Source organism: Anabrus simplex, chromosome 1 (assembly GCF_040414725.1).
Source record: "Anabrus simplex isolate iqAnaSimp1 chromosome 1, ASM4041472v1, whole genome shotgun sequence".
Taxonomy (NCBI): Eukaryota; Metazoa; Arthropoda; class Insecta; order Orthoptera; family Tettigoniidae; genus Anabrus; species Anabrus simplex.
Genome location: NC_090265.1, coordinates 570,686,405 through 570,912,281, shown reverse-complemented (window position 1 = coordinate 570,912,281; position 225,877 = coordinate 570,686,405). Strand labels below are relative to the sequence as shown.

The 225,877-nt window shown below is 40.0% G+C and overlaps 2 protein-coding genes across 2 annotated transcripts; one reads left to right on the top strand and one right to left on the bottom strand.

Moving 5' to 3' along the window:
• Positions 1 to 25,931: 25,931 nt before the first annotated feature.
• On the bottom strand, positions 25,932 to 82,141 carry LOC136879744 (tubulin alpha chain-like). Its single transcript, XM_068228769.1, has 6 exons — positions 82,097 to 82,141; positions 77,066 to 77,306; positions 52,108 to 52,409; positions 41,272 to 41,442; positions 37,012 to 37,368; positions 25,932 to 26,222 (listed from the first exon to the last, which is right to left on the bottom strand). Exons 1-6 carry the CDS (start codon positions 82,139 to 82,141, stop codon positions 25,932 to 25,934), a joined length of 1,407 nt encoding a protein of 468 aa, XP_068084870.1.
• A 23,706-nt stretch (positions 82,142 to 105,847) lies between these two features.
• LOC136879586 (uncharacterized) lies at positions 105,848 to 169,243 on the top strand (the record flags this gene model as incomplete). Its single annotated transcript, XM_068228766.1, has 5 exons — positions 105,848 to 105,914; positions 108,794 to 108,985; positions 130,187 to 130,470; positions 152,744 to 152,969; positions 168,993 to 169,243. Coding segments are annotated over 5 exons (1,020 nt in total), but the record flags the coding sequence as incomplete, so codon positions are not given.
• Between the last annotated feature and the right edge of the window lie 56,634 nt (positions 169,244 to 225,877).

Genomic DNA, 225,877 nt, shown 5'->3' with positions numbered 1-225,877 from the left:
AACAGTGATCAAAGGGTTTATACCAATGAGGTAGGAGAGAGTCAATGACTGGCAAGCAGTAAAGGAAATAAGTTTGGAAAATCTGCTTTTAAACATATTTTTTGAAGTACAGAGCAAATCTAAGACAATTATAACACAGTCTGGGACTTAAGACACAGCAATAAAATCCAGGACAATCCAAGATGTCTGTTGATAATGTTTGTTCAGTATCCATAAATTCAACCTAATTATACATTGTATGCGACTGTTGTATCCTATATTTATATTTTTAAATATTACTGATTCGTATAAATGTGTGCATATGCAGAATCGTTCTTGGAAACATTGAGCCAGTCATTCATTCAGATGTTCAGACATTTGTCTTTATACAGGTTTTCACTTTCACTAGAGTTTAATCCATTATAGCAAAAGATGCATCATGTCTTCAAATTTCATTAATTTAAAAAAAAAAAATCTTGTTTAAATGACTTCTCTGGTGAAATATTTACAGCAGCAGAAAACAGTTGTTGGTATCTTTGTTTCTTGCACATTGTTTCTAGTCTACATTATTTGTAGATGCACAGTATTATCAGATTGTTTTCATTGTCATGCATAAACTTCTACAGGAGTTCATAGTTAAATTTGATAGCATAGTTTACTGTAAAGTTTTTTTTTGTGTGTTGCTTAGCTTTAAATAGGTGTGGGTCGTCCACCACACTCAATCACCTTGTTGTGCATAGTAGGGATTGTTTAATTTGAGCCGTACCTATGCAGTCTATCATCCTTACTGTTCAGTTAAATAAAATGAGTGCCCAAAATTAAGTAGACTAGCTAGCAACTGGGGTCTTTATTTCTTAGAATACAGATGGATGAGAATAGGAGTCATATTCTTTTAGCGAGATGATTTGTAGTATTATTATGAATCTTACAGGATTGGATTTATCATTGAAACCTTTTTTCTCCTCTAGAATTGTTGCTGTGATGACTGATAAGTTAACTGTATTAGTGGTTTTAGTATTTGGACAGTGTTAATAATATAGTAAGAAGAAAACGTGCATCCTCATCCTGTTTATATGATCAGTTTTGTCTCTCTTGTTTGAGTGTCTTGAGACCACTTATGGAAGTAAAATGGGTAATTATCTTAGAACATGTTTCAAACCATATCTGTAAAATTAAAATTTCACTTACTGTATAATATCAAATTATCCCACACTTCCAACATCAAATAGTTTAAAAGATGAAATACTCTCTAGATACATTCTTATATTTAGACTTTGTCTTTGACATACTTAATATAAGGTTATTGTAGTACTATGTACAAATTTAATGATACTGTATGTTGTATATTACACACTGATACAAAATGTGCAATGCTGAGATAAGAGCTTCTAGACCAGAATGGGTGACCTTCCCTTCTCCATTATACATTTTTGGTAGTGCTGCTTAACTAAGTGTATATAACAATATGCTTTTGTCCAATTTAGTCAGTGAATTTGTTCTTTATGAATGTTTTTTAATTAAAATGTTTTATAAACTATCTCCTTCAATTCCTTTTTCCAGTTTTCCCCTGGGTTGGGTTATGAATTGAAGATCTTCATCATTACCTGTCTCTCCAACACACTTTTCCTGCTTCCTATATTTCTTTTTTCTCTCTTCCCTCCTCTCTCGTCTATACTCTCCTCCACTACATCTGACCCACCTCTTTTGAAGCCTTCCTTACGGTCTCTTTCCCATTTGATTCTCTGTAAATACTTTCTTAGGAACTCTGTTTCTCACATTTACATCATGTGTCCATACCATTTCAGCTTGCTTGTTTGTATCCCGTCCTGTAGTTTTGAAACTCAATTCCTATTTCTAATCTCTTCATTTCTGATTCCATCTTTTCTTGTCTTCCCTATGATACCTCCATGCAATTTTACCTCAGCAGCCTGAACTCAGCTGTCATCTCATTTTGTTATTGTTCACGTAGCTGCTGCATATGCCAATACCGGTAGTAATAACAGTAATACTAATCATTATCATCTGTTTCTATCCAACCACCATTGTTCCTCCTTAACTGTGTTCCAAACTCTTCTATACCTGATTCCATACCTCAGCTTCTTCTTGTACGTCCATTTCATTTTCTCCCCATACCACTGTGTCATCTGCAAACTGTACGACTTTTGCCATGTTTCTTCCCATCTTCCGTTTTTTCCATTTATGGATTTAACTGTGGTGTAGAGTATGAGTACAGTAAATCTTTTAAAAATTAATTTTTCAAGTCATGTTTTCGTGGAATTTTTCTTTGTGAATCATATTCTTCTTTGTCCTGCAGGAGTTCTTTTACATGCCTGTAAATCTACCGACATGTGACTGACATTTGAGCACCTTCAAATACTATTGGACTGAGCTAGGTTCAAACGTGCCAGGTTGGGTTCAAAAGACCTGCCCTCTACCATCTGAGCTACTCAGCCAATTTTAATTTTTTTCATCACTTGATCTTCACACTAGCTATCATTAACATATCCATTCAAATCCGCTGCACGATTGAATGAATCATCATCATCATCATTCATTTACCTCATCTAGCTCCCGTCAAGTTGGGATGTTTATGTCAATGGCACCTCTCCATCTTCCTCTATCCGACCACCATTGTTCCTCCTTATTTTCCAATTCAGGTTAAAATAGTATAATTACTATTCTTGATCATTTTTAACCACTTAGTCTTGGTGTCGCTTCTGTCTGGATTTCCATCATCCGCTTAGCATACTTTTAACATGTCAAAACCAATCAGTTTCATCCCCCTCCATTATGTCAAAAATTGTTTCCACTCTATTGTCCTTCCCGACATCCTCATTTGTTACTGGTTTTTTTTTCTTTTCTTTGCTATCATACTTCTTAAAAATTTCATTTCACTGCCATGAAATTTATTATCCTGTCTTTTTTGTCAGTGTTCAGGTCTCTGCTAAATATTTCAGTATTGGTCAATAGTAGATCTTATACAACACCCCTTTTTACTTCATTGGTGCTTCCTTCCTCCACACCAGGTTTCTCATACGCTGGTAGACTGCATTTCCCTCTTGAATCCTTTTACTGATCTCCATGTCCAGCCCTACATCCTGCATCAGTTTGCTTCCCAAATACTTTTTAATATTCCTTTCCCTTCCCTTTCTCCTCTAGTCAGCACCAGTGTCTTATTCTTTTCTATGCTGATTTTCATTCCATAATTTTCAACAATCTCACTCAATATGTCGAGTTGCCCTTGTACTTCCTCTCCGTTTGCTCCCCACCCCACAATATCATTTGCAAATGGCATTACCTTCAGCTCCCTATCCCCATATTTTACCTTTGTCTTTTTCACAATTTCATTCATAACCATTATGAATAACAGCAATGCCAGCACACTTCCCTGTCATAATCTAGTTTCATTCCAAAACCACTCATTTCTCCCAAAATGTGTGTGGACACTGCTGCAACAATTTTTGTGTAATACTTGCACTTATTCTACCATTTGTTTTCCAAATCCTTTCCATTCCATTACTTTCCATTCTGGGTACACTATCGTAAGTCTTTTCTGAATCAAGGAATGTCATTACCAAGCTTTGGATAATTATGCACTTAAAAATGTCAAAAGATGCTTGCAAATATGCACTAAAAAGTATAAGAATATGCTCAAAAATTTTTGAAATATGCATGAAAAACAAATGCATAATTTGATATCAATTAGCGGTTTATATTATAAGAAAGGAAAGGTACACTTTTACCATTGCCAAAATAAAAAAGAATTACATACTATACCACAATAAAATGCTCCAGTTTGTCAATGAAATTCAAACGTCTTGATTACACTTAATCACTGCATGTTGTAACAGGTTTTGAAACACAAACTTGCACCTATTTTTGCTTAAAATGACTGTACTCCAAAAACACTCTTTCCACATCACATGCCACAATTGTAGCATAATCCAAACCGACAAAATCAGAGACTTTGAGTATCAATGTACTATCAAATTTGCCTTTGCCTGGGATAATACCAGAAATGCTTTTAAGGTGAGGAGACTGGATTTTTTTTTTAGCACTACACTCTGCAATCTGTTTGAGTAAACTTGATTAGTTAGGTTCATTAGGGATCATTCAACTTCTTCAACGATTCCAATATTAATGTGAAGAGGCAGTCCTTTTTCTTGCAATTTTTTAATGGCTGAAGGTATACAACGCAAATTGAAATGAATGAATATAAGTTGCTCACGAACACCACCTTTGCTCAAGATTTCTTGAGCTTCTTTTAATAGAAGCAGCTTCTTCAGAATTGAGGTCTTCAACTACCTTTGTTTTACTTACTTACTTACTTACTTACTTACTTAATCTGGTCCTCTTGTACCATGAAGTGTCAAGGATACCTTTGTTTTACTACCTCAAAATAATCAGCATAATAATTGATAGTGCCCTCTCCTGGACACCTCATATATAAAACGTAAAAAATTAAATCTCTGTCTTGGTTGGTATCATTGGCAAGATTAAGTACCTACTAACAATTGACACTCTTCGTCTAATTTATTTCACAATGATACAATCTCGACTTTCTTACTTGTGTTTCATTTGGGGCAAAGCAACCCAAAATAACTTAAATACTTTGGAGGTCTTACAAAACAGGGTTATTAGATTTATGTATGGATTTCATCAACTATATTCTCGAAATAAAATGTACTCTGAAACAAATATATTACCTCTTAAGAAATTAATCTCATTAAACGCATCACTTCTCATTCATAAAGTCTTGCATAACAAAATGTTCACCAACTCTGAATTTCCTAAAGTCACTGACATCCATTCATATAAGACAAGGCAAAAAAATAAATTACATGTTCATCAAAATTATACAACAAGGTTTGGCACTAAGGGAGTGCAACACTTACTAATATCTGAATATAACAGCATTCCTGACAACATAGCAATCATCTCTAAAACTGTGCCATTTCGTAATAAGCTTAAGAAGTACCTGTTAGGCACTATAAATGTGTAACAGTTATTTCTCTGATATTTTCATTTCCAAATCTTAAAAGTCACAAAGTTGTTCCTCCTGTATTGTTACTCTGATGATAATCCACTTAATATAATCCTATCCATTAGGTAAATTGTGATACTTAAAGTATATGTAAAACCACTATTATTACTCTTTCACTTTTAGACCTTATGCGTTAATCCGCCATTGTTGCGATTATCTATGTATTGTTCCTCTTGACAGAGCTCTTGCTCTCTGGAACCCTATTTATCAATCAAATAAAAAAATAAAATAAACATCAGCTTCGAGCCACATTCCCTCTTGTATGAACTGGTGAAGGCACGAGCGGCACATCATCAGCTACATCCAAAATTAATTTCTTGCAACTTGGAGCCTTCAGGAACACACTTTTCACTGTAGAGATCAATGCGTTTACTTCAGGAAAGGAAGCCCATACTGCTCCAGTGACTCGAAGTCCATGGGTTTCATATGTGGTGTGTATCATCTTGGGGTATAATATCCCAAGACCTCTCATGGCCTTACACGTGTAAGATGCAGCATCAGTGCAGGCCACTGACTAGTTCTGAATGTGACTGCGGTGCCCCCCGTCAGACCATTGATCACATTGCTCATGAATGTGAGCAGCGAGCTTGGACTGGCGTTCGGAAGATGTCATCCTGGCTACTCCAGAGGCTGTTGTATGGATCAATGAACTTGATGTACAACTTAGAACATTATTCTCATAATGGTGTTTCAATTAATTTTTGTTTACTTCCATATATTTTAATTTTCATATTTCTTACATTTTCACTACTTTTCCTACTTTCATTTTTGTTACCACTACTCTGTGGTCTCCATCAAAGGCACTTCCTGTTCTAGCAATTTCAGCTTTATACCTTGACATGCCATAGTCCAGGCTTGTTCATAAAGAAGGAGGGGTATCATTACATCTGACACAACTGCCTACGATTTGCTCTTTCCATCAAGAAGTAATCAATTACTGTCTTTGGTCTTCTGTTTCCATATCCATATCTTGTAATCTTTCTGCTATTCTTCTTCCTCAACCACATATTAAGATATAAATGTATATTAAATGTAAAATGTTAGATGGATCCCATTTGATTTCACACAGTTTTCCTGTTCTAGCAATTTCAGCTTTATACCTTGACATGCCGTAGTCCAGGCTTGTTCATAAAGAAGGAGGGGTATCATTATTGTTGTCATCTGAAGTAATGTTGACTTCTGGGACAGGACAGCGAAAAGCTGTTTCAACCAGTAATAGTACTGGCCTCGTACCTTTTATTACATTCAAATAATTTCCCAGAAAGGGAAGAAGAAAAGATATGGATGAGTGCTAACATATCTTTCTGAAGTTGAGATTTTTATTTAAAAATAATTGTCTTTAGTACCTTCTTTAGGTATATTGTGATTTATTTACTTAATGTGAATATTATGTTACTTGAATTTTCTGCCTAGTCTCTTCATATCTTCTGTTTGGGAGAGGATATCACTTTTTAGTGTGTGTTTCCCTTCTGTTATTTTAAAGTTCTTTGAACATTGCACACTTGATCTGTAATTTGTCAGCAAGTAGCATATCTGACACAAGAAAGAAAATTAATTTATCTAGAAGTTTATGTAAAATGATACCTTAATACCTTTGGACCCAGATATTTATTAATGTTGCAACTTGAGAAAATACTCAACTTATAAAGCATATTTTTAAGACCTTTAGCTTTCACTTGAGGAATACAGTTGGTGGGTTGTATAACTTTTGGTGCTAATTGCACAGTGGTTATATAGACGTTCCATTTATTGAATTAGATGAAATTTATCTTTCATATATGCACTTTATTCAGCGCATACTGTTTCTTGGCCTCTTCAGTCATATTTTCTTTTACCTACCAGAATTTCTAAGACATTTTCCTGTGTCTCCTTTGCTGCAGAGTTTGGTGATAAAAAAGGAAATCCAATTATAATGGTCTACTGGCTACCAATGTTTAGTAAAAAGAATTCAGTAGAGGATAGTTAAGACTATACAGACTGCATAGTAAAGGCCGTACAACTAATTGTAAGATAGATTTGGTGAAAAAAAAAAAATATATATATATATGTTCCTTATGAGTAATTATGAAATTAATTTGAAAAACTTAGTGATATTGAAATTACCTAACATTATTGTAAATTACTTGTAGATGTTGATATCTATTTAGCTATATACATATAATAAAACTGTAAAGGTTAGTTTTTGTTTGTCTCTAAGTGTGTGTTTCTGTTCCTCTGTAACTCTTAAACCATGTACCTGATCTTGATGAAACTCGGTACACATATGTAGGTATAATGCACACAGGATAGGCTACATATCCAATTTTGGTCTCTTAATGGGGGATATGCAGCAAAAGAGAATGTGGAGCAATTCAGAGGAAAATTTATGTTTGGGTCCCTTAAAATTGAATACACTACCAAAATGGTTAATCCTATTTTAAAAAATGGAGCCTACCAAGTCTACTTAGAATTCACTTTCTTAGGGGAAAAAAAGAAGTTAAATGCATTTTCTTCCTAACAGTTTTCCAGGGAAAAATGCATTTCTGTGTTTTGATGCATGCTTTATTTGATGAAAACCGAAATAACGAGTAAACTGTTAGTCTTCCAGACAAAAGGAGCATACATACAGGATTCAGAATTAAATTTTCTTTATTCCTATACCAATGCTCATATGTGTCTTCTTCAACAAAACTAAGTCATTTCAGTCTTCCGATGCCGCAGACCCCAAACGAAATAGTATTGAATAAAGAGTATGCTGCTGAAACAAGCTACAAAAATGTGTAATTCATCCAAGAAAAATGAAACAAACCAATTATGGGGCTGAAAAGCGTACTTGGGTTGCAAACATTGTCACATCAAAGCCTGGTGAAATATTTTTCATTAACTGCCCTGGAAGGGAAACTAAAATTGATTTTGGCCAAAATTCAAGGCAACAGCAACATAGCACTTGTGGTAGCATGCACTGTGGTAGCATGCACTGTGTTAGCAGAAACCTTCCTGTCTAGGGGGCAGGCGGGGTCATTCCATTTTCAAAATACCTATTTATCTTCACCACACAATGTGTCCTGTGCACAGAGTATCTAAAAACACCAGCAAAAGTACTGAGAGATTGCATTCTCATCATGTGGGATGGGTGCACTGTGGCAAACAAAAAAGCGGTAGAAGCAGTTAACTTCATGCTACAGGATGTAATAGACAATATCAGGTTAATGGGTGGAGTCACATTCCTGTTTTCTGGCGACTACTGCCAGACTTTCTCCATCATCGCCAGAGGCACCCTTGCTGATGAGGTAAATGTTAGCCTGAAGCGATCCATCCTCTGGTCCCACGTTAAAAGCTCTCACTTACCACAAATACAGGTGGTTTGGTTCGCTTTCACAAGAGTTCTACAACCTTATGTCGAACATTGAATCATTGTACTCTGACTGAGGTGAATGGTGAGTTGAACTGCCATCTTCATTGAGTATGACCCTTCCCATGGTCACCAATATGTTATGATGTCTCAACTGTTGAATATATTATTAAATAGACAGCAAATGAATTACTGCTTTATAATCTTCATGGTATATAGTCAGAACAAAGTGTAGATCAAGATTGATAACAATGTACAATAATCTCTGTCAGACTACAAAGAGCATACATCTTCTTGAAGTTCATCACTCGTTACTCTCTGGTGTCTGTCGTCAAAGTTATTTCCAAAGGTGTTACACCTCAATCTGTTGGTCACCACACAATCACCCAAGTGTGCCCCCAACATAAACAGTCTGTCAAGCAAAGGAAATTGATGGCTTTGCAAATGAGCTATCCTTGCGCCTAAGAAGACCAGGTGGCTGCCATTATTAACGCCATTTGGGCATGTTTGAAGTCCCCAAGGTTGTGTCCACATCCTTCAATAGGATCGTCATTCAAGACAAAATTACCATTTACCCGATCAAGTTTTTAAACTCTCTGAACATCACTTCAAAAGTTGGTGCTCCTATAATGTAGTTGCACAACCTGAGTGTTCCCAAGCTATGCAGTAGGATGTAGTTACTGGTTGTCACTACAAAGAAATGTGATAGAGGCGACCGTACTGTGGCATTGCTTCCACTTACTTATGCCAGGCTCCTCACTTTCATCTATCCTATCCGACCTCTCTTGGTCAACGCTTGTTCTTTTCCGACCCCGACGCTATTAGGTTTGCGAGGGCTAGGGAGTCTTTCATTTTCACGCCCTTCGCGGCCCTTGTCTTTCTTTGACCGATATCTTCATTTTTCGAAGTGTCGGATCCCTTCCATTTTTTCTCTCTGATTAGTGTTATATAGAGGATGGTTGCCTAGTTGTACTTCCTCTTAAAACAATAATCACAACAACAACAACGACCGTACTGATGGACAGCAACCGAGGATAGAGCGTGTTCGTCTTTATCCCTCTCATCCCCAACAACTATCCGTTCCAGTTCAAACATCTGCAGTTCCCACAAGGTTGTGTTTCATTATGACTGCCTCCAAGTCACAGGGTCAGGCTCTTCACAATGCAGTTGTCATCTGCCTAAAATACGAGCTACCAGGCGAGTTGGCCGTGCGCGTAGAGGCGCGCGGCTGTGAGCTTGCATCCAGGAGATAGTAGGTTCGAATCCCACTATCGGCAGCCCTGAAGATGGTTTTCCGTGGTTTCCCATTTTCACACCAGGCAAATGATGGGGCTGTACCTTAATTAAGGCCACGGCCTCTTCCTTCCAACTCCTAGGCCTTTCATATCCCATCGTTGCCATAAGACCTATCTGTGTCGGTGCGACGTAAAGCCCCTAGCAAAACAATACGAGCTAGGTCTCCGACGCAGCTTTATGTGGCTTGCTCCTGGGTGAGCAGCAGCAGCAGCAATCTGTATGTCTGCGTTTTTGGGAACAATAGATGTAACATATACAAAGAAGCTTAGTAAAAATAGGTGGGACGACGACGTAAACTAACAAAACAGAGGTGCCATACCGCTGAAGGCTGGGAGGATTGGAGATAGATTGAAAAGGCATATGCTCAGCATTGAGTTGTACAGTTACACTCAAGATTTTCTAGACAGTTGTTCTATCACTGTGAATGTTCCACTAATATAATAATTTGTAAAAACCGGTTTTTAGGCGGATGGAGCCGTGGGCACTGTTAGTTTCAAAATATTTTTCTTGTCTTATCCGCAAAGAGATTTAAGTCAAGTGTTACTTTTTTTTTTTTTTTTTTGTAATTTCTTCAGTGTGGTGTATAGTCTTTTTGATGGAATGCAGCATTGCATTGCAGTAACATTAATTACTATACTCTTATTCATTTTCATCCAATGATGAATTATGTTTGCATAATTAGTTTGGTGCATGTAACAGAACGTGTCCTCTCTAATTGTATATGAAACCTCAGAAGACTAGAAAGTTAAAATAGGGTGATTTCATTTGCCATGACCAATTTATGATCTTGAATGTGAGTTTTATCCAGGATCTACAAATTCTCTAGAAAAATGCATGTATAGTACTTATTTCTATGCCTGTGAAAACATTCAAAACGTATAGGTCTAGACCTCATTATCACTGTGTATACTGGTACAGATATTGCACTAACATAGATTTTTTACTTATGGTTTTCTTACTGTAATTGCTTGAGACCGATGAAGTGTGTTTTCTTAGTTTCTAAACAAGGAGTAATATCATGTGCAATATACAATGCATTTTTATCTGGAACTTTGGTTAAAAAATAAGTCTCCAAATAAGTCAAGCTTTTGGTTTCAAATGGATGCAGATTTTCTTCTCTGTTCCATTGATTTCTACTATTGTGTTTGTTAATGTTTTCTGTGACATACTAGGCTTTCTTAAGGCTTGATGTATAATGGAGGAAACAAACTGGTGTGTGTATATGTAATTGGCAGTGAATGAACTCGAGGAACTTTGCTATTCTGTGATAGATGATTGATCATGGACTTAACCACAGTTTCAGAGGAGGTGTGGGTCATAACTTGTACCTAACCTTTGTTGGAAGTAACGTTTTGATCTTCTTTGTTCAAGATTGAAATACAGAAAAGTTCTCTCACAACACTGTAAAATACTCCTGCCTTTCCTTTCTTAAATTAGGATAATCTCATGACTCTCTCTCTATCCAGAGACCCAGCATTGTCATTCATTTTCTTTTAATCTGAAAGAAACATTTGCTAACATTCAAAAACTTACCATTTTTCCCCCAAACAATTACTGTTAGATCTTAAGGAAAATTTTAGACATGTACTGTAAGTAATGTTTTTTTCAAAAACTTTTATAAGTAGCAATAGCAACTCGACTCATTTCCTATAAGTGGTTTAGATAAAAATTTATCTAACGTGTATCTAATAGATAATTTTAAAAACTAACATCCTTCCAACAAACTTAGGGTATGGAACTGTGATACAAGATAGAAGTATGATCTCATTGATGTTATATTAAGTTTGCTATAAGAATTTTTTATTACTGTCATATGCCATCCATGAAGAACAGTTATTTTCCACTATGTACTAGTAACTTGTTTAATGAAATCTTGTTATACAATGTCAGAGAATCACTATGGTAATGGCATTGATACTTAGATCTTTCGTAACTATTACTTTTAGATTTTATATTGATACTAGACTAAAGTGTACTTCAAATAAAAGTAGCAATAATTTTACTGTATGTTTGAATACAATATATTAAAGTATGAAAATAAATGATGTTGATAATTCAAACTTTATTTCTTTCCTTCCATCTCTACAATGCTCAATATAACCAGATGTCCTCGTTTTGCTAAACATTATTTACATTATCTGCATTATTATTTTCATATCTCCAGTTGAATTTTGCCATACTTTTCATATGATGCTGTCAGTACTTCGTTCAAGAACACTGATTAAAACACTGTACCTTGTCAGACACCTATATCGGTTTCAGACCAATCGTATTCATTTGCCCTATGTTGTAAAGTAATTTAGGGATTTGCTGTTGATATTTTAAATTATACTTTGCATTGCCTTGAATAGCCCTAATCTGGTTTGTCCATTTCTGATCTCTTTTCTTCTTACATTGTCCTAGACCTTTTTCATATCTCTAAAAGCAGTTGCTAGATCTTTCCCAAATTTCCATTGTTTTCTGTCACCTTGTCTAGCTGTAAATATTGCATCTACCTATTATTGATCTCCCTGGTCTTAATACTTACTATTTGTCTCTTAAATGGGTTTCTACATTGTTAGCTTTCTACCTATGCTAATTGGTGTGTTACGACTTCCATTCTGTTGAACAAGTCGAGTGACAAGTAACCCCATTTGGGTACTTGGGAGCACTCAACTTTTTGAACTTCACGTCTCCATAAGGGAGGGGGGGTAAGTTTGTTCAAATACGAGAATGATGCAAATCCATTTGGGTGCACAGTAAGGGTGTGTTTTGAGGCAGTATAAAGCCTCTACCTGCCATCTGTTGACAGCCTAAAGTAAGTGCATAGCCCACCTTCCATTCCTCAATTCCCGTGTTGGCGCGACCCCGTATGGGTATGTTAGGAGTGCTTTGTAAGGTGACAAAGTCTTTGCCTATCTCACGGATCGTTTATGTCAGTGTGAAGTGCTGTCTGTTTTCTTTAGCGTGGTCATTACTGTCTTTAAATCACTGAGTAAATGAAGCAGTAAAAGACTAAGTGCAGATAGTCTGGATAATTTATTGAAAAAGTCGGACTGATGATATTGATGAAGAATGAAGGTACTGTGATCTTGAATCAAGAACAGATGATGAGATGGTAGAAAGTAGTGACAATATTTGTAGCAGCAATTGTGCTTTAAATAAAACAATTATAAAAGAAAAACACTTGGAACATAAAACAAAATTTAGTATTGTTATTATCATATCATGAAATCAAAATTAAACAAGGTAAAATACACATAAACTGATGGCAGGATGTGGAAAGCAGAAGGAACCCTACGAGGTTGTGAATCGAAGGACTTTTGTGGCCGAACCTTCGAACAAAAAATAATTTAGTTAATATCTACCTATTGTAAATACTTAGTAATAAAAACATATAAAAAGAAAATAGTGAACACTATTGTTATCATAAAATACAAAATAGAAAAAGGAAACCCTGAAGTAAATTTGTTCCAATCTTGTCAGTACTATAATTTCACGTGAAATACCTTTAATGTGAAGCGACCACCTAAAAAACAACCACAGGTCGAAAGAAAATAAAAAGGAAACGGAACTACTGAGGCCATCTTAATGAAGAATACAATTTAGGTTACAGAATGTTATAAAAGCCTTGCCTTGTGACAACGTGAATACAGATGTAAGATTTCTTTACACCATTGTAAATGAAAATTGATGATTAGTAGAAAATCGACGGATAAACTCCTGTGATAAATTTATAAAAAGGTGAAATAAAATTAAGTTACATTCGGAAATTTAAGATTTGCTTACTCCAAGAGAAGTCAGAGCTCCCGGACAACCCATCCGCTCTACTTGATGCCAAAGATAGAAATTTCACCCTGCAACGCGCTTCCCGAAGGTAGCTCATGCCGGATGGTGCAACCGGAAATGCCACAGCAAAATTAATGACCAATGACCGCACAGGAGTTATCTTTCGATTTATTTCAGCCAATCGAATTTAAATATTTTTATTTGATGCTTGTCGTCTTGGAAAGGTCTCAAATATATATTTTGCAAGTCCCAGAACAGTCGACACGTGCGGTACAGGGTGTACCACAAATTTCGTCAATAAAATTGTATACAATTTTAAATGATTAAATATTTACTTGAATAAAGTCAAATATAGATCTCTAGCAGCACATATCATAGTATTTATAAAGTGCTGAAAGTGGGGTCTCAAAATGAAAACAGGGATGGTGTTTCAGCACAAGGAACAGCTTGGAATAATACCTACATAAATAACAACTGGGGATCTTGCACTGGTGCTCAGTGTGACAGTCCTTTTCAAGTGGCGGAAACACTTAACACAGGGATAGCTAATGATTGAGATTATGACATTTATTGTTTATTGTTATGGATGAAGTAATAAATTTAATGATAGCGGAAACAAACCGTAATGCTCAGCAAGTTTTAATGACCAATCATTTAAGTAGATCAAGCCAACTTAAGGAATGGCTCGACACATCATCGGACTAATTGAGGAAATTCCTCGGTTTACACTTGTCGATGGATCTTGTTCAGCTACCTTCCTTTGCATGTTACTGAAGTAGTAAGACTGTTTTCTACATGCAAGTCGCCTATGATGTCATGAGCAGAAGTAGATTTCATTTACTCTTGAAAAAAATAAAATTAGAGATTCTGTTTGTTATTTACCTGAAATTTTCTTCCTCCTTCATCCTATGAATCTGAATACTGCTTCAGGTGTGGCAAGCTCATTGTAAGAACAAGCTTACAAGTTTCTAATAAACAATACATAATTTGTCCCTTCAAAGGAAAAGGTAAGTATGGCCGAGCATCGGGACATTACCACTTCAAAATTAACTGTGGTAAAAGTGCGACACCATACGGGGACTCTTGTATGTGTATAATTAGTGATCACCAATAAAACCCTATTCAGGATCGCACTATTTAACAGACTATAGGTAAAAGGTTAATCTAATATATAATCATTCAATCAATCACCTCTTATCTGCATTTAAGACAGTCACCCATGTGGCATATTCCCTAGCAGTTGTTTAGCTAGCCTTTCCTTAATTGCAAAGAATTGGGAAATTTATCAAAAATTCCCATGGTAATTTATTCCAGACCGCGCTGAGTGCCTCAGACGGTTGAGGCGCTGGATTTCTGATCCCAACTTGGCAGGCTCGATCTTGGCTCAGTCCAGTGGTATTTGAAGGTGCTCGAATAAATCAGCTTCATGTCGGTAGATTTACTGGTTCATGAAAGAACTCCTGTGGGACTAAAATTTAAGCACCTCTGCATCTCCAAAAACCATAAAAGTAGTTGGTGAGACGTAAAGCCAATAACATTATTACAGTAGTAAATTGTTCCAAGTTCATAACTCCTTTTCCTATAAATTAATATTTGCCCCAATTTGTCCTCTTGAATTCCAACAATGTCTTGTTAATGTGATCTTTACTATTTTTAAAAACATCACTCGAACTTATTTGTCTACTAATGTAATGCCACGTCATCTTCCCACTGACAGCTTGGAACATGCCACATAAAATGTATATAGGAAAATATTTTATATTTATTTCCACTTATTCAATACAATACAAGATGTTGGCATTTAAGTTAAAAAATTTTTTAAAATGTGAGACATGTTTCGCCTCTTACTGTGAGGCATCTTCAGTCACTATCAAAACCTTATTGTTTTTGTCAGGCAACAGGTTGAAATTATCCTAAAATGTGTTTGATAATGATTGTAGGTGGGATAAAAATTTTACAGTTATTGTAAAAATGTTCATGAATAACTAAAAATCTAATATAATGATAAACTCATGTGTAATTCACTTGATGAATAGGACGTCATTTGATGGTACAGTAGCAAGAAGATGGCTTGAAGCCTTAGTCAATACCAGATATCCAAGACATAGTGGAAAGCATATATATAAAAATTACAGTGAAGATATACAATACATTAAAATGATATTTAAAAAACTAGTAGATTCTTAGGTAGTATACTTAAAGATGGAGGTGTCATATAATTATGAGTGACAGTTGATGGCATAAAGCTGTAGTCAATGTTTGAAATATAAGTAAAATAACATGCTAATATAGAATGAATAAATATGAAATAAATTACATTGTTGAATATAAAATGTAAAGGAAAAACATTCCAATTTTGCTGGGCAAATATTATTTAATGTTAGCGTATATTTGCCCGTGAGGTTTAATGCTCAACAGTTCATAGGTTGTATATAGATTTGATCGGCGAGATTGTGTTGATGCAAAGTTTGTAGTTAGCTTAAATTTATTTTAAGACATCCAAGTAAGTTTGTAGAGATGATGAGTTGTTATTCTTTACGTTGGTATGATTTTGACCCGAAGGTTGAATGGCTGTTGTTTTCTTCATCTGATGACAATATATTTTTTTCAAAATATTGATAGTGGAAATTTATATTATTGAAGATATTGTGGAAGTTTGATGGGGCTGTTGAATTATTGTTGTGAAATGAAGGAAAAAACTGTAGTTAATTTTGATGAGAATGAAAAGAAAAAACTTGGGAATGTTTTGTCAAAGTGTTGTTGGAGAGATGATGTTGGTGCTTACCTATGGCGTTGTTGGCCCATTTGACTTGTTGTGTGAAGCGTTATCAGGATACTAGTGATCACTAACGTTTTTACTCCTTGTGTTGTATGTATGTCGTCTGGACGGAGGGGGATGGGTTGAAGGGGGCGGGGTTGTAGGCTTGTGATTGGCGAACGGGAGGGAGTTGTGTGTAGTGGGGGAAGCGGGGGGTGTGGAGCATTTAATGGCTTAAGATTCGCACGTGGAGGGGAATTATTAAGTTGGGAGGGGAAGGGGGGTGTGATGTATTTGTTGACGTGGAAGGAGTATTTATTGATACCGTTTTGAAAATATTAAAAAAATGTTTGTCCTGAAAGTTTACTTTATTGAATAATGTTACTATTTGATCATATAAAGGGCTTCTATTGTCTATTGGATCATTTAAATTCTTATTAGTATTGAATTTTTGATCCAAAAATATGTATAAATTTTCAAATTCGGTCATGAGTCTGCCTTTTTTTAGTCTTTTTAAAATTTGAAGGTCCTGTTCAATTGCGGTAAAGTTGTGCCCAGTTTCTTTCATGTGATTGTTCATTGCTGAGTGTTTATTGTGTTTCTGAGCAGTGAAATGCTTGGTGTACCTAGTTATAAAGCTTCTACCTGTTTGTCCGATGTATGAGCTGAGGCACTCATTACATTTTAATCTATAGATACCGGAGCCTTTAGTATCTCCTCAGAAAGTGGCAGTGGTGGTGATTATTGTTTTATGAGGAAGTACAACTAGACAAACACCCCCAACATAACACTAATCAGAGAAAAAAATGGAAGGGATCCGACACTTCGAAGAATGAAGGTATTGATCAACGAAGGAGCCATGAGGGGCATGAAAATGAAAGACTCCCTAGGCCTCAAATGCTCTAATACTGTTGGGGTAAGAAAAGAACAAGAGTTGACCAAGGGAGGTCAGTAACCTCTTCAGTTACCTTTCAAACCTTGTATCTTTTTTGTAAATATCTTTGTTACCATAGGTAAATTTTAATAGTTTGTAAGCATTTGTTACCTCCTTTACCTGGACGTTATCGTTATATCCAGCTATCTTTACATACGGTACTGCTGACTAAATATTTCTGCCTTCTGTAAATTCTCACATATACACTCCCCTTGGTCATTTATAATTCCTGGACTGTCTTTCCTGAAACCCATTTCTGCTTTAAAGTACCTGTACATCCTCTTATTTTTCAATAAAATTTACATGACTGCCAGTTATGCTTGCCATCATTTTATCCTTAGATGACTTCTTTGCTAAATTCAATTTCCTGGTAAGTTCCTTCAATTTTTTCCTTATTTCCACAACATTTCCTAATTCTCTTTCCAAACTGCACTTCCTCCTTAATCTTTTGATTTCTCTGTTAAAATATAGTGGATCTTTGCCATTCCTTAGCACCTTTAAAGGTACATACCTGTTTTCACACTCATCAACAATTGCTTTAAACCCATCCCATAGGCTATTTATAGCTTTATTTACCATTTTACATTAATCATAATAAATTTTTTCAATTCCTCATACCTTCCTATCAAACATATTATACCGCCTAATAATCTTGCTTTTACAAACTTAATCACATTTATTTTTAACTACAGCAATAACAGCTTCATGATCATTTCTTCTTAAAACAATAATCACCACCATCGTCACCAGAATTAGTACTCCCCTTTTTTAGAATCTGTCCTGTCTTTACAATAAACATTCCAGTTTCTGGAGAAAACTTCTCCATCCATAATATCACTTTCACTTTTTAGCCTTAATTCAACTCCTATTACAATATCTGGTAAATGTATAGGCCTATCTATTAAATGACTTAATTCTATCCCTTTCCTTACTTCTACAGATTACCACTAACAACTTTGTCATTCTTATGTGACTTCACCGAGCAAGTGGCCACATGGCTTGGGTCACACAGCTGCCAGCTTGCATTCAGGAGATAGTGGCTTTCATATGCAAGAACAATATTGTCAATGCCAATGAAACTGCATTGTTTTTTATACCTGGTCCAAACGGACTTTATAAAAGGAGATGTGGTCACTGTGTGGTTCCAGTGTATGGGATCCTCACACGGATTACTTGATTCAAGAACTGGAAAAAATCCAGAGAAAAGTAGCTTGATTTGTTCTGAGTGATTTCCGACAAAAGAGTAGCGTTACAAAAATGTTGCAAAGTTTGGGCTGGGAAGAACTGGGAGAAAGGAAATGAGCTGCTTGACTGAGTGGTATGTTCCGAGCTGTCAGCGGAGAAATGTCGTGAAATGACATTAGTAGACGAATAGGTTTGAATGGCGTCTATAAAAGTAGGAAAGATCACAATATGAAGATAAAGTTGGAATACAAGAGGACAAATTGGGGCAAATATTCATTTATAGGAAGGGGAGTTAGGGATTGGAATAACTTACCAAGGGAGATGTTCAATAAATTTCCAATGTCATTGAAATCATTTAAGAAAGGGCTAGGAAAACAACAGATAGGGAATCTGCCACCTGGGCGACTGCCCTAAATGCAGATCAGTATTGATTGATTGATTGATTGATTGATTGATTGATTGATTGATTGATTGATTGATTGATTGATTGATTGATTGATAGATAGATAGATAGATACTGTGTTGCAATGTAGACAGAAGCGAAAGCCTTACTCCCATCCTCATAGGAAACTTTGATAGGCCACGATGTTTTAAGGGCATTGGGTACTTTCCATGCAAATACAAGGCATCTAAAATGCATACAGTACAGTAATCAAATGAATAAAGTACTTGCACAGGGGAGCCAGCATAGACTTCTCGTCTTTGAATATCTTTTTCTTTTCTTCTTTCGTTGCATGAGGTTATGTTTGTCAGTGAGTTATCCAAGTGCAGTATTTGAATACTGTAAATGTACATTTGGATACATTTTAGGAATAGTTCTTTTCTATTGCATTTGAAAGGTTTAAACTGTGAATCAATGTTAATTGCATGCAGTAACTGATCTTAGAATACTTTTTGACTCGGCAAGGGTTGGCATTTCTGAAGTATGAGTTGGCAGTTAATTCAAAATCACGTAATTCGCAGTCCAATTTTTGCGTCCCAACGACTTCGAATTAACAGGATTTTATCATATCGCAAAACTAACATCCAAGTTCACCGGTGTGTCTGTTTCAACTGTTTACATTACACGAAAAAGAATTATCCACCACCGGTTGAGTTAATATCCGTCTAAAGAAAAGACCGCATGTGGAAACTGTTTTAGACGTGGTGTGTAACAAATTTGTTAGCAATTTAGGAAAGGATATTAGTGATGCAAGAGACAACGGATCTTTCGATCTACTGGGAATTGGGCCTACTGCAAGTTCAGATTAACCCATCATCGGTCGAACTTAGTAACGTCACGTCATCAGTCAAGGTGTTAGCGCGGCTCTCACGCTAATGAAAAGGAAGTTTCCATCTTTCTTATGTATATCAATTGGAAATTATATTGCTAGGAAGTTCCTATTTTTATTCTTTTGTCACCTTGTGGAGCACTTTAATTTATTTTTATCACATTTGGCTTCAAAACCCAAAGTAATGTAAGTCATAATGCCTTATTATTCAAATGAATGTCGAGTGCCGTAATAAATGATGAAAATTATTATTTTAAATTTAGAGAATCTATTAACAAATGATATCAAATGATGTAATATACAAAACAACGTACAATATGCCAATGAGAGAACAAAATTATTGCATTATATACAGTTCATTCATATTCTGAATATTGTATTTTGTATCTTGCAGCTTCATTCGCTGCTGCTGACATCCCTGGCTTCCTTCTCACCATACCACTGATGACCATGGTCATTGTATGCTTTCCACAAATTGAAGCCTGACAAGAAATGCACCGAACCATGGAGATACGATTCTTTCTTTCAGGCAAAAGCCACATCTCACCCTCTCTTTGTTTGTAGCAGGCTGAGGAGTACACTTTGTTTCTGGATATTGGAGGTATTTCCTTATTCGAATCTTCAGGTCATTCTGAACTCCTTCCTTTGAAAGTCTTGCCACCATATGATTTCTTGTGAAACCCAATGCCAGAGTTTTCAAAAATTTTCTTCGTTCCATTTTACTGTTAGTGTTGCAAAAGAGGATTAATTGAGCATTGATGGCACCAACATCTAAAAGTGTAAAAAATGTCTGAGTGGCCAATGACAACATACTCTGTCAACAGTGTACTGTGATTTCATCTTATCAACGACATCTACACCTCCTTTCGTGAGGTTGTACAATGTCACCATTGTTGGCTTCTCTTTGTCGCCAGTAGTTGGATCAATTTCATCTGAGTCATGCATACTTGAAACCAGAACAACGTTTCGGCTCTTTTTGGGAACATACGAAACAACTGTACAATCTTCTCTGAAGGCAAACGGGCTGCTATTTATAGGCCGTTGCTTCGTATTTACAAGTTCCGATGGCAGTTCCACCTTATTCTTTTTTAGAGTCAAAATTACTGTCAAGTTATATTGGTGTAGAAGTTTGTGTGTAAGCGGAATAGACGAAAACCAATTGTCCATTGTAACATTTTTTCCCGACCCTTTGATTGGTTCAACAAGTCTCTTGACAATGGCACTGGGTCTAGTATCCAATATGTAAGGCCCGGAAGGCTGCCCGGTCACATAAATTTCCATATTCGATGTATAAAACATCCTTGAATCTACCAGAGAAAATATCTTTATGCCATATTTGGCTGGCTTCCTTGGCAGGAACTGTCTAAGTGCAAATCTACCACGAAATGTTTCAAGCATTTCGTCAACTGTAGCGTATTCAGAAATGCTGCAGCTGTTCACACATCTTGCTACGAAACCTTCAAACACATTTCTGATTAGGGCTAGTCTATCAAGTGCTTTCCTTGTCAACCTTGTCCGTGCATCATCAAAACGAAGACCTCGCAACAGTAACAGAAATCTTCGGTAACTCATTGTAAATGCCTACAATATAATGATTATTTCAATCCACCTATTCAATACAAATTGGTTTTATGTTGCTAGTTCATAATATTACAACATGAATTTGCAGGGACATGTTTCGCTTTATTTACAAGCATCTTCAGCCTACACAATTGTCTTAAGGTTAAGACCTGTCATAATTGGATTGTTTTTACAAAATATTTTGCTTGAGTATATGTCCATGTTTGGTAATAATATAGGAAAAATGTACACATTAAAAGTCTAAAAATATGAATTACAATGTTGGTAATCCTTAAATTCTAAGATACATTGGCATCTAAAACATAGTAAATACAATTTAAAATTTCTTTTGCTTGAAAACTGTTTTCACGTTTACAATGTTGAATTGGAGTAACTCTTAACTCTAAAATTCATTGACGTCCAAAACATAGTAACTACCATTTGAAAATTTGGCTAAAATTGTTTGCACAATATTGTGGTTGATTGAAACAACCGTAATATGGCTTTAAATTTGAGTCATGAGAAAGAACTGAAAGTTAAAATACATAGGAGTCATTTTTTCTAAAACCGTTGAAATCTAGAGCACAGTAACTTCTGATGTTAAGAATTTGGATAATAATTGCGATCTCCAATGTAATTATTTAAAAGCAACTATGATTTGACTCTGTGTGTCGATGATATACTAAATTTAAATCTTGGAAACCGTTGGAGACTAGCTTCTAGAATTTATGAGGCTTGTTGCAGTTTGGTGTTTTGATCAGTGAAGTATTAGAATAAATAGTTCTTGTTTATTGTAACATTGAATATCCAAAGGTAGCAGAATATATTAACGTAGTTGTAGTTAAAAGGAGTGGCTTCATTCAAGTCTTGAATAGCTGTTTAGGTTTCTTTTGAGGTAATAGAATGAGTGAAGCATCCCTTTGACTGCTGCTATAAAGTCTTGTGGTCTTTCTTACGTTACTGTGACTAAATTAGTCACCTCAAAAGAAACCTAAACAGCTATTCAAGACTTGAGTGAAGCCACTCCTTTTAACTGCAACTACATTAATATATTCTGCTACCTTTGGATATTCAATGTTACAATAAACAAGAACTAATTATTCTAATACTTCACTGATCAAAACACCAAACTGCAGCAAGCCTCGTAAATTCTAGAAGCTAGTCTCCAACGGTTTCCAAGATTTAAATTTAGTATATCACCGACACACGGAGTCAATTATAGTTGCTTTTAAATAATTACATTGGAGATCGCAATTATTATCCAAATTCCTAATATCAGAACTGTGCTCCAGATTTCAACGGTTTTACAAAAAATGACTCCTATATATTTTAACTTTCAGTTCTTACTCATGACTCAAATTTAAAGCCATATTACGATTGTTTCAATCAACCACAATATTGTGCAAACAATTTTAGCCAAATTTTCAAATGGTTGTTACTATGTTTTGGACATCAATGAATTTTAGAATTAAGAGTTACTCCAATTCAACATTGTAAATGTGAAAACAGTTTTCAACCAAAAGAAATTTTAAATTGTATTTACTATGTTTTAGATGCCAATGTATCTTAGAATTTAAGGATTACCAACATCGTAATTCATATTTTTAGACTTTTAATGTGTACATTTTTCCTATATTATTACCAAACATGGACATATACTCAAGCAAAATATTTTGTAAAAACAATCCAATTACGACAGGTCTTAACCTTGAGACAATTGTGTAGGTTGAAGATGCTTGTAAATAAAGTGAAACATGTCCCTGCAAATTCATGTTGTAATATTATGAACTAGCAACATAAAACCAATTTGTATTGAATAGGTGGATTGAAATAATCACTATATTGTAGGCATTTATAGTAAATTTCAATACGGCCTAATCATGAGATTAGTTACATGTAAACTCATTGTAAGTCGAAAGTATTCTGGAGCAGTCCCATCCTTATCCCATAAATCCTCCACAATCTGGTGTGACGATTTTTGCATGCCTGCTAAATACAAGAGACCTAGAACTGCCCTTATTTCATCAGGATTTGTATCTATAACATCACTTTTCCTGCTGTAGTTACTTCGAATTTTATGAAGGCAATCGTTTGTTTACACTGTAATTTCTTCAATCACTTCATAAGGGAAAAATATTTTCCATGCATCAAGAACAGTGCTAGCGTGTTTTACAATTTCTCCTTTGACTCCCGGTGGATGAACAACTATATTTCTGCGCTTCCTACGTACTTGTTGGCGTGGTGCATGAGCACGCTAAACGGTCAGTTGGTCCTTACCGATATACTCCACTCGAGGTTCCGTTATTTCCTGCTCATCACCGGCAAATTGTTTACTTCCACTATCATGGTAACCGTTATTTGACTGTTCTGCATCTGAATCAACTGAATCATCTAACTCTTGAGATGAGCGTATTTCAGTGTCATTATCAGATTCTTCCAACAGCCACTGGATTACCTGAGCATCTGAACGATCCATAGTTCCTGATGAATACTACATGCAACTTCACGTGCACTGAAATAGCAAACAATGAACTCAAAACATCTACTCGGAGTCTTCTAATTCAATAATCACGACACAATACTACTTAGAATTCAAACGAACACCATCGGTCGAGGTGTTAGCGCAGCGCTCATGACTTCACAAATAAGCAGTCTAGGTCACTCTGATGATAACTTGGCAGCCGTTAACAGCACTATTCGATTGTTGACATATCACCGGTCAGTTAGATAGCAGCACATGTCAGGAGAACAAAAGATAAACAAGTAACGGCCAGATAAAATCTTTTGGTAGCGCTGCGCTCACTCCTCGACCGATCTTGGGTTAATGAAATACCTAGACCTACTAGATAATTTTCATGGCAAATATAATCATAGCAGTGATAAAGTATTTCTCAAATATGTTCAGGCAAAGCAGTTATATCTGTAAATTTACACATTCATATTTTTGTAAAGACCATGTGGACCTCACGGAGTGATATGAAATATTTGTTTATGCCTATGCTACTCTTTCAATGGAAGGAATTTTTCTTCATTTAATGTTTTCAAAATGAGCCTTCCTAAAATTAGGGTGCGGGGATTATTCGCATAAATACGGTATTTTGCCTTTTGTTTCAATGAATACCTGTCTTTACATCTTTTACCTGCATGGGATGATTACCTTGTTTTCCCTCTTCATATGAAATGATCACCACCATTCTTTACTTGCACTGACAGACTTGGAGATTGCCTACCGGTCCCTTCTTAAAACTTGCTCAAACATAACTGAACATTTGGTAGGTCCACCTTGACAACCCCTTTCTACCTTTCCTTTCATTCCTATCTTCTCTTCTCCCCATCTTTGGTGTCCTACTTATCCCTTGAAAGCAGTAACCTTTCTATTGCCCTATCTTATATATAACTTGCTTTTCTTTCTGACTATTAAATATGATTTATTTTTAATTTGTATATTTATTATGTAGATACTAACCTACTTTGTGTGTGTTTGTACATCTTGATCTCTATCCCTCTTGTAATCCTTTCATTAATCAGCATCAATTTTTTCAGGTGAATGTTTTCTCAAATTACTTCTAATTTCCACATCACGATCTGACAGGAATGTTAGATTTTTTTTCAGACTAAATATTCATATCATGAAGCTATTTGACAGTTACAGCTATGGTATTGTTGAACATGTTTTATAAATCAGTTTCTGGAACTTTCTTGTCTGTTGCTCCTATCAGCTCCCTTTCTGATTTGGAATGATGCTGATTGGGTGGTAGGTATTCTTAAGTGAAGTTCGATCCAAGATTCCTGTGTCTGAAGTTTGCAGATATTTTTGTGTGAGTTGCTGTTCAGGCAGTGATTTCAAACTTAGGATTTTTCAAATTATTACTGCTATTTTAGTTTAGTGCAAAGCTGGAATTTTTATCCTTTCCAAATTATACAGATAGTGACCATTACTGAGTGCCTAGAACTTCTGGCTGCTATCCTGGTGATTCTGCGTTTGCTTCCAGAGCAAATTTAATATATACAACTGGCAGATAATTATATTATTGGCCCTGCATAAGGACCACTGGGAATCTTTATGATGAATGAGTTTATGCCCTCTTGATGCCAAGATTAGTTGATGAGGAATATCTTGTTTTCATACACCACTTGTAATTCATGAGCTTTGAGTTAGGCATCAGCCTGGAAATGGAGCATCAAGTTTGATGTCACAGATTGATTTTTTATCACATGATATTGAGTTTTATAGACATTACTGTACCTCATTTATCTTCAAATTTCAGAATTGTCAGGGAAATGCTGATTAGCTTTTATTGCCTATTGTCATGGAGAGAGTGTTTATTAACACTTTAAAGAACAACATAAATCAATATATAAAATTCTTTCATACATTTTCTTATTTTAAAAGCAAATGTTGTAATTAATTAACATTACTGGTAGTGAATGTTATTTTGATTTATTTTAAGATTGAAAAGTTGAAATACAACATTTTCACACTTATAGATAACGTAACACACTCACGATCATAAAATACATTGAAAACTCCACAAAATACACATTTCTTCGATGACACAACTACAGGACAAGACAAAACAAAACAATAATAAATGGGTTCAAGACGTGGTGCTTTTGATATGAGACTGTTTATCTGACATTATTTCAAACCTATCTTTAACATCCAGTTGAAACAGGGATTGTCTTGCTTTTGGTATTAAATTATGACAGAAGTTTGATCACAAAAAAGACTCAAAATGAGCAGGTGGTATTATTTATTTCCTCGGTAGTTCAAGAGTATTTTTGTATTTTACAGCCAAGACAGGTCAGAACTCATCAACTTGTTTATCATACGAGGTGTCCTTTTCCACTTCTTTGTAATCATTTTCTAACACAGCCAAATCTTGGCGAGCTTCATCAAACTCCATCTCCTCCATGCCTTCGCTGACATACCAGTGAACAAATGCCCTCTTATTATACATGAGATCAAATTTTACATCAAGTCTGGCCCAAGCTTCTCTAATGGCTGTTGTGTTACACAACATGCAGACTGCTCGCTGAACTTTTGCCAGGTCACCACCTGGAACTACTGATGGTGGTTGGTAGTTAATTCCCACCTGTAAAAGAACAATTGTGATTTACTCTCTGGCAGAAAGGAATTTAAAGGTGAAGTTGGTTGCTGAGTAGAATAATGTTTTCAGTTACCGTAGATTACTGCTAAAATGTTAAAATGTGTTCCATGAGAGGAAGTTGAAGTTGAGAGGTTCAGGCCTAGCCCATCATACTGCTGGTAGCATTGGTACCGACTACATGGGTGTTCCAGGGCTCAAGCACCCAACAGGAGATTTAATTCGGTTGAACACTATATTACATTTTCCTGTTAATAGCATGCAAATATCTAATTCAAAATTTCTGATATATGAACCTTCAATTAACTAATTCCAACATTCCAGTAAATTAACAGTTTCAGTTCATATCGGACTGATTACTTTAGTTCAAAGCTTCAAATATTAGTGTTATTATACAGTGCTCAACAAATGTTTTGCATATTACAGTTTCAAACTGTATAAGTCATGATACCTCACACATATTTACAGTATGCACTGTAGTACAATAAGACACACAGTGATACTAAACCCAGATCAGGTTTTATATTTGTACAACAGGAGGCATATGTCTTGTCAACAGTTTAACAATGACATAAGACAAAGTATGGACAATATACAGCTGTTGGTTCTGGTGTTATTGGATTTTACTGTTGGCAGAGATGTATTTATATCCAAATTAAAGAGTTTAAATTTCTCCCCTGCCTGTTGTCATTTCTTGATGGATACAGTACTTTTGCATCCATCTCTTGGCACAGGCCAGAGCAAAGTGTAGCTTCCATTGAAGTCCCAGTCTCATCCATGGCTGTGACAATATGGAAGCTGCTGGGGTATGGGTGGTGCTGATTAATGACATTCAGAGCACAACCAGTGTGTCTGAGTGTCATGAAAGGTGTTGCTCTTAGGGTTAGTTGTGCTACAATAGCACTGTCTGGCCCATTGAGGAAAGCAATGGCAAACTACCTCACTCCTCATCTTGCTTAGTACGCCTCATTTTGGTACTGCCATTGGTTCTTGTGGTTTACCTATAACTGCATAGCCTTTGGTGATGCTATTTGAGGATCCAACCAGCCTCTGGACTGATGACCTAACAGACAGACAGACAAATTTCTCCCTTTGTGTACTCCTGTTACCAAAACAATGGATTACAAAATGTTCTTTTAAGTGCTGGAAAGTGAATCTTTATATTGACTGAAACTGTGTTCAACATCAGAAGAGGTAATGGGCGCATAATTCAAATTCACAATATATGCTGGGGTTAAATTCAATGTTAATTTTACACTTAAATCTCCACACAGCATTGCAGAAACCTTTGTCATTTCTTCATATCCAGGGTTCTTTGAAAGTACAGTGGCCATCTTCATGTTTGCTACATCTGTAACTTTACCTGCACTACGATTTAGTTGTTCCACAGTTTTATTCACAATTTCACAACTTTCAGAAAGTGAGAGAAGCGAGTTTTGGAGCCTTTTCAGTGTTTCTGTGATGCATGAAAAATTATGCTGAATGTAACATAAGTCATTTCTCACACTTGTATCACAGACAAATGTTTTCGTGGCTTCAATTTAGGCTGCATCTTCAGAGTCTATGGCATGCAGAGCGTTCTTAATACAGTCTATATATTCAACATAATATTCAACCGCTTGCAGCCATGTACCCCACCTAGTTAGAATCGGCTTAGGCAGCAATGGAATCTCTCGGTACATTCCTTTCAAAAGATGAACTCTTCTGTGGGCTTTGAGAAAAAAAATTTTCACTGAGGAAATCAATAAATCTACTTTGGGGTAACTGCCTCTTATCACTTCTGCCACACGATGAAAGGCATGTGCTACACATGTTAAATGAGTCATCTTATAGGATATACAACACAATGCTTCTCCGGCTTTTATCATATAATGTAAGGTGCGGCATCGCTAATAAAAAGTAACACTTTATTATACTTAACGCCCTGTGGCCAGAGGATACCCATAGCCTCATTGAACAGTTTTGCAATAGTTTTGTTATCGCACTTTTCTAGAACATCACAGTATAAGAGAATCCGTTTACAATAATCTTCACTTAACAAACCAATAATTACGTTGCCAATTAGCCTGCATTCTTTGTCTGTTGTTTCATCAATGGAAACCCAAATTGGACCGTCTTTAATCTCTTACCTTATCTTCCGAACAGTTTCATTGTATTTGGCTGAACAGTATGTTTTTCTGAACGTTGACTCATCCGGGATGGATCATTTGGTATATTTCTAGAGGAATTCCCTGAAGCACTGATTATTCAGTTTGAAGAGAGGTATGTCAGCAGAGATGAGAGCACGGCAGAGATCGGTGTTGAACTCGGGCGTTACACTGGAAGTTGCTGGTTGTGTCACAAACAATTGTCTCTGCTTGGAATCTCGTTGTTTGTTAGCCTGGTGTTTACTGGTTGAAACGTCCTGTTGCACAAGGAACCTTTGAGTAGATGTCACTGTACAGTGACACAAATGACAAAATAATATCTTACTGTCAGTTGATAAACCATCTTCTTTAAATTCTGATATGTAACTTTTCAATTTTAAACTGGTTGACTGAGCTACTTTAGGTATATTGTAACAACATTAATATCTTCAATGAATATCAATATATAACTGCACACACTGAACGTACAAGAACACTATGATCCGTCTCACTGCTAATTCAAACTGTGAATGACTGGTGGTGAACTAGATGGAGTTATGAAGCAATCAAAGGGAATGCCCGAATTACAAACTAATCCGGAAACCACTAACACATTGTCGATGAATGAGATTTCCCTAGTTACAAAATTATGGCACAGACACAGTCGGTGTTATGTAATGCAGCTTATCAGTGCTGTAAGTGTGATTCAGATAGTCACAGTATTGACCGGCTGATCTCCACCACTTCTGGGCTCAACCTCTCTCTTTCTTTGCACCGCTTATCAGCTTATTTTATCAGCCCAGACGTGGACAGGCGTGATAATGACCTGCACACCAGTTAAAATATTAATTTTTCGAATATAGATTTTTAATTTATTTCTCCATTATTGAGAGGACTGCTAATTTAATACTTTTTAGCCAAAATATAGACTATATTGATTTTAATGATGAAGAATATGGAACATATGTGCTAAACTCCAAAATATGGAAAATGAATACTCCATTTTTCAACTCCACACGTCATGATTCATAAAGATAATGCAAAATATAATTAATTTTAGCTTCCTAAAGGGATATGTATTTACACATAAATCTGTTCCCTGCTGTTGAGCAATTACAAAAATATTTATATAGTTTTGGACCAGAGTATTAACACAAACAAAAATTTGAATGACGTACAAGAGAACAAAAATCTGTTATATGAACAGATACTGTTGCTTTTATCATCACGAAAAATTAATAATTTGAAGTTACCTCCTCTAAAACAAACATCCCACCCTCCCGTTCTACATATAGGCCAAGCTATTTCTCCTTTCCCTACGAATAGCACTGCCCTACTGCCCCTAGCCAAGTTCCGCCTGGCGAGAGGAAACGTAATTATAACATGCATAGTAGTGTGGCGAGAAGCAAGTCAGAGCGAGGCTCAGATGTGAACCAGCTATAGGGAGTTTCACCAACTTTGATGGTAAGCTTTTACGTCACGCGTTTGTGATGGAAACTCATTTCTTAAATTTCTGAGGGTTTTAAACCCATTCATTTTATATAACTCTTTCTTTCCAGACCTTGTCTTTTAAAAAGAGAAATATTCATAAGAATTAAGCTACCAATATGTTGGTCATACAGGGCAGATCTTTGCCATACGACAGGCTATCTCAGAAGCATTAGATTCCTTCTACCAGAAATAGCTTATTTTTTTAAAGGAATTTCCATATGAATTAAAAATTTCAAATATTCTGATGTGGATTTGGTCCCATTTTCTTATTCCGAGGCCAAAATTCAAATCTCCCTCAGTCAGTACACTGAAGCTACCAGCTACTAGCAATGCATGTCATATTTTCAAGAAATGTCATTCAAATTTTAACATTGAAGAGAAAATAATTTTTTTTTTTTTTTGCAAGAAGTGATAAACAATTTTATGTACTGTAAGTAGTGTGTATATTTTGTCTTTAGTGTATTCTCAAACAGTTCTTAAAGGACATGGGTTCTTCCATTTTTAAATCATTAGACAGCAACAATGAGCATTGTAATCTGCTATGAGACGTTATGGCTGAAGGTCTCAAATGAGATGAAACATGTTGCAAAAGTATGTTTAATATATTTTTATATTAAATAGTTGTCACTTGTTAAGTGAAGTGTATTGATCGGGTGGACCATTAAACCTAACACTATTTCTTAATTTAAACTGTATCAATACAGATCCTTATGATGAAGTTCATAAATTATAACAATGAAGGAGCTTTTCCAAATGAATGGAAAGTTGTTGTAGTAGCTCCTTTGTATAAAGGAAAGGGTGACAAATTGTGATAGTACATATATCACACCCTTGTACTGTATGTAGAAGTTAGAGATATTATTGTCAGTATCCAATTTATTATTATTATTATTATTATTATTATTATTATTATTATTATTATTATTATTATTATTATTATTATTATTATTATTATTTCATTTGTATATTTTGTCATTAATCTTTGTAAGCTGGAAGGTAACCATATATGTGGTATGAGTAATTTGTTTTGCATGAGTGGGAAAACATTGCTATCTTGGACTCTGGTAATTCATATGACTCATGCGGACATCCCAGTGTCTGATGAGATGTGTTTGTTGATGTTGTTGTACTAGGAAAGTTCTATGAGTCATGTGATATACCCCAGCGTTTGTTTATGTCTTGGGAGCATGAAGAAGTTCAGGGCAACCCTGAACGGTGGATCACTCATGACTGCCTGGCAAGGACCAATCCAGACGTATTATGTGAGAGGAAGGGGAATGCTGATGCCTATAAAGGTTGATCAAATGGTGGGAACCACAATTGACACACTGCACGAGAAGGAAGTAGTGCGGACAGACTGTACGGGAAGGAAGTAGTGCTGATATACGGTACGGTAGTGACACGGCTGCAATGGACTGGACTTCAAACGTTCGTGGAACGTAGTCTTGTTATGTTCGTGGAAAGTGGCTGATCGACAAATTGTGGAGTGATTACGCATTAAGTATTGGAGCACTTGTGGCGGCCTGGCATTATATGTTGGTGAAAGCTATCTCAGATTTTCCATAATTTATGTTCAGGATCGATAAGCGTGTGTTGCTCAAATGTATATATCTTTACAACAAGTGTTAAAATATGTGAACACAGTATTACAAGGTACAGTATCTGTGTGATGTGATAACTGCCGATTATGAGAATTGGCAAGTAGTATTGATACCGAGACAGTGAAGGGTATTTATCTATATATATGTACATTGTTTATCGGACTATCTACAAATGGTAGTTTATAGTTCTCGCTTTCGTTTTCCCACTGTTTTCATTGTTGTTGTTGTAAATATGGAGTCTTCCAGCAATATTTTATGTGTGTATTATATGTATAATTTTGTGTCTTGATGAGGTGCTCATGCACGGATTTAGTTAAGAATATATTTATATATTTTAGAATCAGAGGAGTTATTGATGAACCTAGGTGCAGTTCCTACCTATTTAGTCGTTTTCAGGAGGTTAGGTAAGGCCTGCAGCAGATGTACCAGTACGCAGCATTATTTACTCGCCCTGGGATATAAAGTTTATCATGCTCTATCAAAATTCGAGGGATCCATTATGGTGAACTCTGGCGCCCATACTACAGACATTTTGGTTAATTATTTTTATTAATTTATTTCAATTTTATTTATTCAGTTATTTATTTTATTAAATTTATTAGTATTATGCAGAAAACAGTTACAAAATATAAAGCCAAAAATCACAGGCTGGTCAGTTTGACATGTGCTGCATGTAAGCTTCGGGAAAGCATTATTTCTGATTATATTAGACATGTTTGGGAAATTAATAACTGGTTTGATAGAAAACAGTTCGGGTTTAGGAAAGGTTGTTCCATTGAAGTTCCATTTGTAGGATTTCAGCAAGGTATAGCAGATATCTTAGATTCAGGAGGTCAAATGGACTGTATTGCAGTTGACCTATCCAAGGCATTTGATAGGGTACTACTGATAATAGGGCAATTGTACTAGATGAAAGAGGGACTGAATCATTGAGAGGGGAGTATTATTGGACTTTGATATTTTCTTATTTTTGAATGATATGAGTAAAAAACTGGAATTAGAGGTAAGCTTTATTTTTTGGATGATGTTATAGGGCCTACTGTATATAGTAAAAATAAGTTACAGGACTGTGAGTGACTGCAAAAAGACCTCAACAATGTGAGATGCATAGCAGGCTATCGTATGATGGTAAACAGGGTGAAAAGCCACATTGTAAGTTTCACCAAGAGGATTTTAATTACTTTGTTGATGGGATGGAAGTACCTCATGGGGATCACTGTAAGTACCTAGGTGTTAATATAAGGAAAGATCTTCATTGAGGTAATAACATAAATGGGATTGTAAATAAAGGTTATAGATCTCTTCATATGGCTATAAGGGTATTTTACCGGGCGAGTTGGCCGTGCGTGTAGAGGCGCGCGGCTGTGAGCTTGCATCCGGGAGATAGTAGGTTCGAATCCCACTATCGGCAGCCCTGAAAATGGTTTTCCGTGGTTTCCCATTTTCACACCAGGCAAATGCTGGGGCTGTACCTTAATTAAGGCCACAGCCGCTTCCTTCCAACTCCTAGGCCTTTTCTATCCCATCGTCGCCATAAGACCTATCTGTGTCGGTGCGACGTAAAGCCCCTAGCAAAAAAAAAAAAAAATAAGGGTATTTGGAGGTTGCAGTAGGGATGTAAAGTATCAGGCATATAAGTCATTGTTAAGACCACAACTAGATTATGGTTCCATTGTATCCATTGTATGGAGCCCCCACCATGATTATGACCATGATTATGACCAACAAATGGCAAATAAGTTAATATGGGAAGGACAGCTGATTCAGAAAGTGATGGAACCAACCAGAGGAAAAAATAGCCTGGATGTGATGCTGATAAAACCAGATGAGCTCTATAGAGAAACTGAAGTAATAGATGGTATTAGTGATCATGAAGCTGTTTTTGTTGTAGTTAAAAATAAATGTGATAGAAAGGAAGGTCTTAAAAGTAGGACTATTAGGCAGTACCATATGGCTGATAAAGCAGGCATGAGGCAGTTTCTAAGAAGTAACTATGATCGGTGGAAAACAGTAAATAAGAATGTAAACAGACTCTGGGATGGGTTTAAAGAAATTGTTGAGGAATACGAAAACAGGTTTGTACCTTTAAAGGTGGTAAGGAATGGTAAAGATGCACTATATTATAACAGAGAAGTAAAGAGCCTAAGAAGGAGGTGCAGGTTTGAAAGAAATAGAGTTAGAAATGGCTGTGGAAGTAAGGAGAAATTGAAGGAACCTACTAGGAAATTAAATCTAGCAAAGAAGTCAGCTAAGGATAACATGATGGCAAGCATAATTGGCAGTCATACAAATTTTAGTGAAAAATGGAAGGGTAGAAACAGGTTCCAAGAAGGACATTCCAGGAATAATTAATGAACACGGGGAGTGTGTATATGAGGATCTTCAAAAGGCAGAAGTATTCAGTCAGCAGTATGTAAAGATTGTTGGTTACAAGGATAATGTCCATATAGAGGAGGAGACTAATACTAAAGAAGTATTAAAATTTACATATGATAACAATGACATTTACAATAAGATACAAAAGTTGAAAATCAGAAGAGCAGCTGGAATTGATAAGATTTCTGGGGATATACTAAAGACAATGGGTTGGGATATAGTACCATATCTGAAGTACTTATTTGATTATTGTTTGGTCGGAGGAGCTACCAGATGAATGGAGAGTTGCTATAGTAGCCCCTGTGTATAAAGGAAAGGGTGATAGACATAAAGTTGAAAACTACAGGCCAGTAAGTGACCTGCATTGTATGTAAGCTTTGGGAAGGCATTCTTTCTGATTATGTTAGACATGTTTGTGAAACTAATAACTGGTTTGATATAAGGCAGTTTGGTTTCAGGAAAGGTTATTCCACTGAAGCTCAACTTGTAGGATTCCAGCAAGATATAGCAGATATCCTGGATTCAGGAGGTCAAATGGACTGTATCGCGATTGACCTGTCTAAAGCATTTGATAGTCTGGATCATGGGAGACTACTGGCAAAAATGAGTGCAATTGGACTAGTCAAAAGAGTGACTGAATGGGTAGCTATATTTCTAGAAAATAGATCTCAGAGAATTAGACTAGGTGAAGCTTTATCTGACCCTGTAATAATTAAGAGGGGAATTCCTCAAGGCAGTATTATCGGACCTTTATGTTTTCTTATATATATAAATGATATGAGTAAAGAAGTGGAATCAGAGGTAAGGCTTTTTGTGAATGATGTTATTCTCTGTAGAGTAATAAATGTTACAAGATTGTGAGCAACTGTAACGTGACCTCGAAAATGTTGTGAGATGGACAGCAGGCAATGGTATGTTGATAAACTGGGTTAAAAGTCAGGTTGTGAGTTTCACAAATAGGAAAAGTCCTCTCAGTTTTAATTACTGCGTTGATGGGATGAAAGTTCCTTTTGGGGATCATTGTAGGTATCGAGGTATTAATATAAGGAAAGATCTTCATTGGGGTAATCACATAAATGGGATTGTAAATAAAGGGTACAGATCTCTGCACATGGTTATGAGGGTTTAGGGGTTGTAGTAAGGATGTAAAGGAGAGGGCATATAAGTCTCTGGTAAGACCCCAACTAGAGTATGGTTCCAGTGTATGGGACGCTCACCAGGATTACCTGATTCAAGAACTGGAAAAAATCCAAAGAAAAGCAGCTTGATTTGTTCTGGGTGATTTCCGACAAAAGTGTAGCGTTACAAATATGTTGCAAAGTTTGGGCTGGGAAGAATTGAGAGAAGGAAGGAGAGCTGCTCGACTAAGTGGTATGTAAAAGTTTCAAACAAATTTATTTAAAAACCACCATTCCAATACTTTAAAATCTCTAAGTCTAAGATACAAATACTACATACCGGTACGTGTTAAAATGGGACATGTTTCGCTTAGGCTTTGTAAGCATAATAAGATCAAAAGGCGCTTGAAGCATCAGTTTAGAACAACACTTCAGGTACGTAGAATACAGTAGAGTTGTTGACTCCAAGTGGTTGCGTAATAAGATCAAAAGGCGCTTGAAGCATCAGTATAGAACTACGTACCTGATTCTCAGTCAACAACGCTCAAAGTTTTATTTTTCGACATTTTTAATTCATCCACGCTTCATTAATGTCAAGCAATCTGTACAATCCAAATATATATCAGATCATTATGACTGTCTCGTTCTACAAATAACTAATGTGTACTTTTTTAGATGAACACTAGCATTCATTCCATGTACCTATAATACTATGACAAGTTCATTATTGAATTTTATTTGCATTTAAGTATTGCTTTTTCCACAAACTAGATTTTATGACTGTTTTATCTTGTATTATTATACTTTAATGAGAAACCCAGTTCAGGGCCCTGACTTAGCTTTAGATTAAGTATGGCTGAAGATGCTTACAAAGCCTAAGTGAAACATGTCCCATTTTAAGATGTATGTAGTATTTGTATCTTAGAGATTTTAAAGTATTGGAATGGTGGTTTTAAAATAAATTTGTTTGAAACTTTTACATTCTGTACTCCAATACGGCTATCATAATGAGACTCATAATGTGAAATAAGTGGTATGTTCCGAGCTGTCAGTGGAGAGATGGCGTGGAATGACATTAGTAGACAAATAAGTTTGAGTGGCGTTTATAAAAGTAGGAAAGATCACAATATGAAGATAAAGGTGGAATTCAAAACGACAAACTGGGGCAAATATTAATTTATAGGAAGGAGAGTTAGGGATTGGAATAACTTACCAAGGGAGATGTTCAATAAATTTCCAATTTCTTTGAAATCATTTAGGAAAAGGCTAGGAAAACAACAGATAGGGAATCTGCCACCTGGGCGACTGCCTTAAATGCAGATCAGTATTGATTGATATTGAGATTTGTGAAATGGAAAAATTCCAAAGGCAATCAGCATGATTTGTTCTGGATGATTTCCATAAAAGAGTAGTATTAGAAATATTTTGTGAAGATTGGGTTGGGAAGACTTGGGAGAAAGGAAACAAGGTACTTGACTAAGCAGTTTTTTCTGAGCTTTCAGTAGAGAGATGGTGTGGAATGACATTAGTAGACAAATAAGGTTTAATGGTGTTTTTAAAAGTAGGAATGAATACAATATGAAGATACAGTTGGAATTCAAGAGGACAAATTAGGATAAATATTCATTTATAGGAAGTGCAGTTAGGATTTGGAATAATTTGCCAAGGGAGATGTTAGATAAATTTCTAACTTCTTTGGAATTATTTAAGAAAAGACTAGATAAGCAACTGATAGAGAATCTACCTCCTTGGTGACTGCCCCAAATGCAGATCAGTGGTGATTGGTATTGCAATCAACTCTGCACTATGGGAGCAAAAATGGGTTGGAATCAGGATATTATTTATTCTAAATGTTTGTTGAGGTGTGTATGTTTATGCATAAGAGTAAAGGTGAAACTCTGACTACTGATCCAAGTGACTTCATAAATCAGCTGGCATTGTTTGATACTAAATATTTTCCACCTTTCCCTTTCAACACTTAAGTTTTATAAAATCTTGTGAACTTATATCTCACCCTTTTCCACTTTCTAATGATTTCAAAGATGTTAGATTTATTTCTATGTACCTTAAATCCTGTAGGGCACCAGTCCACAAAATTTATAGATCTTTTGGCCTTGATGGCACAAATGGCAGCATTCACATCTTTTGGCACAACATCCCCACGGTACAATAAGCAGCAAGCCATATATTTTCCTGCACGTAGATCACACTTCACCAGCTGATGATTTGGGTCAAAGCACGAGCTGGTTATTTCGGCCACTGATATCTGTTCATGGTAGAACTTCTCTGGTGTAACAATGGGGGCGTATGAAGCTAGAGGAAAATGGATCCGTGGGTAGGGCACCAAATTTGTTTGGAAATCCATGAGATCCACATTGAGGGCACCATCAAATCGTAATGAGGCCGTTATTGATGATACCACCTGCCAAACAGAAAATATTATTAAAAACAACCTAAAAGTATGGAATGAAACATTTTGTCATCTTTTTAATCAACTGCTGTTTTATTTTGCTGTTAAAAAAAGAATACTTTTAAATACATAGGTACGTAAGTACATGGTGGCAGTGGTGATCATTGTTTTAAGAAGAAGTACAACTTGGTTACCATCCTCTCTTAACACATTTACTCCCATATCTGACCACGGTTGGATTAGGTTTCATGTGTGTAAAATACCATATCTGACCTTAGTAGGATTTGAATTTGCGCCAACTTTTCACGTGCAAATGTACGTTAGATGACACAGTAGATCAGTTTGCCAGTAGATAGTAGGCAGATGAACATTTTACTACAGCTTGGGGTAATTTACTGCATTGTGGGATGTGTGATCTAAATAAACACCTGCCAGTTCTGAGATCTCTGAAGTGCGTGACTGGAATTCAAGTGGCGCTGAGTGATATAACAAATAGTCATGGCAAGTAAAAAATTGTACTGGATCATCTTGTGAAGGTATGTACAAATTTTAAGGGTTTATAGTATAGGATTGATACTAAGTTAAAACCGTGTGTTACATGTTACCTAGTGAGTCAGGATGGCATCTAAAAATCGCTAGGCTGCATGATTAAGTACCCGTGGAGGGAGCTGGGAGTGAATGTGTTAACACAATAGAGGAAACATGGAAGAGCTCTGACCCTTTGACGGATTTCTCATAAGAAAGAAAAGGGTTGTAGAGGGCAATAGTTGACTAAGGGTGGGTGCCGAACGTTACAGACTGTGGGCTGTGGCTCTACACGACTGTCTTGATGATCAGAGGTTCTCCTGTGTTTATATTTGTTGGCTGTTCTGTTTTGCCGCATTCTTAATTATTTTTAATGACTAAATGGTAAGAAAACTCCTTACTGTATTTATTTTCTTACCTTTAAGATGACCTCTGTTGTGTAGTGGTTAGTGTGATTAGCTGCCACCTCCAGAGGGCCAGGTTCAATTCCTGGCTCTGCCACGAAATTTGAAAAGTGGCGAGGGCTAGAACAGGGTCCACTCAGCTTCAGGAGGTCAGCTGAGTAGAAGGGAGTTTGATTCCCACCTCAGCCATCCTTGAAGTGGTTTTCTGCGGTTTCACACTTCTCCTCCAGGCAAATGTTGGGATGGTACCTAACTTAAGGCCATGGCCGCTTCCTTCTCCTTCCTTGCCTATCCCTTCCAATCTTCCCATCCCCCACAAGGCCCCTGTTCAGCATAGCGGGTGAGGCCACCTGGGAGAGGTAATGGTTGTCCTTCCCAATTGTATCTCTGACCAAATATCTCACGCTGCAGGTGGTAGAGGTGGGATCCCTTGCTGAGTCTGGTGGAAAACCAACTCTGGAGGGTAAACAGATTTTTAAAATAATTATAAAAGAAGAATTATGTTTGGGGAACATAGAGGAAGATACAACATTCTACAGAACAGTACAACGGACTTCTCTGAAACGTCTCAGAGGTGGTATTGGTTATTGGTTTAAGAGGAAGTACAACTGGGTAACCATCCTCTCTTAACACTAATCAAAAAGGCAGAAAAAGGAAGAGGTATGACCCTTCACAAAATGAAGGTACCGGCAAAAGAAAGGTTAGGGCCTCATAGAATGTGAAAATGAAAGACTCCCTAGACTCCACAAATCTAATACTGTCGGGACTGGGAAAGTGCAAAAGTCAACCAAAGGAGGTCAGATATGAAAGATGAAAGCGAGGAGCCTGGCACATGTAAGTTGAAGTAATACCAAATTCAGCTAGGGAACCTGTGGTCACCAATCTACACTCCCAAAATGAAAGCCCCTGGGTCCCATTTTAGTCACCTCTTACAATGGATGTATTCTACTGCCCCCACCCACAGGCGGTAAATGTCTGAGAACTGATCATTAATGTCTATCTGACATTAGAACATAGCCTACCGTATAATCTCGAATACTACCCGCCACCGAATGAGACCTGCACCCTTATTTTGAAAGAACAAAATTTTTAAAAATGTTAAGTCAAAATTATTTACAATCTTTACTAACACACATCAGATGATTAGAAAATAAAATAAAAGTAAACAAACATTTCCAGAACAATGTCCAACGAGTTCATTCATCATCATCATCATCATCATCATCATCATCGGTACCAACTTTGGAACTTTCATCACCATCACTTTCCCACAAAATGTCGTCATCATTGCCATCCATAGCATTAGAAATGCTACATTTCCTGAAGCTCTTCCATATGAGGTCTCCAGTGATATGATTTCATGCCGTCAAAATCCACGAACACAGCAGCTGAACTTCCAGGCACTGAATGCGACCAGTTGGCATCAGTGTGTGATTATCAGCTGCCATCCATTCTGTATAGAGCTGTTTCAAGGCTGCTTTAAATGGACGGTTCACGCAGACATCCAGCAGCTGTAGCATAGACGTCATCCCGCCCGGAATGACTGCTAGGTCGGTTTTCCCATCCTTGATATGTTTCTTCACAGCGTCTGTTGTGTGACCGTGGTAACTGTCGAGAACAAGCAAGCTCTTTTGTCCCAACAATGCACCAGGGCGACGTTGCCAGACACACTTTACCCAGTCTTCCACAAGTGAGCTCTCCATCCAACTGGAGTTCTGAGATCTGACGATAACACCAGCGGGTAGACTTTTAGGAAGCGTCTTTCACTTGAGAACAATGTACAGCAGCAATTTGGTTCCGTCGGCGAGAATACACAACATTACAATACACCATTGTTTTTCATTACCACCTGTTCAAATGGTAACACTTTTCGCACCCTTAACATTCACAGTTCTGTCAACTGGCATTTCAGAGAAGACTGGCGTCTGATCTGCATTGTCAGTTTGGGAAAGCAAATATACATTTTCCTTCTGCAACCAAATTATGTGACACTGAAATGACAATAACTTCTCATCGTAGACACCAGGAAGATGCTGTGAAACTGAGGTACGCCTTCGTACTCTCAACCCATTTCTTTTATAAAAATTACAAACCCATCCTCGGCTTGCCTTAAACCCTTCCAATGAAAGTTCCTTTGCAATCTCTAATGCCTTTAGCTGACACATTTCGGTTGACACACCATATCCCAATTCCTGCCTTTCTGTCACATATTTATAAAGTTTTTTTCAATTCTGGAAACTGTACACTCAGTCCACGAAAAGCTCTACGATTACCACTGCATGTTAATAGCATATTTTCTTCTTTCTCCAATCACGAATACACAATTTGTCAATATCGTATTTCCTACCGGTGGCACGATTTCCAATAATTTTGGCTTCCCGAACTACTTTCAGTTTTTCACTCACAGTAAGAGATCACAAACGCTTTGTGGAATTCATGTTGACACTCCAAGAATGTGCGTGAGACTGACGCCAAGTACGGAAGTAGCGTATACTGAGAACAGAGAGAGCATTGTTGCCAAGCCGCGCCGGCACTGATGCCCGATTTATGCGCATTCAGAAAGATAAATTTCCCAAAATTTTAAATAAGACCTGCACCCAATTTTGGAAGCGATATTTTCGAAAAAACAGTGCGGGTGGTATTCGAGATTATATGGTATATCATTTGTTGGTAATTTTTTATTGTCTTTACTCTATATTAAAAATCTTGAAGAGATATTAAATTGGTATTCTGCTTTCCTCAAATTACAGTGTAATTTACTGGTCCATATTCAGGCTATTTCAACTTTTAGTATCTTAATTATTGGAAAATGAGATTATAAGGACTTCACCAGATCAAAGAAAAAGTATATCCTGGACACTATAATTATTAAAGAACTTGTTATTCCTCCAAACACAGTTAGACTAATGTTTTACTCATTCATGTTTTGAAAAACTCAACAGTATAAGTAGGTAAAGATAAGATTGATATTTAATGATAGGTTTACCTGTCCAATGATGCGATTGAGGTTCGTGTATGCTGGTCGTTCAATGCCAAGATTACGGACACATAATTCGTATATAGCTTGATTGTCCACCATGAAGGCACAGTCTGAATTGTCAAGTGTAATATGAGTAGCTAAGACAGAATTATATGGTTCTACCACAGCTGTTGACACCTAGTGACAGAAAAATAGAATATATTCTGTTTTATTATTACAAATTATAATTCAGTAAGCAATCAAATGGAAATAAGAATATTCTAAAATATCTTCCTTTTCTTTAACCTCGCCTCCTCTTCATCGTCCTTAGACATAAAGTCATATGGTTTGTCATCTAGAAATATCAGTTTTTCATCTCTGTCTTCTCCTAGAACAAAACTTACAAAGTCATTAGTCATAAATCTGAGTGAAAAGATGACTATCAGAATAGGATTAGAAGACCAAAAATTCCATACCATTGAAACTTGAGGCTATCATGAGTGCAGTTAAATACAAATATAATGCCTTTAGTTATATTCTGGGAACACCTTTCCCAACTCATCCCAATATTGTATAGGTTCATCACACCATTATTAGGTTGGCTAAATTTCTTTTCAGCCAAAGGAGGACACTTACCCATATACCTGAAATATGTTTTGGAGTACATAATGTTTATGAAATTAGAATACATTATTGATGTAGTGTAGGAATTTCATTACATAAAATATTCAGAATCTTACCAGAGGACAAAATTATGTTATGCTTTATTATATTTTTCAGATGATGCTAATAATTTATATTAATAAATGGAGAGAACTCTTTCTAACATTCACAAATTCATTACAAGTTTGCTGGAAATTGTACTTGGTCATCATAATGGGAGATTTTGCTTTTAAATTAGATTTTTCTGTTTTTTATATTCTGTTTACTTGGGAGAACAGCCTTTCTACTGGTGCATTTGTAATTGGTAGGGAAAGGATGTACTGAATGACTGATGAAAGATGATAATGCCTGACGTTATGGTCTTTAAGGTGAACAAAGGATTCTGTCCACTGTTTATCTACACCTACGTGATCATCCAAGCTATTCCAAAGATCTATTTTTTGGTACCTTGTTAAGTATGAAAATTTATTAAATAATTCAGTACCTTTATCCATATTGAAAAACCCTTGCCTGGCTACGAATTCAACACTCTTTTCACATATGAACATGCTTCATTGAAGCTCACTGGAAAATCTCCCTTAACAGAGTTTAAATTGCAGATCATTCAACTTATCTGTTGCATATGATACAGTTAATCATCGTATACTGTTGCGCAAATTATACAACATGACAAAAGATTACAAGATGACTCAAGTAATTTGCAATCTTCTCCAAAATCGTAGGTTCTTCGTTGAATTTCAGGATCAGAAAAGTCAATGGAGGAAACAAAAGAATGGTCTGCCACAAGGCAGTGTTCTCGCCCCTATGCTCTTTAATATCTATACGAATGACCAACCTCTTCCAGTTGGCACCAGAAGCTTCATATATGCGGATGATCGAGCTATTGCTACTCAAGCAAACTGCTTTGAGTCTGTAGAAGAAAAGTTATCAGAGGCTCTTTCTGAACTATCCTACTACTACAGAGGAAATCAATTGAAGCCTAACCCATCTAAAACTGAGGTATGTGCCTTCCATTTAAAGAACAGACAGGCGTCAAGGAAATTACAGGTAGTATGGGAAGATACTCAACTAGATCACTGCCCAACACCTAAATATCTAGGTGTAACACTGGATCGTGCTCTCACCTACAAACAACACTGCATGAACATCAAGCAGAAAGTGTCGGCTAGAAACAACATCCTTCGCAAGTTGTCTGGAACCAATTGGGGTACACATCCAAAGACGTTGAGAACTACAGCCCTGGCTCTGTGTTACTCCGCTGCAGAGTACGCTTGCCCTGTTTGGTACAGATCTAGTCATGCTAAACAAGTTGACATTTCTCTAAATGAAACATGTCGACTCATTACTGGCTGCTTAAGACCAACTCCACGAGATAGAATCTACTGTTTGGCTGGAATCGCCCCACCAGATATAAGAAGAGAAGTTGCATCCATGAATGAGAGAACTAAAGCACTTACCTCATGTGCACACCCATTGAATGGATATGAACCTGCCCACCGAAGATTGAGGTCTAGGAGGAGTTTCCTGAATACAACCGAAGATTTAAACGAATCTGCTCAATCCACAAGGTTGAGATTATGGAGAACTAGAAATCCTCAACTTGCTGATTGGATGCTACCAATTGAACATCTCCCCCCAGGACACGAGGAACATTGGTCTACGTGGAAATCGTTGAACAGGCTTCGCACTGGGGTTGGTAGATCAAGAACCAATATGGTAAAGTGGGGCTTTCCTGGCACATCCAGGCAATGCGAATGTGGTGAAGACCAAACCACAGCCCATTTCATGAACTGTAGTAAGTGTCCTTTAAGTTGCACAATAGAGGACTTGATGGCTGCAACACCTAATGCCCGTGATTTGGCAAAATTCTGGGCAGACACTATTTGATATGTATGTCATTAAGTACCATTATGCTATGCAAAATGTACGCTTCTGATACGAATAAATAAATAAACACAGTTTTCATACAATATTGTAGAATAAATCCTACATTTTGTTTTCTAACCAGGCCTTCTTCTTCCAGTGAAGTGTAATATTCTACCAAGAAGATTTTTTCTCAAGTCACTCATTGCATCCATCGGTTCAATTGCTGATGTCCTGTCACCCACCATCTTCCATACAACATTATGAAATGTAGAAGCTTGCATATAAATGAAGTGCAGGTGCAGTTCAGAGCCAGGATCTTCAAAAGAAAGTTTTCAGTAATGAAGAGTATTTTTTTCAATCAATCAATCAATCAATCAATCAATCAATCAATCAATCAATCAATCAATCAATCAATCAATCAATCAATCAATCAATCAATCAATCAATCTGCATTTAGGGCTGTCACCCAAGTGATAAATTCCCTATAAGTTGTTTACCTAGCCTTTTCTTAAATGTTTTCAAAGAATTTGGAAATTTATTGAACATCTCCCTTGATAAATTATTCCAATCCCTTATTTCTCTTCCCATAAATTAATATTTGCCCCAGTTTGTCCTCTTGAATTCCAACTTTATCTTCACCTTTTCTACTTTTAAAAGTTTATTCATCTACTAATGTCATTCCATGCCATCTCTCCGCCGACTTCTTGGAACATACTGCTTAGTCGAGCTGCTTGTCTCTTTACTCCCAAGTCTTTCTAGTCCAAAGTTAAAAATTTTGTAATACAAGAACAAATTGTGCTACTTTCCTATGGATCTCTTCCACTCCTCATATCAAGTAATCCTGGTGAGGGTACCATACACTGGAACCATACTCTAATTGCTGATGTCCTGTCACCCACCATCTTCCATACAACATTATGAAATGTAGAAGCTTGTTCTTTCCTTTATGTCCTTACTACAACCTTTAAATACCCTCATAACAACGTGAACCTTGTCGATATGATTACCCCAATGAAGATCATTCCTCATAATAACAGCTCTCCAGCCTCAGATATCCTAGCCAATATTTATTTAGACCATCTTGAACACTGCGAAATAATTTGACATATTCAAGGTTTGGATTTTTGGACATGATTCGTGGACGATACTTTTGTAATAATAGATAAGCGTTATAACAATAGTAACAATATCTTACAAATTTTAAATTCATTAGATGAAAGAATAAAATTTACACTTGAAAATGAGAAGGACAATGCTTTAAATTTATTGGATGTGACCATTAAGAGGGAACCCGGTAAGTTCTCTTTTGCGGCGTTCCTGTGTCCAGGGCAGGTCGTGAAGAAATCCAGACTAGCTTATTTCCGATTAATTTCCAATTTCCATTTCATTCTGAAGTTGTGGATTCGCAGAGATTATTAGACAGTTGTATTTGACGGCTGATTTCCTTTCAATAAAGTCGTCTCCACCGCGCCGATCAATCATTCTCACTCGCAATACTTAACCTAAGGTAGACTATATTAATATCTGCTTATGCTAGTGTAATATAAAATGCCAGTAACTTTTGATTATTCTCATTTATTATAATAGAAAATCTAGTAAAGAAAATAAAATGAAGTATCTTTGGAAAGAAAATGCCTATCTTCAGTTAAAATTAGTTTATTATGTTAAATCGATTCATCAAAGATCTTTGATTGTCAAAAAAATATATATATATTTACAATTATGTACATTGAAAAGTAGAAGATAAGTCTGAAATCATTCTCTGAATTCTGTTCCTATAAATTAAAATCTCAACTCCGATTCATTTTTTTTAATGAATGAATGAGATACTATTCCTACATTAATTCTTGTTGTAAAATTTACAACTCTATCTGGAAAAATGACTAAGCATCAATCCATTGCCTTGAATTAAATATCCTAATCTTAAATACTTATGTCCTCACATTTCCATAATATCGAGGATATCAATCACATCAGTAATATCAGTAATATCGGTGATATCAAGTAATACCAAGTAACATCGAGCATTTCGAATCTCAAGTATATCAAGGATAAGGATCATTTATCATTCTGGAACTGCTTTTTATGGATACGTCAGGAAAAAGATAAGCGATAAGTCATTTACTACATGTGAACTCTTCAAAATTATCATCTATCGTCATTACCAATAGCTCATGTGGATATCATCCCGTTCATAAATTCTATAAGTTAGGTCAACTGTATAAATGTGTCACATGCAACATTTCAACAGGTCATTAATAAATTACAACACCTCACTTATCACTATTGATGACAATAGGTATTGTAGGCCTATATCATTTATGAATACTCTAACAACCATTACCTTTAGCAATTACATGTGAGTAACCTTGACAAGAGCATAAATGTGATAAAATAAGTATCATGTATTTCTGTTTATCAAGTAATCATGACTATGGTTGAAATCTGCATTAATGTTGGTTAATATTCTACTTAACTTTCCTTACATGGATTTATCTCGATGACTTATACGTGCCTACATTCTATATGTGAGCTATACAAATCATATTCAATCTTGGATATGGAATATCTAAGAATTATCACTCATCATGGAATTAAATATATTATTAACCTTAAATTGCATCAACACTCTTATTATAACCACTGCAATAAATCATTCTCTTCTTTATTGACAAAATAATAACTATCATCATTATTATTCTTCTTCATATTCACTCATTCTTCATATATATATATATATATATATATATATATATATATATATATATATATATATCATTTCCTTCATATCTCATTATCATATTTCTTCTTTCACATCAACTACCTTCAGGTACACGTTGCCTTGACACACACAATTCTATAACCATAATCTATTTGCTTGAATATTCCATTTCTTCTTAATTCACTTCTGTTTCATTTCATATCATTCATATATCTTCTCATAATCCAACTATAACCTATATATGGCACTGTACTACCTCCATTTTATAAAATACCAACCCTGACTTACTCATAACATTAACCATTACGTCGACATAACTCTTATAATTCACATATGCTAACCTCTTCTCTGTGTTAGAAAACATTACGAACGCATTTACAGGATTTCATTCACATCCTAGCCAAGGATTTGTTATATCGTTTAGATGACTACCTATCATTCCTTTACATTGTCACATGTATATGTTATCTCACGAAAATCCACTTTTTATGAGCTAATTTGAAGATTTCACTGCCTCACTATTTATTCACCACATAAGACAAACAACATTTTATTCGAAATAATTTAATCTACTTACTGCATTGACGTATATGACTTATTTTTTTCCCTCTGCTCCATTGACGTTGGAATTAGATGTATTGGTACATCTATGATTTAGATTCGGCTGCTACATCCCCTGGTCTCTGGGATGATGTGGGACAGGTCACGCTTCCCTCTACGTCATCTCAGACAAGTCTTCTCCTGACATTGGGTCATGGTCTTCTTAGCTCATGTTGACAGGCATTTCTTGTGGAAATGTATCAAAAATACATACAGACAGAGTCAGTTTCGTCATCTTAGGAACTTCACTGCCGTCTAACATTTATTTGTGACAAATGTGACATTTCTTTAAGTTTCAACTCTGATTTTTCTTGTAGATTACCAATATGTCTGCCTAAAATTCAATTATCTGTTATGATTTCTATTCAATACGTTGATAATACTAATTCCTGTGACTTAAATAGTTCTTTCTGGTCAGCTATGAATGTTATCTGCTGCTGTTCAGCATTCGTAACGTAATCCTTCCTGCAATCTCCTTATCAATATGCCATTTTAATTTATTTGCCTTTACTTTGCGTGTTTCAGTGCAGTATTCTGTATCTTATGTCTTCTTTCCCCAAATATTGTATTGATTTTCTTCAAATTTCAATATGCTGTTCGTATTATACGATTATTTTACCACGATCGGAACCTTGCTTCTTTCAGTTTGCAGTCTTTTTACGAGAAGTAGTAGTAATAATGATATAACAATCCTAGGCTTTACTTTATTTTTTCTCACCGCCGCCGAGATATTTCTTGTTTTGGTTACGCTATATATATAACTTTCTTGATATCGATAAATAAATAAATTAAATAAATGAATAAATAAATAAATAAATAAATAAATAAATAAATAAATAAATAAATAAATAAATCGATGATTGAATTTATGTGCCATATCCAATCGTCTCGTGGCAACTGCATCCATTTTAGTTACAAAGTGTCAATTTATGACAGTGAACTGGCACGGTATATAGAAAGGATACATTTACTCCGGTGACCATTAAAAATGATTCTTTACATCCTGGGAGTCATAAGAGGGCTGCTTATTTTAGTATGGTTTATTGAGCCTTCAATTTACCTTTATCTCACATGGAAAGAGAAAGAGAATTACGGTACATACAGAAGATACCATTATGAATGGGTTCAGTGGAAATACCATTAATAAAATTATAAGTAAGTAAGTAAGTAAACTCGTGTCCTCAACCCGAGGTGGTGCAGCTTTTTTCATGCACATCCCCATTGGAGGTGAGCTGCATGTACCATTTCAACCACATACCTGCCCTCCTGTCATTCTTAAATTTCTGGCAGTGCCGGGAATCAAACACGAGCCCCCGAACGGCAGCTAATAACACTAACTGTTACGCTACGGAGGCGGGCATAAGTAAAGCAAAAAGAAAGAACAACATAAGACTAACACCAGAGAATTAAAAGAGTTCAAAGTACGTGACTTTTACATTTACAAACCCAGGGATTTTTCAAATCACAAAATTATTTAAGAAACACAACTGTCAAGTCTCATTTTTAACAAAGAACAATAATGGTCATATATTTTATAACCATAATAGTATAAATTACAATAAAGAGAATTTCTTAGATTCAGGAATCTATAAACTTATGTGCGATAATGTTTTGTCACGTACGTGGGGCAAAGAGGTAGGAGTTTTCAAACTAGATATCTCGAACACGTCAATGCCAACAGACACACAAAGTATTCTGCTATGAGTGTCCATATGGGAGATACTGGTCACCAATATACTGACATAAATAGAGACTTGACCATTTTAAAAAAGTGAGTAAAGGGAACCTGATGAGCAATTACGAAAATATTTACATAGGTTTGTACCAGAGTATTAACGCAAACAAAAATTTGAACGATGTACAAGAGAACAAATATCCATTATATGAACAGATACCGTCACTCTTATCATTACGAAAAATTAATAGTTGGAAGTTACCTCCTCTAAAACAAACATCCAACCCTCCCGCTCCACCTGTAGGCCAAGCAATTTCCCCTTCCCCTACTAATAGCACTGCTTCCTCCTCTACTGCCCCCAGCCAAGTTCTGCCAGGCGAGAGGAAACGTAATTAATAACACGCACAGTAGCGTGGCGAGAAGCTAGTCAGAGTGAGGCTCAGTTGTGAACCAGCTATAGGGAGTTTCACCAACTTTGATGGTAAGCTTTTACATCACGCTTTCGTGACAAAACTCATTTATTAAATTTCCTAAGGTTTTTTACCCATTAATTTTTATATCTCTTGTTTCCAGACATTGTCTTTTTTTTTTTTTTTTTAAAGGAATATTCATAAGAATTAAGCTATCAACATGGTGGTCATGCAGCTTGATCTTTGCCAAATGACTGGCTATCTCAGAAGCTTCAGATTCCTTCTACCCGATACAGCTTATTTTTTGAAAGAAATTTCCATAGGAGTCAAAGCTTTCAAATATTCTGATATGGATTGATCCCATTCCTATTCTGAGGCCAGAATTTCAATCTCCCTCAGTCAGCACACTGAAACTACCAGCTACCAACAATGCATGTAATATTATCAAGAAAGGTCATTCAAAATTTTACATTGAAGAAAGATTTTTTGCAAGAAGTGTTGAACTATTTTGTTGTAAATAGTGTGTACTTATTTTGCCTTTAGTTATTCTCAACAGTTCGTAAAGGACATGGGTTCATCCGTTTTTAAATTACTAGACAGCAACAATGAGCTTTGTATTCTGTTACGAGATGTTATGGCTAACATGTCATGTTTCAAGAAATATTTCAAATTTTAACATTGAAGGTAAATTTTTTTTGCAAGAAGTGAGGACAATCTTGTGTAAATAATGTGTATATTTCATCTTTAATGTATTCTCAAATAGTTCTTAAAAGACATGGGTTCCTCCATTTTTTAAAATTACTAGACAGCAAAAATGAGCTTTGTAATCTACTACAAGACGTTATGGCTGATGGCTCAATTGAGACAAAACATGTTCCAGGGTAGGTTTTTTTTTTTTTTTTTGCTATTTGCTTTACATAGCACTGACACATATAGGTCTTATGGCGACGATGGGACAGGAAAAGCCTAGGAATGGGAAGGAAGCATCCGTGGCCTTAATTAAGGTACAGCCCCAGCATTTGCCTGGTGTGAAAATGAGAAACCATGGAAAACCATCTTCATGGCTGCCGACAGTGGAGTTCGAACCCACTATCTCCCGAATACCGGATACTGCCTGCACTTAAGCAACTGCGACTGCAACTATCAAGTTTGGTCAGGGTATGTTTAATATGTTTTAATATTAAATAGTTTTCACTTGTAAAGTGAGGTGTATTGATTGGGTGCACCATTGAATCTAACATTGTTTCTTATTTTAAACTGTATCAATACAGTTCTATATGATGAAGTTCGTAAATTGTAATCATGGAGCATGAAAATCATTAAGTACTTGAAGGGAATGGTAGTAAAGAGAGTAGAATCAGTGACTTTGGGAGGGAGGGGGCTATTATATATATATCCATAATATGTTTGTATGTCGGAGTTTGGGGGAATTATGGCCGACCAAAAGGAAAAGGAGATGACATTGCGTAGTGGACACATGGTCAAGGGGAATGTTTTAGCTAGCTCAGAGGAAGAGTGGGACAGTCTTCTCATGTAATGAAGGCACAATTTTGGGTGGATCTGTACAACTGAACACTTTCTCCTTTAACATCTGGCCTCTTGAAACCAAGAAAGCGATTTGTTTGGTGACTGATGAACCATCCGAGTGAATGTAACTTTTGTTTAAGAACCATACATTGAGCAAGAAATCTGGATCCTTGAACACCATGGCCAAAAATCTTGCACAATACACAATCCTGGCAGGCATATCTTGCTCCAGCAATCATTGTCCAACCTGTATATGGTATGAAAATCCACCTATGTCTTAAAACAATCACCAAAGTGACATATTGTTGATGTTCAATTTCAAAGATATTTGTTGAAGACTTAATTTTGGTAATAACACTAACACCTGATCAAGGACATATCCGTGATTCTCATTTGTGGACCACAGTTACTGGCTTACTAGACCTTCCCTTCTTTTGACACCATGCACTACCAGTACGACAAAATTTCGAAACGATAGACAGCATAACTGTGATGCTTCATGTCATCTTATTAAATTGTTTGTGATGTTGTTCCACCACTAATTTCAGACTAAGCCTGCCTTGATAGCCATTTTGATATGAGCAAAAATACTGTAATACTCCACTATGAAAACTATCATGAGACCCATTTTCAACTCCAACCTCACAGCACAATGTTCTTTGCACTACTAGGAACCCATAATGCTGATGCAATGATACACAGATGAATGGACATACATATGAGAGCTGCATGAAATCCAATACTGTATATTTTGGCACATATCGTATAAAAGAAAAGTTAAGATAGAAAGTAAAAAAGCCATACTGACATTTTTCTTTACAAAACATGTTTTCTTTGTGGGAAACTATCTAATTTTGCCAGAAAAACTGGTATGTAGCTGATGTAATCATGAATTGGATAGTTAAAAGTTTTTAGATGTGGCTTTAGAGAACAGCTCCTTTCAAAGCCATCACTGCTTAGGACATGAGAGTTAAATATTTAGTCATCATTGGGATTCAAATCTGAATCCTAGAGTTGTCTGAATTCCATTTTTCTTTTCTTACCAGTACTAAGTTAGCGGTGGTTTATCATCACATTGTCACGTGGAAGGTTTCTAGTGGCACAAAGATGGGAAAGGGCCAGGACTGAAAGGAAGCAGCCATGGCCTTAATTAAGTTGCAGGCTGGTTTGAGAATGAGAAACCACAGAAAACCATCTTCAGAGCTGCCAACAGTAGGGTTTGAACCCACTATCTCCTGAATTGAAGCTCACAACTACGGAGTGTTTATTATTTGTATTTCTCAAACTACTGACTTAAGAATGATCATTCCTCCCACTTTCTTTTCGGTAGAGAAAGCTAATTCTCTGATTTAATACTCAAAACTTCCACTTTTTTGTGAACAACTTGCTGTAATTCTCACCTGTGGTGCTGGGTAAACGAGGAATTGCAGGCGGCTCTTCTTTGGGTACTCAACAGTGATGTGCTCCAAGAGTAGAGAAGTAAAACCTGAACCAGTCCCACCACCCAGAGAGTGGAACACGATGAAACCCTGGAGACAAGAACAGCTCTGTGCCATCTGTCTCATCTTGTCTACCACTTCGTCCAATATGTCTCGCCCCACCGTGTAGTGCCCTCGAGCGTAGTTGTTTGCAGCATCCTCCTTGCCGGAGATAAGCATCTCGGGATGGAACAAGCGCTTGAAAGTTCCAGACCGCACCTCGTCTGTAACAAGCCGATTGCTACATATTTTACTATTTTAATATATGGTATCCTTAAGTTTTATCTGTTTATTTATTAATCTGCCTAAAATTACAGGTGATCAATGGATCCACAGTTCTACAATAACTTCTTCTTCTTCTTCTTCCTCTTTCTCAGCCTTTATCACAGTTATCAGGTGTTAGCACTAATGTGCAATAAGCCTAGTGTTACGGCCGTTATGCCCTTCCTGACACTAGTCCTAAGAGGAAGAATGTATTCACTATTGCTTGTTTATGTGGGGTTTAGTAGAGTGATTTATTGTGTTTAAGTGAACATGTGTATTAAAAAGATCACAAACACCCAGCCCCTGAGCTAGAGGAGTTATACAAACATGGCTGAAATCCCTTGCCTGGTCCCATGAACCAAAGACCACTACACTGACCAGCCAAGGGGCCAGATGATCCTGAATACTACAACAAATGTATAAATACCCTATAGTAGTTAAGAGCAAAAGAACTGAAATTCAAATAACAAAAAGAGAAACTGTATAAAGGGTTCTGGTATCCTGATGGATCCCTTCAGTAGAGTGAAGACAACAATATGGGTGACATCTTAGCTGATTTTGAGTCTGCAAGGATTTTGAAATTATATTAAGATAATAGGGGATACATGGTTTGTATCTATTTTTTCTCTTTGTTGACTTCTACTGTTTCTACTACATTAGAAAAGCTCAGTGAATATTAATATAAAAAAATGGTACAATATTTGAAATCCTGTATGTGGTTGCAAGAGAGTGATAAAAATGATATATTTTTGTTCCTTTTATTCAGGCCCTGGTTATTTCTTCTATTATCAACAGTATCAACATGATACTGTGTGTTGTATCTTCCTTATACCGAATAGTCTCTGCCTTCGTTAACCGATACTGTAACTAGTGGCTGAGAGAGGAACTCTCATCTGATTTTTTCTTATGAGTTAATTCATTGTTATAGGATTCTATTGAATATGTTGGGCTGTGGGTGGTGGTGAATATTGTTTTAAGAGGCAGTACAACTGGGTAACCATCCCCTGTTAAGAATAATCTGAGAGAAAAAAGTGAAGGGGTCCGACACTGAAAAATGAAGTTATCAGCCAAAGAAACACAAGAGCCACAAAGGGCGTGAAAATGAAAGACTCCCTAGGCCTCGTAACCTAATACCATTAGGATCAGAAAAGAACAAGAGTTGACCAAAGGAGGTCAGATAGGATAGATGAAAGTAAGGAGCCTGGCACAAGTAAGTGGAAGCAATGCCAGGACTCAGTTAAGAGCCCCATGGTTGCCAACCCATGCTCCCAAGGTGAGCCCCTGGGCCCCTTTTAGTTGCCTCTTATGACAGGCAGGCGATACCATGGGTGTTATTCTACTGCCCCCAACTGCAGGGGAATTGGGTTGTGGGGATTTCTATAGTCATAATCCATGTCCATGGACTAGTGGTGGTGTCGGCCTCCAGTTCGCAAGATCGTGGTTTCAGACCTAGTAGAGATAGATGTTTGAAGGGCATAAATAAGTTTGTTTGGCACTCATGTTTTTCAATATCGTCATATAAAAATCTCTGATGACATATCAACATTGTGCATGGAACAGTTCATAGCACGTAAAAATGCAAAATTGTGATTTTAATGAGAACAGTTTAAGAAGGCAAAGACCCACATTCTTACAACACCTCATAGACCACAAAAAATCACAATACATTGATTTTCCTGTACAATGTATACCATAGCAAACTCAGATGTGAATGTACAAATACACTGCCTTGAATTCCATTGATAGTGGGTTGTGAGATATTCCCATTTAAAAGTTGTTAAGTTTGACAACAAAAACTCGTAGCACATTGCTGCTGACAGTATGGGTTTGCTCATAGAGTGTGTAGTTGTGTAAGAAAATTATTTTTAAGTTAGAGCCCTTCCAACATATTGTGTAAGGAATATTGTGTTCATTATTTTACCTCACTTCTTTTATGAGTGAGCTCTTTCGATACTAAGAATTTATGTACATGAATGATGAGATTATTTCTGCTACTCTTACGGAGTAAATTCTGCAGTTATCTGTCTATAGATGACATGTATTTTAAATATCAGAAAATTCCTCATGGTCTAATTTATTATGATTAGTTTTATAGCCATAAAACTGCAATATCATCATCGTGTTTCCTTAGACCTGATTATTAACATTGGACAGAATCTCTCATTATTATCGATATTTCTCATTTCAATCTTGAAGTGTCAAAAATGGTTTCAGATAAACAGCATACATACGCTTCAGTTTGGTGATGCAGAAATTGAACAACTACATTGTACAGTTTGTAAGCATAATCACCCATTATGATATAAAGACAAGATAACAAACAAAGCTCAAACTCTTAACTATAAATGAGCAGCTAAAAGATGAGAAAGAATATCATCCATGTGATCATGTAATTGCTGGTGAGGGAGAAGTGGATTTTACTGAATCTGCGGATCATCTAAACCATTGTCTTCCACTGATGAAGATGATCAGTAACAATGCATGCCTCTCTGTGATGGTAATGTAGGAAATATGTCACAACAATATTCAGATGTAATTGAACTTTTGAACATATTGAATTTGGTCAATCTTAATTATTACAACTACATTATTTACAAAACAATACCAAATATCTCTTTTGTTTAACTCAGAAGGGAAAGGTGCAAACTGTCAGTGAACACAGCATGCCAGTAATTGGCTGCTCAGTTAGCCTGTCTGGTACACCAGCCCTAGCAAGCCCAGCCTGCAGAGGAAACCAACCTCTGCTAGCCAAGCTGCCTTGACGTGGCCATCGTGACGTAACAAGCCCAGCCTCGTTCTGTAGTGCTGTTGCATGATGCAAGCCTAGCTTAGCTGGCAGACACACATATGAGCCCAGCTGAACCTGAGACCGCTTACTGCTAATCTCTAGTTGACATACGCTTTAAAAGGAAGACTGCTCAATATTAGAGAAGTGGTAAGCGAGGCCCGCTTTCCTTTTTGTCAGTGAAACAAAAGTTCTATTGTGTCAAAAGCAAACAAAGATTTATATTTGTGGGCAAAGCATATAAAGAGCAGTGGGATGCGCCATGACAAAATTGAGGGCAACAGCACGTACTATCAGAAAAAAAAAAAAAAAAAAAAAAAAAAAAAAAATCGAAATCGATTTTGCCCATCAAAATAATGAAATAATTCACAATGTGACCATCCAGCAGTGGGCTATGCAAGTTATTCATGAAGAACAATGTGCGGGGCTTAAAGCATGCCACACGTGGGTGCATGACTATGAGGTACTGTGTCATGGAAAATAACATCTGTAACATTGAAAAAGCAAAACCAACAAAGGAGTAGAAGGTTTAGCTCAAATGTTTTGAGTAATGTATTACAAAAGAAGGTTCTAAGGAAGCAAGGGTGACCTTATGTTGGGTTTCCTGCTCCACGCAGTTGTAGTTTGGAAGAAGTAAACAGACCTAAGAATGCAAAGAATGGACAATACTAGTCAAAGAACTGTAAGAAACTAGTAGGTAGAAAATGTAATAAGGTTTCTCAAGAAAACAAGACAATTATATTCCATAAATTATGATCTGATATGACATGAAAAAAAGGAAGGTTTGCATTATGAATATAAGATGTATCACATCCAAGAGAAACCGCATGGAGAGTAAATCAAGACAAAATCCTTTTACATCACTTAACTCTTGATAATGGATATTATCCAGTCTGCAAAATGATGTTCCTGTACATTATCGTAAATTTTCTGTCCTTGCTTGAGTGAGCAAGGGTTAGCATGGACTGCAATGACTTTGTGGAAACTCAGGAACAGTGCCTTGTCCAAAGTAGAAACAAAAGGTCAGGTATTGAGTCGTTTTGTTGACGTTTTACAAAATTACCATCACATTATGTCAGTATAGACTTCTCCAAGTTGTATTTAAAACAGTAGCATAGCCAGGATCGGCCGATGGGGGGAGGGGCGGTCTAGTTACAAAGTGTTAGTAGAATACAATGAAGGTGCATGAATGACTTGTCATTATAAGGACATTGATACAAGTAAATTACAGATCTGTTGATTCTACAGTTATGTCTCTGAATGTTTATTTATCTCATTATTTTTTGTCAGAACGACCTGCATAAACAGAAACGTATCAGGAAGAAGAAGATTTATTGTCAGTTTCTGTATATTTTCTTTTTGTAAAAATTCCATTGGGGGGTTTCTAACTCCCAGTAACCCTCTCACTATTTGGATATATTGCTAAAAATGTGAATTTCAAGGAGGATTACCATCAACAGAATATATTTGTGATAGTATTTAATCAAAAGAACCTCTCTCTTCACAAGATGACCAAAAAAAATACATTTGTAATGAATATCCACAATATTGAGCCAAGAATTTGAGTAAAAATGATTAGAAAGGACGTATTGCCAGAAAGGACAGAGCAAGACAGGTAAGAGATGGACAAGGGAATGGCCAAAGATAAGGAAGTTATAAATATACCAGATGATTCTCTTGTGCCTACTAATTTTGTTTTATGCAGCCCAACTAACCAGCAGTTTTATACAAGTCATGAAAACATTGGCCTTTCTGATATGCACAGCAAAGACAAATACTGTATATATCTTTGTATTTAACACCTAACCATGATAGGAAGACGTTATGCTGTAACATTACTAAACAATGGCAATGTTGTGTGCGCTCTCTAAATTATATGAAAACGAAACGTCTGCGAAACACGAAGTGGGCATTGTGACCACATTAAAACTATTACTTCTTCTTCTTCTTGTAGTACCTTTTCCATTACTGAAGGTTGGCTACATGGTCCGTTAATTGCTAGGCTAGCATCTAACCACATGTGCTATGGTGGAAAAGTGAGTATGTGCTTGTATTAAGAATAGATTAGAGTATATTACTTTGTCAGTTCACTATTTCATATGCACTTCATGTCTCTGTAACCTCATTTTAAGCATTAATTTTGTGTTTTACTACACCCATTCACTAGGCACGGCATAATAAACTTAGAAACATGGCAGACTGACATAGATAAATGATTGTGTTGAATCGTGGAACATCCCTCAAACCCTATTATTTTGTGTTGAATGGCAGAACATCCCTCAAACCCTAGAGCAAACACGGAAATGAAAATCATAACCTATGACTTACAGTGTTTTCACACGTCTGTTGGGCTGCATAAAACAAAATTAGTAGGTGCAAGAGAATCACCTGGGCCGATGACCTCGATGTTAGGCCCGTTTAAACAGCAAGCAAGCAAGAGAATCACCTGGTATAATATTTATTTTGCTATAACAGGATATTTTATACATACTGTATTTGGTATGCATGTTTTTTGTCTTATTTACATAATATATGACTTAAAGTGAAAACTAACTCAGATCATGTCCCTTATATATAGTACGGTACATAGGGTTTGATACCCTTCCAAAACAATTTCAATGATCAGTGCACATCCCTTCTCTAGAGAAATAAACTAAAACAAAGAGTGGATATTATGGGTTTGAAAATGTGACTGGATGATAGGAGGATGTTTTTGTTCTTCAATGCTCTACTATCAGCATTTATCATCCAAACTGCTTGGGGCTGCATTCTTTATGATTTGACATAGCACTGTTTATTTGTTTTCATTGTATTAAATGTGTTTTTTTTGCTAGGGGCTTTACGTCGCTCCGACACAGATAGGTCTTATGGCGACGATGGGATAGGAAAGGCCTAGGAGTTGGAAGGAAGCGGCCGTGGCCTTAATTAAGGTACAGCCCCAGCATTTGCCTGGTGTGAAAATGGGAAACCACGGAAAACCATCTTCAGGGCTGCCGATAGTGGGATTCGAACCTACTATCTCCCGGATGCAAGCTCACAGCCGCGCGCCTCAACACGCACGGCCAACTCGCCCGGTATTAAATGTTTTAGAACATTTATTTTGAAAATAAAGAAAATCATTAATGCGTAGTTGATCGTATCTTGGATCTGATGCATTATTTTGGCTTGAACACAAATTAACACATCATTCTTTGTTATCTTTGCTTATAATGTACAGTACAAGGTAGATGATAGACACTTTCATTTCTCTTCAATATGTTCTTATGAATTTGTATGCATTGTTATTGTTTCAGGAAGGTTATCTAGAGAAGGGAATATACATTGCATGTTCTCCCAACCCTCCAGTCAGGCAACTATCTGACATGACATAAATTTGTAATCACATGATTTGAATGGGACTATGGAATGGGTACTGTATATGGGAAATTGGGAGTGAGATTTGTAGATCTTAATGGGTGGGTAGGAGATAAGGATCTACGCTCATATGACCTTTACTTGAACTGCAATGGTACATACAAGTTAGAAGATTTGTTTGGAAGAGTTATAGGGAGGTACATTCAGGGAAACGGGGTGGACCAGGGAGCGGTGATGACAGAATAGGAAGGATGAAGTAGAGTAAGGATAACATAAATTGTTAGTGTTAAACTGTAGAAATATTGTAAAGAAAGGAATAGAATGAAGTAATTTGATAGCTATATATGGTATTTACCAGATATTGTAATAGGAATTGAATCATGGCTGAGAAGTGATATTATGGATGCAAAAATTTTCTCACGGAACTGGAGTGTTTACCGCAGAGACAAGTTAGGAATGATTGGAGGGGTGAAAGAAGAATTTGGAAGCTATGAAAAGGTTAAGGATGAGGAACATGAAATTGTAGGAGTAAGACTCATCTCTAAAGACTGTAGGCAACTGGATGTTTTTGGGATGTACAGACCTGGCAAGGCTGGCACTGATGCTGATTCAGAATTATTTGGTAAGATAATCAGCTATGTTGGGAACGATACAGAGAGGAATGTTATTGTAGCCGGTGATCTGAACTTGCCAACTGTTAACTGGGAAGGGAATGTGAATGACAGAAAGCATGACCAACAAATGGTGAATAAGTTATTATGGGAAGGACAGCTGAATCAGAAAGTGATGGAACAAACTAGAGGAGTGCTGATAAAACCAGATGAGTTCTATAGGGAAACTGAGGTGATAGATGTTGTAAGTGATCATGAAGCTGTCTTTGTCAGACTTAAAAATAAATGTGTTAGAGAGGAATGTTTTAAAAGGAGGACTATTAGGCAATACCATATGGCTGATACGAGGGGAATACGGAAATTTGTAAAAAGCAATTATGCTCAATGGAAAATGGTAAATAAAAATGTAAACAGTCTATGAGATGGTTTTAAAGCAATTGTTGATGAGTGTAAAAACAGATATGTACCTTTAAAAGTGGTAACTAAATTAAATGGCGTATGGCTTTTAGTGCCGGGAGTGTCCGAGGACATGTTCGGCTCGCCAGGTGCAGGTCTTTCGATTTGTCTCCCTTAGGCGACCTGCGCACCAAGATGAGAATGAAATGATGATGAAGACGACACATACACCCAGTCCCCGTGCCAGAGAAATTAACCAATGATAGTTAAAATTCCCTACCCTGCTGGGAATTAAACCCGGGACCCTGTGATCAAAGGCCAGCAAGCTAACCATTTAGCCATGGAGCCAGACTTTAAAAGTGGTAAGGAATAGTAAGGACCCATTATATTATAACAGGGAAATAAAGTGATTGAGAACGAAGTGCAGATTAGAAAGAAAAAGAGTTTGGATTGGTTGCAAGAGTAAGGAGAGACTGAAGGAGCTCACTAAGGATAACACAATAACAAACATAATTGGAAGCCACATGAATTTTAGGGAGCAATGGAAGGACATGTATAAATACTTTAAGGCAGAAACAGTTTCCTGGAAGGACGTTCCTGGGATCATTAATGATCAAGGGGAGTGTATACACAAGGACTTACAGGAGGTACAGGTATTAATTCAGCAATATGTAAAGGTAGTTGGATATAAAGATAATGTCCTGATAGAGGAGGTGACTAATAATGGCAAAATACTGAAATTTATCTATGATAATAAAGACCTTTATAAATTGATACAAAAGTTGAAAGCTAGAAAGGCAGCTGGGGTTGATAAGATTTCTGGGGATATATTAAAGGCTATGAGTTGGGATATAGTGCCATATCTGAAATATTTATTTGATTACTGTTTGCGTGAAGAAGTAATACCGGTACCACAGGAAAGGGTGATAAACATAAAGCAGAAAATTACAGGCCAGTCAGCTTGACATGTGTAGTTTATAAGCTCTGGGGAAGCATTCTCTCTGATTATATTAGACACGTTTGCAAATTACTAACTGGTTTGATAGACAACAGTTCAGGTTTAGGAAAGATTATTCCACTGAAACTTAACTTGTAGGATTACAGCAAGATATAGCAGATATTTTAGATTCAGAAGGTCAAATGGAGTGTATCACTATTGACCGATCCAAGGCTTTTGATAGGGTAGATCATGGGAGATTACTGACAAAAATGAGGGCAATTGGACTAGACAAAAGGGTGGTTGAATGGATAGCTATATATCTAGAAAAAACTCAGAGAATTATAGTAGGTGAAGTGTTATCTGATCCTGTAATGATTAAGAAGGGGGTCCCAGAGGGTCCTACTATATCTATATAAAATAACATGTTGTAACTGACCGACTGACTGACTGACTGATTCATCATCGCTCAGCCAAAACTACTGGACGTAAAGAAATTAAATTTTGAGGATACATTTATATTAGGGTGTAGGTGCTCACTAAGGAAGGGTTTTCAGGTATTCCATCGCTAAGGGGGTGAAAATGGGGGTGAAATTTTTAAATGAGGATATCCATATCTCAAAAACATAAAAGGGGTGAAAATGGGGGAAAATTGCTTGAATACTCATATCTCAAAAACAAACTGAAGGTGGAATTTGAAAAAATAAATCTAGTCCTACTATATATCTCAGACACTTAACATATTACAGAATTGAAAACTGGTACTTGGAATCTCCTGTAAAAGTAAAGAAACATAGATAATTTGTTTTCAGAAAATCCACTTAAGGGAAACTGAAAAGGGGGTGAATTTTTAAAATGGGCATATCTACAGAACTTCTCAAAAACTTAACATGTGAAAACTGGTATTTTTAATCTTTTCAAAATAAACATGTATTTTTTGTTTTTGGAAGAAACCACATGGAGGGAGGGGGGTAAAAAGGACTGAAAAGGGGGTGAATTTTTTTATTTGGATAGTGATATCCCTCCCAAAAACTGAAGATGTTACAGACGTGAAAATCGGTAAGTATTTGGAGTCTTCTTTAAAAGTAAAGAAATACGTATTTCTTTTTCTCGGAAAATCCACTTAAAGGGGGCGAAGGAATTGAAAAATGAGTTGAATTCTTTGTATGAAGATGCTTATTTCTCAAAAACTAAAGATGTTGCAGAAGTGAAAATTGGTATTTGGAACCTCCTTTAAAAGAAACACGGTTTCTATTGTTTTCGGAAAATCCACTTAAGGGGGTGAAAGAATTGAAAAATTAATTGAATTATTTGTATGAGGGTACTTATATCTAAAACAAATCTAACATATTACTGACGTTAAAACAGGTAAGTGGAATATCTTTTAAAAATAAAGAATCACGCATTTTGGGGGGAAAATCAACTTGGGAGGGAGGAGGAGTTGAATTCATTTTATGAGGATAAATATATCTCAAAACTGAAGATGTTACAGTCGTGATAAACGGTATTTGGAAGATCCTTTATAAATAAACACGTATTTTTATTATTTTCGGAAAATTCACTTAAGGGGGAATGAGAAAGGAAGTGAAAAACGTTGAATTTTTTTATGGAGAAACTTATATCTCAAAAACTGAAGGTTACAGACGTGAAAATTGGTATTTTGATTCTCCTTTAAAAATAAAGAAACGCGTATTTGTGGGGCGGGGGGTGAAGTTAACGGGCGGGGTGGGATGAAAAATGAATGGTATTCTTTTTATGAGGATACTTACCTATCTCTCCAAAACTAAAGATGTTACAGACGTGAAAATTGGTATTTGGAATCCCCTTTAAAAATAAATAAAACAAAATATAAATTAACGGGCGAGGGTGGGGGCGGCTGAAAAAGGAGTTGAATTCTTTTTTTGAGGATACTTACGTCTCAAAAACTGAAGATGTTACAGACATGAACATTTTTATGTGGAATCGTCTTTAAAAGTAAAGAAATACGGTACCTATACTTTAGCACAAATCACTGCAAGACGACGTGTGCCCAAGTCAGTCTCATCGAGCCATTACTCCTGATGTTAAGGGGTGGATTGATGGCCTTATCTGGGAAAACCGATGAATCATGGAGGAAGAAATTTATGTTCAGATCAGCATTAGCCCCATTATCAAAGATCACTTTCATTTCCGCAAATTTTGTGCACATTGGGTTCTGCATCAACTGACGGAAGTATGAAAAGACTGACAGAATGGCGTCATGTCCGAGCCATCTGCAGTGGCACCAAAGGGAGAGTATGCGTTTCTGTCCCGTATCGTCGCAGGGAATGAAACGTGGTGCCACCACCATTTCGAGCTCAAGAGCAATTGGCAAAGCCAAGAATGGAAACATTGTAATTCTCCCCTGCCAATGAAATCCAAAGCTGTTCACACAAGTTCCGGTAAATTCATGATGACCTTCTTCTTTGACTGCAGGGGCCCTCTGCTTGTCGACTTCCTCGAGCGTAGAACCACAATCAATGTGCAGCACTATGAAGACATTTTGCAGAAACTGCGACGCAACGTAAACTCAAAATGCCCTGGAATGCTGTCAGAAGGAGTCATCCTGTTGCATGACATTGCTTTCCCACATACTTCCAATCTGGCAAAAGGTAGGCTACGCTTCAGCGATTTGGTTGGGAAACACTTCAACATCTTCCGTACAGTCCAGGTATTAATAATAAATATTTAATTGCGCACAATGTGCATGAATATACTATTACACTGACTCACAAAAGTTTCTCAGAAATTCTGTTCTCAATTTGCACTTTAGTACATGGTATCTCTCGCAGAGTTCGCCACATCTTTTGCACTTACAGTCATGGTAGGGGTCATGGAATTCCTTGGATTCACACAGTTTATGGTGAAATCCATGCACGGCGAGCCTTGTTACTATATGTCTTAATTCATAACATCCTTGCATCCACTCTAAGTTAATCATTGCGTCACTGAAGTAAAAATCGTCCGATATGTTGTTCCTCTTCTGATGAAGTTCCTGCAGTAGTGCCTTATACGCCGTGGTGGTGGGGAGCAGGAACTTCAGACGCAGCTCTTCTACGTAGAACAGTTCTCTTGTCAGCACGTAAGTGAGGCGCGAAGGGGTGTACTTGGATAGACAAAGTGATCTCTTAAGAAATGCTGATTTTACATTCTCTAAACTTTGCAATTGTGCCTTGGTAAGATACACCCATATGTTTTCTATCCCGTAGGACGCAACTGGACTAACTTTGAGATGAAATAACTCTATGGCCGTCGTCAACGACAAGCTGCTGAGAAGTTTGATGTCACCCATTGCTTTAATGGCCGCGTTTAGTCTTTCTTTGACATGAAGGGAAAATTGTTTTCCAGCTGATTGGAATGTTATTCCCAAGTATCGGAAACTTGATACTGATTTTAACTGCCAGTCCCCATAGTAGAATGTTCCCTTCTTGCCTCCCCTCCTAAAAGTCATCGAGACGGTCTTATCCTCATTCAGTGTCATTCTGCCCATTTACTCACTTTGTTAAACGTATTAAAAGTATTTTGTAGGTCAGACTCTGAGATGGACGTTAAGACCATGTCATCTGCATACATGAGTAATTTGACATTACTAGACGTTATCGATTTTGTAATGTCTGCCGTTGCAATAATGAAGAGCTGAGGACTCAGCGGGTCACCTTGGAGTACCCCAATAGTTTGTAAAATAGGACCTGATCTGGTAATGCCATCACTGATTTCTATCCAATTGCTGGTGAGCAGATCTTTGATTAGTGGAAGAAGATAGAAACTATGGTCGGTGATCTTATGTAATTTCTCTAAAAGAACAGTTCTGCCAATCGTGTCAAAAGCCTTTGAATGATCAATGAAGGCATGAAGTTTTCCTCTAGGTTGATCCAAGGCTTCCTCTATGTCCTGTTGAAGGCATTGAACTGCCTGAAGTGTTGACCTACCACTCCTAAAACCAAATTGGGAATCTGGAAGTTTGTCCGCAGTGAACTCTGTAATGCGTTTATGAACTAAAGCAGTCAGGGTTTTTAAGAGAATACACTCCAGTGCAATACCTCTGTAGGAATTGGGATCTGCTGTATCACCTTTCCCTTTATATAACCTTAATTGTGGATCGTTTCCAACTTTCTGGTACTCTACCTTGACGCAAACATTCGTTTAGCATTAGTGATATAGAGTTCTGTAACACTGGGAAAGTAGCTTTCAAATGTTCGTTGAATAAGTGATCAGGGCCACATGCTTTCTTGTCTTTCAGGCTATGGATGGTATCTGATATTTCATCAAGTGTGAATTCCTCGTAATGGACGCTGGCCTCCGTGTGGGTTAAACGAAGGTTAACCGGCCGCGTATCTCTCTCCTGTAGGATTGCAGTTAGATGCGTCTCCCACACACTCATTGGTATATTCCTTGGGAACGATGGTTGCCTTGGGCGAAGGGCTTTACATGGATTCTGTTTCGCTTCCTGAATTAGGAGTCTCTCCTCCTTCTCTCTGAACTGTTTTTTTGCTTCTGCGACCATGACTTTATAATCTCTTCTTAACCTAGCGTAAACTGCTAACCGTTCCTTTATCCGTTGCACTTTTGCATCGTGTAAGGCTTGTAAAGCAATTTTCCTTGTATTGAAACACTCCATAGTGAACCAAGGCTTCGCTTTTCTTTGACGGATGTCGTTGGAGATGACAGCCTTTTAAATGATCTCTTCTAGTTTTGTTGCTGCCTCTGACAGAGTGCCACTTTGTAGTTTTTCAATAACTATCCTATTGTCCGAGTCACCAATTAAGGACAAATCAATCCGCCTGCTCACTTTGGTTCGTAGTACTTCTGGGCATGAGTAAAAGTTAACTAGTTTCAATCTCGTCCCAACTGGTAATTTTTTTTTTCTGTTTCTGCTCTAACTACTTGAGTCCGATGCCTTAGTGTCTCCGAGAGCATAGCTCTCAGCACTACCGCGACAATCCGCAGTCAGCATGGGCACACAGACAAAACTCACCAATTTAACAGTCCAGGTATTTCATCTTGTGATTTTCACATTTTTGGCGATCTGAAGAAAGACATTCGTAGCCGTAGTTTCATTCGGACGAGGAAGTGCAAGAGTAAGTGCGGGTGTGGATCCATCAGCGACCTACCTCTTTCTACAAAACTGGATATGATTGTCTCGTCTCCAAGTGGGATAAATTTATTAACACTTTTGGTAATTACTTTTAAATAAAAGCATTCCATGGTCACGTTGTAGCGGGTGTTTGGTTTTCATTTGACTGCCCCTTATATATCAGACTAAAGAAATACTGTATACTATAGTTCCGTTTTTATGAGTTTCGACTTGACAGTTAGCCGGAAGTCAGCCGGTGGTGCCAAATGGCTATGAATACAAACAGCTGATTTACGATACACAACACGAGCAGAAATGTAAATACTGGAATATAAGTCCATAATCAGTTATTCTTTGTAGCAACATACATGATTCACATAAGATCAATAATACACAACACATTTAGGATAAGGCTACAAGGAAAAAATATGTCAATGCTCGAACAGATAAAACGTGAGAACATTAAATTAAATTTCTACTCACCATGTAGATCTCGCGTTGCTGTTAGATTCAGTTTCCCGTAACGAAGAAAATAATCCTACAAAGCGAATATACCACTCATTTCTGAGTCACTATCGGCATTGTAATCGTCTGTTGAGGTTTCACTCTCGTTTGACCCTAAAGAGATAAGTCTTCAACATAATCGTCTGTGAGACTTTCTTTCTCCCAAGCTTAAATCATCTCGGATTTCGTGTGTCTCACAACGTTGCTCCAGTCCTCCGCACTTATACGACCTACGGCTTCGAAACTTCCGAAACTGTGAAGAGTCGGTTATTCTCAGCTACATAATCCTTAACTTGGGCCCAAATCAGTTCTATGGCGTTAAAATGGCTATGGTATAGTGGAAGGTGAACTACTTTATGCCCGTTCCTTCTGGCTATCCACCACATAAACTGGGCACTGGGGCTTGTTTTGTTTCAAGAGATGCATAAGATCCCCCTTCCCCATGTCATCGACAACCGAAATATTGTGCTTCGTCTAACACTTAATAAACTCATTCTTTCTAGCCGCCATTGTTGGTGCTTTGTCAATAACGATTCCCTAACATTACAAACAATTTCCCGGGCCTGACTCCTTAGTGGAGTACCGCGCCCGAAGGGCTTTCTTCTCTTGGGAGTTTCATTCTTAGACGTAGGCGTCGACATGACAGAATATCAAATCAAATTCACACACGGGCCTAAAATTAATCTACTATATAACTACCGAATGAAATATTAAACTAAGCTACTATATAAAATAGATCACCTGTTATACACTATTCACTACAATATAACGCGCTATACTATTAAAAATACTAAACAATACATTTATAAACTCTACCTACACTACGAAATATAAACGAACAACAACCTAGCACAAAGACACACAAAGACCGCGAAAAACTGAGCACAATACAACACACAGCTGATAGCACGTGGTTACAGTAAACAACAGATCGACAACACTGCTAACCGGAACTGGAGTCTAACGCGCTCTATCGGAGCGATCGGCTGTCTATGATTGCCTGCACGGCCGACTTGATGCGTCGCTCTAGCTAGCTCCTTACCGGCCTTGACAATCGGGTGCACGCACTGTAATCGGAGTAGTTACACAACTCGACACGTGGCGCTGGCGGCCGACCTATTTGCGGTGGAAATGCATACTTCTTTATGGAAAATACATTGACTTTGATTGCCGATTTATCGTAATTTAGAGTTATGGAGAATATTACATAGGTTAATACTGTTAAAATGATTAATCCTAAAGGTTGCTTTCGTTGATATTTGCCAAAATGATGTCGTGAAATGAAACTGCGGGGAGATGACTTAGTCCAGCTGACGTTCTGATATTGACTCTGATTGCCGATATAGCTTAATTTAGGGAATAATATAGTATGTTACATTGACTAATATTGTTAAAATGATTAATCCTAAAGGCTACTTTTATTGATATGTGCCAAAATAACGTCGTGAAATGAAAGTGCGGAGGGTGGAGTAGTCCAACTGACGTTCCTTAATTGTGAGGAATAATAGTAATCGTTTTTATTATCATGGCATTTAGATACATAGCAGAACTTACCACAATACTTTTGTCTTCTGATGTTAATATTGAGATTAAGAGTCACTGTTCAATTAGAGTTCTAAAATTCTTCAAGCGCTGCTCTCAGGAAGGGGGCTGGACCAAACATAAAATTCTTACTTTTTCCATATTCCTTGTATGCAAAACATAAATATTTTGACTCAAACATGTTTAAATTTTAATTTCAATATATATACACTGACTGACAGAGCAAATGCAACACCAAGGACGAGTGGTTCGAAAGGGATGAAAGTTGGGGAAAAAACAGAGTCGGCACGGAAGAATAATTGATGTTTATTTCAAACCGATATGCAGGTTACACAATGCGCACGGCATCGACTCAGTAGGATGTAGGACCACCGCGAGCGGCGATGCACGCAGAAACACGTCGAGGTACAGAGTCAATAAGAGTGCGGATGGTGTCCTGAGGGATGGTTCTCCATTCTCTGTCAACCATTTGCCACAGTTGGTCGTCCGTACGAGGCTGGGGCAGAGTTTGCAAACGGCGTCCAATGAGATCCCACACGTGTTCGATTGGTGAGAGATCCGGAGAGTACGCTGGCCACGGAAGCATCTGTACACCTCGTAGAGCCTGTTGGGAGATGCGAGCAGTGTGTGGGCGGGCGGGCATTATCCTGCTGAAACAGTGCATTGGGCAGCCCCTGAAGGTACCGGAGTGCCATCGGCCGCAGCACATGCTGCACGTAGCGGTGGGCATTTAACGTGCCTTGAATACGCACTAGAGGTGACGTGGAATCATACGCAATAGCGCCTCAAACCATGATGCCGCGTTGTCTAGCGGTAGGGCGCTCCACAGTTACTGCCGGATTTGACCTTTCTCCACGCCGACGCCACACTCGTCTGCGGTGACTATCACTGACAGAACAGAAGCGTGACTCATCGGAGAACACGACGTTCCGCCATTCCCTCATCCAAGTCGCTCTAGCCCGGCACCATGCCAGGCGTGCACGTCTATGCTGTGGAGTCAATGGTAGTCTTCTGAGCGGACGCCGGGAGTGCAGGCCTCCTTCAACCAATCGACGGGAAATTGTTCTGGTCGATATTGGAACAGCCAGGGTGTCTTGCACATGCTGAAGAATGGCGGTTGACGTGGCGTGCGGGGCTGCCACCGCTTGGCGGCGGATGCGCCGATCCTCGCGTGCTAACGTCACTCGGGCTGCGCCTGGACCCCTCGCACGTGCCACATGTCCCTGCGCCAACCATCTTCGCCACAGGCGCTGCACCGTGGACACATCCCTATGGGTATCGGCTGCGATTTGGCGAAACGACCAACCTGCCCTTCTCAGCCCGATCACCATACCCCTCGTAAAGTCGTCTGTCTGCTGGAAATGCCTCCGTTGACGGCGGCCTGGCATTCTTAGCTGTACACGTGTCCTGTGGCACACGACAACACGTTCTACAATGACTGTCGGCTGAGAAATCACGGTACGAAGTGGGCCATTCGCCAACGCCGTGTCCCATTTATCGTTCGCTACGTGCGCAGCACAGCGGCGCATTTCACATCATGAGCATACCTCAGTGACGTCAGTCTACCCTGCAATTGGCATAAAGTTCTGACCACTCCTTCTTGGTGTTGCATTTGCTCTGTCAGTCAGTGTAATTTCAGATTACATTCCATTCATATCTTTCACTAGAATATTAAATACCGGGCAAGTTGGCCGTGCTAAATTCAGACAATAATTTTTACTTGAAATGCAGTAGGGTGGAACAAGTTGGCCACGGGGCATGCAGCTGTAAGCTTGCATCCGGGAGATAGTGGGTTCGAATCCCACTGACGGCAGCCCTGGAGATGGTTTCCGTGGTTTCCCATTTTCACATCAAGCTGCACCTTAATTAAAGCCATGGCCGGTTCCTTCCCACTGCTAGCCCTTTCCTATTCCACCGGCGTCATAAGACCTATGTGTGTCGGTACGACATAAAACAAATAGCGAAAAAAGACGAAGAAATTTAAATAAAAATTTAGTGAGAGAAAAGTATTTTGAGTAAATAAATTGCAATCTGTCCTCTGCTCGATGATGATGCTTTTTGTCTGAAGGGACCTAACCTCTAGGCCTTTGGCCCCATTGCTCAGGAAACAACACATCATACGTTGGCCTTACCGTCATAGCAGTAGTGATTCTTACTTGTCAATGTTTAAATATTAAAGTTTAGATTATCTTGGATAAAAATGTGTTTTGTTGCTGTCATATGGTAAATACGACACCGCCTGAAGGATTATTCTATGAAAGAAAATTCATGGGTAAAAATACCTGATTAGCGTGATTAGCTGCCATTTCCGGAGGCCCGGATTCGATTCCTGGCCCTGCCACGAAATTTCAAATGTGGTACGAAGTCTGGTACGGGGTTCACTCAGCCTTGGGAGGTCAACTGTGTAGAGGGGGGTATCGATTCCCACCTCAGACATCCTTGAAGTGGTTTTCCATAGTTTCCCACTTATCCTCCAAGCAAATGCCGGGATGGTAACTAACTTAAGGCCACGGCTGCTTCCTTCCTTCTTCCTTGTCTATGCCTTCCAATCTTCCCATCCCCAACATAAGACCCCTGTTCAGCATAGAAGTTGCGGCCGCCGGGGCGAGGTACTGGTCATCCTTCCCAGTTGTATCCCCGTCCCACAGTCTTATGCTCCAGGACACTACCCTTGAGGTGGTAGAGGTGGGATCCCTCACTGAGTCCGAGAGAAAAGCCAACCCTGGAGGAGTAAACAAAGTAAGAAAGAAAGAAAGAAAGAAAGAAAAAGAACGAAGGTAAATAACCGAAATAGAAACGGAAAACTATGAGAGTGCTATCTGCTTTTAGCCACTCCGTAGTTTCCTCCTGGTCTACAGAGAATTCGTGAAATGATAGTGTCCCTTTGCTCTTTTTTTTCCTGCTCAGAATAAAAAGGCACACAGCAATATATATTCGAATATTTCCTAACACAGTTAAAGAAAAGCAAATCACCACACCATTAAAAAACGAATTAGCGCATATATTAAAATCCCTGTTCAGGACGAAGTAAGAGCGAGAAATCACTTTGTTCTTGTTTCCATAAAATTTCTGCTCGAAGTACGAAAAGGTGCACAAGAATGTCACAAATTCCAAGATTTGTAAACACAATTTAAAAAATGTAATCACCACACTACACAATAAAAATTAACTCACTAGTGCATAACTATCAGATCTCAATATCAAGCCAACAAGCACGTCATTGCGAACACATTGCCAACATTTACGAGAGCAAAACCATATAAATATAACTGGAAATGCAGTAATTTGCGGTATTCAGCTTCCTGTCAGTGGGTAGTAGGCCAGCGCTCCAGCGGCATTACGGTGAAACTTTCCAATTACAGCTTTATGCTGGGCTTCACAAGCGATTGTCAAGGCCGGTATAAGGAGCGCAGCGAGGGATCCAGTCGGCCGTGTTGCCTGTTGATTAATTCACTTACCCTCCGCCAAAAGGCAGCGCTCAAACGTCAAGTCGAAACTCATAATAACTGAATTATACACAAGGATTTCATGACAATAAAGCAAGCATACAATAATTACACTACAATTCTACTTAGGTTTGAATTTGATGGTTAATTTTCCTCGATTGTAGTATACAGTTCTTGTGCAGAGAGGATGAAATTAGGTTGGAGACCTGAAACAATTCAGTTTGAGGATTGGTGGCTCAAATTATTGTACCAGTAATTGACCTGATTGTTCTTGGTCTTGAGGTTGCCTGGATATTCAAAGCACATCACAAAATAATTGTTTGCACCACAAACTAAGTGGTTATGAAAAGAAGTAATGCTGTGAATCGGGAAACAAATGCAGTTGGGTAGCCATTTCCATTTTCCTTACTTGTAGACAGTAAAAGAAAGCACAGATTATACGAGGTAATGTGAGCCAATGCTACTTACCTCGGAGGATTGAAAGCTCAGATAATGCAAATGGGTCGATTGTTATGGTGCAATGTAACTTTTAAGCCTATTTTGATCATTGTTTGTAACGTAGATTGTGCAATATAGTTAAGATATCTTGAGAGCTTTCTCCACAACAAATCTTTCCACCACGGTTGTAAGAAATAAAAAAAGAAAAAATGCCAAAACGATATCTATGCATAAGCAACAGTGCGAAGAGATAATTAAGCTAACCCTTTTTTTTAGAATTGAATTGACCAATATATGTTGTAAAGGAGGTCAAATAGTTAGCCATTCACAAATCTTAATTTACACGTAAGCAATCAAAACTTTACTGCACTGATGTTGTTGAAGCTTTGTACAAAAACTAAAGTATTTAATTATAAATTAGCCCTGGTTAATCGAGATTCCGCTATGCAAATTAATGCTAGAATGTGTAGGCCGCCCCTAGAGGACTTTGACTGAACTAAAAACCGTAGATAACCGATCTTTGCCGAGGAAGAAAGGTGGCAGAAAAAGCAAAGATATAGTGAGCTGTTTTTGTATATTTGTGTATAACGATAATTGTGGTGCAAAATAAAAGTGACCGGGCGAGTTGGCCGTGCGGTTAGGGGCACGCAGCTGTGAGCTTGCATCTGGGAGCTAGCGGGTTCGAACCTCACTGTCGCCAGCCCTGAAGATGGTTTTCCGTGGTTTCCCATTTTCACACCAGGCAAATGCTGGGGCTGTACCTTAATGAAGACCACGCCGCTTCCTTCCCATTCCTAGTTCTCTCCTATCCCACCGTCGCCATAAGACCTATCTGTGTCGGTGCGTCGTAAAGCAAATAGCAAATAATAATAATAATAATAATAATAATAATAATAATAATAATAATAATAATAATAATAATAATAATAATAAAGTGTAGCTAAGGTGGATTCAGTGTGTTGTGTACTTCACTACATAATTGGTGACCCCGACGTGATTCAGTGACGGAAGTGCGTAATAAACGTCGCGAAGTGCATAAGTGTACGTAGTGTGAGCGTGAAGAACAATGGATGAAAACAACACAACGGGTACGCCGACGGCAAATGAATCTCATTCAGGACACATAATGGGTGAGGCTAACAAGGTAAGCATCAAGATCCCTCCTTTCGGGATAGAAAAACCGGAAATTGGTTCTTTCAAGTGTAAACTTAGTTTTCTATCTCATGAATTACCCAAGAGGACACTAAATTCAACTACCTCGTGTCTCATTTCGAACCTAAATATCTTGAAAACATTTGGCACATTATTAAAAGTTCGGAACTGAATAAAGATTACGCAGCTAAAGAACGCCTTTTAAATATCTTCAAGGAAAGCGAAGATAAAGAAATAAAACTGTTGGTATTAGACTTTGAATTAGGCGATCTGAAACCTAGTCAACTTTTAAGAAAAATGCAGTCTTTAGCAGGCGTGAATGTTTCCGAAAAAGTGCTTCGTACTTTGTGACTTGAGAAATTGCCGGACTCTATCAAACGTGTTCTAATTGTATCCAACGAAAACTTGAAAAAAATCGCAATTATGGCCGACAAAATCATTGAAATGATTCCCTGCAGTAAACTTTACAGTGTAGAAAATAGTAGTACTGATGCGTCCGCAAATAACGACGCTATCTCGAAACTCTCTGCACAGATAGCTGCCCTAGAGCCACACATAGCTCCATTGCGCACTTTTAGGCCCCGCAGTCGAAGTTCGAACCGAAATCGAAGCAAAAAGAAGTGCCGTACGATCCAAACGGAAGGTACTGTTACTACCACTTCAGATTTGGTAATAACTGCTTCCCTGACAAATGCAAGCCTCCATGCTCGTGGAAAAGTTTGGAAAACTCCAAACAGTGGTAGAGTTGACAGCAAGCTTCACTACTGAAAATAATGATTGCTGTAAACCCCGTTTATTTGTACGTGACAAAAACACGGGTTTGCACTTCCTAGTGGATAGTGGAGCCGATGTTTCAATAATCCCTGTCACTTCCAGTAACAGAAGTTGTGACCCAGATTTTAAGTTATTTGCAGCTAATGGCGCAGAAATCCCAACTTATGGACTTAGAACACTGAATATTGATTTGGGACTTCGTCGACAATTCCAATGGCCTTTCATAGTAGATAAAATTGGCAAGGGCATATTAGGTGCTGATTTTCTGAAGAAGTTCAACTTACTAATTGACTTAAATAAAAAGCAGTTAATTGATGACGAGACTAAACTGTCTGTCATGGGTGAAGTAACAGCCGTCACAGCTGATAATGTCGTTAGCACAATGTCAAGAGCCCAATAATTTGCCGATCTGTTATCCAGTTACTCAGATTTAACGAAACCAAATTTACTACCTACTTGAATCAAACACAATATTCAACACTTCATCCCAACCAAAGGCCAACCAGTATATTGCAAGCCCAGTCAGCTGGATCCTCAGAAGCTATACATCGTTTAACAGGAATTCCAGTTTATGCAAAACAGTGGAATTATTAGACCATCAAAGTCGCAGTGGGCTAGTTCTCTCCACCTGGTCCTCAAATAGGATGGAACTTTTCGACCATGTGGTGATTACAGACGACTGAACGCACAAACTATCTCAGACCGATATCCGACTCCTCGGGTTGAAGGTTCTCAACATATTTTGAGGGGTAGGAAAATATTTAGCATGCTCGACCTCTTCAAGGCATAATTACAAATCCCTGTTGCAGAGGAAGACAAACCTAAAACCGTTATTATTACTCCGTTTGGGTTGTATGAATTTAATGTGATGTCATTTGGATTCCGTAATGCACCAAGCAGTTTCCAATGTTTCATTAATAAGGTATTTAGAGGCGTAAACTTTATATTTATCCATATCTTGAAGACTGCCTAATTGCTTCAGCACTAGTAGAGGAACATCGTGAGCATCTTAAGGTTGTGTTTGAGAAGCTACATGAATTTGGACCCCGATTTAATATTACCAAGTCTGTACTTGGTGTAAAGCAACTGGAATTTTTGGGACACTTAATCACCACGGAAGGCTCCAGACCCTTGCCGGATAAAGTGAAAGCGATTGTTGACTACAAACTACCACAGACAGTTCATGACCTTCGTGTATTCTTAGGTACCGTTAATTTCTACAGACGATACCTCAAAGATGCAGCAGAAACACAGTCTCTTTTGCATGCTAATCTGAAAGGTGCTAAGAAGAAAAATAAGCGACAAATTAACTGGACCCCAGAAGCTATCACAAAATTTGAAAAATGTAAGCAGGACTTGGCAAATGCAGCACTGCCTGCATTTCCAGACCCAACATACCAGCTGGCCCTGGCATTAGATGCAAGTGACTTTGCAGTCCTGTAATAGTATGAAGAAAAAGGATGGAAACGTATTGGATTCTTTTCGAAGAAGCTAAGCGATACACAGATACCGTACAGCACCTATGGCCATTAACTGTTCGGAATCTACCCCTCTGTCAAGCAGTTGAAACATTTTCTTGAAGGAAGAGACTTCATAATATATACGCGCCACAAACCACTCACTTTTGCATTTAATCAGAAAAATGAGAAGGCATCTCCACGGCAGCTGCGATATCTGCAGTACATCTTCCAGTTTACAACAAACATCCAACACATTAGTGGCAAGGACAATATCGGTGCGGATAACCTGTCACGGATTGACTGTCATCGATTACGACACAGTCGCTGACAGCCAACGTCATGAGAGTGAATTTAAAAAACTTCAAGAGGAAAGTCTGTCACCCGTGTTCAAGAGCTACCCGCTGCCTTCTGGAAAGTTATTGTGGTGTGATACCTCAACAAACAACATAAGGCCATACATTCCAAAAGAATTTCGCAAACAATTCTTTCTTCAGATCAACAACATGGCGCAACCAGGCTGATGACTTCCAAGTTTATCTGGCCTTGTATCAAGAATGGCGTCAGAAAATGGACGCAAGCCTGCATGGGATGTCAAAAAGACGAAATAACAAAACATACAAATACGCCAAGAACCTGATCAGAGGTTCAGCACTGTTCACATACACATTGTTGGCCCTCTTTCACCTTCTGATGGCTATCTCTACTGCCTTACATGTGTAGATCGCTTCACCAACTGGATGGAAGCAATACCAATGCAAAATATAACAGCAGAGACTGTAGCAAAATCATTTTATGATCACTGGTTGACACGGTTTGGAGTCCCAGCAAATCTAGTTACTGACCAAGGCCGACAGTTCGAAAGTCAGCTCTTTAAGAATGTTTCCTAATTGTGTGGTGTGAAGCTTAAACGTACGACACTCTACCATCCACAGAGCAATGGTAAAGTTGAACGTCTGCATCGAACAATAAAAACTGCTATCAAAGCTCGCAACTCTATAAAGTGGACAGACACCCTTCCGACTGTGCTACTAGGTCTACGCGCATCACTCCGGGAGGACTCAAACAGTTCAGTTGCGCAAATGGTATGTGGAATGCATATTAGGCTTCCAGGTGAATTCTTTAATAACCCTCACTCTCAGATCGAAACAGAAACTTTTGTCTCCAAACTTCAGCAGCACATGCAGCAACTCAGACCTGTGGAAGTTAAGCACAAAACTTCCCGAACTATGTTCATCCATAAAGACTTGATTAAATGTACTCTTGTATTTCTGAAAATCGATAGAGTGAAAAAACCTTTGCAACCCCCATATGAAGGTCCTTTTCAGGTAACTGCCAAAACTGATAAACATTTCACAGTTACCATAAAAAATAAATCTGTGAATGTCTCCATTGATCGCCTGAAACCAGCCTACTTCATAGCAGCAGATGACTTCTACAGCTCGTCATGAGGAACGATCAGGTGTCTTGCAAGGACCCTACCCCTGATGGATCAACGATGGATTCCCAGGACAAGTCCAGCAAGGAGAAAGTGGTAACAAAATCACGTAGTGGAAGGACAGTCAGGTTTTCCACTCGCTGTCTAGATGATGTTGTATATATTTAATTTTCTTGTGATTATGGTATATTTTTTATCCTTATATTGTCCTTGTATCGCAACTTGGTTACTGGAGGGGGAGCGGTGTAGGCCGCCCCTAGTGGACTTTGACTGAACTAAAAACTGAAGATAACCGATCTTTGCCGAGGGAGAATGGCGGCAGAAGAAAGCAAAGATGAAGTGAGATTTTTTGTATATTCGTGGATAATGATAATTGTGGTGCAGTAGCTGGACTTCCACATGCTAAGAAACACAATGATCTTCAGAACTAGGTAATACTTGCCAAAAGGTGAAGAGGACCTACATAAAACATTAATACACTGCTGACAATTCAGCCTTTGCGATCCCATCAGTGAGCGATGAAGTCAGTACAAAATTTGCACATACTTCATTTCTCTTCAGGCCAATGACCTATGTTAGATCCCTTTAAACAACAAGCATCATCATCATCATCATCATCAGAAATCTCACCCTTAAAGCCTTGATCTTCGTTCTATTGCAATGTTATGTCGGATGGAGTTTTGTACTGACCTATGACAGTAGGTTCCAAGTCGATCATAATAGCACGTGGAATTTGCTTCCCTGTGGATGCCTCGTTGAAGAATGTACTGAATGAGTCATCATGGGTGAGGTCTTCCTGATCTGGTACAATGTATCCATCTGGCTGGATGTTATGCTCAAGGCAGTAGAGTTCCCAACTGGAATTTCCAGTTTGGACCCCCGCCTGGCCAATATGGATGGAGATACACTCCCGCTGAAATGACAAAACATACTTATCTCAGAAAATAGTGAGCTTAGCATTGAAATAAGTGCAGCTTTTATTTTTTACAGTTAATTTTGTTAGGTCATAGCTTCCAATGATGATACAAGGTCATACTCGATTTGATGGTGAGATTTCTTCCTAAATGACTACCCAGCTCGGTAACTTTACCTGAAGACTCATGAAATGTGTGAAATTGGAGGCCTCTCCTTACTCCTTGTTCTGTGTGTAAATCAAATGTGACAGAAGCGTAAGTGCATGTCTCTGGTGACTGATTTTGTTAAAGGAATCTGTTTGTTTTAGTTGTCATTTATCCCAATCTCCACTCCTGCTGGCAAGAATAAAGTATTTCATAGTCAAGGGTGAGAAACTGTGGCAAATGTTATAGCTTTCTGCGATTCACAGAGTGACATTTGTTTAGCTTTCCAGTTTCGCAAGCAACAAAGTGAGCTGCAGAAGCAACCAGTAATCTAATAAACTTTATAAAGAAAATCAGAAAGGAGCTTAAAAGGAAAATTAAGCACCCAGGTAAGGAGCAAAGTATTAAGAAACACATTGTAATGGATGGCATGAACAAATGTAATATTAGGAGAAAATTACGGAATCAATCAATCAATCAATCAATCAATCAATCAATCAATCAATCAATCAATCAATCAATCAATCAATCAATCAATCAATCAATCAATCAATCAATCAATCAATCAATCAATCAATCAATCAATCAATCAATCAATCAATCAATCAATCAATCAATCAATCAATCAATCAATCAATCACCACTGATCTGCATTTAGGGCAGTCATCCAGGTAGCTAGTCTTTTCTTAAATAATTTCAAAGAAGTTAGAAATCTATCAAACATCTCTCTTGGTGAATTATTGAATCCCTAATTCCTCTTCCTATAAGTGAATATTTGTCCAGTTTGTCTTCTTGAGTGGAAACTTTATCTTCAAGCTTTTTCGTCTGCTAATGCAATTTCATGCCCTCTATCCCCTGACAGCTAGGAAACTGCTTAGTTGAGTAGCTTGTCTCCTTTCTCCCAAGTCTTCCCAGCTCGAAGTTTGCAAGAATTTCGTAACATTATTCTTTTATCGGAAATCACACAGAACAAATCATGCTGCTTTTCTCTGGTTTTTTCCATTTCTCGAAACAAGTAATTGTGCTGAAGGTCCCATAGACACTAAAGTAGTTCGGAGTCAAGGAAGAGAAACTGTGGTGAATGATTCACAGAAAGAGAAAAATTTGTTTAGCTTACCAGTTTTGTAAGCAATAGAGAGAGCTGCAGAGGCAACTGGCAAGATAGTAAACGTTATAAAGAAAATTAGAAAGGAGCTTAAAAGTACCAATGACTTATATGCTCCCTCCTTCACATCCCTACTGCAACCCCTAAATATCCTCATAATCACATGAAAAGATCTGTAACCTTTATTTGCAATTCCATTTATGTGATTACCCCAATGAATATCTTTCTGTTGGGCTGAGTGGCTCGGATGGTTGAGGCACTGGCCTTCTGACCCAAACTTGGCAGGTTCGATCCTCGCTCAGTCCGGTGGTATTTGAAGGTGCTCAAATACATCAGCCTCGTGTCGGTAGATTTACTGGCACGTAAAAGAACTCCTGTGGGACTAAATTCTGGGACTCGGCGTCTCCGAAAACCGTAAAATTAGTTTGTGGGACGTAAAACTATTATTATTATTATTATTATTATTATTATTATTATTATTATTATTATTATTATTATTATTATTATTATTATTATTATTATATTTTCAACGTATACCTTATTTTTAAGTCTGTGTCCATATGTTCAGCAGCTCCTTCAGATTTCTTGGATATTCACATGAGGTTAGGCCTATGTTTTTATATTTACTTTCTTCCCACAGTTATAGGCTGCTGCATTGGACAAAGTGTAAATCCCCATTCACAATGCAAACGAAACGTCAACTTAAAATTAACGTTATCAGTAACTTAGAAGTTTGCGGCCATGTTATCTGATGGAACCATTCACAATACGTCGACGTAAACTTAACTGCGAGTTCGTAAAATTAAGGCCCCATTCACAATACAAACGTAAGCGTAAACTTAACGACGTAACGTAACCGTAAAATTAACGTAATATTTGTGGTATTCACAATTGAGGAACGTAACATGAAGTAAACAGTACACAGCAGCCAATCAAAACACCGCCATATTATTTAGCACGGAAATCGGGTTTTAGGTTATCGCGCTGTTTTATATTTTAATACCTCGATGGAATCAAACAACGTCGTAGTGGAATTCATATTAGCCTACCTACTTCAGACATCTCTTACTTTGCTCCTGAACAACAGTGCAGAAAATAGGTTCATCTCTTGAATCAAAGAAGGCTATCTCCGGGTGATTTTGGTAATCTACTGTAAGAAATGACCCCCATCAGTTCGTTTAGTACATGCGGATTAAACCTTAACTAACTGTTTCTGACACTATCTTACAATTTGATTCCCCTTTTCTAATAAAAAAAAAATGTAAGGTCTTCTTTACCGACATCTATGCGCCTAGCTATCACACTCCGATGAGATGTTTGGATGATATCGTTTTCGTAAACTAGTAGTCTGTCATAATGTTAAGAAATATACAGGGACACTGTTTTATCTATGACAGGTATTTTCTCTCGCCCGGTCGCCAGCGCTGCGAGTTTGTCTCCCGCCATTTACGGTCAGAATTCATTGCTGCAACACATTTATTTTCACGTATTCTCTTTCGGTACCGCGTCTTTGTATTTCTTTTTCCTTTTATCATACGTACCGTACATACAAAGATTATTTTGAAGGTGAACTACAAGTGTTTCGTCGAAAGAAGTCATTATATCGCGCACCAAACACAATGTTTACGTCTGCTCTGATTGGCTGGTTCTTAAACCTAACGTAAAATTAACCGCAATCCCTTACGGACTCGCAGTTAAGTTTACGTCGGCGCATTGTGAGTGGTTCCATCCGATAACATGTCCGCAAACTTCTAAGTTAACGTTAATTTTAAGTTTACGTTACGTTTGCATTGTGAATGGGACTTAAGGGATTGCAAAGAAGGTAAAGAACCAGCCAATCAGAGCAGACGTAAACATTGTATTTTGTGCGCGATATAATAATGACTTCTTTCGACGAAACACTTGTAATTCTCTTTCAAAATAATCTTTGTGTGTATGTATGATATAAGGAAAAAGAATTACAAAGGCGCTGTACCGAAAGAGAATACGCGGAAATAAATATGCTGTAGCAATGAAATCTGACGGTAAATGGCGGGAGACAAGTTCGCAGCGCTGGCGACCAGACGACAGTCAATCCCTGTCATAGATAATTTATAGTAGATTTCCGAAATCGCCCCGAGATAACCTCCTTTGATTCAAGGGATGAACCCATTTTCTGCACTGTTGTTTAGGAGCAAAGCAAGAGATGTTTGAAGTAGGTAGACTAATATGAATTCCGCTACCACGTTGTTCGATTTCATCAAGGTATTAACATATAAAACTGCGAGATAGCCTAAAACCCTACTTCCGTGCTAAATAACATGGCTGTGTTTTGACTGGCTGATGTTTAGGCCCTACTCTTTACGTTCATGTTACGTTCCTCCATTGTGAATACCACAAATTTTACGTTAATTTTACGATTACGTTACGTGGGTTAAGTTTACGGTTACGTTTGCATTGTGCATGGGGACTAATGTTTGCACATATAATATCAATATCAATGAAAATGAAACATCAATTTAAAGGTAGACTACACCCAAAAATCTGTCCTTTTAATAAACGTAGCTTAAAGCGCAGAAAGTGTAGAATGTATAACTGGCAATTTGTCGAAAGCAAAATTTGCGTTTTTAGCTTTTACTAAGCACTTAATTATGCTATCGTTATGGTTAGCATTTCCCATGTAGAGGTGGCTCGTTAGGTACGTAGTGCCGGTGTGCCATGGCACCACCAATGTAATAAAGAAAGAATATGGGACTCTTTTCTCTCATGAACAGTTTATATTAAATGTATGCATGTCGTATTTTGCCTTCATTTGAACGAGCACAAACTGACATGCACTCTGGTGGCACTTGTCTTAGTATGTGAGCTAGATCTCACCGGCACCGCTTCCGAACTGCACAAAAGACTGTTTGGCTCAGTTTGCTAGCGACTTTAAAACAATCGTATTAGCGACAGAAACAAATCTTTCTCCACTTGTAATGTAACAATCTGTAATTTTAGCAATGAATTTTGCTCTTTTTCATTAATGCACGGCCGACTTGATGCGTCGTTCTAGCTAGCTCCTTGCCGGCCTTGACAATCGGGTCCACGCACTGTAATCGGAGTTGTTTCATAGTTCGACACATGGCGCTGGCGGCCTAAGTTTTTGCGGTAGAAATGCATACTTCTCTATGGAACATATATTGACTTTGATTGCCGATTTATCGTAATTTAGAGGTATGGAGAATGTTACATAGGTTAATACTGTTAAAATGATTAATCCTACAGACTACTTTCGTTGATATTCACCAAAATAATTTGAAATGAAACTGCAGATGGGTGGTGTAGTTTAGCTGACGTTCTGATATTGACTTTGACTGCCGATTTATCTTAATTTAGAGGAATGAAGGAGTATGTTACATTGACTAATACTGTTAGAATGAATAATACTAAAGGCTACTTTCGTTGATATTTCCCAAAATAACGCCGTGAAGCGAAACTGCGTGTAGATGGAGTAGTCCAACTGACGCACCTTAAGTGTGATGAATAATAGTAATTACTTTTATTATCCATAGCATTTAGATACATAGCAGAACTTACCACAATGCATTTGTCTTCTGTGTTAATCTTGAGATTAAGAGTCATTATTCAATTAGAGTTTTAAAATTCTTCAAGTGCGCTGTCAGGAAGGGGGCGTGGACAAAACATAAAAAAAAATATTTTTCTACTTATATATTCGGTGTATGGATAGCATAAATATTTTGACTCAAACTTGTTTAAATTTTAATTTCATTGTATAGTCTATAGTTTCAGATTATATTTCATTCATACCTTGCACTTAATTTTCAATAAAAATTCAGTGAGAGAAAATTATTTTGAGTAAATATATGGCAAACTGTTCATTGCCAGGTAACACTTAACTTCATATGTTGGCATTACTGTCATAAGAGTAATGGTTCCTACTTGTCATTGTTTAAGTGTTAAAGTTCAGATTATCTTGAAAAATAAAGGGTTGTGTTAATGTCATGTGGTAAATATGACTCCACCTAAAGTATGAAGAAAATTTAGGGGTAATAAATACCCGATAAATAGCAACGGAAGACTAAGATGAAAGTGCTAGTTCAAGGGTGGTTGTAGGGAGCTATAATACATACATAGGTGTTTCAGTCATCCTTGTGCTTGTAATGCCATTTCTGCTTCAAGCATATCTCCACTTTATGCTAGTTGCTCTACTGTGAAACTGACACTTGAAAATTAATTTGTAAGTAAATCCCAACAATATCAGAATTCATCACATTATTTTTTCATATATTTCAACGTAGTGTTCTCAGCTTAGTGTCAGCTTGTTAGTTGCGTGGGAGGCAATAAATGATTTCTGAAAGAAGAAAACATTTTGTAGTGATTTCCTGAAATGAAGGCTGCAGACAACAGGGAAGCAGAATTAGTGTTAGGGACAAAATTAACGCGAGAAATTGCTTTGAACCACTCTTTAGTTTTGTCCTGTTCTACAGGGAATTCGTGAATTGATAGCGTCCCTCTGCTCTTTTTCCTGTTCGAAGTGCACTGAAGAAAATGGAAATTGTAGCACCCAGAAGGAGTGGTGCTACATTGCTGCAATTGAACATGCAGGACGAGTGTTCGGTTGTGATTCGATGATTACACTTTCAGGTCCCTCTGACCGCAAGTTTGGACAACAATCAATACAGGATATGCCCACCACGAGCTGCAATACATTGATGAATTCGTCGAGGCATGGAGTCAATAAGGCCCTGGATCGCTTCCTGAGGAATTGTGGCCCATGCTTGCTGCACTGCACTGGTCAGTTGTTCCAGAGTTGTGTGTGGCTGAGGACGGTTGGCCAGTTGTCGACCCATCATGTCCCACACATGCTCAGTAGGACTGAGGTCCGGGGATCTGGCGGGCCATTAGAGCTTCTCTGGAGATGCGAGCAGTGTGAACCCGGGCATTGTCGTGCTGAAACATCCCATTAGCAATGTTCGCCATCATAGGGACAACCACTGGATTGAGTACCCTATCAACGTACTGTCGAGTAGTCATAGTGCCCTCAACAAGCACTAATTGTGATTTCACCTTAAAGCCAATAGCTCCCCAGACCATAATGCTTGGTGTTGGCCCTGTGTGCCTCTCGACAATAAGATCTGGGCGGCCCCTCTCTCCGGTACGTCGACGCACACGATTCCGGCGATCACTGCGGGCAAGACAGAAGCGCGATTCGTCACTAAAGACGACCCAGTGCCATTCGTCGACCCACGTCGATTTTTCTCGACACCAGGCCAGCCTTACACGTCGCTGTTGTGGGGTCAATGGAATACCTTCTGCATGGACACGGGCTCGTAAGCCAGCTACACGCAGGCGATTACCAACTGTTTGTTGTGTAACGTGGGGTGCCACAGCTGCTCGAATTTGCGTTGCTGTTGCATGGGGTTCCATCCGGGCCATCCGAATGATGTGGCGATCCTCTCTCACAATTGTCTGTCGCGCTGGGCCTGTGCCAGGTCTACGAGTGTGGGTACCTTCATTTGACTACTGCTGCCATACACGTTGTACCGTAGATGCCTGTCGGCCAACACGTGCAGCGACAGTCCTTAGCGATAATTCAGTCTCACACAGCCCAATTATCCGAGCCCTCTCAAACGGCGACAGTTGTTGATAGCGTGTTATTTTCTGTCGTCGAGGCATGTTTGACGGGGAGCACTTCACTGCACAGACTGCAAGTCAACTACGCTACGCCATAGTCCGTATACTGGAGTTGATTCCTCCGCGACCAATCACGTGGGGAGACCTGTAGCAACAATCCAATGGGTCTGAAATTTTGATCGTTTACATACCTACATGGCATCGTTCCATATCTTGAAAATCAACACAAACGACGAATGCCTTCATGGTGTTGCAATTTCCATTTTCTTAAGTGTACAAACGAGCACACAGCAATACCTGTTCCAATATTTTTGAACACAGTTAAAGAAAACAAATCATTACACTACACAATAAAAATAATTAGCGCATAAATTAGAATTCTTATTTAGGACGAAGTTACGTCGAGAAATCACTTTGAGCCACTCATTACATTTGTTCTTGTTTGCAAAAAATTTCTGTTCGAAGTACAAAAAGGCGCATAACAATATCACATATTCCAAGATTTGTAAACATAATTTAAAAAAAATTAAATTGGCATACTACACAATAAGAAAAATAAACTAATTAGCCCATAACCATCAACTCTCAAGAACAAGCCTACAAACACCTCATTGTGAACACATTACCAACACTTAAACAGCAAAACAATATAAATGGAAATGCGGTAATTTGCGGTATAGAGCTTCCTGTCAGCTTAGTCTACAAGGAATACAAGGCCTGCCCAATAGCCATTCATAGCTGTTCGCCCTGTGGATGCTATATTTGCCGCTAGAGGCGCTGCAATTCAACCTCACATGAACACCTCGGTTAGCGGTATTTCTACACTTTGTATGCTTACTGGTGACGTCGTATTGTTAAAGTGGTGGTGGTGGTGATTATTGTTTTAAGAGGAAGTACAACTAGGCAACCATCCTCTACATAACACTAATCAGAGTGAAAAATGGAAGGGATCCGACACTTCGAACAATGAAGATATCGGCCAAAGGAAGACAAGGGCCACGAAGGGCGTGAAAATGAAAGACTCCCTAGCCCTCGCAAAGCTAATAGCGTCGGTGTCGGAAAAGAACAAGAGTTGACCAAGGGAGGTCGGATAGGATAGATGAAAGTGAGGAGCCTGGCACAAGTAAGTGGAAGCAATGCCAGGACTCAGCTGAGGGCCCCGTGGTCGCCAACCCACGCTCCAAAGTTCAGAGCCCCTGGGGCCGTCGTATTGTTAAAATACGTCAATTATATTATAGTTGTGTACTGTTGGTTACCGTTTTGTAAACAAGGCTCTAGAAATGAAGTTCCTGGAACTAGTTTCCATGAATTCCCTTGCCAAGAGCCAACTAGGGAATTATGGATTAAAGCAATAAGCAGACAAGGTGTGGTACAGTAAATACGCAGACCATGTGACGGTAAAAGTTAGGTTACTTATTATTATTGTTCCTGTTCTGGTGATCATAATATTATCTTCGATATAAATCTCCTGTCCCGAGAGACGGTGTCACCGTCTAGGAAGCCCGCCTTCCCCTTCAAGGATGAAATTAAAATATTTAGTAGTTGCATGATCCGTCAACATTAGCATATTATTTGGGAAGGTATAAACAATGCCAGACTACCTGGGTGTCATGACCATCGTATTTGGCACAAATATTGGAGTAGATACCCAGGACTTGAAGGCTCTCTCACACTTTCATTATTTCCGTGGTAAACTCTACATGAAATCACATTGAGAATTGCCAGTGTCGAAGCTGTGTTTTAAACCTTGGAATATTCGAAGAGTGCAGCTGCCCATTCTTATCACGAAGCGTAAGTTAATGTGCTCGTCTATGCAGGAGGAATAGTTGTGAAACGTAAAGTGACATAATACAGTATATAAGTACTTCCTTTTTACCTTTCACTTTTTCGTGAAAAATAACCAGAAAAGGAATAAATTATCTCCTATAAACTTCTAAATGGTTTTCTTATTTTTCGAAACAAAATAAATAAAATGTATCTTTTCCAACTTTTGCAACCGTTAGTTAGTGAACAAATCGCACATGCGGATGAACCGGCAGCAACGAATCCTGAGTTAGCAAGAAATTTTCAAGCTCAACTGATAGGCATCGAAAAGGAAGCCGAAGGAGCACCATGCGTTTCTATGTCGAGTGCTGCAATGGATATATTCGAGGGTATTTGGTAAGAGTTGTTGAAGACCACATGCCATGTGAGGAGTGTGTTGATAAAATTAATATTATGAAGTGTCCATCTCCACTAACGTCATTAATAAAATCAAAGACAGAGGTGGTTTCAGGTATCCAAAGCCAAGTTTTGTTTCACTGCTGATGAAACTGGGGTAAGTAAAGGACGAAATATTATCGATAACGCTGGGCAGTCCAAAAATAGCAATAACATTAACCGAAATACTGTTGCCACATGTTGCTAAAATCCTATTCTAGAGTGTGGGAAAAGTGGTCATCCTAAGGAACTAAGCAGAATACTACTGCAGAAGTTTCTGCAGCCCTCTGTCACTAATTACGCTAATGGAATGACAGATGAGTATCGCCGAGAATACTTTTTGAGAAGGAAAACAATTTATGAGAAGAAAATATCAAAGAAAATTGTTAAATTCGTTCCTTTTCACTGAAAATCTACAGTGTGGCAGTAAAAATATCTAGTGCAGAACTTATATCCTTTTAAATGCCAGACATAAATTTCGACAGTTATGTGTGTTATCTGAAATGAAAATCCACATCTGAATTGAACTCCTAGGGGTAAAAGGTGAACATTTATTATATTCTACTTCATTCTGCTCAGTAACACATATAATATACAGGAATTGTAGTGTAGAGGTAAATTTCTGCTGGTTTTAACTCCCGTTAGCAATGCTAGTAAGTGCTGATATGAGGTGGTATACCAGCGCTGCAGTGATCAAGACGCGCACTGTCAGACAGACACTGTTTCTGAAAGAGAGCACTGCGAGTGAGCAGGCTTTGTATTCCTTGTAGGCTAAGCTATCAGTGACTTAGGAGGCCAGCGCTCCAGCGGCGTTATGGTGAAACTTTTCAATTACAGCTTTACGCTGGGCCGTTGCCTACAAGGTAGGTAGACTATTGCATTGCCTACTTGCCTACGTGATATACAAGGTCTGGAAGAACGGGCGATTTTCCGACAAAATAGCGGGAAACTTGAGGTTTGTAGTCTCGCCGCTAGATATCAGGTATATGGGCTGTTGTCAGTCTACCAGAACCGTAACTTGGTGCAAGATTCGCGCTACAAGTATGATACATTTGCAGTTTATTAATGGTTTTAGAGGTATCTGTTGGCGTGCTGTAGTTGTACGAATTTTAGAAGCCTTGTAGACGCATCCTGCCAACGGTTTTTCCTCCATTAATTACAACTTTAATAATTTTTCATCTTTAAGTTAGTTTCGATCCTTTGTTTTGTACTTTATTCATATAATTTATAAGTTGCTTTTTCGTTTTCTTATGTGCTAAAACACCAACACTGGTAGAATAACACCCATGGTATCCCCTGCCTTTCGTATGAGGCGACAGTTTAGTGGTGGTAGGAGGTGCACAAATACGCTAACCTCAGGTCGCCAGATACACCGGCACATAAAATTACTCTTGCTGGATGATTTCTGGGCATCTCCGAAAATCATAAACGTAGTTACTGGAACGTAAACCATTATCATTGAGTGCTGGCGGTGATGGTGGTGATTATTGTTTTAAGAGGAAGTACAAGTAGGCAACCATCCTCTATAAAACACTAATCAGAGAGAAAAATGGAAGGGATCCGACACTTCTAAAAATGAAGATATCGGTCAAAGAATGACATGGGCCACGGAGGGCGTGAAAATAAAAGGCACTCGAGGCCTCAAATGCTCTAATAGCGTCGGGGTTGGAAAAGAACAAGAGTTGAACAAGGGAGGTCGTACAAGATAGATGAAAGTGAGGAGCCTGACACAAGTAAGTGGAAGCAATGCCAGAGTGCCTCGTGGTTGCCAACCCATGGTCCCAAGTTGAGAGACCCTGGGCCCCTTTGAGTCACCTCTTACGGCAGGCAGGGAATGTCGTGGGTGTTATTTTACCACCCCCAACCACAGGGGGGGGGGCGTTATTATCAGTGAGTCTATTAATTAGAGACAAGATAGTTTTGTATTTGGCCTGGGTTTTCAGATGGCCTTCCTGTCACCATGGGAATTTCTAATTGAAGATTTCATCGTAAGTCACCGGAATTCGAATCCAAGACAATCGAACTGGGACGTCCGCAGTTTGACCACAGCGTTAGCACCCCACTGAGGCAAGAAAGCATTTGTATCTTAATTTCTCTTTTTAACACGCTTTTTAAAGGGAATACTTACCATATTTGTCGTTTTGAGCTCCACTTTTCCAGTTATCGATGTCGCAGGATTAACTGGAAACGATGAAAACGGGCAATTTGAGTGGAATGTGGCCGAACCGATAATTTGGACTGCTTTTACATGTTTACTGACATAATTTAATTCCGGTTTCCATAGAAACTGTTTTCTGTTGGTCTAAGCGATTGTTGAAGTTGGTTTACTCTTATATTGACATCCAGGAGTTACAACTAATGATAATTATGAAGTCCGCCTCTGTGGTGTAGTGGTTAGTGTGATTAGCTGCCACCCCCAGAGGCCCGGATTCGATTCCCGGCTCTGCCACGAAATTTGAAAAGTGGCACGAGGGCTGGAACGGAGTCCACTCAGCCTCGGGAGGTCAACTGAGTAGAGGTGAGTTCGATTCCCATCCTGGAAGTGGTTTTCCGTGGTTTCCCACTTCTCCTCCAGGAAAATGCCGGGATGGTACCTAACTTAAGGCCACGGCCGCTTCCTTCTCACCTCCTTGTCTCTCCCTTCCCATCATCCCATTCACCACTCCTGGGCGAGGTACTGGTCATCCCCCAGTTGTATCCCCAGACCTAGAGTCTGAAGCCCCAGGACACTGCCCTTGAGGCGGTAGAGGTGGGATCCCTCGCTGAGTCCGAGGGAAAAGCCAACACTGGAGAGTAAGTAGATTAAGAAGAAGATAATTATGAATAACGTTCACAGTCGTCTTAATCTTGGTCAACCGAGCCTAATACATATTATGAGCAATAGGAAATCACTGAATGAGTTTATATATGTATTACTGACCCTGACCTTGAGAATTATGGATTTCCTGGAGCAAAAAAAATGGGAAATAAACTAAGAACCAAGTTGAAAACTAACTTGGATAGCCGGCGGTGAAATTCAAACTACATCTCTTCCCAGTCTGCGGCCTCTCGTCACTTTACAGATCTTAGGCTGAGTTCTTTATCTTCATAAGATAACTAGAAAGATATCCGTGCTTCGCTACGGTTTTAAACTGAAAGTACCTGGCGAGTTGGCCGTGGGGTTAGGGACACGCGGCTGTGACCTTGCATCCGGGAGATAGTGGGGTCGAATCCCACTGTCGGCAACCCTGAAGATGGTTTTCCGTGGTTTCCCATTTTCACACCACGCAAATGCTGGGGCTGTACCTTAATTAAGGCCACGGCCGCTTCTTTCCAACTCCTAGGCCTTTCCTATCCCATCGTCGCCATAAGACCTATCTGTGTCGGTGCGACGTAAAGCCCCTAGTAAAACTGAAAGTAATTATTCAAAGTTTTACGTTTTGGAGAGTTCACTGTCAGCTGAGTCTGTAAAATACGCCCTCAGTTCGTACATGAAACGGTTTTGGTGGAATGATTATTTATTCTCTGATCTAACACTCATTTGAACTCCATAGGGATGAATTTGAATGTTTGAAACCCTATCTTATGTAACATCTAGAATGTAAAAGCGATCAGTTAGTAAAATTTTGATTTTGTACGTCGAACATTAATGGAGGAATGAATTCCTTTTTAAGGGGTGAATGTTTTTAAATATGTATTAACATCTAGGATTAAGTTCGTGCCTGAGTCGGTTTCAGAAGAATGGATAATGTGGTTTTGAGAGTCAACCATCATCTATACCCTTCAGGGTAGAAATATTTTGAAGTAGGGTGACTTAGGGAGATCCCGACATGAGGGAGAACTCGACACTTTTAAGCTTAGCGCCTCTGGTAACCACAGTACTGCACAGGTCAAACTTGCAACTACATTTACTGGAGCCGTATGGTTTTGTGCTCATGGTCACCCTGTTAGCTGAAGATTATCACTATAAATACAAGTCATATGAACAATTGAAGGTGAGTAAGTAAGTGATATATGAATTAAAAGTAACTTGCTATAATATGATGAGTAGGTTGTGTAACGAAATAGGTAGATATGCGTTACTTTTAAGATAATGTTTTAGGTTAGGCGCACTAAGCAAGTTTCGGAGAAGCGGTGATGTCATTTCCAAATCGCCAAACCTTCAGCTTGGTAAGTGTTGCGACCTCTTGCCTGCCAATGGAACTCGGGGAGATCTAGACACGACAAGCTGGGAGATCTCGACACTGTCGAGATTTCCCTGAATCTCTAAACCGGGATACATTTTTGGGGACATGGTTTAATGGTGCGTAAATTCTACAATTTAGTAGGAGTAATAAATGATGACAATGTAGTGTATTTGGATATGTATAATATTTTTGTAATGCGATATTTTTATAATAATGTTTGTAGTGTTTAATTAAACTCACATTACGAAGGTTGGAGACTGATGATAAAGTAGAAGTTTCGCATTAATAGTTTTGCATCCCAATGGTTATAGATGGAGGATGCCACGGAAATATGTGTACAAAGGTCTGGTTGGACGATGGAATGCAGAAGATATGGCTGCTGCTATTAAGGACGTGAAAGAATATGGAACTACTTTAGCAACAGCTGCGAAGTATTTCAGTATTCCAAGGAATACACTCAGATCCAGAATACTATCTGGTATATCTACCAATAGAAAACTGGAAAAAGAGCAACAATTGACAAAGCTATGGAGGACCAGTTAGTCAACCATCTTTTTCATCTCGATTCTAAAGGGTTTGGGCGAACGGTGACCGACTTACGAGAACTGGCTTTTAGGTTCACTCAGAGGAATGGTGTTAAGAAGCATATTTAAAAACCAAAAGGCAATGGTTGGATATGACTGGGTTTTTCAAGAGCCTGGTAATATTTTGAATGTCAATGAAACTGGTGTTCAGCTCATATTTAAGGCAGGGAAGATTATTAGTGAAAAATAAAAGAAAAGAAAAACATGTTTCACAGCACCACGGCAGGAAAGGGATCTACGGTAACAGTAATGGTGTGTGGTAATGCTATTGAATATGCTATCCCACCCTTTGTTAGAATGAAAGGGGTAAGGCAAAGATACACTCAAAAGGAATGCCCAGTGGATCAGTTGTTAAAATGTCCGAATCATTATTCCTTGATCACCTAAACCGTTACAAACCTTAGGGCAAGATTCGGTCCATAATCGACGGACACTCAACGCACTGCAAAGATCCGGATGTGCTTGATAAGGCATCAGCTGTATGAATAGGGATGTGTTGCTCCCCCCCCCCCCCCCCCATCCGCCACGGTGACTTTACAGGATTATCGGGAAAATTTAAAGAATAGGAAACGCGAAAATGAAAAGAATCCTTCAAATCGAAGGACAACAACGAGAACTCGGCGTGCGCAACGGGGAAGCTAGTTTCTCAAGCAGTCTTCTTTGCTCTGAGAATTACTGCGCAGTATGTGACGACAACCGTAATGAGCCATGGGTCCAATGTAGTGGGGAATGCAGGAAATGGTTCCACGAGATGTGTGTGGAAAATGGAAACGATGAGCAGTTTATATGTACCCATTATGAACAATAGTTGCGTAACTATTCGGAGGTCCTACCTAGTGTCAGGTTCTCCCTAAGTGCGGGAGAAGTGGACATTATTGCAATCCTTTACTTATTTGATAATTTAACATGTTATGAAATGTTATTTTTTCCATAAATGATAGAAAACATAAGCAAACTGTGTGCAAAATCACCTGGGAAATAATTGAAATATTTTACAAATAAAGCATGATCAAAATTACAGGTTTTTGCTTAGCGTGTCGAGATATCCCTAAATTACTATATACGATATTTTACACTACGACCTAAAAGAAGAACCTTCTCGTAAAATGACAAATTTGTATATCAAACGGTTTTGGAGGGATGAATAATTTCGTTTACGGAGATAACCTCATTTAAAACTTTAGGGGTGGAACGTTTAAAAGTATTTCCTATTTCACAACTGGGCTTTAAAATAAATACCACTGTTTGGAATTTTGTCTTTGTGCGTTAAACCGTTTTGGAGGAAGGAATGACTATACTGTATTATATGTTTTCGGATCTTAACCCCCATTGAGCTCCCTGAGCGATTAAATTTGTTTCAAACCTTCTCTTATTTAACACCTAGGATATCATTTGAAATTTTGACTTTGTAATTCAAACGGTTTTATATAAATGCATATTTTTGTCTCCCACCCCCGCACACAAAATACGTGTTTCTTTATTTTTAAAGGAGATTCCAAATACCAATTTTGACGTCTGTAACATCCTTCGTGATTGAGATATAAGTATCCTCCAACAAAGGATTCAACTCAGTTTTTGATTCATTTATTCCCCCTCCCTTAATTGGATTGTCCGAAAACAAAAGAATACGCGTTTCTTTTTTAAATGAGATTCCAAATACAAATTTTCATGTCTGTAACAATCCAGGTTTAGAGATATAAGTATCCCCATAAAAGGAATTCAACCTCTTTTTCAGTCCTTTTTACACCTCTCCCCATAAGTGTTTTTCCGAAAACAAAAAATACGTGTTACTGTATTTTAAAAGATTAATCTACCAGTTTTCACGTCTTAATATGAACATTTTTTATATATACTGTAGATATGCATATTTTAAAAAAGGTCTCTTCTGGCACGACATTTTTGTCTCTTTCTTCGTATTTATTGTATATCGTATCACGGATACTGTATTATTTCAAGAGCTTCGAAAGATATTCAGAAATATAAGTTATCAGCACATAATAATGTTAATGTTATTGGATTTTACGTCCCACTATGTATTTGAGCACCTTCACCACCGGACTGAGACAGGATCGAACCTGCCAAGTTGGGCTAAGAAGGCCAGCGCTCTACCATTTGATTTGCTACTCAGCCCGGCTATTAATTAGCACATAACAATAATTATAGAAAATATGATTTTCATTCAGTCATTTATATCTGACACCTTTTTACCGTACGAGCTGTAATAATAGAGATATTCAAGAGTTCATTAAAAAAGTGTTTCAACAACCAAGCATTGCTGACGAGGAAGTATTGTTATTCCATCACAGTAGCAAACTAACTGGCTACGATGGTTGTTGTCGTTATTGTATTTATAATATGCAAAATAATAATAATGTTATTTGTGTTACGTCTCACTAACAACATTTACGGTTTTCTGAGATTCGAGGTGCCGTATTTTTGTCCCACGAGAGAGTTCTTTTACGTGCCGACAATTTATAGCGCCACACACGTTTCCATAATATGTTGACTGCATTTTAATCAGTACAGGGGTTCTACTTCAGATACTGACAACACGAACACTGTTCACGTAGTGAACCACTATAAAATTATTATGTACTAATAGCTGGGCTGAGCAGCAACTCAAATGGTAGAGCACTGGCCTTCTTAGCCCAACTTGGCAGGTTCGATCCTGTCTCAGTCCGGTAGTGAAGGTGCTCAAATTCAAAGTTAGTGGGACGTAAAACCAATAACATTATTATGTGCTAATAACTTATATTTCTGAATATATTTCGAAGCTCGTGGAATAATACAGTATCCGTGATCCGATATACTGTACAGTAAATAGGTACGTAGAAAGAGACAAAAATGTCGGTCGGTAGGTCACTTGCTTTCCTGGCTTACGGTGCGTGAACCATCAACGATAGACCCCAAGTGTAAGCGTACGAATTGTAGAGCATATAAACCTTTTCCAAAAGGTCCGCGATGGTATATACGTATTTCCAAACGGTTACCCTCTAGAAGAGATTTTATGCTATAGTCCGCGGTAAAAATTAAAATTAAAAAAATATTTCGAAATTATCCTCGAGTTCCTCATCAGAATAAATTGTTTGATCTCCTCCTACAGTATTTTATAAGGATTACAATAACCTTGTCAGGACATTATTTGCATTAATGGTTCATGACCATTTTAGACTGTAGTGATAATACGTGTCAGCAGGACGGGCGAGCGCTGTCTCATATCATATCACATGACGTCACGCAGAAGGCGGCCAGGGAGAGAAACAAGTGAGCGCGATGCGGGAAGACACCCCCCTGATAGCTCTCAACGAAACTTGGTACATATGACTTACCGTCTGGAAAAAAAAAATACTATGGAGATGAAACATCCCAAACCCCGCTGGGGATGGGGAATGGGAGTGAATGACATGTAAAAATAATGGAAAATAACCGATATTAATGTCGAGTCCATTGCTTATATGTCGCTGAGACGAACTGTGACGCTCTGGATGCCGTTTAAGCCACGTTCAGCTTCTATTGAGACTTGGGGGGGGGGGGGGGGTTGAGAGGGGCTTAAAAGTAAATAGTCTAAATTGACCGAGATTCCACCGCTTCCATTGCTTTTGGGGTCGCGGGGTCGCAAGGCTGATTGGTGAAAATCTCAATGATAGTTGAAATCGTGTACATCATATCTATAGCGTGACTGGTAAATACATATAGTTATCACGTATTATTATTTTCAAAGTATCAGCTTACTTCCCAGTCAATTCGAGCTTGCGCAAGGACAAAGTTTTACTCGAGAATTAAATAATCTAAAACTTGAAATCAGACACATCTAAATAACTCTAAAACTACATAATATATCGTAAAATCAACATCTCATAAAGGGATTTTATAAAAAATCACTTCATATTTAACTAACCGGTAATACAAATCTTAGGGTAAACATTCAAAAACGATCCGGGGCTACGCCGGGTACTACAGCTAGTATATATATAATATATAAATTTCATTCACTTAGCGTTTGGCTTTAAGTGTAGGGAGTGTCTCAAACTTTAATAAGCATATTTTCCTACCTGTAAGTTTCTTACCTTCAAATTGTTTAGTAATTGTAATTACAGCTTCCAGAAATTAATACGTAGACTTTAGATTCACACTGTAGAGTATATAATAAGGAGGCCTTGTCCTACTAAGCGACCGCTGCTCAGCCCGAAGGCCTGCAGATTGCGAGGTGTCGTGTGGTCAGCGCGACGAATCCTCTCGGCCGTTATTATTGGCTTTCTAGACCGGGGCCGCTATCTCACCGTCAAATAGCTCCTCAATTCTAATCACGTAGGCTGAGTGGACATCGAACCAGCCCTCAGCTCCAGGTAAAAATTCCTGACCTGGCCAGGAATCGAACCTGGGGCCTCTGTGTTAGAGGCAGGCACGCTACCCCTACACCACGGGGCCGGCTTTATGTTATTAAACACACAATAAATATAAAATACCGAACTAACCAAACCAAACCCCATGGCACTACAGCCCTTGAAGGGCCTTAGCCTACCAAGCGACCGCTTCTCAGCCCGAATGCCTGCAGATTACGAGGTGTCGTGTGGCCAGCACGACGAAACCTTTCGGCCGTTATTCTTGGCTTTCTAGACCGGGGCCGCTATCTCACCGTTAGATAGCTCCTCAATTCTAATCACGCAGGCTGAGTGGACCTCAAAAAATGAACTAAATATTAAATATTTAGTGTTTCATTGTAATAATCTGTCAAATATAAATTCAATAGTTGGCAGGTAGCGTGTAGTTCTTTTGACAGCTGTTATCTTAAGTATAGCCATGCGGTCCCCAAGTTTATGTGAAAAGCAAACCACAGAAATTCAATTTTCATTTTAAAAATTCCACATATATGTTGGCCAGGATTCGAACCACCTCCTCGGAGAGAAGCCAGGGACATTTATCAATTAGAACCAGCTGCTTAAATTTAGGTTTCTCACCTGATAGCTTATGATAACCAATCTCGATTTGTTGAGAATACTGTAGTAAGGTTAACGAATTTAATTAAAAAACGTGAATAGTTTTCAAGTTGTGAGGCAATGGAGATCATCAATTGAAAATATGGAAGAACCATGAAAGGTGAGAAAGCGTTTTATTCTATTATATTCTATCATATCCTGTGTCACTGTATGCCTGAATCGAGTGTAACGACCCTGGAATGTTGATATTTTTGACGAAATAAGCGGAAGGATATTTCCATATTTGACGATGATGATGCTTATTGTTTAAAGGGGCCAAACATCTAGGTCATCGGCCCGAAGATTTCCATATTTATTATCAATATATTCACGAGGATCGCAATTTGAAATTGTACAGTACGTCTGACGGTGGGGTTCCGTCTGAGTCTGACACAGTTTCTACTTTTACAGGCTCTTCTTTTTAATCTTTTCCATCCGATCTTGATGATGATGATGATGATGCTGTTTAAAGGGGCCTAACACCTAGGTCATCGGCCCCCATCCCATCTTTCTCAACTCATGTTCTCTTCTGATTCTGAAGGCATAAGGTTTATGAACCCTAGGAAAATATTAATTTTCTTTGATTTTAATATTTTTTTTTCTCTGTTTTGACTGATACTCATTCTTTGAATTTGGTTACCTTCGATCACCTCTCCTGTTAATGGTATGAGGAGCGATGGCTCTCTATTTGAAATAATGATTACCTTGACCATACTGCCGTTCTTCAAGAGATTGAAGATCTTATGTTTCCTTCTTAAGTGATGTTAGTGTCTCTTAAAATCAATCAATCAATCAATCAATCAATCAATCAATCAATCAATCAATCAATCAATCAATCAATCAATCAATCAATCAATCAATCAATCAATCAATCAATCAATCAATCAATCAATCAACGTAAATAAGCTTATAGTTCTACTGTTGATAGCCACGGGACCTCCAGTTTTACGTGGAATCTGAACTACAGGAAAGAGATTTTCAATTCAAAACCTTCATATACACTGACGAAAATGGAAATTGCAACACCCAGAAGGAGTGGTGCTACATTACTGCAATTGAACATGCAGGTCGAGTGTTCGGTTGTGATTTCATGATTACACGTTCAGGTCCCTCTGACCGCAAGTTTGGACAGCAATCAATACAGGATGTGTCCACCACGAGCTGCAATACATTGATGAATTCGTCGAGGCATGGAGTCAATGAAATGAAATGTCGTATGGCTTTCAGTGCCGGGATATCCCAGGACGGGTTCGGCTCGCCAGGTGCAGGTCTTTCTATTTGACTCCTGTAGGCGACCTGCTCGTTGTGATGAGGATGAAATGATGATGAAGACAACACATACACCCAGCCCCCGTGCCATTGAAATTAACCAATTAAGGTTAAAATCCCCGACCCGGCCGGGAATCGAACCTGGGACCTTCTGAACCGAAGGCCAGTACGCTGACCATTCAGCCAGCGAGTCGGACATGGGGTCAATAAGGCCCTGGATCGCTTCCTGAGGAATTGTGGCCCATGCTTGCTGCACTGCACGGGTCAGTTGTTCCAGAGTTGTGTGTGGCTGAGGACGGTTGGGCAGTTGTCGACCCATCATGTCCCACACATGCTCAATAGGACTGAGGTCCGGGGATCTGGCGGGCCATTCTAAGGTTGTAATGTCGTGGAGAGCTTCTTTGGAGATGCGTGCAGTGTGAACCCGGGCATTGTCCTGCTGAAACATCCCATTAGCAATGTTAGCCATCATAGGGACAACCACTGGATTGAGTACCCTATCAACGTACTGTCGAGCAGTCATAGTGCCCTCAACAAGCACTAATTGTGATTTCACATTAAAGCCAATAGCTCCCCAGACCATAATGCTTGGTGTTGGCCCTGTGTGCCTCTCGACAATAAGATCTGGACGGCCCCTCTCTCCGGTACGTCGGCGCACACGATTCCGGCGATCACTGCGGGCAAGACAGAAGCGCGATTCGTCACTAAAGACGACCCTATGCCATTCATCGACCCACGTCGATCTTTCTCGACACCAGGCCAGCCTTACACGTCGCTATTGTGGGGTCAATGGAATACCTTCTGCAGGGACACGGGCTCGTAAGCCAGCTGCACGCAGGCGATTATCAACTGTTTGTTGTGTAACGTGGGGTGCCGCAGCTGCTCGAATTTGCGCTGCTGTTGCATGGGGTTCCATCCGGGCCATCCGAATGATGTGGCGATCCTCTCTCACTGTTGTCTGTCGCGCTGGGCCTGTGCCAGGTCTACGAGTGTGGGTACCTTCATTTGACCACTGCTGCCATACACGTTGTACCGTAGATGCCTGTCGGCCAACACGTGCAGCGACAGTCCTTAGCGTTAATCCAGCTTCACACAGCCCAATTATCCGAGCCCTCTCAAACGGCGACAGTTGTTGATAGCGTGTTCTTTTCTGTCGTCGAGGCATGTTTGACGGGGAACACTTCACTGCACAGACTGCAAGTCAACTACGCTACACCAGAGTCCGTATACTGGAGTTGATTCCTCCGCGACCAATCACGTGGGGAGACCTGTAGCAACAATCCAATGGGTCTGAAATTTTGATTGTTTACATACCTACATGACATCGTTCCATATTCATGGTGTTGCAATTTCCATATTCTTTCGTGTATATTGGTCGAGATTCGAAAGCGACCACCTTAGAGAAAATGCAGGGACTATGCCACTCAGCTATCACACTCCAATCAATCAATCAATCAATCAATCAATCAATCAATCAATCAATCAATCAATCAATCAATCAATCAATCAATCAATCAATCAATCAATCAATCAATCAATCAATCAATCAATCAATCAATCAATCAATCAATCAATCAATCAATCAATCAATCAATCAATCAATCAATCAATCAATCAATCAATCAATCAATCAATCAATCAATCAAGGTCACCGCGGTTCGAAACCAAGTCCTCTCAAGTTCTGAGGCTTAATCCTCCTGTGGGGGGCGGTAGAATACCACCCACGGTATTCCCTGCCTGTCGTAAGAGGCGACTAAAAGGGGCCTTAGGGGCTCTTAATTTTGAAGCGTGGGTTGGCGGCCACGGGGCCCTTAGCTGAGTCCTGGCATTGTTTCCACTTAGTTGTGGCAGGCTTCTCACTTTCACCTATCCTATCTGACCTCCCTTGATCAACTCTTGATCTTTTCCGACCCGGACGGTTTTAAGTTTGCGAATCCTAGGGAGTCTTTCATTTTCACGCCCTTCGTGGCCCTTGTCTTTCTTTGGCCGATATCTTCATTTTTCGAAGTGTCGGATCCCTTACATTTTTTCTCTGATTAATGTTAATAGAGGATGGTTGCCCAGTTATACTTCCGCTTAAAACAATAATCACCACCACCACCACCACCACTCTGAGGCTTAATATGCACTGCTGTTTAAGTCATTGCGAGTATCGAAAATATCATGAAAATCTACGTTCAGGATGATGACTAACACTACGGTACTGGGTATCAAACCTCGGATGTCCAAACGGCATAGATTTCTAACACGGAGTTAGTTGTGTCGAGTGGTCTCTGAGTGTGCCTACAGAGGTCTCTAACATGTCAATGATTATAGCAGGGAGTGGTAAGATTTCTTTTCTTGTCCTTCAAATATTAAGAACCTCGGTCAGGATCGAACCCTTGAACTTTATATCATGTAGCTTGGGGTGTGAGTGAACGATTATGATAGATGATACAAACACTTCTGAAATCACTTTGCCTTAAATCCTGTAAGGAGTGTGATGAGAGCAGTTATTGAGGTCACTATTGGCGGGATAATCATTACATCTCTTAATTTCTAGTTTCGACACGTCGCGGTTATTAGACAAGTTCGAGTGGCGCCATGCAACTCGGTGATGTAACGCAGAGGAAGCGGAGAAAGTAGTATTTACATTACAGTCAGTTACGTTATAGTGAAAGTAAAGCGCTCAGCCGGTCAGTAGAATGGACACAGCCGTACCGTTGCGATCTTCATTGCTCCTTATTCTTCAACTGTTTCTGCTGGTGCCGACGATCGCTGCCGGAGAAATTTCAACAGACTACGGTAGGTGACTCTGCCTGTAACTTGATACTGTAATACAACAAACCATCCTTAATCTTCTTCTACTACTACCACCGCTTTTCACACACCTGTAAAGTCGCGGATGCGAATTGTGTTCCACATCGCGATTTTGGCTATGTTATTTTGTTTTTTGCTATTTGTTTTACGTCGCACCGACACGGATAGGTCTTATAGCGACGATGGGATAAGAAAGGCCTAGGAATAGGAAGGAAGTGGCCGTGGCCTTAATTAAGGTACAGCCACAGCATTTGCCTGGTGTGAAAATGGGAAACCACGGAAAACCATCTTCAGGGCTGCCGACAGTGGGGTTCGAACCCACTATCTCCCGAATACTGGATACTGGCCGCACTTAAGCGACTGCAGCTATCGAGCTCGGTGGCCACGTTTTATGACCGGATGCCCTTCCTGACGCCAACCCTATATGGAGGGATATAATCACTATTGCGTGTTTATGTGGTGGTAGATAGTGTGGAGTGTTGTCTGAATATGAAAAAAAAGTGTTGGGACAAACACAAACAGCCAGTCCCCGAGTCAGAAGAATTAATCAGACGCGATTAAAATCTCCGACCCGGCCGGGAACCGAAGGCTTCAACGCTGACCATTTAGCCAAGGAGTCGGATGAAGCGTCGCTAATTCGAACGTTAATTATCTGAACTATTTCTAAGTCATATTCTGATGATAGGACAGGGTAATTTTGGAGGTGTTTAAAACACACATTGAATGTTCGTATGTGTTTGGTCGTTTGCATTTCTAACCACAAGTAGCTGTTGTACTCATCGTTGACCAGGTTGTTTTCGTGCAAATGTTGCAGTAATGCCATTTAGGCGAAATGAGTGTTCGCAGGCGACAGGATACAGTGTATACTTCGACTTCAGAGCAATTTTATTACGGAGTTGTTTGAGGGTCATTGGACATCGCAGGTCGCCGTCCGCGTGTACATGAGTGTCGGAAAACCAGTGCCATTGTGGTGTTTGAACTATTTATTATTATTATTATTATTATTATTATTATTATTATTATTATTATTAGTAGTAGTAGTAGTAGTAGTAGTAATAGTAGTATTTGGGTGACTTGAAATAAGGTAGCCTAATATTCTATACCAGAAGCCAGCCCCGCGGTGTAGGGGTAACGTGCCTGCCTCTTACCCGGAGGCCTCGGGTTCGATTCCCTGCCAGGTCAGGGATTTTTACCTGCATTTGAGGGCTGGTTCGAGGTCCATTCAGCCTACGTGATTACAGTTGAGGAGCTACCTGACGGTGTGCTGGCAGCCCCGGTCTAGAAAGCCAAGAATAACACCTCGTAATCTGCAGGCGTTCGGGCTGAGCAGCGGTCGCTTGGTAGGCCATGGCCTCTCGGGGCTGTTGCGCCATGGGGTTTAGTTTGGTTTGGTTTGGGTAATATACCTGCAATTTCATGGAGAGTTTGGAACAGCCCAGGAGAAAACACTCAGTGCAGCCATATTTTAAGAAATTATTTATAAAATTTGAGAATGTTCTCTGCAGATATAATAGTAATGACTCGTCCTACCAAAAAATTAATTGAACAAACTGTTTTCAAACTATTTTTGGTCGTTTATATTCGTAACCACAACTAGCTGTTATACTCATCGTTGACGAGTTTGCTTTCTTACAAATGTCGCAGTAATGCCATTTAGAGCTCCCTCTAAACCAGCAATTCCCTCCAAATACTCCCTTTACTGAGGAATGTTGTAATCATTTCTAGCCTAATTTTCTGCTACTTTTATTCTGCTCTAACGTATTTCCCTGCCTTCCATGGCTAAATGGTTAGCGTGCTGGCCTTTGGTCACAGGCGTCCCGGGTTCGATTGCCGGCAGGGTCGGGAATTTTAACCTAATTGGTTAATTTCGCTGGCACAGGGATGGGTGTATGTGTCGTCTTCATACTCATTTTATCCTCATCACGACGCGCAGGTCGCCTACAGGTGTCAAATCAAAAGACCTGCATCTGGCTAGCCGAACTTTACCTCGGACACTCCCGGCACTAAAACCCATACGCCATTTCATTTTTTATCTTTTCCTGCCAATCACTCCAGTAGGTTTGGCGTTTTGCTTCCGCAAAATATTACCTAAAAATGAAACTGAAGATAGAAATCAAATTCAAAATGAAAAATATTCGTATTTTAATAGGCCCTACCTGTAGTGTGATACGTTACATAAAACTCATACTTAGGTATGAGCTCTAACATTAGGTACTTAGGTAACATATTACATTTACATAACATAAAGCTACTTAAATTATATTCTTGAAATTAGTCAAAATGCACAGAAGAATATTTAACATCGTTAGCTAGGAAATCCCTTCGTGTTTCCTTAAATACAGGACCCAATAACAATTGTATTTCCTTGAAGAATATGTGCTGAAATATTAATCCCTTTTTAAGGGTAGCTATCCTGCCTCTGGTAGGTCCGGGGTTCGATTCCCGGAATGTCAGCTTTTAACAAAAATCTGGATCTGTGGGCTGATTAGAGGTCTGCTCAACCTACTTGTGAACAATTGAGGAGCTATCTGATGGTGAGATAACAATCCCAGGTCCAGAAAGCCAAGAATAACGGCTGAGAGGAACCGTCGCGGTGGTCACGAGTCACCTCATAAAATGTATACAGGGCTTTGGGCTGAATAGCAGTCTCTCGGTAGGCCATGGCCATCAGGATTTTAGCGCCACGAGGTTTACTTTTTGACACGAATATGTCTTACTAGCTGTTACCCACGGCTTCGCTCGCGACGATTTCGTAATTTGATAAAAATTACTTGTTCCTCGGTACTGCACTAAGACATTATCTGTAAATCCCTAAAGTATAAAAACTCACCAAAAAATTGCATTTCATTTACCCCAGAACCTCTTTCTCAACCACGTTTTTCGCGTTGCCTTTTGGAGCTAAGATAATCAGGCTACTGGCAGAGCTAAATCTGGAACACGGGACATGGAACTCTATGTGTGAGAAACAGTCCTCTTTTATGTCGAAAAAACAAAAACAAAATAGTTTATTTCTAAAGGACATTCTAAATACCAAATTTCACGTCTGTAACATCTTAGTTTTTGAGATATAAGTATCCTGATAAAGAGAATTCAACTCCTTTTTCACTTATTTTCGATCTCCAGCTTAAGTTGATTTTCCGAAAACAAAAAAAATACGTGTATCTTTATTTTTAAAGGAGACTACAAATACCAATTTTCATGTCTGTAACGTGTTACGATTATGAGATATAAGTAGATATTCTCATTATAAGAATTGCCCCACTCCTTGGCTGAGTGGCCAGTGTTGAGGTCTTCGGTTCACAGGGTTCCGGCTTCGATTACGGGCTTGGTCGGGGTTTTAATCACGTGTGATTAATTTTTCTGGCTTGGAGACAGGTAGTTTGTGTTTGTCCCAACATTCTCCTCTTCATATTCACTCAACACACCACATTACCAACCACAACAAGAACACGCAATAGTAATTACATCCCTATACATACGGTTGCCGCCAGGAAGGGCATCCAGCCGTAAAACAGGGTCAAATCCCCATGTGCGACACAGTTCGCATCCGCAACCCCGCAGGTGTGGGTGAAGCAGTAGAAGAAGAAGATACTCATTTTAAAAATTCACCCGATTTGTTATTCTTTTCACCCCCTTCATTGGATTTTCCAAAAGAAAAGTTTGTTCATTTTTAAAGGATATTCCATGTACCAATTTTAACGTCTGTAACATCTTCATTTTCTGAAATATATGTGTCCTCGTATAAATAATTCAACTCCTTCCTCACTTCTTCTCCCCCCGCCCAACCTTAAATGGATTTTCTGAAAATGAACATTTGTGTTCTTATAATTTTAAAGAGGATTCCAAATACCAATTTTCATGTTTGCAAAATTTTAGGTTTTTGTGATATATTGTAGATAATTTCGCTGCTGTAGAATTCTGGAGCTGACGTTGTCATGGTTACGGCAGTCCATTACTTTATCCGATTCCTAGCGCAGGGGTAGTGTGGTGCCAATATCTCCGTAACGGTTGGTTTTAGGGCCTTAAAACGTGGTTTTCGGGCCCGTAGGGCTTAGCGAGTTTTGTTCTTTGCTTCAAGGGGAGTAAATTGAGCTTTGTCTCGTCCTTGTACGACAAATTCGATATTTTGCCTATATTAGCCTATTATTTTTATATCTCTCCCCGTGCCCCCCACCTCGAATTGTGAAGTAATTTTTAAAATCGGTTCCGTAGTTTTTGAGTCTATCCGTTACAAACAAATATACACATTTTTCCTCTTTATAATATTAGTATAGATGGGTGGGGGCATCCGAAAATTAATTGCTCTAGCCTATACCAGAAGACATAGTGCACTGTAAACACTAGGTCCTGCCAGCAAAAGGCATAGACGTTCTTTTACCTGTTAGGAACTCTGAAAAGTGGTGGCAAAAGGGGGCTCTGGTTAAGACGCAGCAGGTCGTTATGCTACTTAGGTTACAAAATGGGTTAAAAAAAAGTAAATAAATACAATGTAAATTTTAATCTCATACCAGTTGCATAGTATTATTTGAAGTAATTCCACATACTGTATATGAGTTGACTATGTTTGTAAGTATAGGAGATATTATAAGTAGAATTTTGTAAACAATATACATTTATTAAGGATGATCTGTTTGTTTAATAGAAAAAAATTGTTAGCATAAATTGTATATTATTGTATTCTAGGGGAAAAAAATTTCTTCTCTTGTTAATTTAAAATTTAGTGCTTGACAATAATGTATTTTAGTGTACCATTTGCCACCGAGGTAGACACCTCATTTGCAAATAAAGAGATTTTGATTTGATTTGATTTGATTTGATCTACCGATACGAGGCTGCCTGTATATGAGCACCTTCAGATTACAACTGGGCTGAGCCAGTGCTCTACAGTGTGTGTTACTCAGCCCGTCTTGGATAATATTTGATAATTACTTTGACGTTACTATAAAAGCATACCTGAAACATAGCCTACAGTACGTCTACCATTTATATAATTAATAGAAGATTTTTATTCAATTTAGGCCAACGGGGCAAAATTGTCATAAAAGTCAGTCAGCTTTATAACTGTGAAATTTCTGTCTAGCCTCCATGAATTTATGCGAGGGATGGGAATGGTTTCCTTGAATTTGAAATATGAGACTATCGCATATTTTCCTGGTGTGAAAGAAATATGACCCGCACTCGGTTTGGCTACCGAAAGTCATCGTAGTATCACTCAATTTAGTCTTCTGGTTGACTACTGTGAAGGAGCAAGCAATTAATAGTTTATGAATGACCTGTGTCTCACTTAATACAATATTGGACTGAATGATTCAATTCAAGGCTTGGAAATCTGAGACTGTGGGTTCGATCCTGAATCGGCCGATTACACTTAAAGTGGTTGACATATGACTGTCTCGTGTAGGTTGACAAATTATCTTGTAAAATAACTTCTTTAGTATAAAATATCACTACACATAGCATATTTTCTACACCGCCAGCAACCATTCAGGCTTAAATCATTAATTTGTTCTCTTCTTTATTATTTTTTATAAGAATATATTGAAAATGGAGAACGCTCTCGAAACTAGAAAAATACTCTCTTTCTGTATAGTTTCATCAGATTTAACTCCACACCACTTACATATATTATTTATTTGTGCCCATATCCTTTCTTTTTTAGACATAATAATAATAATAATAATAATAATAATAATAATAATAATAATAATAATAATAATAATAATAATAATAATAATAATTGTTACGGAATTATCCGTGGAAGGCAGAGGTGAAAGAAGGTGCGGGCTGGAATGGATCTAACTACAAGGCCGAAAGATTAATTAAAATTTAAATAAAGGTTATATTTTCAATAGACAACAATATTTAACAAATTTTCACTAGGTGAAATAAAAATGAAAAATCAGGTACAATTATAACTTTACAAACGAAAGCACAAGTTAAGAGGTCTTTACAAATTCTAGGCTTCGAGACCAAATTTCACAATCCTTGAGCAACTAGCCCAACTTTACCAAGGCACACATTTTATCCAAAGGGCAGAAAACCCCTTCATTCCTGCAGCCTTTGCTCCAAAACCATATCAGGCCTCCTAGAGGCACTTTTACGATATATGAAAGAGCTGACCCGCTCTCAAATTTCCAAGCCTATTAAAGGCCATACCAGACTTTTACAATAAACTGCCATCAAGGCACCGCTTACATAAAAAAGAAACGGGGGTATTTCGCACCCACCCTACTGGGCCTCAGTGGAAAAGAACAGATTAATTAAATGGCCCATAATACCAAGATGAATGGAGGCGTTGCTTGCACTGCTACAGGAAAACTTATAAAACCTAAGGGGCACTAGGCCGATGATACAGGGGCTATTCCCAAACTAGGGAGGTGACTCGTATAAGAAAATTTTAATACATTAAGAGTAGAAAATCGGTTATGAAAACGTAGTCACCTCAACTCAAAATGAAGGGGAGCTCGAGAGGGTAAAGCACTCTCTATCTCCGATTTACAGTAAAATAATAAGAAACTTTTACATAAGCCGGCACTAAGTTACATTTTTCGAAAGGTAGGTTACATTGAAAAAGTTTCGGACCTTCCCCGAGGGCTAAACTGCTGAGCTAGCAAGAAATAAAGATGTTAAAAGGCCATTACCTTGTAGAAGAGCTGCTAGCAGATGAAAGAGGCGCTTCCCGCCTCCTGCTATACTTCCATACACTAAGCTAGATGTTGTACGAGTGGCCGAGAGCCAGGAAAATCAGCAGTTTTTATACTCTCGGGGAAGATTCGAGACCTTTCATGAATGATTAAGACACACCCACAGTCGTTTATTGAGTAGCTTACAGTTACACATCAACATTGGGGAAGAAAAACGCCATTGGCTGAAAATTAATGACAGAAATTTACGATTGGCTAGTTTCAAAACTGGCGGAAAGAAAGGTTAATATTGCCAACCCACAAATGAAAGAACAACATTTAGTAAAAAACAAACTTATGAATACAAAATATCTTCAAGAAAAGTTCCTTCACTTCGCACCGGGGTGCATGATCATAGTTTTTGGTAGAGACATCTGTGAGAGAATTCTTGATAATTAGTAAACAAAAACAATTCAAAATTAACACAGTGACATCTTCTGATAAACGGTTGAATTAATTCCGTTTTAAAGTTCAGAGTTTCAGTTGTAGAGGAGTACTTTAAAGCGGAAAATTCAAATGTGCGGCGTATAGGTGTGCCAACCGGTACAATAATAATAATAATAATAATAATAATAATAATAATAATAATAATAATAATAATAATGTATTCACGCTCAGTAACTACTTTTACGGTTTACGGGGGCATTGAGCTACCGAAATTTTGTTCCGCACGATTTCTTTCACATGCTATTAAAGCTACCAATACGAGGTTGGCATAGATATTTGCGCACCTGAATACCACCGAACTGAGCCGGGATCAAACTCGCCTCATGACACTTAGCCCGGGTTTTGCCGAACTCATTCTTACAAGTTGCTTTTACGTATCATCGACACTGGTAGGTCTTATGGTGGCGACGATGGTCAGGAAAGGGCTAGGATAGGGAAGGAAGCGGCCGTGGCCTTAATTAAGATACAGTCTCAGCATTTGCCTGTGTAAAAATGGGAAACCACGAAAAAGCATTTTCAGGGCTGCCGAGAATGGGGTTCGAACCCCCTATCTCCCGAATACTTGACACTGGCCGCAATTACGCGACTGCAGCTGTCGATCTCAGGGAACTTATTCTTCGCTGGGTAGAGTTCTTCCTTCTTCCATTCCAATTAGCGTTAAGAGGGAATGGTTGTCAGTTGTACTTCCCTTAAGAAAAGAGTAACATCACCGAAGGACACAGCTGCTACCGGTACGGTACTGAGGAGTTTCCTTGATAACCTATTACTGTAAAAAGAACGACCAGACCCAGAAACATATTTTGACAATGGTGCGTTCAAATTTGGACAGATATTTTGTTTAGGTATAAAATAGTGAATTTAAATACTTTGACGATCAAGCTATGCTTCTGTTGCTTGTCTGCACTGAAGTGCTGTCTTGTGCTATAGGATTAATTCACAACACCAGGCATAGGAACTTGACATTGGCATGCACACAAAAATATTCTGGAAGTGGTGAGTATGAACACTTTTCACAGTCAAGAAGTGAACATGTCGTCTTCTAAGAGCTGAAAACACTTGCGTCATACTTGACGTTTACTATTTTTCTCCACGTCTGGCTCCATGGCTAACTGATTAGCATGCTGGCGTTTGGCCCAAGGGGCACCGGTTTTAATTCCCATCCGGGTTGGGGATTTTAACATTCATTGCTTGTTTCCTCTGGATCAGGGATTGAGCATTTGTTCCAACATCAACATGACATTTCATCCTAGACAGAGCCCCATCCTCACAGACGCGCAGGTCGCCCATGGGTGTGAACTAGAAAGACCTGCACCAGGGCCTCTCCGTATGCCATACGCAATTATTATCTTTCAGCTTCGATAATTTGTTGATTGTCCTGGCATTAGAACATTGTAAAATGGAATGCTGGAAGTATTTTTGAAGAAGCGTAAGATATTGAATGGCAGTGACGTCATGTTCTCACAGTTACAGGTGTTTTATTTTAAGCAGAGTAACTAATTATTAATGTTTGTTACAGTAAACAAGCTTGTTCGACGCTGGGCTCCTCTGGTCTGGCTTGCCCCGGGCGAGAGGTTCTTCCCCAGCAGTGTGAATGAGTTTCTTCATCACGTGACGCCGTGGCATTTGAGAAGTCAACATACTCATAACAGTGTCATGCCGCAAGGGAGCGCTTCGGAGTCATGGTTTCTAGTCACTAATTCCAGCATAGGTACGATAAATTTCAATAACTTATCACTGTCAATATTGTGGTGGCTTGATAACTGTGTTACTATTCACTGACCTCTTACCAAGGCGATTGTGGTTCGAAGTCCGATCTACATGTTGCACCTTCCCCTGTCCGCCATTCTGTCTAGCTCAGCGGAGAAGCTCCGTTGAACGTCCGGACATAAAGATACGGGTCGAAAAGTCTATCTAAAATTAACTTAAAATCATAGGACAGGTTCTAGAATACATTGTACGAAAATGAGAACTCGAAGAAATAAAAGGGTGGAAAGGTTTATGAACAATAAGCAGGAGAAAAGAATGATAATCTTCCCAGGTAAAAAGAATTAAATTACAGAAATATTACAATAAAATTCGTCTTCACAATTTTAAATAGAAACACGGGCCTCGAACCCAAATCACAATTATTATGGTGGGATACGGTGGTATTATTGTATTTTCGACGTAGGATTTAAATGCATTAAACTGCGCATGGCACGAAGCCTCGATATGAATCGTCCTTTAACATGAAATATAATTATAGATTCGCACATCTCGGCCTGATTAAACATATCCGAACTAGTCGGTAAATAGGCACTTGCTTGGGACTGGCAATATACCCCCAAAGAGACGCTGAATTTACAATCACGGGCTCCGCCCCGGATAAACTAGAGAGGAATAGAACCTCACAACAAGCAATCAGCTCCTGATATAATTTCCTTAATCAGCGATGCATACGATAACAATGGACAAAGAACACATCGAACAAACACACACAAGGTCAAAATAAAGACATCGTGAAAAAGAAAACAGTTATATACATTGGACATCATCGTCTGGGTTCCTAGGTCTCGAACGCTAGACCTCTATGGCTCTGGATGAAACTGCCATGTATTACGCACGGCGGGTAATTGCCGTCTAACTTAGCAACCCCTGGTCGGCTGTGGAGAGAGAAAGTGAAAGGTGAAATATTTTTACACACGCACACACACAGAAACTAACCTGCCTCGGTCTGGATAACGGATTTGTGTGTACACACCATTCATTCATGCGGCTCAGTCTTTACTTGCATTGGGGACAACAGACCTTTCTCCACTCGACTCTCGAAAGCATTCTCGTCTTTCAACACGTTGTCAGAGAGGCGGGTCTCTGAATTAAACTTAAATCTCATCACGGGACATCAAACCGTGTCCCAATATTAGGCCGCAATTAGGCCTCACATCAGCCTGTATTCAAATACATAATTCGCCTCTTTCATGAGGATAGCCTGTTCTCTTTACGGCTTCTCACGCCTCGCGTCTAGAATACACAGGTTCGAATATAGGCTCTATCTTGGCCTATCCTCGCGTCTAAGCCTCCTCGGACTGCTTCCACACATATCTCACTGCGGTGTCGCACACATACAGTATATCTCGGCTCTCTCTGGCCACACATCTACCCTCTCTAGGTTCTCATCCCACACACGAGTACGGATTAGTTTATAACGGTATCGTATAAAAGACCCTCGCTGAATCACAACGGTGTAAATATCTCTCTAGTCTCGCTGCAAGCTGAAAAACATGCCCCTTGCGTAATCATGCACATCCTAAAGCTGTGAACTATGTCGTCTCTTCCCCGTTCAAATCTCTGGAGGTAAGTTGACCTCCAACTCATTTGAACGACTTTGGCATCAATATAACCCTCGCGTCCATACATGGCGCATAAGAAATCTACATACAATTCACATATAAACCACTAAACTATCATTATCCTCATACCATCTAAAGCAAAGCTAATAAAACATATCACCGGGAAAGTTGGCCGTGAGCTTAAATCCGGGAGATAGTGGATTCGAACCCCATTGTCGGTAGCCCTGAAGATGGTTTTCTGTGGTTTCCCATTTTCACACTAAGCAAATGCTGGGCTGTTCCTTAATTAAGGCCACGGACGCCTCCTTCCCATTCCTAATCCTATCACATCATCGCCATAAGACCTGTCTGTGTCGGTGCGACGTAAAACAAATAGCAAAAAAAAAAAAAAACCCATGGCTGGCGCCTGCTGTCAGCCCCAAGCTATTACTTAACCGACACTTGAAATGAACATGCCTAAGGCATTGAAAAGATAAATTTTAAATATTTATATTACTGAAAAGGCCCTGAGTCGAATCTACAACTAGAAGCCATGCTTAAATGCAGTTCATCTGAAATCGTCATTGCCTCAGCGCGCCGTCTAGGGCTGCGTTGTGGAATTAGCACATTCTAGCACCGTGTGCACTAGATCCTGAAGATTGGCACTCGCATCCTGGGAACGCCATTACAGATGCCGTATTTTTCTTTGTCGATCCTCTGAAAATCCTTGAAACTGGATGATGAGGTATGACACTCCTCTTCACTGCCTTGTATGTACTCGCGTAAAATGGCGCGACCTAGGCCAGATGTTAGTAACTTAATCTGCTGCTACTTATGATATTAGTCCGACCATGAGTATAGTCCATTATGGGTATGATACCTGGTCACAACTAGTCCGTATGGCAGTCAACTTACGCGTACCGCACTAAATTGAAGAACTTGATCTAGTTACGATATTCCTTTACTCTCAGTAAATGCTCGCGTTAGCTAGTCTATTCCCTAACTATAGCTTTCTAATCATTTTGTTAGAGGCACTTTGTCTTGATGTTGGATACGAGCGACATGCACTATACACCGGTCTTTCAGCAACTAGCCTCCAGCTCACACGGCTGTCTGCCCTTTATAATGCCGATATCCTCCAGTTTTCGTTGAGCTAGGTACTTCCCGGCTCTCACTAGAGATTGTCTTTGTGTACCGGCCGGCCGTTTGCAACGGCTGTTTGAATTTAAAATAAGTAAGGAAACCTTTAACATGCCTACTTGTCACCGCTATGGTGCAAATAGTGCTCCATAATTCCAACCAATATTTTCCAGTGTTTTACATTCGCCGAAACTTGCACTCGTGTGGAAATAACCTCTCAGATTAGCACGCTACTAGGCCTGGAGTGTTCAGATTTGGCTTCGTGTTGTTGGCACTACCGGCTTCATGTGGCAAATATAAACATCTCTGTCTCTGTCCCGCGACCTTCTTTCTCTTATTCTGATTCGCTTGGGAACGCTATCTACGGGATCTTCACGAGTAAGTTCAAAATAAATCTTGCTTCCCATTGGGGTTTCAGTGAGTAACCGCAAGGACTGCAGCTTGTGCTACGGGGTCGTCTCCCCCTAAAGCACGGAGTTCGGGCTCTGCATGGTGCTACAGTATATTAGAATAATTATTAACGTAAAATGAAGATATTTGGACCGTAATATGGTCATACGGTACAATATTATGTGGTATATTTGACATGAACAAGTTACTTCCTTATGGTACAGATCCCACGGAAATCTAATTGTCCCTTGACTGTGACCACTAAGGTCTGGATTTCTGCGTGGAAACATGCATGCACCTACGCCCTAAACATTAACAGAAACACTTGGAAACATGACGCACAAGTAATTTAAATATTGTCTTATAATTTTTATTTTTGTTTGGTAGTTGCTTTACGTCGCACTGACACAGATAGGTCTTATGGCGACGATGGGACAGGGAAGGGCTAGGAGTGGGAAGGAAGCGGCCGTGGCGTCAATTAAGGTACAGCCCCAGCATTTGCCTGGTGTGAAAATGGGAAACCACGGAAAACCATTTTAAGGGCTGCCGACAGTGGGGTTCGAACCTACTATCTCCCGAATACTGGATACTGGCCGCACTTAATCGACTGCAGCTATCGAGTTCGGTGTTCGGTCTTATAATTTATTAAAAATTCACCGCTAACTGTCGTTCGCATCGTTGATGAGACAATCAATTTAGCATCTTCATGATTATATTTTTGTCGGACACACCACCACCACCACCAAGATATTTCTGCAATTCTGAGGCACGTAGGTGGAAATGCGGCCGTCAGCGACTTTCCGTGACGTATTCGTTTCCTGGCTTTCTCTGGCCCTTTGCAGTTTCATCTTTATTGCTGCTCTTATTTTGATTTCTTCTTTCCAGTATAATCACCAAGGATCAGGTTATTTAAACAAAGTAGCCAATGGACAGATGTAGGCTACAAAGCTTTTGAATATTGCCACGATGATTTCGATAACAACTCTCCATTGCGTTAGGTATCGGCTCTTGGATTTAAACTTTCACATGGCCGACGCTGATATTTCCTTTATTTTTCACTTTATCGGTAAAAGGAATAGAACAATGTGTTTGTAAATAATGCCATAAATATTTATTTTTCGGGAGCAATTTTCCTATAAAACCAACTGTAAAGGATCTTTTTGAGATCCTCCACCCAACACTGAAACCCCGCTCCAAGTTAATTTATTTGAACGAATTACAGCTAAAATCCTACTCGCCTTTAACTTAAAATTCAATTACTAAGTTTGATGAAAATCCACGAATTCATTCTCCCGTGATGCTGTAACAGACAGACAGACAGACAGACAGACAGACAGACAGACAGACAGACAGACAGACAGACAGACAGACAGACAGACAGACAGACAGACAGACAGACAGACAGACAGACAGACAGACAGACAGACAGACAGACAGACAGACAGACAGACAGACAGACAGACAGACAGACAGACAGACAGACAGACAGACAGACAAAATTAAACTGAACCAGACATAAGCTATTATTTGACCTGTCCGGTGTAAAATCCAAGTACCACGTTATTATTTAAAAAAGGTACAGAAAGAAAGACGATTTTACAAATATGTATTAATTACTTGTTATTGGTCTTAGCGAACTCTTCAACCTGTAAAAAATAGGATGAACTGAATTAATTTTTTCCTCGAAAACAAGACAATTTCGATTTAATTTGAATTTCAAACAAACTACTTGCAAAATGATCTTACCTTACACTTCTTTTCCACCACAGTTGCACTGCATTACGACACGCATTTTCAAGTTCTCAGACTTGAATGAACTTCGATTGTTGTAAGCAACTATAGTCTTGTACTTGGAGAAACTGCGTTCGTGATAATTACCTGGCTGAACTAATTATAATATGACCAAAATATACTTTTATAACAGTTTTGGAATGAAAAACGTGGCATGTGTTCACAAAAGCTAGAACTGTGTTTAATGCAAGTTTAGTTTGCAAAAAAGAGACTAGAATATAACTATGACGTATCATAGAAATCAAAACCCTACTGATCACAACGTCAACAGTCGTCTTCGAACTTGCTTCCTTTGCTTTCAATATTGTACTTATTGTAATTACGAGTGAATATTAACAACCTTAAACAGTTGGTACTACCGAGCAAGCCGCTGCGCGGTTTGGGTCACGTAGCTGTTAGCTTGCTTCGGGATATAGTAGGTTCGAACTCTACTGTCAGCAGCCCGGAAGATGGTTTTCCATGGTTTCCCATTTTCACACCAGGCTGTATATTAATTAAGGCCACGGTCGATTCATTCCCACTCCTAGCTCTTTCCTGTCCCATTGTCACTATAAGACATATCTGTGTCAGTCCAATGTAAAGCAAATTGTAAAAAAAAAAAAAAAAAAAAAAAAAAGAAAGGAAAATAGTCAATATTATTGCATCACAGAGGTATAGGGAAATTTAGTTTGTACCTTCTATTTACTTTAATGAATGAAACTTTTCTGATAACCTGCGAGGAAGAGTTATTTTAATTATTTGGTTCCAGTTTTGTGTGGATAGACTGCGGCTTGGGTATGATTAGCTAGGTAGCTTAGTTGCTGGCTTCCCACCCAGAAATCTGAGGTTCGAATCCCGGTTGATCATAGATTGAGATTTTCATCTCAAAAGGCATGTGGCATCAGGAAAGACAGCCCAGCTTTAAATCCAGGTCAACACCAGAATGAGCCTGGGTGGCTATAATGATCACAGAAATAGCTGGGATAAGCTGAAGAAAGTAATTGGCGCCAATATTTGAATATTTGGACTTGGAATACAGCACTATTCCATCATCTGAATAGAGCTACATGTCTTTTCACGAGAGTTTAATCCTGATGTAAACATGGTATGTCTACGCTCTCGCCAAAGAAAGAGTTGTGATTTGCTGAGTGTGTAGTACTGACCCCCATCCCGTCAACGTCTCGTGTTCGGACGTACAGGGCTGCGTATCGCATACGACAACAATGGATTCTGTTCACTTAATTTATTGAACACATTCACAATGCACTGCCTATGGTCGCTTCTGAGCGGTTTTCCTCTTTTGTGCTTCACTGCACGCGATGGTTCTACCTCTTGCTCCATTTCTTTCACTATGCATACTGACACTGACTGCTGCTGCAAGATGTCTCATCTCCACCCTGTACAGCTTGGGACTTTTCCCTCACTACGAGAAGACTTCCTGTATTACACCACGCCTTGTGCCTTCATTTCTCGTTATTTAATCACTATTTTATTAAAACAAAACCATATATGTATAAACCGGTATATATGACAACCATATTTTAATTTGATTACGTACTCTTCCAAACTCTCTAAATGTAATAAACAAATAATAAATGCGACGTACTATTTTTCTTCGAGCTCACATACAGTCGAGTGAGTACGACGGTTGCTTCTCCAATCAACTACGTCTATGACCACGTGCGAGGCAAGGTGCTCCGCCTATTTGTTTACATCAGGATTAAACTCTCGTGAAACGCGGTATAATGTGGAAGAACTGTATTATTGTGCAGATGATAAATTTTGTATCTTCGAACGGTCCATAGCATCATAGCTCTACGGTTTGACCTACGCTACAAGCTGACTTAAAATCGAACAAGTTAAAAAAATATGGAAATATACAAATGACAATGAAAAACCTCTACCTTTGTAGTTACCTTCACTGTATTTATGATGGAATTTACTTTGTTTTCGATGGAAAGGGAGAAATACCTCCTCATAAGGAACAGTTGGAGAAGTCTTTCCGTATAAAGGAAAACTACACCGCGTAGTCATTTTTAAACAGCGGTGATGTCGACTCTCGACACGATAACACAAGTACATTCAAGTCACTGTTGGCCTACCACCGACATAACAGCGGCTACGATATCCTTCTGAGGTGAGACATGTTCTTTTTGGGGTCGAGGAGGGCTCTATTCTACACGAGCTTTCGTGGGATAGACTGTGTTGGGATACGGCTGGAAGTTCAACGCGAATACGTCGCGTAAATGGAGAGATTTGAAAGAAAGATAGTGGTTTCAATCAACTGTGTTTAATTTCCATCTATAAACTTGACCATATTAATGGCCTATAGTGGCCCGTATTGAACATCTAATCATACAGGGTTATTCACCTAACATGTTACACGCAAATAACTTCTAAACCATTAAAGATATCAGCATTCTGTTTTCATATTCGTAAATGGTATGCAGGATCTTGTAAAATAACGTGCTACTTAGTCTCATGAGGTGATTAATAACCGATATATTGATACTGACTCCATATTTTTAAATAGAACGGCACAAATTTATACAGCTGATTTAAAAGTTCATCTGCGCACAAGTTCAAATGTGTAAGTATTTTTAAAATCGGACAATTACTTTTTGAGATATAAGTAAGAACAGCATGCGCTGTTTTGCTTGCCGCAACAGACTGCGTGAAGTCGGGCAAGGATATATTGAGGCGCAAGCAGTTTCCTGGGAGTGAGTTCAGCCACAGAATGGGTACCAGGCATGTACCTCGTACACATGTGATGGGTTTGCAAAGTGTTTATGACAGACGAACACATAGCAGGACAGAAAGGGCTGATGTGCTTAAAACGAATAAAATAAGTACTTTGCATTGAAAGGAACATAACGAAAGCTATAATTGTCACTGGTTTTAGTGTACAGTTCATACTACTCTATGAGTTGAGAAATAAACATAACACAAAACACCGGAAGAGCCCCTTCTAGAAAAGCAAATGTTCAGAGCTGATCGTAGTGAGATGGCAGCAACACTATTATTTATGTTTTATTTTACACGCAATTATCTCCGCAGAGCTCCAGCGCGACTGTAGTAGCGTGCATTCGGGAGAGCGTAGGTTCGAGTCCTGCCTCGCCCAACCTGACATTGATTTTCATGGTGTCCCATGTTCAACACCAGGCAAATACCGGATAGGTACCTTTGTGATAGGCCACGGCCGACTTTCTTTCCAAATCCTTCCCATTCCCATCCGACAGATAAAATGCTAAACTGAGCGCAACCTATTACATGTCAAAACAAAACAATACAACTGTAATCTCCTTTCCCCGTTGTGTGTTCGCCAGTCATACAATAACGTTGCACACCTCGGGTATGTTACGGTACATCACATTATGTTTACAGTACATGCCTGGTATCCGATCTGTGGCTGGAATCAAGGCCAGGAAGCAGCTTGCGCCTCAATATGTCCTTGCCCGACTTCACGCCGTCTAATGCGGCATGCAAAACTGCGCATGCTGTTCTTATTTATATATCAAAAAAGTAATTGTCCGATTTTGAAAATACTTACATATTTGAACTTGTACGCAGATGAACTTTTAAATCAGCTGTATACATTTGTGAGGTTCCATTTTAAAATATGGAGTTAGTATCAATATCTCGGTTATTAATCGCCCCATGAGACTAAGTAGCACGTTATTTTACAAGACCCTGCGTACCATTTACGAATATGAAAACAGAATGCTGATATCTTTAATGGTTTAGAAGTTATTTGCGTGTAACATGTTAGGTGAATAACCCTGTATAATTTTAATCAAGTAATTGAAATTGGTGAAATAATAGTTCGTTGAAGAAGAGAATGGTGGTTTCTCGAAACATGTACGAGTGAATGATATATATTAAATTGTTTTTGAAAAGTATTGGCGACGCATGCTCATTGTCTCCTGTTTTTTTTTTTTCAGTGCAGTAATCTTATCTGTTTAAGTTCCATATCACTATATTACTTGGCGTTGCAATGATATAGACACACGGCGTTGGGCAAGTTTTCATTGCACCACTCTACTGTCCTGAAGCGGACCCCAATTAACATGTTCTCATTATCGGTGAGCGCTTCGCAGTTATTGATCCTGGTTTAGGTTTATTTATTTAACTTGTGGTACAAGTTAAGCCGCGCACACATTGAGGAAGAAGGCACAATGAACAATTTACAAAACGAAGTAAAAATTAAAAATGTGAAGAAAAGCACAACACAGAAATGGAGAGAGAGATGTGTGTAGTACAAGAAAGAGAAAGAAGAATATAAAAAGATACCAGCCATGAAGCAATATATAAAAATATACATAAATTATCAGATGAAAATCGTGAATTAAAATAGTATGTCTGGTTGTTGCAGCTACTGAATAGCCGTTGTTGAAGCTATCAGAAATTCGTCCGGTGTCGTCTTCATCATCATTTCATCCTCATCACGACGCGCAGGTCGCCTGCGGGAGTCAAATCAAAAGACCTGCACCTGGCGAGCCGAACATGTCCTCGGACACTCACGGCACTAAAAGCCATACGCCATTTCATTTTCATTTCATAGTCCCGGAGAAGCCTCTGTATGGGAAGCTGAAGGTGATGAGATGCATTGTCTGGAATTCTTCACCGCAGTCGCAAATTGGAGAAGGCCGTAGGCCCAAATAATGCATCGCAGAGGCACTTATTCCGTGCCCAGAGCGCACTGTATTTGATATGATCCATACGCTCCGCGGAAGATGATATCTGGGCGGGGGGCACCGATCTCGGTAAGTATCGAGGAGAAAGTATCGTCAGACAGACGAGCTATCCTGAGCAGAAGGAAGTCATCCCATGATTGCTACGGCACCGCTCCTACGATAACGTGGCGTGGCGATTTGAAAACCGGCGTTGTCTTAATCAGCGACAATTTTCTGGTATCATCGCGTAAGATGATATGCTTACCTCCGTAACCGATCGTATAAGCCGGTTTCCCACCACTCGCGCGCTGACAACTCTTCCGACGATGTTTGGTCGACGACGGTGGTGGTGACGAACAACTCATCAGAGTTGTTAATGTCCATGGCCTCCCTCATCACTCATATCGATCAATCGATGTTTACATCGGCGGGCGAATCATTTACTTAACTTAGGTACAAGTTAAGCCGCGCGCACATTGAGGAAGAAAGCACAATTAATAATTTACAAAACGAAGTAAAAATTAAAAAGTGAAGAAAAACACAACACAGAAATGGAGAGAGAGAGAGAGAGAGAGAGATGTATAGGCGTCGTCGCGCTAACGTTTCTTCCTCTTCCTCTTAGAGTCTGTTCCGTTCGGCACTGGTAATTGGCACCTTTTCGGAATCGTCACGAGAAGCTTTCCCTTCTAACATCCTTTTTCTGAAATTCCTCTTGAATTAATTCGTCTTCTGTTTATTATAATGTAATAGTGCTATATCTCTTTGAACGTGTTTTACATAGTTCATTATATTCTATACAAAATAACTTATTTCACTTAAATTGGTTAACGCTTTTGTTTGCTACGCACTCTCTCAAAGTAGACCAGCCACTCGAGAAGTGCGTCGATTTCTCGTCATGACCTTGACCCTCCGTGTCTGTATACGTGACTCGCCTGTACTGTGCGGGATTTATATTTTATAACGTTTCAAAATCTTCCCTGTTTTAGTGTTTCTCACCTTTTCAAACTGGCATCCAGCTTATAAGACGTATTCACGTTAAAATATCCTCTTCATTCGGCTTATATCACACAGGAACCGATGTCTTTTTAAAAGTATGTGCTTAGTTACCATAATGTATTAGCCTTTATTCAACCGATATTACACATACGATTATAATACTTTTTAACCAGCATTTCTAGTCATAATTTCAATCATTTAATCATTATAAAATCATTTTGATTAGCAGAATACACCGAGACTTAAGAGTTTTATCGAGCTTTTTACCTCTCTGTGATTTTACGGGAGGCAGCGAAAAGAAATTCAAACGACATCAAGGTAAATATAATCGAAACACAAGCGTAGATGGTACTCAATCAACCAACAACCCAATGGCACGACAGCCCTGAACGGCCATGGCCTACCAAGCGACCGCTGATCAGCCCGAAGGCCTACAGATTACGAGGTGTCGTGTGGTCAGGACGACGGATCCTCTCGGCCGTTATTCTTGGCTCACCGTCAGATAGCTCCTCAATTGTGGACCTCGAACCAGCCCTCAGATGCAGGTAAAAGGCCCTGGCCTGTCCGGGAATCGAACCCGGGGCCTTCGGATGAGAGGCAGGCACGTTACCCCTACACCGTGGGGCCGGCGTAGATGGACTCAGTGTTCATATTTAGCGAAGGTTTTGAATGTTTACACTCGGTGTCCTTTTAAGAGGATTTCAGGCTTCATGAGGGAATGTGAGTTGGAATATACCTGCTGTGTTCTTCTACGTTTCCAGCTTCACCATGCAGTGCTGTGCTTACACTTAGCAATATGTAAATTTTGTCTGCATCTGCTGTAGCATACCGGTATACATAGTTCATTACCAGTGGCGTATGCTGAGTCCAAGACGTGGGCTATCACTAGACTTTTTTTTGCTAGTTGTTTTACGTCACACCGACACAGATAGGTCTTACGGCGACGATGGGACAGGAGAGGGCTAGGAGTGGGAAGGAAGCGGCCGTGGCCTTAATTAAGGTACAGCCCCAGCATTTGCCTGGTGTGAATCACTAGACTTAGGTTACCCCTTTGCGATGGTTGGTTTAGGGAATGTCGAGCCTTTAAGCATTTTGAACTGCAACGAAGAACAGTTACCTTATGGATAATACAGGATAAACAGGGGCATAATTACCAAACTGCATGGCTTTAAGAGTAAAAGAGAAAAGTTTGCACACAACCGGCCATTAACAAAAGGCAAGGAGGCGAAACTCCAACACTCCTTATAGAAATTACTAAAAACCTAAGTGGGCTTACGGCCCAAAGATACAGAGGTTAATCCCATACTACAAGAGGGTGACTAAAGGAGGAACCTTTAAAGCCAAGACGAGATTTACAAAATTTAGAGTTTGAAAACTTAAGTCACCAAATTGCAAGGTTCAATGGGAGACGACATAGGGTCAGCACTCTTCTTTCCCTTACATTACATATTTCCCGGTAGAAAAAAAACATAGTCCTCAGACTTCGCCGAAAATCCTACATTTAAACCTCCAGTTTACAAAATTACATTAAAAGAAAACGGCTAACACCTTCACCTCAAACTACCCGCAGGCACTATCACATGTTTAGGTAAATTGTACCGCTGGATATTCTTCAAGCAGGCCCCGCCCCTGCCTCCTAGTCCTCCGTCAAGTCACATTCCCAAGCACTAGAGCAATTCAGACAAGACGGCCCTAAAGTGTCCTGTGTATGTAGTTCCGTAAGGGGAAGCTTCTCGATTAAATTGAACCACACTTTCCTGATAGGCTGGATTCCTGTAAACAACCCCGGTTTTGATTGGCTAGAGAACATATTTACAAGCATTTGATATTTAGATTACAGTAGAGAAGGAACCAGCTGAAGTGTTGACAACTTCGGTACATTAAAAAAAGGCAGTGTCCAGAAAAAGTATTACCAATAACCAAAATGAAATTGCCTAAGTTCTAGGTTTGTTCTTGGTGCGTGAGAGTGAGCTAGCAAATCGATGTTAGAGCCATCTGACTGTAGAAGACGAAATTCTTTGGGAGTTTACAAGTTCAAGTCCATTTCCATAGATGGCCGTAGAGAAGGCGCGCAGTTTAAATAGCCGGGGAACACACTTCATACACACAAAACACATCACATTACCAGCACCTCCAGGAGGTGCTGACACTACCATTCACCACAGAAACACGTAATAGTGATGACGTTCCACCACACAGCGTTGGCGTCAGGAAGGGTATTCAGCCGTAAAACTAGACCTAACTACGGCACGGGCTGACTAATGAATTTAGTAATAGGACAGGAATAATAATGTTACTTTCCCGCTGTGTGTGGGGCCGGTAGAATACACTCACGGTATCTCTAGCCAGTCGTAATAGGCGACTAAAAGGGTCCCGGAGGCTTTCATTTTTTTTAGCATTTTCAAGCCTGACATTGCTTCCAGTTCCTTGTGTCAGGCTACTCGCTTTCATATTTCTTATCCGACCTCCCTTGGTCAACTGTTGTTCTTTTTCTGTCCCGACGGTATTAGGTTTCCGAGGCCTGGTGAGTCTTTCATTTCCAAGCCCTTTTATGGTGCTTTTATTTCTTTGGACAACACATTCATTCTAAGCATTGTTGGAACTTTTCATATTTTACTTAGGATGGTTGCCTAGTTATACTTCCCCTTCAGACAATCGAAACTTGATAAACTGCATTCCTTCAGACCATTTACAAATGAAACCGACCAATTAAAGGATGATGTACTGTATATAAAATACATGCATTAGTGGAAGTAACCACCAAACACATACTTTCCTTGAAATATACTGGTGGTTCAAATTTTGCATAGTTAACGATGACATACATAGATAATAATAGTTTGTATGTAGGTACGATAATAGGCTTTTGGCCTTTTTTCAGAGAGAACTTTGCTCTGCGTCTTCAAAAGATAATCTCGGTCTGTTCACGAGCAAGACTTCTTTAGAAATGAATGAAGGTTTGAATCACTTGAACTTAAGAATGCTCTACCGTTGTCTACACTAAAAGTGGTAGGCTTGTTTGCCACTAGATAGCTCCCTGTGCGCAGTGTGAACCATCTCGTGATGAGGAGAATACGAATTTGGAAAAAATCAGAAAGAAATAATAATAGTGAAAGGACAGGGAATCCGTAATGGCTGGCAACCACGTATTACTTGAGGGACAGAGAGTGTCCCTGTTGAAATACGTATTTCCACAGCTTCCCGTATAATCGCAGACATGTATTGTTTAGTGTAGGTAACAGCTCGAACATCGGGTCGGCGGATGCAGGGTGTGTCTGTGCCCATAAGTGGCCACGGCTGGTCCGTGGTCCGACAGCTCTGCACTCTGACCAGCCAACCGAGCAGAGGAGGGATGGCCACGGCTCTACGCCTCTGAATTCGTGAGACAAAAGCGGCTGGTGCCAACCTTCGGCTGTCTTGAATTTTTTTTCCGTGGTTCTCCATTCTCCTGCACTAAGGTGAATGCCGAGACTGTTCCTAATATAGGGAACGAACGCCTGCCCCCTCACTTTCTACGAGCATCTCTTGGTCTGAGAGACGGCGTGACCGTCTAAGAGGCTCACCTCCTTCTTCAAGGAAGGAATGAAAACATGTTAGTTTGTAGCAGTCGAACATCTTGGAACGCGACATCATGACCTGTTGGTAGGGCGTGTTCAGCTATTGCTGATTTGTGTGGCTGGTTGAGACGGATATTACGTTTGTGTTCCTTGATACGAGTACCAATCGAACCGGAATGTTTGGCTAATGGTTACCTTGCCGCAAGTACAGGAAATTTTGTAAACCCCCAGGGTGTATTTTTTATGGCTTATTACTAAGAATGGTGCAGCCTTTGTAAGGTAGACCCTTCAACGATGACGGACACCATGTTTTATGAGTACAATGTAAAAAATCCAAACCCCACGGCACTTACGCCCTTGAAAGGGCTTTGGACCGCCCAGCGACCGCTGTTCAGCCCGAAGGCCTGCAGGGGCCGTGTGGTCAGTACGACACATCCTCTCGGTCGTTATTTTGGGCTTTCGAGACCAGAGCTGCCATCTCACCGTCAGATAGCTCCTCAAGTCTAATCACGTAGGCTGAGTGGACCTCGAACCAGCCCTCCGGTCGAGAGAAAAATCCCTGACCTGGCCGGTAAACGAACCCGGGGCCTCCGGGCGAGAGGCAGGTACGCTACCCCTACACCACGGGGCCGGCCAAAAGTACAATGTATCTTTAAAAAATAAGGAAACAAGATCTTGCACGGAGGAACTTTATTTTACAGGCAGATAAGAGTATACATAGAAGTACACATTGCTATACAACATACTCACTATTCTTATCCAAGCACTAGTTCCTCTACATCAAGACATCGATGTTGGCAAGACAGAAATTTGCTTCCAATCTCTGAAGCCACGTCATGCCGTTCATCCTCGTGCTTCATCAACGATCCGAAGAGATGGGAATCACTGGAGGCCTGGTCATCGCTCAGCCCAGCTCGACAAGGTTTGCCTCTTTCTTGGTGAGATAAAGAGAACAGAGCTGTGTTAATATGTGCCTTTTTGTGTGTGTGTGTGTGTGTGTGTGTGTGTGTGTGTGTGTGTGTGTGTGTAGGGGGGGGGGTGCCGTGAGGCTCCGCCCCGCCTCACAGCCCGTGGTGACCTACCTGTTTGGACAAATGACCGACAAGCGAGTACTAACGCAGGAACATAGCCTAGTACAAGAGTACAGAATAACTTGAGGTGGAAAGGCTAGTCTTCTGCCAGCTACTTCCACCCCTCCGTAAAGGAGAAGTTATGAGAAACCTCCCTAAACCCACCAGGCAATCCCATATCTCCTTTCGGCACTGGTTACCCTGTCGCGGTCGTACCAAGACATCCCCGGCGCTAGACCACTGCCGCTCAAGAGCCACTGTCACCCCCGGTCCATGGCCGCCTGCAAGGCTTTCAAGGTAGAAAATGGAGAAAATAAAAGTTTTAAAAAAATTTGACGCGCGGTCGGGAGAGAATAAATAAATGCAAAGTAGTCTTGCAAACGACCATGCGGATGGCCAGTAATGTGAAAGCTCTTCCCAAAGGAGCTACTTCACATACCCCCTTCAAATTAGGATGTTATTGCAGCCGCCACTTATAAGATTAAGGACGAACTTTACGTGTCGTAGAAGAGAAAAAACTGACATGGCGAGCATCACATCTCGACTAGCACGCATCTCTGGTCTTCTGGAGGTAATTTCCCGTAATATTAACGTTGTTACTGCTGATTGTTTGACTAGAAACCAGCGAATAGTAGGCTACAGGGCAAGGTATATTGCGGAAATCATATTAAGGGGGTTGTCAAGAAAGGTTACGGATCTCTCCACATGGTTATGAAAGTATTTGAGGGGTGTAGTAAGGATGTTCCTGTGCTTCGTGGACTACAAGAAAGCCTTCGACAAGGTAAAATGGTCAAAGCTCTGGTCTATACTCACTGAGATGGGGACGCCAAGACATTTAGTGTACCTGATCCAACAATTGTACTCTTCGAACACTGCGACAGTGAGAGTTAATGGCGACCTCTCAGACGTCCTTTCTACTTGTGCTGGTGTGCGACAAGGTTGCATTCTTTCCCCCCTCTTATTTAATGTATACAGTGAGTATATTATGAGGGAGATTCTCGAGGACTGGAGTGACGGCATCACAGTTGGTGGCAGGGAAATTAACAACCTCAGATATGCAGATGACACCGTGATTATTGCAACAGATGATCATGAATTAGAAACCATCATGCGGGGGCTAGACGAGCGAAGCAGAGAATATGATCTTGAAATCAACAATAAAAAGACCAAAGTGATGATTGTAGACCGTTTTAATAACGACAGACCTGCCATAACAAGAATTGCGGATTATGAGATTGTCAGTCTCTTCGAGTATCTGGGATCTATTGTCACAAATACTGGAGACTGTGACCCTGATATCCGCAAGCGCATTGCAATTGCGAGAAATTCAACAGCAAAACTTATTCGCACCTGGAAGGACACCTCCATCACTTCCAAGACAAAGCTCACCCTCATGCGAACTCTGATCTTCCCTACCGCGACCTATGCAGCAGAAACTTGGACGATGAAGACGGCGGATCGCCGCAGGATTGATGCTCTAGAAATGTGGTGCTATAGGAGATTACTGCGAATACCATGGACAGCACACCGTACTAATGAATCGATCCTGCAACAGCTCGGCATCAGAACAAGACTGTCCATCCTTATCAACCAAAAACAACTCGGATATTTTGGTCATATTGTCAGAAGACAGGAGACAATGGAAATACTTATCATAGAGGGAAAAGTCGAAGGCCGAAAACCTAGAGGACGTGCGCCGTTACGATGGATGGACCAGATCAAGAACTTAACCAGGATGAGCTTACAGCAAGCAAGTCACCATGCCCAAAGCAGGGACTCCTGGAGGAAGATCACCAAAAGGATTGTCGCGTGATGCCACTACACCCTTACGAAGGGTTGGACTAAGAGAGTAAGGATGCAAAGGAGAGATCGTATAAGTCGCTGGTAAGATCCTAACTAAAGCATGGTTCCAGTGTATGGGATCCTCACTTGGACTACTTGATACGAAAACTGGAAATAATTCAAAGGAAAGCAGCACGATTTGTTCTTGGTGTTTACCGACAAAGAAGTAGTATTACGAAAATGTCACAAACTTTGGGCTGGGAAGGCTTGGAAGTAAGGAGACGGTATGCTTGACTATGTGGTATGTTTCAAGCTGTCAGTGGAGAGTTCACGTGGAATGATGTAAGGGAACGAATAAGCTTGAGTGATGTTATAAAACTAGGAAAGAAGTATGAAGATAAAGTTGGAATTCAAGAGGAAAAATTGGGGCAATAGTCGTTTATAGGAAGAGGAGTTCTTTTTTTGCTAGGGGCTTTACGTCGCACCGACACAGATAGGTCTTATGGCGACGATGGGATAGGAAAGGCCTAGGAGTTGGAAGGAAGCGGCCGTGGCCTTAATTAAGGTACAGCCCCAGCATTTGCCTGGTGCGAAAATGGGAAACCACATAAAACCATCTTCAGGGCTGCTGATAGTGGGATTCGAACCTACTATCTCCCGGATACAAGCTCACAGCCGCGCGCCTCTACGCGCACGGCCAACTCGCCCGGTGGAAGAGGAGTTAGGGATTGGAATAACTTACCAAGGGAGATGTTCAATAAATTTTCAAATTCTTTGCAATTATTGAAGGAAAGACTAGGGAATGTGCCACCTGGACGACTACCCTAAATGCAGATCAGTGGTGATTGATTGATCAGTGGCGTATGCTGGGATCAAGACGTGGGCTAGCAGTAGACTTAGGTTACCCATTTTCGATGGTTTGTTGAGTGAACGTCAAGCCTTCAGCGTTTTGAGCTGCAGCCAAAAGCCAACGGAGAAGCCTGCTGTGTTGTGAAGGCTGCTTCACAAGCTACTGCCCTGGCCTCTGCTACTACCAATGCTCAACACCTGATTAGTGGAGATGGTAGCCGAAGGTTTAGCAAATTAAAGTCCGGTTTTGTGCCTAAATGGATAGAATGCTTGCCTTTGTCCGATGGCTCCGTATCAATTTTCTGAATCAACCTCCTCATATCAATTCCCCTGGCTTGGGGACTGGGTGTTCATAACGTCTTCACCATTCATTTTATCCTCATTAGAACACCACCAACCCTATACAGAAGCCATGCACCATTATTATTATTATTATTATTATTATTATTATTATTATTATTATTATTATTATTATTATTATTATTATTAAATACAAATGCTCAATTTTACAGCGATCGTACCCATCGTTCACTGGTTTATTAGCTTCCTCGGGAGATCAGTGGTGGTGTCTGATCCATATTCACGGGTTCGATTCCAACCAAAAAAATAGAACCTGAAAGATTGCATTTCATTTTAGCAGTTGTACCTATAAAAATAAAGCTATACTTCTCCTATAACAGCAGCCCTGCAGTGTCTTCCTACAAGGATGTAGAAGGAAACGGGTGTGAAATACCAGCACTCTGTTATTTATATGATTAAGTCAGAAGTATGAAATGAAGAAGTATATACGATGAGTAACTCATGGTTGATAGCAGTGGCGATCTGACGGACCGAAGCCTAGCACACCTATACCCCCGGTCCCCGCTCCTATCCTATATACAGCAGCAAGCCGCGAGGGGCGAGTAGAGGGGTGAGGTGCCAGAGTCTGAGCTGCGATATCAGTCCCCGAAGCTTAGCTCTCAGAAATACGTGCGAAGTTTTTTCTCACTGCTTTCAAGTTTAAGTGGAACAGTGTGTCAGATGGTTACATTATAATGTGCTTTAGACTTCCATCGTTCACAACTGAGGTTTGGGCTTCACCGATAGCCTTGGTAGCCCTCAGTATACGCCACTGTTCATTACGTTTCCAGGGTCATCGTGCAGCACTGTGCATACACTTAGCAGTATGTGAATAAAATTGATGTCGGCGGATGCAGAGTGGGTCTCGGCCCACAAGTGGCCAGGGCTGGTCCGTGGTCCAACATCTCTGCACTCCGACCGGCCAACCGAGCAGAGGAGGGATGGCCACGACTCTACCTTGGCTCTACGCGTCTGTATTCGGGAGACGGAAGGGACTGGTCGCCACCGTCAGCTGACCTGAGAATGGTTTTCCGTAGTTTTCCATTCTCTTACAGTAAGGCGAATGCCGGGGCAGTTCCTAGTAAAGGCCACGGCCGCCAACCCTCTCACCTTCTCCGTACATCCCCGCTGCGACAAAAATCTCCTGGCCTGAGAAACTGCGTCACCGTCTGGGAGGCCCGCCTCACTCTTTATCAGTAGGGCCTAGGAGTAGTAGTAGTAGTAGTAGTAGTAAAACTGAAACACAAGCGTATATGTTACTCAGTTTATATTTAGCGGAGGTTTTGAATTTTTACATTCGGTGTCCTTATATAAGGACTCCAGGCTTCAGTAGGAAGTGTTCGTTGGAAGAGACCTATTAACACATGGAATTGTCGTCTTTTCGTCCAGTCGTTTTTAAAGGATGACATCAACTCGTGACACGTATTATTATTATTATTATTATTATTATTATTATTATTATTATTATTAAATACAAATGCTCAATTTTACAGCGATCGTACCCATCGTTCACTGGTTTATTAGCTTCCTCGGGAGATCAGTGGTGGTGTCTGATCCATATTCACGGGTTCGATTCCAACCAAAAAAATAGAACCTGAAAGATTGCATTTCATTTTAGCAGTTGTACCTATAAAAATAAAGCTATATTGCTCCTATAACAGCAGCCCTGCAGTGTCTTCCTACAAGGATGTAGAAGGAAACGGGTGTGAAATACCAGCACTCTGTTATTTATATGATTAAGTCAGAAGTATGAAATGAGGAAGTATATACGATGAGTAACTCATGGTTGATAGCAGTGGCGATCTGACGGACCGAAGCCTAGCACACCTATACCCCCGGTCCCCGCTCCTATCCTATATACAGCAGCAAGCCGCGAGGGGCGAGTAGGGGGTTGAGGTGCCAGAGTCTGGGCTGCGATATTAGTCCCCGAAGCTTAGCTCTCAGAAATACGTGCGAAGTTTTTTCTCACTGCTTTCAAGTTTTGAACGTGGAACAGTGTGTCAGATGGTTACATTATAATGTGCTTTAGACTTCCATCGTTCACAACTGAGGTTTGGGCTTCACCGATAGCCTTGGTAGCCCTCAGTATACGCCACTGTTCATTACGTTTCCAGGGTCATCGTGCAGCACTGTACATACACTTAGCAGTATGTGAATAAAATTGATGTCGGCGGGTGCAGAGTGGGTCTCGGCCCACAAGTGGCCAGGGCTGGTCTGTGGTCCAACAGCTCTGCACTCCGACCGGCCAACCGAGCAGAGGAGGGATGGCCACGACTCTACCTTGGCTCTACGCGTCTGTATTCGGGAGACGGAAGGGACTGGTCGCCACCGTCAGCTGACCTGAGAATGGTTTTCCGTAGTTTTCCATTCTCTTACAGTAAGGCGAATGCCGGGGCAGTTCCTAGTAAAGGCCACGGCCGCCAACCCTCTCACCTTCTCCGTACATCCCCGCTGCGACAAAAATCTCCTGGCCTGAGAAACTGCGTCACCGTCTGGGAGGCCCGCCTCACTCTTTATCAATAGGGCCTAGTAGTAGTAGTAGTAGTAGTAGTAGTAGTAGTATTAGTAGTAGTAGTAGTAAAACTGAAACACAAGCGTATATGTTACTCAGTTTATATTTAGCGGAGGTTTTGAATTTTTACATTCGGTGTCCTTATATAAGGACTCCAGGCTTCAGTAGGGAGTGTTCGTTGGAAGAGACCTATTAACACATGGAATTGTCGTCTTTTCGTCCAGTCGTTTTTAAAGGATGACATCAACTCGTGACACGTAACTTACAAACCTACATAAGAACATTTGAATCACCGCTACGGCAATCAGCCAGACGATAGGAAGAACATTTGTGTTCTTAATTTGACTCATGCCACATAGAAACCCGATATCCTTATTTATGTCCATATTTATGTACCACAATGCATTGGTGTTTCCTAAGGTATTCCTTGGTTGATGTTATCTGTATTTAATGCAATGAACTGCTTACATTTCTGTGGAAGTAATGACAGCTAATACGTTGGGCAATACTTTTCTTGTTCCAGATGAGCTGATAGGTAACAAGACATCGTTCATCTACGGCCAGGACCCTTCACTTGTACGTGTCCCTGTGTACGCTCTCATTACACTATGTGATGTTAAGTCTTCTTCGTTCTACGTTACTTATTGGATGTTCTATCCTTATAGTCAAGGTAAAGCGGTGTGTACTTTGGATATGGGCATTCTGGGAGCTTGGCCAATGCCCCTAGTCAATGGACGCTGTTTTGGATTCCCTAGAGAATTTGGAGGCCATATTGGAGACTGGGAACATGTCAGCATGAGTTTCCAGGTAATTGTCTATTTAATCACGACTGCTTACTTTGTATTGAATTTTAATTTACTTGCCATTTTCAGTTTTTTGCCCTGTTTAATATAATAATAATAATAATAATAATAATAATAATAATAATAATAATAAGTCATTCGACCGGGTCAGGAATGGAATGAATGAAAACCCCATCTAGCGGCGAGCATAGCAACAGTGGCGGTTCGTGACAATTTTGCTCTGGCAGGGCTGTTCCGCCATCTCTTTCCCCTCCACAATCGGTCCAGTTTTCACTGACCAGCACCACGATACTTTTAGATGAATAATAATAATAATAATAATAATAATAATAATAATAATAATAATAATAATAATAATAATAATAATAATAATAATAATAATAATAATAATAATAATAATCCGATGACACTGGCTGAATGGAAATCTGCTTGTACTACAACATTAATTAATTAATTAACTGCACTACAATAGCATTTATGCGCAACATTAACAGGCTAACAGCTAATGCATTCCCGATTGTTATGGAACTGCACTGTTTCACTAATCACAATCACAATTGATAATAACAACATTCATGGAAACAAATAAACAGTGCACTCCCGAATTTCTACCTCCTTGCTCAAATTTCAAAGCGTGACAACGTATTTCACAATTTGACCACCCTACAAATAGCGCTGCCACGTTACGGTTAGGCCTATATTTTAAATCTTTATTTTAGCTTCTGTATGCCCGCCCGGTGGACATGATCGTTAAGGCACTGAAGTCTAAAACGGTCTGACACCGAGGTTAGCTGGTTCGAGTACCGTTGGTCGAAAAAAATTTCACCATCAGAATGCTGGCCGGCAGGGTAGGGGAGGTGATGGTATACAATTTCTAATCACTAGATTGCATGCCAAAAGCCTTGATTAAATTCCAAACCTCTCTGCAGTGATCATATGGACTGAGGGCATATGACGCTGCTGATGGTTGATTCGTCCGTCGGATGGAGACGTTAAGCCTTGAGAAGACCCCTTGGTGCTATTCGACAGGAGTAGGCTATGTGCCGGCATCGGGTTTCACCCTCTCCCTACTATCATATATCACATCATTCATTTCATCTCATTAACTCCTCTGATGATGTTGAAGTCAGGAAGGGCATCCGGTCATAAAAGCCCGCCACGACAGATTCATCTCACCTCATACGCGACCCCGTAGGGAAAGGGGACAAGGGTTGGACAAAAATAAGCTTCTGTATATACCGGGTGAGTTGGCCGTGCGGTTAGAGGCGCGCGGCTGTGAGCATGCATCCGGGAGATAGTGGGTTCGAATCCCACTGTCGGCAGCCCTGAAAATGGTTTTCCGTGGTTTCTCATTTTCACATCAGGCAAATGTACCTTAATTCCGTCCAACTCCTAGACCTTTCCTATCCCATCGTCGCCATAAGACCTATCTGTGTCGGTGCGACAAATGCCAATAGCAAAAAAAAAAAAAAAAGCTTCTGAATTGTTTAGCCTAAATAGTCAGTAAAATGGAATTCATTGTTCTGTAAAATGTTTTGGAGTTAACCTCTAACAACAATTAATATAAAAAGGTGGGGAGAAAAGCCTAGGAAGATTTTATTGGTTGGCAACGTTGCTAACGGCTCCGCCATTCAGCGCTTACACCCGCCTGCACTGTTCTTACCACGGTAGGTTCTTACCCTTGGCAAGCCCATATCGTTCTTCTGGGCTCCTCCTACATCCCGCGCACTTGCAAACTCTTTGGACCTACTGAGGGCTCTGCCGGACAGATCACACCCGCCTGCACTCTTCCTTCCCCTGACAAGCCCACATCGTCCTTCCAGGCTCTTCCCGCGCCCCGCACACTAGCAAAGTGATGGTTCCTACTCAGGGCTCTGCAGCCACAGTCCGACCGCCTCACAACTAAAGCGAAAACATCGCGCTTGCTGGACAGCAGCCACGGTCTGAAAGCCGTTGCCATTTTCTGGAAAATAGAAAAGCCAAATGTTTACAGCCAAAATAATAAACATAACATCCTATAACTGTATATCACACCATATAAGTTCGACTTCGCTACTTTTGTAATCATTTACAGAGTGAAATAACGCTAAATGCTTTAGAAAAGGCGGTGGGGTGGCGCCCAAAAGCCCTTCATGCACGAACCACCACTGCATAGGAAATGTGCCGGCTGCCGAAGCATGTCGCACTCTTCTGGAGCAATGATTAATGAGTGACAGATGAAATAAAATGATATTGGAGAGTGTTGCTGGAATGAAGTATGTTAGGGAAAACCGCAGTACCCGGAGAAAATCTGTCCCGCCTCTGCCTTGTCAGCACAAATCTCGCATGGAGTGACCAGGATTTGAACCACGGAACCCAGCGGTGAGAGGCTGGCGCGCTGCCGCCTGAGCCACGGAGGCTCTAATAATAATAATAATAATAATAATAATAATAATAATAATAATAATAATAATAATAATAATAATAATATTTGCTTTACGTCCCACTAATTACTTTTACGGTTTAGGAGATGCCGAGGTGCCGGAATTTAGTCCCGCGGGAATTTTTTACGTGCCAGTGAGTCTACGACACGAGGCTGACGTATTTGAGCACTTTCGCTGAGCCAAGATCGAACCTGCCAAGTTGGGGCCAGAAGGCCAGCGCCTCAATCGTCTGAGCCACTCAGCCCGGCTGTAATATTACTACAATAACGTTAACCATTCATAAACAACACCAAAAATATTAGTCTCTTTGGGATTTTTCAAACATAAAATTATCAGTTTCGCTCCAATGTGGCAGTGGGCTCACGAGCTGGATTGCCACACGTTTCCAATACACTGGTAGGTACTGCACCATTGAGACACCACAGCAAGCCTCCTTTGAAGCAAGCATTTATAGCGAGGTGAGTACACAAGAACCTCGTTTATCCGGATTGTGGGACCGGAACTGATCCGGATGAAGTGGGACCGCAACTGATCCGGATTATCGAAAATCCGGACAATCCGGAAAAACTAAAAAACAAATACAGTGCATGTTATATAATATATTAACATGAGTCGTACAGTAATACCTTTCTTCAATTGTACAAAAAAAATAAGAACACTTTTGCCGGGCTGAGTGGCTCAGACGGTTGAGGCGCTGGCCTTCTGACCCCAACTTGGCAGGTTCGATCCTGGCTCAGTCCGGTGGTATTTGAAGGTGCTCAAATACGTCAGCCTCGTGTCGGTAGATTTACTGGCACGTAAAAGAACTCTTGCGGGACTAAATTCCGGCACTTCGGCGTCTCCCAAAACCGTAAAAGAGTAGTTAGTGGGACGTAAAAAAATTACATTACATTATTAATTAGGAACACTTTTCTTACATTAACGACTCTGGTTTATGCAATCAAATATTTATGAGCTTTTTCTGTTTTACATTTTTAAAGCGTTTGGGCGCTGCACGATCAAGAGAGACGTTTTAACTGTCGGCGTGATTTCAGTCTGGAATTATAGGCCATCAGTTTGTCCAACTGCATTGTTGCATCTCCATGAGTCATTGTTTCTTCTGATGGAGCGCCGGTTTCATGTTCGAATTCACCATCACTCTCGTCTGCCGAGGAACAAGAGGCAATAATTTATTCATGTATCATTATGCCGTAGCCTGAATTACAGTCACTTTTTTTTTGCTAGGGGCTTTACGTCGCACCGACACAGATAGGTCTTATGGCGACGATGGGATAGGAAAGGCCTAGGAGTTGGAAGGAAGCGGCCGTGGCCTTAATTAAGGTACAGCCCCAGCATTTGCCTGGTGTGAAAATGGGAAACCACGGAAAACCATCTTCAGGGCCGCCGATAGTGGGATTCGAACCTACTATCTCCCGGATGCAAGCTCACAGCCACGCGCCTCTACGCGCACGGCCAACTCGCCCGGTACAGTCACTTTTCAACCAGTCATTTACGTCGTTCACATCTACGTCCGAGCATCCGGGAATGCGTGCAAATGTGTCTAGGAACTCAGAAGAGTCCACGGTTTCCTATTCTCAATTCCAGGCGAATGCCGGACGTTACCTTTGATAGACCGCGGCCGACTTGCTTCCAATTCCTGTCCTCAACTATCCTTGGCGGAAAAGACAATGAAGAAGAAGAAGAAGAATCGACCCCGTAAAAGATATACTGTACAAGTAAAAATACATTTTCATTATTTTCGATCCGGATAAACCGGAGATCGGGATTATTATTATTATTATTATTATTATTATTATTATTATTATTATTATTATTATTATTATTCGTTATGCCCGAGTATGGAGCGCGATTGGACTTATTTAGCTGATGTCATTGCCTTTTTCTTCTTCCAAAATCTCTTCATCTTCTCTCTGTGGCTTTTCTTGTGACCTTCTGACCAGGTTTTGTTGGTGGTAGTGTTTGGATGGTCTGCAAAGCGGTGATTACCGACGAATTTTCTGAACTTAGATCTGTCTAATACAATGTAATTCTGCGATTCCTATTTCCTGAAGATCTTTTGAGAACTCCGAGCAGCCAACGGTTTTTTATTTTCATTGATAGGGATATTATTATTATTATTATTATTATTATTATTATTATTATTATTATTATTATTATTATTATTGTTACCGCGTTTTGATGGTAGGAAGAGGTGTAAGAAGGTGCGGGCGTGAATGGGTCTCAAACTACGGAATCAAAGTTAACGTAAAATTTAACAAGGTTATATTTTCTTTTCAATATTAAGTAATAACAAAGAACAGGTACTTAGTAGCCGAAACACAATTTGAAATGTACAATAGCAGGGGTTACAGAGTTTGGGCTTCGAGCCCTGAGTTCACAATTTTTGAGCAACTAGCCCAACTTTCCGATATACAAATTTTAACAAAGGGGCAGAAGACCCCAATCAAACCCTGGAGCACTTGCTCCAAATCACACAGTAAAGCCTCCTCGAGGCACACAACACTCCGTTTCCAAAAGAGCCACTCGCTCTTTCATTTAAGCCTTTCCCAGGCCACACCAAACTCCACCTTCAAGTTGTCCGTCAACGGACATAAACACAGGGGTAAAATACCCAATCTACTGAGGTCTATTAAATGAAAAGCAGGTTAATTAAATGACCTCTAAAACAATTTGAGAGGAGGCGAACTTGCACTCCTAATACACTTTGATTTTAAGACCTACTTTGGCTCTTAGGCCACTGATGCAAGGGCTAATCCCATACTACAGAGGTGACTTAGAAAAGAACAATTTGTTTTACATTATCGAAGAATAGGTTGAGAAAAATAAGTTCACCTCAAAACAATATGAGTGGGAGCTCGAGAGGGTTAGCACTCTCTATCCCAGAATGTAGCTTTACAAGAGAATCGAAGAAAAGAGTAGTTACATTTTAGGAAAAGGTTACATGGTAGAACGCTTCGCACCCGCCCCGAGAGTTAAACTGCTGAGCAAGAAAAGAAAGAATTTATTAATCGGCCATTACCTTATTGTTGACCGCTGCAGAAGAAAGAGGCGCTACCCGCCTCCTGCGATGTACTTAATACACTGAAAGATGGAACAGAAGTGGCCCGGAAACCCAAAAATCAGCAGTTTATAACCTCTCGTGGAAGGTTCTAGGCGTTAGGTGAATGAAAACACCCGCCCACAATTATTTTATTGGCTAGGACCCCGCAATCGATTCAAGTTGGGGGAAGATACATCTGATTGGATAGAAATTAATTTAAGAAATTCGGGATTGGCTACATGCAAAACAAGGGGAAAGAGAGGGGAATACAGCCAACTTAAACAATAACAGAAAGAAATTTAGCAAAGAACAAACATTTGAAATAAAAATTTCTTCAACAAAATAGTTCTTTGACTCCGCACTAGGTTGCACTATTGTTGATCTTCAGTAGTGTCCTCTAGAAGAGAAAGTTCACACTTCTTACTTCAAGCTAAACAAAAACACATCAAAAGTGACACAGTTCAAAAACTCAAAATTTTCCACGTGGTGACATCTTCTGAGAAAGTAGAGAATTAATAGAGTAGATAAAGTTCAACCTTCCTCCAGAAGAGGAGTTTCAACTGGCGCAACTTTCAAATAAACGGTGTAGAGGTGTACCGCCCGGTACAGACCTCCCCCCCCAAAAGTTCCTCCAGGGGTGACGCATGAGATCAGTTTGAAACAAAGTCCAAGTAATGATGTTGATATGAAGATAGATAGCAGGAGCATTTACAAGATTTCTTAATTCAGTTTCAAAATGTTGTTGTTGCAGGTGAATGAAAGTCTTTATGTTTGTAGAATTTGAATTTCTGAAGAAAAACTTTTACTACTTAAAAGTGAAGAAAATTTTGCAATGTCCACCAAATATTGTTGTTGAATTCCCAAGTGTAATTATTGCTTATGGTGACTGTCCATGTAGTTGATGTAGATTAAGTTGGATGGCCAGACCGGCCGTTGCAGCTTGCGTCCAAAGGAGGCCGCTCGGACCCCTCAAGTACCCTGAGATACCGCTCGCCCGCACTATGAGGGGAGCAGAGGTGTTGAAATACGCCGCGCCCGCGGTGAACATATACAGGCTGCGGGCCAGTAGCAGGTCGTGCGCCGCACATCAGACTTGGCCGGGAGGAGAGCTCCGGCTCGCCGTACACATGTCGTCCTCGCTGGAGAGGAGGGGGCCCATCCCCCTCCCCAGTTGCTGCACGGCGCTGCGCGGCTGCGGGGGCACTGAAACATAAAAGCTCGGCGGCAAAATTGTGTTGGACCATCATCTTTCTTTGAGGGCACAGGCTTGGTGAGGAGGTTGAGGGGTCAGCGGCGTGCAGATATCCATGGCATTTACTCAAATTAAGCCACAGTGTGTATGAAGCAGGAGACGGGAGCGTGGTAATGGCCGAGGCAAGGACAGAATGGCAGTTTAACAATCGGGGGAGGTTTACAAGAAATGCTTACATATAAAATAAAATAGAAGGAGCAGAATGCCTTAAAAGTGGAACTCAAAAAAAAATATAACCATCATATTCCTATCAAATTATATGAAGCAAGTTGACACAAAATTTACACCGGTTTCACCTGGGACAGGTGAACCCTAAATATCCTCTCGGTGGCTGGATTGCTTACTAACAATGTAACCGGAGTGAGAAAATCGAGAATGATGCATGGCCCATGGAATCTGGGGGCAAGCTTGCCCGCGGGAACAAAATTTTTGACCATAACCTGGTCACCTACCTTCAAAGGGGTGGGTCTCCGTCCACGATCATACCTTTCCCTAACCTTTTCATGAGACACTTTAAGATTGGCTTTAGCCTTCTTCCAAAGATCTTTAATGTTATCCGGATCTATTGTCTCGGGTAGAATGTCATTCAGAGACCAGAGGTTAGAGAGCGGCGAGTTGGGAACAAACTTGAACATCAAAGAAGCTGGAGTAAACTTGTGAGATTCATGAACCGCCGAATTCAACGCAAAAGCTATCCAATGCAGGGACGTGTCCCACCTGGAATGATCTTCATGATGATAGGCAATAAGTGCTGACCTGAGATTACGGTTAACCCGTTCAGCCAGAGATGGTTGAGGGTAATAAGCAGAAGTAGTTACATGAGAGATTGATAAGTCAAAACAGAATTTACGAAATAAATTAGATGTAAAAGCCTTAGCATTATCAGATACAATATATTGACACGGACCAAAAGAAGCAAAAATGGAATTTAGACAGGTAATGGTGGACTGAGCGGTAGCCAGCTTAGTCGGAAATAACCAAGAAAATCTGGTAAAACCATCTACACATACAAAGATGAACTTGTTGGCATTACCCTTTGACTGGGGGAAGGGTCCTACATAATCAATATACAGGCGTTCCATGGGGCGCGACGCTTGATGCGAAGACAAAAGGCCTAACTTGGTGGACATGGTGGGTTTACTCAGCAAACATGATTTACAAGCTTTTACAAGTTCACGGATTTCACCGTCCATACCTTTCCAGATGAACATTTCACGAATCTTTTCACGGGTTTTAAAGATTCCAAGATGCCCTCCTAATGGGGTCTCATGATAATACTTGAAGATCATAGGTACAAGAACGGCTGGAACGACAACTTTCATCATCTTATCATGCCTCGATGGGCAACATAGAACACCATTCCTCAGAACATAAGGGACAACCTGTTCCCCAGAAGAAAGGTTTTCCATTATCGGAGCCAGCGTCGGATCTTCACGTTGGTATTTCTCAATATCTCTAAAAAGCATGGGAGCATCTGTTAGGATGGCATTAACCTCGGATAGTATGGACTCGGAAGGTGATGAACTGTCGACCGGTTCGTGGGTCTCGACCTCGTTTGAAAACATACGGCTGAGTCCATCAGCAACAACATTTTCAGTACCTCTGATATGCCTGACATCGAATTGGAAGGCAGAAATACGAATGGCCCAACGGGCTATACGACCAGTACGACGCGGCCTACCTAAGACCCAGCTTAAGTCTTGATTATCTGTTTCCAGGTCGAATTTGACATGTTCCAGATAGAGACGGAACTTCTCTAAGGCGAATAAGACTGCCAAACCTTCGAGCTCATAGATGGAATACTTGGCTTCTTGAGCCGACAAAGTCCTAGATGCATAGGCGATGGGTCGCCTCCCTAGTTCAGTCTCTTGAAGAAGGACTGCAGCTACAGCTGACGACGACGCGTCCGTTTGGACGATGAATTTCTTTGAGAAATCAGGCATAGCAAGTACAGGGGCATTACAGAGAGCTAATTTCAGATCTTCAAAAGCGGCTTGTTGAGAAGGTCCCCACTCGAATTTGATGCCTTTCCTACGAAGAAGGTTTAAGGGCGCCGCTCTATTAGCAAAGTTAGGAATGAACTTTCTGAAGAAATTCACCATACCAATAAACCTGGCGATGCCTTTAATGTCCTTGGGAGGTTTAAAATCACGGATGGCCTGTGTTCTAGAATGATCGACTGCTACACCATCAGGTGACACAATATGCCCTAGGAATGACATAGAGGGCTTAGCAAAGGCAACCTTGGACAACTTAACAGTTAACCCAGCCTTACGAAGGCGATTCAGAACTTCTCGCAGATGATCTAGATGTTCTTCGAAGGTCTCCGAAAACACGACGACATCATCCAAGTAGTGATATAAGTATTCAAATTTGATGTCGGAGAAGACCCTATCTAGTAGCCTAGTGAGCACAGCTGCCCCCGTGGGGAGCCCGAAAGGCACGCGGTTGTATTCGTATAAATTCCAGTCCGTGGCAAACGCTGTAAGGTGTTTAGACTCTTCGGCAAGGGGAATTTGATTATAGGCCTGATTCAAGTCCAAGATAGTGAAGAACTTGGCCTTACGAAACCATGAAAAACAAGAATGAAGGTCAGGAAGGGGCACAGATTGCAACACCACCTTCCGATTGAGAGCCCTGTAATCAATGACAGGCCTGAAGCCTCCTTGGGGTTTCGGGACTAGAAAAATAGGCGATGAATACGCCGACTTAGAGGGCCTAATAATACCATCCTTCAACATCTGATCGATGATTTCTTTCAGAGCCTTCATTTTAGGTGGAGATAGCCTATAAGGTGGAAAACGGACAGGAATCGAATCCGTGACCTCAATTTTGTATTCAATAAGATCAGTAACACCAAGAGTATCAGTGAATACCTCTGGAAATGACTGACATAATTTACGAATACTATTAGCCTGCTCCTCAGGTAGATGTCTAAGGTCTAACAACATCTCATCCTGGGTAGGCGAAATAGAGAAACATGACACAGAATTACACGTTAATAGTGGGATTTTACAACTAGAAGCGAATTTGAATGTGCACGACCTAGACTGGAGATCGAGCACAAGACCAGTGTGAGAAATAAAGTCCGCTCCCAGTATGATGGGGCAAGACAAGTGCTTAGCCACAAACAGTTTGATTTTCCATGTAAACTTAAAAATACGAATTTTGACCAGTAAAGAACCTAGAATTTCTAATGGAGATGTATTAGCCGAAACATATTTAACAGGAGAAGAGTCATAGACAGGTAGTTTACAAACAGATTTCAATTTGGAGTACCATTCAGCCGAAATAATGGAACAAACACTGCCTGAATCTAATAGAGCTGTTATAGGTTCGTTATTTATCTCAATCTTAAGAAAAGGAACAGGTGCGGGGATATCCGCCGCAATCCTAAGACACTCTTTGGGGCATTCAAAAGATGTATTCGAAGACTTATCGTTCCCTGAATTCTCGACCTTTTTGCCAGGGGCAGAGCCTTGGGAAGATGGATTAGTTGACTCAGCCGAAGCCACTAGTCACTTTTGACTGTTGTTGGAAGTTACCCCAGAAGTTGAGCAGGAGGGGGTGCTATTCGAATTGGGACAATTCTTGGCGATATGTGAGAAAGCCCCACATTTAAAACAGCCCTGTGATGAACCAGCTCCATTATTTGCCCTACTAGACTTGATCAGAGGACACTTATTGCGCAGGTGGTCAGGCGACCCGCAAGCATAACATTTACGAGGGGTGACTGATCGGCGAGGTGGAGGCCGAGTGTTACTAAAGGAAGGCGGGGGTTCTTTCGCGACACGCAAGGAATCGGCGTATCTAACTCCTTCCGCTGAGACGGCCAATGCTTCAAGTTCCGAGAAAGTTTGCGGGCATGCCGCGAAACACAAATATGACCTGTAGGGTGGTGAGATCCCTTCAACAATAGCTTGCACGATCTGATCCTCAGGGAAGTGGAGAGCAAACACCCTAGTATAAAACTTAATGTCCTGTATGAAATCAGCCAAGTTTTCATCCAAGCGCTGTACACGATAATAGTACTTCTGAATAAGGGAGGACCTGGCCCTAGCCGGTATGAAATTAGCTAGCAAATGGGCATGGAAATCCTCAATAGATGACTGTTCAGCAATAGCTCTTACTATTTTATCTGAGAGAACACCAATAGCATAAGGATAGATAATTTGCAAAATTTGACATGGAGACAGAGAAAACACAAGGGCATGATCCTGAAATTCCACTAGAAATCTTAAAAATGAAATTACGTCACTGGTGGTATTAACAGAAAACTTAGAAATACCTCTGAGCAACATTGCCAATGGATGAGGCAAGCTGGTAAACCCGGGTGACATAGTAGGTAAAGGTTTCAATGGCAGAGAAGTTAATTCAGAACGAATGTTACTCAGCGATGCACGGCGTTCAGACTCGTTGTCCAATGGGGCAGAGATAGTTTGAGCAGCGATGGTTTTCCTATTAACTTCTCCCTTGGGAGGCGCTTCCTCACTACCTACATTTACTATGGTGGGTTGATCAGATTTGGGAGGAACTTCCCCAGTTAACAATTGAGTGACTTTACTAGACAATTCAGAAATAGTTTCAAGGAGCGTATTAGCTTCCTTCCTCTGAACGTCATTCACCTTTAGAGACAACAGATCATTAACTCTATTTGAAAAGTGATATAGTCTGCCTTGCACACGCTTAATTTGATTAGGAGACGGATCATTTTCATCAAAAAAACTAACTACAGATGCTAGCCCAGAAATATTCTCGACGATCGTGGAAAGAGAGTCATCAATTTCTTTCTCTCCCAAATTGGGGATGGAAATGGGCAAATCAAGGGACTCTCTAAGTTTGTTAGTGTCGATAGCAACCGTGCCTCCAGATTGCACGTTTCTAATAGTTAATTCGTAGATCAACTCCTCTTTGCGCAAATAGTTAAGGAGGAGAACATCGCGAGGGCCGGGCATGATGACGGAAAAATTTTGAACAACCTCAATAAAAAATTTCCAGCAACTGAGAAAATGGTTAGAGTTCGGATCAAAACAGTGTTTAGCCGTCAAAAGGGGCTAAATTGAGACCCATTCAACCACGCTCTGCTACCACTTGTTACCGCGTTTTGATGGTAGGAAGAGGTGTAAGAAGGTGCGGGCGTGAATGGGTCTCAAACTACGGAATCAAAGTTAACGTAAAATTTAACAAGGTTATATTTTCTTTTCAATATTAAGTAATAACAAAGAACAGGTACTTAGTAGCCGAAACACAATTTGAAATGTACAATAGCAGGGGTTACAGAGTTTGGGCTTCGAGCCCTGAGTTCACAATTTTTGAGCAACTAGCCCAACTTTCCGATATACAAATTTTAACAAAGGGGCAGAAGACCCCAATCAAACCCTGGAGCACTTGCTCCAAATCACACAGTAAAGCCTCCTCGAGGCACACAACACTCCGTTTCCAAAAGAGCCACTCGCTCTTTCATTTAAGCCTTTCCCAGGCCACACCAAACTCCACCTTCAAGTTGTCCGTCAACGGACATAAACACAGGGGTAAAATACCCAATCTACTGAGGTCTATTAAATGAAAAGCAGGTTAATTAAATGACCTCTAAAACAATTTGAGAGGAGGCGAACTTGCACTCCTAATACACTTTGATTTTAAGACCTACTTTGGCTCTTAGGCCACTGATGCAAGGGCTAATCCCATACTACAGAGGTGACTTAGAAAAGAACAATTTGTTTTACATTATCGAAGAATAGGTTGAGAAAAATAAGTTCACCTCAAAACAATATGAGTGGGAGCTCGAGAGGGTTAGCACTCTCTATCCCAGAATGTAGCTTCACAAGAGAATCGAAGAAAAGAGTAGTTACATTTTAGGAAAAGGTTACATGGTAGAACGCTTCGCACCCGCCCCGAGAGTTAAACTGCTGAGCAAGAAAAGAAAGAATTTATTAATCGGCCATTACCTTATTGTTGACCGCTGCAGAAGAAAGAGGCGCTACCCGCCTCCTGCGATGTACTTAATACACTGAAAGATGGAACAGAAGTGGCCCGGAAACCCAAAAATCAGCAGTTTATAACCTCTCGTGGAAGGTTCTAGGCGTTAGGGGAATTAAAATACCCGCCCACAATTATTTTATTGGCTAGGACCCCGCAATCGATTCAAGTTGGGGGAAGATACATCTGATTGGATAGAAATTAATTTAAGAAATTCGGGATTGGCTACATGCAAAACAAGGGGAAAGAGAGGGGAATACAGCCAACTTAAACAATAACAGAAAGAAATTTAGCAAAGAACAAACATTTGAAATAAAAATTTCTTCAACAAAATAGTTCTTTGACTCCGCACTAGGTTGCACTATTGTTGATCTTCAGTAGTGTCCTCTAGAAGAGAAAGTTCACACTTCTTACTTCAAGCTAAACAAAAACACATCAAAAGTGACACAGTTCAAAAACTCAAAATTTTCCACGTGGTGACATCTTCTGAGAAAGTAGAGAATTAATAGAGTAGATAAAGTTCAACCTTCCTCCAGAAGAGGAGTTTCAACTGGCGCAACTTTTAAATAAACGGTGTAGAGGTGTACCGCCCGGTACAATTATTATTATTATTATTATTATTATTATTATTATTATTATTATTATTATTATTATTATTATTATTATTATTATTATTATTATTACCTAGCCCGCCTGCTGGACATGATCGTTATGGTGTGAACTGCATGTGGTTTGCTGGTTCGAGTCCCGTTGGTCGAAAAAATGTCACCATCAGAATGTTGGCCAGGTGGTGGTTTACAATATTTCTAATCACTAGATTGCGTTCCAAAAGCCTGGATTAAATTCCAAAGCTCTCCGCAGTGCTTATATGTGAGGGCATATGGCTCTGTTTACTGTGATTCGTCCGTCGAGTGGAAACGTAAAGCCTTGAGCAGGCTATGTGCCGGCACCGGGTTTCACTCCTCTCCTTTCCTACCATCATATATCATGTCATTCATCTCATTAACTCCTCTGATGAGGTTAAAAAGAAAGAAAAGAAAAGAAAAGAAAAGAAAAGAAGAAAAGAAAAGAAAAGGAAAGAAAGAAAGAAAGAAAGAAAGAAAGAAAGAAAGAAAGAAAGAAAGAAAGACTCGCTACGAAGATTCATCTCTCTTCATACCCGATTCCGTAGAGAAACAGGACAAGTGTTGGACATACATAGGCCTACGCCTACATACTTCTTCTTCCTCTTTATCTGTTTACCCTCCAGGGTCGGTTTTTTCCTCGGACACAGCGAGGGATTCCACCTATACCGCTTCAAGGGCAGTGTCCTGGAGCATCAGACTCTGGGTCGGGGGATACAACTGGAGAGGATGACCAGTACCTTGCCCAGGCGGCCTCACCTGCTATGCTGAACAGGGCCCTTGCGGGGGGATGGGTAGATTGTAAGGGATAGACAAGGAAGAGGGAAGGAAGCGGCCGTAGCCTTAAGTTAGGTACCATCCCGGCATTTGCCTGGCGGAGAAGTGGGAAACCACGGAAAATCACTTCCAGGATGGCTGAGGTGGGAATCGAACCAATCTCTACTCAGTTGACCTCCCTAGGCTGAATGGACCCCGTTCCAGCACTCTTACAACTTATCAAATTTCGTGACAGAGCCGGGAATCGAACCCGGGCCTCCGGGGGTGGCAGCTAATCACAGTAACTACTACACCACAGAGGCGGACCCTATACCTACATACATATTATTAAAGCTACCGAACAAAGGTTACTGTTATTTCTTTTAAATTATTAAACCCAATATATTACAAATAACCGGCAAAAGACTTCACAAAGAACAATGAGCTGTTCAATATGACAACATAAGTGACTTAATAGAAGCAACAATGTCGCACTGTCTGAAGCAGTACGATACTCCATCTTATGTAGATGAGGAGACTTTCTTCGTTAGCGAAACTTCGCGATGTTGCGTGTGATGTGTACCAAGTTGGAAATGAGGTGAAATCTCGGAGTATTTGTATCCAGTTGGAGAAGCCAGCCACTACATGAATAATGCGCTGCTAGTGAAAACAAGAATATCTGTGAAATACTGTACGCTGTTTGTAACAGATAATAGGTAAGAAATTAGATTATTGATTTGACAGTCCAGCTCCACGGCTAAATGGTTAGCGTGCTGACCTTTGGTCACAGGAGTACCGAGTTCGATTCCCGGCAGGGTCGGGAATTTTAACCATAATTGGTTAATTTCACTGGCATGGGGACTATATTCATCATTTCATTCTCATCACAACACGCAGGTCGCCTATGGGAGTCATATCGAAAGACCTGCATCTCGCGAGCTGAACTTGTCCTCGGACACTCCCGGCACTAACACCCACACGCCACTTCATTTTCTTTATTGACTTCACAAATACAAGATTGTAGCTGGCTTACTTCGGACAACGTGGTAATAATAATAATAATAATAATAATAATAATAATAATAATAATAATAATAATAATAATAATAATAGTAATAATAATAATAATATCCCTATCAATGAAAATAAGAAACAGTTGGCTGCTCGGAGTTCTCAAAAGATCTTCAGGAAATAGGAATCGCAGAATTACATTGTATTAGACAGATCTAAGTTCAGAAAATTCGTCGACATTCACCGCTTTGAGACCATCCAAGCATTACCACTAACAAAACCTAGTCAGAAGTTCTCAAGAAAAGCCACAGCGAGAAGATAAAGAGGGAGTCTTAAACATTACGATTGTTACAATAGCTTTTGCTGTTCTTCTTCTATTATTATTATTATTATTATTATTATTATTATTATTATTATTATTATTATTATTATTATTACGTTATGCCCCTAGAGCCCCCTTCAGTCGCCTCTCACAACATGCAGTGGATACCGTGGGTGTTATTCTTCCGCCCCCACCCACAGGGGGGAAAACACACAGTCTCCGAGCCAAACGATTGATTAACCATTTAAGATTAAAATTCCTCGAATCGGTCGGGAATCGAAACTGGCTCCTCAAGGACTGAAGGCCTTTGCTTGATGTGACCACTCAGCCGTGGAACACGACATCATGGTCATCAGACCTATGTACTTATTATGCACGTGTATTTGCCTGATGACCTACATTATTTCAACACATACCGTACATACAGCTTCGTTATAGACTGCTATGCTTTTCAGCATTCATTCTGAAAGCCGCTGTGAATTTACTAAACGTTTTCACAATCCTCTATTTGTAACTAGCTCTGTGGCCCCGTTTAGTTCCGTACCTTTTATCTGTGAATCGTTAGAAACTCTAACCATCTTCGTCTTGGTCTTCCTCTGTTTCTCTTATCTTCCATGCCAAGTCCAATATTCTCCTGGGTAAACTATCCTCCTCCATTCGCCTCACATGACCGAAGGCGGTTTATGCGTACAGCTTCATCTGTCGAGTTCATTCTTAACAGCTTGTATCTCCTTATTTGGATTACCCTCCTGTCATTGTTCTCACCTGTTTGTACCAGCAATCATTCTCACTACGTTCATGTCTGTTACTTCTAACTTATGGATAAGATATCTTAAGTACACCCAGCTTTCACTCCCGCACAGCAAAGCTGGTCTGAAACAGGCCGGAAGTAAAGAGTTTTGTCCAGGAGCTGACTTCTTTCTTACAATATACTGTTGAGATCACTACATTAGCTTTGCTGCACCATGGTTTGATCTCACTTACTATACTACCATCCTAGGAGAATACGCACCCAAAATACTTGAAATGATCTACCTGCTCCAGTTTTGTATTTCCAATTTGACATTCAGTTCTATTATATCCCTTCCCTACTGACATCGCTGTAGTCTTGGAAATACTAATTTTCATATCATACTGCATCTAAGGTACTAGATTGCAGGCTTTCAGCCCAGTCTGCCTAAAACTAAGTCGTCTACGTACATTGCACTATGTGTATCAGTCCTGAAAGCGTAAGTATTTCTGACACACCTCTTTACGTTTACAAACTGCCCTCACTTCATCATTCCTCCAAGACGCTCGCTTTTCCCCATCTTTAAATACAGTTGTTCCTAGGCATTCCCTTCCTGTTTCTACTACAATATATCTGTATGCCCTGCATTCTCCTTCTATATTCTGAACTTGCTTACTGTCTATTTGGAACTTTTCACTAATCATATCCATGTACTTCTGTCCAACATCCTCGTCCTAAAGATTCTCTACCCTTATTATCTGCAGACAGATCTCACTTTCTATGTCCTAGGTCTAGAGATAGTTTACTACAGATTAAATAGTGATCTTTATCATAAAGTAATTCCTGGGATACCCGCACATTCCTAACAGATTTCCTGAATTCAAAGTCTATTCATAGTCTATCATAGATCTAGTGCCTCACTCTCCCACGTGTAGCGATGAATAGCCGTATGCTTCAATAATGTATTCGTAACTGCTAAGCCCTTACTAGCACAGAAGTCCCGTAAACGCTTCCCATTCGTATTTCTTCTATGTCTTCCCCACATTTACCCATTACCTTTTCATATCCGTCAGTTCTATTTCCAACTCTCGCATTGAATTCGCCCATTAGCACTGACCCCTCCTTGCTGTTGACCCTGTCTATGATTTCACTCAGTGCTTCATAAAACCTGTCAACTTCATTCTCCCTCATCTGCTCCCTCACATGATGAATGCACAGAGACAATTCTCCTCCTAATTCCTCCAACTGCTGAATCTGCCCACATCATTAGCTCATTTACGTGCCTAACAAAAACTATGTTGCCTGTAATAGTATTCCCGCCCCACTCTCTGTCCTTCCCTTTTTAACATTTGTTAAGACCAATTTATAACCTGCTCTCTCTTCCTCGTTATTTCTCCTTACACGAATATAATTAACTCCTGATACCTACAAACACATCCTCCTTGCTGACTCAGCCAGTTTTATTTTCTTTCTTCCATAAGCCCCATTAATATTGATAGCTCTCGATCGAATTCCATTTCATCCATCAAGTTCTTGCCATGGAGTACCTCGCCTGTCAAATGGAAGTGGGACTCCGTTACTCCTATAGGTACAAGGCTTGCTTAAAACATTCTGAGCGTGCTCGGTAAAAATTCTGTGAAGTAGGATGCTACCCTACTTACACATAGTCCCAGTGATAATCTCTCCTGTAACGGGTTACGGACCACTGGTGGATTGTGCTAACTGAGCACAAGGAGGGCCATGTCTCAGAATATGTCCGAAATGCCCACTCCTACTCCACAGTATCGATATTCCGACTTTCAGGACCACTTACTAGGCCACTCACTCGTTGCCCATAGTTCACGAATTAGGAGGTGACTGCAGTAACCCACACCACGAACCACGAAAGTTATTTTAATACTTGTACTAATGTGTGTGCGTATGTGTAAAAATGGTTGGGGATACGAATTACAAAGGAATCGATTGTAGTTTTGAGGAAGTCATTATCTTAACATTTACCTGAAGTTAGGTGGGGGGAAAAGCGTCTATAAAATAATTTCACGGATGACTGCAGGTGGCGTTAAAATTCATCTGACTCTCGTATAAAATTCCTCGCTGACAGCAACCCTATGTCGAGGGATGTATTTGCTATTGCGTGTTTTTATGCTTGATGGTCGTGTGGTATGTGTGCTTAAAGAGAAGTATGTTGAGACAAACACAAACACTCATTCCTAGAGTCAGAGAAATTAACCTTAAGTTACATGATTAAAATGCAGGACCCGACCGGGAATCAAATAACAGGACTCTCTAAACCGTAGGCTCGACACTGACCATTCAGCCAAGGAGTCACAACAAATGTTCAAAATAACCCCCCTCCTGTGTTGCACCCAAAGCTATTTTTACAGGGCCAGTTGGCCGTGCGGTTAGGGGCGCGCAACTGTGAGCTTGTATCCGGGAGATAGTGGGCTTGAACCACACTGTCGGAAGCCTTGAAGATGGTTTTCCGTGGTTTCCCATTTTCACACCAGGCGAATGCTGGGGCTGTTCTTTAATTTAGGCCACGGCCGCTTCCTTCCCACTCCTAGGCCTTTCCTGTCCCATCGTCGCCATAAGACCTATCTGTGTCAGTGCGAAGTAAAGCAAAAAAAAAAAAGCTATTCTTCTCATTATGCTCACTCGAATTCTTAACATTAGTTGCTGTTGCTGCACGAAGTTTACGTGCCCTGTTCGCAGGCAATGTTACATAAATTTGATGATGCAAGTAAACAGTCCATGTCGGTTAAATTGCGTGATCTTGGAAGCGTAAGAAGGTAAACCGAAACTGTTTTTTTTTTTACAACTTTTTTTACGTCGCACCGACACAGATAGGTCTTATGGCAATGATGGGACAGGAAAGGCCTCGGAGTGGGAAGGAAGTGGCCGTGGCCTTAATTAAGGTACAGCCTCAGCATTTACCTGGTGCAAAAAAGGGAAACCAAGGAATACCATATTCAGGACTGCCGACCGTGGGGTTTGAATCCACTGTCTCTCGGATGCAAGCTCACACCTGCGCGCCCCTAACCGCACGACCAACTCGCCCGGTGTAAGTCGAAACAACACGAGATAATAAATATGTCATTTAAGACATTTAAGTAACAACACAATATACACTCATTTGTATGATGGAATTGAACACAAATTGTTACGATGCCCTAAAATTACAAATGGATCTGAATACATGATATGGCTGCAGACTTCCATTTCCAAAATCACCATCACCACTTCTGTGTGAGGATCGATGACTCTCCGCTTCTCCGTTTCTTTTTTAACGGTTCAAATCCCGTTACTAACATTCCTCTGTATTTATTATTATTATTATTATTATTATTATTATTATTATTATTATTATTATTATTATTATTATTATTATTATAACTATTGTTATTATTTTATCCAATTCTGTCATCTGATTTCGCCATATTAATTCATTATCGCTTGCTTAATGTTATTTCATTATGTATCATATGTGTCAATCAATCAATCAATCAATCAATCAATCAATCAATCAATCAATCAATCAATCAATCAATCAATCAATCAATCAATCAATCAATCAATCAATCAATCAATCAATCAATCAATCAATCAATCAATCAATCAATCAATCAATCAATCAATCAATCAATCAATCAATCAATCAATCAATCAATCAATCAATCAATCAATCAATCAATCAATCAATCAATCAATCAATCAATCAATCAATCAATCAATCAATCAATCAATCAATCAATCAATCAATCAATCAATCAATCAATCAATCAATCAATCAATCAATCAATCTCTGCATTTAGGGCAGTCACCCAGGTGGCAGATTCCCTATATGTTGTTTTCCTAGCCTTTTCTTAAATGCTTGCAAAGAAATTGGAAATTTATTGAATATCTCCCTTGGTAAGTTACTCCAATCCCTAAATCCCCTTCCTATAAACGAATATTTGCCCCAATTTACCCTGCGGCTATTTTAAACATCACGTGCAATCCGTTGACGCTTGGTTTGAGTGATGTCATGGACTGTTTTAACCATGACGTGGGTGTTATACTATGTGATAATTAGTGTCTATAAAAGGATCGGGTCTCCCATAGTGAAAGTTAGTTGGATGGACAGCCTCGAACGATGAAGTGTTGTAGTTAGATACCGAGCCTTAATATATAGGATTCAAGTGAGATGGTAGTGACCAGTTCTATGGATACGTAGTCTTCAGTGATCACATGGATTATATGTTCGGAGTGTATTTGGTGCATATGTTTCGGTCCAGTTCTTGTGTCGATTCAGTGACAGCTGAAGATTGAGTCTTCGTAATGCAGACTAACAATTCAGTGAACTAAGTGTAAAGTTGATTGATTGTCCAACCCTTGTTCCGTTTCCTACGGGGTCGGGTATGAGGTGAGATGAATCTGTCGGGGCGGGTTTTTATGACCAGATGCCCTTCCTGACGACAACCTCATCAGAGGAGTTAATGAGATGAAATGAATGACGTGATATATGATAGTAGGGAGAGGGTGAAACCCGGTGCCGGCACATAGCCTACTCCTGTCGAATAGCACCAAGGGGTCTGCTCAAGGCTTGACGTCTCCATCCGACGGACGAATCACCATCAATAGCGTCATATACCCTCACTCCATGTGAGCACTGCGGATATGTTTGGAATTTAATCCAGGGTTTTGGCATGCAATCTAGTGATTAGAAATTGTATAAGACCACCTCCCCTACCCTGCCGGCCAACATTCAGATTGTGAAAATTTTTCGACCAACGGGACTCGAACCAGCTAACCTCGATGTCAGACAGTTTAGACTTCACCGCCTTAACGATCATGGCCCCCAGGCGGGCTGTAAAGTAGATTGTGCAGTGTGGATATATTTTCAAGCCATGCTGTTCTCGTTTGTGAAGCTAAAAGAATACTTCACCAAATCAGGTTTGAGATACCTACAGCTGATGCCCCTTCCAAGGAATACGTCACAATAACACTTAAAGTGTGCGCTCCGCCTAAAGTGTCCAAGGTACTGTTAACTGAACGAGTGCGGGATACATTTCTTGTACAGATTTCTAATGTCCGGTCAAGAGTATTTTAAACTGAATGCCTAGAGCTTCATTCCATTTTAACTTCAGAGTTTTATATTATAACTGTATTATCGCGGCAAATCTCACATTTCAATTCAAAATTTGAAGAATATATTTTGTTTAGTATCAAGTACAGTTAATTGTTTTATTTCATGATAGATCAGCTAATCTCAAATTTTAGTTGGGAAACCATACCTCAATATCTATTCCCGGAACCTATATGTTATGCTGTCAAAGTATGCTAATTAACCCGCACCCATCAACAATTGTATGTGTAAGTAATAAGGTAAGTACAAAGTGAGACCACATAGGGCGACGATCGAGTATTTTATTTTATGCATATTTAATGTGTTTAGAGTAGTTACAATCACTCTTTTCAAACCTTGCTATAATTGTATGTATGCTAGCGGCTTTACGTCGCACCGACACAGATAGGTCTTATGGCGACGATGGGATAGGAAAGGCCTAGGAGTTGGAAGGAAGTGGCCGTGGCCTTAATTAAGGTACAGCCCCAGCATTTGCCTGGTGTGAAAATGGGAAACCATGGAAAACCATCTTCAGGGCTGCCGACAGTGGGATTCGAACCCACTATCTCCCGGATGCAAACTCACAGCCGCGCGCCCCTAACCGCATGGCCAACTCGCCCGGTTTGCTATAATTGAGATGTTGTTATCAAGTACACGTTTCATCTCATCGCAAGCGTTAAGAAAAATGTGAATTGGGCCTAAGAAAAGAAGAAAGACCGAAATGTGCAACTCTTGCACACCGGCGTACTGTCTGGTGCGCGGCTGGTTGTGCTGTTGTGCGGGAAGCGCTATTGGGTTGGCTCTGATGTGGACTATCCATTATTCTATGGAATACGTATCTGAAACACCTGGTACGATATCAAGACTTCAAAAATTCTGCACAGTTTAAGAAATCTGTGTCTCATGTTCAACATTTTATTGCTATAAAATTGAATAGTCTTTATTTATTGTAAATATGTTTACGGGGACTGATTACCAGCATACGTTTTCGTAGATCTTTGGTCATCTGCCCTGATGTTTAAAAAAATTAATTTCAGGGAAACAGTTCACGCCCTGACGCCATCTACGTCTCAGCACACAACGCTGGTGCGCTGTATCGGAGGAATCGAGACGGTCATCGGTACAATCTAGAGCTACAGGAAGTTCGCCGAGGCAGCGCTCTCCAGGTTCCCACCTTTCCTGCCTCTCTTCGACTGACGACCGGCGAACAACGTCCAGAGCTGTTCGCTGCCCTTGGCTCACATGGTCTCTGGACTGCACCAGGTGAGTGACGCTCAGCTTGAACTTACTAAAGTGTTACAATTTTCGGGGCTTGTTAAGAACTTTGACGTGAGAGAATTTTTAAGGACGTGTAGCAAATTTAATTCCACACAACTTTCGTTGTTGAAACGAAGAAAGAAAGTTTGGTGGACGAAAGTGAAAACAGGGTAGGCTCGGGACATCCTTTGCCTAAACTGAAAGAAACGTATGTGAAAGTAGTGATGAAATTCGTTGCTGGAAAATCAGGAGAGAACAATGACAGGGAAGTGTTTGTAATGAATAGATGGAGGCTGAATACTGGGAATGACCATATTAGATGCTGGTGCTCGCAAGATCCGCCTTCGGTGGTGAGGTCGTGTGTGATGAATGAAATAGAATAGACTTCCAAGGAGACTATGGTCTCTGCTGTGGATTGTTAAGAGAAAATGATGAAATGATGAAACTCGACATTATCTGGTTCTGAAGCTGAGTAGTCAGCGTTCTGGTCTTAGGACTGCCGGGTTCAGACTTGGATTCTTGGCCGAGTCGTGTGATTTTAATCGTTTACGGTAAATTTCTGTGGTTCGGAGATTAGGTTCTGTCCTTAACATTTCTAATAACCACATGCAGTTATTATTATATCGGCATTTAATGATATAAAGGAAAGATTGAAATGAAGAGGTGGACTGAAATGAAGAAGTCCTTAGAGAGGAGAAAAACGGAGTCTGGTAACTGAAATTGAAAAAAAAGAAAAATAAATTTTATTGGTCACTTTCTGTGGCATGAAGAGTTTCTTTGTAACATTATTGAAGGAATAATTGCAGGTAAAAGAGGAAGTGTCTTATTTTAAAAACCTGCTTCAGAGAATTAACTGCAAGACCCACACCGAGTTAAAATGACTGGCTCAAGACAGACGTCTATGGCTGCGGCGACAAGGCTTAGCCTTCAGAATATGACGATGATGATGATGATGATGATGAGAGGAAAGACGCATAGAGGAAAGAGATGCAACAGTGAATGGGAGGTTTTGGACACTATTAGTTAATTCCTAAATCATTACAGACCGAATACTGACAGGTATGAGAATCTGTAATAAAGATGCATTACAGGATAGGATAAAATTCTCACCATGTGAGGTGCACCAGACGGTTATTTAATTTGAAAATACACAATGTTTAAAACAATGCCATTTTATTTTTATACACTTTTAGGTAAAATTGCCTACTGGGCCGGAAAATTCGGCTTGCTGTTGACCTTTATATAATTATTATTGATCTACTGAGTCACTGTTGAGTAGCATCATTGGTTACATTATCGCTTTCTACGTTCAAGATTCAATGATAGAATCCTGTCACACATGGTTGGCATTTAAAAGTGCATATGGGTGAGTCTTTTAGTATTCATTTATAGGAATAGGCGTTATGGACTGGAATAATTTACCAAGGAATATTTTCGGTAAATGTGCAAGTTCTTTGAAATCGTTCAAGGAAAGACTAAGTAAACAACAGCTGTTAGGAAATTTGTCACCTGAGCGACAGTCCTAGTGCAGGTCAGTGGTAACTGAATGTAATTCAGTGTTAAAAAGTCCTAATCAACGAAAATTATTCTTATTATGATGATTATTATTAGCAGCATAAAATTGCACTACTACAGTTACTACGAAATTGATAATAATAATAATGAACTCCGTACCTCAATTAGAACCAAAGATATGATTGCTTCAAGGAGACAAAAAATTGAAAAATCAAATAATTTGAGGAAGGCGGAAGTTAAGTGATTTATAATACCTGATGACAAATCTGTGCATGAATACCTTCTCAGTTTAAAAAATGAAGGAAATCGATCGGATAGAATGGCCGGACTGACTGACTTTAGTTTTCATACAGTTTTTTAATATATAGAATTTTTTAAAAATATATAGATGAACGAGCAAGTTGGCCGTGCGGTTAGGGTCGTGCAGCTGTGAACATGCATTCGCGAGATAGTGGGTTCAAACTAAAGGTTTGCATTCCTCGTTTACGGTTGGTCGAATGAAGGTAGTCGTGTAGTTACGTCCAGATCCACTAGTGAGCGCGATCTGACCGACCGCTTGGCCAGTCTGAGACAGCGCACTGAGCGACCGCACCAACTTCGATCCGACTGATTCACATTCGCTATCACTAAGGCATACGTTGCGAACATGGAGTCCAAGGACAGGGTGAAAGTAAAACCTAAAAGGAAGCAATATGGATTACTAAGTTAAGAAAGGATGAAGAGCGAAGTGTGGCAATACTTCTTACTAGTAACAACTGCGAATGGTTAACAGGTAGGATACGTGCCATGTAAACGTTGTGCTTCCTTACTGATATTTGAATCTACTACCTCACATATGAAAGCACATATGTGTAAAGTATGGCCGAACACAATGCGTGCATCAAATGCAGTATCACATGATATCGAACAAAACATTACACAGAAGTGCGTCAAAATGTGTGCTACAGATCTCCGTCCATTTACGGTTGTTTCCGGAATAGGTTCCTAGATCTGTGTCAAAAACGAGTTAATATTGACACAGACTAGTAGTTTAAGCAAAGTTAAGAAACAATTTATTTTTCAAGTATAATACTGATGCCATATTTGTTCTTTTTCAGGTAGTTAATATAAGTCGTAACTTCCGTGATACTGTCCGTAAGCGCATCAGCCGGCTTATCTCAGACTACATGCTGTTAGCCAACCCGCTCAAGGTCGACCATGTGAAGTTTGTTCGTTTGCAAATCTCTAGTTCGAACCCCACTGTCGTCAGCCCTGAAGATGGTTTTCTGTGGTTTCCCATTTTTACACCAGGAAAATGCTGGGGCTGTACCTTAATTAAGGACACGGCCGCTTCTCTTTCCTACCCCATTGTCGCCATAAGACCTATCTGTGTTTGTGCGACGTAAAACAAATAATCATTGTAATAATAATAATAATAATAATAATAATAATAATAATAATAATAATAATAATAATAATAATAACAACAACAACAACAACAATCGCCATCATCATCATCATCATCATCATCATCATCACCATCGTCATCATCCTATTAATGGTAGTAAAATTCGTAACATGAAATTCACTAAGTAGAAAGGAAACATTAAAAAAAAAAGAATGTCAAGCCTGGCTCTATGATTTGTATCTGGCCTTGTATAGAAGTCTTGATATGTGCTGCCCCTATGGTGACGGAGGAGTGAGGAGTATCTACCTCAATCAATCAATCAATCAATCAATCAATCAATCAATCAATCAATCAATCAATCAATCAATCAATCAATCAATCAATCAATCAATCAATCAATCAATCAATCAATCAATCAATCAATGTTTTCATTCTCCACCCTTAAGGGTTGGGGCGGGCCACCTAGAGGGTGACGCTATCTCTCTGGCCAAGAGATGCGGGCGGGTTGGGGAGGTGCGAGGGAAGAAGGTGTGAGGAGTACTGTTTGGTTGAATGTGGGGAGATACCGAGCGCTCCTGCCATAAGAGTGGGCATTCAGCTGATGTATCGCTGAGAGGGTGGTAAACCGAGATGTTAGGTGAAGTGCCTAGAATGTCACACATTTTGGATAACTGTACTCGTTTACAGGTTAACCAGCGACAGTTGGTTGTGGTATGGACGGTCATCAATACGTGGTTTCACAAGTGGTGTACTTGCTCTCGCGAGTTCACGACACATGCTCAGAGCAGAGATAAGCTTGTGGTGATGGTAGTTGTTAAAAAAGAAATAACGAGAATTTCACCTTCTTCTTGGCATGATCCCGTGAAATGCAAAACTAACCTTGCCCAGATTAAATGATTGGCTGGAAATCAAGGAAAAGACTTCTCAGGCATATATTCGAGATTGTGTAATTTTTCTTATGGTTTTAAAATAAATATATATAAAATAAGACTTTTGTCTGTAGATTGCTCAGAATTTAAAAATGATGGTATTTCTGTATCGGTCGTGTCCATGGTAACAAGGAAATGCATTTTTTAATTTTTCGTCATTTCTATCTGTCTGTCTGTGTCTATCTGTCTATGTGTATGTATGTACAAGAATCACGTGAAAACGGCTGAAGAGAATTTAATTAAAATCGGTATGCAAAGTCGGGGAATATGTCGCTATAATATAGGCCATAAATAATTGTATTCACGCCTAGAGAAATGGTAGTTTACAGGAAGGCTTAAAATTTAATTCTCACATATTTAAGTTATTAATGGTCCTATCTTAATGAAAATCTGTATGCAAAGTTGGGGAATAAGTCACCACAATCTAGGCTATACATAATTTTATTCACGATTTTTTTGTGTTAATAGTGGTCGTATCGATAAATACTACATAACTAAAGTTATATAGTATTACATTTTCGATCATTTATATCTTATACATTTTTACCGTACCGGCTATGATCACAGAGATATTCATGAATTTGAATTTTTGTTACCAAGTCCATATCAGCGCAGAGTCACGAGAAAATGGGTAAACAGAAGTTAATGAAAATCGATATGTTAAGTCGGAGAATAAGGAACTACAGTCTACGCTATAAATAATTTTATAAGACGCCCTAATATCACAGAGTCGAAAGAAAACTAAATATGAAGGCCTACAATATATTATAAAGCTCGTAAAATTGATCAACGATAACATTACAATTGACCATTGTTTGTTGTGATGTGCTTTGTGTCTTCTGTTACCACTCATCTCCGATAGATAGGATTACTGGGGCGTACTGAGTATTTTAAAAAAATTGCTTTACGTCGCACCGACGCAGATAGGTCCTATGGCGACGATGGGATAAGAAAGGGCTAGGAGTGTGAATGAAGTGGCCTTGGTCTGAATTAAGGTACGGCCGCAGCGTTTGCCTGGTGTGAAAATGGGAAACCACGGAATACCATCTTCAGGACTGCCGACAGTGGGATTCGAATCCACTATCTCCCGGATGCAAGCTCAGAGCTGCGCACCCCTAAACACACGGCCAACTCTCCCGGTCGTACTGAGTGTAACACCCTGCCTGATTATTGGCGGGAAGTAGCTGGGGAGTTATATAACTTTCTTCTTTAGCATGTCATTCCTCTGGTTCATACATTTTCTGATACTACTGGTACGTAACACACTGATTCATCATAGCATTCGAGCTATGCAATCCCTACTCCGAGGTACTGATTGGAATGTGCAGTGTGCATATTTAATGGAATAATGGTGGAGGAGTGTTCACGGCTGTCTGCGGCCTGGTCATTCCAGCTCTGGAACTTTGGACTGTTAGATCAGCACGGTAGTACTGTTCGTTTGAAGTGAGAAAAGGTGCGGTTTTTCATTTGATCGAGTATTTTATATGATAACATTATCTTTAATCGCCACATTTCTACTGACGTTTTTGTAATGACCTATGTTGACTTCAGTTAGGAAAACCACAAAGAAAGTCTTTCTGAGAATCCCGTAGCGAAGCACGGGTACATCAGCTAGGATTCCTATAAACTGCTGAACACACATGCATTATTCAAAAAAAGTTGTCCATCTCCGTTGTGTAACAGGTGGAGCCATTAGGTGCTGTCCTTGGAGGTCGGTGTTCAATTCCCGTTACTGCCGGATATTTAAGATTGGCAGAAGTATTTGTATGGTGAGATGGCCTTGCTTTGCATTGAGGGGGCTGTTGTGTTGTTAGAAAGGTACATGCTGCTAACCTCCATTGGATATATGCCTGAAAAGAGTTGTACCACCTTGGAAAGAAGACGTTAATTTACATTTACATCGCTAAGGGCCAGTTTCATCAATTACTGTTGTGTATATATGTGTATGTTGGGTATTCAGCCCGAAGGCTGGCTTGATCCTCCACAGCTATGCCAACAGCTGTTATAGATGGCCTAGGCATCACTGAAGAGGCGTACTAGGGAAATGATGAGTGAGATAGTTTCCCGTTGCTTTCCTCACCGAGCCAGAAGTTGCTCGCATATCAGTCTGCCAAGCCCACTGAGATGCACGCACCAACTGACCCTATGAGTGATATTTTCATATCATTCATAACAGGGACTGGCTGCATAAGGAATGGTATTACTAGCATCACACATACCTCAGTCACTTTCATAGTGTCAATCTTGTTAAGATTTTAACGTAGCATTATGGAAATCACGTTTCACGGAACATTACAACAAGCTCGTTAACTGACGTGGCGTTAACGTCAACGATCAAGTCAGCAGTGTGTAGCATTTACATTATATTTCGTTCTCCTGAGCGGTGCCGATCATAATGTTATTCATTTGTCCACCTTTTTCCTGTACTCTTTTTTGCGCGGAGTAAGAGTTTCCATTTGAAACTGAACTTACTTGGTGATAGACTACGCACAGCAGAAAGTCATAATCTAATGTGACGGGAAAAGGTCTTCGGGGCAGTAATTTTACTTCACTAGAGAAAAAGATTGCCAATCTACTTTTGAAAATATGTGGTAGCGTTATGGAATGGTACATCTCCAACGGGAAAAGAAATGCGTGGAATGAGTTAGTAAATGAATTCAAAAGTCACTTGAATGTGACCACGCGATCAGCAAAACGAATAAAATACCTGTACGAAAACCTAAGAAAGAAGTGCAAAAAGAAAAAAATATATATTTGAAGAACGAGTTGGAGTGGTCCTAGACCGGAGGTGGTATTTATTCCAGCATTTAAATAGATGACTTCGAAGATTATTGCTATGTAGGGACGAAGTTGAGCCTCTTCGTAATGACGCCGACTATGATACAGAATATCACGGCAAGCCACCATTCTTTATTTTACATGAGGCATTAGAAATGTCGTTATATGAAATGATCCTTCGGTTTTAAAGCATTCTTGTTACTGTTTGAGATATCTCTTTCGTACTATCATTCGGAGTTTTTTTAGCTGAAGGCTACATGTTATGATCCCCCTGCTTTTGAATTTATATTTAAATACAGAATTTAATATTTATTACATGTTAATAAATTAAAGGAATATCATCCATGTACTTACTTCTCTTCTACAATTTATAACATTGGGTTTTATTTTGGATTGTAATAAAAATGTGGCCGCTGAACAAGTCACTAAAAATAAATAAATAAATAAATAAATAAATAAATAAATAAATAAATAAATAAATAAATAAATAAATAAATTAAATACCTCCCGAAATGATCTGGATGACCCCGTTGTATGATATCTCAGTGTTATCAGCAATTGCCGCATTGGAGACAAAGATGAATTTCTTCCTGTAGGGTACTCTAAACTCTCTTTTATCTCTTCAAGTGCCTACTTTTCTCACGACAGACTTTGATAACCTATAGGCGTATCACTCTGCAATATACTTTCCTATGAGGTAAAGTATTTGCGTAAAACTTCTTGTCTCTCAGCATTGGGAAAACAGTCTTATATATAGAACAACCGAGCACGAAATACAAAACACAAACTCTCTTCCAAGCATTTTCATTTTAACACGAAGTTACTCTTTTTTGCGCAGAATAAGATGCCCTATTTGCAATTCTAATTGTAATTGAGCCTACTTGATGTTAGGACGAGATTAGTAAATTAGATTACACTCAGAAGAAAATTATAATGGAAGGTGACGGAGAAAAACATTTCGGGACAGTAAGTTTACTTGACTGGAGAAAAAGATTGTTAATTTACTTTTGAAATGTGGGTGCGTTATGGAATGTAAAAAGACAGATCGTGCATCTCTAAAGGGAAAAGAAAAGGCGTGGAATGAGTTAGCAAATTAATTCATTAGCTACTTAAATGGAACCACGCAGTCACCAAAACAAGTAAAATAAATGTAGCTCAAAAGAAAATATTATTTGCAGGACAAGTTGTTGTGATGATGATGATGATGATGCTTGTTGTTTCAAGGGGCCTAACATCGAAGGTCATCGGCCCGGACAAGTTGTACCGAAGGTGCTACATTTATTCCAGCATCTATAGGCTACATGGCTTCGAAGATTATTGCACTAATCGGCGACCAAGTTGAGCCTCTTCGTAATGACGACGACTATGCTACAGAATATCACGCCAAGCCACCAAAATTTCTTTAGCGTGATATATTAATGTTATACCTATATGAAATTATGCTTTGGTTTTAAACTATTCTTGTTACTGTGTGAGATACCTCTTTCGGGTTACCATTCAGAAGTTTTTAAGCTGAATTTTATTAACTGGACTCACCATTAATAATTAAAGTAGCACAGTCATATTAGAAATTAGGCCTACCAGGTTATACGATGTGTAGGCTATCATTTCGTTATGATTTCTTTGAATGTATATTTCACTCAATGTTTCTTACATATGAATAAGTTAATGCAATATTAGTTCAAGTACCTATCTCTCTTCAACAATTTACAATACTAGTATCTCCGGTAACGATCTGAATGGCCCCATTGCATAATATCTCAGTGCAATCAGCAATTTGCTGCACTGAAAACAGGAGTGAATGTCGTCTTCTAGGGTATTCTAACCTCTCTTCTGTCTCTTCGAGCACTTTCCACGCGATAGGTTTAGATAACCTATACCGTTCCAAAAATTGCATTTCTGTTAGTTCAAGTGTGTGACTTCTTCCCCGTGAAACTTCCTGCCTCTCATCATGTTGAAGGTAATCTAAATAGAACACCTGAGCACCAAACACAAAATCTCTTCAAGCCATTTTTATTTCAACACGACGTTAAGCAGCTTAACGGGACGAAAGTGCTACGTTAAATTAAGAGAGTTTAACGACGCGTTTGCGTTAACGAAGGTTGATGAAACGCCATTATGTTAACAATCCCGTCAAAGCAGTTTAATGTGACGTTAAATGCTTAATGGAGTTTGATGAAACTGGCCCTAAAAGTAATATCATATAACACGATGGTGATGTCACAATTAAAGTTTGGACCAGGCAAATTGTGAAGAATGTCTGAATTTGATGGCTACGAAGCTCTTCGGAACCCTTAAAGATGCCGAACGCAGTCTTCGGAGAAACGTCGAGACCATCATATGTTCCTAAACCAAGGCCTACAAGCCCGGAAAATATAAGCATTCTTGATAACACCGGTCGTGAAAGCCTCAACTGCCATAGGCCTATAAAGCAAGTTGTGCCTGTGACAATTGTGGATATGGGAATTTTTGGTAGCTACACTATACTCAATTATAATATATTATAACCTTTCAATGGTCTTGAGGTTAAGAGCGAAGGAGCCATTGAAAGTTATAGATAAATAGATCAACAAGAAGCAGTGCATAAGTACACAATCAGCCGGAATACGTCCAGTTTATACGTCCAACTACGTACGAAACCCGAAACAACTCGCTCATCAAATGGAATTTTACGGAATGAAATCAGGAAAATCATAAGCTCAGAACCCCATGGTATTCGGAGGATTGAATTAAGAACATGAGTTGGGATACAAATAGAGACCAGTAGATGGAAGATCTCATATCAACAGCTGTGAAGGAGAAATCTCATATGTAACATTCAGGTCCAGTAACGTCGCACTGCGGAGGCCATGGAACAGTTTGGGGCAATGCAAGTTCTACCATCAAGAAGGCGTATGCGGAGTGACGGATCGTATGCATTCGAGAAAATAAATGAATCACTGAATATGTTTCTTTGTACAGTTCCGTGAATGAAGAGAGTGACTGTGTTAGGCAAAGTTCCTCAAATGTCAAAAACTTATGTAACGGAGATTACGACATAGCAGTTTTAGCGTGAATCATAAAATGCGAACCAAGTATTATTGTGATGTTATTAAAATGGGATTTTGTTTTATGACAATGTATGAAGAAAAACAACATAGAAGGTTAATTTTGAGAATGGCTCTGATACATACGGAAGGAATTGAGGAGATTATAAGAGTTTTAAGATATCCTAAGGTTTAAAAGAATTCAATAACCAATTATACAGCGCCGATATACGAAGGCGAGTTTAGTAAAGGAAATTTTGAATTTCAAAACTCTGTTTAGCACTATCTAATACAGTTTGTACAAGTTTCAGGGTGGAAGAACAATAAGACTGGTTACTGTTATGATAAAGGATATAGCCAAGACGGAGATGTGTGCCTAAACCGAAACTAGGATCCTGATGGATGCGAAATCTACAGGGATGGCCACAATTACATTAAAACAGATGTCCATAACTGCCCAACCTGAAGGATGGGATGAACAACAGAGACTTCGAACGTTAAGTACCCAAACTTGTCTTCCCTTATTCTATTTTGTAGAAGCTTATAGTAGTTAGATTTGCCATCATAATGGCGATTTGAAAGAATACGGCTTGAGTAACCTAACGTGTTTGTCATTATGTATCTGCGTGAAGTGTTGAACCGATCATTGGTAGGAGTGGAATTCGGTATATCGTCGGTGTCAAGTAGTAGAGGTATACAGGCATGATTATATTTCATCTAATTTCCTAATACTGTCTGAATAATCGTGAGAATTCATTTTGCGATGAGATAATATCGAGTGCTGTGTAGATAAGTTCAGTGAGTGATTGTACGTAATTTATGTCAATGTCGAGATCCTCTTAGAATAACTTGTACCTCAGAATAATTTAATGAAGTGCGTACATGCTGTAAGTGATATGATGTTTTATGTGCATATAGTTGAGTTTCTTCGATACCTGTGCTTGTATGTTTGAATAGTGATGTAGACATGGTGTACATTTTTGATGAGATATGGTAAATATTAGGGTTATCGAATGTGTTATGATAAAATAGTGTGTTTATTATAAGAATGAGGTTTGTTGTAATTGATGTTACGGTAACGTGATAAATCATCGAGAAGGTCAATGAACCTAGGGTAGTAATATTATGTGAGATGTTCATCGTGTGATTTTAAAGATTTTGAATAGGCAAGCGGAATAATATGATGCTAGTGTTTTCAAAGGTATACAGGAGAGATTAAATGTTGAGCATGTAGAGATCGCCAAAATACGAATTTACAGCACAGCATAGAAGTAAAACGGATGTATTATCGGATGAATTGTTAGGATCTTCGGTAAATGACATATCTAATAATAAACTAAGTTGTTTAAGACGTTAATCTCACCTGATGAAGTGCGCTGGCATTCAAGGTAATTCCTTGCTGTAGTTATTTGGCAGTAGTGTTATTTTTAGGAAACACTGGAGGAGAGCAGATGCAGTACAGACCTTCCGATATTATCGTTTCATTGAACATGCCAGTAGTTAGATGTTGTTGATTTTCAGACACGGTGAAGCTGAATGTTCCCGATGAGTGTGACAGCACCATGATTGTTAATGTATTGAATTTATTTGTGTCCTTGGATGATTGACAGATAATTATATTTTCCTCTTGCAATGTTAGGGAGACTAACCGTCAGGATATTCAAGTTGTTTATTAGATAGCTAGACATTTAAATGATTTAACAGATAGAACTGGGGAAGGCAAACTATGGGCGAATATTGACTCAGATGAATGAACAAAGTGAATGATTTAACGATTGGCAGATTTTCAGAACTGTTAATAACTTCATTACGTGTGGAAATATTTCAGATATTGTGATGAATTATTTAAGAGTTTTAATTTAACGTCAGATAATATTTCTTTTTAATTTGTTTGCGGAACCAACAAAGATTGAATAAGATGTGTGTTACATGTCATGTTGTCAATTCGATGATCATTATTATATATTTTCTTCATGATTACCTAATTAAATGGAATATCCTTCCAAACTTTTATTGCGACCTTTCATTTTAAAATTATAATTTAAGAGCCTTTACATAGTTAGGTAGGACGTAGAAATTACTCTGTTTGAGCTGATGTTGGAAGAGATTTGACCGGTACTCGCCGAATGACCATGCCCGTGAGTGGAGTTTCTTGCGAACCATTGATACTAGCCGAGGTTTAATTGAAGAAATCATGTCATTTCGAACCACCCACATCCACGAACGGTCACAATATTAACAATACATTTCAAGTTTTTGTTATTTTATAGGATAGTTTCTTAACGTTAACGAATACTTCTTTCAATACTCTCCCACGAGTCAGTTGTTGAAAACGGCCGCGCAGAGAGCAGTTGAAAGCAGTCCAGCGAGGTAATTCATTTACCATTATCAGACTTTGAGTTAATTTAACCGTTTACTGGAAGATTGTAAATCATTATATATATTTCATAGGTTTTTATTTTATTTTTCATGGAGTCCAGGTAACACAGTGCTTTAAGACGTTAGTCATTATACATGTACTTGGAAACTAGGGGAATTGAACTCCACCGTCGTCGGATTTATGAATTGTTTCATTTAGTTTTAGCGTCAGAAGTATTCCAGAATAAAATCTTTCTCAATTCCTACAGAAGTTTTGTACCCAGTTCACTATCTAATATATCGCCCCCCTGTACCCATAAGGCACCGATTTCATTACAGTTGATGTGTCTGGATGGTACACTAATCATTTTCTCTTGCCCGTATTAAGGTCTATAAATATCAGCACCAGGGCACTGTTTGTTAAAGGGCCGGGCTGAGTCGCTCAGATAGTTGAAGCGCTGGTCTTCCGACCCCAACTTGGCACGTTCGATCTTGGCTCAGTCCGGGGTATTTGAAGGTGCTCAAATACGTCAGCCTCGTGTCAGTGGATTTACTGGCACGTAAAAGAACACCTGCAGGACTAAATTCCGGTACCTCGTCGTCTCCGAAAACCGTAAAAGTAGTTAGTGGGACGTAAAGCAAATAACATTATTATTATTTGTTTGTTAAAGGAGGTAAAAGAAAGATCCACGTTGAAGTTCAAAGGTAAAGTAAGACCAATTGAAGAATTAATACCTACATACTGTACCAGGAAATGATTGTGGGGCCAGAGCATGGGAAGGATCTCAGGTAGTGTTCGGTTTCTTATTGGAGCAGGTACAGAGATGGATAGTATCGCAGGGCGAATAATATATGGTAAATCTTTTTGATAGAATTTATTAAAAGATATTCACAGAAAATCACCCTGCAATTGGAATTTCAAACTCAAATTTCCAGCCAATATTTTCCAAAAAGTGTAAAATAAAAGATCGATGTTATCTTCTGAGACGTCTACTTGTTTAGGAATGTCTAAAATAAATATCACTCTTCTGTAGACAATATACACCCTACAGTTCATCTAATATGAATTCAAATACAAAAAATACCACTTTGCACCTTGAATTTCATCAAGTCCATCACTTATGGTGCTGACCTACAGTCTTTCTAATATTTTGAACATAAAATGAACACACACTGTCATGAATAAGGTGATAGTTTAAATGAAAATGTCTCTACAGTTCATTTAGATTAAAAAATGAAATAAAGCAGTGCACTTCCAACCCTAAAGTTTACCTATGCGAAATTAATTCAATTTATGAATGATTCTAAAAAGGAATTTACAGTTCAAAAGCAAGATATGAACCTTTCTTGAATTATTATAAATTATGAGCTGATATTCACACGAAGCACTTGTTGGAGCACTGTAATTAACTAAGTGCTTTGTTAAAGTCAATCAGTAGGATTACTCACTCAGAATATGATAAGACCACATGGAATTTGCTTACACGTGTTGGTGTGGTGTTGTACTGCGGCTCGGTGCCCGGAACATTCCGCAGCTTGCAGCCAGGGCTCGAACTTAGCACCGGCGACGTTCAGTGAAGATACCACGTTAATCTCCCTCGTCGACGTCCCTCGATTGGTACCATAACTGAAGAAGCCACGTAAATCCCACGTTGGAAGCGACGTTCGATGCAGCAGAATCTCACAGCACTTTGCCAAGATTTCCGTTGTTTTTTGAGGTAATGTCGGAACACGGAAAGTTCAATTGGCACTATAGAGCTCTCAAATATCACTAGTATTAATATTATACAACGACACAAGTTGTAATGCACAGTTCTATTCTCATACTAGTCTTACGGTGTTGAATGTGTGATTTATAATTCACAGTCCATGCTACCGTATGATTTTGTTTGCTATTTGTTTTACGTCGCACCGACACAGATAGGTCTTTGGCGACGATGGGATAGGAAAGGCCTAGGAAGTGGAAGGAAGCGGCCGTGGCCTTAAGTAAGCTACAGCCCCGGCATTTGCCTGGTGCGGAAATGGGAAACCACGGAAAACCATCTTCAGGGCTGCCGACAGTGGGGCTCGAACCCACTATCTCCCGATTACTGGATACTGGCCGCACATAAGCGACTGCAGCTATCGAGCTCGGTCGTATGATTTGTAAGTCACGTTTATGAATAAGGACTTACAATCGTTTTCACTACGGAAAACACAGTTTTTATATACACACAGTTTTTGGAATTAGGATTTAACACTTTCACAGTTCATACTTGTCACTAATGATGTCTGAGGTTCGACCGTGGAATAATAATCACAGTCCATAAGCACTTGAAAAATGTTATTAACAACAGTCTCTGAAATAATACTGTTCACAGATTAATACGATTTTATGGCTGGATTTACAACATACGAGTCTGTACTACTTAATATTGTCATAAAAAGTTCTTAATGTTCACTGAGTTTCTCGTAGTAGCGATCGAAAGATCGAGAAAATGCACACAGAAAATCGTCTATTCTAGCCCTGTTATTGGACGAACGTCTAGTGAAATAATGTCTCATACAGTTCACAATAGTAATATTGTAGGAGAAATACGTCTCAGAATAATTGAAATGGTCTTAAATTAGGATTTTTGTTCACCACACGCAATGACTTAGAATATTATCACAGTTCAATGATACGGTTCGGAGTTACGTGAAATTGGTAAAGCTCACAATGTCGTATACTGATAACTGAAATACTTGACACTTTAGTTCACTATTCCTTTTATAACTTTTACTTAGCTAACACACTTCTAAGTATTATCTAACGACGATTTAGTCGGAGAAGCTTTTTAGAATATTTCCTTCGTCGCGGTGCGGCGGAAACTTTACTAGCGACGTCTTCGTATTATTATTTCAACGTGTTCGAGTGCGACCACTACTATGTCCTCTCGAATCGCGACGGAGCGTACTGTCTTTCATAAATGCAGAACACACTTACGGCACACTGGCCATAACCTTGGTTCACTGACCTATTTATACCGGTCTGCGAGCAGCGCTCGGAATCAGGTGATGCAGGGGTGATAATTCCTTCCAAAATTTAACTTATTATATTTCGGACACCACTGGATGGACTGATCTCAAATTTGCAGAGTTTCACTTCCAGAATATTGGCTACAATTCAGCGTTGGTCTCATGTTAAATGGTCCAGGCGTTAAAAAGTTCATAAAATAATTTTCGAGAGAATTCTAAAGGGGAGGGAAGCTACAGGCAGCGGTGACGTCACTTGACCTTGCTTGACTTGCGCTCTCCCTCACGCAGTGCAGTGAGAACGAGAACATTCTCTCACACAGCTGTTCATGCATCGGAACTTAACTGTACCCTCATAAATAAAATTTATAACTCGTATGTGCCAGGGCCTATGCCTTCCTGGTACAATACATACATACATACATACATACATACATACATACATACATACATACATACATACATACATACATACATACATACATACATACATACATACTGTGCCCTTTCCACTTGCATAATGGGTGCAATACACACATGCATACAGAAAGATAGAAAGAAAGAAAGGAAGAAAGGAAGGAAGGAAGGAAGGAAGGAAGGAAGGAAGGAAGGAAGGAAGGAAGGAAGGAAGTGCGGTTGTCGCGGGGTTAAATTACAAGTGTCCGGCTCCAGGGCTGAAAGGTTAGCATAATGGCCTTTGGTCCAGGGGCTCCGGGGTTCGATTCCCGGCAGGTTCGAGAATTTTAACTTCCATTAGTTAATTCATCTGGCTCGGGGCTGGTTGTTTGTGCCGTTTTAGCATTATAATTCAGTTGGGTAGGGCCACGTCGTCACAGACGCGCAGTCGGCTATACGGTGTCAAGAGGAAAGAATTGCACCAGGCCTCTCCGGAGTCCACACGCCATTTTTATTATTACAACGACTGTTTCGTCATTGCCTTTGAACATCAGCACCTTCAGAATTTACTGCTCATATTTACAGTATGTTATTTACTTTCTCGTTAGCAAGATAATAATATAACAAAATGTTTCTTTACCTTCAGGTGTTCACAGGTACGTGCGTATTCCTCGGTTATACGATCATAGCGGCTATGGAGTACCTTGGCGAACTTGGACAGAAGTGCATTTGCTGTATGAAGACAGCTCTGAACCCGACTGGATGCAGTACCGTGGGCGATGGGGAAATCCTCGATCTAGATGTCACCCACTAGCTAACACCATCTGTGAAATCTTCGATGGTCCAACTGGCATTCCCATGAAGAAGCATCACTTTCAATGTGCCAACACATCTTGAGGTTAGTTGATTATCTATATGCCAATCCAGAAGAAATAATATTATTTTCACCTAAAATAGTCTATAGTTTGAAAATCGCACTCGGGCTGGTATATATATTTCGTGTCAGAGTGTTAAGAAACTTAAAAATATAAATAAGGTATTATATACAAATAAAACAGAATACATTTTATTTCACAAAACATGTTTCACACAATGTCTGCCCAGAAATTGGCAACAGAAATTCCCTCTTCAGTGGCTTGAATCAAGTCTTGAAGTGTACAACGAACAGGGCAGGACTGACAGTCATACAGGTGTTGGGTAGTTTGTTGCTCCCCACAATCGCAGAAGTCTGACTGATCTTTCAGATAACCCCATTTTTTAAGGTTATCCTTGGATTTACCTACTCCACTCCTCAAACGATTAAGTGCCTTCCAGGTTGTCCATTCCAAATGATGACCAGGGGGTGGAGATTCAGAAGGCACCATCCAATCAGAAAGATGCTCCATTTTTGCTCGCCACATATCACAACGTGCTGTTCTTGCTGGTTTATCCAGAGCCTTGGAGACATTGAGGAAACTTTTCCTGGACTTCAGTCTTCTGGGTGGAGGTCGATGTCCAAATAACGGGTGGTTGCTTGTGAGATCCACCTTCGACCTCTCTTGCCTTGCAAACACTTCTCGCCGAATGTCTGGAGGAGAAATACCAGCCAAGCAGTAGAGTTTGTCAGTGGGAGTAGGTTTCAGACACCCAGTTACTATTCTACATGTTTCATTAAGGGCTGCATCCACCCGCTTCGTATGGGCTGACCTAAACCATACAGGACACGCATACTCAGCTGCAGAAAAACTCAGAGCAAGAGCTGAGGTTCTTAACAAAGTTGGATGGGCTCCCCATTTGCTTGAGCCAAGTTTACGGAGGATGTTATTTCGGGCTGAGACTTTCTGTCCAGAATTAACACAGTGTTTCTTGTATGTTAAGGTCCGGTCTTTCAACACTTCTGGAATGGAAGAATTAGCCGGTAGATATGTGCACTCTCTACCGTTTCCAGGGAGTACCGTCAGTCACAGTCTGTTTAATCAAAATTAACTCGGGCTGGTGAATGTTACAAAAACATTAAAGTTTTGAAATCAAGTGAATTTCCAGACAACACTTGAGTGTTCAGTATCTCATTGTAAAGAGAAAGGATCAGTATACCTAGCAACTGACTTCGGTATGACGTTATCGGGCTATGCAATAGCGCCGCCATCTTGAGATACTAATATCGCCTTGCCGCGCAGCTAAACGTTTGTGTATCTTGGGACTTCAGCGTGGAAGCACGTGGTGTAAAGTATGGTTTGATTCGCCTCAGTGACTTCTAAAAGTATATGGTAAAAGAAAATCCAATAGTGAACTCTTGAGAAAATATTTGACAACAATTTCTAAATTTAGGAGCTGTTGTAAAAAATGTCCATTGGGGGCGTTCAGTCTCGTTTTGATGCCACAACCCAGTGTCCATAGCTCTTCGTGCCTAGAGCTTCACGGTCAGTCCTCTCGCCGCGCCAGTTATAGATGGCAGTGAGTGGAGTTTGACACTACATGAAACATGGCTGCGTATTTTAAGTTCCATGTTCTAAGGGGAATGTGATTTCCTTCTTATTATTGGTGTAATAACAATAAAACAAAAGCGTTAATATTTATTTTTTTGTTCTAATCTCACGTACAACAGAAGATGCGGTTTTGGTTTATTCTTCTTCTTATTATTAAAGTACATCATATGCTTAAATATATCAAATACTAGCTTTTATCCTTTATAACATTACACTATGATTGCACTTATTGGATAAAGACATTTGGAATAGAGTTAAAAAATCTACATTCAGAGAGTGAGCGGGCAAATGTTTTAATTCCTCTCCCGGAAGGGGAGGGGTGGGCCACATAGAAAGTAACGCCTTCTCTCTGTCCAGAATACATTCGGACATAGTCATATGGTCGCGAAGCACTGCAATGCTTTTCCTCTTAACTCTGTTAACTTGCTACTGTTGAGTTATATGCCCGGAACTTTCACGCTTGCACTTTTATATGTTCTGGTGGCATTTGAGCTTTCCATAGATGCTGTAACAATTCCCTCTACGCTGTCTATTTGAAGTCTTTCACCGGTAACTTTGATTCGGCTTATTTGTAACATTGGTATTTGAAAATTATCTACTGTACAGTGCACTGCTCGGTGCTGGTTATGTCGTGGATGTTGTTTGTTACTGGACAAATGTGTTTTAGTTGTGCTATATTTGTTACCTCACAATACACAGCTTTGAGCTTGCATCCGGAAGATAGTGGGTTTCGAGCACCACTGTCGGCAGCTCTGAAGATGGTTTTCCGTGGTTCCCCATTTTCACACAAGGCTGTACCTTAATTAAGGACACGGCCGCTTGCTTCCCATTGTTAGGCGTTTCCTATCCCATCGTTGTCGTAAGACCTAACTGTGTCGGTGCGACGTAAATCAAATTATAAAAGAAATTAAATAATCACAATATACACTATTTGGTATGAATGTAAATAATATAACCTTTCCAATTTCCGAATGGTCTCTTTTTTAGATTTAAAACCTCAGTTGCTTAAAAGTAAAAATACAGTTTCAGTTTTGTAAGACGGTTATATTTTAGGCTAAGTAGGGTTCTTTTCCTGACGCTGAACACTGAACCATCTTTAAAAAAATTTAGGGTAGAAATGTATTGTGGATTTGTCTATTGTTGTGGTATCTATGGCAATATAATTCCGTTAAGAGTATGACAGTTCCTGTGATAATTCCACATCCTAGAAGAAAGAAAAACGGAGATACAGGATTCAGAGAAATAGCTTCTAAGGGTGAGGGCTCTGCTTCAGGCAATCGAGCGTCGAAGTATTTGGTGGCGAGGTACTGGAGTATCCCTGTCTCCATCATCCTCTGTAACCTGAAATGTAGTACAACATGAAAATTGTTATAACATTTCACAAATCAATGTTGCAGGGGGACATATAACTAAGGGGATGGTGGAGATGGTGGTGGTTATTGTTTTAAAGGCGCATTTAGACGGGCAACAATAAAGTCCGGCAATCTTGGGAAATATGTAGGCCTATTCTTAAACTTGCCTCAATACTTCCCGGCAACAGATTTTGCGGAAATACTGGTCACAAAATATTGCGGAAACTTGCTCGGAAATGTAGAGCAACTGAATGGATGGGCAACAAGGTATTTAGACGAGCAAGATATTATCACTATGTTGCCCGACGGTTCGCAGCATGGATATCACAGTTGCAGCAGCTTCGTATACGGTATAATAATTCACAAAAATAATTACCAACCGACGGAAATGAGGGAAAAGGCGTTTGTGGATACAGGACTTTGGAATATGAATTTGTGTCGTGAAATAAGACTTAACAATGAGCTGTTTGAAAACTTTACTACATTGTTATAGAGACCAAACGCCAGGTGTTTGTAGAGAAACCGGGAACTCTCTTGTTGATCACCTCCACTGCACTTTTCCTCTTGGCCGACTTTTTTTTCGCTTCTACCACATGTCCTTAAACTTTTACATTTCAAACTTATTTGCGATTTCAGACGATTTGCAATTTTTTTTAAAATTTCGGTCTCTGTACTTATTGGATGATATGTTCCATAGTTCAGTATATAACTGCATAGCATTGATGAAGTCGATTAATTTCTCTTTACTCCAAGACATTTTGAACTGAAAACCTCAAAACAGAATACCGCTCTCACGTATATAGCGTCTGCAGTCTCACACTTTAAAAAATAGTGTTATTCGTTCGGGGCGTCGATCCATGTGGATCTTTTGCCTCTACGGGCACCATATTGTATGAACCTGTGTCTAATTGGAATGACGGTAGTGTGAAATGTTGTGTGTGAGGAAAGGAATATTAAGGAATAGAATTAAGTAACTTAATAGATATATATTTACCAGATATTGTAATAGGACTTGAATCATGGCTGAGAAATGATATAATGGATGCAGAAATTTTCTCACGGCACTGGAGTGTGTATCGTAGAGATAGGATAGGGAAGGTGGAAGGGGGAGTTTTCATTCTGGTGAAAGAAGAATTTGTAAGCTACGAAAAAGTTAAAGATGAGACACATGAAATTCTAGGTGTAAGGCTCATTTCTAAAAATAATAGGCAACTTGATATATTTGGAGTGTACAGATCGGGAAAGGGTAGCACTGATGCGGATTCGGAATTATTTGATAGGATAGTCAGCTATGTGGGAAACGACATGGAAAGAAATGTGATTGTAGCGGGAGATCTGAATTTGCCAGATGTCAATTGGGAAGGAAATGCGAACGACAGGAAGCATGACCAACAAATGGCAAATAAGTTAATATGGGAAGGACAGCTGATTCAGAAAGTGATGGAACCAACCAGAGGGAAAAATATTTTGGATGTGGTGCTGATAAAACCAGATGAGCTCTATAGGGAAACTGAAGTAATAGATGGTATTAGTAATCATGAAGCTGTTTTTGTGGTAGTTAAAAATAAATGTGATAGAAAGGAAGGTCTTAAAAGTAGGACTGTTAGGCAGTACCATATGGCTGATAAAGCAGGTATGAGGCAGTTTCTAAAAAGTAATTATGATCGGTGGAAAACGGTAAATAAAAATGTAAACAGACTCTGGGATGGTTTTTAAGAAATTGTTGAGGAATGCGAAAACAGGTTTGTACCTTTAAGGGTGGTAAGGAATGGTAAAGACCCACCTTATTATAATAGAGAAATGAAGAGACTAAGAAGGAGGTGCAGACTGGAAAGAAATAGAGTTAGAAATGGCTGTGGAAGTAAGGAGAAATTGAAGGAACTTATTGGAAAATTGAATCTAGCAAAGAAGGCAGCTAAGGATAACATGATGGCAAGCATAATTGGCAGTCATACAAATTTTAGTGAAAAATGGAAGGGTATGTATAGGTATTTTAAGGCAGAAACAGGTTCCAAGAAGGACATTCCAGGAATAATTAATGAACAAGGGGAGTGTGTATGTGAGGATCTTCAAAAGGCAGAAGTATTCAGTCAGCAGTATGTAAAGATTGTTGGTTACAAGGATAATGTCGAGATAGAGGAAGAGACTAAGGCCAAAGAAGTAATAAAATTTACGTATGATAACAATGACATTTACAATAAGATACAAAAGTTGAAAACTAGAAAAGCGGCTGGAATTGATCAGATTTCTGGGGATATACTAAAGACAATGGGTTGGGATATAGTACCATATCTGAAGTACTTATTTGATTATTGTTTGGCCGAAGGAGCTATACCAGATGAATGGAGAGTTGCTATAGTAGCCCCTGTGTATAAAGGAAAGGGTGATAGACATAAAGCTGAAAATTACAGGCCAGTAAGTTTGACATGCATTTTATGTAAGCTTTGGGAAGGCATTCTTTCTGATTATGTTAGACATGTTTGTGAAATTAATAACTGGTTCGATAGAAGGCAATTCGGTTTTAGGAAAGGTTATTCCACTGAAGCTCAACTTGTAGGATTCCAGCAAGATATAGCAGATATCTTGGATTCTGGAGGTCAAATGGACTGTATCGCGATTGACATGTCTAAAGCATTTGATAGGGTGGATCATGGGAGACTACTGGCAAAAATGAGTGCAATTGGACTAGACAAAAGAGTGACTGAATGGGTTGCTATATTTCTAGAAAATAGATCTCAGAGAGTTAGAGTAGGTGAAGCTTTGTCTGACCCTGTAATAGTTGAGAGGGGAGTTCCTCAGGGCAGTGTTATCGGACCTTTATGTTTTCTTATATATATAAATGATATGAGTAAAGGAGTGGAATTGGAGGTAAGGCTTTTTGCGGATGATGTTATTCTCTATAGAGTGATAAATAAGTTACAAGATTGTGAGCAACTGCAACGTGACCTCGAAAATATTGTGAGATGGACAGCAGGCAATGTTATGTTGATAAACGGGGCTAAAAGTCAGGTTGTGAGTTTCACAAATAGGAAAAGTCCTCTCAGTTTTAATTACTGCGTTGATGGGGTGAAAGTTCCTTTTGGGGATCATTGTAAGTATCTAGGTGTTAATATAAGGAAAGATCTTTACTGGGGTAATCACATAAATGGGATTGTAAATAAAGGGTACAGATCTCTGCACATGGTTATGAGAGTGTTTAGGGGTTGTAGTAAGGATGTAAAGGAGAGTGCATATAAGTCTCTGGTAAGACCCCAACTAGAGTATCGTTCCAGTGTATGGGAGCCTCGCCAGGATTACCTGATTCAAGAACTGGAAAAAATCCAAAGAAAAGCAGTTCGATTTGTTCTGGGTGATTTCCGACAAAAGAGTAGCGTTACAAAAATGTTGCAATGTTTGGGTTGGGAAGAATTGGCAGAAAGAAGAAGAGCTGCTCGACTATGTGGTATGTTCCGAGCTGTCAGCGGAGAGATGGCGTAGTAGACGAATAGGTTTGAATGGCGTCTATAAAAGTAGGAAAGATCACAATATGAAGATAAAGTTGGAATACAAGAGGACAAACTGGGGCAAATATTCATTTATAGGAAGGGGAGTTAGGGATTGGAATAACTTACCAAGGGAGATGTTCAATAAATTTCCGATTTCTTTGAAATCATTTCGGAAAAGGCTAGGAAAGCAACAGATAGGGAATCTGCCACCTGGGCGACTGCCCTAAATGCAGATCAGTATTGATTGATTGATTGAAGGACGCCACAAACACCCAGTCCCCAGGCCAGGGATATTAATCATTACAATTAAAACCCCCTGACCCGGCCGGGAATCGAAACCGGGGCCGCTGGGTGACAGGCGGACGCGTTGTCCCCAGCACCGCTTGGGACACTCGGCAACCCTTGGCAGTTCTCAAGGCAACACGAAGATTGCCGGAAATAGTGTTGGCAATATACATCACCATTCGCTGGTATTCGGAACATATTACTCAACATTGTCCCACATTTCCTGGCCACACTCGGCAAGTATGTTGCCGCCATACATTTCCGCAAAAGTATTGCCCGTCTAAATATGCCTGAAGAGGAAGTACAACTGGGCAAGTATCATCTATTAACACTAATCAGAGGAGAAAAAGTGTAATAGGCCTGATACTTCGAAATATCAAGGAATCGACCAAAGAAAGGCAAGGGCCACGAAGGGCATGAACATACCAGACTACCAAGACATCCTTCGTGGCCCTTATCCCATTCTACGGATCTTAGAAGTGTCGGACCTCTTCCTGTTTCCTTTCTGATTAGTAGACGATGGTTGCTCTGCTGCACTTCCTCTTAATGCGATAACCACCACCACCACCTGACATCAATACTCATCCAAGTATCAACATTATTAGCGGATCTTCAAAGTATACGATATTTTCATATACCGAGCGAGTTGGCCATGCAGTTAGGGGCGCGCAGCTGTGAGCTTGCGTTCGGGAGATAGTGGGTTCGAACTTCACTGCCAACAGTCATGAAGACGGTTTTCCGTGGTTTCCCATTTCACACCAGGCAAATGCTGGGGTTATATCTCAGCTGAGACCGCGGACACTTCCTTCCCACACCTACCCTTTCCCTATCCCATCGTCGCCATAAGAACTTTCTGTGTCGGTGTGGGGTAAAGCAGATTATAAAAACAAAACAAAAAAGTTTTCATGATATAGATTTCATTTCCTGAGATCTAAAACAGCCACCAAGCTTAGAACCAGAAACGATATCCGGAATAACTGTGTGGTATGATGTGGGGTTCATCAGCTTCTATAGTTAGACTGTGACTGGTCTACCCAGTGGCTGAATAACTTGGTGGAATAATGATGTCAACCTTGTTGATACTCAATCAAACCATGCGTTTCATTCAGGGACAATCATATGCACTCCAACATTCTTGTTGCCGACATTTAAGCCTTATACCACCTCCATCTGTGAGACGAGAAAATGGACTTATTAAAGTGTACCGTACAGCAGTATATGCAATAAGCCTTCTCTCCTATCTCCCTGATACTAACAGGAACATACTGTATTTCGCTCTCGTCATCCTCCTCTGAATACCGTTGCCGAAAGATCTGGTCTACTCTAAACAGAATTAGGACAAACTATGGCCGAAGTGCAGATTCCCCATACAAATGGAAGACAATTTCTTCTCTGGATGAAACTGCGGTGCTGAACGACAAACTGTTCACCACAATATCCAAGATTGTCCACTAACAGCCTTCTCAGGGAATTCAGCTGAGTTAATTCTGGCTACAATAAACAACATTAATTATACAACAAATGATGTAAATCTGTCATTTTGACCCTTTCTGTGTTCAGTATTGTAAATACCGGTAGTTATCTTGCGAATTTTATGTTTCACTCTTATTTACTGTATGTATACTATACATTGTGATGTGATTTTTACCATACACTAAATAAATGCATCTAGTGGAGAATGCTGCCGACATTTTGAAGTATGTAATTGTGTTTAATAGATTAACGTCGCGTGGACTGAGGGGGAGAAGTTAGCTCTAAGCGCATCTGCGTTCCAGTCCTGCCATACGCGGAAATGAACCTCAGCCTCTCTAGAAAAGGTGTAGTTTCGTTCCTAAATTTCTCGACTTTCTTACGAATGTATCAATCACGCTTCAGTAAGGCAGCCTACAATTTAGAGGTCTGAAATTCATATACACCCATGTTTATGAAAATTGCAATACCATGAAGGGAGGTTGAAACATATGCGAAATTTATGGTAGTAAATACAAACCAGGGCATGACAAGCAAGAGACGTGAATTACAGAGTGATTTTGCATTCCTGGATCCAGCAATGTCCTCTGGACCAGTTAGCGTCAACTCAGAGCGAAATAACTTCGAATCCAGTTCGCTCCCCGCTCTTGAGGAATGAGAGCGGGTGAGCGAGCATAGAGGGGAAGTGCATGACATAATACTGTAAGTACCGAAAGCCAGTGTGGATACGTTGGTCTCAGATCACACCGAGCTCGATAGCTGTAGTCGCTTAAGTGCGGCCAGTATCCAGTATTCGGGAGATAGTAGGTTCGAACCCCACTGTCGGCAGCCCTGAAGATGGTTTTCCGTGGTTTCCCATTTTCACACCAGGCAAATGCTGGGGCTGTACCTTGATTAAGACCACGGCCGCTTCCATCCCACTCCTAGCCCTTCCCTGTCCCATCGTCGCCATAAGACCTATCTATGTCGGTGCGGCGTAAAAAGCAAATAGCAAAACAAACAAAAATTTCACATCATACGACGTCCGAGCCTACATTTACTTTCAATAAATGCACGTACCCCAAAACTTTAGTTATTTAATCGTGAACATTTATTTATTCAGGACATATTGCACACTGCTCTACTTTTTTTGTTGATGACTAATTTTCTTGCTATGATATGCTCTATAATATTTGTCCTGTTAATTGCACATGGTCCATGCTCCAAATTATTATTATTATTATTATTATTATTATTATTATTATTATTATTATTATTATTATTATTATTATTATTATTATTATTATTATTGTCCATATAGTAACATCTCCATGCGGTTACTGCAAGTACCGCCAAGGTATGCAGACCGCTTGTCCGCTGGTTTCTTCTCACGTGGCAGCCAGTCGTCCCGAACGGAGCATGTAGGACCTACTCCTTACAGCAACTGCTTGATGACGTGTGCTCTGTCTGGACTGTCAAGTTAGACGTATGAGTGGAGGGATGATCAGGACCGGAGAAATTAATGTAAACCTTGCTCCAAGAGTCACTATGCCTCGTCGTACTAAATGGGTGTAATGTAAACAAACAATAGAGTTTGAACCAAGATGAATGATCAGGTAGATTTTTGCAATACGGCATTGCTGCTCGTATGGGACACAGTGTTACGAGAGTGAGGTGACTGTGGAGGGAATGGACCGAAGAGATCGAAAATGTGGCTGTGAATCACGAACAGTGGAATACATTACGATATGAAAGATCCACGTAGCAGCGACGGATCGCACACATTTCAATCACAAGTGTTACCAAAATGGTACCTTCCACTGTTTCCACTCCTTTGCGATGGATTCGCTCGAATTTTGACAAGCTGCTATGGGCCTGGAGGTTTCAAAAATACTGAAATCTTCGAGTGCTTTAATGTGAAATCCCCCTGTGGGTGGGGGCGGTAGAATAACACCCACGGTATCCCCTGCCTGTCGTAAGAGGCGACTAAAAGGGGCCTCAGGGGCTCTTAATTTTGGAGCGTGGGTTGGCGGTCACGGGGCCCTTAGCTGAGTCCTGGCATTGCTTTCACTTACTTGTACCAGGCTCCGCATTTTCATCTATCCTATCCGACCGGTCAACTCTTGTTCTTTTCCGACCCCGACGCTATTAGGTTTGCGAGGGCTAGGGAATCTTTCATTTTCACGCCTTTCGTGGCCCTTGTCTTCCTTTGGCCGATATCTTCATTTTTCGAAGTGTCGGACCCCTTCCTTTTTTCCTTCTGATTAGTGTTATATAGAGGATGGTTGCCTAGTCGTACTTCCTCTTAAAACAATAATCACCACCACTTAATGTGAAATTTTGTTGATTCATGTATATCAGCATTAGTACGAATATGAATACATTTCATTCTATTCTCATAACTCTTCCACGATGTTGCAGTTTTCATTAACATGAGTGTATTTACACCTCTCGTCATGCCGTGTGCGTAGTTTTGCCATAGGTTGACCAAGAACACAAAATTAAATATTTCAGTTCCAGCTTTCGAGTATGGGTTTCCCAGAGTTGATTACAGAAAATTTTCAAATGCTACTTACAAATGATTGAACTGCGGCAAATACGGGAAGTCCTTGCGAGTGACGATACCAGAACAAGCCTTAAAATAGACCGGTTTCAAGTAGATAATTTCACACGGAGCGTCCTTCCAGTATCCCAGCATGTACACTGTCGGAGCAAATGCAGCTGCACGCCCCTCGCACATTCGAGGAAATGCTTCCAAGGGGTTCATCACGATATTTTTTTTTTGACCCTTGATGAACTTATCCCATAGTTCCTTCATCACACCGGATGTCGCCATCTGAAATAATAATAATAATAATAATAATAATAATAATAATAATAATAATAATAGTAATACACACATTAGAAACCAACCTGGGAGAGAAAAATATTGGTCTGTGTTTTCAATTGGGAGAACCAGGTTATGTTCGTGCAATAATTTTGTGGCAGGTCGGGTAGCCTACGACCGTTCAGTCCAAAATTTCGCGCAAAATAATTACAAATGCGCACACCCACTTCATAGGCATTAAATCCACAGAGATGATAAATACGATGACCTCACCTCTTACTTGAAACACCAAGAAGGAGTTTGTTGAACAGTTACAATCTTACAGACGTGGGTTATTAGCCGTAGCCGTGTTGAAAAACCGGATCCCGTGAGATCTCCGAAGTTAAGCAACATTGGGTGTGGTCAAGATTTGGATGGGTTGCCACGCGCTGTTGGTGGGGGGGAGTAAGGGAATGGAAGAGCGGAAACGAACTGGCCACACTACCGTACGTAAACTCCGGCTCAGGCACACCTCTGCGGAGGTTCGGACCTGCCTTGGGGCAGAATACTCCCTTACCCTTACAATGGCGACCCCCTTGGCTGAATGAACAGCCAACTGGACTTGGGTTCAAAGGGCCCCGGGTTCGAGTCTCGGCAGGGCCAAGGATTTTAGCTGCATATGGTTAATTCCCCTGGTTCGGGGCGGGGTGTTTGTGTTCTCTTCTTATACGCACGCCTGGTTGCCATTATCGCTGAGGCGTCAAGTCTATACGGTCTGACCCCGTGGTTAGCCGGTTCGAGTCCCGTTGATGGAAAGAAATTTCACCATCGGCGGGGTAGGAGAGGTGGTGATCTACAATTGCTAATAATTAGATTGCGTACCAAAAATCTGGATTCCATTCCGAACCTCTCCGCAGTGTTCATATGGTGTGAGGGCATATGACACTGTTGATGATGATCCGTCCGTCGGATGGCGACGTCAAGACTTGATCACACCCATACTGGGATTGGCGTCAGGAAAGGTACCAGTCTGTAAAACTGGACCAAATACATATCGCTGACCCCAATCAGTTGCGAATAAGACTAAGAAAAAGAAGAAGATGATGTATAATAACTTATGACAGCGAGGTAGTTCTAGATGAACAGTCTAGTGTGTGATATTTTTCACATTGCTATTCCTCGGATGGTCCATGATAACGTCTTTGGCTGCATATATATGGTGACAGAATCCATGTACTGCTAGTCTTGTGTAGGCGTGTCTTAGAGCGTAATTTGACTTCTTCCACTCGTCCGACTTCATTACTGGAGTTTCAAAGAAGTTCGAGTCTCTTTCTTCTCCTTGCTGATCTCATCTAGTAACAGCGGTGAGGACCAGCGTTCTTCTGAGGTTGTACTTAGCCATGAGATCTCTGATGTAGTTGGTTTTCGCCAAATGAAACACAAAGTGAAATGGTGTGAATTTTGATAGACACAGAGTTCTTTTCGGGTAAGTAGCTTTTACGCTCTCCAAATTTCTCAGTATAATGATATTCAGATGTTCCCAAATATTCCTTTGTGGTAAGTAGCTATTGGTATTAACTTCAGGAAAAATAGCTGTAGTGTTGTGTCGAATTTCTTGATTTCGAAGGTTGTTTTAACAGTTGATGTAGTTCTTTCTTGTATATTTTGGTGAATGTTCTGCCAGTTTTTTCTTGGGATGTTAGTCTCAAGTATTTGAAGGAATTTACGAATTTCAGCGAGCTATTTACACATATGAATAGGTCTAATCTAAATATAAGTTCGGAGTACTTAGGAATGAAGCACAAGCCTGATATTGTTTACAATGCACTCATATTTTATAGCACCAAGCAATTAACATAAGTTAGCAGACTAGTGTCATGAGCAGAATCATGTTAATGCAATGGGATACTATGCGACTTCTGAAGGTAGGAAGCATTGGATGTGGTCTGTACTTGGAAACGTTTACTTCATGCTATTCCTGGAGGACGGGTGGTGATGATTTTAGTTTTAACGGGAAATACAACCAGATGATCATCCGATATTAACACTAATCATTCGAGGAAGGAGGTTCTGTCCTTCTAAGATTAAAGGTACCATCGAATAGAAGCGGAGGACTATGAAGGATGTTTAAATGAAAGTTTGGGTACCTTCTAGGCTAGGAGTGCCCAAGGTATCAACAGAAAAGCCATGAGAAGTAGACCGCAGTGGTCTGTATTATGTAGACTGTCTCGATAATATTGTTTTACTATCACTAGAAGGCTAGTGAATTTCATTCTTCATCTACAAATGACCTCCAGTGGACGAATAATCAGTTACCCACCAAAGAGTGTAACATCTGGCTTACTCGCAAATCCTCTGGAACGCCCTGGAATTCCTTTTAGTCGACAACATTAGTGCTCTCTGAAGTTCCCGATCGTACGATTATGGAGGCTCTGTGACTAAAAGTACCGTAGAAATGTGACGTGTTCGGTTAGTTATGTCACAAGTGGCCAAGCTGACTCCGTTACAGTGTACAGATATCACAGTACATTCCTCTGTTGCCTTGACGCTAGTGTATTGGCAGTGAAAATCCTCAACAGTTTTGTAGATGATTTTAGTCGTCATGGATTATCCAGGAGGCTTTTATGACTGTCGATCAGCGAGTGTAATATTTATTTTTTCGTTCGTAAAACTTCACAATAGTTACGCTTTTTTCGAATATTTTATCCATATCACCTATTATGGTATTGCCATTTGTTGTTTTCTCATTTTATGTCTTCATCATTATTCTATGTCTTTCGCTTTAGCTGGATGTTTAGCCTTCAGAGCTGATAAAGACAACCCGAAAACATCAACCGTGTTGTATTATATAGAGTAGGAGAGTCTTTCGCAAGTTAATGATGTGAGAGAAGTGACATACATATGTCACAGTGGAAGCAGTGTCACTGATTTGATGTTCACAAATGTCGCCAAACATATGTTTCAAAGAATAATTAACCACCCAATATGCAGGAACACCATAATAGGTGTAAGATGATAAAGAGACATACTACAAAAGAGTTCCATGGAAATACAAGAGATAATTAAGACAATTGAAGAAAACCCTGACCGGGCGAGTTGGCCGTGCGCGTAGAGGCGCGCGGCTGTGAGCTTGCATCCGGGAGATAGTAGGTTCGAATCCCACTATCGGCAGCCCTGAAGATGGTTTTCCGTGGTTTCCCATTTTCACACCAGGCAAATGCTGGGGCTGTACCTTAATTAAGGCCACGGCCGCTTCCTTTCAACTCCTAGGCCTTTCCTATCCCATCGTCGCCATAAGACCTATCTGTGTCGTTGCGACGTAAAGCCCCTAGCAAAAAAAATAAAAAATAAAAATAAAACCCTGACGGTACCCTACACAATCTTGAAGCAATTTTTATCAGTGCCATTGAACTCAAAATGGAGGATAACTGATGAGAAAAACCATGGTTCAACAAAACCTGCAACTAAGCTAGAAAGTAAGCTCTTATTGTTATACTGTACATTCGTGTGTGAACTCACCCTTGTGAGAACTTTGGTTGGAATGCTCTCTGAGGAGCAAGACCTGCAAGGAGATCTTCAGAGAAAAGAGAAAGAAATTCTATCTTGCACAAGAAGCGATTCCAATAAAACAAGCGATAGAAACACCTTATGATGTACTTCAGCCGAAGAAACCATAGTTAAACTGGAGCATACCTGTGGAAAGATGGGAAACACACTTTACAGGCCTTTGCCTAGTAAAGACACCGCCCCAGTTTCACAGTCTGGGAATAAGAGTACAAATTAACGGCGTACCACTATTTACCTTCTGTGAGCTTGCATCCGGGAGATAGTGGTTTCGAACCCCACTCTCGGCAGCCCAGAAGATGGTTTTCCGTGGTTTCTCATTTTCACACCAGGCAAATGCTGGGGCTATACCTTAATTAAGGCCACGGCCGCTTCCTTCCCAGCCCTAGCCATTCCCTATCCCATCGTCGTCATAAGACCTATCCGTGTCGGTATGACGTAAAGCAACTAGCAAAAAATAAAAAAAAAACTACCTGTTTACCTTAGAGGAAGTAGAAGTCATCAGAAGCACAAATAATGGAAAACTCTATGCACCTGCCTAGAGGACATTATTCAATCAATGCTTCACACAAATATCAAGCCAAGAGACGTGGGGTTATTCAATACTGAGATAACTATATACAGAGAAAGGAAACGCAGAAGATCCTATTCTTATCGACTATAGCCCTTGAGAACATACCGTTAAATAATCAAGCTTACTAGCTAAGAGACTGACAAATATGCGGTAGTAGACTCCATAATTCCAGAGGAACAGTTCAACTTCCAGAAAGGCCGATCAACCATGCATGCCATACTGGACCTCTTGAGCAACATCGATGATACCCTGCAAGTTTCGAGGAGCAAACTAAATGTACCATCCATAGATTATGAAAAGGCCTGTGTTTCCGTAAGCAAAGCAATACTAGTTTCTGAAAAGTGGTATCACTTTCAACATACGCTGACGATATGGCATCAACATCTCAAGGGAAACTACAAGAATCGTTCAACAAGTTAAATCGGCAGGCAGGTGTAACTTGAAGCTTAACTCGCGAATGGCAGTTCTGATGATTTTTTCCAAAGGGGAGGAAAATTACCCTAAACCATAAATATAATCTAAGAGAGTAAATTGCGATAAGTACCTAGGGGTGGTCGTACAGTCAACTGGGAAAAGTTTTGACAAATACGTCAAGGATATAGTCTATGTAGCAATCACAGCCATGAATGACATTAAGCAGCTTCATAAGCTATCAATACAGACACAAATTAGTTTGTTTCATATCAAGATCTCTCCCATTATAGCTTATGGCATAGAAATAATATGGGAACATCTCACTTAGACTGGCGTTAATCGAAAGAGTGAAGTCTGCGTTTCGAAGTACATACTCTCACGGCCAGTTTGTGAGCTAACCCTAGAACCCTTCTACTTGGAAGAACTTCGCCTAAAATTTCCATTGCCATCAACGGCTCAGTACCAGACAGGACTTGATGATCTTCGTGCGAATAAATCAAACATCTGGAGCGACTATAACAGATGCCATGACCAGAGATGAATGGAGGACTCAGGATATGAACCTACGACACTCCATCACACGGTTTGCAGTGCGCGGTTTTCACTACAAACTTTGCACCAGAAAAGTATTTGTTACCCAGATATGACCTGCGTATCTGAACTGTATGTTAGAAACCCATGCCACAGTGTATACCAGCTTCCTAACACCACGAAGTGAATTCTGTTCATAGTCATGGTGTAATAAAAATGAAATGAAATGTCGTATGGCTTTTAGAGCCGGGATATCCCAGGACGGGTTCGGCTCGCCAGATGCTGGTCTTTCTATTTGACTCCTGTAGGCAACCCGCGCGTCGTGATGAGGATGAAATGATGATGAAGACACCACATACACCCAGCCCCCGTGCCATTGGAATTAACCAATTAAGGTTAAAATACTCGACCCGGCCGGGAATCGAACCCGGGACACTCTGAACCGAAGGCCAGTACGCTGACCGTTCAGCCAACGAGTCGGACATGGTTTAATTAAAGTTAGTACAAGGAACGTCACCGGGGGAGCAGAGAAAATTAAACATAGGCGTACGAGAATTCAGATGGGGAGCGTATCACGCCAATATTTTTGAAGAGGTGGAAGGAAGAATGCAAGATAAAATAAGTCTATCGAATGTCTTGTGGACGTGGAATTCATCTCATTGCTGCAGCGTATGGATATTCTCAAGGTTTCGGACTATGAGCAAACCGTTCAGTTTGTGAAGAGAGACTATTCAGACAGGGTGTAATTCCGGCTAAAAACATTAGCAGTCCCTGTCTTTGCCTTATCAAGCAACCTCCTTGATTGGACACTATTAGCGAGATATGTATATTGTGCATGAAACTTACTAGTCTACAAAAATTAAAACATGTTAACTAACTGCGTGGCCATTGACTGCAATAAATATGTCTGAATATCTATAGCCGGGCTGTGTAGCTCAGGCGGTAGAGCGCTCGCCTTTTGAACTCCACTTTGCAGGTTCGATCCTGGCTGAATCCGATGGTATTTGAATGTGCTCACATACGTCAGCCTCGTGTCGGTAGATTCACTGGAACATAAAAGAACTCCTGCTGGAAAACTTTCAGCACTGGAGCGTCTCCGAAAACCATCAAAATCGAGTTTATGGGGACGTAAAACCAATAACATTCTTTATTAATTTATTATAATACTAGCAAGATACCCGTGCTTCGCTACGGTATTATACTGAAATTTATATTTGAATGCTTATTGTTTTAGATACATAATCCGCCGAAATTCGCGATCTGACTCGTTTTCTATTATTTTACAGCACGTTTCCTCCCATTTTTTAATCTTCCTTTCCAGCAATCGATTTCGTACTTCCCGGGCTAGGCTCAGGTATTCCTCCTGGTCAGTTGGGTCCGTAAATCTTTGCCATCTTTTCCTTTAATCATTTTTAATATGGAGAAAATCCTTCAGGAGATCCGGAGTGGTGTCATATTGGGTGCCTTGGCGGCACTGAACCCGCGGCCGGACTGCATTCTTAGTCATTACCCGTCCAGGAGCCGTTACCAGCGCGGTCTGCACATTTGACGACGGTCCGGAACATTATTATTATTATTATTATTATTATTGTTATTATTATTATTATTATTATTATATGTTGCTGGAATGGCTGATGACAGGGAAAACCGGAGTATCCGGAGAAAAACCTGTCCCGCCTCCGTTTTGTAAAGCATGAATGTCACATGGAGTGACCGGGATTTGAACCACGGAACCCAGCAGTAAGAGGCCGGCACGGTGCCACCTGAGCAACGGAGGATCCTTATAAGAACATTAATAACAGTAAAATCAATTGATCTCACCTCCTTCTACACCCCACCGCCGTTAAGTTTATTTAACGATACCCCCCCCCCCCCAAAAAAAAATTAAAAGAAGGATTGTTTCTTTATGTTTAAGGGAGATTCCAAACACCAATGTTCACGTCTATTACCTTCAGTTTTGATATATAAGTATCCCCATAAAAGTAATTTACTTTTTTCACTTCATTTCACACTACTCCCCCCCCCCCTCAGTGAACTTTCTCGCAAAAAATACTTTTTTCTTTAATAGTAAAGGATCTTCTAAATACCCATTGTCATGACTCTAACTTCTTCAGTTTTTGATTTATGTGTCCTCATGAAAGGAATTCAACTCATTTACACCCCCACCCTCCAAGATGGTTTCCCGCCCAAAACGCGTTTTTCTTTGTTTTTAAAGGAGATCCAAATACGAATTTTCACGTCTGTAACCACTTTAGTTTTTATTACATGTATGTATTCTCATACAATAAAGCCAATTAATTTTTCAATACTTTCACCCCCCCCCCCCGCTTCATTGGATTTTAAGAGAATACGTATTTCTTTACTTTTAAAACAGATTGAAAATATCAAAATTCACGTCTGTAACATCTTCATCTTTGATATATCAGTAGCCTAATTAAAAGAATTCAACACCATTTTCAGTCACTTTTACCCCCCCCCCCTTCCTCCCAAGTGATATTTCCGAAAACTAAAAATACACGTTTCTTTATGTTTAATAGAGATAAAAAATACCATTTTTCACTTCTGTAACATGTTAAGTTTTTTAGATACGGTATACTGTAAAAATTCTCATTTTTAAATTTCACCCCTTTTGAGTTCCCCTTAAGTGGAGTTTCCAAAAACAAATCACCTATGTTTCTTTACATTTACAGGAGATTCCAAACACCCACTTTTTACGTCTGTAACATTTTACGTTTCCAAGATATTCTGTAGATATAGTCTTTCAAAAAATTCACCCCAATTTGTCACTCCTGTTTAACCGCCATTATTCGGATTTTCCAAAAACTAAAAAATACGTTGAACCCTTTAGGTCCATATTGAGGGATACCTACCTTCCTTACCTATCAGCAAATTTCATGAGATCTGTCTCTTGGGGCGTTTCGGGTTCTTCGTCACTTGCTGAGGTAAAGGTAGGGTTCATTAATTCTAATCTATCTACTGGAATGAAAGGTCTATTTAAAGGATTCCTATTTATTCAGGAAAATTCTGAAGCATGTCAATGGTATCATAGAAGTCAATTGTGTCCACTGGACACCACAATCATTTTTACATAATGGTCAGAACACTGGAGTGAGACTTTAACGTAACTGCCTGATGGACATTCTTACTAGAAACCATTGTCTCAATTATTAATCATTTAAGAAAGGAAAGTCTGGAAATCCTTAAATTCGGCTTCCATGTGAGACCACATGTACCATCATAGTGATTCGTTATGGTCCAGCCCTCGTAACACGAACTCTGGACTCTGAGTATAATTAAGGCCGTCCAATCGGTGTGTGCCACACAGTGGTTCTACGGCATGGACCCTTAATTGAATCGATGTGACCTGCGTCTATGTCATTGACCGACATCTAATCTTTTAAGTTACTTTAAAGTCATTGTGGATGATGACCGCAAGGAAATGATGCTACGATGGCATATGGCCCTAATCTAAGTCACTGAGGTTGATGACCCCCTGACCATCCAAGTTTCTAGGCTGAAGGCTAAACACAATTAAGTTACATCGGTTTATGACCAAAGTTCCACTTTACTATCCCCAGCACATTCACTGCTCAATCAATCAAAGTTCAATAATTACAACAATAGCAATGCTCACAAACTTAGTGGCAGAAAAATCCATTTCCTTCGGATATGTCCCCTTAATCGTTACTTTATTTTTATATTTCCCAGAAACAAACTAAAATTTCCAGAATGCATCTCCAAGTTATTCGCTTGATTAAAGTTATTTCAAAATGCGGTTTCACTGAATTTAATAATTAAATAAATTTAAATGATTTAACGAAATGTTAAAGATCAGTAAATTTTATCTCCGCGGACTCTGGTTTCTTCACAAATTTCTACGCAGCTGTGATGTGAGTTCAATCTTGCGATGTTTATCTGGCTGGAAAAGAATTTTTACATAATTCATGTCCAGCTACATATATCCTATCTCGTGATATCATGCTTAAAAATCTAATCTAGTCCTAACCGTTATTAACACTTGGATATCATAATAATCTACGTACAAACCAAACAACTCGCCATATAATTACGATGTCATATCTCGTCATCACTGAATTTTGCACACCCCTCGCAGACAAACCGATCGTCACGACCATCGCTCTATATTTTGGACAACCCTGAAATTGGGTTACTCTGTTCCTTATACTCAAAGTTCGTGATTTCAAATGTTCACTACGTCCCTATTTACAGTATTTCACAATACTTAGATCATTACCGGCTATGAATTTCAACTAAATCCAGCATTTTAACGTTTCCCCTGGCCGAGAATTACAGTACAATCTCAACTCCACTTCTTTCCCGCTATCATAGCTGAGGTCTCTCACCCCATGCTCGCTTGGCAGTTACATAAACCACCCGGTTCGTTCTACCTGACTGACTTCTCAAAATGCTCCCTTTAAACTCTGCCGACATGATTAAACAAATACGATATTCTAACCAACAAAATGCACAGATATGCTTCAAGATGCCCACACTAATTATACGCGTCGCCAATTATACCGCTATGGATTTCTATGAATTTCTTTCCATTCTCAACATTATAAAATATTCCTCGGATTATCATGTCCCGGCTTCAAATGACAGGACTCTAACCTGATTCGCACATCTCATCTCAACTCATATAAAACATTCCTCGGGCTTCCGTGACCCGGCTTCAATGACAGGTCCAACCTGATTCACAAACTGACCTCTGTTTCCCAGCTCCACAATTATCCTCGACAAAGAACTGGAATAAAATCCCCACTAGAAATCCCGACGTCTAATATCGCACAATGCATTAATCATGAATAACTTCGCATAAATGATATCGTATTTAATAACTTGATTTTTACGAGAAATGACTGAAACATTCTACTAGATCTTTTATTGTCAGTCAGACACAGTTTAAAATGGGCATTAAATAAAACGTTTCTCTCCGTGACCAAATTCATCACCCTAGGTTCTCATCCAACAGCGCGCTTCCACTCGATTGAAAATGAGTGACCATGGATTATTATTATTAACGTCAAATTGCAGACAGAAGAATTTTACGTCGAATGAACATCTTAATTTAACATCACAAAATATAGGCAGTACACTCACACGGATGACGATCTACATTGGACGTGATATCACTTCGGAACCCTATTCAATAACTTTTTACAACATTATACGGCCCTCGCAAGACTTCAAAAATTTATCCAAGTGGAAAATAAAACAAATGACTCTTTTAGTCGTACTCTCACATTTACAAAACTTAGTAGGGTGACCACTGCGTCGTATATCCCCATTCAAATACACTTTAAGAAATCACGAGACAGGATATAAGAGGTAGTAAGATGAAAATCACCTACCTCATGTCTTCATGCCAGTATTCGTCTTAGGGCTCACCTGCGACCCTGGCATTTTATTTAGCCATTTTTACATTAATGGCTGTACATATCATTGTGTTTCTTCAGGTTTCCTGGAATAAATCATAAAAAAAAAGAAAATACCCTTCACTCGTTTGCTTGAACGCACACGATGGACTACAATTATTTCCGCACACGAATTACTCAATCACATTAGAATTTATTCAGTACTTTGACCGTCCTATCTGTTACAATTATTTCACTCAAGAAAACTATCTCGTCATGGAGTCACGACTTAGCCGCAATGGCTAAAATCTGCAGTTGAACTCAGTCTACTTTCGTTGGTTTGATTTCGCAGAGCAGCTCAACAATTTTTCGTCCGCTTTGTATCACAAATGCCGGAGAAGGAAGCTTCGTCATGGCGTCCCTTCATATTTATAGCAGTTACCCCCTCTCTTCGGATCTCTCCCTTTTGCCGCCAAGAAATTTCCTATAAACTTTCTGACTTACCTAAACTGTAATTTCAAGAGTTTTGAAAGTGACTACATGCTTGCTACATTTCTGGCGGTAGTGTTCATGGACATTTAAAAAAATTTACGGGTTCGATTTGTGAGATGATTGACCTCCTTTGATAGGCACTATATTTTTTTTGACTTGGCGTGGTCACACCATGTACACGCGCTTTGAAATAGTTCATAAAAATGACTTGAGATTCTTCCGCCGTCGACACGTGTGGTTGACGTCACGTACCCCAGAGCGTGGGACCGAAGGTAATCACCCCCTCGTCACGTGTCAAATCCATGCTATCAAGAATCCAACTTTTAATTTAATTGTTACATTATGCATAATGTTCTTAGGGCACAAAGATCATGGGTTCATATTTCCCCCAAGACACGAATTCCTTTCGCGCAGTGACAAGGAATTTCCTTTAAATACTCCAGATGGCGAAATTTCTAATTTTGACGTCTGATGAAACATGACCTTTGAATGTAAATTCCTTTCCTCTCTCTTATGCAGTTGGTCATCTTCTGGTGTACGGATATTAGTTGATGCCTTCAGCTTCCTGGTAGTTCTTGGTTACTCGGGGAGTTCGGGGTTGCGGGTAGATCTCCAGTGAATTGTAGCTGACTTATTGGAAGTTAGGTGGGTTGTCCTTCCAACTTCTCGACGAACTTGCATTCACCTCAAAATGCGAAGTTTCTGGGTTCAAATCCCTGTCCTCATTACTATCGTTGTCACTGACTTTCTTCATTTTTGCAGGTGGTTTACCGTTCTTCTTCCTCATCATTCTCCTCATCTTCTTCATTTTAGCAGCTGGCTGACCCTTCCTCTTCATCATCATCCTCATCTTCATTTTAGCAGCTGGTTTACCCTTCTTCTTCATCACCATCCTCATCTTCTTCATTTTAGCAGCTGGCTTACACTTCTTCGCATTTGCTTTAGCCTTTCTTGACGGACTATAATCCTCATCACTGGCATCCTCGTCTGAACGTTCATCCATTCTACTTATCTTAGGCCTCTTCTTCTTATTGGTACCAAATCGTTTAGGTTTTGCTTTTTCCTCTTCAGACCCATGCCATAGATCAGAATGTCTGGATTTGTAATTATTCCACCTTCTATCGGCTTCATTTCCACGATGGCGTCTACGTCTTTGGTAAGAATTTTCCCGACATCGACTCTGGTTCCTCCTACATGGATCACGGCGTCTATTCCACTTTACGTACAGGTAGCTAGGCTGTTCCACGTTCTTACTATCCTGGTTTAGTATGGTTTCAAACCCTTGCCCATTATTCTCTTGTATGACTGCCTGCGAAACATCCCTATCCGGTCTACTCTCTTGGATATGGTTTACGACATTCACTTGGTTTTCCACATGCGTAACTACTTGTGACGCTGATTTAGGAGACTTCATGTTAGTAAAATATTCAAGTAGACGGGCCAGTATAACCTCTACTGTTTCTAACTTCTTGTTCGAGTCTTTCGCATCCGCCTTTATATTTTCACTTGGTTCCTTCAAGTCTGCCTGTACCTCCTCAATACTCCTAGGCGTTTCTTCCCGAGTCATACCTAAATTTCTTATATCCTCTTTATTCGTCTGGATTAATTTCAAGTCAATGGCCTCAATACGCTGGTCTACAGTTGCCTTGACGTCTTCGGCTACCTGGTCTACTTTGTCATTTACGACGGCTATCTCTTTACACAACATTTCCTTATGTTCATTCATTGCTGTGAAGACCTTTGACTTATCGTCTTCACGCATGATGTTGAACTTCTCTACCTCTGTCTTCAGATCGGCCTTAAGCTCAGCTTGATCTGACATCAACTGCTGATGTAGTTCCCTACTTCCTTTGACGTGCCTATCGAGGACTCCTCTAATTATGTCCTGATTTTCACTAAGAACACGATGTAGCTCGCGAGTTTCTATAAACTGCTGATTTATTTCATGTTTAAAGTCACCAATGTCCTTCCTAATATCAACGCTAGCTTCCTTACAACTATCCTGAGTGTCCTGCACTTTAATGTCAACATTTTGAACGACTTCCTTCATACCTTTTAATTCTACATCTGCACTATCTAATTTATTGTCCACTGTTTCCAACCTTACATTCATAGATTTAATATTCTCATTTAAGTCCTTTCTATCGGCCTCCATTCTCTCCATAAAGTCCTTCATCATTTGGACCACCTGCCCTTGGGCCAATTCTCCCTCCTGCATAAACATACTGTATTTAACAGAAAACGATAGGTCATCGGTGAGCCCGAGACTTCAACGGCGTATAATAAGACTACAACGATAAACATCACAACATCCTCCTAACCAACACATCACACTGTTAATGCAACATTCTCTAAAATTTTTATTTAATAAAACGTGAAATTCAATGTTCACTCGATCAAAGTGATCAGCCAAAACACTCAAACCAGTATTCAAAAATTTGGGAAATTACTCTAACACACTTAAATTATACCTTTCATTCAGCAGATAAATTATTCTCATAGTGGTATCTCCTAGCCTTACTCATCGGGCGTTTATCTATTTCTTCGAGTTCACTATCAACTCTGGCGCACGATTTTATCATCCATAATGTGGCATAGCCTCAACATTATTTATCTTTTCCTCTAGTACACGATTTTTCCAAAATATCCTTATCGTTATCGTGACTTAGGTTCCCTCATCGTTATCGTGACTTATGCCCCATCGTTGGTGCGACATTTTAATGGTCGACCAACGTATAACAATCCTACAATTGGTCATCGTTTCACTGATGTCAACCAACCTAACTTGTAGTTCTTCTCTCGATGTACTTAGGCCCTGTCTTAAGTGACTGAAGCCACCACGTTGGGCAACATTTTACTGATGCACAACGTGTACAATTATCCTCCTCGCTATCGTGACTTAGGCCCCACTGTTAAGTGACTGATGCCCCACGTTGGGCGCCATTTTAATGAACCCTTTAGGTCCATATTGAGGGATACCTACCTTCCTTACCTATCAGCAAATTTCATGAGATCTGTCTCTTGGGTCGTTTCGGGTTCTTCGTCACTTGCTGAGGTAAAGGTAGGGTTCATTAATTCTAATCTATCTACTGGAATGAAAGGTCTATTTAAAGGATTCCTATTTATTCAGGAAAATTCTGAAGCATGTCAATGGTATCATAGAAGTCAATTGTGTCCACTGGACACCACAATCATTTTTACATAATGGTCAGAACACTGGAGTGAGACTTTAACGTAACTGCCTGATGGACATTCTTACTAGAAACCATTGTCTCAATTATTAATCATTTAAGAAAGGAAAGTCTGGAAATCCTTAAATTCGGCTTCCATGTGAGACCACATGTACCATCATAGTGATTCGTTATGGTCCAGCCCTCGTAACACGAACTCTGGACTCTGAGTATAATTAAGGCCGTCCAATCGGTGTGTGCCACACAGTGGTTCTACGGCATGGACCCTTAATTGAATCGATGTGACCTGCGTCTATGTCATGGACCGACATCTAATCTTTTAAGTTACTTTAAAGTCATTGTGGATGATGACCGCAAGGAAATGATGCTACGATGGCATATGGCCCTAATCTAAGTCACTGAGGTTGATGACCCCCTGACCATCCAAGGTTCTAGGCTGAAGGCTAAACACAATTAAGTTACATCGGTTTATGACCAAAGTTCCACTTTACTATCCCCAGCACATTCACTGCTCAATCAATCAAAGTTCAATAATTACAACAATAGCAATGCTCACAAACTTAGTGGCAGAAAAATCCATTTCCTTCGGATATGTCCCCTTAATCGTTACTTTATTTTTATATTTCCCAGAAACAAACTAAAATTTCCAGAATGCATCTCCAAGTTATTCGCTTGATTAAAGTTATTTCAAAATGCGGTTTCACTGAATTTAATAATTAAATAAATTTAAATGATTTAACGAAATGTTAAAGATCAGTAAATTTTATCTCCGCGGACTCTGGTTTCTTCACAAATTTCTACGCAGCTGTGATGTGAGTTCAATCTTGCGAAGTTTATCTGGCTGGAAAAGAATTTTTACATAATTCATGTCCAGCTACATATATCCTATCTCGTGATATCATGCTTAAAAATCTAATCTAGTCCTAACCGTTATTAACACTTGGATATCATAATAATCTACGTACAAACCAAACAACTCGCCATATAATTACGATGTCATATCTCGTCATCACTGAATTTTGCACACCCCTCGCAGACAAACCGATCGTCACGACCATCGCTCTATATTTTGGACAACCCTGAAATTGGGTTACTCTGTTCCTTATACTCAAAGTTCGTGATTTCAAATGTTCACTACGTCCCTATTTACAGTATTTCACAATACTTAGATCATTACCGGCTATGAATTTCAACTAAATCCAGCATTTTAACGTTTCCCCTGGCCGAGAATTACAGTACAATCTCAACTCCACTTCTTTCCCGCTATCATAGCTGAGGTCTCTCACCCCATGCTCGCTTGGCAGTTACATAAACCACCCGGTTCGTTCTACCTGACTGACTTCTCAAAATGCTCCCTTTAAACTCTGCCGACATGATTAAACAAATACGATATTCTAACCAACAAAATGCACAGATATGCTTCAAGATGCCCACACTAATTATACGCGTCGCCAATTATACCGCTATGGATTTCTATGAATTTCTTTCCATTCTCAACATTATAAAATATTCCTCGGATTATCATGTCCCGGCTTCAAATGACAGGACTCTAACCTGATTCGCACATCTCATCTCAACTCATATAAAACATTCCTCGGGCTTCCGTGACCCGGCTTCAATGACAGGTCCAACCTGATTCACAAACTGACCTCTGTTTCCCAGCTCCACAATTATCCTCGACAAAGAACTGGAATAAAATCCCCACTAGAAATCCCGACGTCTAATATCGCACAATGCATTAATCATGAATAACTTCGCATAAATGATATCGTATTTAATAACTTGATTTTTACGAGAAATGACTGAAACATTCTACTAGATCTTTTATTGTCAGTCAGACACAGTTTAAAATGGGCATTAAATAAAACGTTTCTCTCCGTGACCAAATTCATCACCCTAGGTTCTCATCCAACAGCGCGCTTCCACTCGATTGAAAATGAGTGACCATGGATTATTATTATTAACGTCAAATTGCAGACAGAAGAATTTTACGTCGAATGAACATCTTAATTTAACATCACAAAACATAGGCAGTACACTCACACGGATGACGATCTACATTGGACGTGATATCACTTCGGAACCCTATTCAATAACTTTTTACAACATTATACGGCCCTCGCAAGACTTCAAAAATTTATCCAAGTGGAAAATAAAACAAATGACTCTTTTAGTCGTACTCTCACATTTACAAAACTTAGTAGGGTGACCACTGCGTCGTATATCCCCATTCAAATACACTTTAAGAAATCACGAGACAGGATATAAGAGGTAGTAAGATGAAAATCACCTACCTCATGTCTTCATGCCAGTATTCGTCTTAGGGCTCACCTGCGACCCTGGCATTTTATTTAGCCATTTTTACATTCATGGCTGTACATATCATTGTGTTTCTTCAGGTTTCCTGGAATAAATCATAAAAAAAAGAAAATACCCTTCACTCGTTTGCTTGAACGCACACGATGGACTACAATTATTTCCGCACACGAATTACTCAATCACATTAGAATTTATTCAGTACTTTGACCGTCCTATCTGTTACAATTATTTCACTCAAGAAAACTATCTCGTCATGGAGTCACGACTTAGCCGCAATGGCTAAAATCTGCAGTTGAACTCAGTCTACTTTCGTTGGTTTGATTTCGCAGAGCAGCTCAACAATTTTTCGTCCGCTTTGTATCACAAATGCCGGAGAAGGAAGCTTCGTCATGGCGTCCCTTCATATTTATAGCAGTTACCCCCTCTCTTCGGATCTCTCCCTTTTGCCGCCAAGAAATTTCCTATAAACTTTCTGACTTACCTAAACTGTAATTTCAAGAGTTTTGAAAGTGACTACATGCTTGCTACATTTCTGGCGGTAGTGTTCATGGACATTTAAAAAAATTTACGGGTTCGATTTGTGAGATGATTGACCTCCTTTGATAGGCACTATATTTTTTTTGACTTGGCGTGGTCACGCCATGTACACGCGCTTTGAAATAGTTCATAAAAATGACTTGAGATTCTTCCGCCGTCGACACGTGTGGTTGACGTCACGTACCCCAGAGCGTGGGACCGAAGGTAATCACCCCCTCGTCACGTGTCAAATCCATGCTATCAAGAATCCAACTTTTAATTTAATTGTTACATTATGCATAATGTTCTTAGGGCACAAAGGTCATGGGTTCAACGTGTTTCTTTATTTTTAGAGGAGATACCATATATAAATTTTCAGTTCTGTAATATCTTTCGTTTCTGACATATATGTATCCTCATTAAAGGCATTCAACCCATTTTTCACCCTTTTACACCCCTTCTATTGGGATTTACAGGAAACAAAATAATACGTGTTCCTTTATTTTTAGAGGAGATTCTAACTACCAATTTTTACATCTGTAAATTTTACAGTTTTAAGATGTAGACACACTCATTTTAAAAAATTCACCCCCCCTTTTCACCCCCCAATATTTGGATATTCCAAAAACGAAAAATACGTGTCTCTTTACTTTTAAAGTAGATCCCAAATACCAATTTTCAGGTCTGTAATATCTTCAGGTTCTGAAATATAAGTAGCCTCGTTAAAGGCATTCAACCCATTATTCACCCTCTTACACCCTTCCTATTGGGATTTTCCGAAAACAAAAGAATACTTGTTTCTTTATTTTTAAAGGAGATTCTAAAAACCAATTTTTACACCTATAAACTTTAAAAGTTTTGAGATAGAGATACACAAATTTTAAAACATCACCCCCATTTCACCCCCCCACCCCCATTAATTGGATTTTCCATAAACAAAAAAAATACGTGTTTCTTTTTTAAAGGAGATCCCAAACACCAATTTTCAGGTCTGTAATATCTACAGGTTCTGAAATATAAGTAGACTCATGAAAGGCATTCGACCCCTTCTTCAACCTTTTCCACCCTTCCTATTAGGATTTTCCGAAAATAAAATATACGTTTTCTTTATTTTTAAAGGAGATTCTAAATACCAACTTTCACATCTATAACCTTTAAAAGTTTTAAGATATAGATACACTCATTTTAAAATATTACCCCCTTTTCACCCCTCCCTTAATGGGATTTTCCAGAAACAAAAAAAAATACGTGTTTCTTTCTTTTTAAAGGAGATCCCAAACACCGATTTTCAGGTCTGTAATATCTTCAGTTTCTGAGATATAAGTAGCCTCATTAAAGGCATTCAACCCATTTTCCACCCCTTTTCACTCCTCCTATTGCGATTTTCCGAAAACAAAGAATACGTGTTTCTTTATTTTTAATGAAGATTCTAAATACCAGTTTTTACATCTGCAAACTTTAAATGTTTGGAGATATAGATTCACTCATTTTAAAAATTCACCCCCTTTTCACCCTCCCATTAATTGGATTTTCCAGAAACAAAAAAATACGTGTTTCTTTATTTTTAAAAGAGATCAAAAGTACCAATTTTCAGGTCTGTAATATCTTCAGTTTCTGAGATATAAGTACCGGTATCCTGATTGAAGGCATTCAACCCATTTTTCCTCATTTTTACCCTTTTTCACCCCTCCTATTGGGGTTTTCAGAAAACAAAAAAATACGTGTATCCTTATTTTGAAAGAAGATTCTAAATACCAATTTTTACATCTGTAACTTTTTAAAGTTTTGAGATATAGATACACTATTTTTAAAATTTTACCCCCCTTTTCACCCCCTTAGCGACGGAATATCCAAAAACCCTCTCTTAGCGAGCACCTATATCTTAATATGAATATATCCCCAAAATTTCATTTCTTTATGTCCAGTAGTTTTGGCTCGGCGATGATGAATCAGTCAGTCAGTCAGTCAGTCAGTCAGTCAGTCAGTCAGTCAGTCAGTCAGTCAGTCAGTCAGTCAGTCAGTCAGGACAAGTTACTTTATATATATAGATGTCTATAACAAGATAGAAAGTGTCATATGAAATTAAAAATAGCCCTCAAACCTAAAAGGCCACTGTTGTAGTCCTTGTAAATCTTGTTTCTTGTTGTTTGAAGGGGCCGAATATCTAGGTCATCGGCCCCTCGTGAATCTAACACTGTCGGGGTCAGAAGAGAACGTGAGATGACCAAGAAAGGATGAATAGGAAACATAAAGATGAGGAGCCTGGCTGAAGAAAGTGGAAATGAAATGGCGTATGGCTTTTAGTGCCGGGAGAGTCCAAGGACAAGTTCGGCTCGCCAGATGCAGGTGTTTTGATTTGACACCCGTAGGCGACCCGCGCGTCGTGATGAGGATGGAATGATGATGAACACGACACATACAGCCCCAGTGCCAGCGGAATTAACCAATTATGGTTAAAATTCCCTACCCTGCCTGGAATCGAACCCGGGACCCCTGTGGCCAAAGGCCAGCACGCTAACCATTTAGCCATGGAGCCGGACAAGAAAGTGGAAGCAATGCTAGACTCAGCTAGAGTTCCATGGTCACTACACTACGCTCTAAAGATTAACATCCCTAGGCCATGTCCGGCTCCATGGCTAAGTGGTTAGCGTGCTGGCCTTTGGTCACAGGGGTCCCGGGTTCGATTCCCGGTAGGGTGTGACATTTTAACCTTAATTCGTTAAATTCGCTGGCACGGGGGCTAGGTGTATGTGCCGTCTTCATCATAATTTCATCCTCATCACGACGCGCAGGTCGCCTACGGGAGTCAAATCAAAAGACCTGCACCTGGCGAGCCGAACTTGTCCTCGGACATTCCAGGCACTGAAAGCCATACGCCATTTAATTTAATTTTCCTAGGCTATGCTAGAGCAGGAGCAGAAGCAAACGGGCGCCCTAATACAAGTAAACTCCAGGTCTGGGTGCTTCTGGTCTGGCTAGGGCTACTGACTAGCTCATCAACACCACTATTCGGTTAAACTGTACTTTATTTTTAATAAAAGTCCAATGAACATGAAAATAATATTTTAAAATCACTGCATTGACAGCTTAATACAAGCACTTTGTGGGCACTGACCTGTGCGTAACGTGTAGGAGCCATCTGACGGAACATGATCATCGAGTGGGTGTTACGCTCCACGAACTGTTCCATATCCTTGAACGGTACCTGGGAGATGCGTGTCGTCAGCTGTGACACTAACACGGAGGAGTAGAACTGGGAGACGCAGTAGGAGAATACGAGGCACACTAGACACACGATACGGGAGGCGTGGCTGCTAGGAGTACTTTCCAAGCCTGAAAATACGAATACGAACTACAAGTACATTCAGCGAACATAATACAGAGTGGTCGGGTATATGAGCGTTACAGGGTTGGTCATACTGATTAATAATTTGAAAGAAATAATTCGATATCTCGCGCCGTTGTCATTTTATCAGCTACTGGAGTTAGCCAATCAGATAGCTTGGTGGGCGTACTCAAATGGGCTTGGCGGTACAGTGTTGGCTTATACCGACTTGAGAGCTATGCTGAGAGATCAGCAACTAACACAATCATACCGTGGCTCTCAGCCCGTGTCACCGTACCTTGCTTGCTATGGCGTGTTCCTGTCACCTTGGATGTCCGTATTCAGATTTCTATCCTGATGAAATTCTTTCTCCGATTGGTGCTCTCAAACCGGTCTTAAGCCAATTACAGGCTTAGACAGACAGACAGACAGACAGACCACGCGTCTCAATGGATATGCGGGATGGAGCCCGGATCCTTTGAGCCATTTTAGCCCTTCGACCTTCCGGTCTTGAGTGCTGCTTTCGATAGATATTAACTAGACTGCATTGATGTGGATGGTGGTGGTACCTTGAACGGAATCGAACTGGTCAGAATATGACCTGCACCCCGGGGGGTGGTTTACATTAGGATGGCCTTAGGTCTCTTATGACGGAGACCCTCGGTTTCGTAATTTCCAAGAGTGGAGATGAGGGGGTTTGTGTTTGAGCTGAGAGCAGAATAAAATTTCTTTGCGGAGTTTTGGATCCTGGGATAAATTTCTTGAATATTGAGGTCGGTGTGGATGTCACAATTCCGTTCAAACCATTGGGCACCTGCAATCATGCGAAGGGCACGATTTTGAAATCTCTGGACTTGTTGCCGGTGCGTTTTGGCTGCGATCCCCCAGACGGGACTGGCATACTCAAGGATTGGCCGAATGGAGGATTTGTATAACAGGAGTCTGTTTTCCAAGTTGAGCCCATTGTCGGCTTTCATGAGTGGAACAATTTCATGGAGGCGGCGATATGCCTGGGCCGAAATTTTGGCAACATGATGTTTAAATGTTAGCGCTCTATCAAGGGAAACACCCAGGTACTTAGTAACATCGGACCACCGAATTACTTCGCCGAAAAAATTCAGTGGTTGGGGGTCAGTTCTTGTTCGTTTTGAAAAGAGAGTAGCACAACTCTTATTGACGTTGATTTTGATTCTCCACTGTCGAAGCCATGGTTCGATAGTGGAGAGCATCTTGTAGGTAATTTTGGACTCTGGGTGGTTGCCAAGAGACAGCAGAAATTGCAGTGTCGTCTGCATACATGTAGACATTCACGCGCGGTGGGCGGGGTCGCCTCGCAAAGCCCATTTAAGTTCGTCCACGAAGCGATCTGATTGGCAAATTTCAGCAACTGATAAAATGACGAGGCGAGAAAGAATTACTTCTTTCAAATTACTTATTAGTATGACCAACACTTTAAAGCTCATACACCCGACCAGCCTGTATATTATACATTACTAGCGACCGGCTTAGCAAGATTAGCAATGTTGAAATTATAGTGATGGCCCTTGTAAGATTTCCTTGTAGACGACATTAGTTGTTTTCCCTCCTGATGCATTCAGTGCGGCGTTTTTCCAAGGCCGTTGCGGCTGCTTGCTTTTCAGCCCCCTCCTTTCTCCTTACGCGATATTTAAACCATTCTTCCGCTTTCACCGAACGATGGTAATTCGTAAAGGTAAAAATATACACCACGCACTGGCAGCTTTATAACATTGTAAAGAAGTATAAATTATGTAAATCTTACGTGGAATTCCTTTGATGTTGCTTGTTATTTAAAGAGGCCGCCCATCTAGGTCATTGGCCCGAAATTCCTTTCGGGGGAGAGATGTGTTCAGTGCTATGTCCAAGAACCCACCAGCCCGCCCCCTTTAGGTGTAGAACTTCGGTATATTTTTAAGTGTATACGCATCATCAGCTGTTTCTCCCAAACCACCCGTTTTCTTCAACAATTAATTATATCAATACTGTTGGAATTTACGACAAAATTATTATGACTATTACATTTAGTATACTTTAATTGATAATTCCTCTAAGTTTCATTGAAATCAGTCCGGTCGAGCCCAGACAGGTTCCTTGTTAGTGTTGAGCTTATGCAAGTGCAAGTCTTTATTTCCACTCTTCAAAGGGCCTGTGCGGAGATACGCCTACTTACCTTGACTGGAAACAAAACCTACTATCTGGACACAGCAGGCAGAGAAGTTCCACTGCTCCACTTCTAAGCCAATACGATGCCCCACAGAAGAAATGAACCACAACATCACAGCAAGCATTGCAGCTGTACCCAAGAACGTCAGCCATAATTCAAGACTGAAGATCTGCAAACTCGAGCTCCACGAGTGTTCGAATTCCGGACTTTTTATAAATATCCGATTCCTGAAACGCAAAAGAATATCTGAAAGGAAACAGTGTCATCATGAAAGTTAATCAATGATCAAGTTTTCTAGATAACCTTGCCTACGGATCATCATAATATTAGATACAAAACACAGAAGTTTACACACATCATTCGTCACCGATTTCAGTTCATCTCATCATAACTTTTAAGAAAGAGAGAGAATGTATTAAAAAATCTCAGCATAAAATTAACAATCGATATAAATAACAACACTCATAGATTGTTTAACAATTTCACGAATAATAATAATAATAATAATAATAATAATAATAATAATAATAGTATGGCCTCAGCAAATGGCTTGGTGACATTCTGTAGTGGTGTCATTAAGACAGCCTGCTTACCAATTACGACGTTCTACATATTGTACCACCTAGCAGAGAAACTGGATTCTACTCGAATCTAAGTTGTTGTGTGATTACAGAGTGCAATGAGGGAAGGGAAGGGAAGGGAAGGGAAGGGAAGGGAAGGGAAGGGAGGGGAAGGGAAGGGGATACCTGAAAGGAAACCGAGCTGTTTGACGGTTCTGAATGGCATAGTTCCAAACAATTATTAGTTTTGAATATTTTACCAGTTATACAATATTGTTTGTTATATTTTTATAAGGTGGTGGTGGTGATTATTATTTTAAGAGGAAGTACAACTGGGCAACCATCCTCTATATAACACTAATCAGAGAGAAAATATGGAAGGGTACCGACACTTCGAAAAATGAAGGTATCGGCCAAAGGAAGACACGGCCCACGAAGGGCATGAAAATGAAAGACTCCCTAGGCCTCCATACGTAATACCGTTGGGGTCGGAAAAGAACAAGAGTTGACCCAGAGAGGTCGGATAGGATAGATGAAAGTGAGGAGCCTTGCACAAGTAAGTGGAAGTAACGCCAAGACTCAGCTGAGGGCCCCGTGGTCACCAACACACACTCCAAATTTCAGAGCCCCTGAGGCCTATATTTTTATAATCCGAGATGTGTGGTAGTGAGATGAAAGTTGCACTGTTTTTTAATATTTGGGAAGAGAAAAGAGCTTCTAATTTGGAAGAAGGAAGTAAAGGCACAGGAATATTTATTAGCACAGTTGGTAACAGAAATAATTTCTTTCTGAACCATTCTTATACAGTTTGTCGTTTTGAAACTGAACTGAATGTTCCTTTAAAGAATAATAAAAATTGCATTTTCTCGAAGAAAGGCATACATGTATCAACGAATATTTTGAAAATAATAATCTTAAGAAATACCGAGAAAATCATGAAAAATAATTACATTTTAGGAATGGTGTAAAATTTCTTATTAACTTGTTCTTAACTGATACGAAATTCTATAACTCTCTTTCTTTTCAAACACATCATATTGGTATGTGTTCGTAACAACTCAATTGTTGACATACTTACTCTATAATAAGTCCTAAGCGCAATGTAGAAGTAACTGCAGCGCGCTCTAATGTTGGCATCATCACTGTCATGGAGGTGTCCACTTCTCCAGATTCCATCATTCCTATGATTCCTGTCCAGCTTCCATTTACCTGCTTCTGGCCCACATTTCCCGATCCTCGGACAAATTTTGTTCTGTTAGACATATCATTCAGATAATTTTAACTGCAAATTACAGTAGGAATATTATAATTATTGTTAAAATACTTGGTGGTGATGATTATTTTTTTAGAGGAAGTACAACTGGACAATTATCCCCTATTGACTCTAATCAGAGGGGGGAAAATGTAAAGGAAACGACACTTCGAAAAATGAAGGTATCGTCCAAAGAAAGGCAAGGGCCACGAAGGGCATGACAATGAAAGACTCCCTAGGCCTCCACGCGTAATACCGTCGGGGTCGGAAAAGAACAAGAGTTGACCAAAGAAGGTGGGATAGGATAGATGAAAGTGAGGAGTCGGGCACAAGTAAGTGGAAGCAATGCTAGGACTCAGGTAAGAGCCCCGTTGTCGCCAACCCACGCTCCAAAGTACAGAGCCCCTGGGACCCCTTTTAGTCGCCTCTTACGACAGGCAAGGGATACCGCGGGTGTTATTCTACCGCCCCCACCAACAGGGGGAGCGGTTGGAAGACCAATTACAGATGATTTTGTTCGACTGACCTCTTTGTATGGACATGCATAAGTATGTTCTGATCTGTGTAATCTACGCTAGTTAAAGAAGAGATTTCCTATAGTATGCTGAGTATTCAGCCCGAACTCTGGTTTGATTCTCAACAGCTCCACCATCAGCTGTTAAAGATGGCCTAGACGTCTCTGAAGATGTATAATAGGGAAATGAAGAGTGAAATAATTTCGCGTTGCTTTCCTCATTAAGCCGGAAATAGCCATTGCATATCAATCTGCCAAGCCCACTGAAATGCATGCACCAACCTACCCTATGAGTGACATTTTCATACCATTCTTAATAGCACAGCTCATACCTCAAGTCACTTTCATATTGTCAAAGGTCGATGCAAGCCCATACCAAAAGACATAGCGCACTGTAAACACTAGGTCTTGCCATCAAAGGTATGGATTTCCTATGGTATCTCAAGATTTCTTTGTTACCTTCACTGTACTTCTCCAGTAGCAAAGCTAGAGAGTAGACAGGGTAAGCTGAGCTTTCTCAAAAATAACCTGATGAAATAGATGCAAATATATTATTTGAATTTATTGTAATACTGAAATGAGCTTGCAGCGAATCTATGTGGTGAAGCAGTAGACAATGGTTTTGTTCCCACCAAAGCGACATCCGACTGAGGGTGAGCTGGGAAAGGAGCCGCCTGTGAATGTGCATGCCTTTACTTTCTCCCTGAGCGCCTAGCTACAGCATTTCTATGCTAGCTTTTTCTAGTAAGTTATTGTTCGGGGCGAGTTAGCTGCGCATTTAGGGGCGCGCAGCTGTGAGCTTGCATCCGGGAGTTAGTGGGTTCGAACCCCACTGTCGGCAGCCCTGAAGATGGTTTTCCGTGGTTTACCATTTTCACACCAGACAAATGATGGGGATGCACCTTAATTAAGGCCACGGCCGCTTCCTTCCCTCTCCTAGACCTTTCCTAACCCATCGTCGCCATAAGACCTATCTGTGTCGGTGCGACGCAAAGAAACTTGCAAAAAAGAGAAAAAAAACTTCAACATGGTGCTTCCATGGGATAAGTGCCTCAATGCTCACGGCGATTTTGCCTGATTGGCATCCCGATTCAGGACTGTGCGGCCGTGGAACGGAAGCTTTTTGATCGCCCCTTGTATATATATATAACTTCTGTAGATCTAGATATGATTTAGATTGTATCTAACATGTGCAGTTAAAGGTAACCCATCTGCTAAACGCAGTACAGGAAGTAAAAGGAAACTGAATGGAAGAAGTAGAAGGGAAATAGCATAATTGTGAAAGCTAATGAGCTAATTACATGTTTTATTAAAGAGATATAAGAGATGAACCCACAATTTCCGACTCCCATATCTCCCAAAGAGAGGGCAGGAATTTCAAATTTCTTGGATAATATTTATGATAGACCTGGACTTAACAAACCTCTGGCATGCACGGTATTTCCATTATTTGGTTTATTATTATTATTATTACTATTATTATTATTATTATTATTATTATTATTATTATTATTATTATTATTATTATTATTATTATTATTTCATGAAAGGTTGTGTTCCGTACAGCGTACCGGTACCCAAATAAAATTCCCACGCTTCACCACTGTCCATCTCCATGATCTTCCCGATGAAATATGTTGTACAACGAATTATTGTTCAATGTGGTGTCAGCAGTGAAATAATAGGCTTATGAGAAACCCATCTCATTTCGAGTTCGTAAAAGTACAATATTGTTTCTCTGAAAGCGCAACAGAACGTCTAGTTCGCATGCACAATATTAGATGATATGAAAAATTTGTCCACATGAGAGCGATTGAACGTTTACATGTAAGTAGTAGGAAAAACATCTGCTTCTGGTGATATTTAGGAGCTAGGAGTTACATTTCACAAAATAGCTATCGACAAATCTGTTTACAAAATGACCAAAGCAAACTTTAAACAACACGAGCAGCAAGTGAAGAACAAGTTACTGATCACAAAATTTCACTTCATCTAAACCAACAGCGATCTCCTTCGGTTTGACAAACCATTCAGAATTTATTTATTTCTTTACTTATTTATTTATGTATGATGATTATAAATGACGTACAATTGCGTGTGGCATATGCAAAAGTGTATATACTTCAATTATATATACACAAAATATTGCAGTCGAATATATAGAACATTCAGCAAGGGAAGGCTCTAGAAGCAGCCCTCACTAAGTAGTCAATCTCAAACTTTCAATTCAGAATGATCAGATGTATGACTACTCTTGAAGGTCTCGCATTGAATCATCACACTACTGGAGTAACTGGGACCTGTGAAGGAGGCCCTAGTCAAGACGACCAGTGAACTCTCCCCACATTCTCTGGCAACAAAAAGTAAGCATATGTAGTGGACTGAAGACTGTGACTTCACAATAGCCCGAAGACTAACAGCATGGCTGAGAACACTGGGAGAAATTCTTGGATCAGAGGAAGCTCATGGCCAAGATAATTCGAGGAATCACATGCAACCAACTGACCCCGATCAAAGTGAGCTTCACCAAAAATTACTCGAGAATTTTTCAGACCTCTCAAGTAGAACCTTAGTAAATAAACTCCACCGAGCCTTTAATTCAGAGACTTACAGGGCAAACTGGTTTACAACACTAAGGACAACTGTCACCTCCTAGCTGAGTGATCCTCTCAGTGACGACTTTGTCTACCAGAAAACGAACCAAACGGACTCACTACTTTCTTCAATGGAAGGATCCGGCTACGATCCAGCTACTCAAGAACAGCAAGGTAACTAAAGTGAAATCCATCGTGGCGAAACTCTGGCAGTACGTCGGTAGCGAGTCAGTGAACACGCTCACTAAGATCATTCAGACCATCTGGAAAATGGAGAAATTGCCATCTGACTGGGCCTCAGCTTTGATCCATACCCTTCACCAAAAGGGAGGTTTTAAGGACGTGGATAACTACCGATGGATCTCTCTCATCCCAGTATCCTGTCTAAGGTCCTATTAACAAGGGCAGGAAATCAACGGGATAGTCAACTGGGGAAATGCCAGGGAGGCTTATTGAAGAGGCGATATTGTGCTGAGCAAATCCTTAATGGTCAAAACAATACTAACCTACTTCAACATTAAAACCCCTCAAGATGGCAGTCACCTTTGCCGATTTTAGGAAGGCCTACAACTCCATGGACAGACAAACTCTTAGTGATATATTCTCTGGGAACCAGGACTAGACAACAAAACCCGAAGACTCATTCTACGAACCTTGACTAACACACACTCCGAGGTTAAATACAGAGGCGAGATTTCAGAAACCTTCAAGATGAAAACAGAGGATAGACTTTCCACATTCCTCAACTACGTCCTTGAAAAAGTTGGGAGAGAATGATGCAAGGAATTGACCAACATCGGTGTTTGGAGTGTAGCCTATTGCAGACGACAATGTACTGCTTGCTGATTCTCTCGAATTAGTGGCAATCCAGGTCAAAAGTCTGAGAAGACAGGCCGCCAAAGTAGTATTTCAAGTTTCACTAGAGAAAACCAAGTTCTTTATGAACATCAAACAGGAGAGAGGCGCCACTAGAACAGGATAAAATCAAGCGAGTGTAAAATGTTAAGTATCTCGGAGACTGGATTGAACCGAACCTGTCAAAGAAAGCAGCCCTCTCCCCGAGAGTTAGCAGGCCGGAATCGGCCTATCAACTGATTCAGAACACCAACAACAAGCGATGGCTGTCACGCATTTTGAAGCTGAAACACTACGCGACAGTCATTCGAATGGAAGATCTGTATGTCATGGAGTGCTTGACACTAAATAAAAAAGGCTTGATTGAGAAACTGGAAATTAGAGGGAGAATCTCAGAAAAATCCTAGTCCACTACTGGAAGATGGGGAGTACCGGAGACGTCACAGTTCAGAACTCTCCCGAGTAGAGAGGCTTACATGATAGGAATAGGAGGGTGACTTTCTATGGTTATGGTGAAATGGCAAGATGTCCGGCTCCATGGCTAATTGGTTAGCTTGCTAGCCTTTGGTAAAAGGGGTCCCGGGTTCGATTTCCGGGTGGGTCGGAAATTTTAACCATTATTGTTTAATTTCGCTGGGATAAGGGCTAGGTGCACCTTGGGAGTGGTGACCCCATTGTAATAACGGCCTATATATATGTTACATTCATTACATCCCTGACCCGGTCAATGACTGGAAAACAGGTTGTAGGTTTTCATTTTCAAGGGCTAGGTGTATGTGTCGTCTTCATCATCTTTTCATTCTCATCACTACGCGCAGGCCGCCTACGGGAGTCAAATCAAAAGACCTGCACCTGACGAACCGAACATGTCCTCGGTCACTCCCGGCACTAAAAGCCATACGCCATTTTTTGTTTGTAAAAGAGATCCTCTCAGGCCAGAGGAAGAAAGAAGCTACACCGGAAGAAGCTGCGACAATATCGGGCAGAGATCAGCGGTTGTATAAGCGTCGTGTCAAGTAGACCCATTCCAAAGGAAATAGAAGAAGAAGAAGAAGAAGAAGAAGAAGAAGAAGTGGAGGAGGAAGAAGTAAATTAATTATCTAACAAGTGGGCACAGCTTTCGATACATGGCAATCCAAAACCCTCACTGTATTTCCATATCTCTTTTTTCTTTTGAGCTACATTTTTTAGCTAAACATTGTAGATGAGTGACAATATTATGGAGTACAGTCAGGAAACTTAGAAGAATACTCACGTGAAATTGAGGTATTTCATGAGTGTGTTCCAGAGGGCGGACGGGTAGTCGTCGATTGAAAACAGTGCGCTGCTATTCTGCTCATCCTTCTGTAAGTTGGCCTAGGGGCAAGAAAGTGTATTTATTCTTGAACATAACAGGCGTTCAGCCCCAAATACATGTTCACAATAAAAAGATAATAATAATAAAAAACTTACAAAAACAGGAAAAAGGAACAAAGAAAAAGCAACAACAACACGAGACTCTCAGGGCATGCCATGAGGTCCTTCAGATACTCCGGAAATGTGACACTCCCTAGGCAGGATCACCACAGTAGTCATCCTCAGTCCCTACATGCCACGCCCACCGACCCCGCTGGATAAAAAAAATAATAATAAAAAAATAAACGACTGATAGGGCAAGAAAGGGGAAATGAAATACAGTGGATTCAGATCTGTCCATTTCCATGGATGCAAATGCGAGATATTTCCTTTCACTTTGCCTCGGATAATCGGTGAATAAGAACATTATAAAGTTTAACTTACCTCAAAATATATTTCCTACAAATTTTATTGTACGAAAATCATTGTAATTATGAAGTAAATTGTAATTGTTTTCAAGTTTCTGAAGTGTAAGGTAGAAACAATGTAATGTATCCAGAACTATAGAAATTCGAGCACTGAGAAAGTTGTATTAACCCTCTAACGAACAACTCAAATGACGGGTGTAATTTTTTTCAGCAATTGGCGTAAGTAAAATGTTAATTCATGAAATATTTGCTCAAGACGGTATTTGTATCAATGTATGTTGAGATGCCACATGATCACGCGTTAGTTTGAGGTGTCGACCTCTGAGGCTCATGTTATGAATTAGGTAACGTATTAAAAGGGGGAAATTAGTTAACATGTTTGTATGTCAATTTAGGCGTTCTGTTTTACGTGATCAGATGATAGAGAAACTGTTGGATGGCCTTTTATTCGGCTATCATTAATTTTTTGGGTAAACATCACAAGAAACACCAGAGATCTTTTACATGTCTAAATCGTATAACATTGAGTACCAAATGAACTACATTACGCCCTTAAAAGTCGAACGCGAACCGGTGAGCTTAGAATCTGGAGGTCAGCATTATACTTCTGACCTACCGATGAAGTAACTGGTGACGAACATTGGTACTTTCTCACAGGAGTAATGAAATGAAATGTCGTATGGCTTTTAGTGCCGGGATATCCCAGGACGGTTTCGGCTCGCCAGGTGCAAGTCTTTCTATTTGACACCCGAAGGCGACCTGCGCGTTGTGATGAGGATGAAAGGATGATGAAGACAACACATACACCCAGCCCCGGTGCCATAGGAATTAACCAGTTAAGGTTAAAATCCCCAACCGGGAATCGAACCCGGGACCCTCTGAACCGAAGGCCAGTACGCTGACCGTTCAGCCAACGAGTCGGACCTCACAGGAGTTGAAAACAGTATTGTTAGACGTACTCTGACAATGAGTATAGAGTCCAGACGCGTCTCAGTTAATCAATCAGGTCAGAATTACACTGGCGGAAAAAATATCTAAACACCATGAAGTAAGGAATGTAGAATACGGACATTTTGACAGTATATTTGTCGAGGTACATATTTAATTGATTAAAGGTACAAGACTTGAGGTTAATAGCCACACGAGAAAAGCCATCGCAAATATGCCACCCCCCCCCCGCCACATGGCACTACAGCCCTTGAAGGGCCTTGGCCTACCAAGCGACCGCTGCTCCGCCCGAAGGCCTGCAGATTACGAGCTGTCATGTGGTCAGCACGACGAATCCCCTCGGCCGTTATTCTTGGGCTTCTAGACCGGGGCCGCTATCTCACCGTCAGATAGCTCCTCAATTCTAATCACGTAGGCTGAGTGGACCTCGAACCGGCCCACAGGTCCAGGTAAAATCCCTGACCTGGCCGGGAATCAAACCCGGGGCCTCCGGGTAAGAGGCAAGCACGCTACCCCTACACCACCGGGCCTAAATATGCCATGCTGGTCCGTTAATAATCGTCGGACAGTTGAATGCATGCATTGTGTCGAACAGGTGCCGGATGTCAGCTTGTGGGATGGAGTTTCATGCCTGTTGCACTCAGTCGGTCAATACAGGGACGGATAATGCCGGTTGTGGATAACGCTGGAGTTGTCGTCCAATGATGTCCCATACAATCATGTTCGATTGGGGACAGATCGGGGAATCGAGCAGGCCAAGGCAACATGTCGACACTCTGTAGAGAACATTGGATCACAACAGCGGCATGGGGGCGTGCATTATCCTGTTAGAAAATAACCCCGGGAATGCTGTTCATGAATTGTAGCAGAACAGATCGAATCACCAGACGGACGTACACATCTACAGTCAGCGTGCATGAGGTAAGTACGCGAGTGCTCCTGCTGTCATAGGAAATTGCTCCCCAGACCAGAACTCCCGGTGTAGGCCAGTGCGTCGACGCCGCAGGCAGATGGAATGCAGGCGCTCACCTGGCTTCCTCCTAACCAACACACGACCGTCACTGGCACGAAGGCAGAACCGGCTTTCATCGGAAAACACAGCCGACCTCCACTCCATCCTCCAGTGAGCGCTCGCTTAACACCACTAAAGACGCAGAAGGCGGCGGTTTGGGGTAAGAGGAATGCACGCCGCAGGGCGTCTGGCTCGGACCTGTCCTTCAAGTAACCGATTTCGAACAGTTGGTTGCGTCACTGTGGTGCCAACTGCCACTCGAATTGCTGCTGCAGACGCAGTCCGCTGCGCCAAAGCCATACGCCGAATAGGGCGGTCCTTCCTCTTGGTGGTGTCACGGGGACGTCCGGAGCCCGGTCTTGTTGCGAGCGTACCTTCTCGTGACCACTGCTGCCAGCACGCATGCACAGTGGAGACATGCCTGACAAGTCGTTCTGCAATAGCGCGGAAGGAAAATCCACCTTCACGTAGCCCTATTACACAGCCTCGTTCAACCGCAGTAAGCTGTTGATACTGGTATCTTCGTCGTCGTAAAGGCATCCTTGACCTACCCACAGTCACTGTGTCCAATCTCACAGGTAACTAATGCTCTCGCACAGTACAGCTCGTATTTAAAGCAAACCTGATGTGCAACGTCATGGGGCCGTTATGACCGCCACGTTAATGCGATTTGCGAGAAATTTGAATCAACGTCATCTTTCAGATGTATAAACACGCCCACCAACGTTCGTTAATCTAGTACAACCCCTTCTTGGTGTTTGGATATTCTTTCCGGCAATGTATTATTCAAAATAATTGTTCGTATTTGTGAGTGCAAGTGACTTAGTGGGAAGGTACACCTCTAAGGGTCATAAACTGTGTTTTCAGTTTATTTTTCCAGCTCTGCCAGTGATTCCATGAATGATTCCCGACCGACGTCACCAAAGGGCACAGTTAAATCTGACGTGTTTATTTTTTTATTTTTTTTATTTGCTAGTTGCTTTACTTGCCTTTGCTGGCAGGACCTAGTGTTTACAGTGCACTATGTCTTCTGGTGTGGGCTAGAGTAATTTTGTTACTTTCATTGATCTGTCTCTGTCTTATACTTGGCTTTAACAATATGAAAGTGACTGAGGTATGAGTGATGCTAGTAATGCCATTCCTTCTGCAGCCAGTCCCTGCTATGAATGGTGTGAAAATGTTGCTCATAGGGTCGGTTGGTGCATGCATTTCAGTGGGCTTGGCAGACTGATATGTAATAACAACTTCTGGTTCGGTGAGGAAAGCAACGGGAACTACCTCACTCCTCATTTCCCTAGTACGCCTCTTCAGTGATGCCTAGGCCATGTATGACAGCTGATGGCAGAGCTGTTGAGGATCCAACCAGCCTTAGGGCTGAAGACTGAACATACATAGTTGCTTTACGTCGCACCAACACAGATAGGTATTATGGCGACGATGGGACAGGGAAGGGCAGCCCTGAAGATGGTTTTCCGTGGTTTCCCATTTTCACACCAGGCAAATGCCGGGGCTGTACCTTAATTAAGGCCACGGCCTCTTCCTTCCAATTTCTAGGCCTTTCCTATCCCATCGTCGCCGTAAGACATATCTGTGTCGGTGCGACGTTAAAAAGAAAAGATGATGATGATGAAGAAGAGATACATTCGTAAATGTACATGTATGTCACATGCTACATCCGCTATGTCATATGTATATTGCTCATTTTTCGTAACTTTTATTATTACTTGTGGTTTTCATCGTAATTCAAAAACTATTGATATTTGCAAGGTATTGTGTTGTTATATCAACAACATGATATATAATATTATATGTATGTTCAACACGAAACCATTTATTGAAGTAGCGTTTGTGGATGCAGAGGTACAAACATTTGACATTTACTAAATTTTTTGCTAGCAAAAGATGTACCTTACCACTTAAGACATCGTGACCTTGATAATGAGTAGTAAACTGGTTGTTAAAATGCTGCTGTGGTATTTGTAGATTTGGCTGTGGATTTTAATTTTTTGTACCGCTTTGATATTCGCATAGAGAAACGGTGAATTTTCACTTCTATAGCTGCTGGGGATAGTATCATAAACTACTTCTCTTCTCAATGGGGTTAGATGGGTTAGAAAGCATCCTAATGTCTTTAATCTGCGGCAGAGTCGGAATTCTAACCCAACCAACCATACGAGAAGCTTCAAAGCTGACCATGATGACTGAGTATATTTTATTAAACAATCAACTATTCCTTATGCAGGTTTTGAGTTATCAGTGTCCTTCTATTCTTTACATGCCTTCCTAAGTATATCTTTACTTACTTGTATTGATGTGGTGGAAATTGTGGTTCCTTTCAGATCGAGACGCCCTGTCCATCTTCCTATCCCGGATCTGAAGAATGCCCAGCTTTCTCTCTCACGCTGTGCTATCAGCACCATCTTGAGAGATGATGAAGCGATGGTCTTGTACACCTGCCACATGAAGTCCCCAGCTAACCAGAGAAACTTCAGCGCCGGTGGTATATCAATTCCGTCTAGCATATCTTGAGGTTCAGTACCTTCGGTGGGTGCATACACCAGGACCGATTGGGCTTCCTGACTCTGCATAACCTGAAGGAACAAAACAACTTATCTTCCAAGTAGTGTGGATGTCATGTTGCACTGAAGAGGAATTATTTAATTCTAGGTCACGGTGATATCGGGGAAAATCTTAGGAAACCTAGCCACCAGATCACCAGGAGTTACTGGACTATCATATGGGCAGCATGACAACTTCCTCAGCAGTAGTGCTTGGTTTTCTTGACCGGGTTCGCTGTCTTTCATACGGCATAGTTCCTCAGTTGGTCTTATGAGGCTGAATGAATGCCATCCTAACACCCATACCAGGACACGCCAGAAATCAAACCAGGGACCTGGAGGGTAAGGGACAGACACACTATCCCAATGCTACATGGCTGTCTGGTATTTTTAATATAATTACAGAAACGCGGGGACTGTACTCTTCTAAGAGACTACCCAAACAATCTCCAGATTGTAAAATGTAAAGGACTACAGCGAGACTGTTGGGAAATTGATCCTGAAGTCATGGTTTATGAGTGTGTAGGTTGACCTAACGTATACGGCTTGCAGGTTAAACCTCACTCCAGATGCTTAGAACTTATGCAGCGTAGTGATCCGAAGTTCCAGTTTAGTTACTCACTTGTGCCAGGATTCCCTCTGCCATATTTAATATTCCAAATTTAAAATATTGTTTATAGTAGGTCTATGTGTTTTGATGCAAAATTTTGTAACACTATCTATTCCAGGCGGGACAGGTTTTTCTCCGGGTGCTCCGGTTTTCCCTATCGTATTTCATTCCAGAAACACTCTCCAATATCATTTCATTTGATCTGTCATTCATGAATCATTGCGAGAAGTGCGACAGGCTTCGGCAGCCGGCACAATTCCTATCCTCGCCGCTAGATGGGGTTTCATTAATTCCATTCCTGAACCGGTCGAATGACTGGAAACAGGTTGTGGATTTTCATTTTCATCTATTCCAGTGGCATTTACAACGCATTTATAAACTTTAAAAATACTTCTGGTACTAATGGTATCTTACAATCTTCTTCTTCGTCTTTGCCAAAATTTTAATGATTATATGGGGTTGGAGTTTCTCACTTTAATCCTTTTCTTACAATCTTCCTATCTTGGCCTTCCTCTCTTTTGTCATTCTTTCTCACTCATATCATCAGCTATTTTGACCTTGCATTTCAGGTAGGATTTTCCTCCCTTCCTCTTTCCGGTGACAATCACTCTCTTTCCAACGTTCTGTTCTTCCCTTCTCTGTATGTGGCTAGGCCATCTCAGCCTATGTTCCTGAATCATCTTGCTCGCAAATTTCACTTTTACTGTACCTAAAATGAAGTCATTTCTGATTTCGTCTTTCCTTGTCACCTCGCACATCCATCTTAGCATTATCATTACGACCAATTCCATCTTATTTTCTTGATCCTTGTAATCGCAAATGTTTCACCTCCATATAACATAGGATGTGTTACCACGTTCATTTGACAGCTTTTTCTCCTATCACACAACATTTCAGTCAGCTTTCTCCAGTTTAGCCAGCCACACTTAACTCCGTGGTGAACTTTTTGAGTCCAGTACTCTTTCCCTTTGGATAATCGAGCCCAGGAGTTTGAATTTGCTATATAGGGTGTATCATAATTAATAGCGCAAATTGAAACAGCTGTAAGTACACGATGCTAGAAGCAAAAATGTCTTAGTAAACATAGGTCCACAAACGAGCGGCGCGGAAGTGCAGTTGATTTCTATGAACAAGAAAATAGTCTTACTTAGTATGTTACAGCTTCTTCCTTTTAATTAAGAACTTATTTCAAGGGAACTTTTCATAATGTTGCATTGGTACGTTTTCCTAACTAGGGCGACGTTTACACCCAATCAAGTCAGTGGAGGCTGGTAACCACATATTCTGAATTATCTCGCAAATGGCTCGTTTGCAGACTCATGTTTACTAAGACTTTTTTGCTTCTAGTATCGTGTACTTGCAGCTGTTTCAATTTACGCTATTAATTATGATACACTCTGTATAATATCTGAAAATGTAGAGGATTACATTCAGAAGTCTTCTAATAACGTTGTTCTCCTCATTACACTTCATATTACCAGAGAATTACCACGGCTAGAGTAATTACAAGTGGATCGAAGTGTACAAATGGTTATTTAAATGTATAAATAATCTACACTGACTGACAGAGCAAATGCAACACCAAGAACGAGTGGTCAGAACTTTATGCCAATTGCAGGGTAGACTGACGTCACTGAGGTATGCTCATGATGTGAAATGCGCCGCTGTGCTGCCCACGTAGCGAACGATAAATGGGACACGGCGTTGGCGAATGGCCCACTTCGTACCGTGATTTCTCAGCCGACAGTCATTGTAGAACGTCTTGTCGTGTGCCACAGGACACGTGTATAGCTAGGAATGCCAGGCCGCCGTCAACGGAGGCATTTCCAGCAGACAGACGACTTTACGAGGGGTATGGTGATCGGGCTGAGAAGGGCAGGTTGGTCGCTTCGTCAAATCGCAGCCGATACCCATAGGGATGTGTCCACGGTGCAGCGCCTGTGGCGAAGATGGTTGGCGCAGGGACATGTGGCACGTGCGAGGGGTCCAGGCGCAGCCCGAGTGACGTCAGCACGCGAGGATCGGCGCATCCGCCGCCAAGCGGTGGCAGCCCCGCACGCCACGTCAACCGCCATTCTTCTGCATGTGCAAGACACCCTGGCTGTTCCAATATCGACCAGAACAATTTCCCGTCGATTGGTTGAAGGAGGCCTGCACTCCCGGCGTCCGCTCAGAAGACTACCATTGACTCCACAGCATAGACGTGCACGCCTGGCATGGTGCCGGGCTAGAGCGACTTGGATGAGGGAATGGCGGAACGTCGTGTTCTCCGATGAGTCACGCTTCTGTTCTGTCAGTGATAGTCACCGCAGACGAGTGTGGCGTCGGCGTGGAGAAAGGTCAAATCCGGCAGTAACTGTGGAGCGCCCTACCGCTAGACAACGCGGCATCATGGTTTGGGGCGCTATTGCGTATGATTCCACGTCACCTCTAGTGCGTATTCAAGGCACGTTAAATGCCCACCGCTACGTGCAGCATGTGCTGCGGCCGGTGGCACTCCCGTACCTTCAGGGGCTGCCCAATGCTCTGTTTCAGCAGGATAATGCCCGCCGACACACTGCTCGCATCTCCCAACAGGCTCTACGAGGTGTATAGATGCTTCCGTGGCCAGCGTACTCTCCGGATCTCTCACCAATCGAACACGTGTGGGATCTCATTGGACGCCGTTTGCAAACTGTGCCCCAGCCTCGTACGGACGACCAACTGTGGCAAATGGTTGACAGGGAATGGAGAACCATCCCTCAGGACACCATCCGCACTCTTATTGACTCTGTACCTCGACGTGTTTCTGCGTGCATCGCCGCTCGCGGTGGTCCTACATCCTACTGAGTCGATGCCGTGCGCATTGTGTAACCTGCATATCGGTTTGAAATAAACATCAATTATTCGTCCGTGCCGTCTCTGTTTTTTCCCCAACTTTCATCCCTTTCGAACCACTCCTTCTTGGTGTTGCATTTGCTCTGTCAGTCAGTGTAATTAAACAATTTTTGTTACACAATGTTAATTTTTTAAGGACAGTTTAGTTACCCGGTCACTCCCATTGAGTGTTGCTTACCTTGCGAATTATTTCGATGGATGGATCGGGGAGCACATACAACGATCGAAGGAGACTAGTATTATGAAAATGACTGTTATTTAGCTGCTCATCATACAGTGTGCTCATGTACACCATATTCCACGATGTATGACGATACAAACTATTTAACTGTAATCCTTGTTGCCACGACCATCCTGTAATACACACAGTAATAGGATATCATGATGAGAAAACCATTCATGTTTATATGATACACCTCTTTACAGGCAGAAAGGAACTGAGTCTCCCGCCACATGCGACATGCGATGAAGGCTCTCAATTCTGTGTTATTCCGTCCTGTTAGGCATGGGTACACTACCTCACAAATACGCCGTAACTGCTTGTCTCAATGGAAGGTAAGTTGGGGTAGGTGGAGAAGAGTTTTAATCAGTCATGCTGAGAGGAGTTATGTGGGAGCGAGGGGGAGTAGAAGACGAGAAGAGGAGTGGGGGCCTGAGTAAGCACAAGATGGTCACGAACAGAATGACTGTAAGGATGGAATAAGAGTAGATGCCTGAGGTTGCAGGTCACCCGCGACAAGGGTAGGAGGAAACACCCACAATGAGACACGCCTAGAGAAAGAAGACGCTTTGCATTTATACCTTTTATTGTTAAATTTTGTTATATTTTCTTTTAATAAGATCTAGTAATTAAGGTCATGACCACTTCCTTCTCACCCCTAGACCTTTCTTATCCGGCCGTCACCATAAGACATAGCTGTGTCGGTGCGACGTAAAACAAATTGTAAAATAAGAGTTAGTATAGATCTTACTTACTTACTTAAATTACGCCTTAAAAGGCAAATTTATTTGTCACTTAATACGTTTAGCCATGATTAGGAAGGTACGGAGTGAGTTGGCTACGAGCTTCGGGTCACGTATTTATGAGGTTCCAATCGAGAAATGGTGGGTACGAACCACACCGCAGGCTGCTTTGAAGATGGTTTCCATTTTCAAACCAGGTATATGCTGGCTGTCCTTTCCAGTTCTAGCCCTGTTCTGTCCCATTGTCCACATAAGACCTGTCTGAGCGGGCACAACGTAAAACCAATAGAAAAAAATGGTAGTTAGAAACTACCTCATAATTGTGACATTCTAATGACTAATTGCTATCAATTTCTTGAGAATAATCTCAACCTTTCGAGTAATAATAAGCCACATATTTTTTGAATTGTCAGTAGAAGAACTACAATTTTCTTTTTTTACCTTGCACCGACGCAGATAGTTCTTATGGCGATGATGGGATAGGAAAGGCCCAGGAGTTGGAAGGAAGCGGCCATGGCCTTAATTAAGGTACAATCCCAGCATTTGCCTGGTGTGGAAATGAGAGACTACGGAAAACCATCTTCAGGACTGCCGACAGTGGGGCTCGAACCCACTAGCTTCCCAATGCAAGCTTACAGCTGCGCGACCCTAACTGTACGGCCAACTCGCTCGGTCTGCGCTATCAAATACTTTATGAAATCATTAGCTACGCTACAAAACCTTTCTTGTGCAACAATTTTTATGATTTTGCATTGATATTTTGACCCGACGTCCCACTATCCATTCCACTTTATAATTTGTATTTATCCCTCAGATACAATCAGTTTCTGATGACATTTTGGCTTAATGTAATCTTTTCTTACAGAAGATATCAACTTTTGCACAATTAGAAACATACTCTCATATGCAACGTTTGTTTTCTCTATGTTGATGGACATCTGTACACAATTTCAACCTCATAACACGAAAAGTGTGACTCAGGGAGTCTTCTGAAGGAAGAGAAGCATAAATAAATTACAATTTTACAAATAAACAGATGAATATCTTCATCCAATGTACCTAATTTTAAAATGGCAAGGGGCATATGTGAGCAATCACGCGAAAAGGAATCTATAAATTTCTCTTCAGATCCGTTTTCGCGTGACCACTCATATGTTATATTTGTCGATCTGTCAGTATCTTCGTCTCTTCTTATCACATTTTACCCTTTTCTTCTAATTGTTGAATCTGTAGATTACCCTTGTTTTCTTCTAAACCAAACTATCTCACTATAGATCTAGATTGACATGTTCGAGTAAATAGAAATGCATTTATCGCTCAGTGAACAACAACGTTCATTTCACGGCCAAAGAAAGACAAGAGCCACGAAGGGCGGGAAAATGACAGACTCCCGAGGCCTCGAATGCTCTAATACAGAGGTGCTCAGCTGGGCGCCCGTTGAGGCTAGCCCAGTGGGGTCGGGCTGGCGTGACGCAAATGCGGACAACTTACGTAACAAGCACACGTCACAGTGAAGCGAGAGAGCAAACACACTTTGCAGGAAAGCGAGGGAGCCTTGACGTTCGATTGTGATTACGAAGCTCTCTTCCCCCACTCAGCACACATTATTTAAAATAAAACTCTATAATCAAAAAAAGAAACACTTGACCTTTTCAAGATATCCCGGTTTGATTTATACTGCGCTCGATATAAACAGTCAGTTTTGTCTAATGGGTATGACAGTATTTTCATTGAGAAAGGTAAAATTCCTGTTATTCATTAAAAGTCAAATTTAATTTAAATTTTCATAATGCAACAATTATTTTGCACAGTGTTGCAGTGTTGTGTAAATTTCCCTGTTCACTGAATTTCTGAAAATAGTATTTAAAATTTAGTAGGAGTCCGGTGATAATAGCTAGCCTCTAAACGGCGAGTGAGGACATATATATTTGCTATCCAAGATTAAAGTACAACAACAACAACAACAACAACAACAACGTAAATATATCTACCAGGTAGGCGTACAGCATGCCTTCACATAAATTACCTAATTGATGTTATTCCCGGTAAGCATGATTGGATTGTTGATGAGTTTATCAGATCATTTAAACCCAAAGAACCACAAGCAACAGCTTATTCACCTTAACTCCGCATTATATTAAAACTGCTTCTAAAGCACCTCTTAAGATGTAATAGTAAAAATTGTAATTCATTACGTACATTATAAAAATATTTGAGGGTGTAGACCTAAGTCTTTATTGTATCCGATCTAAATACATAACTAACTTTCTTCTTATAACGTAAATTGAAAATGACATGGATTTCTGCTCTCTTTCTTTCATTATTTTCTGTCTCCATTTCAAAGTCGGATATCGCAGCAGTGATCGAGAGTGGCTGGGAGAACTTCGCCCATCCTTCACGGCCTGTGACGTAGCCACAAGGTCACTGTGTTGAATAGCATACGCTGCACTCATCGCCTGTCAGCGCGCCCACTTTCAGTGCTGGGCGCCCGGGGGACCGAATGCACAGCGTGAGGAACTCTGCTCTAATACCCTCTGGGTCGGAAAAAACAAGAGTTGACCAAGGGAGGTCGGATAGGATAAATGAAAGTGAGGAGCCTGGCAGAAGTAAGTGGAAGCAATGTCAAGACTCAGCTAAGTGCCCTGTGGTCGCCAACCAACGCGCCCAAGTTAAGAGTCCTTGAGGCCCCTTCTAGTCGCCTCTTACGACGGGCAGGGGATACCGTGAGTGTTATTCTGTCGCCCCCACCCACGGGGGGATGTCCTTAAGTGTAGCAAAAATGTGAATAAATGTAAACAATACTGATCATAGTTATGGGACCAATATGGTTGTGATTGTTGCGTACTGAGGAGGAGAAACTATAAGGATTATTATAGGCCTCTCTTCTAAACTGTTGGAGAACCGAGCAAATTAGCCGTACGGATCGAGTCGCTTAGAGTTCGAATACCACAGATGGCAGCTTTGAAGACAATTTCCCCGTTTTTACCACTAGGAAAATTCTAGGGGTGCACATTAATTAAGAGGGATACCCACCCAATCCTAGCAATTTATCAAACTTTGATGTATTAAAAGACGGTTGGACAGGCAAGAGGAAAAGGGTAACTTGGTGTCAAGGATTTTGCCAAGAATTTCCAATGAGGGGAGTATAAATTTCAATTGGGTTGTGTATACGTTCAATTTTCGAACGGAGATCTTGCCTTTCGAACAAATTTAATACGAGTATACCGTATTGACTTTTTGAGTAAAAATATCCTTCAATCAGATACGTGTACTTCATTGTAATAGTGTGTTGAAGATCGTTCAAGATCAGGCATAATGTTAGGCAACAGTTTAAATGACCCCAATTAAAAGGCATAAATATCAATTCAAATTTCTATTGGCTAAAATTAAAAATGATACGATTTTCAAATTAGGTTAAAATAAACGAATAACGGTAATATTTGCCTACTACTTGAAAATATACTAAGCGTGTAAGCTCCTGGAATTTTTCCTGAAGCATACATCAACTGCTTTATCAATAACATTATCTGGTTCTTTCCTTGCTGTTACTGTGTTTTCTTCCCTGACTTCTGTAATTGGAGGTCTTTTAATGGAAAAGAAAACCTACAACCTGTTTTCCAGTCATTGAACGGGTCAGGGATGTAATGAATGAAGCAGATATAGGCTGTTAGTACGATGGGGTCGCCACTCCCAAAGAGATTATTAATGAATGATAGATGCTATGAAATGATAATGGAGAGTGTTGCTGGAATGAAAGATGACAGCGAAAACCGAAGTACCCGGAGAAAAACCTGTCCCACCTCCGCTTTGTCCAGCACAAATCTCACATGGAATAACCGGGATTTGAACCACGGTATCCAGCGGAGAGAGGCCGACGCGCTGCCGTCTGAGCCACGGAGGCTTCTTCAATGGAACTATTCAGTAAATTAGATACGTGCCCTGGCGAAATCCTCTAAATTGGCATAGGCCTACTACCAATGTACAGAAAGTAAACATTACTTACCATTAGATGAATATTTTTATGCCATCTAAATCCTTCCCACAAATACAGTGTTTAGAATATTTCTTCTCTTCAGATTGTTCGAAAACTGTTATATCTAGCGCGAAAACACCCTGGACTGGAAGCACTGTCTACGCCGTACACTACAGACCATCAGGCCTATTTTCAGTCTCTGTGCAATATTAATAGAAGCAAGAGGAACGGAATAAATCTAGGGTCACGGAAGGTTTAACGTAATGTAATATTTTTTTTTGCTAGTTGCTTTACGTCGCACCGACACAGATAGGTCTTAAGGCGACGATGGGACAGGAAAGGGCTAGGAGTGGGAAGGAAGCGGCCGTAGCCTTAATTAAGGTACAGCCCCAGCATTTGCCTGGTGTGAAAATGGGAAACCATGGAAAACCATTTTCAGGGCTGCCGACAGTGGGGTTCGAACCTACTATCTCCCGAATACTGGATACTGGCCGCACTTAGGCGACTGCAGCTATCGAGCTCGGTCGTAATGTAATAGTGTACAGTATTAAAGTAGGTCTATTGTTCACTGTGCCCTATCACAAAGTCGGATTTACAATGAGACAATGGATTTAACGTATTTCCTGAATTCTTTTCTGGTGGGTGGGGGTGGGTGGCGGTTCCTGTATAAATCCCAATAGATGGGGGTAAATTTCAAGTATCGCTGCTTCTAATACAAACGACTGTGGCGAAGAAACCTGATGAAAAAAATCGGTGTCCAGGTTGACACCCATTTCTCTTTTGTATTTCCTTCTTCCTAATGTTTGTATTATATGGCTGAGGCAGTTTGATATTATTAAATTAATATTGAATTTTTACGATGCATTGTACTCGAAATGAACTTTCAACGTACACTATACACAGTATGTACCGAAGAGATGTTAAGGTTGTGGATTCGAAACTCACTGGTGTCCACTTGGCTATTTCTGTTAATATTTCTTCGGTACATACTCCATGTACTGAGCATGACCTAATTTATTGACAGTTTATTTCGAGAATTATTATCATTGCCCGATTTCTTCGATAAATGGTCAACACAGTGGTCTTTTGTTCAGAGGGTTCCGGGTTCGGTTGCAGCTGGGTTGGGGAGTTTAGCGGCGTCTGATTAATTTCTCTAGCTCAGAGACTGAATAGTTGTGTTCCTCTTATTACACACCTCTTCGTTTACATACAAAACATTACACTATCTACCACTACAGAAACACCCAGAAACGAATACATCCTTCAACTTAGGGCTGGCATCGATAAGGTCATAAGACTAGAAAATTGGACCAAAACCTCACGTGCGACACAGATCGCACCCGCGACCCCATCAGGTCTTGGGAACAAGTGGCAGAGGAAATGATGATGATGATTATTATTATTATTATTATTATTATTATTATTATTATTATTATTATTATATTGTTATTTATGAAATTTAATTATTTAATCGTGGCTGTAAGTTGATAGCCTTGTAATTTTACTGTAACATGTTGTTTGGGCTGTTTGACATTGTTAAGGGACGACTTTCTAAAGTTTATAAACTTATACGGAATGAAATAAAATGTTTCCCATATTACAGATTATTGTCATTGTTGTATTAATCTACCCACTTTTCTCTGTTCATAAGGACCACTGCATCTGCCCACGAATTCGATACTACACTTATCTACAGCAGCCCAAGACACGATCCAGCTGTGTAAGCGCAGTGACAGTGACTTATAGCATTATGAATTGTTTGTTTCAGCGCACAGCACTTACCTGATTGTTTTATGACGAAAACTATCGCCGAGCAGTAGTGTGCTCTTTGAACGGCCAGAACAGGTTCCAGTCGATGTTGTCCTTGTGCATTGTTGACTGCCAAGACGATTGTAACTAGGAAGACAGTCAATTCCATTGCTTTGTAGAAGATTTTAATATAGTTATATCGTAATTTATATTTCTTACACTTTTATGAGTGTTATTTCTTTTTCACGATGATGATGTACGTGCAAAGACTGACAATATTCTATGCAATAGATAGTATTTGTTTTTTTGAGCTGTTTAGACACCAAGAAGATGTACACATTTTTATATACTTTTACAAGTAATTACTTTACTTGTTATGTTACAGAAACTCGACTGGATTTTATGAGTTTCAGAGGAAAGTTTAATATCTTTCTAATACATTGTTTGCGATAACACAAAAGTTGAGACGAGTTTTATACTATTTAAAAATAGGTATTAACTCGCCTGAATTACTTCATAAGCGTATTTCTCCGCAGTTCGAAGAAGATCCTTACAACTCTTCTAGGCATGTTTGAGAGTTTCATTACATATATCAATTCATATTATACCATCGAAGTAATTTCAAATAATGGCCTTTGTTATGTGTAGAGAAAAGTTGCTAGGCATGGTGTGATTTATACGATGAGAAGTAAATTATATGTCGACGCGAAGTAAGTGTCGGGAAACTTTCGTACAGGTGACGGTAAGAAAGTAATTTTTGTGTATTATCGGAACTTTCAATGTACACGTGATGAATATCCATGTCGTGTGTATGTTCCTGCAAACAAAGTGTTGATATGACAGGTGGCATTCATAACGCATGTGCCTATCATTTATTGTATCAACTCTTGTAAATTAAAAAAACAATCAGATCGAAAAATAATATTGCTAAAACAATTGTTCTTCATTAGTCTTCAGACAAGCTATATGTTGGGTGAT

Excerpts from the sequence above, each read along its gene's own strand:
- LOC136879744 (XM_068228769.1), bottom strand. The coding sequence starts at position 82,141 with ATGACTCTTAATCTCAAGATTAACACAGAAGACAAATGCATTGTG. Across the intron at positions 41,443-52,107 it reads TCGTTTACCCAGCACCACAG|GTGTCAACAGCTGTGGTAGA; the intron begins GTGAGAATTACA and ends TTCTGTCACTAG. Across the intron at positions 26,223-37,011 it reads GGTGCCCTACAGGATTTAAG|GTGGGAATTAACTACCAACC; the intron begins GTACATAGAAAT and ends GTTCTTTTACAG.